Genomic DNA, 288,358 nt, shown 5'->3' on the forward strand with positions numbered 1-288,358 from the left:
CCAGAGATCTATTGAAGATCTGTGTGAAGACTGGAGCGAGCTAGTCCACGCACACTTTGAGGCAGGAGGAGGACATATGGGCCTGCCTCTTTGTTAATCTTTTGTTGTTTGAAGATGCCGCTCAAATCCTGTTCGTGGCTGGTTAACGCAGAAGTCAGAGGTGTGAATGTGGTCAGTGGTGCGGCTGGGTGGGCGTGGGGTGTGAAATTTGTCCTTTTCAAATCTGCAGTAGAAGGTATTCAAGTCGCTGGCTAGTGTGCTATTGTTCTCAGCTTGGGGTGATCGTCGCTTGTAATTGGTCAGCGATGGGAATGCATGCCAGACTGATTTAGAGTCGTTAGCGTTAAACTGTTTTTCCAACTTTGCTGCATAGTTTCTCTTTGCAATGTTAATTTCTTTAGTCAGCTGGTTTCTAGCTCGATTATACCGGGCCCTGTTCCCGCTCTGATATGCGCCTTCCTTAGCTTAGCGAAGTTGCTTAAGTTTGGCAGTGAACCACGGCTTGTTGTTATTGAAAGTGCGAAATGACTTTGTTGGTACACAAACCTCTTCACAGAAACTAATATAGGATGTGACAGTGTCCGTATGTTCATCCAGGCTGCCAGCTGAATTTTCAAAGACACTCCAGTCTGTGCAGTCTAAACAGCTTTGAAGTTCTATCTTTGCTTCATTGGTCCACTTTTTCACTGTTTTCACTGTAGGCTTCGTGCATTTAAGTTTTTGCCTGTACGTCGGTATTAAGTGAATTAAGCAGTGATCAGACGAGCCCGGGGCTGCACGAGGTTTGGCACGGTATGCGTTATTTAGCGTAATATAGCAGTGGTCTAAAATGTTATTTTCCCTGGTGGGACAGTCGATGTGCTGCTTGTATTTAGGGAGTTCGTGGTTGAGTTTAGCTTTGTTAAAGTCCCCGAGAATAATGAGGGGTGAGTCCGGGTGTTTTTTTTCTTCAATTTCATTTACTTGTTCGGCGACCATTAGCAGTGCGGCGTTCATGTTAGCTTAAGGCGGAATGTAGACACCAACGAGAATGAATGATGCAACTCACAAGGCGAGTAGAATGGCTTACAGTTCAAAAACAGCGACTCCAAATGCGGGCTGCAGTGTGTGCTGAGCTCCGTGACGTCCGTACACCATTTTTTGTTGATCTAGAAGCATATCCCGCTGCCTTTTGTTTTTCACAATGATTCCATGTTGCGGTCTGCCCAGTGAAGATGGAAGCCGGGAAGTATGACGGCGCCATCGGGTACATGCTCACAAAGCCAAGTCTCCGTAAAGCACATGGCGGCGGAACGTCCGAAGTCTTTACTGGTTTTTAACAGAAGATGAAGCTCGTCCATTTTGTTGGGTAGAGAGCGTAGATTCGTGAAGTGGATCGACGGAAACACCAATCTGTATCCTCTCTTGCGGAGCTTCACCTGGATGCCGGCTCGCTTCCCTCTGTGGCGCCGCCTCCGCCTCCATGCGCCAAAGACTGCGGTTGCCGCTCCGGTGAGTATCTCTGGGAAAAAACTGAGCGGATTTGCGAAAGTTGGTGAAAGAAAGTCCGGAGTAGTTTCCTTGATAGTTAGCAAGTCTCCCCTTGTGTAAGTGAGTCGTGTAATGTCTCCAAAGACGAACGAAAAACACAAAAACAATACTAGAGAGCGCGTAACCGAGGTATCCACACGGGTAGGCGCCATCTTGACTCTTGCCTGTTTCCTCTCTCTCTTTTAAAATATAGCAAAAGCGGCCAGGAAATTAAAGCTCTAGCCACTGTGCTCCTAGCCTCTCATGTTCTGTGGAGCCTCAAAATGTTGTTTCCCGATACGAACATCAGCGGTAGCCGTTTTTCCATTGCAGCAAGTTGGTTTACATGTGCGAGGATCAATCGCCTGATGTGTGGCGGGGAGTCACCAACTGTATTTTTTTTTTTTTCACGATTGTCCAGTTCAGTCGCTCAGTGTGTAGCAGGCCTTGGAATATTATAAATTGACTTCTTGGTGATAAAGTACTGCTATCACGAATGAAAATGCAAATGATGCATTTTGTGATTTTGTGTTTGTTTTCTCTTCAAACTCTGGACTACTCGAGTGCAAGGTGTTCCGCTTCATCGCAGCCCCTGAGCTCCACCCCTTATCGTCGTGGTAAGAAAAGTCATACTCGCCGTTGGCAGAGGTGCACTTACATTAGACATGAACGCCCCCGTCTAAACAGGCTAAAGCCAGAAAAAAGAGGGTGACAAGTGTGTAATTCTTGATCCGTGCGGAATTTTGATGAACTCATGTCCTAGACATGTTGTTAAGAAACCTGTGAACTGTTTTAAATTGTGAAATAAATGCAACTGCAACTGTACAATATACGATGGTTCATGGAAACATGTCCAGACTCCAAACCATACCCTGAGATGATAACAAATCCATGACTCTTGCTGGCTTTATAGATGAACTAATGCACAAGCTCATACATTCCTGTGTTTAATGATTAACCACTATTCATCACTATGTCGTTATGACTCTGTGATATGCTCACATGATGGATACTCAGCTATATTCGTATATCCATCCATCCATTCTCTGAGCCGCTTATCCTCACAAGTGTCACGGGCGTGCTGGAGCCTATCCCAGCAGTCATCGGGCAGGAGGCGGGGTGCACCCTGAACTGGTTGCCAACCAATCGCAGGGCACATTTAAACAAACAACCATTCGCACTCACAGTCACACCTACGGCAATTTAGTGTCTTCAACTACTGTATTCGTATATTCATATTAATTTATTTATTCATATATATATATATATTTTTTTAGCCAAGTTATTATAGATATGTGAGAAAATTAGCTGGATTGTTTTGCATCAACGTGTATTTCAGGGCAACTTGCTAGGCCGTTTAGATTCATTGGTTTCATATTTACATTTATATAAACGAATGTAGTCAGTCCGCTACTGCATATAAATACCATCAGGGCCATTCTCATAAAAATATTAATCTTCCGTTAGTCACAGACTGAAATGGAATGAAATATTTCCACGAGGACTGCAACTAATTCAGTAATTGTGAATAAACATTCCTTAATTGACATCTTATATTATTGTAACGCTTACTTACTTACTTTATCAGCTATGCTGTAATTTGCTATGTAAATAAAGTCCATTCATCCATTTACAATATCGCTTGTCATATTCAGGGTCGTGGGGTGTTGAAAGCCTATCCCAAATTACTTATGGGCGAAATGCGGACTACACGCTGAACGGGTGGCTGGTCAGTCGCAGGACACATATAGACAGACAACCATTTATACTCACATTCACACCGTCACTGAGTGGGAACTGAACCCACCCTGCCTGTACCGAAGTCTGGCGAATGTACCACTACACCATCAGTGCAAATAAAGTCAAAGTGAAAATAGAGCCTGTAAATCGGAATTTCACAAGTAACCAAAGCAATTCAACAACCTGGCTTGTTATGGCATGACTTGTTTTGTTGTGCAGTCTGTATTAGTGATCAGGTTGATTGCGTAACTCGACTGACTCCCCCTTCGTCATTGCGTTGTTCGTGCGAGACCATATAACTGAGTTGCACTGAGACCGCATTATTCCTCATATAACAGACGACAATGAGAAACAGTAGTGGCACAAAAACCCAAACTATTTCAGTATTTACTAAGGTTATTTTGACATTTTAGGGCAACCTTGAATTGAATGTAATTGTATCTAAAAGATCTGTTTAAGTAACATAATGAGTAGAAATAGTACGCTTAATTTTTCCGCCAAATATATTACTGGCATTCCAGTGTGGAATTGAGGAATGTTGAGGTCTAGTTACATAACACATTAAACTGGTTGATCTGTAAATATTGTAACTAGGGTTACACAAATAAAATAATAGCTGGGAGAAATTTGTCCTTTCTGCCTGATTCACCCGATAAAGCAATTTTTTTAGGGGGTATAGTCAACTAATTTACATGTTTTATACACCCCAAATTATTAATTTTTGGAAACAAATGCTGTCTGATCATTTGAAGGGATACTGTGGGGTAATGTTTAGTTCATACAAGGACCACCTGTATCTCTGAATGTTAGCACCCATGCTTAAATGCTATGGGTCTACAAAAGCAGGGTTGCTATGGCAATAACTAATCTCCTTGTTACAAACTGTATACTGTAAGGTAACATGGCTATTCGCAGGGGCTTTGGGACAGAGACTTGCTGCAAATGGGTAAAAAACACGAGGCATTGATGGCTGGGATTGGCTCCAGCACCCCCCGCAACCCTTGTGAGGATAAACGGTATGGAAGATGAATGATAGCGCACACCACAAACTGTGGTCCCCAAACACTTTAATATCATTTCAAACTCATTTTAGAATATTACCTTGAAAAATAAATGACTACAGATTATTTGAAATAATAAAAATATTCTGCGATCGGCTGGCGACCAGTTCAGGTCAGCTGGGATAGGCTCCAGCACTCCCGCGACCCGAGTAAAGATAAGCAGTATGGCAAATGAATGAATGAATAAAAAAAAATATTTTTCTTAGCAACTCAGCAGCGCAAAAACATACAGATGCAGCAAAGACTTCCTTAACTTCCTTAATTAAACAACCCAGGCTCAATTTACCTCCTGCCCAACATACATACACAGATTGAAGTAGTCTCTCAGTCCAGATGTATCACTTCAAAATACTTCCTTGACCACAATTACTACTTTCCTATTTAGCTCGGGCTTTGGCGCCATCTTGTGGCAACGTAGGTTCCACAGAAAAACAAACAAGAATAGTTGTGGGTTTATCGTACGATCTCGCTACAGCATATGGAACTTCTTTAATGTGCTAGAAAATACACTTTTTCAGATGACTTGTCCTTATCTGTTTGCAGGCAAGTGTGCCAATCAGATTATACCGCACTGTTGTCAGTGCTCTGCTCTTTTTGCCTCAGTTAGCCGGAACATTGAACGTTGCCTGGACCTGACGCCGGCTAACAACATAAAGTTAGTTCCCCCCTGCTTTAGTGCCAGAACAAATTAATTCTCCCTGCAAATCAATGGTCTCATGCCCGATACACATCGGCACATAGAGCCGGTTTGCAAGCACGCTGCTGCATCAGCCGCCTCATTTTTTTGCCACTGTAGCATCCTTGAAACGACCTTGTTTATCAATCAGATAAGCATACAGAGGCCAATACAAGAGCCACAAACTTTTGCGTGTTTCCTTGGTTTTTATTCTTTCCGTATGGATACAAACAAAAAGGTGCCCTTGCTGCCCTACACACTGTCCAGATCAATAGCAAGTAGGTGTCACACAGAGCGGATAAGCTGTCTCTCTCGCTTCCCATCCTGACTGAACACTGTCCCTTTATGTTGCTAAGGCACATGTCTAGTCTGGGGAGATTGGAAGACGGTGGCTGGAAGGAAATAGAAAAAGTCAGGCCACAGGGTGACGGAGGAGAGACGATGGCACGAAAAGGAGGGAAGAGATGAATGCCAAGATGTTGCACAACAACGTCTACTCTTTCCAGCAGGCAGAATTATTATTCAGGGCAAAAACACATCGGCAAAGATCCGATAGGCTGGGCTGAAAGGATAGAGCACGGCACCAACACTGCTCCTAGGGGCACAAACTCAAATATGACTTATGAAAAAAGGAAACAGTATTGTGCATGTCTTTACACAGTACGTCACAAAAATGAGGACACACCTAACATTTTTGTACATCTTTTATTATACCTTTTCATGGGACAACACTTTAGCAATTATAAGATGTTACAATATGAAGTAGTCAGTGAATAGCTTGTGTAACAGTAAAAATGTACTGTCCCCTCAAAATGACTCTAGCCATTAATAAAAAACCGCTGGCAACAAAAGTGAGGTCACCCCTAGGTGAAAGTATCCCAATTAGCCATTTTTGCTCCCCAATGTCATGTGATACGTTAGTGTTACAAGGTGTCTCAAGTGTAAATGGGGAGCAGGTGTCAAATGAATTGATTAATTAATAAAAGTGTTAGTGTTGTTCCATGAAAAGATATAAAATATTGTTACAATGTGTGGGGTGTAGTCCTATTTTTGTGAGATACTACATGTATCTAGTTCCAGTAGGGCTCAAAATGATGCACACAGATATTTAAAGGTTTTAGGATAAAGCTGCTGTTCCTCAAGTCTCAAAAATGTTGATTCCATGTTGTTTTAGGGCTACAGATGATTTTCAATTGCTTTATACAACTGACTATATATATATCGCTATGCAATATCCTTACACAGTGGTTTATTTAGATGTTCCCCAGTGTGTCTAATAAGGATGTTCTTTATTATGTACATTAATACTCCATTAGTAAAGGAACAATGGAAGGGGTCCAATTGCTGCCTTCGCCCACTTGCATTCCCATGCTGACAAGATCAGTTTCATTCCAGTTCCAATTTCCCTTGAATTTTTGTGCACTTTTCTCACAGAAACAGCCAACCCTTTCTTTAAATAAGCATATTTGAGGTCAAAATTCATACCAGGCCAAATTTAGAGTTAAAGAAGTGGCTTGTTCACAAAGACACAGCTTGTTGTTTTCGCAAACAATCAAAAAGTTTGTCTATTTGTGCCTCCTGATGATATTCAATAGCTTCATATAGCTGACCATGCCCTGTGTACATTATAGCCCATATTACGGAAGTAGTGGCAGAGGTCCAATTGCATGTTTCAGCCACAATTCCATTCACATTTCCAATGTCCCATGAATGCATTTGTGCACTTTTCTCACAGGCACGGCCAAACTTTTATTTAAAAAAAGCTGAGGCTGAAAATATTCATACCCTAGCCACATTTTGAGTTAAAGACAGACTGTTTGTTTGTTCGCCAGTCAGCCGTAAATCGACGCTAGCTGTTAGCCGCAAATCGACGCTAGCTTTTAGCCGCCTGCCAGGACTGCTGTGGGAATCACAATGACAGCGTTGTGGAAATGTAAAGCACAAATACGAAGAAGAGCACAGGATTTATTTTCGACCATGTTGTACAAAGACGAGGATTTTTTTTTTTTTTTTTTTTAGAGAAAAATGGGGAGCCTCTGTTTGCTTTGCCTTGTGGCGCTTAAAACAAAGAACGTCATTTCGGCTCACTTCCTCCTAATATTGATAAAGATCATCCCAAACTTTGCAAACACGAAGAGAACATTTTACAAAAGGCAACTTTTGTAAAATGCAACTTAGGAAAAACTTTTTCCCATTGTAAATCACATCATGTCTCACATTTAAAATGACACAATCAAAAAAAACTTACACAGACACTGAAAATGACAGTTTTGGAAAGTCTTCACCCTGGCCGGAGTTTTCCAAAAGCTTCACTTTTGCGTAATAAGGGGAAAAAATGCATGTGGACAAAAGGCAAAAACAAATGGGTTTTCTCAATATCGGTGTGAGTTTGGACAAGCTTAATTAAAGCATGGCTGAGTCAATATTATCATAAGGTGCCTTTGAGACTTTCCCATTTCACCCCAAATAAAAATTCTGCTGAATTTCATATTCATTGTATTAAGTAGATGTTATGCTGTTAGAACAACACTGTAGGTCAAGCTCCCACAATTGAAAACAATAAATGAATTAATGAACTGCAAGCAGACAATGTACATGCAAACAGCAAAATATGCAAGCTTACTGATGGGGTGGACATTTTTGGCTAATGTTAGCATTTAATGAGCACATGGTGGACCTTCACTTAGCAACATGATTCCGTAAGCAAGCCGTCTACTGTTTAACAGATAGAGTTAGAATTTCTGAAAGCTTTTTATATCAATTGATATTTCACTATGACAGAGCTGAATGTTAAACTCGACAACATCCAACCACACATACTATGAAACTTACAAAACACAAGTGTAAATATGTAATCTGCAGCTATCCACTGTTTCATCCTCTATTGAAGAAAAACAAAATGCTGGTCATAATATCACTGCAAACATCCGTGTTTCTTAAAGGGGCAATTGCCCCAAAATGACATGGGTGACAACAATTTTAGGGACATATGCAAAATCTTAAATAGAATTATGAAAATAGAATATATTAGGGGTGTCCCTATCTGATCTTTGAGATCGGAAATCGCCAAAAAAAAACAAGGATCGGACCGGACTAAATCTAAACTCTCCGATTTTACCGCGCTTATACGAGCAGTCCGTTCCATGCGCCACTCACGTGATGACAACAATAGGTTGCTAAGGTGCTAGCTAACATGGGAGCAAGGAGTAAGAGTGAATGTTGCTTGCTTAAAGAGGTTTGACACTCCAGTTAAGTTCACTGTAAAACTAAACTTGCATAACAAAAGAATTACACCTATTGAATGCACAGACTTCGTGTCTTTCCTGCTTTTTGTTTCTGAAAAGTCACTTAACACACAATGAATGAAAAACACCATTGACGAGCTAACAAAAATTAGCATCAAACAAGCAGAACTTATAACTCAATATAATGACTCTTGGTACACAAACACATACAACAGGGTAACATAATACTCTCAGGCATACAGTATATTCTTCAAACTCTGTGAAAAACGAGTTACATTAAAAATATTTGATGGCGACTTCTCCTTTCTTTGTTACTGCAAGTGTGTATCTTGTTGCATGCACTATACTGCCCCTCAGAGGTCAAGATGTGCACAGCAGGAACAGCGAATAAAACTGTACCCCAGATGCATTGGCGCACATATGGAGAAACCAAATGCTGTTCCCACCAGATACTGACAGTAAACAAATAACTGAATTGAACTTGAATTATTATTTTGCACTTTAAAGGTATCATTTGTATTTATTATTTATTGAGGTTACTTTTCATGGTTTTCGAATTTATGTTTTATTGAATCTATTCAAATGTAGAATATGCCTATGTTTAAGTTAAGCAGTGGTTGTGTTGTATTTATTTTAGTCATATATTAACAAAATGGCTTGTTTTATCAAACAACTTGTTTATGACAATGTACATTAATTTGTATTTAGGAGCATTTAACCACTATTACACGCGCTGTAGTTAGCAGAGCGGTGTGCAGGATATGCCAAAATCACATAAAGCCGATAAAACTTTGGCTATATAAAAGGAAGGAAACCGTGATTACAGATTAACAGAGATATAAACAGTGATATTAACCCAGCCCTATGGTCACTGACCAAAAAAACTAAACCAAAAAGATGGTTTACAACTGGGCACGCCAATAAGCTACAACTTCACGTATATGTGGACAACCAGCATTGTGTAATTACAATGACAATAATTTTATTGAGACTGTCAAAGAAGTATTCATTTAAAATTTTGCTCATTATTGTGGTTGTAGTCTGTGTGTATATCACAAAGAAGAACTACATTGCCCAACGAGACACTGTGGTTAAATGATGCAATAGTGTATGTTGACGTAATGAGTGTGGTGACAACACGTGTTTCCACATGGCTCACTTATGAGTGGCAGCGTGTGATCTCTTTTCCATCTGCTATATAGCATGATGTAGCATGGCGTACTTCGTGGTCTTAGAAATTCCGATCAAAAGAAACCTAATATGTACAGATAGTAGATAAGGCTGTGGTTCATAAAACCAACTTGCCACAGAAGTCTGATACATTAACAATCTTCTGCTCCCTCTCTATTGGCTTTGGAAACGTGACGCATTCAAAAATAAAAACATAACGCCAATAGATCTCAGAAGGCATCTAAAAGAATTAGCCTCACAAGAGTTCTGCTTTTTCTTTGTCTTACAGTATTTACCAAGGGTGATGGCAAAGATAAAAGTGTGATGACCCTTGAATTGGGCATTCTACATATTTTTAAAGCTGAATGATTATTAAGAATGAAAGAAATGTCACCACAAATGTTACCTCTAGAGTTAGTTAAGGTGTTAAAATGTAAAAATGTTGGAAAATTCCATTATTTTCAGTGGCCCCAAATAATATTCTACCAGCATCCCGGAATGCATTATGATGTTCTTCTGTAATTTTTCAGGGAGGGAAAAAATAATACCAAGGCCCACAAAGCGACAAACATTTAAAATCAACATCAAGTCTAAAAACCTTACAAAGTTATGATGTCCTTGTACGATCCAATTGCACAGTCTGCCCTCAAATGCACTTTTCTGAAAGAAAAGAGCTACACACTCAGACACTGCACCCAGCTGTCATGATTCTTTTTTCCTTGTCAATCAGCACTCATCAAGTGCTTTTAAAATACAGACAGGGAGAATAGCCAAGACCCTTTATCGCATACACTGCTTTTCTTACAATTGTGACTCGTCAGAGAAGTAGCCTTTGCTTTGCAGCTCCACCTCTGCATGATGTGGAGAGTAAAAAGGCTGTCATGTGGTCTCAGGAGCACTTCAAACAGCCCAAAGCAGTGTGAGCTGCAGCACAAGTGACAGATCCGCACAGGGGGTCAATGACTTGAATGTGTGCGTGTATGAACGGACTTGCTACATGCATTTTGTTGCAAAGGTGCACGTGTACTTGCGCGGTGATACATTTGTGTTTACGTGCACGTGTGTGTGTACGTGTAGGGTTAGAGAAGGCCTATTAAAAAGTTGCCTGAGGAGAAGGCTTTCAGCAGGGAATCTATGGGGGGCAAGAGAGGATGGCAGGGCCATTGTGTGTTACAGTCCCATCCTGAGAGCTGGAATTAAAGTCTTTCTCCTCTACTCAGCTGGAAGATTCTGTACCACCACCGACCCTGTGTTCAATTAGAACGGCCCGAGAGATGGAGGAGAGGGACCGACACGGGCTGCTAGGATGAATGATGACAAGGAGACAAGTCAGAAAGTAATATCATCATTGACGCCAAAAGAACAAAACAAAAGTGAATAAGCAATTTGCAATGCTGGAAAGAAATGAACTTGGGAATTTGACTAGAGCTCCTTGATTGACTACAGGAACATCAATTCTTCAATTCTCTAGAGCGCCTATTCTCTATAGGGTTGCGGGTGAGTTGGACTCTATCCCAGCTAACTTTGGGTGAGGTTGTTGTTGTTCTTTTGCATGGTGCACTAGTGATTAGCACATCTGCCTCGTAGTTCTTAGGTTCAGAGTTCTGATCTCATCTTCTGCCTTCATATGCGGAGCTTCTCCGTCCTTGTGTGTTCTCCGGGTACTCCAGCCTCCTCCCACAGTCCCCAAAACATGCATGTTAGGTTACCTAATTGTAGACCGTCAGGAGATATGAATGGTTGTTTGTCTATCTGTGCCCTGTGACTGGCTGGCAACCAGTCCAGGGTGTATTCCCCGCCTATCGCCCGAAGTCAGCTGGGATAAAGACAAGCGCTATAGAAAACAGACGGATGAAAGGAAGATTCCTAAGCCAACCCTATTGGATTACAACAGTGGTGTCTCAATACTTGTGCTCATGTCGTGTATGATAAACAATGACCCACACTGATGAGAAATAACAGAAAAGCTTTCACAGTGCATATTCACCCTTCTGGTCAATTACCTTCCACTCTTTCAACACTTTCCACTCACATCGACAACACGAGGAGGAGGGGGAAGGGGCACGTCGTGCCTTTGTAAAGGTGATAGTCCAATCAAATTAGGTAAACAAACATTGGCGGACGATAATGAACACGAGCACTGCTAATTTGGGTAGCTATTTCCAACCGAGCACCATTGCAAACGAAAGCAACATCAATATTTACAAAAGGGAATGTGTGTGACAAAGCACATTTATCAGTAATTGGATCACAAAATGGATAGATGGAGGATTTTGTAGGCAGACTGTCGTCTCCTCTTCACAGGTTCTGTCCGTTTGGGCCTCATTATGTTGGAAGGGCATATTAGGAATAGGAGGTAAACAAGTTGTCAGGGCCAATTCGGGAACGTGCTGCCTTACAGTTAATGCTATTAAGGACTGCCCTGTAACATTGTTTGAGAGAGGTGCGTGTTTTTGTGTGCCTCACAAATAACAAGCAATTTTACTGATGGATTTTTACCCATACCTTGGAAAAACGGCCTGTCATTGTACATCACAGGATTACAATGGGCAACATTGAGCCCACTAGCATGGGCTCAATGTTGACCATGACTATATTTGGGCTTTCTCACTGCCGTCTGCAGTGTTCTACCTGATTAGTCGGATCATTTACTTCTGACAAGCCCATTTCAACCCTCATACAACAAATATAACTCGAAGGGCGAGGAAATATAAACCAGAGGCGGATGACGTGTTGGCCAAATCACAAGGAAAACATCCCATCAGAGCCCGCAGTTAGCAGTCTCACACATCACATCACATGACCATTCATGCATACTGGCTCATTTATCGTCAGCCACTGACACATGCATGCACGTTATAGATTAATCCCAATGGGAAAAGGTTTGCATACCACACTATTCAAAATGAGCCCACAGACAACTTTTCCTTCGGGCTTGTCCTTTTAGGGGTCGCCACAGCGCGTCATCCTTTTCCATGGAAGCCTATCTCCTGCATCCTCCTCTCCAACACCAACGGCCCTCCTGTCTTCCCTCACGACATCCATCAACCTTCTCTTTGGTCTTCCTCTCGCTCTCTTGCCTGGCAGCTCCATCCTCATCATCCTTCTACCAATATACTCACTATTTCTCCTCTGGACGTGTCCAAACCATCCAAGTCTGCTCTCTCTAACTGTCTCCAAAACATCGAACCTCAGCTCTCCCTCTGATGAGCTCATTTCTAATTTCATCCAACCTGGTCACACCTAGAGTGAACCTCAACATCTTCATTTCCGCCACCTCCAGCTCTGCTTCCTGTTGTCTCTTCAGTGCCACTGTCTCTAATCCGTCCATCATGGCTGGCCTCACCACTGTTTTCTAAACTTTGCCCTTCATCCTAGCAGAGACTCTTCTGTCACATCACACACCTGACACCTTCCTCCACCCATTCCAACCTGGTTGGACCAGTTGGATCACTTCCTGACCACACTCACCATTGCTCTGGACGGTTGACCCCAAGTATTTCAAGTCCTCCACCCTTGCTATCTCTTCCCCCTGTAGCCTCACTCTTCCCCCACCACCCCTCTCATTCATGCACATATATTTTGTCTTACTTCAGCTAATCTTCATTCCTCTGCTTTCCAGTGCATGCCTCCATCTTTCTAACTGTTCCTCCAGTTGCTCCCTGCTTTTACTGCAGATCACAATCTCATCTGCAAACATCATGGTCCACGGGGATTCCAGTCAAACCTCATCTGTCAGCCTATCCATCACCACTGCAAACAGGAAGGGGCTCAGGGTTGATCCCTGATGCAGTCCCACGTCCACCTTAAATTCGTCTGTCACACCGACAGCACACCTCACCGCTGTTCTGCCGCCCTCGTACATGTCCTGTATTATTCTAACATACTTCTCTGCCACTCCAGACATCCGCATGCAGTATCACAGTTCCTCTCTGGGTACTCGGTCATCGGCTTTCTCTAGATCTACAAAGACACAATATAGCTCCTTCTGACCTTCTCTGTACTATTCCATCAACATCCTCAAGGCAAATAATGCATCTGTGGTACTCTTTCTAGGCATGAAACCATACTGTTGCTCGCAAATACTCACTTCTGTCCTGAGTCTAGCCTCCACTACTCTTTCCCATAACTTCATTGTGTGGCTCATCCACTTTATTCCTCTATAGTTCCTACAGCTCTGCACATCACCCTTGTTCTTAAAAATGGGCACCAGCACACTTTTCCTCCATTCCTCAGGCATCTTCTCACGCGCTAGAATTCTATTGAACAAGCTGGTCAAAAACTCCGCAGCCACCTCTCCTAGATGCTTCCATACCTCCACAGGAATGTCATCAGGACCAACTGCCTTTCCATTTTTAATCCTCTTTAATGCCTTTCTAACTTCTCCTTTACTAATAATCATTGCCACTTCCTGGTCCACCCCACTTGCCTCTTCTACTCTCCCTTCTCTCTCATTTTCCTCATTCATCAACTCCTCGAAGTATTCCTTCCATCTATCGAGCACACTACTGGCACCAGTCAACATATTTCCATCTCTATCCTTAATCGCCCTAACCTGGTGCACATCCTTCCCATCTCTATGATGAGCTCACAGACAGTGAACAACTGAATGTGGACAAATAAAGAATCATTAAGATGATAAATGAATGCAAATGTGGGGAAATAGTGTGATTGGAAGCTTTGTTCCCTATTCAGTTCTAAATAATGTTATCCCTGGCCTGCTGAGATCTGAACAAAGCAATCAAACGGTACGCAGATCCAGGACTACTTTTTCAATGTGTGTGCGTGTGCGTGGCTCGAGAGAAAAATCACGTGTGCGTATTTATGCATGTAGTAGAAAAGAAGCGAGTCCCTCTCCTCCCACTGCGCTGTGACATCTTTCCAATCTCGTATTCCACGCTGCTCATCTGTGATCAAGCTGCTGTCACAAGCGGCCTTTTGGCGCTGATTAAATTGAACTTGCCGTGCAGAAACTGCGAGGCGCAATTGTGTTCAGGGGCAGTAAATTACTTTTATTCACGCAGGAGGGTCAAGAGAGGGGGGGAAATGTGTTTGTGTGGGTGGTTCATCATCTGTGTTGTGTGTGGTCAAACTGAGATGCTATCACTTTCTTCTCAGCACCTGGTGGGGATTACTTCTCTTCTAATAGCTCATGGAAACATCAGTTTAGAAGAGATGAACTCATTAGTGGTTAACTGATTTGTTTGTAAACACCTCATGACAAATAAGCTGTGTTTTTGTATGAGAAAATGTCAAACATTGCATCTTATAGTCCCTGCAAAGTGAAAATAAATGTCTTTTCAATTTGGCACGTCACAGAGAAGAGCGTTGGTTTAAAAAAAAAAAAAAAAAAAAAAAAAAAAAAAACACACCAAGTATATAAACAGAAAAATGTGAAAAATCAAACTTCTCTCTGCTCTCAAACAAGATTTTTTATTTATTTTTTAACACACACAAGAGTGTGAACCTGCACCACAGCATATCCATCCATCCATCCATTTTCCTTACCGCGTATCCTCACTAGGTTCGCGGGCTGCTGGAGCAGCTATTTACGGGCCGGAGGCGCGGTACACCCTGAACCGGTCGTCAGCCAATCGCAAGGCACATAGAAACAAACAACCATTCGCGCACACATTCACACTTACGGGCAATTTAGAGTCTTCAATCAACTACCACGCATGTTTTTGGGATGTGGGAGGAAACCGGAGAGCCCGGAGAAAACCCACCCAGGCACGGGAGACCATGCAAACTCCACACAGGTGGTGCCGGGATTTGAACCCCGGTCCCCAGAACTGTGAGGCAGATATGTTAACCAGTCGTGCACCGTGCCGGATTCCACAGCATATTCTAAGCATAAATCAAAATATGAATCATTTCCTAGAGTGTCTATCTTATAAACTCGCTTCGTTTTACACAAACAAGAACACAAAACATTTGGATGCCTTTTAAAAGATAATGCTGAAGAATAATGTTACTCTTGTACTGAGACTTGAGCATTAGGTTAAATCTATTAGTCAACATGTATTAATGTGGTCTTGTTCTGTGAACCTCACATATGAGCTTGGAAGAAAAACCTGCCCAATCATGTCTGGACAGTGTCAGGGCACAAACCGACCTTTTGTTGTGTGGCTGGATAGTGAAGGAGGGCATTTGTGTGACCCTTCACCACTGGATGTTTATTTTCTTCCGGCATGACGCAGGTCGCAAATCACCCACTCATGACATGACACAGACTAAGTGGGGAGTGACGCGGATACATTCTTCTTCATGCCCATTTGTCTGACATAACATTTGTGTTGTATGTATGATGGTATCTTTACGTAGCTAAAGTAAATAAGGGGTCAAGAGGTTCGCTGCACAAGACAGATTTTCTTTTTTTTATTATTTTTTTTTATTTTTTAGAGCTGTGCCAGTTATGGGCAACTGGAAAACAGTAAAATACTTGTATCGTTTTTGCCATCAAAAGTGACTTCACTTTAGCAGTGAAATGGTTTTGCTCACGGTTGTGAGTTTGATTTTTTTGATGAAGTTAAACAAACAAATAAATAAATGATAGGTGCGGGGTCCGGGATTTGTTGACAGTGTTTAATTAGCTTTTATATTATGTGTTGATGCTCCATGTTTTGTTTTTGTGTTTCACATATGTAAAAAGACATTTTCTATACGGTCTCTCACCTATTGCGCGTGGGTCTTGAACGTATCTCCCATGATCAACATGAGTTCACTGAACTTCTATTTCACTGATCTCGAAAATAAAACATTTCCATAAACATGACCTTAAATGTGAAATACACCAATTAAGCTTGAGTAAAAGGTGTGTGGGAAAGGTCAGTGCTATTCCCTGAGTGGCATCCTATTCTCACCTCGACCACAAATCCCAAAACAGTCTCAAGAGCTCAGGAGACTCATACAAAGAACCACGTCTGCGGTTTAGGTCAGGTGGCTAAAAACAAAACTCTGTCAAGTGATTCCGTCTTTCTGTCTGTCTTGTGTCACAATCATTGTCTATCCCTGAGGCTAAGATCCTCTTTATTTTCTTAGTGTCACGTGGTGTTGTCATTGACCCCACCAGAAGCCGGAGTCCTATCTATTTCATAGCTCCACATCCTCCTCCCTCCCTCGCATAGGCCTCTGCTCAGCCACACACCGACTCTCCTCCATGCCCAGACAAAGGACGCTCCACTGGGATGTAACTCGGGCCTGCAAATATAGAAAAAGAAGACAAAGCCTGCTATTCTACACGAATAACAACACCTTTTTATCCTTTCCCACAAGAGAGGATACACAGTTAGCATTTACTTGCAATTTGTGACAGCTCAGGGACACAGAACACTCATCTATCTTTTTCATATGCAAACCACCTTTCTCCTTACTATTCCATATTTCACCTTCTTACTTTTGGTAAACAGTTTACATACATCCATCCATCCATCCATTTTCTGAGCCGCTTCTCCTCACTCGGGTCACGGGCGCGCTGGAGCCTATCCCAGCTGTCATCGGGCAGGAGGCGGGGTACACCCTGAACTGGTTGCCAGCCAATCGCAGGGCACATAGAAACAAACAACCATTCGCACTCACAGTCACGCCTATGGGCAATTTAGAGTCTCCAATGAATGCATGTTTTTGGGATGTGGGAGGAAACCGGAGTGCCCGGAGAAAACCCACGCAGGCACGGGGAGAACATGCAAACTCCACACAGGCGGGGCCGGGGATTGAACCCGGGTCCTCAGAACTGTGAGGCTGACGCTCTAACCAGTCGGCCACTGTGCCGCCCAGTTTACATACATTCACCTTAAATGTGAACATCCATCCATCCATTTTCTGAGCCGCTTCTCCTCACTAGGGTCACGGGCGCGCTGGAGCCTATCCCAGCTGTCATCGGGCAGGAGGCGGGGTACACCCTGAACTGGTTGCCAGCCAATCGCAGGGCACATAGAAACAAACAACCATTCGCACTCTCAGTCATGCCTATGGGCAATTTAGAGTCTCCAATGAATGCATGTTTTTGGGATGTGGGAGGAAACCGGAGTGCCCGGAGAAAACCCACGCAGGCACGGGGAGAACATGCAAACTCCACACAGGCGGGGACGGGGATTGAACTCGGGTCTTCAGAACTGTGAGGCTGACGCTCTAACCAGTCGGCCACCGTGCCGTAAATGTGAACATGTTTGGTGATTTTTTTTGTGGGGGGACTAATTGAATTTTGTGTCTTACAATAAATATTTTCTAGGTTTTTGTAAACTTGTATGTTACACAATGTGGGGGGGGGGGGGGGACACATCAGCAACATTAAAAATACCATGGAACACATTGATCATCATCACAGTCATCATCAAGTGGTAAAAAATATGGCACAGCAGTAAGTGACAATATCAAGAACTGGACATCCCACCAAAATGGATGAAAAGACTGACTGCCAGAGGCCAACAACAACATTGAAGGAGCTGCAGGAATTTCTGGCAAGTACTGGCACTTTAGTACATGTGACAACAATCTCGCATCTCCTTCATATGTTTATATTCTGTATGAATGAGCTATAGGGAAGGCCGGACTCCTTTGAAAAAATATTTGCCAACTTCCACTAAAAACCAAAATAGAAAAATGACTGAGAAAAACCAACCCGCAAGCAAACTGCCATAAATACTTCAAAAACTCCATTAGAGCACGGATAAGGTTGAATGCATGTCTTCAACTAAACAAACAAAACGATATTTTTCTACTTTTTGTTTTCGTTGAATATGAGCTTGTAACAAGATAATGTTGACATCAGTGACCATGACTTAATTTCTGCATATTTCTATTTCTATATATTCTGCAGTTACTATTGGAATGCTGCTATCTATGTAAACGTAGCCATACAAAGCTAATATTGACATGACATTCAAGTCAACAGTTAGTGTACTGTACGTACATTTCTGACTACAACAGTATATTTGAGGACATAATTGCTTCATGAAACGAATGGAAACAATAGGAAACACAATCTTCATGTCCTTTTGGTCAACTCTCACTGTAGATCCTAGCAGTGACCCTCGTTGGTCCAGAATAATTAGGACAAACCTCCATGTGACATTAATTGGGAAGCAAATGGCAGCCACAGCTTGTGGACAAAGGCGGCCATGACAGATGGTTACTGCGACTGAGTGACTTTTGGGGACCTTGTTCAGCACAATGACACAGAGACAACAACCCGAAGCTTCTGTTGTGTCACACTCATATTAGATGCAAGCCAGCGAACGCACATGCGTGGAAAACAAGTCACGGAGAGATCCGATGTGACACAGAGGCCCCGAGCCTATTTACTGCTAACATCCCTGGGCCCGCTTTCCACTTACTGATATGTATATTCATTTAGTGTCATCTACCCTCTTACCTGTTTTCTCACACTTAGGAGGAAACGGTAAAAACCTCAGGGTGTTGTTTTTTTTTTTTGTTTTTTTTGCCTTTTTGCTTACCCTTTGTCCTGCAAGCTCTTTGCAATTAAGCAAATGGGTCATTTATTAATGACGGCCGGAGGCAACGGGACGCACCGGGAGTTAATAAGGCTGAAAAGATAGCCTCCTTGGAAAACAGTGCTACACGTACACTGCAACCGGAAATAATTCAATGCTTTTTTTTTTTTTTTATATGTTATAGGTCTATGCAAATAGGGAATAAATGAATTCACTCGTATTACAAATCATCTTTCCCTGTAGTAATGACTAGAAATACCATTAATCCTTTCCAGCCCACCAAAACCCCCCCAAAAATTCAAAAACTACCACTTTAAAGTATTGTACTTCATTAAAAAAAAAAACATCAAAAACAGTTAAATAGAATGTAAATAATAACACAGTTTAAATGCCCATTGATATAGATATTGGCCCCCAGAGGGCAGTATAAAACTCACATCATAACACACGAAGACGACGATCTGTTCCAAGCTTTGTAAGCTACATCAATATAGTGTTAATTGTTGCTCACAGATAATAACAATAATAAGTAATAATAATAATTGGGAAAAAGAAGACGAAGAAAGAAATAGAAGAGGAAAGGCCTTTGCCTTTGGCATCAATACAATCTGGATCATTGATTGAATGTGTCAAAAGCGTGCTGAGAGGCACTTTTTTTTCTTGGAGGACACTTTGGTTGCGGCTGTGCCTTGGGCCATCAACATTCAGAGCGAGGCGAATATGATTGCACCAAACTCAATCTTGAAGACAGAAGAGTGCTGACATATCATTTGGATGAAACAAAACCAATCAGCTCTGTTAAAGGGGAAACCCACACAGGAGTCCAATAACCTGGATTTATATTGGGCAAATTGGTTTGAGGAGTACGAGGCTCCTCTGAGACAGGCACTTACTCAATACTGAGACAACAGTTAAGCTCATTGAGAATTTCCTGCTATACAAACACATCATATTTTAGAAATCAATATAGCTGGGATAGGCTCCAGCACGCCCGCGACCCTACTGAGGAGAAGCGGAACGGAAGATGAATGAATGAATGAATGAATATTCATATTCAAAATGAACTCATACTATATATCATTTTGGTATTTTCACATAGCAGAGATACTGAAAATAATACCACTTAAGACTGTTGTTATTTTTTAACAACTAACTATCATTATTAACATGAACATTTTTACTGTTGGTGTTGCTACTGCGGTTCAGAAAATGGATGGATGTTATGGACATTTTGAACAATGTGACTTATGATGCACGTTTATAGTGCGTTGACTCTATTTGTCCACTAGATAGCAGCATGAATCATTGCAGCAAATTGGATTTTCTCTCCTGTAAACTTAATTATGCAAAAATGAGAACGAACCAGAATTGAAGGCTATTTTTTGACTGTGTCAGAGTATGTCCTTCTTCTGAACCTGAAAACAAAGAAACTAAAAACAAAACACTGTGCAATATTTGCTGTTGACTTGGCATAGCTAATTGGGTGATGATCAGAAAATTGCTGTTTACTGTTAAAGTAGCCAGTGAAAGCATGTTTTCATAAACTGTATGCTGCATTTCACAAAAACAAATAAACGACAAACACAACCTGTCTCAGTTTAGAATTTTAAAACTCACACTGTAAAGAAGCTGTGTGCTTATGCTGACCCATGCTGTACTACAATAGAATGGAAGGGGCCCACCACTTAAAGGATGTTCATTGGCAACAAAATGGTCAAAACAAGAATGCACAGTGCACATCTGTACCACGGCAAACGTCAATCAATTAAACTGACACCTCTACGACTTTGTAAAGAAAGACCTTTGACACCGATAACCTCTGATTTCAACGTTTGTTTTAGCAAAATCCTTGAATTCCGCTTATGTCTCCCTACGAGACAACGTATTGCACATACCAGAGGCCGCCACTGAATGCAGCTCTAAGTCTTCTGAACCACAATAACAACAATTCCAAACAATTGTAAACACGTGAAATATTAAAAAGCATCAAGCCTGAAGTAAAGAGTAATTGTGCCACAGTACACTCTATATACACTCTGATTCGTCAGTGAAACCAGAAAGATGCACAGTGAAGGAATATGTTGTGCTGTTTGATTGAATCATCTGAAGGGGGGGAAAAGGAAACAACGGTTGATGTTGCACGTAATCACTAAATGGATTCATTTGTTTCTTGCTGCACTTTTGTAATTCAATTTTCCTCCTTCATTAGGATAATGACTCAGGCAGTCTGGTACAGGAGAGCCTCCAACAAGACCAACTGCAGTAATTTCATTCTAAAGACCATCACTCAGCTGAGGCTGCACACAGCAGCAGACAGAAGAGTGCGTTTGAGTGAAAATATGATGTAGTCTAGGGTTGGTCAGGGTGAGGAAAATAGCAGTTCAAGTAATAGCTGAGCTTCCAGTCCAGGAAAATTATGTCAGAGGATGTAATGTTCTATGAGGTGATGGAAACAGCTTCTACTCTAAAAGGGACTCCATGTGTACCGGTACTCAACACATAATGACAGCAATGTACTGCTCCACTGACAGAATCATTCGTGCTGTTGCGTCATTTGTGTGTGCGTGTGTGTGCGTGTGCGCGCGCTAAAAAAAACCAAGATGCAACAATAGAGAAAAATGGCTCGTCTACAAAGGCTGTTTCAGATGGTTCTTTTCTTTGCAACTTTTTCTAATAATTGAGGCACATTTGACTGTTTGTTCTACTTGTGAGTGAATCTATTGTCCAGCAGATGGCGGTAAAGGACCAAACAAAAACAAAAACACAAACTTCAGGATAAACACCAAGCAGGAACTATGTCTCCTTGCTTAAATAATGTCTGGAATGTCCGTTTCACCCCAATAGATGCTAATTTTATTATTTGCAGGGTATTGTCTGAAGTCAAGTCAAATGACTCTTGGTTTACTCCACTTTTTGGTCCCTATCTCGGATTGAAGGTCAAATGCAGTTTCAAGTGTACAGCCACAGACTGTATCGTACACAGTTAAATGAAAACCCTCTGAGTCAATTTTCACAGTAACAACTGCAATAAATCAGGAGTGCCACCACTGAGCAGAGTGCGCCTCTAAACTCAGGCTTGCCAGCCGTTCCCGGCCAGCCTAGTTAGATCACTATTGATTCTCTGTCTCACTGTGATGCCGCAATAACATTTGACCTGTGAATGCTGAGATCACAGCATTGGCCTGAAATAAAGAGCGTACTCGACCCTGAAGCAGCAGAGGACTTTATGCAACTGTTTTCTCCTCTCAGTATAGGACATAATACATAGCCTTACTTTGGGGACAAATTGTTCTTGTCACAGTAGTTTTAAATAACGAAGCATACATTTTACTTTTACGAGAGTGTTTTTGTTCACTAGAACTACTACTTTTACTCTATTACATTGAGATTCAGTACACTCCACTGACTACTTTTTATTTGTATCTATAGTATCTGTTATTGCTCGCGCGATCTGTTTTGGTTTATCAGAGAGACTTCCATCTCGGGCGCTGTCACATGACCCTGCTTCACCAATACAATGCAACCATGAGAAATGTTTGACTCTGCGGCGCCACAAAGAAGCGACGTTTTCAAAGTGACTCATGCTTGACGTAGCATGGCAGAAACAATGGCATGCGTCATCAATGTCTCTCACTAAGTACTGATTTGTGGCTGCTGGTGACTTGAAAAATGGCAGTCCAGCCATTCAGTGGCCATTTAACCGTTCACACAGACCACTGATTTCTCAAGAAGCGGAAGAAAGCGATTGGGAGGTGACTGTTGATTCTACAATGCACATTGATGGTGCAGTAACATAAAAGTGCAAAGAAATGCATGATTTCACTATCACCACACTATTTTTGTTATTTTCCTTTGTAAAAAGTGTATTTTATTGTTGTTACTTTTTCATTTACAGTTTCAGAATGCAGTTTTACTGTCGTGTTAAGTGCGCAATGCATCAATCCATCCATCCATCCATTGTCTTCCGCTTATCCGAGGTCGGGTCGCGGGGGGCAGCAGCCTCAGCAGGGAAGCCCAGACTTCCCTCTCCCCAGCCACTTCCAAGGGGATCCCGAGGCGTTCCCAGGCAAGCCGAAAGACGTAGCCTCTCCAGCGTATCCCGGGTCGTTCCCGGGGTCTCCTTCCGGTGGGACGTGCCCGGAACACCTCACCAGGTTGGCGTCCAGGGGGCATCCTAAACAGATGCCCGAGCCACGTCATCTGGCTCTTCTCAATGCGGAGGAGCAGCGGCTCTACTCTGAGCCCCTCCCGGATGACCGAGCTTCTCACCCTCTCTCTAAAGGAGAGCCCGGACACCCTGCGGAGGAAACTCATTTCGGCCGCTTGTATCCGGGATCTTGTTCTTTTGGTCACGACCCACAGCTCGTGCCCATCGGTGAGGGTAGGAACGTGGATCGACCGGTAAATCGAGAGCTTCACCTTTCGGCTTAGCTCCTTCACCACAAAAGTCCGCATCACTGCAGACGCTGCTCCGATCTGCCTGTCAATCTCCCGTTGCATTCTTTCCTCACTCGTGAACAAGACCCCAAGATATTTGAACTCCTCCACTTGGGGCAGGATCTCATCCCCGACCTGGACAGGGCATGCCACCCTTTTCCGACTAAGGACCATGGTTTCAGATTTGGAGGTGCTGATTCTCATCCCAGCCGCTTCACACTCGGCTGCACAGCGCTCCAGTGAGAGTTGGAGATCACGGCCTGATAAAGCAAACAGAACCACATCATCTGCAAAAAGCAGAGATGCAATACTGAGGCCACCAAACCAGACCCCCTCTACACCTCGGCTACGCCTAGAAATTCTGTCCATAAACGTTATGAACAGAATCGGTGACAAAGGGCAGCCTTGGCGGAGTCCAACCCTCACTGGAAACGAGTCCGACTGAGGGCCGGCCAATGCGTACCAAACTCTGACACCGGTCGTACAGGGACCGAACAGCCCGTATCAGGTGGTTCGGTACCCCATACTTTCGAAGCACCCCTCACAGGACTCCACGAGGGACACGGTCGAACGCCTTCTCCAAGTCCACAAAAGACATGTAGACTGGTTGGACGAACTCCCATGCACCCTCGAGGACCCCGCCGAGGGTGAAGAGCTGGTCCACTGTTCCACGGCCAGGACCAAAACCACACTGCTCCTCCTGAATCTGAGATTCGACTTCCCGACGGACCCTCCTCTCCTCCCTTACCAGGGAGGCTGAGGAGTGTGATCCCCCTGTAGTTGGAACACACCCTTCTTAAAAAGGGGGACCACCACCCCAGTCTGCCAATCCAGAGGCACTGTCCCCGATGTCCACGCGATGTTGCAGAGGCGTTTCAACCGGGAGAGCCCCACAACATCCAGAGCCTTGAGGAACTCCGGGCGAATCTCATCCAGACCCGGGGCCTTGCCACCGAAGAGCTTTTTAACCATCTCGGTGACCTCAACCCCAGAGATAGGAGAGCCCGCCCCAGTTACCCCAGATTGTGCTTCCTCATTGGAAGACGTGTCGGTGGAATTGAGGAAGTATTCTTCGAAGTATTCTCCCCACCAATTCACAACGTCCAGAGTCTAGGTCAGGAGCGCCCCATCCCCACTATACACAGTGTTGATGGTGCACTGCTTCCCACTCCTGAGACGCCTGATGCTGGACCAGAATTCCCTCGAAGCCGCCCGGAGGTCGTTCTCCATGGCCTCACCGAACTCCTCCCACGCCCGGGTATTTGCCTCAGCGATCACCAATGCCCCATTCCGCTTGGCCAGCCGGTACCCATCAGCTGCCCCACAGTCCAAAAAGGCCTGATAGGACTCCTTCTTCAGCTGGACGGCATCCCTTACCGCTAGTGCCGCCCTGACAGACACAGACTACCTTACGGCCACAGCTCCGGTCGGCCGCCTCGGCAACAGAGGTGCGGAACATGGTCCATTCGGACTCAATATCCCCCGCCTCCCCCAGGACGTGAGTGAAGTTCTGCCAGAGGTGGGAGTTGAAGCTCCTTCTGACAGGGGATTCTGCCAGACGTTCCCAGCAGACCCTCACAATACGTTTGGGCCTGCCACGGCGGACCGGCGTGGTGATCAGTTGACAGCTCCGTCCCTCTCTTCACCCGAGTGTCCAAGACATGCGGCCGCAAGTCCGATGACACGACCACAAAGTCGATCATCGAACGGTGACCAAGGGTGTCCTGGTGCCAAGTGAATGTGTTGACACCCTTATGCTTGAACATGGTGTTCGTTATGGACAGTCCGTGGTGAGCACAGAAGTCCAATAACAACACCACTCGGGTTCTGATTGGGGGTGGGGCGTTCCTCCCAATCACCTCCCTCCAGGTCTCACTGTCATTGCCCACGTGAGCATTGAAGTCCCCCAGCAGAATGATGGAGTCCCCAGCGGGAGCGCTCACCACCACCCCCTCCAAGGACTCGAAAAAGGGTGGGTACTCTGAACTGCTGTTTGGTGCATAGGCACAAATAACAGTCAGCCACTTGGCAGCTGCTGAAAGTAACTAAAAAACTAAAAAAACATACTTTTTTCTAACTTTGTTACTTTTGAAATCAAGTCAACAGTAAAGTAATCAAGTTATTTTTAAGCTCAAATAATCAGTAAAGTAAGTTACTTTTCAAGGTAACTTTGGCAACACTGATTTCAAAAAAGAACAGCTAAGTCATGCGCTGCCATTTGTGTCTGTCAAAAAATGACCACATTTTAGCCTCTAAGAACTCCACTTCGCGTCTACTGTATGTAATCGCTGCCTGGTGAGCCTACAAGTACAAACAAAGATTTAAGACCATTTCCTCTGGTTTAATTTGCCTTAATTTATGTTATTTCCAAAAGATTACATTTATTGTTGTTTGTCATAGCACACTTTTAGTTACACAAAATAAAGTACAGTATTGTTTTGTTATGGAATACACGTTATCCATATTCCCAGATAAAATGTATGATGTACTCTTCCAATGTCAAAAATAATTACAGTTTCATTACCATTTTCCTGCAAGGCACGGCACAATCACACTGAAATATACTGTATACTAATGTACTCTTGTTGTTTTTGTGACTTCCGGCTTGTCCTGCCTGGGGACGCCACACCAGTGCAATCTACTGTACTAATGTACTAAATTTACAGCCATCCATCCATTTTCCGTAGCGCTTATCCTCACTTGGGTTGCGGGCGTGCTGGAGCCTATCCCGAGCCGACTCTGGGCAAGAGGCGGGGTACGCGCTGAACTGGTCACCAGCCAATTACAGGGCACATATAAACAAACAAACAATCGCACTCACATTCACACCTGTGGGCACTTAAGAGTCTTCAATTAACCTACCACGCATGTTTTTGGAATGTGGGAGAAAACCCACACAGGCACGGTTTTTTTTTTTTATTATTGTCATTCCAAGTTTTCAGCGATGTAGAAGTGCACTGCATTTCACTGACAGCTATTTATACTCTAATAACTTGTAACGTGTATCTTAATGTGCTGTCGTAAACATAATAATAGGAGACTTGTTGATTTTGGGGGGTTATTTTATCGTTTCATGTGGTGAAAGCATTCATAATGTTGTGGGGCTGCTTAAACAAACACACAGACAAAATTCTCATCAGCATCTATATTAATCAACCTCATTTTGAGGGATTTATTACATTCTGAAACGCATCAATGTGATTTCATACAACAAATGATTAGCATTGTTACAGAACGACGACTCCTAAAATCTGCAACACAGTGAAAATGATTCCGAATAGAAAAATATATATTGCGTCCTGTTACAACAACACAGGTCCAACAGCAAACTGATACGAACTTTAGGTCCCCTGTACGGGGGACTGACTTTATCTCAGACATTGCGTGTGTCTCTAACCTGTCCTAAAGTGTAGCCAGATGAGAATTTGTATGTAAATAACATGGATTCTTGGATTCAATTAGTTTGTATATACACACAAACATACAGAAATAGGCACAAGCCTCTCCTTCATGATAGCACAATCTCAACATGTGGATGTAATTTTAAAAGAAGTACACATAAAGATAAATTTCCCCAATAAACAAATACACAATCACTATGATTACAGACGTTATCTCCACTTTGACATTTATTGCTTATCCATACTGCAGAGGGACTTTCCAGTTCTAAGTACAAGCTGAAGGAAATAAATGATGTGTTAACATGAACATGTACTGTATCTATAGAATGTGTTCATGAGGAGAAACCCCCCAGAAAGCCCTGGGGTGATGTTCTCCACTCACCATGGTACAATGTGTCATGGTGCACTTAAAGGCAAGGGTGTGTTTACCGGCTTGCGTTGACAAATCCAGCTTGACAACCTGGTTTGTGGTTTGCCACGTGAAGTGAATTACTCAATAAGATAAGGAATGACCACCCATGTTTACTTACAAGAAACATGCACTGTTCCTGATTGAAAAGGTGAAATTTGGAAGTCAGAATTTGACGAGCATAGATAACCTAATATTCTGTTGCACTTCCTCCCCAAAGAGTGGTGACTCGCTGTGATGTCAGCAAAGCAGAATCGAAATTGCACGAGCCCCAACATGACTCGACTTACTCACCATACTAAAAAATAACTTTAGAAACACACCCTTAATTGGCAACCAAGCTAATTACATAAGGTGCAGTACCATTATTAACTGTACAATCTATTCAAACACATTGTCCTTTGAGGTTACAGTGAACTGCTGCATTTTCATCAATTTGCCTATTTGTAATGTTTTTAGAGAAACAATGGAGAATCCATTGTTTGCTGAAAAGGTGCTCAGGCCACAGCAATAACAGTATTGCTTTGGCGCCATCTGGTGGCATCCTGATGTTGAAGGCAGTATGTTGAAATCAGTTGAGGAGTTTCATTTAAACATAAGCAGTGCTTTGCCATCATCAATTAAAAACCTTTTTCTTAGAAGGGGCGAAACTTACTTGCGCATTTGCAAGATGGTTCACTGTATTCCAATGAAGAGGTACATTGATTATGTCCAAGAAAAATAAGCATATTGATTTGAACCTGCTAATTTGACTGAATTTGATTGAATGTTGTGGTATCTATCGCCGTCACTGTCCTCTGGCAGCCTCCCCCTCAAAGGCCCTGTTGTCATAGTGATGCTGCTGTCTCTCGGGGTCAGAGTTCAGAGGGTCAGTGAGCGGGACTTCATACATGGCTTCCCCACCTGCCACTGTTATGAAGGTGACCTCTTGCGGCGAAGCTCGGGACATGCTCTCCTTCTCCTCTGCCTCGACTCCCAGAGCCTTGAGGATGTCACACTTGCACATGGGGCAGGTCCTTTTCTCCAGCAGCCACGGCTCGATGCAGGCTTTATGGAAAATGTGGTCGCACGTGAGCACCGTCACCACCTCGCCCGCCTTGTACGACTCTATGCACACGGCGCACATGTAGGAGTCGCTCGTCGTCTCGGCGTCGTCTCGCTTCAGCGTGCGCACTTGCAGGCGCCCGATGGCCTTCTTGGCCTCGGATTTCAGCCTCCTCTCAGCTCGCCGGTGCATGCGCATGTTGTACAGGCGGTTCGCCGAGATAAACAAGAAGTAGGCCACCGAGGCGGCCGTCACGATGAAGAAGGCGATGGACATGAAATAAAGCCAGTAGGTGTCCATCCAGGGGCCGTGAGGGCTGCCTGCGTCGATGATCATCCGCACTTCTGTTCCGTTCTTCACCAAGCTGGCGATCTCCACGCCTTGAATGTTGCCGATCATGATGGACACGATCTCCGGAGCCTCGGAGTGCGCCATGTAAGTGGTGCTGTTGCCGCTGCCGTCCACATTGTATACCACCACGGCAGACGCGCCTCGACGTTTGGCGCCGTTGATCTTTTCACTGAAAGTACAGTTTCCCCTTTTAACAAGAGCAATCCAGGATAATGCGGTGGCATTGTACACAGTCTCCTGGCCGCAGCCTTTGGGGTCTCCGTTGGGAAGAATGACGACCCCTGCGGCTTGGGCAAGCGGCGAATTGCGGCCAAACACGCCGCACTCACAGTCTTTGTCCACAGTCTTGTTAGGGCTGATAAAATAGTTGATTTCCACCACAGCAGTCCAAAACACCATAGCGGCAGAACTCTGAACGAGCCAAGACAAACACAGCAAAAGCAACAGGCTGCGTTGTGTCTTCTTACCCATGGTAACGCTCTTCTTCCAATTCAAAACAACAGGAAGCACTCCGCTAGTCTCGTTAGCTTCTTCAACACGCCTTTTTTCAGTCCCAGTTCCTGCTTGTCGGAGGCACCGCGATCCGTATACAGCTCTGGTTTCCCCCTACCTGCTGCCAACAGTAATCTGATACAAGCCTTTTGGTAACATAACACGAGCTACGTGTCCAGCCGTTCACCTCTCCTTATCTTCCTGAACCTTGAACGCTGCGCACTCTTCGCACTGGGTAGGGTACTGCTATTCAACAAGTTGATATACACAGAAAGCACACACCTATGCTCTTCCTACTGCCAAGGTACCAATTACAGGAAGGCAGGCAGCGATAAGAGTGTGATAAGCACCATTTTAAGGACACGGGTCCGACGCGCAGAGCTGTTGTGTGAGCGTCAGAAAAAAGCTGCTGACTTTTGCTTGTGTAACCATGAGCAAAGCAACTCAGCTGGTTATTCTAGTTTGGCTTGTTTCCTTCCCTGTTTTAGTGGTGGAGGTGAGGCTTGTCAAAAGAGGCAGAACCCATCTACTATATATGAGTATATTGTCCCAGCCCATAACACACAACCATTTCAACAAATTTAAAAAGTCACAAGTAAGCATTATTCTATGTTTGAAGAGCAACACACATTGAACTAAAAGCTGGGCAATACCTAAAACTGATGGGATGGAACAGAGTATTGCCAAACATTTCCATTGTATCCCTTACACAGAAGTGAAATCCCAACACACACACACACACACACAAACACACACCCTGTCACGCTAAGTAGTTCTCCAGGCCACATTCACTTAACTGGAGGAGCCCAACCACAGTAGAACATTGTTAAATATTGTATCTAAAGGGCACAAATAAGTAAATATAAGTGAATATATTTATTGTTGACCTAGCTGGAGCTCACACTTCGTGATAACAAGAAAAATTGGGAAGCTAAGGACCAGTGAATTCCGGAAATATTAACCTTTGAACACCTTGGAAGGGAGACACATCATTCATATAAGTCAATTAATGTTTAGGGTTTATTAAGGCAATATTGGTGTAAAACTATGCATACATGTTCATATTTAGGGCTTTGGAAACAGGATACGGTTCAAGTCCCACACTGATGTTGCTCTAATATGTGTGTCTGTGGTCTGTTTTTTTCTGTGGTGTGCAACGAAAACTCAAACAGCATACTGGAAGCTAAAAGCTAACGCTTCAGGGGTTATCATAAGTATACAGTACAGCATAGTATAAATAAAAACTGAGAGCGCTTTTGTTAACAATACTGCCACCTTCTGGCTATAACATCTGGAACAGGACCTCAACAAAGCACAACCAGACAGTGAAAACTAAACTTGTATTTATTATTATGATTATCATGATTATTATTATTAATAATAATCCATCCACCCCTTTTCCGGAGCGCTTATCCGCACTAGCGTCGCGGACGAGCTGAAGCCTATCCTAGCTGACTCTGGGCGAGAGCTGGGGTACTCCCTGAACTGGTCGCCAGCCAATCAGAGTTATTATTAATAATAATAATAATAAATTACATAGAACAAACACAAGATGCCATTACAGTTTGACACCAACACCGTCTTAATAACTTTTCATACCGTTGATGGTGTCGATGTGACAAAACATTCAATTTATTTGTTTGTCGAATATTACATGCTTATGCTCATAATATGACTGTAATGAATTTATTGTTTTTACATCTTTTACTGGTAAATTAAGTACAGTGGTGACTTGAGATACCTATTTCCTACATTCCATGACCACTTTTGTAATTCACAATTGCAATGAATGAAAATGCCATTAATCTGTTTTATGCCCACCTAAAAAAAAAAAAAAAATTTTAATAAGAAAAATAACACTATTTATAATATTGTACTTCATACAAACATACTGTAATTAAATAATTAAATACAATGTAAATCTTTATGTGGCTTTATGTGTTCAATGGACATTGTGCTGCTCTTTTTGGTGTGCGCGCCTTGGACAACTGAGGCAGTTTAATACAAACTGAGATACAGTACATTGGATGGTCTTCAGTAAGCTGCAGTTGTATTTGTCGTTTTCAGATAAAGAATGTATGCCTGTGTGTATTGTTTTAATGTCTGTCTGTATGTGTAGGTCCACTGTTTGTATTCATATAGCCATTGCATAAAGGATTATGACACCACGACACTGATGCTATTCTTTCTTTTTTGTTTGTTAGCATTAACCTAAACAGACATAACCAAGGCAAAGCTACACAATAGTGTATGTCTGTTGTCGTACTAGAGCGGCTCCAATTACCGGAGACAAATTCATGTGTTTTTTGGACATACAAGATGATTCTGATTCTGATTCTGATCGATCGTGAAGAGAGAAAAAGAAAAAAAAAAAAAAAAGTGGCCAAACGATGGCTCGTATATTGAAAAACTTGTAAGTCCGGTCACTCATATCTCAAGGCAGCACTGTATCTTATTTATTGTCAGAATCATTTTTTAGACGCATCATATATTTTTAATTCAGTGTGGCCTTATTACTCTTTTGTATAAATCATTATCGTGAACTGAGGAAGCAATTTCAACCACAGCAACCAGTCAGAATTTCCCCTGCACTCTCCTACAATGTCCCTGTGCTAAATCCACACAAGAATTCTGGAATGTGCGAGAATATGCAAAACCCACATAGGAAGGCCGGAGCCATGATTTCAAACAAGAACCTCAGAACTGCAAGGCAGAAATGCTAACGACTTGTACACCTGGCTACCCATAATCATAAAATAATACAAAACAAATCTACAGTATGAAAATTGTCTCGCATTGAAAGATTCAATCATATCAGAATCAGAATCCTCTTTATTTGCCAAGTATGTCGAAAAAACACACAAGGAATTTGTCTCCGGTAGTTGGAGCCGCTCTAGTATGACAACAGACAGTCAATTGACAGAGAACACTTTCGAGACATAAAGACATTGAGAAAAACAGTCACTGAGCAAAAAAGGGTTGCTAGTTATCTGGTAATGCCGGTACAATTTTTTTTTTTTTTTTTTTTTTTTTTTTTTTACAATTGTGCAACAAGATGCAGAGTCATCTAGCACTTAGAGCAGTTTGAATGACTAATATAGCAATAATCCGGTGCAATGACCATTGTGCAAAGGGCGCCGAGACTTCAAGGAGTGTATGCAGTTTAAAGTGACAAGTAGTCCGATAATGTGGTAGTCAGTGTGCAAGTGGGGCAGATGCTACTCTGGCATGAGTGGCCAGTATTGGTCAACAACACATGCAAATAGTGCAGCATGGCGAGACTACTACAGTGAGTGCACGAGTAATGTAGAATTGGCCTGACAGAAATGTGACAACAAACTCAAGACAAAAAAATTAGCAGTATGTTGCAATGTAATTGTAGGTTAGCTGTTTAAGAAGTTGATTGCAAGAGGGAGGAAGCTGTTGGAATGTCTGCTAGTTCTAGTTTGCGTTGGTCGGTAGCCCCTACCTGAGGGAAGGAGCCGGAAGAGCCGGTGACCGGGATGCGGCGGGTCCGAGAGGATTTTGCACGCTCTTGTCTTAGTTCTGGCAGCGTGCAATTCCTCAAGGGTGGGTAGGGGGCTAAGGACAATCTTTTCAGCAGTTTTGATTATCCGTTCCAGTCGGAGTTTGTCCTTTTTTTGTAGCAGCACCAAACCAGACCGTGATGGAAGAACACAGGACTGATTCGATGACCGCTGTGTAGAATTGCCTCAGCGGCTCCCGTGGCAGGCCGTGCTTCCTCAGAAGTCGCAGGAAGCACATCCTTTTGCTGGGCCTTGTTGAGGACGGAGTTGATGTTGATCGCCCACTTCAGGTCCTGAGAGACTGTAATTCCCAGGAACTTGAAGGTGTCGACGGTTGACACAAGGCAGCTGGAGTGTTGAAATGAGGTTGAAATCACATTAGGCCCACACAAGGGCGTGATTTGCTGGTGTCTCTCAAACCCTAACCAACTCATTACATTACATAACAACAAGAGCCTCGTGCGCCTTGCAGTATGTTGATCAACTGGATGTATACAATTGAGCATAGAATGAATAGTACAGTGCCGACATCAAACACCAATAATGTACATTCCACAGTTGGAGGGCAATTTAGGCACCAACATTTTTGACCATTTATTTTATAAAACATTATCTTTTCAGGAAAAACAGGTAATAAATCATCACACCATTTGACTCGTCCAGCCAAACGACCAACAGTACACTTGATGAGATATTTTATTTGATATTTATTTCATTTTATTATATTTTTTTGTGTTTGGCTAACCCTGTTACAGGTATTTAGACACCGGAAAAACAAACCTTTCAGACATATTGCTGAATAATTCATTTACCCTTAAATAAAGTTCAATTTGATCTCATATGGATTTTATTAGTCCTTTAATTACAGTAACAGGGTTGCAAATCAGTGCTAATGTTGGTACATGCTAGCTGTTAGCTGCTATGCTAACTTGTCAAGAACAAACGCAACTATATAATTAAAAATAAAAGAAGACGAAAAACTTTGATATTAATTTATTTTTCTGATAATATGAGTCACAGGATTGTGTTGGTTTGAGTGACACACTTTATTACGGCGAAAAACTAAAAGAAATATGGAGCGAGAAAAAAAGAGAGGACTTAGTTTGGATGTTCTCATGGGCAGATCAATTAGCTTAATCAAGTTCTTTCTTTTGCGTCATGTGCAGTAGCTCGCCTGCTTTTTCGCTTTCCATGTCTCGATAACGAAAGAGTCGCGTGTGAGTTGAGACAACGTCAGAGCATCATTACCACGTTTAAAACTTAACTGTCTCTTGTTTTTGATATGTAAATTGCTCATCAAGACGGAGGGACAAAAGAGAAAAACAACATTAAGTGGTGCCCAAGAACTATTTGGTATTTAAAATAATATTTAGGAATCACGTTTAGTACAAGTACAGTTACATTATAATTTAGACAAGGGCGTGCTTCCTATATTTTGTGCATGGAGTTTTTTTATTTATTTGTTTTAATGTGAGGGAGGGTGGGCAGCAAATGTCCTCCAATTTTGTAATAACCCACAAAATATTAAATCGGTATCATCATCCTGATACAGTCAGTTCTGGGTTCCGCACAAAAAAAAAAAAAAAAAAAAAAAAAGCTTGATACAAAACACGTGAAATGTCACCAAAACAACTTACCTTCCCACTTGTTTTAGTTTGGAAGGACTTGTAAGCGTCGTGATAGCGGTGACGTCTTCACGCTACTGTGGAGCCTACTGACCCACCATGGGATTGGATTCCGGGGCCAACATGTCCGAACATGTCTGAGGCGGTGACACCCCCAACACGGCCATCTTGTCTTTTTGCTCCGGAGCCACCTGAGGGTGCCGAAGTCACATTCGTGAGTCAATATCAAGGCCGAGGTAAGATTTTCCATTCAACTTCATATTATTTGAAGTAGATGCTATTTTTGGCTAATGTTAGCATGCGCACATGTTGGACCTTCACTTAGCAACATGATTTTAGTCGACAAAGCGACTGTGTACTGTTTAACAAATAATAGTAAAAATGATGCATTACACCTATGCTTTACGCGTGCGGTGGTAAGTGTGACCCGTGGTCTTCTGCGTTGTGTCGGTTTGAAGAATGGTGTGACACCGGGACCTTTTCGGAGACGATCTCCTTTTATTCTGACAGAATAAACAACAGTAGAACCTCCTTATAAATGTGACTGTCCACTCGAGCTCCTCTCCCACAGGAAGATTGCACAAAATGGCAGAGGTCGGCCGGCAGAAAACATTTATAGTGGGGAGCACAGAAGAAGAAATGACAGGAGGAGGAGCACCGAGCTACATACACACAGTTTACACTGGATCGGGAGGCATTTTCTTGTCAGGGAGTAACAGATTTTGTGTAATTATATATAAACTTCATTAAACACACAGATTGACCCGGTTACACAAGCTATTTGTGTAGCCACAGCTGCCCTGGGGCGGTCTGACTGAAGTGTGGCTGCCATTCTGCGCCTACGGCCCCTCCGACCAACACCAAACATCTAACCACATTCATTCAGGGGTAATGTGAGCAAAGTGTCTTGCCCAAAGTGTAGGTCACTCTATGTTCCTGCCTCTTCTGGAAAAAACTGTTCACTACAGCCATTTGCATCCTTTCTGCAATGTCTACCACCATCTGTCCCTCCAAGTTCCTTTCCTGGATGCCGTACTTACCCATCACTTCTTCATTACCCCTATTTCCTTCACCAACATGTCCATTAAAATCTGCACCAATCACGACTCTCTCTCTGTCCGGGATGCTCAGAACTACTTCGTCTAGCTCCTTCCAGAATTGCTCTTTCACCTCTAGGTCACATCCTACCTGTGGGGCATCGCCACTAATCACATTATGCATAACACCCTCAATTTCAAGTTTCAACCTCATCACTCGATCTGATACTCTTTTCACCTCCAAGACATTCTTAGCCAACTCTTCTTTCAAAATAACCCCGACTCCATTTCTCTTCCCATCTACACCATGGTAAAATAATTTAAACCCTGCCCCTAAACTTCTAGCCTTACTGCCTTTCCACCTGGTCTCCTGGACACACAATATATCAACCTTTCTCGTAACCATCATGTCAACCAACTCCCGAGATTTTCCTGTCATAGTCCCAATATTCAAAGTCCCCACATTCAGTTGTAGGCTCTGTGCTTTGCTGTTCTCTTTCTGCCAAAGAACCCGCTTTCCACCTCTTCTTCCCCGACTTCGACCCACAGTAGCTGAAGTTCCACCGGCGCCCCGCAGGTTGACAGCGCCGGTGCCGGACGTTGTTAACCCGGGCCACGACCGATCCGGTATGGAATTATTTGGACGAACGCTCATATTTGTTTGCCAAAGTTTTAAGCAGGATGCCCTTCCTGACGCAACCCTCTGCATTTATCCGGGTTTGGAACCGGCCTACAGTTTGCACTTGCTTGTGTCCCCCATAGGGCTGCATTTTAAAATATATTTAGAATAATATAAATGATTATTAAACAGAATAAAATTATTCTGCTACAATTTTTATGATGACCGACTGACTCACATGAGGACACCAAAGGCACTTTGTAGTGATTTTACCCTAATGTTCATCATCTAAATAACTGGATGAGCCAAATTCTTCTTCAATTAAACCACAACAAAACTGAGATAATAGTTTTTTGGCATTAAAGAAAAGAGGACTGCTGTTAGTAAATACCTGGAGTCACTCTCTTTAAAAACCAAAATCCAAGTCCGAAACCTTGGTGTTCTGATAGATTCCGACCTGACTTTCAACAGTCATATCAAATCAGTTACTAAAACTGCCTTCTACCATCTGAAGAACATATCCAGAGTAAAGGCTTGCATGTGTCAAGCAGACCAGGAGAAGCTCAGCCATCCTTTTATCTCAAGTAGACTTGACTATTGTAATGGTCTTCTGACTGGACTCCCCAAAAAGAGCATTAAACAGCTGCAGCTCATTCAGAATACTGCAGCTCGGGTTCTGACCAGAACAAAGAGGTCAGACCATCTTACTCCAATTCTAAAGTCTTTACATTGGCTTCCAGTCAGCTTTAGAATAGATTGAAAAAATTCTGGTACTGGTCTATAAATCACTAAATGGTTTAGAAATGCTAATGGAATATATACCCAGTAGGGCTCTGAGATCGACAGACTCAGGTCAAATAGTGGAGCACAGAGTCGAAAGCAAACATGCCGAACCAGCATTTAGCTATTATGCTGGACACAAATGGAATAAGTTGCCAACAGAAATGACATCATCCGCAAGTGTGAATGTTTTTAAGTCCGGGTTTTTTTCTCATGGTTTCTAGAGCATTTCCACTTTGAAATGATATTTCTTGCACTGTATGCTCTTTTAATTGTACTTTAATTTTTTTTCTCTTTGTTTCAAATGTGAAGCTGTTTTTTTTCTTTGTTTTTAAATGCTTTTAATCATGTAAAGCACATTGAGTTACCTTGTGGATGAAATGCGCTATATCAATAAATTTGCTTTGCTTTGCTTAAATAAGTCAGTCAGTTTGATTAAACTCAAGTCTATCAAAGCAGACAATTGTTGATCGGCGCATTACCGCATAGTTGTGTTTTGAATTGTTGTTTTACTTACTAGAAAATGTGATTCACTTGTGAAATTGTTTTGGTTGTAATTATATTTTGTATACTTGACTCTGATTCTCCCTCACCCCCCCTGGCTGGAATCCGCTCAACTGGAATGACTCACAACTCGTGATCCCCCCATTCTTTGTAACACACCAGACCTTAAAAGATGCTTTCCCCCCTCCAATACTCTCTTTCCTAATTCTCACTCCCTTCACAGTTTTCACAGTATTGTAGTGCTTATGCAGCACACTTCATATGCCTGTATGACTTCTTGGAATTATCTTCTTTTTTAAACTCAAATGGCCACGAATAAAGTTGCAGCTCTTCAGAGCAAGAAGAGAAAATATTTTATACCTTACTTTTTGGGGTTTGTCCTGTTCCTGTATTGCACCATTCATCTTGTATCATTCACAGCAAATACAGCTGACTGGAGCCACACGATCAGGGTGCGCCGTACACTTGGTAAGTCAATCACCTTTACATGTTGGAATAATTATACAGCGGTGGCAAAAGAACGGACTACTTTAGTTGAAGTATAGATTCTTGTGGAAAAGGACTCGTAAAAGTAGAAATATTAATTCCACGTCTTTATTTAAGTAAAACATGTTCTCAAACCTTTTATATCAAGTACAACCTGAAAAAATATTTGGCTCTCCAAGTACCACCATCATCACCAATATTAAAATACACTAATGTGGTAAAAAAAAGAAACATCTCTGCGCCCATACCGGTAATAATTTCCTCTTCTATTAACTAGCATAGTGCTCATTCCGTTTTCAAATGTAGGGAGTAAAAGTACAAATTCACCAGAAAAAGAAATACTCAAATGAAGTACAGATACCTGAAAAATCGACTTAAGTACCACTGTAATTATATTAGTGACATTTGCCTCCATAGTAATGTCTGCAGGGATTAAGCAGATGTAATGTCTAAGCTATTAAACACCACGTTATACAGGTTTCGCCTTATTTTACGGCGCAAGTGTGAGTAATCGATTGTGGCTGCAGCAACTGTGTCAGTGTTTGCTTCGCTTAATTGCCACGTCTCATTGGCGTGGAGTTGCAATTTAAGAGTTCAAACAAGGATTTAGTTTAGAATTTGTCGGACAGTTATGGAGAGAGGTTATATGAGTTTGTTAAGAAAAATCAATAGTTGGATTTACTGGCTCCAAACACAACCGCTCAGTTCAATCTGATCCACGTCAGTCGCCTTTCAAACCAACCCGAGCAGAATAGTCGCAGTGATTCTCGACGTGTGATCCGGGCTCCCGCTGAAGCACAGCGAGAACATGCAAAGTGCACACAGGGAGGCCCAAGCTGGGATTCTAACCCAGAACCTCGGGACGGTGAGCCAGACGTCCCGTCCACGAGCTTACCGTGCTGCTTGGGGTCAGAAGACAACATCAGAAAATAAAAACCAAATGCATTATAATGACGACCATCGACAGTGGTGGTATTTTAAAGGGCGCTGAAACGAAATGTAAAGGGTCTAAATACATCTTACTGTTTCAGAGAACGAGACCGAATGCATCGTACCTCAATCGTCTGAATTTCCTGATGGCTTCTTCACCGTGCAGGAGAGGAAGGACGGAGGCCTCGTCCTCTACTTCATGCTCATTTTCTATATGCTGTTGGCCGTTGCTATAGTCTGTGATGACTACTTCCTCCCATCCTTAGAAGTCATCAGTGAGCGTAAGTTGGATTCAATAAATGTTAGATTTAAATGTTAAATACTCGACATAGACTGTCGAGCTCGAGAGTGTGGACATTTTTTCCCCCCATTTGTCCGGAATGTGAGGTCAACGATGTTGGACCTCAGACCGAGCCTGCTGGCTCAACATCCTTGTTCTAATCCCAGAGGTGATGGGGTTGAGGTCAGGGTTCTGTGCACAACCGTGCTCGAACCGAAAAGGCCTTCGCTAAACTGTTCCCATAAAGTTGGTCAGTGGTGTAACTCAATCGATCAAGTAATCAATTGAGCACTGTAGTTTCTCTTGTATGTGAATGTTGTATTTTGTGGCTTTGCATCATTAATGAACTGTGTTTTATTTAAATATATTGCATATTTAATTGCAGTATAATTTAAGGTGGATAATTATGATGGTCATAAATGGAATTATACTTCCGAAACAAATGTGATTAACTTGCCTCGGAAATTCTTGCGTGAATTAAACATATACAGTCCGACTAATGTGAGTCAAAACATATTCCTTTTCCCCTTATTGTAATGATTCTTATTATTTTAAGGGTACAAAATAGCATCAGTCCTGAAATGACGGGTGCTGTGTGAAATGTTTACAGCAAAAGGGTCATGGGCAGAAATGCAGCGTTAATGTAATTATTCAGCAAACATGTCATGGTGGCTTTGTCGCAAGATCATGGCAGTTACTAAACGGCGAGTTAGGTTGCTCTGCATTTGCTATGCTGCTTACAAAATATTTACACAATATCTGGTAGTTGTTATGAGGTGCTGTAATGTATTAACCAGCCTTAGAAGTTCAAGCCCTCAAATTACTACTTTGTTCAGAATCTTGACTCATTCGGTTCCATTTCTCAGCATCAGCTCAATTTCTAATTAGTACTGTAATTCCTCATATAGTGGGGATAGAGGAGAGTGTTAATTTACTTAACTCCAGAGAATATAAAATGTTTATTTCCGGTAAAGCCTTGTATACAGGCCTGTACAAAAGCACTTTAACAATAGCGGTTGCCAAATATGCCGTCGATCCACTGACGGATGAAGGCTCGTTAACAGTGTGTTTAGCCGTGGGTTTTCCTGCAAGTCCCTAACCAAATCTGGCACTCTTGAACGAAAATAAACTGTTGTTGAAAAACCTTTCGTTGATGTCAGAATGAGTGCGTTCTCAATAACGTTCATCAGGCAGAAATAAACCAAAAAATAAACCCAAAATACGAACCTCCAGTATCCACTGGGGATAGCGACCAAGCCCTGAAAAATCTCTTGCACTACTGTAATTGTCCATAGATGCCACAAGATGGTGGCAAAGGACTACTTTTGTATGAATGAAGCTCCTCAACTCACTTTAACAGTGCCTTGGCACCAGGATTGGCACCAAAGGAGGATAGGTTCCCCACACCCCCACAAAAGAAATCCTGGAATAGGCAAATTCGAAATGCCAAACTGTGTACAAGCAGGTGTTTCACAGTAAATACATGGAACTACCCATACAATGAACAGTTAGGTCATGCAAGGATGTACTTTGTTCTATTATGGTATGGTTTTATAGTGTACATGATTGCTTGTGTCTCAGGTTTGGGATTGTCTCAAGATGTCGCTGGTGCTACATTTATGGCCGCTGGGAGTTCTGCACCTGAGCTGGTGACAGCATTCCTGGGTAAACATACGCTTGTGTTATAATAACTACATTCCCCCAAACAAACTTACATTTTTTTTTTTTTTTATCATTGTGGTGTCTCAGGTGTTTTTGTGACAAAGGGGGACATTGGGGTCAGCACAATAGTGGGCTCAGCTGTCTACAACCTCTTGGGCATCTGTGCTGCATGTGGACTCTTGGCCTCTATGGTACACGACGACATTTCCCAGTACATCCACATGTTGACCCACTTAGCTACTACTGTAAAAGCGTGATATCTACGCAAGTTGTAAGGGATGTTTTTGTGTCCTCTTGCAGGCAGGACGTCTCACCTGCTGGCCATTGTTCAGGGACTGCTTGGCATACGGCATCAGTGTTGCCGCTGTTATTGCTATCATTTCTGATAACACGGTGTACTGGTGAGTGAGCGTGAGGCGCTTGTAAAACATACCAGCTGTTTTACACAAGTAGTAGGGAAAATACATCACAGACGCGGTTGACTTTTATGACAGTGATAGCACAGTCAAAAAAAATGTCTCTTTTATCTTATCATATCAGATGTGTTGCTCTGATCAAGATATAAGTTAGGTTTAGAAATGATAAGATTTCAAACCAAAGCCATAAACAAGAGCACTAAGAGGGTCTTGACACCTGCTAAGGTTTAAACTAGAGGTGCAACAATTAATTGATACTCATTAATTAATACTCATCGATTATCAAATTAATCAACTCTCTTGCTAATTAATTCATAGTTTACAAGCATTGTTTAAATGACTATTGCCAAATCCTCGGAGTCAGCCTCTCAACAGTAAATATCAGAACAGATTTCAGATTTCTGTAGTCCTTCATGTAAGCAGACTCATTATCTTGGTGTTTAATCAAAATAAGACATTTGCAAGCATTCGCTTTTACTTGGGAAAAGAACAATCGACGTTTTTCCTTTTTTCTGACAAGTAACAGACCAAACCAGTCACTAAATAATAATCAATTTGTTTGTATATTTGCTGCACTGTCAATTTTGAAAAAAAACATTTCTTGTTTTGAATAAAGGGATGAAATGTCTTTTTTTAATCCAATTCACCGACTCATTGAAAAATAATTGACATATTAGTCCATTTTTGAAATATACGTTTGTTCCCTGTGAGATCGATAAGTGATAGGACTAGGATTAGGGCAATGTAATCCTTTATTAACCCCCCAAAATTCCAGCTTGATCGAAAGAGATTTGATAGTGATAACTACATCTGAACATATCTCTTTTAAATTGCCTTCAACTTGATCAACTATGAAACTTGGTCATTCTAGCTTCAGATCCTGCATAAATAAGAAAATAAGATTTGACAGAGCTAGGTTTTGCTTTAAGTTCGAGATGAAAAACCAGTTTTTTTTGGTTCTAATTTTTTTTAATCGTTTTATTCAAATGTTTTTGGAAAGCTGGATGACTTTTAATGATGTCTTGAACAATTTGCTGATTTTCACAAAAAGAAGGAAGCAAGGAACTTTGAAAGAATAACTTTCAATCACAAAAAAGAAGTCAGCGAGGGGACTTACATCCACATAGAACTCTGTTATGACAATGTATCAACCTTACGTCTTACTATGCAGGTACGACGCCGCCTGTCTTCTGCTGGTCTACGGCGTCTACATCGTAGTCCTGTGCTTTGACCTTCGCATCAGTGAGTTTGTCCTGAGTAAGATCAGCCCTTGCTGCACCTGTCTGGGAAGAGGCTCAGATGAGAAGAGCGAGACACGACCTCTGATGGGCCTCTGGCACGACGACACGAGCCTGCGAGTCCACAGCCGCTCCTGGGCGGACAGCGGAATCTTCCAGGATGATTCGGGATACTCCCATCTTTCTCTCAGCTTGCATGGCCTCAATGAAATTGCCGATGGTAAGATGTTGTTATACAATCACAACTCCTACTAGCGATGTGAAGACGCTTTGTGAGAGAGGTGACTGAAATTAAGAGCTAACTGTGAACATGAGAGAGAATACAATTCTGTGGACATGGTTTGTCTTTCATTCATATGTTTATTTCGACCAGTTCCATGTACTGTAATTGTATATTGTTCTGTGAAGATCAGCCAGGAAGAAAATGGAGTTCTTGGGCATAATAATTGCTAAACCTAGAGACCCTGTTAAGTACATTCAGAAATGTGTTTCCAAAGACATTATATAGTACATAGTTGCCAAAAAATGTGCAAAGACTGAGGACTACAGTATGTACAGTAGTACTCAGTTGTGGCGATGCAGCTTTAAACTGTTTAGCACTATTTCAGTTTTGCGGGGTTTTTGGGTGCGGTTAAAACAAGGCCCAGTGACGCTACTTTGGAGTCCGTCACGAACGGCCCCTGTCCCACTCTATAAGAACCTTAGCGCCTTTGTTCGCATCAGCGATTGTCAGGGGCAATTTCAACGTGCAGTTAGCTAGCTAGCTATGCCATCACCCCAAAAATCCTTTTTGGATACTCCACTGGCATGGGCGCTTTAGCACAGCTTGTTTAGGGGGTTGAAATACTTTCTGACCCTTATTGTGTCCAATCTACCGACAGAGCATGAAGGTGTATTTGCTGTGCCGGAGAGCGACTTCAAAAGGATCCTGTGGGTTTTGTCTCTACCGATCATCGTCCTGCTCTTCCTGACCGTACCTGATTGCCGAAGGCGGTTCTGGAAGCAGTGGTTCGTCATCACCTTCATCATGTCTGCAGTCTGGATCTCAGCTTTCACATACATCCTGGTGTGGATGGTCACTGTTGTCGGTAAGAGGTTTTAGGTCGAGTTTCAACTTCTTAAACAGCTAACCTACAATTCCATTGCAACATGCTGGCAATTTTTTTGTCTTGAGTTCGTCGTCACATTTCTGCGAGGCCAATTATACATGACTCGGGCACTCACTGTAGTTGTCTCGCCACGCTGCACTATTTGCATATCTGTGGGGGACCAATACTGGCCACTCATGCCAAAGTAGCATCTGCTCCATTTGCACACTGACTGAGGAGTATCTGCTACATTTGCACAACCGACATTGTCCCAGATGATCGCACAACTTGTCACTTTAAACCGCATCCACTCCTTGAAGTCTCGGCGCCCTTTGCACAATGATCATTGCACCGGACTATTGCATTATTAGTCATTCGAACTGCTCTAAGTGCTCGAGGACTCTGCATCTTTTTGCACAATTGTCCAAAAACAATGTACCTGCATTACCAGATAACTAGCAACCCTTTACTGCTCAGTGACTGTTTTTTTTTTTTTTTTTTTTGTCAATGTCTTTATGTCTGTTGTCGTACTAGAGCGGCTCCAACTACCGGAGACACATTCCTTGTGTTTTTTTTGGACATACTTGGCAAATAAAGATGATTCTGATTCTGAAAATGCACACTTTGTGGATCACAATGTTTGGAACTTGTGAGAAAAATGTCAGAGGAGAATCACATGTTGGTCTGTGGCTTAATTCCTGAGATGCCAAGGTCCTGAAAAGATAGGAGTGTGAGGGTGTGTTGCAACTCCAATGGAGCATGTGCTGACCCAGACACTGTAGGATTACAGCCCACTCCACCTCAGGGAGCAGTCATGTGAACACTGGGTGCACACGTAGCGTTCCCCCATGGGCATGGCTCCCAGAACGGCTTTGGCTTCATACTTCATCATGTGACGCTGCTTGTTGAAGTATAATGAGATTATTATCCCATAGTCGTCAGATTGGCTCTCATGGATGGAGTCTTGTGAAAGAGTAGACATGAGACCGAGCAGGTATAAATCACATTATACAGTGTGCAATTGTTTGATCAGCTGTGTGCAGTGGCATCGTAATGCCTCATTTATTATTTATACAATGCGATGCACTGCATTGTACTTATAAAATATATTAGATGTTACGGTAATTATAACCTCGTAACCTTTTTGGAGTAGCGTATGGAAGACTAACATCAGAGAATGTTTTGAGGTAACAGACGTTATTGTTGCACTATTATTGCCTTTTTTTCCTTTGGCAGACAAAGTCTAATAATGTACATTGGACACATAAAGGTCAAATGGCGGCACGGTGGACGACTGGTTAGAGCGTCAGCCTCACAGTTCTGAGGACCTGGGTTCGATCCCCGGCCCCGCCTGTGTGGAGTTTGCATGTTCTCCCCGTGCCTGCGTGGCTTTTCTCCGGGCACTCCGGTTTCCTCCCACATCCCAAAAACATGCATTCATTGGAGACTCTAAATTGCCCGGAGGTGTTACTGTGAGTGAAATGGTTGTTTGTTTGTATGCAGCACGCCTGCGACCCGCGTGAGGAGAAGCGGCTCAGAAAATGGATGGATGGATGGATGGATGGAAGGCCAAATCATTTGCATGATGCTGGTTGAGTCAAAATCAAACTTTTATTAAGTGAAAAGCCCAATTGTAACATTCTTAACTGTCAAACAAGTGTAAACAGACGTTTACCTATTCTACAATCAGAATGATCTTTATTTGCCAAGTATGTCCAAAAAACACAAGGAATTTGTCTCCGGTAGTTGGAGCCGCTCGAGTACGACAACAGACAGTCAATTGACAGAGAACACTTTATAAGGGCCATATTCTCTCATTGCTATTTTACGTGCCTGGCTTGCGCGTCTTCAAGTTATGCCGATTCTGCCATAATGACTTCTGACACACCCCTCGCACGTACCCGGCCAGTTTGCGCATATTCATTCTTTGAAGTCTACTGGGGGGTAGAATTCCCGGAATGTGGATTTTTCCTGAGACTTGACACGCTTCAAATATAAAATTAACCCTCGTGAAGAAAACGGGACAGGCTAAGGAAGATGTGTTTTTGTGTTTCTCTAATCTCTATACTACATATTATGTAATTGAATCATAATACTGTGCTTCCGGGTGAATGTGTTTGGAAGGCCATCAATAAGAACGTGAGTGAGCCAGCTGTTGCCCAGCAACCATACTAGCGCCACACGCGGGGGCGTGTCATTTAAATAACGATGACAGATATGAACAGAATTATTCCATATCTAACACACCATCAAGATGACTGCAGTTGTTGTTAACGGCGCTTTCAGACAAACCCCCGAGCCGCCATACCGCATGTTTGAAACAAAAATGCACTCCCAGCACATGCATGAAAATTCATTAATATGATTAATAATGAATATACAATGATAAGAGACTTCGTATAGCTGAAAATTGTGTGTGGGGGGGAACTGTATAAAAAGACATCACCCTTATCCTTTGTGAATGTTCATTTCGAAGCATTGTATTGACATGACATTTTAAGATTTGAGATAACCATTTCTTCTTTTTTTCTTCTTTCTTGTTCAAACAGGTGAGACACTTGCCGTTCCTGATACAGTGATGGGACTCACTCTGCTTGCAGCTGGAACAAGTATACCTGACACTGTAGCCAGTGTTATGGTGGCCAGAGAAGGTAAAACAAATTGCCGTACAGTACGCCATGTGTCAGAAAAGATTTGAAAGCGTTTAAAACCAAAACTACAAGTAGTCCCACTCAGTGTGGGCCAGAAGTGTACAAAAAGATCCTCTGGCGTTTTTGCGTTGTGGCACAAACATCGCCGTGCTAGAGTGACCCTCCCTACTTAGCCGACCTGGCTGTCTGATTATTATTTTTTTTTTAACTTCCCCAAGGGAAGGTGTGTTAAACTCCAAAGAGATTATTTTGAAAGGTATAAGGGTAAAAGTTGTTTGGTTTTGAAATTCAGTGGTGCCTTGAGATACGAGTGCCTTGACTTATGATATTTTCAAGATACGAGCATCCCTTGGCCAATTTTGTATCTTGAGGTACGAGCACAAATTTAAGAGCTGGTTTGCCAACTGTCAATACATAGGTCCCACATAAGAACAAGGTACATTAGGTAGCCAGATTTTGAGCTCGCATTTTCACTGTTTGGAGCAGGTTATGTGGAGAGCAAAGGTTATGACTGTTTTCCTTTGTTTAAAAATAAATAAATAAAAAAAGGTTAAAACAACACCTGTAGTAATGTGTATTTTAAAGAAAAATAAACACATATAGTAATGACAAGTTAACAAAATGTAAATTAAATAGATTTTTTCACCTTTTGTTTCAGTTCAATGGCAATTATGCTGCTCCTTCTGGCGTGGTCACCTGGGCCACGTGGGGGCAGTATAGACACACGGATACAGTATATATGTAGGAGTACAACACAGGGCGTTTCCCATAATGTCATTATTTCAACTGGAAAAGTGGCAACAATTTTAATCCTTTTTTTGGAAGAATATTTACAAATTATATCTGCCAAACTGGCGGCACGGTGGCCAACTGGTTAGCACATCTGCCTCACAGTTCTGAGGACCGGGGTTCAAATCCCAGCCCCGCCTGTGTGGAGTTTGCATGCTCTCCCCGTGCCTGCGTGGGTCTTCTCCGGGCACTCCGGTTTCCTCCCACATCCGAAAAACATGCACGGTCGGTTGATTGAAGATTCTAAATTGCCCTGAGGTGTGAATGTGTGCGCGAATGGTTCTTTATGTTCCCTGCGATTGGTTCCAGTTCGGCGTGTACCCCGCGTCTCGCCCGTAGATGGCTGGGATAGGCTCCAGCACGCCCGCGACCCTTGTGAGGATAAAGCGGTACAGAAGATGGATGGATCTGCCAAACTGCTGCATGTTGTGAATGGAGTTGAGCTCTCGACCATCAGACAGCGCTTTTATCTGAAGTTGGCGGTTACGCCGGCTCGTATCTCGGAAACAAGTCAAATGTATCAAGGCACCACTACATTATTTGTGACACCAGTCCTGCAACTTTTCACACCTCGTATTTCACTCATTTCAATAATGTAATGATAAGGAGTACAAAAGCTGTTTCATTTTATATGATTACTTCCCAGTGTTTGACCCATCTTCCAACAGGGAAAGCTGACATGGCCATGTCCAACATTGTGGGTTCAAACGTATTCGACATGCTTTGTCTGGGTTTGCCGTGGTTCATCCAGACTGCATTTGTGGACACCAACAACCCCGTGGAGGTCAACAGCAAGGGCCTTGTGTTCATTTCCGCAACACTCTTGCTTTCCATCATTTTCCTCTTCGTGGCCGTCCATGTGAATGGTTGGAAACTGGACTGGAAGTTGGGCGTTGCTTCCCTCATTTGCTACATCATCTTTGCTACTCTGTCTATCCTATATGAGATGGGGATTATTGGAGATAATCCTTTAAGACTGTGTAGCGACTGAGATACGACCGTACGCTGGATCAAAGCTATTTTACCAAGACTGTTGAGAAAACGTTCCAACTTGTGCGTCCTTGCCGTTAAACCTGCTGTGCCGTGGATGGTCCACATCACTTCATCTCAGGAAGAGTACCAAAGATCATGTTTGTTGGTGTAAATGTGCTAGGTTACCACAATGTGAAACCTTCTCCAGTGCAGTCTGCTTTGAGACTGAACTGACTTGAAATTCTCTGATCTGTGATGCAATGTGGCTCATTAACAAACAACCAAATACTGATCTGGGAATAAAAAAAATACACAGAAAGTCAGCCTTAATGTTCCATGAAGAATGTCACCACACCAAAGAGGCCACTAGTGTTAGGCAATAATATGCAATAGAGCAACACTTGGGGTTCGTGTTACACGCACTTAAGACTTTGAACTAAACAGACTTTTAAAACCAGTAGGTTTAAAAATTTAAATGTTTATTTGTTCAAACAAACTGCCAGACAATTAAAAAAGGGATTACAAAACAAAAGATAAAAGGAGCTATTGTTGTATATATATTAACAGAAACAAATGAAAACTGTGGCTGTGACGTTCGATGAAGTAATGCAATTGTGTTTTTAAAACAAAACAAGAGCTCACTGGCAAAGAAGGCTTGAAATGTAGACGTGAGTGAGTGGGTCCTTGCAAAAAGTCTAGGCATTACGATCAATGCGGACATCCACCTCTCGGCCATTGATCTTCGTTCCATTCATCATCCGGCAGGCTTTCTCTGCACTCTCCGGAGAGTCGAATCTGACTGTTCCGCAGCCCTTTGACTTGCCGTTCTCCATCTTGATGTCTGCAAACATCACCTGGCCTGCGGCCAACAGGAAGAAGCGACATTTCACACGCTATCCACTTTTGTGTTTGCTCGACCATTCATGTGCCACTACAACGGAATCTCTTTTATGCGGTATGACTTGCATTGTTGCATTGTCATAGGACATTAATGATTTATTATAAGAGAAAAGTGGGGGGTGGGGTAACGTACCACAGTGACTGAACTTCTCTTTCAGCTTTTGCCATGTAAGTTCATAGGAGAGCTGCAAAGTAGAACACAACACAGAGTACTAGTAGTTCATATAATGTACCACAAACTTCAGTTAATATGCACTTTAAATACCCTGTGAAGTGGTTTCGGTTTTCTTTCAGTTAGTACAGATGTAACCTTGGTTTTCGTACAATTGATTTTTTTTTCCCACCAATATTTTGTCCCGGTTTTCATGCATACACTTCAACCACAATCAGGTGGATCCTTTGAACTTACATTTCGCACAAAGATCTGACAACCTCCTTTTGGCCCATAGCCTCTGTCTGACATGCCCATGTGACCCGGGCCGCCACCTCCAAAGCCACGGTTCATGTCCATTCCTGACATTCCCATGCGGTCAAAGCCTGAGCCCATGCGATCCATCGCCATACTGCCCATTCCACCGCCTGTGGTAAAATGACGGAAGAACTTCAAAAGAGAGAAAACACCTCAGGCTAGTAAATTGGGGATCCAACACAGTTCCACGCCTGCTTGGATAAATCAGGATGGTCAATTACTGACAATAGGTACAAATAAGTCCACAAATCAGTACTTAAGACTTTCACTCAATTGTGGCAATGTTGTGTTATGGAGGTATGTGTCGCTTTGATTCAGTAAACCAATTTGTACAGGAAGCTTGTAGTTTTAGGACAACCAATAACCTCAGGTCAGAACCACGAAAACAATATAACACAAATAGGTTCACCTGCACAACCTAATCCAGTCCTACATTCTCGCACAGAAGTAAAGTTGCCTAATAGAAGAAGCTTTCAGTATAACTCAGCATAGTTCTACACCACTACGACAACAATAACGCTAGATTTTGCAGGTGTACCTAATGTTGTGGCCGTTAAAGGTTTAGTTGATTAAGGGGCTTATTCGAGGAGGCTACATCTGGCCGATTCTGGTGATTATTACTCTCCTGATGCTAAAGAGGGTAAAATCTCCAAAACCTGAGATCCAGGATGACATATGATAATCTGTGAAAGTGTACCTAATCCAGTCCCCATGCTCCCCATGCCACCAACGCCCATGCCTCCGCCAAAACTTCCACCTGCTGGAGAGAATGCAATTTGGGGCATGACTGCACGTTAGACTGCAGCAAGTCACAGCCGTACACCGAGAGCCAGTCCACAAACTGAAGAGCTCTCCTTGCAAAATCCCAAAACAAGAATAGGACTCACCGATTCCTCCGTACGAATCTCCAAATCCACGATTCATTGGCATGTCGCAGTTGCCAAAATCACGATCCGTTCCTCCCATTCTTGAACGGTACATATCTTAAAAGACAAAAGCAGCAACATTAACGGAAGCTATCACTAATCCAGAAAAGTTTCTTCTACTACGCTGATCCTTGTTTTAGCACAGCGGCAGTGCAAACACTCACCGCCCATCCTGCCCATCGGCATCGTGTCTCTTCCTCCGAAATTAACCATGTTGGCCATGTTATCCATGCCTCCAAACCCCCCACCAACACCCATTCCTGCCAGAAACATCATCAGATGACAATTTAGAAGTCAGTCCAACCACACCAATCACTGACACATGATGGCAAAAAAAAAAAAAAATCATAAAAATGACCAGCTCCATGTCTGTTCATTCCACCATAACCTGGAGCATCCATACCTAAAGACAACAGGAAAGTCAGTCACATTGTGCTCAACAGTATAAACAACATACATACAAAAACCAACTACTGCAAGACAAAAACTGTGATAGCTATTTGAGGCGCCACCTATCCTGCTTTTATTTTTTTTATTGAAACTACAAACATTGCACGATTGTCAAGGAAGACGCGTATTGCCCTGGCAACTGTAGCTACATTAAAATACAAAGAGAGGAAAAAGGAGAGAGTTCAATGACTATGTGCATTTAAGCAACAGAGACCGTCCACGCTTTACTTTTTCAGCCATAGCTACATATGATATTCTAAATTTAGTGAAATATTATTGTAAAAAACTCAACATATATTCTGTATGTACTCTATTGGTATTTCTGTGTGGCGGCGGTCTAGATCTTGCTTCATAACCGGAAACTGTTTTTTAGATGCGCGTGGCGTTTTTGACTCGGCATTGCACACCATTCAACTGTTTTTCAATTTTCAAATCACAGCAAAATTAGTGGTCGACAGTCGGCCACTCATGAAAACTAGTTGCAGAACCCCGCAGAAAGCACGACAGTTCAGCGGCGTGACATCACGGGCTTTAGACGCAGTCAGATTCTACACTGTCCCATGGGGCTGAAGCATATGTTATCTTATCAACATGCTCATACTGAATGGTCAAATAATGATAGCTATTGTCGGAGGAGTTGTGTATAAAAGTAAAAATGTATATTCGCGGGAGCCTTTTCTTCGTACTTTGTCAAAAAAAAAACCGATGGTATTGATTGTTTTTTTTTAGGTGAGGCCAAAGCCGTGTCTAATCCAAAAATATTGCTTTGGCGCCATCTTGTGTTTTGCAAAAATAATCAAACAATACCTCCTGGGCCCATGCCTCCTCCGCTGCTCAGATTGTTTGCATTAATAGGCTGCCCTCCTGGTCCTAGTCCCATTCCAATACCAGACAGACCGCCTGTGGACATTAAAAAAAACAACAACAAAAAACAGCTTTACCGTACGCTTTTGCCATTCTCCGATTTAGATTTATGATGAAGACTTAACTGGAATATTGAATTTAAGGAGATCTGGGTTGTGTGATTTAAGTGCCACTTTTATTTTCACAGCAGTGTGCATTTATTCCCAATTTTAAACTATCTATCTATCAAATGCTCGCTTGGGTCCTTCGACGCAATCGAGAGTTCAACCGAGCACACTCACGTGGTAACTGAGGAGTTTTTTCCATTTGGTGATAATCATCTGGGGGAATGGATTTCTCATCCTGTCGAAACACATTTAATATATGTATATGCCTACATTTGCTCAAATCAAGTAACTTGATCCGAACGCCTTACCATTTTAACATGCATTTGTCTGTCAAAGAGCATCTGTCCATTGAACATGGCTGATTTCAGAGTCAAGGAGAGGGGTCAAGAAAAAGTCCATTAATGTGTTTTTCCCCCAGATTTGAAGGATACATATAGCCTGCAGGGCCTCCAGCGGCTGCTCAAAAGTCACGGTTCCCATCCCACGGCTCTTGCCGTCCTTGTCCTCCTTAACGTCAGCCCGTTTTACCACACCTGCCATGTTGAACACTTCCTTGAGCTTCTTCCAGCCCACCTTGAAATCAAGCTGTAACATCAGACAAAAAAGACATCATTTGAAGTCACAGTCCAATATCATCAACATCCTTTTAACACTATAAGGATGAATAGAGACGGTCTGTCTGCCCTCTCATTTCGGCTGCCCTCACATTGGCCACAAACACTGTGCTGCCCAGTCGACCCGTTTGCAATGCATGCTTGATTTCAGGTGGAATGTTGGGATTGTTGGCGATGGAAGGGGGGATATTCATTCCGCCAGGTCCCATGTCCTGACCCCGGCCTCCTTGCGGGACTCCCATGCGCTGCATCACACGGCGGGCATGTTCCCCATCAGGGTCCTTGAATGAGAAGCAAATCAAGATTCGCTACGAATGAAAGTACAACTTGCACTATGCATCCGCAAAGGACTTCACGCCGGTTTGATCGGTATCGGCCGCTAATTAGCATTTTATGATGATCGGCTTTCGTGTCATAATTCGCCGATCCGATCAACTCCGCGTCTTCCGTCGCGTATTAATCCGAAAGCTAGTTTATTTTTAGCCTTGTCGCGTGTCCTGTGGCGCAGCACTGTAACTATCTGATGCACAACCATTTTTTTTCAATCTTGTCGGTAAAAAAAAAAAACACGTCGTCGGTGTGGGACTATTTCGCGGCGTCTCAGACAAACAACACGTAAGTTATTTGCAGTCTGTGCACAACTGACGCGGGGAACGTCATCTAAATGCTTCAACACAACTAATTTGATCGTGCGCCTGAAGAACGTACACGAGGAGGAACATGCCGCGTTCAAGGGGGACAGTGAGAAAGTTAGAGTAAGCATGTCATTAGCAGTATTTGTTAAATCAATTTTATTACAGTAAGTTAGCACCCATTATTTCTGACATGTTGTAATGTTGATCTGACCTAAAGTTCTGTCAGTGGCAAGTCCTTGAATGACCCCTAGAGGTCATTGATGTTTTAACTTTTGTCTAAAATTCTAGAGAATCATTTTGAAGGTACAGTACTCATTATACAGTACACAAGTATATAGAATAAATGAACAAGCCATGTAAATAGACATTGCTCCATCGGTGATCGTTTTTTCAAACTTGGTGACCGGCCCCCGAAATCCTGATTGCGTAAAGCCTAATCTGAAATAATGTGGTTCTTCCAAAGTACCAAATGTAAAATAAAAAATACAAATAAATAAAAAAGTGTTTTTTCCAAAAAGTGTACTTACCTCCTTAATGTTGAGGGGCCTTCCACTTAGGTCATATTTATTCATAGTTTCTACAGCCTTGCTCACAAACTCTTCATCTTTGAAGTCCACAACACTGTTTGGTAGGGACACAAAGGCACCAACCACCATGTTGAACCAAGGAAACTCAAAACTCAACCGCATTAAAAATGTATTCATATGAAGATTTGTCTTACCCACAACCCTGACCAAGGGATATCACAGAGGTACAGGTCATATTCGTATAAAATAGAGGGAGTAGACAAAGAGTAGTTAAAGAAGGCCAAGGCATTTGACATGAAATTTCATTGATCTACTGGCTTCATTAATTTGTTGTAACTTTGTTTTGGGACCAAATATTCGATATTTGTATTGCTGATACATTCTAAATATCAATTATTGTATTTACTGCACACAAATAATCTGCATCAAATAGTATTTAGTATTGGACTTTTTAATAGAGGCACACCTATCCATCTTTTGTGTGCATACATGGCATGAAAATTAAAAACATATGAATACGGGATACTTCATGATCTTGCGAGAAAGAGTGTTTAATTCCCTTGATGAGACATTTGGAGATGTAAGGGTTAATCAGTAGACAAATCAAACAATCCACATGTCCCTTTGGAAAATAGCCAAAACTAGCTTTTACACCAAATGAAATGACAACAACAAAAGCAAAAAAAATGCCCTCTTGGAGGAGGAGTTCATAAAGCTACTTTCCAAAATTCAACAGGACATCTCCCATTCAAGTAAATGTCAATCATTAGCCAACTCTCAGAGTACCTCCAGTTCTAGTAAGACCCAAAGGATCAGAACCTTCAAGAGCACTTGATTAAGGAGAGCCTGCTGAGGACATTTAAAATCCTCGTGCACCAAGTTGGCTACATCACTTACCCTTGACTTTCCTTCCGCATCCTTAAAGAGCTCCACGTATGTAACCTCACCGACTACATGAGACATACACAGGAAAAAAATACCAAAAAAGAACAAAAAGGAATGTAAATCACCAAGTCATCAAGATGCCGTCGGCCTTGGCACTGCCGCTAAAGCTGGAGATGTCCCGTTAATGATAAAACAGACCAACATCCCACCAGATAACACCACGCCTTTGCGGGCAGTGACCGAGACACCCAAAAAGGCCGAGGCCAGAGACACGCACGGCTACATTCAAAAGACTTCAACGTAGTTCAGGTGGTCAACAGATTCCATTCGTAGCAAAGGTATTTTAAAGCCATCTTTCGGCCCTCTAACGGTACTTCTTAAGAAGTAACAGGTTCGTACACGTAGTCAAGGTTCACTCTGCAACAGATGCAACAATGTCATACAGTCATATTCTACTTCACATTTGAGATGAGCTAACAAAGCATGTGATACAATGTCATATCCACCTTTTCTCACAGACATGTCTCACCACTATACATGAACACGATCCAAAGAATATTTTAACTCCATCGAACAGAAGGCTACTTTCCTGCTATTTGAGCACTGCACATCCAGAAAAAGGTTGGAACTACTACTACTTCTACAAACTGGATGATCCAACTGATAACATCAAATGTACAACTACATTACAGTCATAAAATGCTGAGGAGCAAGAAGAGGTTAAAGGCACAAATCGCACCAAAGACAGACTTACCTTTATCGCGCATGAGATCTTTAATTGCCTGCCATTTCATGTCATAGGGGATGTTGCTGATGAACACCCGGTTCCTTTGAGCACCTTTCTTTTCGCCACCGTGTTTGTCTTTGTAAGGATGGTAGCGGCCTCCTCTTCTGCTTCCGGAGGACTTCTCTTTTCCTTCGTGTTTCTCTTTAGAGGTCTTTGACTCCTCAGAATCCCTAAAAAAAAAAAAAAAGGGACAGTAAAGGAGGGCAAATTTGCATATCTGCTTGGTATATTTTAGAATACATGTGTCCCTTGAGAGGTACGACAGTGAACCCCCACCACTAGAAGGGGTTTTGTGATTGGTTAAAGATGCCACAGAATGGTGGCAAAGCATCAACGCCACGTCTTCGAGTGTGTACACATATATGAACGACGATTCAGTACTTGAATTATTCAACACAAATAAAGCAGCTCCACGTGTGATTAATGTTGCCCACTCGCATCCATTGCAGCCCGGTCATCCCACCATCTGAGTGTGTGAGACCTTCATTTTTCAACAACTGGTTTTTCTCTGGAGATTTTCCTTGCTCGCTCGGACCACAAGATGTCATTCATCCCTGTCAACTGCGGGGTGGAGAATTTCTCTGAGATTCTTTTGCATTTAAGGGCAATAAATAAACTACACTTGACGTCACAAACAGATGGTGGTGTTTTGAGGGGGCCTGAAACGCATTACTGGCATCCCCCCATATCAATGGGTAACATTTATTTAACGAGTTATAATCAAGGTACAACTGTATAATACATTTTAAAACTACATGAAATGTCCCTTCGGGCCTCCTGGGCGTTTAGCAATATGGAATACTTCGTTCATTAATAGACTACTTAAGAAGTGATTCAGAGTTGGCAACAACAACAACAACAACAAAACTACGTTCGTTATCAGAGAGGCAAAAGTAAACCGAGATTGGCGTGGATTCGAGAACGTTTCACAGTACAATCCTCGCGATTACCATACAGGCCGATTTTTTTTTTTTTTTTTTTTCTCTTAACGGATTAATAAACGGTCAATTTTAGAACATGCGCTAACATTGCCCGGTGACCTGATTTACCTTGCCTAGGGTCGGAGCCGGTGTACCCGTTCATCCTTTTCAGACAAATTTAACTAAAGGAATCGCCTGCGAATTGATTCATAATCCATAATCCAAATCAAGTGTTTGCAAGCAAGCGTTCGACAGATCGAGTCCATCGCACCACATCAGACGTAACGGACCGTCTCGGCTAACAATGGTTAGCATCACAGGGACTCCATTTTAGCTTAGCTCGGAGCGCTTCATACATTCGGCGGAGAAGGCGAAAGAAGATATGCTTCTTCCACTCACGTCTTGACGCCATTCGGTGTCTCGGGACCAGGCTCGCTGGTGTCCGATACGACGGATGCAGCGGGCTCCTCGAGGCTTGGCTCTTCGTCAAGACACGGGATGATATCTTCCATGATCGGGTCGCTGTTCCTCGCACGACACAAGACGCCTTGACGCACTTTCAAATTAGTCGAGGCTAACCTGCTCTAGTCTCGCGTGATTTAGGAACTGTCGCGAAACTTGGGGGCTGTTGCCAGGCGGTGTGGACGAATTTTGACAGTACATGGCGGGGGGAAATATTGATAGAATCTTAAAACAAAACATTATTTCATGAATTTGCATAGAGTTAAAAAGCAAATGTGTTTACATGGCAAATGTGTAACAATCAACTCGTGTTTTGACACATTTCTTCTTATGATTATTATTCCCCCCCCCCCACATTTCTTTCTTTCTTTGACACATTTCACACACGGTCAAGTCAACTGGTCTCTTCTTGTTTGTTTCACCTTTAATGATTTGCATTTTATTTAGAACGCGTTGTCCTTAGTCACTTGCTGTGAATGGATTGCAACAGCGCCATTTTATGACCACGTCTCTCGATGACCTGTGACATAGCAGAGAAGTTAACCTTTAACATAACACTTGTATTTACCTGAAAGCAAAATCGGGTCAATAAACGCACCTTTTATTGACGACGTTGCAATAAAGATACACATCAAATGGAGTCTAATGAGGTCTGATTAACTTCTGAACAGCAAAAAAAAAAAAAAGTCTCCAGAAAAGTCTTTTACCAACTGTCATTTATCTGTCCATTGGATCTTTTTTTGTAATAACCTTATGATGATCACATAACCTCACTTTCAACAAGGGCAGAGCTCAACATACAGTACTTCTTATTGTACGTACTGTAATACAGCTATGTTACCTAAAGGTATTAATAATTGCTCCTGTCAATTACATTGGCACTACCGCTTCTGTCTTTCTAATCTCGGGGGCAGATTATGACACCGTCAAAGCCAGCGAGATACCAAGTTCATTAGCATTAAAGGTATACTGCGACCCGACCCTGAGATAAAAGTCTAATCATCTTTATCCTTTTGTCCTATGGACGCAGGGTAGCCTTTATGCAACAGATTTCGATTTCAGTCACACAAGGGGGGAAAAAAACAAAACGCAGAATACAGTGGCGTGAAAAAGTATCGGTTCCCTTCTCAAATTCTCATTCATTTGCAGTTTCCCCACTTTAATGTTGAAGTTCATCAAAGAAATGTCAATATCAGACAAAGATACCCCAAGTAAACATTCAATGCAGTTTTTTATCTGGCCCCGTGTGGGAAAAGTAACCCTCAGCATCAACAACTGAAATCAAGTTGGCAATAAGTCTGTGCAGATGTTTTGGCCCACTCAGAATTGTTTGAATTCAGCAACAAAAGAGGGTTTTCGGGCATGAACGGCCTTTTTAAGGTCATGCCACAGGATTTCAATCAAGTCGGGACTTTGACGAGGCCACGCAAAAACCTTCATTTTGTTTCCGTTTTTTTTTAAGCCACTCAGAAGTAAACTAAACTTGCTGATGTGTTCTGGATCGCCATCCTGCTGCAGAACCCGAGGCCGCTTCATCTTGAGGTCACGAACTGATGGCCAAACATCCTCCTTCAGGATGTTCTGGTCAAGAGCAGAATTTATGGTTCCATCAATTCAGTTCAATCACAGCAAGTCATCCAGGTCCTGAAAAAGCAAAGCAGCCCCAGACCGTCATACCACCACCACTATGTTTGACTGTTGGCATGAGGTTCTGTTTCTGAAATGCTGTGTTTCATTTAGAGCAGATGTAACGAGACGCACAGCTTTCAAAAAATGTCGTCTTTCGTCTCGTCAGTCCATAAAATGGATATAAATGTAGACTTCTCATTCCTCAGTAAGCCTCACTAATATTAGTCGCGCGCGCTACAGTGGTTAAAACGCATATCCCTGTGAATATTGATGTATTATGTATCTATATGTTGCTTCAGCATTTAGGTTCAAATCTTTGTTGCGTAATGCGTCATGATAGCGCCACGTAGATACTACATGCTACTCATTAGCCCCCACTTTGTCGTGGGTTTAAATACGCAGCGTGTAATTGTCGTTGTCTTACCTTTAGTTTGACAGTAAACCTCGACTGAGGGTGGCGAATGACTTCTTGAAATCTATATGTAATGAATATACTCTTCTAAGAAAGCAAATCATGCTCTGCTTTGTGCATTCTTCCCTTTCTTTTGTGTCCACTTCAAAAGGAAAAATGGAGCTCAGTTTACCACCTGTAGACTCTGTCTAGTTTATTACACACACACAATAACAATGACCATCTCCCACAAGGAATTCCTTATCCTCAGATCTGAGTCACTGCAGCACTAGGACCAAAAAAAAGCCTCATAGCTGATATAAACTTGTACTGCATAACAGATGGCCGCTTCCATACTGCATGTCGTTCGCTGCCTTTTCTTCACGACAGTGAAAGCACCCTACTTCACAGTAGTTTCATCCGTCTCAGCGTGTCCGAGAGCATCGTCATTATCATCAGTTCAAAACAAACCAAGCCTTGATGAGTGATGCTATCGCTGGTACCTTTGCAGGATTTACTCGCTCGGCACAGCGAGAGTCAGCATTTCTCCTGCCGATTAAGCCGTGCCTTTCCTCTCTCATTTCGGCGGAGGCTGCAAAGATGCCAAGGGAGGAGACAGGAGATGGCTTGTTTGCAGTATATGCCGCTGCGGCCGTCCTTGCGCCGCTGAGCGAGGAATGTTGTGAATGAGTGAGGCGGCGGGGCAGCTGAGTGAGACTAACAAGTGGTTGCCATGCAGCCGCAGCGTGTGCGTTGCTATAGGGAGGGATAGCGATAGAGAAAGAGAATGATAATGAGCAGCAGCATCCCTTGAGAAGAGACGCATCCCGGCATCCCCTCCTCAGCGCTCCTCTCTTGCCGTCTTCCTTTTTCGATGTTTTGGTTTGTTTGTTTTGGTGAGACACGAGCCTGCAACATGCGAAGAGCGGACGCTTTCAGGGATGTATTTGCGCAGCGTCTGGGAGGGTGGACCTCTGCAGAAGATGCGCTATCAACAGGTCTGTGAACGGCACCATCATGACGGTAAGACGCCTGCTTTTCCACCTCGAGACGTTCGCCTGCAAGTGCAGTCTCTCTCTCTCTCTCTCGCTTTCTCACTCGCTCGCCATGCATTCCTGAATGCTACTAATCACCCTACTTTCCTCTCCTGTGTCTCTCAGTGCATTCCACCATCTATCCCATCGTCTTGAGCCACCTGCTGCTGCTGCTGCTGCTGCTGCTGCTGCTGCTTTACAAAAAGATTGTGGCCAAAATAATGACGGAGGCAGACTTGCATTTGCAATTGTGTGCATTCTCTGTTTCATGCCGAATGGAATTAACACCGTCTGGCAGGCATAGGCTCCTATTCAACAGGTCGAAAGCCATTCTGTTTCCTGAAAGTAACATACAGCGCACAACCGCATGCCTTAATCCAACGTATTGAACATTTTCATTGTTATTGCTTCGCATGTGTTTAATATTTGACGATGAGCACTGCGACACACTTGGATTCTAACTCAGCCCGAAGCTATGTGGTCATGCTTTGGGCTACGACGCCCTCCTATTGCTGACTTCGCGTACGCCCGCCCGCCCCACCTTGAATGTTTGCTTTATCTTCATCTCTGCCACATTGTGCCAAAATGCAGAGATCCAAGTTTATTTCTTAGCATAAGAGAAAGAAGCTATTTATAGATTCCTTCACCCTTCATGAGTCACGGTTAGTTCTTGAGTAGATCGCAAATAATCTTAATTTACCGTTTCGCCTCGCTATATCTTGATTTCTTATTGCCTATTCTGTCTGCGCAAAGCTCCCAAACTGAAGCCATCGCATGATTTCTGTCTAGGTAACATGCAACCAGTGACCCAGTCCGAGGAGAGATGAGGCACCTAGATGTTGATTTACAATGTGCAGCGTCCACTACAACCACTCCCTGGCTGCCATGAGCGGAAACGACATGACGCCGCACTCTCTCACTCTGGAACAGAAGACGGCGTTCGCCTTCGTGGGGATGCTACTAGTGTTCCTAGGACTGCTGATTGTGAGGTGTTTCAGGATCCTGCTGGACCCCTACAGCAGCATGCCGTCCTCCAACTGGGCAGATGGCATCGAGGGGCTGGAGAAAGGGACGTTTGAGTATGCTCTGACTTAACACAGGGGAACAGACATCCGTAGATGTCCTCTCCTCACGAACCTTGATTACTTTGGACTTTCATAAACAGGTCACTGTTGCTTACCTGACTAGTTGCAAAGGTACATTTCAATCAAGTGAATTTTGTTAGTCGTCGAAGTTGGACAGCTTTCCGTGGGAATCTAATAAGCAGTGAATAGAAGTTAATTTCTGGGTTAACATTGTACTGCGTTCGCATGACACAAGAGTGCAAGTTAGAAATTGAGCGTTGCTTGTTTTAACCAACATGATGTTCTATTTTTTTTAATTTACAGTACATTCTCAACAAACCAACAATTTGGCAAACTTTACATTCTGTCTGTTCATTCCCATCGAAGGTTTCCAGGATTTTGGCCCCGTTGAAACATGTCTCTGATGGCCCAAACAGGGGACGGAAGCTCCAGTACGTACGTCGCTCATCGTGTTTGCTCTTCAGTCAGCATTGACTGCTTTCTACTGCGTCTGCGTGTTGTTGTGGGAGTGAGCGCGAGGCAAACGCTGCGTCATATTCTCCCTCGGCTCATCAAACGGCACGGAAATGGCCGAAGCTCCCTTTAACCCTCGCCCGAAGGCCGCATCATTCGGCAGACGGGTGGACGCGCGAGTATTATTGCGATGTAGACTCAGGGACAAGTTTCCTAAAGGGAACTCTGAATGGCAAAAGGGATTACACATCTGCACGGCAGAGTCCTCCTGCACAAGAAGGCGTGCGATTGGATACAGGGTAATGATGTGAAATTGGCGCGGGGTGCGCGGGCCGATCCAATCCAATCTCTCGGTGAATCAAAGACACGCTCCCGCTGCTGTTGCGTACAAATTTGTTCGAGAAGTCGTCTGAGGGACGACCAAGCCATGTGTATATTACGGTGTTACTGTTTCTTAATGATGCAAAACCATCATTCAGAGTTTGTACTGCTGCTGTTGCCGTTGAATGATGGCTCACCGTTTGTTGCCAAAGTCTGAGCGAAGGAAACACGTTTACTATCCATTTCATCAGGCCGGAATGACAAATGATGAAGAATGTCTGTCAAGAATCCTGTCCAAAGGACGCCTGATGGAGCCGATGGAGCAAAATAAGGATTAGGAACGAGAAAGGACTCTCTCTCTCTCTCTCGTTCTCTCTATCCTTTAGTGCTGCCAGACTCTCACTACCTGTCTGCATAGGAGAAGGTCACATTGGAAATGGACATTCATTAGCACTGTGGAGGAAGTCGTCGCCTTTTTCTCAATCACCCTCACTTCGCCCTCGAGACAGCAGAAGACTGGACGATTCGAGACGGAGCATCAGTCACGTTGCAAACTAGTCAAGGTTTTGAGCTTTTCCTTTGCAAATCTCTCCAGTTTCCCCGTAGTGCTTTGAATCTGCCTTACTGTGACCTTTGATGGGTTTATGTGCCTTCATCAAGAAACATTACAGCTCGTGTATGTTGTGTTGTGTGGGCGTGCGCGACATATCACGATTGACACATATGCGGACCGCTTGCCTGCGCGGCTGGCGGTACGGCTTTCTTGATGGCATTTGACTCGATGATGTTCAATAAATGGAATTTCTTCATTTAAAAGTGTGAATCTGAAGGCCTTTTGTGAGGCATTTCAACGTAAGCAGCGGTGCGGTACTCATTTTTGTTGCGGGCCAATCGTAGTCACGGTTTCCCTCAGACGGGACCTCACCTTAATACTAAAAGTACACAATTACAGTGTATATAGTGGTTATAAAAAGTCGACAAACCCCTGTTGACAGGCTAGGTTGGCGACCGAGATAATCACTAAAACAATTTTCATTATTGTGACCAGTACAATTAAATAAAAAAATAAATACATCTTAAAAGCAAACTACTACAATTATGCGTTTTGCACAAGTGTGCACACCCTCTTATAAGTGGGGGTGGGGCTGTGTTCAGAATGAACTTACCAAAAACATTTGAACTCATGCTAAATGGGAGTGAGCGCACACACACCTCCCACCATTTAAAGTGCTTTTGAGTCACTCCAAACACTTTTCGAATGTTCGAGTAGGCTTTTCCTGACATGTTTTGCTTTCTGGCAACAGATTGAAGGTTTGACTAGTATTTGGAACTCTTCATACAGTAATACCCCACCTTGACTTGGGCTCCAGTTCCAGCTGAAGAAAAAGAGGCCCCAAAGCAGGATGCTGCCACCACCATGCTACACTGTAGATGTGGTGTTTTGTTTTTAGGTGATGAACAGTGTTGTGTTTGCAGCAAACAGCCCAAAACTTCAACCTTGCTTTCATCTGACATAATACATTTCCCCACCTATTTACAACATTTAGTGTCTTGTTTTCTTTGTACGGTTTTTGGCACCCTACCCCATACTTATGAAGCACACGGGAGACTGCTGTCACATGCACAAAAGAGCCAGTACTTGCCAGAAATTCCTACATTCCCTTCAATGTTGTTGTCAGCCTCTTGCGAGCCTCCCTGACCAGTTTTCCTCTCATCTTTTCATCAATTTTGGAGGGGATCTCTAGTTCTTGCTAATATCACTATTGTGCCATATTTTCTCCACTAGATGATGTTCAACCAGAGTATCAGTTATTTTTATCTGAAAATAAATATATATTCAATTGAGTTGAACGGGATATGGTCACATTAATGATGGAAAATGCTTAGAAATGATTTATCCTTGGTCTCATTTGGTTGTATATATTTTTTTCATATCACAAAAACCTGGCATGTGAACAGAGGAGTTTCGACTTTTTATATCTACGGTATGTACTAGTAACAAGAACTTTTATTTTAAATCAGAAGTGAACTGAGACAAAGCCAAGGCAAAGTTTGTAGAAATGTATAAATGGTGAAAATAAACAAATACTGTCGCTGAAAATCAGCTTAACTTTCCCAAGCGTCCATGGCCACCGCTGAAGAAATGAAAATGACGAAATATGTGATGGAAATGATGACACAAACAGGAGGAGAAGAAGCGGCCTCTCTCTGTAAATCCAAGCCGACCGTAAAGAATGAAGATGACCGTGTCGTTGCCAAACAACACATCCCGAGACATCAATGGGAAATGAATGGCGGTTGGACGCATTTCAGCAATATGAGGCTGACGGATCAAAACATGATCGATGGCGTCTCATTAAAAAAACACCTTTCACTAAAAACCCTCTCCAACGCTGATGAGGGCGTCAAACAACCTCAAGTGCCAAATTGGGGCGACGAGGGATTGTGTCATGCTTTATGGCTTTTAAGAAAATTGCACTGTCGTAGGCCTAAAATGTGGACCTAACGTCTGTCTGTCTGTCTGTCTGTCTATCCATCCATCCATCCATCTATCTATCTATCTATCTATCTATCCATCCATCATTGGCACTATAATATTTGAGGCAATCTTTTTCTTCTCGGCCAGAAAGTGACAGCTGGACTGGTCATCATTTTTATTGCCTTTCACAATGTCCCTGTCTCACCTTGGCCACTTAAACTGTTTATTTATTTATTTAATTTTATTTTATTTTGACAGGCAGCGATATATATTGTCACATCTTGCTGTTGGGGACATCCTTGAGATACCCTTCAGAGTCGAACTTTTAGTTCATATTGATGCTAAAAATATGGACTCAGCATGGACTCATGTAGCATATAACATAGAGTAAGGTGCAGGCAGGCACATGTGAACCAGCCGGGACACCTCTCAAAGTGTGTCAGCAATGGCATTGTAGGTCAGACACAAGTTTAGTATACTGTGCATAGTGTATATTGAAGCTAACATTTACATGACTTTTTTTTTTGACACAGTTTGTAACACTTTTTTTTTTTTTTTTTTTTTTATTAAAAAGGAAAACCAAATACTGTTCTGCTTTGATACTGTATAGGATGGGCAGTGATTATGTGACATTATGTTTGCTCCCTTTATTTCAACAGCAAAACCTCATTGACACGTAACGGAATCCAATGTAATTTCACAATCTACAATAGGGGCAAATTTGTGAGGGGGGGGGTTTGTGCTGAGTCTATAATTTGCAGAATATCCTTTTATTTCCTCATCAATATATATATATATATATATATATATATATATATATATATATATATATACACACACGGTGAAAAACCACTTTATTTGTGGTTTGGCATTCGTCGCTGGTCTTCAGTAGAAATTTTAGAAAGAAAAAAAAAGTAATGCTTTGGGGCCATCCAGTGGCATCTTGGTACCAAGGAATCAATTATAAGTGAGTTGAGGAGCTTCATTTCGACAAATGTAGTCCTTTGCCGCCGCCTTGTGGTATCTATAAGCAATTACAATTACAAACCCTTTTAGGGGGCCATCATTACTAGTGGATTTTCGCATTTTCCTTTCCCCCGCGAACAACATGGTTCATGTGCAGTATATGTATTGCCACTATTCTGACACACTGGATTCTGGCATATACATATAATTACAGAGCCCAGCACAATGTATAAACAACAGTCATGAATCGAAGTGCTGAGGAGTTGTGACCCTGCCTGATGATCGAGCAAATGTTTTACAGCATTTTACCGTTACAATCTGCAACTTGAGACAAAATCATTTCAGTGACCAAAATTGTCACGGCTGTGAGTATTATCACGATATGCATGAAAGATTCAAAGCTGCCCCCTTCAACTATTGTCTGCAAGGTAATTCATTATCTTAGATCATTTCAAATCTACAGTGCTATAACAAAAACAAAAAAAAACATCTTATTTCTCTGTTTTTGTTGTTGTTTCAGCCTGGATGAGAGAAGCCAAAACCCAACCCATCTCAAAGACGCTAAATACAGTTGCAATGATCATTACTTGTGAAATTTGAAATTATAATACTCATGGTCTGAAATTTGATCAAGGTTTAGTGGAAAGGCAAAAAACAAAAAAAAAAAAAAAAAAAAAACATTTCATCCTTATTCTTGACCCATTTTTTGAGGTTAGACAGGTGATTCGAACTCAACTGTAATCACAGCAGACCTCAGTGTTCACTGAACACTTGTTACAAAGTGTAAGAACAAGTAGTAAGACAAATGATGAACCTTAGCTTTTACTGATTATAAATCATAAATTTTATCACTCGTGGTCTTCGGACTGCACGGGCCTTTTGTGTTGCGATAAGATCACAAGATGCAATGGCTTTTTGATTCTAATACCAAAACTTTTCAAATAGCCCTCAACTGCTATGTACAGTCGAATTCAAATCAGCTATCGTTGAAAACCAGCAACTCTAAAAACACCACTGTGGACATTCCTCATGTAAATTTTGTACTTTCGTAAAATATTCTAACTTGTCTAGACCGAAGGCTAGATGATCGTAGCGGCTTTTAGCTAAGCAAAAAGGAGAGTTGCTGAAGCTTTTTTGTGTTGTTTTAAAGATTGTTTATTTTCGGGGGTCGGGGGGGGGGGGGTCTTCTACAGTAGAATAAGTCATTTTTGCTGACACAAGGATTCCTTCTGTTTAGATTTGACTGCTGCACATTGTCAGAATGGACGAAACCGCTAACGGAATAGAGAGCGAGGTGAGCAATACGTTTCTTTCCCGACTCCGAACCAACATAGGCAAGCGACGTGTAGATAGACAATACAACGATACTCAGATATACGTGTTCTTTATCCTCTGCGAAGAACGACTAATATTACTGTGGCTTACTGAGCAAGTGGGCCGAGGTGCACGCTTCAGCAGGAGTAGCACAATGTACATCGAATTGAAGCAAAATGTGAGGGAAAAACGGAGGAATTCTTCACATTCTAGAAATAAAAATAATGTTAAAAATAAAATACACTATCATACAATGTTATTTTTCTCATTAAAAACATCTCGCATACTTGAGCGGCTGGAATGGATTCATTTGCATTCCCATTCATTTCACTGGGGAGAAATGATTTGAGATATTTGTTTGGAGTTACAAGTGTGGCAGTGGGCGTGGTAACTTTTACGTACCGTGTTCCTATTACGTCAGGAATTTGTTTTTTGATATATTCTCCGCAATGTACAATTGGTACTTGTCCACATTGCAGGGAGAAGAGCCACCTTTGAATAAAAACAAAACAAAACGCTGCAGTGTCCCCATCTCCTGAGCCCTTTCAGCAATATCATGACGATTTCCTGCCTGCGCTGTGGTAGCGCGAACAATTTGTTCAGTTATTTGAGGTGAGCTCCAGACTGCAAATGAAGTCAGACAAAAGAAGTCTAGTGGTGCCGCCGGTTTGAAGGATGTTTATGTCCAGACGGAAGGACCAGGCAAGCCCAACAAAGGAGGCGGCAGCGTGGAGCACTTTTTGTTCCCCAATCTGTGTTAATGGCTCCACCAGTCAAAGTTATGTGCTTCCTTCTGACTGAGCTTGAAACAAAGATAAGAATTGAAATCCAGGATTCCACTGTGGAATTTTTTTTTTCTCTTCGGCATGACTCATTCAGTACAATTCCTGAAGAAAACGGTTCCAACCACTGTGTTCTGACTGCGATAAGCGGTGTGCCAGGGATTGCTTCCGTTCCATCTGTACATAAAACATAGGCTGGACGACGACTACTCAGCATTGCAAAGCAGCCACAAGGTCATTAGTGTACCTTTCACTGGTGCATAAATCATAGAGTGTGTCAGTAATAAGGAAGTTTACCTGTTAAAAAGTATTTTAAAGGCAGTTCAGGAATCATGTGGCTGTAGAGAACTGCCTTGGGCACGTTCCTGTAATTCAAGGTCTCACATTAACTCATTTTATGGCCATTTCGTCACTTCAAGTCAATGCCGCCAATTTCCCTTCAAAGACAAATAGCATTCATTTTGCCAATTGTAGAAATAGAACAGACTCACTGTTAAAAGTGACATTTTAACTTATTGCAGACCGCTATGCTGCAGATCTTTATAAAAGCATTCATCATCATTAGTCTTCCGTGCTCTCTGCTGATTCGTCGTGCGCTTCCTCAATGGGAACTTCCATGTGGAAATGTTTCGGGGATTCATCCAAAACACATTCTGGTCAAAGGAAATACCCGTAGCGCCATAAAGTGCCACCGCGGAACAACACGTGCTGTTACCTGCACTTCAGACAATAATATTAGTAATCAATTCTCCAGAGCTCAGGCAACGAGCGCCGTTATCTCTTTCATTGGGCGTTTATGACTTAGTTAATCGTTAAGCAATGCCTTTGTGATGGAGCAAGGACATATTGGACACCTGGCGTTTGGTTTTCTGAGGGTTGATCCTGAGAGTTAGCCAATAGCCGAAATAGCTCGCTTATGACCCTGGGATGTGGAGTATAAAGGTGAGACGTCCGAGATGCATTGAGTCTGTACGCAAGGAGAAGCTCTGAGAAGAAGTTGGACTCCAGAGTAATATAGCGTGCGTCGATAAACCACTTGCTGCGGCGCTCGGCTCTTCAAAAACATTCTCGGATGCCCGAAGACGTCAAACCCACGCAGGTGTTTTACCCTTGACTTTTTAATCCCGAGAAGCTCCTTCAGCGTTCCTGATGGAGAAGGTCAAGTCTAACGGCGGCGAGCACGTGAACCCCGCTTACGATTCCATCCTGGACGGGCCGCCGGTCTACGAGAACGACGACGATCACCGGACGGTCCGGCCCTCGGTGGTCAGCGCCTTCGGTCACGACACTTTGGACCGCGTGCCCAACATCGACTTTTACCGTAACGCCGGCAGCGTGAGCGGGCATCGGGCCGTGCGGCCGTCGCTGCAGGAGCTACACAATGTCTTTCAAAAGGTGAGTGATCAACGTGATCGGTTCTGTTCCCTTGCAAATATCCGCAATCCACGTTTTCTCATTTACTGTGGAATTGATGCAGCAAACCTCCACGGGTAGCAAAACTACTAACACTCTGAAAAAAAGAGCCCCTTGTAAAAGTAGGAGTACCGATTCAACTCCTTTACTTATTTAAAGGTAAAAATATGCATACTGCGAAATGTGAAAAGGACAAAAGTAACTCAACTGCACACAAAATAGTTTTCCTCTTTTATCAATTTGCATAATGCTTGTACTAAAAAAAAAAAATAATAATAATAATAATAATAAAAATAAATAAATAAATAAATGTCTTCCTTTCCAGACTTGTTTTGCAAACCGTGTGAACTGACGAACAAAAAAAAGAAAAAAAACCCCAAAGCTAAATTAGCAAATGGTAACAACTGAAAAACAAAATACACCTTTCCTGCATATCGCTGGCGTTGGGCAGAATGCTCACATCTCCAAAACCATCGCAAAATGTCATTAACATTGCATCGTCGAAGAAAGCAAGCCATTTTCACACACTTTAGAAACCCACCCCCCAAAAAAGAGAAAAATAACAGCACCACGTTGGAAGTGACCAATTAACAACATGACATTTTTTGCACGCCGGAATCTGGTACAATAATAATAGAAAACACAACCTATTCTCCACAAATCATTCCTGCAGGCAACAATATCAAACAATTCTCTGAGATGAGGCCACGTCTCGGAATGTTTTGCCTTTGTCCTGAATTCTCCCTCGGTCACGTTTTTCCCCGTCACTGCTATCGCAGTTGTTGTTTTTTTCTGGCATGTACATAAACGACCCCAACATATCAACCAGTCAGCATCTCAACCGCGTCGAGGTCCTTTTTTACATCTCGGAGACAAACAATATCAAAACAGGTAACAAAGCTATTTTGATCAAGGGCTACCATATGCAGATATCTCGTTTTAAATGTATGAAATTAAAGTACAATGTTGGGGGAAAAAACACATTCAAGTAAAGTACAGAAATGTTGAGAAATCCACTCAAGCATTTGTACTTCCCATTACTGGAAACGTCCGTCCACTGAAGTTTACTGATGTATAAAGCTGCTTTCATTGTCCACAATTCACCTATTAGCTCAAAAGAAAAGAAAAACGAGGCTCTGTAAGTTGTTCCTTCGTCGAAGTATTTGACACACGCAAGACTTCTACTGCTTCTTTTGTTCGACCTTTATCCCGCTTTCGATTGCAATAGAGATGGGGATGTAGATCATTTAAGTTTTATAGGCTGGGCTAGATTATTAGCCTTTCTCGACTTGCTTTAAATCATTCTCTATGCTGTCAGATGTCTAAACTAGAGTGCAAACACGGACGGTAAATAGCACAAACAGTTCTCGGAATGATCGGTGGCCTGGTCACATAGTTTGGGGTACTTTGAAATAAAAATCTTCATTCACTACAATGAAGAGGACGACGGCAACATCAAACGCATCGGCGATGTCAGACTACGCAAGATGCTTGGGAGTCGTTTAAGGCGCTAGATTTATCTTCATAGACCACTTAGAAGGACTTTTGTGTTTTTCTCTTGAGTTCTCAAGGGCAGACAAAACAGCAGCGTAATAGACATTGACATTCCATTTCTCAATCTTCATCCCGATCGCAACGTGCACGTTCGACCTCTAAGTAAACCGCATAACGGTAAAAATGCCGCTTCTCTGGTTTCTCCGCCGGAAAATGCCTTTCCCGCAGAACGGAGCCATCTCGGTGCCAGACACCGTGGAGGACGACTGCGAGGGGAGCGACGGCACCCCCTCCGACGACGTGGAGTCTGCCGTTCCCCTCGACGGCGGCAAAGGCGCCGTGAAGTTTGGCTGGATTCGGGGGGTCCTGGTAAGTTCTGCCGGGCCGTGACAGGCTCCCATCGTTTTGGACAAGCAGCCGACGGAAAACCCGATGAGCGTTGAGTCGCTAGCCGACTAGTGTGCTGGATTTACATCTTCTGGAATGCTCTTTAACAGTAAGACAATTCAGCGCACTAGTAGAACGACTAGAGTGCACTATTTGTATGACTAGGGCGCACTAGTGGAACAACAAAAGGTGCACTCCTAGTATAACATAACTTGTGGTATTTCTTTCCATTACAGCCTCCACTATTGTATGACATTTCTGCGCACTAGTACAATGACAAGGGTGCAATAGTTAAACGAGTAGGGTGCAGTTTTACAATTGTGTCTTACTAGTGATGTTTTTCCCCTATTGTATTACAATCCTGCACACTAGTAAAACTACTATTGCTTCCTATTAGAATGAGTTGGGTGCACTGGGAGAGCTCCCGTCTTACTAGTGACATTTCTTCTACTACTGTATGACATTTCTGTGCACTAACAGATTGACGATGGTATACTAGTACAGCGATTCTCAACCAGCGTGCCGGGGCACATTAGTGTGCCGTAAAGCGCTCTTCAAGTGTGCATTGGTAAATTATAAAATTTGACATAATTGGTCCAGAAATGGCGGCACGGCGGACGACCGGTTAGCACGTCGTCGTTAGCACGACCGGGGTTCAATTTTTCAATTGTAAAATATGCGCCTTGGCTCCATAAAGGTTGGAAATCACTGCACTAGTAGAACGATTAGGGCACACTAGTTGAACAACTACGGCTCACTAGTCGAGCGACTGTCATACGAGTTCCATTTTTCCACTACTATTACTGAATGACATTTCTGCCCACTAGTGGAATGACTGGAGTTTAGACTTTAGAGTTGTTGTTGTTTTTTTTCCGAGTATTTCTGCTGTCTTCCAACCCTACTGCAGATGAAGGCGCTCGCTCACTCGCACTCGGGACATTTGTCACCCACAGGTGAGATGCATGCTGAACATTTGGGGCGTCATGCTGTTCATCCGCCTGTCCTGGGTGTTCGGACAGGCCGGCTGGGGTGAGTCACTTTTGTCTTGCCAGCCGCCGATTTGAACTCGGCGCTCTCGATTTGGTTGTTGGCTTTCATGCTATCGGTCCGATTTCGAGGTACACAAAAAACACACATTTATTGTGGCAGTCAGTGTTGTTTACAATTGGAATGTTTAGTTATTGGGCCCCTGAAGCTCCAAGAGAGATAAGTCACAGTTTCTAGCAGTCTCGAATGTCGCATGAATTCAACAAACATGGCAGACATCTTTTGAATGGGACAACACTGCACTGACGAATTGCACTTTGCTACAGTGTTAAGTCGGGTTTGCCGTCCGCTCCGAAAACCTCAACGCACAGCCATGAATGCCTAAATCGCTGGCAACCAAAGTGAGTACACCCCGAAGTGAAACTATCCAAATTGGGCCCAATTAGCCCTTTTTCCTCCCCTTCGTCCCGCGAAAAGATATAACAACAAACTTTTAAAAATGTGAATTGTCTGCTCACTTTTGTGGGGGCAGTGTGCATTTCCCTTGCTCAAGAACTTATTGATCAGCCCTGTTTTGAAAAGACCGAAGCGGGAGCCAAATGACCAGGCTCTAACCTGCAGCCTCAGCCTCTTTTGAGACTGTCTGCAAAGGTGACCGTGGGTAGGAAGGTTTGATTTAACAAACAAAGCGTTGAATGATTGACCAAGAATATATGATTGCTGAAGATGAGTCCGTTCGAAAAGTATTGATTTGTGCACATTCCAGGTTTGGGAATAGTGGTTATTGCTCTGAGCTGTGTGGTGACAACGATTACTGGCCTTTCCATGTCAGCCATTTGCACTAATGGTGTGGTCAGGGGAGGTAAGACAAAACACCCCTGAAGACACCAATGAATAAGTTGCACGAAGATGAATGGTCTTCTACGTGTGTGTCATTTTTAGGAGGGGCCTACTACCTGATATCTCGCAGCTTGGGACCGGAGTTTGGCGGGTCCATCGGCCTGATTTTTGCCTTTGCCAACGCCGTGGCTGTAGCCATGTATGTGGTCGGCTTTGCAGAGACCGTTGTGGATTTACTCAAGGTGCGCAATGTTCAAATGAGCTGATGCTCAGTGCGTCCATGTTTGATGAGCCATTGTGAACGGAACTATCGCGCTGTCGTGTTTCTTTGCTGTTTTGACGCTCAGGCCAAAGCGCCGTTTAACTCATTCACCGCCAGTCATTTTCAAAGCGCAGTCTCCCATTTTGCCAACATTCGACACGGAATATTTGGTTCTCTGACAATGCACAGTCAAAAGTAAAAGAAAGAGCAGACTTTTCATTCACCAGAAAAAAAAAAAAAAAAAAGTTCGGATTCTAGTCTTTTTCATTCTTTAGTTATCAGCAGTAGACTATTGTTCGGTTTCACCAAAACACGGTTTCTGACCAAAAAAGCGGCGAAAACTAGCTTTTACTGAAAAAAAAACCATGTCAAGCAGAACAGTGACTTTGACGCTAATATTCTTTTTCTTTTGTGACATCTCCATTTGGCAAAATAATGATTTATTTACACATACCCAACTAAGAACTGCGCCGTGAGTGATGCCGACTCACCGCATGGCTCAAGTCGAACATCAGTGGCTTTTTTTTACGTAGAAAAACCTTCACTCCATGAAATCGTCATCTTTTCTCACCATCTACAGGGATCTATTAGTCATACAGGGGTTTACAAAGCTGAATTTCACATACAAACTAAGCGAGACCCTCTTCCACGCCTACACATTGAAAAACGTACTTGACGAATATATGCGTCGCTGGCAGTAAACGGTTCGATTCCATCGGACGAATACAAACGTCCAGGGCAGTGAATATGGCTGCCGTAGCTCATACCGTACGTGACGTTGTTTTCTCGCTTCAGGATTACGATGTACTCATGGTGGATCCATTAAACGACATTAGAATCGTTGGAGTCATCACAGTGGTGCTGCTGTTGGGCATATCTGTCGCTGGAATGGAATGGGAGGCCAAGGTTAGCGTCACGTTGAGTGTTTTGTTTGAAAAGCCTCAAGCATATTGTGGGAATGCTTATGCTTTTTAATGCAATCAATTCAACCAAATCCCGCTGCCACTCGTAGGCCCAGATAGTTCTACTCATCATCCTGTTGGCGGCTATTGTCAATGTAATTGTGGGCACCTTCATTTCTCCTACCGCTGACAAGAAATCCAAAGGAGTGTTTAACTATGACGGTAAGAAAACGACTCACCAAACATAAGCATTTCAAATTGTAAGCACATACAATACAGCGGTGCCCGGAGATATGAGCTTCATTCATTCCATGACCGTCCGTGCTCGTAACTTCACTTGTATCGCAAATAATCTTGCCTCGTTAAAAGGAATGAAAATGCCATTCATCCGTTCCAGCCCTTCTCCCCCAAAAACTACATTTTGTGTTTATGGCTTTAAATAAGGAAAATAGCACTTTATAAAATGGTACTTTATAAAAACATAAAGTAATGACATGATTGAATAGAATGTAAAGAATCGAACAGTCTGCGCGTCATCATTTATTGCCGCAATTTATCCTTTTGGTGTGCCTGCCTTGACTGCCAAGAGGCAGTTTAATACAGTCACGCAGCAACAAGCAAATATTAGAAGAATACTTCTTCTAATATTAATGTAAGTGACTCAGTAAGATGCTAAAATATTAGTATTTGTTTTGAAGAGGATATAGAATATGAGTAAGTTGCTATAATATTAGTTTCGTGTTTTTTGGGGTTTTTTTTTTTTTTTTTGCAGAGAATATAGAATATGAGCCTGTGAGTATTGTTGTATCATATGTGAACGTGTTTCCACCATTTGCGTTCAAACGTCCGTTGCTTAAAGGGTCCTAAAAGCGTCGCTAGCGATTGTAATTGTTTGCGTGTCAATGGCGTTATCCATTGAATGTTAGCATTAAGCTAGCTGAGCCACTTGTATATTAAGGCACCACTGTATTTTTTTCTGACAGTACATTTGATGCCATTTTCTCTTTATTTGTCTTCGCAGCGTATATATTTTTAGAGAACTTTCCGCCGGACTTCAGGGAAGGGGAGTCATTCTTTTCAGTGTTTTCCATTTTTTTCCCCGCTGCAACCGGGATCTTGGCTGGAGCCAACATTTCCGGCGACTTGCGGGTAACTTTTTCCGCGCAAACAAAGTGTCATTTCCCAGCACGCTGTCATCTTCTTCACAGAACCATTTTACTGTAGTGTCGTTGGTGGCGATTACCAATGGAAAATTGGACAACAAAGGTTTTTTTTTTTCTATTTTCCAGGATGCTCAGGCGGCCATTCCTAAAGGCACCTTATTGGCTATTCTGATCACTGCCATCACCTACCTGGGCGTGGCCCTGTGTGTCTGTAAGTACAACATTATATAAAAAACGTGTATAGTTTCCTCCTCGAATCTATTTTCTGGAGGCAGTTCAAACTTCGGTTTGCTTACAATTGAATTCCCCCCGTGAGAAATAATGCAAAAATTCTTTCTATTCCTCGTCTTTGGTCAGCTGCCAGCGTTGTGCGTGACGCGACAGGAAACACAACTGACCTCATCGCTCCTGGAGCGCCGTGCGGAGGATTCACCGTCGCGGCCTGTGAGCTCGGCTACAATTTTTCTTCCTGCGCGGTAGAAAAATGCAAATTCGGCGCGATGAACAACTTCCAGGTAAAGACATGATATAAATGTGTTAGCCTCACCTGCACTATGAGGGTTCCAAGGAAGTGTTTTTTTCAAATTTTTTTTGGACTAATGTGCGCTACAGGTGATGACTCTGGTGTCAGCTTTTGGTCCTCTGGTCATAGCTGGAACTTTTTCAGCCACACTCTCGTCTGCCCTGGCTTCTCTTGTCAGTGCTCCCAAAGTCTTCCAGGTCAGTCATTGCCAAACATTTCAAAGATATATGATATGATACTAAAGTGGCGACTTGAGATACGAGTGACCCTAGCTTCGGAATTTTTCGCGTTCCGAGCCGTCGTCGGGCCGATTTCTTTGAATTGAGATACTGAACGAGCGTTGTTTGGCGGCAGTGAACGTCACAACAAGCGGCAATTCGGCAGATGGTGGACGAGTCTTCAAAACAGAGGCTTCAAGCTGTTTAATGTCACTCCCAGTTGAAGCTTATTGTAGACGTAAACATAAAATCCAAGATAACTCCACAATGTTTCTTTCAAACAACCAAATATCTTTGCCTTTTTGTCCACTCGCTGAATTCTAACACATAATGGACAACGTTATTGACGGGCTTACGAAGTGGCGGTGTCGTACGGTGACGGTGAGCTCAGCTCAGCTCAGTTCGCAACAAGCAGCAGTCGTGAGCGATTCTTCCGAAAAGAGCCTTCGTGGTGATTGATGCCACTCCCAGACAAGTTTGTCAAACTAAACATCAAACAAAGAGAATGACATGCCGTGTGTTTTAAACAACCGCTTAGTATCGTGACCTCGGTTTAGCTTAATGCTAACAAACAATGCAAAACGCCATAGAAAGGCCGACAAATTGCGCTTGTGTTGCGATGTCATGTCCCTTTAAACAATGGCTATTTGAATACAAAGGGTGCAGCAACACATGTAGGACAGACCGACTGTATCACACTACCTACCGGTGGCTGAGTCGCACACAGCAGGAGGAGGCTCAATGAATTAATTCATCACGATGCACTAACTGTTCAATTATTTAGATTCCATTGAATGATGCTATTATGTTTGTCATCCTTCCATTCATTCTCTGTACCACTTATCTTCACGAGGGTCGCAGTGACATGTTTCTATGAAAATAACGTGTTCTATTTTCCTCAGTAAAAAACAAAAGGTTCCAAAATGTTTTGTTTTTGGGGGGTGCACGGAACCAATTCAACTTCTATCTCGAGGCACCACTGTATACAACTTGAAAGACTTGACCAAATAGGTCCTTTCCGGATTCAGTTCAAGTACATGATTGGCCGTGACTTGTGCCTCAGGCGCTGTGCAAAGACAACATCTACAAGGCCCTGCACTTCTTTGCAAAAGGACACGGCAAGAACGACGAGCCCATCCGGGGCTACATCCTCACCTTCTTGATTTCCGTGGCCTTCATTCTCGTCGGTCTGTCACCAAGTTTATCTTGTGATGCGATTATTACTCGAGCGAAACACGTAGTCGTTTCGAAGTTTTTGATATTGCAGGGATTGTTTTACGAATGTTGTTCCAATAAGTATATGTCCTTGTCTGCGTAGGGAATCTCAATACCATCGCGCCCATCATTTCAAACTTCTTCTTGGCGTCCTACGCACTTATCAATTTCTCCTGCTTCCATGCATCCTACGCAAAGTCTCCAGGTGAGTACCTGAAGAGTTTTAAAACCATACACGTGCACGCGCCTGAAGGCGCTCGAAATCGACAAAAACAAGTATTAACAGGAATGTAAAAGACAATTTGTGTGGTTAGAATTCTTCATTTGGATTTCGAAATACCCGAAAAGCAGTGCCCGTCCGTATTTGTCATTCGGAAAGTCTCACGCCGCAAAAGGTGTATGCGGCTTAATAACATTCTGCCATCTATTGGTCTATTTGAAGTGTTTTATCTGTCTCTATACGGCGCTGGCGTGAATAGATGGGCAAAGATGCGTGATTCGTCGTCGTCAAGAAATGCGTGAACGCACAAAACGTAACTTCCCGTGGAACACCTGATTAAAGGGAAAGATGTATCTTGGCGAAGAGCACAATGCTTGGGATGGAGTGGGAATGTTACGTAGCGGTTGTAGTTTGCAGTTGTACAGAAAGCAATTGTAACAGGCGAATTGTTTGAAGCAGCTCCCGTTGCAGGCGATTGTATCTGACCTAACGGCTAAGCTTGCCCCGTCCTGCCCGACCAGGTTGGCGACCAGCCTACCGCTACTACAACATGTGGTTGTCCCTGCTGGGTGCTCTTCTGTGCTGTGCTGTCATGTTCGTCATCAACTGGTGGGCCGCGCTGATCACTTACGCCATTGAAATCCTCCTTTACATTTATGTCACTGTCAAGAAGCCGGGTGAGCTGTGTGTGCGTGTGTCATGGCCTTGTTTTGCCCTTTGACCTCCGGGACGCTGGCGCTCAACCGTTACGCTCTTCCCCAGACGTGAACTGGGGCTCGTCCACTCAAGCGGTGACGTTCGTCAGCGCGGTCAGCAATGCTCTGTCGCTAACCGGAGTAGAAGATCACGTCAAGAACTTCAGGTAGAGGGTTTGCAGGATTTCAATACTGCTTTACATGCATTTGACTGTACTTTCAAGCAGTGGCCGGCCGTGCGTTTGCTCCCTCGGCCTTCGGTGGGGATTCACCCGACTTAATCCAATCCTACGAGTTAACGTCCAGCATCGAGGTCCGCTTGCCTTCAGTTAACCTTTGTGGATCACCTTGACCTGGATGACTGAGAATCTACACAGACACAGTTTTGCCTCACTCGAAACACGTAGCTCAACTCGCGCACACTAGAATGCGGGCGTCAAGCTGGATATCGAATAAATGCTCAGACAGCTTTGCTAGTTTATGCACCTGTGAGTGCTCAGTGTTTCATTCACCGCAAGAATGTTGTTGTTCCATGACACGCGGGCAGTATGTGTACAGCGCAATGTTGAGCTGTGCATTCCCGAGCCGTTTCGCAACCACGGGGTCGTTTCCAATCTGTCCTGTTGCGCTGCGCTCGCATTGCCATGACACACATCCAAGGAATGGGAGAAAAACAAATCAAATGGGTTCACTTTAACTCCACGGCGTCAATCCAGCACTGAATAGCAACATGTTGTCATGATTCGAAATGGAAGACGTTTCTTTTTCTCGCTTTGACGCACGCTCGTTTTGTTCAGGCCTCAGATCTTGGCATTGACCGGGGCCGCTCGGACCAGGCCAGCTCTGCTGGATCTGGCTCACTCGTTTTCAAAGAACTACGGATTCTGCCTCACCTGTGAAGTGTTTACGGTAAAGTCAGATTGTCAGATCTTACTGCTGTAAAGCATCGCGATTTGTGTCGCTCGCCAAAGGAAATGGATGTCCACATTTGTCTCTACAGGGTCCAAGAGTGGCAGCCCTTCCGGAGATTAACACTGGCACGGAGAAGAACCAGCAATGGCTGAAGAAGAACAAACGTAAAGCATTTTACACCGCCGTGGCCTATGACAAATTCAGGGAAGGAGTTGAAACGCTGCTGCAGGTATGTATGATAATGTGACACGCACACACACTCACAGAAAAATCTATGTTGTTAATGTATAACTGGAGAAGGAAACAAACACACATCGCAGATGTTGTTTTTTACTGACCTTTGTTGAGTATCTATTGCTATGCGCTGAAGGATCTGGCGAGATGCGCAGAGAGTTAATGAGAAGCAGGAAAACAATCTTATGGCTTCCACTATCACACCTCAGATAAGACCTCGCCTCGTTTCGTCGTCGGGATTTGGGACTTCAAACAGCGAGGCAGCCCCAAGGCGGTCATTGATTAACACCGTCGCGGCTGAGGGCCCCCACGCGCGAGATGTGCACATTCATCTGCTCTCAACTCGCGGCAGTAAAACAGCGGCACAACTTTGCGTTGGGAAACTTTTGCTCTCGTGTACGACCACTAACAGGTCACTGGAATTCATCCGTTTTTAACCCGAAATAATTATACTCTTATGAGTATTGAGCAAACTTCATTCTATGTTTTGCCCATTCAAAATGTTCACATTTTTCAAGCGTGGATGTCCGCTCTCACTTCAAAGTGAGTGGAGATATTCACCCCGAAAAACTGACAATGAATAAAATATCAGCACGTAACTTTGAGCGACAGTTTGGAGGTTGAACAATTTGTCATTAACCCACAAACATTTCAGAAAATGTCATCGGGAAAGTCAAAGTCACAATACGTAAATGAGCTCTCCGGGTGGCGACTTTATAATTGCGTTGTCATGTTCGGTCCACAAATGGAAAGAAATTGAGTGAACAGGCAGTCAACGTGCAGGTACGCACTCTGCCACTGAGCCAACGCGGCTTTCTTTTTTTCCCACCGCGTGAGCGACTGTCCCGACGTTCGCAGGCGTCCGGTCTTGGCCGCATGAAGCCCAACACGCTGATGATCGGCTTCAAAAGAAACTGGAGGACGTCAGGTTCCGAAGCAGTCCAGAGTTATGTGGGAGTGCTGCAGTGAGTCAACACCGTGAATCCTCGCCAATAAACTAAGCGCCAATGTTACTTGCATGAAACTGGTCCCTTTTGTTTTTCTGACAGTGACGCCTTTGACTTTGAATATGGAACGGTGATTTTGAGGATGAACCAGGGACTCGACGTTTCACATATTGTTGAGGCAGAAGGTCTGCATGGACTTCCCATACATCAACATTTATATCATTTGTAAATGATCTATTTATCGATTTACTGGGTTTCGGGTTGGGGTTAACTAAGATACCCATCGATCGAGCTATCTGTCATTATTGTCAGCCTTCAAAACAGCTTTCCCATTCTATTCTTTGTGTAAATGTTTTCTGCAGAGGAGATGCTCAAATCGGCAAAAGAGCAACAGGCGCTGGAGAGCGATTTCATGTCCAATGGGGGCAAAGCCAAAGGATTGTTCAGAAAGTCCAGAAAATCCTCTCAGCAAGTGCTCACCACCCGAGGTAAGCTTTAACGCGCGCTCTAGTTGTAAAGGCGGCATCGAGATAAATCCTTTAAATCTACTGTCTTGAACGTCAAGGGCATTTGCCAAAGCGATGTCTCTCCGTCCTTTTTTGGAAACTTCTCCAGAGTCCCGTGAGGATATAAATCAAGTCAAAGATTTGTCTCGGGAAGTAACCCAATATTAAGGCTTCTTTTGTTCCAGCATCTCCAAGCACGCACGATGCTTGGACCAAGATGACAAGCAGTGGTGGGAAGTATACCAAGTACCAACACTGTGCTTAAGTCGATTTTTCAGGTATCTCTACTTTACATGAGTATGTATTTTTAGGGCAACTTTTTATTTTTACTCGCTACATTTGGAAATAGATATCTGTACTTTCACCTCCAAAATAGGCTTGTTCCTTTTTTTCAACCTGCGCGGCTGATGACACAAAAACGACGGGAATAAAAGTGTGGCAAAGTCAACCGCTGTTGATTGAGTGACATTCAAAACTGAAATAATCCGGAAAAAAACAAACCCATTTGAGGTACAAGTGTATTTTTTTCCCAGTTGTTATCGTTAGCGAATTTGGCATTTTTGTTACACAGTTTGAACGTTAGCAAAGCAACGTGAAAGGGAAGTTTCGATAGCATTGAAAGCCAACGTAATGCTACCAAGCTCAAACAAAATCATGAGTTAATAAGAGTGGGAAACTGTTTTGTGTGCAGAGAAGTTTCAGTAACAATTCATTTTTACTTTTGTACTTAAGTACATTGATCGACTGACGGCAGGAGTCGGCGAAATCCATTTCATTTCATTTCGCAGGAGTGATTCAACCTTTATGACTGTCACTAACGCTTTAGCGCAATAGTGGTCGAAGGCCAAACGTCTCTCGATTCTATCAATATTTCATGAAAGATGATACATACAGTCACATTTCTTGATCCTCCTATCATGCGGATGCACTGGCATCTGAGGTAAAAAGGGACTGCCCCGTGTCGGTCACAATTGGAACTAAACCTTGATTGAGACCAATATCGACCTGAATCATTTCTGCACATAACTTCAAAAGGACAAATGAAAGTCGGAGCTTTTTTGCGTTGACTTAAATCAGTACTTTGACTTGTGTCTTTTTACCTAAACAAAACAATCTATACTTCTCAGCCTGTGAGTACTTATGCCGGCTCTGACGACAAATGTCTCGTTTGTATCTAATTGGAATCCTGCGTCCGTGGAACACATTAGACCGACAGGATGTGTCTTCTTGCTGATGCACTCATTTCCTCCATCTTCCCTCTGCGCAGCCACTCGGCGATTTAGAACGCTCGCTCTCGTCCAATTCTCATGCTTGCGATGCTTTGTTTTGTTTTTGTCTGCCACTCAGTGTCGGTGTGCGGCCCCCCGCCGCCACAGGTTGCTAAGAAGAATGAGAAGCTGGTGCAGGCCAGTGCTCAGTTTAAGACCAAACAGCCCAAAGGAACACTCGACGTGTGGTGGCTCTTTGACGATGGAGGTGGGTGACGCTTGTACCGTGTGTTCCTAGAGTTGAATAAAGAACTATACAGAATGTTTGCAGCAAGCATTTTGTGTGTGCGCGTGTGTGTGTGTGTGTGTGTGTGTGTGTGTGTGGGGCAGGTCTCACTCTGCTGCTCCCCTACATCCTCACCACCCGGAAGAAGTGGAAAGACTGCAAAATGAGGATCTTCATTGCGGGGCTGCCCGGACGTAGCGAGCTGGATAAACAAGAGTGAGAGGAATCCGCTCATTGTTTCACCATCAATTGTAGCCTAACGAGCGTGGCGCCGATTAACTGTCGATGTGGTGTGCCAACGGGCCAAGGCATGACATTAGAAAAGTTTCTGGCCGGTGAATAAACATACATTTAACAGTTACCGTAATTTCTTGTGTATAATGCGCACCCCCAGAGTTGACCTCAAAATTCTGGAAAACTCTTCTACCTATGTATAATGCATTTTTAAAATGCATGATTTGCTTCTACCAATATGATCAAAACATGGTTATCTGTATTTTGTTAGTTTTTATCAAAGAATTATTCTGAAGCTAAGCACTTTATTTGAACGCGTAATACTTTTTTTTATTTATTTGCTCTTATTTTGCAATTCACAGTCCCACTTTTATTTATTCAATTAGAAAACACACAGTTGTGCTCATATGTTTGATTACCCAGGCAGAATTTGTAAGATGGGTACAATTCTTTAAAGAAAACATGGAGGACCAGGCGAAACACATTTAATTGTGTTTTAATGGGATTCAAATTAAACTGTCAAGCATTTCAGCAAGGCATTATAATTAAACAAAACATAACCGTAACGAAATTAATGATGATGAATGATGTTTAGTCATCAGTCGTATTTAAAAAAAATAAAACGGATGGCTCAGAGAATGGATGGATATTTCATACATTCTGCCAGGGTATGTAAACCTATGAGCACGACTGCACATATATGCTGTCATACTGGAATGAAAGTGTAGGCTACAACTTTTTTATAACCTCTAGGTACCGGTGGCCTATATTAGAATGAAAGTGTACACCTTTCTCATAACCTCTAGGTGGCGGTGGCATTTTGGAATGAAAGTGTACAGGTTTTTCATAACCTCTAGATTGCGGCATACATTGATAAAATGTGAAAGTTTTTTTTCCATTTCCCACTATACCTATGTATAATGCGCACTATTGACTTTTGACAATTTTTTTTGGGGGGGGGAATGTGCACTCTACATGAGAAATTACGGTAATCGCTGTGGCTTTTCTGTGTTGTAGGATGACATTGCTGCTGCAGAAGTTCCGAATTAAATGCACCGACATCGTAGTCATCGACGACATCCACGTCAAGCCCCGTAACGACAGGTACGCGTCGGAATCGCTCCAACGTCCGCCCTTGATGACTCACTCACTTATTTGTATGCCCTCAGCTTGAAGAGGTTTGAGGACATGATTGAACCTTTCCGCCTGCACGAGAGGACCAAAGAAAGTGCGCAGGTTGAAGCCACGCGCAAAACACAGCCCTGGAAGATTACGGATGACGAGCTGGATGAATTTGAGGAGAAGGTATTGATCACACGTTACAAGTGATCACATCATTTTGAACTAGCCTGGATTGAAGAATGTGCCGTGTGAACCGTGGTTTTAGATTTAAAACACTGACTAACTGGGTAGACGACAGCATTGTACTCGCTCTTACACTGTGATGTTTTTTTTTTTTTGTTTAACTAAACTTAAAACTGTACATACAATACAGACACTACATATTGTGTGACTCATAATGAAATGTCACAAATGAAATAACTAAGCAAAATTAATTTAGGAAATTAAAAACAAAATTGACTGAAATATTATTTACATTTTTAATCATGTACCACCCATAAAATTGACTTAGCCCTCAGTACCACCATCATGATCAACATTAAAATACAGTAGCTAGTAGGCCTCAGTGGTCATCAAAAATAAGACAAAGGTTTTATTCCTATACAGCATATTTAATATTACTCTAGGCCACGATTGTATTTTGCAAATTTGAACATTAGCATTGCGCTAAAATATAGGAAACTTTTATAAAAAAAAAAATAAATAAAATAAAAAAAACCCTCTACCCAAATAATGATTTAATTAAAGTGTTTTCTCCATCAAATTGAAATAAAAGTTGCACTTTAATAAATGTTTAAAGATGAAATGAAAATGTATTGAACTTAAAAGTTAAATACAACTGAACTGTTTTTGGGCGGGGATTATTTTGCATACCACCAGAGGGAGCCCACACTTTGACAATCACTGCACAGTACGGATGTATAGACAAACCTCAATTCCAATGAAGTTGAGACATTGTGTGAAATGGAAATGAAAAACAGAATACAATGCTGTGCATATAATTATGTGGATTACGAGACAGATTTGTGTAAATGATTTCAGACTTCGATCACTCTTCTCTAACCAACATAACAGAAAGAAGGAAAAGCTATGCAAACTGGGGCGCTGCCCTTTCTGGAAGATTGCCATTGAGACTTTATCCCAAACAGCAAGATTACTATCAGTCACTAATGAGCAAAACCGCTTCTGCTTTACAGACTAACCTGCAGATTCGACTGAATGAGTTGCTTCAGGAGAACTCCAAATCGGCCAACCTGATTGTGGTGTAAGTAGAACCGTCCGTCCGTGTTAGCGCCATAACCGCTAACCTCGACGTTCAAAAGTCTTGAGTGCGATTCTCTTGACGCCCGTGCAGGAGCATGCCCATCGCGCGAAAGGAAACCATCTCCGACTTCCTCTACGTGGCCTGGTTAGACGCCCTGACCAAGGACCTCCCACCCATCGTCCTCATCAGAGGCAACCACAAAAGTGTGCTCACCTTCTACTCGTGAGAGCCTCGCGCACTCAATCTGCGTGACGCCTGCTTGAAAGAAAAGCTCACACCGTGACAATAAGACATGTCGAAAAAAAACCCTTCCGGGCCCTTTGAGACCAACACTCATCTCATCGGACTCTTTCGGGGCTCCCAATGTCAATAACGCACACTTATGGATTGTTTTAAATGCATGAGATGCATCCATCATACATCGTTTACAACCACACTCAAATCCTCTGAACTAAATTGTACACACAGGTACGGCACACCCGGCCGGGACCTGTTAGCTGCGAACAAATGCGAATAGTAGGAGACTAAACTCGTCAATCAATATTTTTGAGGGGATATTAAACAACTTGTCATCAATGATTTAAGAGCATGACACTTATAGGCATTGACTTTTGGTAATAATACATAACCTTATTTTGTTCGAAAATAAAAAGGGTAAAATACTATCCTACGATCTCCATATTTTATTTCAGTTTAGATGCATTTGAAGTTTTGCTCAGATAACCATTGTTTCATAATCATTTTGAATGTCTGCCATGTGATGTCTTTCTATTTAAGTATACTCTGTGTATGTAAAAATCATTCAAAAATAAAATAAAATAAAAATACATTTTATGTTATTTTTTGGTATGACCGGTGGCTACTGTTTGCTACGGGATATAGTGAATTGAATATTAACAATATGAATATAGTGAAGAGTAATAGTGGGATAATTTAGAACACGGTATTATTTCATAATTTCAAGAGGTTCTCGTGTATTTATTACCATCGTAATGTGATCAAAGGAATCAAGGATCCCGATGTGAAAACAAATGCAGTGTTTTGACCATTAGGAAGGAATTTGTACTACACGTAAGAGGCAATAAAGAGTTTGGTTTCAAATCGTCACGTGGGCACTTTATGCCACGATACACTGAATAGTAGAACAATTGCGGATTATGAAACACATCCAAATGAATACGCTTACACGCGCCTCTCACCCAAAGATAGCTGCTGATGATGAGCGCGACGGAAAAACAGATGGATTGATTGAACGTTGCGTCCTGCCAGAACAGGAAGTACACGGCATTGGCTGACAGGGCGCAAACGCACATGGAAATCCCATAGACCCCATAGGGCCCCCCATTGCGTGGGTTTGCTTGCTGCTGACATACGGCGGCATGTCTGCCATATTTGATGTGGCATATCTGTCCGCAAACAAATGCGAATGGTGCTGAAGACAAGTGGGGGAGAGGGGAGGGAAACAAACAAACATTACACGTGAATTGTATTTTTCCCAGTCTTCATCATTATCTAATCTCGAATATATTGTTAGTTAGTTCACGACGTTAGAAAAGATACTGAAACACAATCAGTCTGCTTTAATGGTCTGCTCCAGAAATCAGACAATATTTATAGTAGAGAGAGGATTCGGACAAATTTAAAGTGAGATAATGCGCTAAGCGATTAATCGATTGTCAAAATAATTGCTACTTTGATTATCAATTAGTTGTGGATCAGGCAATTAATTGTGACATCTCGAAGGGTCTCGACTTTTCACTTTTACCCAGTAAAGGAGTCAAATCAGCATTACTTTTACCAGTATACGTGCTTTTACAGAGTGCCTTTACTTTGCTAGCCCAGCGATTGACTCATCTTCACGAATGAAATGAAAAGCCGCCTTCACCGACCACATCCAATATGGCGGCGAGGTCGACGTACGATCCAGCGCGCAGGGCAGCATCTAGGTATTATATCTTTGTTGCCGTCATTTGTTAACGCTAGCAGACGATATGACACTAACATTGATGCGGCTAACTAACCGCAGATCACTTTTCCCTTCGCGTCTTTTAAGGAGTCCGTTTCATTCACGGATGATCAATCATAACAAAGGCAAGCACCAGACCAAGCCAGACACCGTACGCATAGCTAGGGGACGTTCGTTTCATTATCATTTCGGTGACCGTGACCGTTGTGTTTAGCATATCTTTAATGTGAACTGAACGCGTAGACAACAGAAACGTTGCACGTGGTTCATCCTGCGATGGCGCGAATGCAACATTAAAAGCATTTTTCGTCTGGTCCCTCTGGTGTGGTGGTAACTAAAGATCTCGCGAGATGATGACGATGATGATGCTGTTGCGTCTTTATGACGTATTCTCAGCTATATTAGCTAAAAATGACATTCTGCTTGGTGTTTTCATATAACAATGCACATGCACTTACTTTAAACGAATTGAAATGTATAACTACGCCGGTTTTATCTATACAGTAACGTTTTAGTTGTGCTAATGTGCATAAAGAAAGATTCTGGAGGCGGGGCTAACTTCTAGCCCGCGAATTTTGCAAAACTCGCCGGGAAAAAAAAAAACCGACGTTCAGTTCATTCACAGCCTGCAGCCTTGTCGCCACGGACAAAACAACATTCCTGTTGGGTTTATTTTTTATCTTGACCACGTTGTAACATTTGCCAACATGCCCGCCCTAGAGGTTGCAGAGGTTTGTGACGTCTCTCCGTCCAAGAGGTTGAAAAGCAACCGCGGCGAAGACGGCGAAGAGGCTCGCTCCGTTCTTCACTTCGCTAAACTTTCCGAGAAGGCAACGACACCCAGCCGAGGCTCCGCCAAGGCTGCTGGATATGACCTCTACAGGTGCCTTCCACTTCTTCTGCTTTCCGGAATTCTCTCAAATAATTCCTGTTTATTATTATTTTATTTTTTTTGGAACATTCAGCTTTTGCAGGCCATTTCTGCCCGCCTTGCTTGCGTTTTCGCAGCCATTTTAGCAAAATGCAAAATGTAATGGAACTTCCCAAGCTTGGGCATTTTTTTTTTTTTTTTTTTTAAATCAGATTTCATGATCTTTAACTTTAGCTTTGCAAATAATATCAATGAAATGCTGTTTTAAATCGACGTATTCGTTCTTGCCCATCCTAAAAAGAAAGCCCCACTCGTGAATTACATCTTTCTATTATTTCTGTTTGTTGCAATACTTTCTCATAAGTTTGGAAATGAGCGCATTTAAAAAAAAAAAAAAAAAAAAAAAAAACAGCTCAGTGTTGTTAAAACTAATACGTCTAGGTCACAAACAAGCGGAACTGATAGTAAAATTGAGTTTTACATGCAATGTAACCACAAACCTTTTTCTTTTTCTTGTTTTGAACAGTGCATATGATTATTCTATTGGTCCTATGGACAAAGCTATTGTGAAAACTGACATCCAGATAGCAGTACCACATGGCTGTTATGGCAGAGTGGGTGAGTTGGTCTCCTCCCCCCCCCCCAAACACACGCTCACACACACACACGCGCAAAAAAAAACCCAACAACACCAAACTTTTTGTCCACAAATTGACAGCAACTTTACTGTACTTTCTCGTCAGCACCGAGATCTGGACTCACAGTAAAGCACTTTATTGACGTCGGAGGTGAGTGAAATGGCAGATTCCTCCTTTTTTTCCTCCTCCTTAATATGTTAAACGCCATTAAATTGGGCTATAATCTAGTCCATGAGGTGATTTTATTTATTTTTTCTCCCCCTTGTGTATTCTCAGCTGGAGTAATTGATGAGGACTACAGAGGGAATGTCTGCATTGTTCTGTTTAACTTCAGCAAGCAGACGTTTGAAGGTGACCGACGTCTGATAGGTTGTCGTCAATTCCGCTAACATTAGTCACAACGGGATGGAATGCTATTTCCTGTGTAAAAATGAATTCAGCGAAAACTTGTATTTTTTTTTTTAACTTCTGACGCAGTTTCATAGTTTCAGCTTTGTGTATTCAAACTTCTAGTGAAAAAAGGTGACCGGGTTGCTCAGCTGGTTTGTGAGAGAATCACCTACCCAGAATTAGTCGAGCAGGAGGTAAAGAGCCGAAGTACACTTCTGTGAACACGTTTCAAAGTTTTTCATGTACTTTGTGGTCACGATTCCAATGAAAATGTCTTTTTACAGACACTTGACGACACGGAGCGTGGGGCTGGAGGGTTCGGCTCAACCGGGTGCAACTAAAACTTTGAATTGTTGCCTTGGAAAGTTGGAGTTTAGAAGTTGTACTTGTTAATAAATATCCCATTTGTACGTTGTCTGATATGCCTAATTATTGATATTTAATTGTAGCAATATTGTATTTATCCACACGGGGGCAGAGTATGACAACGTTTTCATGAAGCTGCCTTGAATGGCCCCCCCCCCTTCCAATTAAAAAGGCACTCAAAATATTACATTATATAGCATTCACTTCCCCAGTGCTACAGCAGGTGTTGATTCTGCTCTTCCCAGCATGCCTAGAGGCATTTTGCAAATTGTGTTGGTAACTACATGTATGTTTTACTAGTTGCGCTATCACTTTGTACTGTGAATAAAGTTTGTTGGTAATAGGGATGACTTTTCTTTGACAACTGAATCACTACAATCAGTTTGTTATGTGGTTTATGATTTAGCCAGATTCACGTGCTTGCGCCTCTCAGAGGGCTGCAAATATCAATGATTTGACAGGTCATTGTTTTTTTGCAATAGAAACCCATTTCATGAAGTATTTTTTTTTTTTGCCCGCTGCCCCTGTGCAGCAGCACATATCGCACATGCCTGGGCATACGGTATGAAGGGGAAAAGTAGCAATTAGATGTACACCAAAAGAATGTTTTTTTTATTTATTGTGAATGTACAACTAAACCCCCACTGACGTGAACAAGAACACAAGACCGGTGTCAGGCTGGCCTGTGGTAATGCGGCACTGATTTGTACGTGTGAGAGAATGTGTGGCCGTGAAGGCCTCAGTGCATGATCAGGAAGGTCCAGGTTTGTCATCATTAATGTCAGATGTGTGTATGTCTGTGTACACATATGTGAATGTATACAGATAATAAAGAAAGTAGTTGGTCATTATAAGCACCGTTACAAACCCCTGTAATCCAGGGGCTTCCTCTAGTTTACAAAGGCAACATAGATTAAAAGTGGCGTCGATTATTACAGTATAAACACAATTTACATGAAATATAGAGAAGAGCGGTCAGCTTAGGGGAGCTAGCGCAGACGTGAAATCGAGAGTGGCCAATGGGATTGACTTGTACGGTAGCACAGTGCATTTCCAAAGCTATGTGGTTGTGTTGCTAGCACCAGTAAATATGAATGATCCATTGAAAAGGGCGGACAAACGTCGTTTAAATATGCAGTAGGAGTCGTTCGAGACAGACGCGATAACGTCTCAATAGTCCTTAGTGGCTTCCTTTCCTCTCCTACGTGATCTCGTCACAATTTTCATCTTTGTGACAGACAGAGATGTGTTGTATCCGTGAGGAAATTAATTCAGGTCAGACTAACGGGACATCCTTTTCTTCCACTTGGGCACAGTTGTTTGCGGAGGAAAGAAAAAGAAAAAAAGGGGGGGGGGGGGGCCATTAGAGTTTCCCGTTGTCCTTATGCCTTTCAAAGTGGCACCGATTCCACATATCATCATACAACATGCAAACACACTTTCAATCCTGTTTTTACACACTTCTCATGTTGTGTTCTTCATTTGACTGAGCATTCAGTCATCATTTTTCCACAGTAATTGTATCTATGACATGTAGAATCATCTTTGGCAATCAAACGCTGCGCCCTCCTCCTCGTCTCTTTGGTGGCAAGCAGAAGTGACCCAGAGTTGGAGATGTTTAGCCTCTTGTGGATCATCCACCTCCGCCCGCCACAGTCTTGCGCTGGTTAATGCAGGATGATCTGCACCCTCATCTTCAGGATGTCCCCCAGCTGCCCCGTGAGGTAGTCTTTATCGTGTCGATCCTCCAGCGCATTCAGCTCCTTGTTCCTGTACAGGGGGATGCTGCTGATCCGGAGGTCGTAAGCGCCCGGAGCGAGGGCCTTCTTCTTGCTCAGGTGCAGGTAGCTCACGCCCTCCCTCTGGTTGATCTTGAAGTAGCCCTCTTGGTTTCCGTCGTCGATGCTGTAGCGCACGTGATCGGTGAGGGCGGACAGAGCCGGCGTGAATTCAAGGATGCGGTCGCGGTTGCTCAGGTCGCTGATGTTCATGTGCAAGTGCAGCGTGTCCTCAATGTCCATACTAGCCAGGCTGATCATCTCATTGTCCGACATCTGCGAAGAAACAGTGGAACTTGTCTGTTTGGTTCAGACACAGATATTTGGAGCAAAACACCCAATTACAGTACAGTGGCGCTGGGAGCTACATCTTTTCATTTCTCAAATCATCTTTCCCCCTTGAAATAAATGGAAATGCCATTCATCCGTTCAATTTGCGTTTTTGTTCCTTAATAATCACTATAACATTGTACGTTATAAGAACAGAGTGCTAACTTCATTAGATACAATGTAAAGCATGAAACACTTTGTGAATCTAATTCAATGCTGCAATCCAATTAACTGTGCTGCTCCTTCTGTTGCGCCCGCCTTGGCCACCGGGAGGCAGTAGCTACTGTATAAAACTGTCCTGAAGACACAAACCAAGAAAAGACTACTACCTCTACGGATCAGTGAGCCGCTGGAATGTTCGAGATTTTTCGTAGAGGAGAAATCATTGATGCCTGTGAGTATAATTATATTGTCTGTCTACCTGTTGTTCAGCTGCTTGTGTTCAAATATCAGTTGTTGAAAGGGTTGACTACAGATGCTAACCAAATCAATGACATTTTCTATTCATGTTAGCATTAAGCTAGCAGGGGGCGTTCCTAAGGCAACATAGTTTGCTTATTTTAAATACACAATGTGCAATTCTCTTTGTTTTACGTTTAGTTTAAACCGCTTGAAACCTGTTTTTTGCTGAATTGTGAGTTGAATTGAGTTTGCGGTCAACGTACAGCGCTCGTATTTCAAGCTTGCATTACAGTACAGTATTTTTATTGCTTTGACAACAGACCAGATTCTTTGGCACCATCTGGTGGTGTCTAGGTACAGTATCTAGGAAACAATTTGAAGTGAGTTGAGGATCTTCATTGAGACATAAGTAGCCTTTTGCTACCATCTTGTGGCACCAATAGGCAATTATGAACCCTTTTCACGGGGGGCATCAACTATTCGCAGATTTTCACCGTTTGCGCCTGGGCTCGCACGGTTCACTGTGCTCCATTAATCAATTCGTCTATTGATTTCTACATGTCCGCAGACCTCCATTGTGGTCTCCAATAATTTGCTCAATATTGCAGTGGCGTTAACAGGATCTTAGGCGATTCATAGAAAGAGTGAAAGCATCTGCCTTCACTGTTCCCTCAGTAGAGACAAACAGTCACGTGTAGCTACACCTGACCGGCGAATTACCTGCATGTCATCCACAGGTTCATCCCGTGTTGAATTGGCGCTGCGTCGATTGCGCCCCTTCTTGGGGTAGCCGTTGACCTTGCACTCGTAGCAGGCCTCAGGAGACAGAGAATTTTCATCCTCCTCCCCTCCCTGAGCAGCACTTTGGTCAACGCCACCTAAAGCCAGCCCGGAGACGCAATGCCTGAAGCAAAGACAAAAGCCGTCAGGCTGCCGGACACATCGATTGAAAGAGAACCTTTCATTTTGTAGCGTACCCTTGTCCTGCCCTGTAGTATCCAGTGGGACAACCGCACAGATAGCCCCCGTCTGTGTTGGAGCATCCGAACTTGCAGGGGTTCTGGGTGGTGAAGCACTCGTTGATGTCCGAGCAGCCCCCGGAAGTCTGTTCGTAGTTAAAGCCGGTGGGGCAGAGGCAGCGGAAGCTCCCTAGAGTGTTGTGGCATGATGCTCCCCCGCAGATTTGACTGTTCTGACACTCGTTCTCATCTGGGTCACGGGAAGTTGAGGGGAAATAAACAAGCAGAAGGTCAGCGTGCTTAAGTGGCACAAACAATAGTGGGAAAAAGTCAAATGTCAGCCTCACGTGGAGATTATTGTACAGGCATTTTCATAATATTTGTAAACAACAAGCGGCAGAATACTTCCGGGTAGCTGAAAGGTGACCTGAACTGTAACGATGCCAAAAAATCGGTGTTTGCGGTCGATTGATCCAAAAAGAGGTTTCGATTTTTTTGGATCTATCTTTTCTTTTTCATCCTTTCATCGAAATTCATTCCAGCGGGACCTGTGGGTGAGGAGCGCGAATGCAGACCACCCCCACCAAAGACAAAATCTGCAAGACATAGCGAATAATGTACGATAAACGCTGTGAAGCCGCAAAAGGTGAACTGCGATATAGCCAGGGACGAACGGACGGAAGAAGATGGCAAGACTGCCTGCTGGCGTAGTAGCCACTCCTAAAGGGATAGACTGCAACTAATCCACCATCATCATCTGGTTTGTGGAAGACATTTTCTCACAGGTTATGTATACAGTGTTTGTTTCGTTTGTCTGAGTAATTTAGCAAACATAATGACTAGCCTGCAAGCTAAGGTCGGCGTTACAGTTTCAGCATCAAACCAGCATGTCTGTGCCATCAACCAGAGCACCAGAAAAGTCAATTGACCATCTAGTTGTTCAATGACCTATGTCTGCAAATTCAGATGTAGGGTTAGGTCTATTTTTGAGTCAATTCACTTGTTGAAATGTAAATTACGGATGGTGTTCTGTCTCCCTTCGATGCTTCCCAGTCAACACGGACATTTGACTTCTAAAGCCGTCAATGGCAGTGAATGTGTTAATCTGCGGCAGCAGAGAAGGCTAAAATCGTCATTCAAGCCGTTTTAGCTGTTTTCACCATCATTCTCTTGGTCAAATGACTTGTATGGGTTTGTTTACCACTCCTCTTTTGGAATCCAGAAGTATACGTGATGTCATGGTGAAAGAAGATGGTTGATAAGTGGAACACAAGAGAGCAAACCAGTCCTTTGCTCACCCACACACTGGTTCCACTGGTAGTGCTGCAGGTAACCCTGCGGACAGCTGCACCGGTAGCCGCCCACTAAGTTCTGACAGCCGTGCTGACACCTGTGGTTGCCGTCGCACTCGTCCGTGTCTTCGGGTTGCAAACACACAAGAAAACAAGTCAACTTTCTGAATTGAATCGTCTGATTCGGAGATGTGGCCTGCCAGCTGTTTTCAGACCTTCACAGCTCTGTCCATTGGGGTCTAATGAGAAGCCGCGCTGGCAGTCGCAATTGAAGCTCCCTGGAGTGTTCTGGCAAGCACCATTGGCGCCACAAAGATTTGGGTCTGTTGAACACTCGTTGTTGTCTAACACACAAAGGAGGAATGGTTCAGATTAACACAAAATAGCATAGAAGTGCTAAATTAAACAGAAAAGAATAGGGTTGAACACTGCAGACTGGCTACAGTATTAGGTAATGGAGCACGGATATCATAGTGTATCGAGCTGGGATTTTCGTGATTTCAACGACCCTTCAACATAAATGTTAGAAGTATATCAGAATTGGTACTGACATAAGCACACGACATCTGAACATTTTCACTCCATTGATGTGAACTGTACACGTCAACTGAAAAAACATTTTTAACCTTCTCGAGAGGGATTAGTGACACAACTGAAAGAATGCGGTTGCACAAGTGTGCACACCCTCTTATAACTGGGACGTGGTCGTGTTCAGAATGAACCGATCCCATTCGAACCCATGTAAAACGGGAGTCATCACACACCTGCTACCATTTAAAGTGCCCCCAGATTAACCCCAAATAAAGCTGTTAAAAAGTTGAACAAATAAAGATGTTCTTGTAGGCTTTTCCTGACATCTATTTTGCATTTTAGCAGAATCCTGAAGGTTTGTGAGTGTTATTTTGAACTGTTCATAATTCCCTCCACCTTGACTAATGTTCCAGGTTGAGGTAGCGTGGGTACATGGTAGCTAACATAGGAAGGTGTTGTTTTGATGATGAGCAGTGTTGTGTTTGCACCAAATATTGTTGGTTAATTTGTTGGAATTACGGCCATAAAGTTCAACCTAGCTTTCATCAGACCATAACCAAAAGCAATGCATATACAGTACGCTTAAATTCTGTGTAGAAATTGGAGTTCTCATGTTGTGGTTGAAGGTGAAAATGACCGTTTGTCAGGTATTTGTCTCTTTGAATACAGTTACAGAAAGCTCAAAGCTTGGGCCATAATCAGCATCCCATTGTGTGCGTGCTAAAATCATTGACTGTGTTTTGCTAGAAAACCTCGATTGTGAAGAAAACAGTTCAGTGTTTCTCCGGAGGGGCTGAGACATTGTGAAGAACTACTGGTGCTAAATTCTGAGGGTCTATTGATAGTATTTTATGCAGGCCATGGAAAGTGTTCATTTCAGTAAAATTGCTTGGCCAATCAACATTCCCTAACGTTCAGAAACAGGTGTTTTTTGGGACTCCCGCTTTCCAGTTCCTCCCCAAATTTTTGTTGACAAATTAACGACACACTACATATGTTTCCTAAGCCAGGGGCTATTCCGTTCTGCAATCAGGACCGAGAGCTCCTTGCCTCTGGATGGATATGAGGTCACGGGCGCTGCTTTATGGTCTGGAAAAAAGCTTGTGGTTGTCAGGACAATCCATTGCAGAGTTTCATAACAAAGACTCACTAAGCTGCGCGACTACACACGAGTACAGTCTAATAAGATGTGTGCGATAGCAAACATCCATCCGTCCATCCATTTTCTGAGCCGCTTATCCTCACAAGGGTCGCGGGAGCGCTGGAGCCAATCCCAGCTATCATCGGGCAGGAGGCGGGGTACGCCCTGAACCGGTTGCCAGCCGATCGCAGGGCACATAGAAACAAACAGCCATTCGCACTCACATTCCCATTCGCACCTACGGGCAATTTAGACCCTTCAATTAACCTACCAGGGATGTTTTTGGGGCGTGGGCGGGAACCCACGCAGGCACGGGGAGAACATGCAAACTCCACACAGGCGAGGCCGGGGATTGAACCCCGGTCCTCAGAACTGTGAGGCAGACGCTCTAGCCAGTCGGCCACCGTGTCGCCTGATATCAAACAGAGTTCACAAAAAACTATGACGAAGCAGGCTTGATCGTACAAGAAGTGACAACGGGGAAGCTCAAGCATGTGCATGCCGGACACGGGAAGTCGCAAGCGCATGATGACTCAACATGTTTATCCGGCTCATTCCTTTTCGGTATGCACAGACACAAGAGCACTTCCAAGGACAAAATATTTAGATATGTTTTGCTCGTGTTTATTTACCAATGCAGGCGGTGTGATGCTGGGAAAAGCCAGGAGGACACTTGCAGGTAAATCCGCCGATGGTGTTCACGCACAAGAATTGACAGTTGTGCTGTTTTGTCGAACACTCATCCAAGTCTGAAGAGGAAGTGGAGACATGACATCATCTTGTTGTTATCGTGAGATGATTGCACGCACTACTTTGTGAGGGCTGCTCTGTTTTTGGGGGGAGTCAAATTCCAGTCCATCTACAGTCACTGACCTACAAGTGAACTGCAAATGAGCCAGACAGTAGAAACACAGAGGCGGTGGCGATGCTCGCTTGAATAGTGCCCTGTCCCTTTCTGCCAACAACGACCTAACCTTAGCTCCTTCCCTAAACGTAAAGGTCTTCAAACAGCCATGTCATACTTGACAACCTGTCACTCCACAGTTTATTAGCAACATCTTGACGACACCTTATAAGGTCTCCACAAGAGGGCACAAATCCCCACACAATAAAAAAGGATTTCACGTATGAGCAAAAATATCACGGTTTCACGGTATCATGGTATTGCAATTACGCTCTACAATTATGGCTATGAAATGTATTATTTCTAAATGTTTGGGTTCCCCCATGGTTTCCAGGCAGGACACGCCCTGCTCCAATAATATTGGCTCCGGGACACACGCTGCTGCACTTTGATTGGCTGCTGTGTGGCGGTAGAACACACCCTCCTGCTTCCAGACAGGAAAAGAAGTATGTGACTCAAGTGTGGCAGCGTTAATATGTTTCCCACTAACCCTAACCCACCCTAATCCTAACCTTAACCCACCCTAAACCGTCTTTAGCAACAAGTCTCGCGCTAAACCCTCCTATAGCAGCTGTACTTCATTAGCATCTTTTGCATTGCCCATGTCTAATTGCACACAGCATCCATGCCGCCCTGTGCATATTGCACATACAAGAAACCGGCACCGCACAAGGGGCACTGGCGAGCCAGGGGAACTAAAGTTCTGGTAAATACAGACGAGAGAAGCCACCGAAGACCGACGAGCACATTTTTATTAGGCTCAAAAACAAGCCTGATTAACAGAAGCTTTGGATGCAGGATGTGATTAAGTGCGAGCTCAAGGCCGACCCAGAATAGAAGAGCGAGCATAATACTGGGAGGGGGCCAGGTCTACTCAGCAGTACTGCGGTTCCAACCGGAAAACTTTGTCAAGGACAGCTGCTATTGAATATTAAAGGTTCTTTGGCTTTGTGTGTGTGTGTCACCTCTGCAGCTCTTCCCATCTTCCTGCAGGATGTATCCACGGGGGCAGGAACAAAGATATCCACCCTCTGTGTTCTTACAGATGAAGTTACAAGGCTTGGGTGCCTGTATGCACTCGTCCACATCTGCAATGAACATGAGTGTGAGACATTGCTTGATCTTTTCGACAAATATTCCATGAGCGCAGATGATGAGATGAACAGAGTCGGGCTATATTTTGCACGTATGCGTGCGGGCAGTCTACCCGTGTGGTTTTGGCCTTTTACAAGGTAGCAGGAATGGGAACAGGAGGCAGTTATGGCAGGAAACGAGTCCATAAAGTTGAGAGATGGATGTGAACTGTACGCTCACCCACACACTGAGTGCCAGTGATGTCTGTGGTGTAGCCGGGTTTGCAGATGCAGTTGTACGAGCCTAGATTGTTGACACACTGGCCGTTGTCGCACAAGTTCCCCATCACACGACACTCGTCGATATCTGAAAGAAAGGAACGTTCGTGTCAATAAACCGAAATACGGAGTGGCTTAATTACCTGACATTAACTTACTGTAAGTAACTAAGAATACCTGTTTTCATGTCTCAGTGCGTACAGCGAACCTCTGCATATTCACGGTCCAGCGTTCGCAAATTCACATATTTGGGGGGGAACCTATCCTCCATTATTTGCTGAACAACTATCCACTGTTCTTGTGCTCAGGCCAAAGCGATAATACATCGCTTCGGCGTCATCTGCCGGCCTGCTTCGAGCCAAAGAACTATGTTGAAGGGAGTGGAGGAGTTTCATTTCGACAAACGGAGTGCTTCATCTTGCTGCCAAGAAACTATGTTAAAGTGAGTTTCATTTAGACAAAAGAGGTACTTCGGTACCATTTTGTGCCATCTGTCGACAATTCTAAAGGGGGCGTCGATGACTTTGTATGTGTGTGTGTATATACCGTCACTGTCGGGCGGAAACCTCCTATGTCCAAATTTGGTCAATTTCATATTTTTCCATAGGTTTATAGGCTACTATGAGAGAGTCTCCATCTATTTTGACAAATTATGGACCAATCTTAAGTGTTGAAAATGGCTCTCTCTCTTTGACGAAGTGGCTTGCGTGTGGCTGTTTTTGTCTCGTGAGGAATTCATCAATTACTTCCATCCATCCAATTTTTACAGTGCTTCTCCTCTTTCGGGCTGCAGGTAAGCTGGAGCCAATCTTCTCTTTGCCATTACAAAGAAGTGAACTAATTGTGCTTTGTTTTGAAGTCTTCCTTTCATTAGATTTACTTAAATGTTCAAAATACCTTTGCCAGTAGTTGTATATCCAGTTCCCAGAGGACACATTTTCTTGAAGTGGGTGGTCCCAGGGAGTGGACAAAGCTCACAGTTGTTGCTCCAGCCCCTGCCTCCATCACAGCAACACTCCGACTTGGTCACCATGTTTCTGTTACTGGATGTCAGCTGACACAGAGTGGTCAGAACCTCAGTGAAACAGAAGCCCTCACGGTTATCTAGATGCCGGGAGACATGGGGAAGGGAATGTGAGAGCGAGACAAACCATCACGCGAGTAAACAAAGCGATGGCTCAAGGGAAGCAGACAAAGCCACCCAGACAAGACCAGACGTGAGGAGATAACCTACACGCACTATCGCCAATGTCTGTCAGAAGTTCGATAGCAGCTGAGCCTCGCTTGGCCTGGAGTTTTTCTCACAGGCTTCAGTACATCACTTTGAATCTGAGGTATATATTTAGATTCGAAAGGAAACCTGTGAAACGAGTTGCTTTCCTCTATCTTGACAGTTACAAACACACGGTTATAAACCAGATAGGAGAGTGCCACGAAAAGGCTGATTACTAGACATATATTGACCACATATTTTTCAAATGTAACTACAATCAACTGCCTATCCATGTCGAATATGCAAAGAGTTAAGTGAGTACTACGCACACACTTACCGATACATTCCGTCTGTGTGGGGTTAGATATGAATCCCTCATCACATCTGCAGCGATAGCTTCCCACTGTGTTCTCACAACGGCCGTTCTTACAGATGCCCGGTTTGGCTGTACATTCGTTCAGATCTGAAGCAGACATACAGGAAAACAGTACGTGAGGAAACGCCTAAATTATAGTTTCACCATGAGAGCCCCCCCGGCGATGCTGCCCTGCGCAGCCGCACATATTGCACATGCTCGGAACTGCCACGGTGTGCAAGCGTGTAGAACTGCCATGCATCGTAATGAGACCGGTTTCGAAAATGATGCTGGTCCAATGGAAATAACTTGTCAAATACTTCGAAGGACTTACATTGCTACCGCTCTTACAGATAATAAAGAATTATTCAAGACCAGCCGTAAAGAGATGGCTAAAATTGGCCCTTTCTATTTTGATTGTAAACTCTCTGAAAGTCCAAATAAAGGCCAAAGAAACTTAAAGTTTTGTAAAGAAACCCATTCATAGTGAAATTGAAAGTCTATTTACCTTTGCAAAATCTGGGGGTTAATGCTCAAATAGAAAGCAATGAGCAACAGTATGGGTTTAGTTGCTGATATAGTCTCACCGATGCAGCCATCTCCACCCGGGTGGCGTGTGTATCCAGGTGAGCAGATGCACATAAATGTACCAATGAGGTTCTTGCAGGTCATTCCTCTGCTGGCACAATCATCTAGACCATCTGCACATTCATTCTGGTCTGCAAGACAAACACACGAAGCATTAATCACACCACTGAGGATGAGTCGCACGTTCACTGGTACAGCGAACCTCGACATATTCACGGTTCAGCGTTGGCAAATTTGCAGATCATTTTTTTTGGAAACCCGTCTTCTGCTATTCACTATGTATGTCACTGTTTGTCTTTCGATGCAGCTACTATTAGGCGTGTTGTCGACATTGCTGTTAGCTGTATTCCCTTACATATATGATTGTGTGTAAATGCCAAATGGTCAGTTTAATGACTTGATACTGCTTGTGCCAAGTGATTGTGCGCACACTTGTTTGCCCATGTGTGATGTCACGGCAGTTTTTTGCTAGCGTGGTATTCAGGCTAGTATGCTAGCGAATGCTATTGATGAGCCTCACGTGGTGGTGATTTGTTTGTGTTGAATAATTTAACGACTGAATAGTTGTCGATGTACACTGGGTTCATGACTGTGTACATGCAGGATGCGTGGTGTTGTTGTTTTATGATATATATCTATATATATCTAGTGGGATCTATACGCAATTGGGCCTCAAATATTACATGCACACAGACCTCTATTATGGCCTCCATCTACTCAGTATGATACTGGCAAGGAAACAGGAGTTGCATATCGACATTTAGGAAGAGAATCGGTGGTCTGTTTGGAGGTTGCGGATATATACAATGACGCTACTGACACTGAGAGGTTCCCTCTGTGTCTCGAACCTTCCCTCCAAATACAACGGTTGTTACGGCAACCATGGCATTTGAGACAGCGGAGGTGTAAACAGCGACTCGTCTGGCTACATTTTCTCAGGTTTTAAGAGGGCTCGAGAGATGGCATGTTATGTAACTTCACGAGGGGCTATTACTGCTATTGTATACACTGCTAAATGGTGACTAGGAGCTGCGTTTAGGACGGATTAGTCATTGAGTTGTGGTACCTTTACACATCCTCTTATCCTCACGCAGCACGTATCCTGTTGGACATTTACACTCGTAGGAGCCCACTACATTTACACAGCGGAATGCACACAGCAGAGGATTCTGGGCGCACTCGTTGATGTCTGGAAGAGAGCACGAAAAAAGTGAGAGGAGTCCAATGATAATAACAAGATCAATTATAAATACACGGAAAACAATGCAATGGGTGTTATTCATCTGAAGTGCATTTTTAAATTCAATTCAAAACGGTGGTTTTCAGTTTGAACTTGTTCCGTGTGCTTTGACTGAAAGCAAATTTCACTCCCATCAAATCAGATGAAAAAACAATACTTTTACTTGCACTACAATAGCATCCTCACTTTACACTAAAGTTCATTTTAAGGGGGTAAATGTTTTTTTGCGCTCATTTATAGTTACTGGTAGCGCTCCTTTAAAGACACGTCCTGGATTTTGTATCCTGGCAGAGCAAGAAAGGAAGGAAAGGAGAAATTAAAAAAAAAAAAAGAATTAAAATTGAAAAAGAAGGAATGGAAGCGAAAATAGTCCCTGGTCCTTATGATAAATTCTATTTTTTACTTTGTGTTTAATGTACATTTTTATTTCAAATCCAAATTCAAGGTTTGAAACAAATTGTTAATGTAATATGAAACAAACTAATAAATGAGAGTAACTTTTGAAAAATGGGTCCATTTTCTTCCGTGTAGAATAGATAAGACTCCATTTGGCACACCTTCACAGGTCATCATTGGACCAGGCTCAAAGCCCTCCTCACATGCACACTCAAAGCCTCCGATCACATTTGAGCACGTGCCGTTTCCGCAGGGGTTACCAACATCACACTCATCGGTGTCTGGAATGGACATAGACGTATTGAATGCATCATATATACACACATAAGAAAGAAAGAGAGCAACAACGGATGGATGATAAGAGACACTTGCCGACACAAGTAACTCCTCGGATGTCTAGTCTGTAGCCCAGCGGACATTCACAGCGGAAAGAACCGTCTGTGTTGATGCACTGGCCGTTAGCACAGGGGTTATTGATGCATTCATCAATATCTACGAGAAAAGGAAAGTCAATGGGATACCGCAAGAGGAGCCGAGGATAATGATTCACGCGGTAGATAATAAGCCTCATACCTTTTGGAGCGTCATCGAGCCCACGTGTGTATCCCTTATTTTTACAGAGAAGGGTATACGCCTCTGGAACATTGTATTGCAAACATCATTAATACTAAAACATGTCTTGTAGCAATTAGCATGCTCGTGATTTTTTTGCCTGTGTGATGGAAACCTACCCTCTGTCTGGGCAGGGCAGATTTCACAGGGATCTCCCCAGCCTTGACCCGGCATTCCAGTACAGCAGCATTCTTCCTTGGAAGTATTCTGAGGCTTTGGAACTTGGCAGCGCCCGTTTTCAAACTTTGTATAGCAGTAGTTGACGCGTACATCTAAATGGGCACACACGTACAAAGGAAAACAACAGAGAGAAAAGGTGACGAACAAATAACACCATTTGGAAGTGGATGAGAAAAGTCCAAAGTTTGACTTTAAGGATATTCTAAAAGCTAATAATTTATAAATGATCGATCTATCTCATTGATGCAAGTTCCCCCAAATCATCACGTTATCATTACAACAGCACTGTGTTGTGCTGTAAAAACATAATAAAATAGAATGTAAATGGGTTTTATAAAGCGTAATTACTGTACTTTGGGACAAGACGGAAGTCACAACAACATCTATCTCGAAGGGAGATTTTATTTCGGCCGCTTGTATCCTGGATCTCGTTCTTTGGGTCACGACCCACAGCTCGTGACCATAGGTGAGGGGAGGAACGTAGATCGACCGGTAAGTCGAGAGCTTCGCCTTTCGGCGAAGCTCCTTCTTTACCACAACGCACCGATACAAAGTCCGCATCACTGCAGACGCTGCACCGATCCGCCTGTTGATCTCCCGTTCCGTTCTTCCCTCACTCGTGAACAAGACCCCGAGATACTTGAACTCCTCCACTTGGGGCAGGATCTCATCCCCGACCTGGAGAGGGCACGCCACCCTTTTCCGACTGAGGACCACGGTCTCAGATTTGGAGGTGCCGATTCTCATCCCAGCCGCTTCACACTCGGCTGCAAACCGCTCCGGTGAGAGTTGGAGGTCACGGCTTGATGAAGCCAACAGAACCACATCATCTGCAAAAAGCAGAGATGCAATACTCAGGCCACCAAACCGGACCCCTCTACGCTTCGGCTGCGCCTAGAAATTCTGTCCATAAAAGTTATGAACAGAATCGGTGACAAAGGGCAGCCTTGGCGGAGTCCAACCCTCCGGGTGAATCTCATCCACCCCCGGGGCCTTGCCACCGAGGAGCTTTTTAACCACCTCGGTGACCTCAACCCAAGAGATAGGAGAGCCCGCCTCAGAGAACCCAGACTCTGCTTCCTCATGGGAAGGCGTGTCGGTGGAATTGAGGAGGTCTTCGAAGTATTCTCCCCACCGACTCGCAACGTCCCGAGTCGGGGTCAGCAGCGCCCCATCCCCACTATACACAGTGTTGGTGGTGCACTGCTTTGGTGCAACTCACCGTGGGCAACTCCAGAGTGGAAGAGAGTCCAACCCCTCTCGAGAGGACTGGTACCAGAGCCCAAGCTGTGTGTGGAGGCGAATCCGACTATATCTAGTTGGAACTTCTCGACCTCACACACCAGCTCGGACTCTTTTCCTGCCAGAGAGGTGACATTCCACGTCCTTAGAGCCAGCTTCTGTAGCCGGGGATGGATCGCCAAGGTCCCCGCCTTCGGCCGCCGCCCAGCTCGCACTGCACCCGACCCCTATGGCCCCTCCCACAGGTGGTGAGCCCATGGGAAGGGGGACGTACGTTACCCTTTCGGCCCGGCCACGAGGCGCTCGCCTTCGAACCCCACCTCTAGGCCTGGCTCCAGAGGGGGGCCCCGGTGACCCGCGTCCGGGCAAGGGAAAACGAAGTCCATTGTTTGTCGTCATCATAAGGGGTCTTTGAGCCGTGCTTTGTCTGGTCCCTCACCTAGGACCTGTTTGTCATGGGTGACCCTGCCAGGGCCATAAAGCCCCAGACAACTTAGCTCCTAGGATCACTGGGACACACAAACCCCTCCACCACGACAAGGTGACGGCTCAAGGAGGGGCTCTTACCGTATGTACTTAATAAATAATGGCCCTGTGAGCTCCCATATAGATTTGGGGTTAACAAGTTTTAAACTTAGTAAGAGCAGCAAAGGGAGCTTTTTTGTTGTTGTTGTTGTTGCTTAATGATAAAACATTTAACTTGGGGAGGTTGGCAAATGGAGAGGATTGTGAGGACTCTTCCTGGCTCTTGTAATGAGAAGCACATGGTCACGCTCTCCTGCTAGCTCTTCGCCAAATTGCACAAATAAGCGCCTTGACCACAACAGATCGTACACACATGAGCGCGCACCTGGCGAAGACATGAACACCTGGTGCTGTGTACACAGCGTCCTAGTGGGTCAAGTTACTTCGCTCCACAAAACCAATCCGCTGATATTTCCGCAAAACACTCGATGCCTTGTGCACAGATGTTGTGGTAAAATGCACTTAGACTCTCAGCAAAATTGTCAACAAGCACAACAGCAGTCTCACTGACAGTCGGTGTCATAAAAATAACATAAATGAAACAAATACCATCACGACTAAGTATAACTGATGAGATCCGATACAAAATCTATACAGGGTGTCCCAAAAGTCACTGTACGCTTCCTTCTTTCTATTTCGTTTCAGGTATAATTCGGACAGACGTGAGGCCTTCGGTATTTGGCAGCTCAGGCTTTTCAATTTTTGTAAATATTTCATTCCCTTACCCAGGGCTCGCCAATTGATGCGGGAGTAGCATTGCAATAAGTTTATCTGTCCCCAACTACAGTTCAGCGCCAGTTTGAGAAGCTTCATAGCGTCACACAAAACAAGATCTGTTCTTGTCAAACCGTGCAGCGGAAGGCCTGCAACTGATGTAAACACTGACCTTCTAGAGCAGGCGTTAGCCCAAAGCCAGGGAAGGTCTATCCGGAGGGCTGCACTCGAATTCAGCCCAAAAAAGCATGAACCAAGCTTTTGTGGAGCCCTCTCGATAGTCTTTCCCTGGCTTTGCGCGAACGCCTGCTCTAAGAGTAAGGTGTTGTTCCGCTGCATGGTTTGACAAGAACAGATCTTGTTTTGTGTGACGCTATGAAGCTTCTCAAACTGGCGCTGAACTGTAGTAACTGAAGTTAGTACAGAAGAACTTCTTGCCAGGCAGCAATTTTGTAACGCTGTTCCAACGACAATTGGCGAGCCATGGGTAAGGGAACGAACGACATGCTTGCAACAACTGCAAACCCTAAAGCTATGAAATGCCGATGGCCTCACGTCTGTCCAAATAATACCTGAAATGAAATGGAAAAAAAGAAGTGTATCGTTACTGATGGGACACCCGGCAGTTTACGCCATCCTTTGCATGTCAATCATCCTTTTCCAGAAAAACAACCCTCAAACAAGTGTGACGGGATTTATCCTTGATCTGATTTATTGCCCATGTTTGCACCCTCCACCCAGCTGCTCTAATTCTTTCTCCACCCTTCAGTCAAGCACGACTGACGCTAGGGAGAGGGGTGAAATGCAAACTTTAATCCGCCTCTTCAGAACCGGTGATGTCATCGCTCGTGTGTTTCAAAGGAACTCCCTAACGGTGGACTCAGCGCGCCCCCACCCAAGCGTTAAACACGCACATGGAGTACATAAACACATACGTACACAATTGAGGGGGTGGGAAGGCGGTGGGTTCAGAGTCACCCTAACACCCACAAAAGCAACAGGGACACTGAGTGCTTTCTCGGCACGGAAGGATAAAATGACAGAGGTACACCTCGCACCTCATCTATAACGCAGTTTCAAGATAGTCTTGTTCCTTGTTTCACGTACTTACCTAAACATCTGCGCCCAGAGGCAGACAGTTGGAAGCCCTCAGGGCATAAGCAGGTGAAGCTTCCCTCTGTGTTGGAGCAGGTTCCAAACATACAGATCTCGGGTGACTGGGAACACTCGTCAATGTCTGGCACCAAAAGAAAATCAAATCAGAATCTGTACAGAAGTTCACCCTGTTTCTTCATCTGTGTCAGGGTTAATAGGGATGGGGTTAAATCAGTGAAGTCAGTAAATCAAAGTTTATTCAAATATGCGATATGTGAAAAGAACATCACAGGGGAATAACCTCGCTGTCACGCGTTCAGCCGTCACGATGACCAGCTGCTGCTCTGACTGATGTTAAGAATTTAGTGCTGTTCCTCCCTGCTTCCAAGAACAGAGCCCTGAGCAGGAATGTGTTGAAGTCTGCCGAATATCTCTTCATCAGCATCACTACATAAACAATCCAAGCATTCTACTTTGGGCCCACTCCCACATGTGAGAAGGAGGAAATAAATGAGACATGGACGGGGAGCAGCGGAGGCAGCACTTTATTCTCATCTAGTAAGAGCCTGTTCTCACAAGAATCACGAAGGCTTAAAAGTGATGGATTTTGGGAGCTAATAGAAACATTTTCATGTTTTAGTCATTCAATCAGCAAAAATGCCCTGATATTAAACCTATTGAAATGATGGTAACATATAGTTGTTGTTGTTGTTTTTTTTTAAAGTATATCAGGAGACAACAAGTAGTTTTACAAAATTGAAGGTTGGCTGTTAACTCATTCACTGCCATAGACATTTCTATTTGTCACCTTGACAATATTTCCAAAATTCCCCAGTTTATCTTCCCATGGAAATTTAACCGAAACTGTCTGAAATTTAGCTGAAAGTTTCCACCCTTTTGGAATCCTAAGCCAGTGATTGCCAACCTTTATGGAGCCAAGGCACACATTTTACAATTGAACAAATCTCACAGCAATCCGACAAACAAAAATGTCACAACCAGTGGATACATTAATGACTGTATGTACTTCCTGCCGTCTAATAGAAGACCATTCATTTGTTCTGTCTGTCGCTATGCCTCACTGGCATAAATAGAGGAACAAAGATACATTATTTCTTGTAAATGAATCTTTTTTTTGAGCAATTAAGTCAAATTTGATCATTTCCCACGGCACACTGGTTGGGAATCACTGTCCTAAGCACCGTATTTATAAGGTGAGGCAGTAAGTTCTGTTTTTGCCTGTACTGTACTTGTATGTACTTTTTCATTTTACCTGCATGAATCCTTAAATTACTTTCTGATGTAGAATGGTTAATGGAAGAAACCATTTTGTTATGGACAGAGGTAGCTTGCCCCTGGTTGTGTGTGTGCGCGCGCGTGATTGCTTGTAAGTAGTGTCGGCTTGAGCGCCGATGTGATGCCGGCTGCCTTCGCGTTTAGGTTACCTTCGCATGTTTCCTCATGGAGATAATATCCAGGTGGGCAAATGCATCTGTACGAGCCATCCAGATTCAGACAAGTGCCAACGCCGCATGTGCCAGGATTTACTACACATTCGTTTATATCTGAGACGAAAGGGAGGAATGAGGGGCGTCGTGTAAATTTGTCAAACATACAGTAGCCACGAAGGTATCTACCGTTTCTTACCTACACACAGTCTGCCGTCTGGCGAAAGCTCATAGCCATCATTGCACACGCAGAGGAAGTTGCCCACAGTGTTCACACATTGTCCGTTACGACAGATGCCCCTCTGACTTGAGCACTCATCAATGTCTGAACACAACACAAACACAGGCATATGTTACCTTTGAATACATAACATGGCTCTCGTTTCCCTTTTCCATACAAATACGCATTTGTACAGTACCTATGCAGTCACTGTTGTGTGAATTTTGGAATCCGGGGTAGCAGAGACAGTTGTATGAGCCCACAGTGTTCTTACAGGTCCCGTTGCCGCAGGGTTGTCGCTCGCATTCGTCCGTGTCTAAAAATACCATTTTAGGTTCAAACACGATAGCACTCAGTAGGAGAACAACAGTAAGAGGGTTAAAAACAAATAGCTTACCAACACACATTGACTGGTCCCGAGTTGTTTTAAATCCGTTAGGGCAGATGCAACGGTAGCTCCCCAGCGTGTCAATGCACTGACCAGGATTGCAAACACCGGCATTCTCGGCACATTCGTTACGATCTAAGGAAAAGACAAACAAACTAGTGTATATAATAGAATGGACACAATATTGGTGAATTTATTCAGTGAACTCCGGTATATTGCGTATTTTTAAATGATAGTTTTTGCGTTTGTACAGCATACAGGCAAGTCCAAATTCCTAGCTGCGCGCCTTGAGTCTAGTACCATGTTGTGCTCCAACATGCCGGGCAGGACCCCGATGCAGCGTAATTAACAGCTAGAAAAGGAGACAGAGAAGGTCCCCAACCACTGCAAGTTCCAGTATTAGTCATTCCGACAGAGCAGAGAGAATATTTGCCTGTGAGTAATGTTCTATGACCTGTATGTTTTGCTGCACCGTTGGCGTTAACGTAGCAGTTGTTTTGAAGGGTTATAATTTCCGTTGGCTTGTCTATGGCGTGTCGCATAGTATGTGTCACATTATACTTTGGCATTGAGCTCGCCGACTTACATTAGACAAAATTCTATGGTTTGGTGGAACACTTTGGTGTTTAATTATACAATGTTTAATTTGTTTCAAATGTTATATTGTTTTGTGTCAGTTTTACAGTAAACCTGGCAAATAGACATCTTGAATGTCTAAATGTTTGAGCGAGCGCGTGACTACAGGCGTTCAGGAATACATTAAATCGTGTTTTAATATGTTTGTATGAATTTAAAGCAGGTGGGGGTAAAAGTACCAAAAAACACATGGTCTCTATCTCGTTTTTTTCCCCCACCTATTGCGGATGGTTCTGTAACATATCATGGATTCATTCTATAATTTTTTTTAAATTGTGCATGGCATTAATGTAATAATTACTACCACCTTGCAATAATCAATGGCATAAAACAGTTGTACAAACAAGTTAGTAGCAAAGCTTTCTGTTGTTAACACTTCTACATTCCTACTGTGTATCTTTATAACACTGTATTCCCTGACACATTACGAGCCATCTGAAGTACGGTAAAAGAAGGGAAGCGTTATCAAAACAATATTAAAAATGAAGGATATACTGTACCTAGGCATTGTCCTGCCATGGTGAGTCGATACCCAGGTTTGCACTCGCAGCGGTAGCTTCCAGGCATGTTTAAGCAGGCTGCATTATGCTGGCACACGGGCCCATTCTGACACTCATCGATATCTGCGAAAAAGAGGATTTGGTTATGAACTTGACTTGGTGCGTACAGTACATCAGAATTCGGAAAGTCGGTCAATGTTGTACCTTCACAAATGAGTAGCTTGTCATTGTAGATGAAGCCGATGGGGCACTCACACTGGAAGCTACCGATCATGTTGATGCATACTCCATTCTCACACACGCCTGGGATTTCCCTGCACTCGTCAATATCTAGTGCAAGCAGCGGGATTAACATACAGTATTTATCATACACTGCTCACAAAAGGTTTGCAGCGAGGGCTTTCGAGTCAAAGTTCGACCCAGCTCAATTGTAATCGTTCAGCTATTATTACCAATAACACGTCCGGTGGTGATGTCGATATAATATCCTGGTCTCTCACTGCCACACAGGATGGCAAACTGATCTGAGTGGAGAAGAGTTGACTTTATTTTCACCCATTCTTTTTGTGTGGTCATGATTGTGAGTGGAGTGAGTCTATGGCAACTCACTGCTGCTGGGCACAGGACACTCCTCGCAGGGTTTGTTCCACGCACGGCCAATGTTGTACGCGCAGCAGCACTTCTTTTTGGTCATGTTGAAGGTTAGCTCTCCGTCACATGTTCTGTTGTCCGAATAAAAGTTCCTGTAGCAGTAGCTCTTCCTCATATCTGTAAGTGATGGCAAAATCGTGAAAAACCGATTGTGGAAAGACGATTTAAGACACAAGTCTTTGATACTGAGTACAGATGTTAAAGGTGACTGTCCATGTTGAATTTAAAAGGACGACCATTTCATTTCACGCGTGCGGCATGCACACATACCCATGCAATTGTTGCCTCCATTGACTTGCATGTAGTCCACGGGGCAGATGCAGGTGTAGTTTCCGATGGTGTTGTAGCACTGGCCTGGCCCACAGATTCCTGGACGCTCACACTCGTTGATATCTGTGCCCAAAAAGATCATTTGATTCATATTATTTACGCACTACTTGAGAAGATAAGCATTTTACGGCACGATGTTTGATACTCTACACCTTTTAAGTTCACAATTTCACACAGTTTTATACAATGAATGCATTTGCTTCCTCATTTTTCACTCATTTTCTGGTGTAAGGTAAGATTCATTTCAAAGCTATGCCACATCTGTCTTCCATTTTTAAGACGGTTAGCCTGGCTTAGCAAAAAGACCGAGTGTCTGCGCGCAGGCAGTATTTCAGGGAATAAAAGTTGAGGAAAATGATTTTGTATTTGTGAAAAACATTTGTGGTTCCAGAGAGAGCTGAGTGAAATCGGATCATTTGCAAGTCAGCATGGGCAGGAAAAGAAGATTAAAAGTTGAAGAAACAAACCTGACTGCCGCACCTTTGTAACTTTGTCCTCGTGGCTGCCAGTGGTTATACTAACTTGAGGCTACAATAGACTAGCCCGCTGAGCACACCAAAATCTCTTCTGTTTAACACAGTCCAAACCTTACAAAGCATGTCATGACAATAACAACACTCATGACCCTTTTAAAAACTCATCACTAGGGAACCCAATCCGACTCAAAGCCCAAATTTCCATTCTTATTGTTGTGGCCAGGAATTCTTCTAATAATAAGTTATAATGAACCTGTCAATGTGAATATTATTGGGTTCCTACCTCATTCCCTCCAGGTGAGTTTTAGCTTGCATGCATGCAAGAGAGAAATCTGTATTTTTGTTTTGTAGCTGTCAGGCAGAAACCTTGTATGTCCAAATATGTGTGTTTTTTTTTTGTTTTTTTCTTCCCACAAATCGAAATGATTGGTCTGTCCATATTTCGTCTGTTACTGAGAGTAAATCTAACTTTCTTGAACCCTCCGCCTCTTCCCTCCCTCTGCGTGAGCCGTGCAGCACTTTGTCACCTCTGGATTGAAAGTCCGGATGTTTTTTGTAGACAATAACAAGTGCAAATAGTTAGCACAGATACATTTGACTAGGCCTATGATGTTAAAGATGGTTAAGTGTAACGGAGTTAGGGATAGGTCAGCCACGAACGTAGGTTTGCGTGCAGATTCATTTCTGCCTCACACAGCTTAGTCAGGCTATTGTTTTACGTCACTCATGGCTCTAAGACCTTTGAAAAAGAATTTGGAATGTAACCACAGTCGTTTGATTTTGTCTGCGTGTCATGTGAACGGCTGGTGCTGGCGGGCATGTCCTAGCATTTTAATCAATGACAGTTTTTTAGCGTATTAAACAAGCGGTTCACATGATTTTGGAGTTGTGTTGTGTTGATGTTGGTGCACAACTGTATATGGCAGCAATATAAGGTATAGCACAAACTTAAACAATGCATTGCTTGGTAACACAAGCAAGATGGCGTGTTGTTGTTTTCTAATTTGCTGAAAAGTAGTGATTCTGGAGATGCGTGGAGTCCATTGACGATTTCCGTGTTTGGTGCATCGTCATCTTACCTTCACAGACTCTCGTATCTTGGTTGAGCGTGAAACCTCTTGGACATTCACACTGAAAGCTCCCAAAGGTGTTGATGCACTCTCCTCCCTGACACAAGCCAGGCAGTTCCTGACACTCATTGATGTCTGTCAGAGAAGAAAAATGACAATGAGGGTGGGATTTCTGTGCTGGAGTCACTGCCACTCAAAAGCTGTCATCTGACCTTCCAAAATGACTGTGATGGGGTTCGGTCTGAAGCCTTCGCCACCGGGACACAGGACCTTATACTCGCCTGCGGGGCACAGTGACAAATGATAAACACGTCAACAAACAGACATGGGGCACTTCTGGCAGAGTTTTAGTTTAGTTTTATAATAAAAGATACTTATGCCCGGAAAGAAAACATTCCCGATAAGGTTACAGACCGTCTGCTTACAATTTTCACACAAGTTGCATTTTTATCAGTGACACCAATTATGGTTAACACACACCCACATCTTCAGGAGTCAGTCAGAATCCTGAATGTGGGCAGAGTACTGAATGAGAACATTTATCCAGGCCTGCCTGATATTTCTGCTGACAGTAATAATAACAGGAAAATGACTTCAAGTGATTCAAGGGTTCTAATGAGCAAATTTGTTCACTTCCTGTGACGGGTCAGCCAAAACAGCGAACTGTCCCTGACCGGTCCGATGCCTAACGCGTACAATTTTTCTTGTTCATGGGGGGGTTGACATCCTCACTGCAATCCCACAAGCTGCTGCAAACCTCAAACGGAATCACAATATCCGCAGTTGGCAATATGAAGTGACAAGTATAATGAAAGGACTTGTTGACCCACTTGTGTTGAGAGGCGGGCATAATTCGCACGGATTTCCCCACGCGTGGCCCTGAGAACAGCAACATGATGCCTTAGAAACCCCAACTCCAACCTCATTGGAGCAGTCCAAGCTCTCCGATGAGTCTCCTCGAGTGCGCACCTCCAGGTAGCAGCTTCCAGAGCGAGTGTCTGTTTGGGCAAAAAAACAGTCACATCAGTATATTGTCCGAAAATAGTCATGAACATGTCAAGGGCTTTTGCATCTCACCTACGCATCCCACCCGTGTGGGGTTAAGCTCAAAGTCATTGGGGCAGTTACAATGGTAGCTTCCGGGGATGTTAACACAAATCCCATTAATGCAAATGGTTGGATCTGCACATTCATTGATATCTAAGGAAGACAATGTAAAACAAATTCAAAAGTGTCATTTCTACATAAATACATGAGAAAATAGGCAATGATCATCGTCATACCTGTGCAGTTACCCCCACTCCTGTCCAGCTCATAACCAATGATGCACTCGCATCTGAAAAGGCCTGGAATGTTCTTGCACCGTCCATTAACACAGATGTCAGCGAAGGTACATTCGTCTATGTCTGTGAAAGAGACAGGAACGGACAAGGAGAGTAGCAATGAAAATGATGACGAGGTAGTACAAGAGAGAGGTAGAGGAGGCCCAGGTCTGGGGGATTTGTGGATTTTGGGATCTCGGGTGGAAAATTGTCAGCCTGCAATAGGAAGTGGAGGCCTCTCTCGTGTCTCCTCCAGATTGACACTTCAGGGGCAAAGGAAAACAAATTTGAAAAATTGATATGAACATAAACAAGGCATGTCAGAAAACGTCCACGACTGGTGTAACAAAAGATATAATTCAAATCCAAACGTTTTCCCCTTCCAACTAATCCCCCTGTGGTCTCATGCATTTTCTCAGTTCATCTTCAAAACAGTTCCCTTAGATGAGTCCATGAGCATGGGAAAGAGGGGGGTGGGGAGAATTTAAACAAAAAAAAAAAAAATCACTGTGACCCAGGTTGGGTGAGTAGAGAGTTTGCTCCAGCCTGGTGATGTTCTTCTTGGCAAGGAACTGTCAGATGCTCGGTGCAATGTGAGCAGGCACGTTGCGGTGTCGACGTGCCGGTTGATGGTGTGTCCCGCGTTGAAAAGGAAAACACGCAGTTTGGGGTTGAAATATATCGCTTGCGACACCAGTCCTGGAACTTTTCTGACACACCTCATACTTAACTCGAGACGTGTGACAAAGATTTCATACAATGACCTCGTAGGAAAGGAAGGACAAGAAAGGTTATCTCAGGATGTCTGACACAATCGCACAATGACATCAGTCTCCTCATTCAATTACCGGTCGATCCTGAAACTTGTTGCTGAATGTATGAATCACGGTCATCTGCTCCCTGTTGTTATTGTGTTCATCGCACGACAATTGTTAAGGTCAACTTGTCTACGTGCAATCGTCTACTACCTCAATAGTTTGAATATTAGCTGTTTATGTTCTAATCATGGTCATGAACTGTGAAGAGTAAACACAAGGTGACCAGATGCCCTCCCTTCCCCACATATTTTGGGACTTACTGTCCTACCGACAACATTTCAATCACTGTTTACACAATCGTATGTAATTTGTTGCTTTGGCATTGTCTGCAATAATCAAACAAAATTGTCACATACTAGCCACATATTTAAGAATGCTTTGTTGCTAGTTGATCAATCATTTCTTGACTCACAGATGTTATGATGGAATGACAAGATACCCTTTTCATCTTTTTTTTTTTTTAAGTAGGTTACTTTTTTCATATGGCTGCAAGTGAATCGATTCAAATGAATCTATTAATTTGTGCATGACTAATCATGCCCCATTCCAATACCTCATGAGTCCCATTTGAATACAGCATCTGTTTTGCTGGATTTCTTTTCCGAGCGGAGAAAACTATGACGAGACTATTTTAAACCAGGATCATCTGGCTCTTGTCTTACCCTCACAAGCCTTCCCATCAGCGGTGGGGATGAAGCCCATGTCACATTCACAGCGGTAGCCGCCGGGCATGTTGAGACAGTGGCCACTCTCACACAGGTTACCGTTGTCTGCACACTCGTCACTGTCTGCAGTTGGAGGTCACACAAAACAGACAGCCTGAGAACACACAATAATGTATCACGTTGGTAATGTGAGTCGGGCTTCTGGCTCGCATGTGGGACCTGAGCAGTAGAAGCCGTCCCCAGAAAATCCATCCTTGCATGCGCATCGATATGAGCCCATGGTGTTGAGACATTCGGCGTTGTTGCTGCACATGTGGGTCCCATTGGAGCACTCATCCAAGTCTTAACATGAAAAACATCCAAACATCGTACGACATTCAGATTCGTGCACAGTGAGGCAGTCTTTTTCTTTTTTGAAGGAAAAGAAACATTTGAATGAATGACATTCTTTTACTAAAAGATATGATGGAATTGTATCTATGGGTATGTCTGCATTTGCAGAACCCGCATTTTTTTATCCCGCAAGTGTGTCATGTGTGGGTTACCTGCGCATTTGATGCCATCACCAATCCACCCGGGAGCACAGTTGCATTTGAAGCTGCCTGCTGTATTGGTACATGTTGCGTGTCTGTCGCAGTTGTGCGCTCCAATTTCACACTCGTTGATATCTGTCGAAGAGAGGAGAAATACATGGATATTAACGTCATGGTTTAATGATTTGAAATGATGTTTCGTTCCAGTGGGTGTTTTCACGCTATAGATCTCCGTGGATTTCATTTGCAAGAGGGAAATTGCAGAACTAAAACCTTTTGGCTGACCTCCTTTATCCAAGAAGTGATGACAAAACGCCTTTCTGCAATTGAAGCCTAGATAGTGAACAATAAGCCTGAATTCAATCTGAGCCCATCTGTACATTTCTTCAACTACAAATATTCCTTCACGGGAGATTTAAAAAAAAAAATAAGAGCCCAACTTGAAAACATTTATTAAAAGACTCGCCAGCCAGCATGTGGACAAGGAGAGTGAATTTTAGGCTGGCTGGCAGGCTACATGAATTTGTAGCCTCATTTGATATACCGGGCGTATTTATTTATTTATTTTTTAATCATACAAATTTGGCAGGGTTGTTAACAACACTCCTCTCTGTGGTGCGTGAAATGTAGAAGCCCTATTTATTTTCACTTTACATGGAGGGACTTTCAATGTTACTTAAAACATTCCCTGTTACAGGTAAGAAAATAAAAAATACAAATAATTTAAAAAAAAAAACAAATATATATATATATATATCTTATGACAGCGAAACTCTGATCCTGCGACAAATTTCTATTCCTATTATTTACTATGCGAAAACGTCCCAATTTGAAGTCAAAGAGCATACTGTGTTCAACGTTAGAGGTTCCACTGTCCAGCTTTAATGACAGCTTATCTGAAACAACAAAAAACACCTAGACAAAAAAAAAAAAAAAAAACCCTAGACACTCGGGCCCAGATGAGATCCCAAACAGTGGGATTTAGAACAGGCCGCTTGAAATAAATGCGCTAATATAAATATAAATAGATGTCATTGGTGATATGGCATGACTTCGTTTTTTGACTGAAGTCTGCGAAGTGTGTGTGGGAGTGTACATTGACGGTATCTTTGTTTTCCAACTCAAAGATGTTAGTACTTATGAGACAAACTCGTTTTGAGGGTAGTAATTCAAAACAGTGTCAATTAGAGCTCAGCTCTGCTGGTTTAAAGTCTCCCCTAAAACAGAGTATGTCTTATTTACACTGCATTTGATGATGGGGTTAATATGAGGGCTGGGAGCAAATAAATCTCCCTGGATTACAGAAGGAATTAAATATAATTTCCATCAAAGCTTTGATGTTAGACAGCACATTAAACAGGAACCCATTCTCATGTGGAAATATAAAACACAAACAAGGCAAGAAGTGTGTGCCACGGCCACAGCTGGTGTCAGGGATGAGGTTCCATTTAACTGGGCAAATGTTTGACAGATGATGGGCAACAAAGGGGAAACGGAGAGAAATCTGCCAGCTGGTTTGTGCCAGCTTCACATCCTGTCTGAAAGTAAAAATGTTTGCTATTATGGCACTGCAGTAACACCTGTGGTGGAAAAGTCAGCTAGCTTGACACATCATCTTGATATTCTCTACAACAGCGAAAATACCACCCAGTTTGTAAACCAGCAATAGGACATCTCCACCCATCTAAACTTTCCAATCAACTCCTAAGCACCCATAAATACAACAAATGAACCAAGTCACGGACACAACACTGTGGCTTTCAGTGTTGTGGGATACAGCTGACACATTATCACGGCGGCAACGTCATCAACAGCTTGACCAGATGTCAATAATCCTCATTCGTGCACGGCAATTGGCGACTCATGACTAAGCGAAGCTACCATCTATGGCAGGACCAGACATTTTGACCAAGACCGCGGTGACTTCCACACATCATGACAAGATCATTTATTGGTGTACTTATCTTGAGAGTCGAGTGGCTGACATCTACATGCATAACTCACCAAAATATATGTATGTTAACATCACGAAAAAAAAATCAATAAATAAATACAAATCAGGGCATTGGTAAGTCAAGGTACCAATGTAAAGTATAACTCGTCGACTCCTGTCTGATTGTGTGTGTGTGTGTCACACCTGTAATGGATGTACCGTTAAGGCCCAAGTCATGAAGATGATTTGCCATTGCCATTGTTGTTTTGAAAATGATTCATCTCTTATCACTAATCGGACTATTTGAAGGGAATGTCATTTTCTGCAACATTCAAAAGAGTCCTGGTAACTTCTATTCTGCTATTCTTTTATTCCACAGTATTTTACTCAACTACACATTTAGAACATTGGCCTTGTATGCGTGTATTGAGAAAAGGTATGAATACTTTTGGGCGTGGAACTTTTTCTCAAAATCTAATTTAAAAAAAAGAAAACAGCTAATAGGACCATCAGTCTTACATCCAATTTGGCATGTGCAGTCAGAATTCACCAAACTGTGCAAATATTTGTTTGACTTCCATCTATCCATTTTCTGAACCGCTTCTCCTCACTCGGGTCGAGGGTGCGCTGGCGCCTATCCCAGCCGTGTTCGGGCGAGAGGCGGGGTACACCCTGAATTGGTTGCCAGCCAATCGCATGGCACATATAGACAAACGAGCATTCACACTCACATTCGTACCTATGAACAATTTAGAATCGTCAATTAACCTACCATGCAGGTTTTTGGAATTTTTGGAGGAACCCGGAGTACCTGGAGAAACCCCACGCAGGCACGGGGACAACTTGCAAACTCCACAAAGGGAGGCCGGATTTGAACCCGGAACCTCAGAACTGTGAGGTGGAAGTCATCCATGATATATAATATTACAAAAATAAATGTACCCCAAATAATGAAACGGATTTCAGAAAATGTACGTCTTTTCTCTTTTAATTCCTGTGCATTTGCTTCTGTAATCCTTATCAGGTTTTCTTCGCAAACAAGAAACTAGTGTCACGGTCCTGCGATAGTCCAAAGCTCAAGTTCCCAAACTGTGAATCAGAAGTGGCTGTATTGGATATCCTAAAGGGATTCTTGAAAGCCAGTCTGCGTGTAGCTCCTTTTAATCACACATCAGACAGTTTGTTTATTTGCGTCCGAAGGTAGACGTGGTGCTGCCGAGTGTGCGTCTGACTCGTTTTTAGCAAGGTGAGAGGCCGGATCAGATCAACTGGTCCTCTCCAGCAGTCTTTTAAGCGTCATCGTAAATCAGACTTCACTCAGACGAGACGAGCAGCGGGTTTAAACTCTACCGGGCCGGATGGGCTTTGTATTTGTGTTCTGGAGTGATTACATGTTGCAGAGTTCTTCCAACTATCACGTAATGTTTAACTCACCCTAATGAAAGAGCAGCAAAGATATAAACAACGGTGCGATGTCATATATGCACTTGAACGAGAGAATCGCTGCTCCTGTTGATGATGTCATTAAGTGCATTCGTGTGTACGCGTGCACGCGCACGTGTGTCTTAGATCGTCCATGTGTTCTCAGATGATGGTGAGTAATGCGAAAACTACTTCTGGTTAGCCAGACATTCTTCACCGTTACACCTGCTGTTCACCCAAACCAAAAACACAACTTTTGTTTTTCCCCCTCCCCCACTTCCTCATTTTTTGACAGGACGAGGTGGCAAAAGTACTCAGAGTGTGTACTTAAGTAGAAGTACAGATGTCATTTTGTAAGAAAAGAAAAAAAGAAGTACTGCGTTAACTAACTAAAAATACAGACTCAGAAATGTATGTAAGTGCAAACGTACTATTATTATTAAGTATTATGAATGCTTATTGTCAATTACAGAATAAACAATGCCCATTTTGATAACTTGCCGCAACCATTTTAATTGTTTTCTAAAGTAAGGCCTTTATGCGATCAACACAACATGTTCGCATAGCTTTGCTAACCTTGTTAACTGGCTTATAAAATAAATGCTAAATTAGCTCATGAAAACTACTGAAAAATACAACTTACATGTCTGTGTTTTTTTGTCATCTTAGATAGAGAATCTTTACATTAACTTTGTGCACTTTGTAAATTGTTGCGTGATGAAATTATGAAGTACATTTACTTCCATTAGTTCACAGGCAGATTTGCTAATATGGTGGACGCGCTGGCATATTGCAGACTATGTGAGAAAAGACTGGTAAAAGTAGTTCAGTTCCTGTACTTACGTAAAAGTAAAAAAGTACAGACTCTGCAATATAATTTAGTACAAAATGAAAAAGTAAAAAAAGATATATTTTTACTGACAATTACTGTATCTACAATACCCGTTTGGATAATTGGACACGACTTGGCAGAATGAAAATGAAACTAAATAGTTTCATTCTTCTAACAACTTACATAGAGCTCATACTAAAACGGGAAACGAACTTACGTGTCACATTTTGCGGAGTTTCATAACCAGGAACTAGTTAGGGTTGGCTCGCCACCGAAACAAAACAATGTGTTCCTGACAACATGACAACATGAAACAGTAATCTTGGACCCATCACATACTGAGCGACGAGGCAGAAACAGACTTAAGTGTGACGCAGTGTGCTGGGTTCCGCAACTACCTTTTGTGAGCAGCTGACTGTTGGCCACTGGTTTGACTGAAATCGCTGGTGACTGGCGTCACAACATCACAGATGTAACGAACAGTGATCAGGTCAATCACCTTCTCACTGACTCAAATATTGACTTCCTCTGCCTCTCTGACACATGGCTCCATGAATCTTCGCCCTCAGCAATACTATCTGTACCTGGTTATAAAATGTTTAGAAACGACAGACAGGGTTCTAAGGGAGGAGGTGTTATGATTTATGCCAAGGACACTTTTAATTGTAATGAAATACATGTTACAGATGAGAATGGATTCGAATTTCTCGGACTAACTGTTTCTTTGTCAGCAAATGTCTTTTATTCTTGGAGTTATTTATAGGGCTCCCTCATCAAATGCCGCTTTTTATGAAAAGCTGGAGATTTTACTGAAACAACTCAATCTTGCGAAAGAGGTGATACTAATGGGTGACCTAAATGTTAATTGGGAAGTTAACAAAGTTAGGAAAAAAATTGAAAAGGGTCATGGATGATATGGATATGACTCAGGTAATTAATGGCCCTACGAGAATTACAAACTCCACCCGAACTCAGATTGATCTAGCTTTTACTAAAAGGCCAGAAAGGATCGTGAAGCCATACACTATGCTCACAGGATTGTCTGATCCCAATCTTATAATGGTCACAAGAAAATTTTATAAAAAGCGCTTCAAACCCTTGGCCGCCACTGAATCCAATAGGATACCAAAGCATGAACAACAAAATTTCCAAGATTCTATCCAAGAAGTAAACTGGGATGTATTACTCGCTGGTAAAAATTTAGATGAGGATTGTTCTAAATTTGCCAACAAAATACAAGAAATGATTATACAATTTACACAGATAATTAAACTAAAAGCTAGAAAGAATGGCCTTCCTTGGTGAAACACATTTATTCTGAAACGGATGAAAGAACGCGATCATTCCTTGAAGTTGTCGGTCAAATCAGGATACAATAGACAGCACTTTATTTCACTGAGAAATAGGGTAGTGAAAGAAATAAGAAAATCTAAAGCTGATTTTTTTCATGACTGCTTTGAATAGTGCGTAGGGAAATTCAAAAATAACCTGGAATTATATTCAAAAACTATTGGGTGATACACCAAATAACAAAACAAAACTAATGCAAATTCAATGAAATGGAAAACATCCCGACGGAACCTCAAGTGACGGCTGATGCTTTTAAAAACGACTTCATTGAATCTGTGTCAGAAATCTCTTCTACGTTTGCAGTAAAACAAAGGAAGGAATACCCTGCATTGTCTGCAACGCAGTTCTTTACTATTACAAATATTACTGAGACCAAAGTTATCGATTTCATTCATTCACTCAAACCATCTAAGGCAAAGGATGTTTTTGGAATGGACACGAGCATGCTCAAAGATCTCGGTTCAACTCTTGCTACTCCTATTGCCTCAATCATTCATCTTTCAATTTCATCTGGTCACTTTCCAAAGGCCTGGAAATCTGCTATCGTCACCCCTGTCTTTAAATCCGGCGACTCAACTTGTCTGAATAACTACCGACCTATAAGCATTCTTCCGGCCATTTCCAAAGTTGCAGAAAAATGGGTGTCAGAGCAGATTGCCCATTATTTAATCAGCAGCTCCCCCTCTCTCTCCACGCCGTGCAGTTTGGCTTCAGATCCAAGCATTCCACTGAAATGGCTACATGCCTCTTCATTGAGAAAATAAAATCTTCTCTCGACAAGGGTGGAGTTGTAGGGGCGGTGTTCTTGGACCTCAGGAAAGCTTTCAATACAGTAAATCACTCTGTTCTTCTTACCAAGCTCTCAAAATGTAACTTCTCTCGCAAAGCTGTGAGCTGGATTGAATCATATCTGCATGACCGAACACAGTGAACAACTGCAGATCAGAGTCTCTTAGGCTAACCTCTGGAGTCCCTCAGGGATCAATATTAGGCCCCCTTTTATTTAGTCTTTATATCAACGATTTGCCCACTGTTTGCTCTGAAGCCGAGTGCGTAATGTATGCAGACGACACGGTTTTCTTTGTTCATGGTCGCTCCAAAGATACTATTGCTGCTAAACTCACTAATACAATGTCCTGTGTCACAACGTGGTTGCAGGAGTGCTGTCTACAGCTAAACGTTTCTAAAACTGTAGGCATGTATTTCACTAAAACAAATCACCTGACCCCGACATACTTGTTAATGGAGAAAAATGGAGAAAAAATGCAAATTGTCAGCCAATACAAATATCTTGGGTTAATAATAGATTCGCAGCTTTCCTTTAAAGCCCATATTGACAAATTGTGTAAAAATATCAAATTAAACCTTGCCAATCTTCGTGCAATTCGAAATGAAATGTCAACTGAAGCCGCAAAAATGTACTTGCATTCAATGATTCTTAGTCACTTTAACTATTGCATAACCAGTTGGTCCCAGGCTGGTCAGAATGCAAAAAAACCATTGGAAGTTTTGTACAAACAAGTAATTAAAGTGATGGATAAAAAACCAAGGCACTATCATCACTGTGCAATTTTTTTTAAAAAAGGCAGTCTTTTAAACTGGGACAGTCTTCACATATTTGCAGATTTCAATTTGATTTGTAAAGTGCTGCATGATTTGGCTCCAGCTCCTGTGGCTGAGTTCATCAGCCAAAGAAACGGCTCTGAGCGTGTCACTCGAGGCTCTGTCAGAGGTGACCGTCTCATTCCTCTGCGCAGGAGCACTTTCAGTAAGTCAGCCTGGTCAGTGAGGAGCGCCGGTGAGTGGAAGGAGGTTAAACTGCTTAGAACATACAAGGCCTTCACAAAAAAACGGAAAATGTGGCTAGTTAACACCTATAGCTGCCAACAATAAAAGACAAGTATGTTATGATGTTTTTTGTTGTTGTTATGATCAAATGATTTGTGGTTTTAGTCTCTCTTAGTAGTATAGTAAGTCTTTGATGATGTATCCTGTATTATATTGTCTTGTAGATGTATTTGACTGCTTTTTGACATCATGGCCAGGGGACTACAGATGAAAACTAGCCTTCTGGCTAATTTGGGCTTTTTTTCCCCATGTCTTTTATGAAATTGCATTGTCCCCTTTCAAATAAACTGATTAATAAACAGCCAATCAAAAATGCACATGAGCTTTCACACAAAAAAAGCAAAACACATTTGCACGTTCTAAGCATAAATGAGATCCAGCTGGCGCCAAGACATACCATCCATCCATCCATCCATTTGCTGAGCCGCTTATCCTCACGAGGGTCGCGGGCGTGCTGGAGTGCCAATCCCAGCTATCATTGGGCAGGAGGCGGGGTACACCCTGAACTGGTTGCCAGCCAATCGCAGGGCACATAGAAACAAACAACCATTGGCACTCACATTCACACCTACGGGCAATTTAGAGTTGTCAATGAACCTACCATGCATGTTTTTGGGATGTGGGAGGAAACCGGAGTGCCCGGAGAAAACCCACGCAGGCACGGGAAGAACATGCAAACTCCACACAGGCGGGGCCGGGGATTGAACCCCGGTCCTCAGAACTGTGAGGCAGACGCTCTAACCAGTCGGCTACTGTGCCGCCCCAAGACATATCAAAACAGTATATACAGTATAATGTGTTTTACAATAATATATTTAGAATTGCATATGTTCCTGTGCCTCGAAAGCAGAGCACGAAGACTAGTCTGTCGCTGAAATTCTCGGGTGCAGTTGGTCAATGGGGCGAACAATTATTTCCGACAGCCTCTCAAAACATCCTCGCTCTCCTTCATTATCAGCCATTTTCTCTCTGTGGCAATCCCATTCTTCCCTGACAATCATGCCATGCATTTGTGGTATTGCTCACCTGTGCAGCCTGTGGTTCCTTTGCGTACAGAGTATCCTAGATCACAGTGACAGATGAAGGATCCCTTGGTGTTCTCACAGTTCCCACTCAGGCAGATGTTGGGGTTTAGCTCACACTCATCCACATCTTAAGAGGAAACAAAGACAAACAGTGAAATTAACAAAAAGCATGTGTTTTATTTTAATAAGCGGCAACAATGGGTACTTGTGCCGACCCATTCATAAGCGCTCAAGTCATTGTTTTGGGCTTTTTGTTTTCTTTCTCAGGAAACAGGCATCTAAATGTCACACAATCTTCTCTACCACAATGTTCACTTTAATATCATCAACGAGAATATTACTCACTGCTTGCTCACCCACTCTGAGTCATAAAATCCTATTCTCATGACACATCTTTTGGATAACCTTTAAAAAAGATCACAAGTTTCCCCCTCTAAAACAATTAAGTGTTAAGCTGCTTTGTTTTGTTTTGGGCATAAAATGATGTCCGTTACCCAGGCAGGTCTTCATGTCCTCGGATGACATGAAGCCATCGAAGCAGAGACACTGGTAAGTTCCTGGCGTGTTGGTACACTGGCCTCCGTCACAAATGTCTGCGCTCTCCTCACACTCATCGATATCTGAAAAGAAAAATGTCAATCACGCAGCATTCGTCAATATTTACACAAACAGCACCGTTGTGAAAAATGTCTTGTGATTTTCAGGAGTGGACAATTGAATAATCACGCACAATCAGTTGCGAATCAGTAAGCCTCCTTCAACAGAGGGGATGTGCTACTATATGTAGCAAATGTAATGAAATATCATGCTGACAAAAGGATAGAGCATTTATCAGCTCTTTGAGACAAAATGTCTCTTCCAATTACGAATGTGCTTGGCTCGGTCTCTGTCGACACACACAAAATCGGTCACTCTAGCAAAAACATTAGTTTCATCCATAAACTGCTGGTGACATGTTGTTTGTACAACGTTTAATGCTACAACCACCTTTTGTACAATGTATAGCAATTTGATTTCATATATACCTTTCATATATACCATTCATGAAGAGGGAAGTATGACAAAGTGACAACGAATTACCTGTGCAGCTTCTCAGATCAGGCATCAGCGCGTATCCGCTATGGCAGCTACACTCATAACTGCCCTCCGAATTGGTGCAAAAGGTTTCACACCCTCCATTCTCAATGGTGCATTCGTCGATGTCTGAGTGGACCACAGATGAGACAAAAAAGAAATCAATTAAAAAACGACATAGTGCTAGCGTGTATTATCAATATACACGGCTGCAAGTCACATAATCGAGCACGCACCCACACAGTCCAGCCTGCTCACAGTAGATTTGTAGCCTGTGTCACAGACACACTGGTAGCGTCCAATCATATTGACACATTGGCCGTGCCTGCACAGTCTGTCGCTCAACTCGCATTCATTGATGTCTGTGGGAAAAACAAATATCATTTTACGAACTCAACTCGGGCAAGGAAAAGACGTGGATTTTATCCAGTGATCAACACGCACCATATTGAAACATAGTTAAAAGACATCTTGTCCATCTTTAGTTTTTTTTTGTTCTTTTTGTCATTGCGAAATCAATGGTTCCCATGCATATACTAACATCTAAAGACGTGACTCAGAAACGTGGACCATAAACTGAGCCCCAGAGAGCTCACAAAACCTAGAGGCAGAAGAATGGAAAGGAGCCAACACTTGTCAGTCCAAGTGTCCAATTAATGACGAGCTTTCACCACTCATCATCTAGCCACACCTTTTTTACCGCCAGGGAGCCAAAATGGGAATTACCGTTGCCAAAGGAATGGATAAAAGCTCAAATGAAAAGGTTTGGAGTGGTCCACCCAACTCTTCATTCTGACAACCTCATCACTCACCGAGACAGGCCGAGCCATCGGGAGCAACTTCATGTCCCACGGGGCACACGCACTGGAAGCTGCCTTCGTTGTTGACGCAGTCGCCTCCCCGGCACAGCAGAGGATTGCGTTCGCACTCATCGATGTCTGATGGGGAAGAAGAAACACTTGGCAATACTGTACATGTGAAAAAACTTGTCTGACTTGATGTGACCTTAGTGACTAGGAATGACTTATTCAAATAAAGTCATTCATTAAAGGAGGCATAAATCATTATCTGGCTTCCTTTTTAACTCAACCTTTTTTTTTTGGTTTTTTTCCTATTGTGTTGCCAATCGTGGGCTTACATCCTAAGCCAACAAAAGCACTAACGCTCACCATTTTGTGAGCGCTCAAGAATTTTAAGCAGGTTGGCCAAATGTAATTCAGAACAGAAATAGAGCCGTAAGTATTTTCTCAGATGGTAAGACTGGAAGCTGTACGTTAATTCATTTTTATGGCAGGGTCCATGTGCATTATTATGCGTTGAGTTCAAGTATGTCATAAAGGGCGATTATCTTTATGGTGCCATGAAAAAAACCATTGACTGATGGGCTGCGCAGGCTGTGTGCCGCACGGAGGTTTACATTAAGATTACATCGGCCCCCCAAAAAAAAGATTACATCAGCTATATAAACAGTAAGTCCCAGGTCTGACATGTTAGTAGAGCATGAACATAGCACGAGGCAAACACAGGAAAAAAAGATTTCCAGGTGCCCCAAACGTCTCATTAAAAGCGGATTAATCAAGTTTTCTTCAATTTAAAGCATTTCAAGCAAAGTCGCACGCTTTAAAACACAAAATTCTAAATCTATCATGATCGTTTCGAGGAGTCTCCTCTAACTTCTCATGCAATGGACTATTTCATCTTTTTGCTGGAGTTATCCCAGTGTCGCGGTGGTGAAGAGGAGCATGCAAGATGACCACAAACAGTCCTTATCAAAACTACCAAAGGCTTCAACTTTTCCATGCTGACATCAAACGTGCATAACCGACAACAGCAAGAGCCAGATGCTCTTTCCAGTTCCAGCAGCACTGCTGTCAGTGTTGGGCGGATTCAGTCGAGATGTAGAAGAGAGTGACACGAGTGATACTTTTCATCACGAAGATGTGAGTATTAAAGCAGTTCAAATGTTAACTATTAAATGTTAAATGGCATTCTTATCAATTAGAGTAAAAGCATTGAGATGATTCAGTTGTTAGATAACAATCCTCATAAAAGACTTCATCTAGTTCAGGAAAAAAGAGCATTTTCTCAAATTCACACTTTTCGTAAAAATCCTACAAAAAGATAATGCGATGTGCATCACTTAATGCAAGTGCGTGAGGAGGATTTCGCCCTCACCCATGCAGTTTTTCATCATCATGAAGCCGCTCTCATATCCTTCGAAACACTCGCATTCAAAGTCTCCTGGAGTGTTGACACAGCGCCCCTGTCCACACAAGTCGGGTGAGATGCGGCACTCATCAATGTCTAAAGGAAAGGACACGAGGCCGAACAAACAGCAACCACAAACAGTTACTGATTTGCCAGAATTCATCAGAAATACACACATCAGATTTATAAAATGCAATGTTATGAGAAAATGGAAGAATGCTATTTTTTATGACTGTAATGAAATGACAACACAACACACGTCAATCAACACAGCATGAGACTGTGGATTAAATGTTTTATTGTTGTATTGCTTTTAATTGTTTTATGTTGACTTTTAATCATGTGCAGCACTTTGTTTCTGCTCCAGCTGTTTTTTTTTTTTTTTAAAGCTCTCCATGAATAAAGTTGTGTTGAATTGAGACCAGCATATACAAGAAGTCTGGATATTAACCAAAAAAAAAAAAGCAAATGTCAGAAAAGATCCTCAACACATTGATTATAAGTGAAAATGATTTTATTTATATTTTTGGATGCTCATAATCCCTCAAGGAGAACTTCTAACTCAAAATGATGTTTTTACATTTCAGGGCAATAATGCAGCTAACCAGAAGGCCTGGTCCAACGGCAACAAAACTATACCAGCCAGACTCCTTTAAATCCAAGGAGCTCTAAGGCTTTAAAATTATTTTCCTCTGATTATTGTTGGCACACTTAAATTTAACGTGCGTCTGTCTGCGAAATATCATATTGACCGTACTTCTTAGTCCAGAAACGGATTCCCCTGGTATTGTAATGTAACACAGCAACAAGAAAAATATTTGGCTAAATTAAGGTAAGTTGAAGGGTCAGGTAAGGTACGGAATAAGTTGAAGTGAGCCTGGTTGCTGCATGTTTTCTTGAACCAAATGCTCACTATGTCTTGTTCATTGATGATGTTGATGATAGTTGTTCAAGTTTAACAATGAGGTAATTAGATCGTCATTACTCACCTGTGCAGTTTCTCTCATCGGAATCCAACGCATAGCCATTATCACAACGACAGCGGAAGCTTCCGATGGTGTTTCTGCACTTCCCATTTGAGCAAAGTGTGTTTATCATCCTGCATTCGTTTATATCTGAGAAGGGTCGAGGGACAGAGACGGACGGGTAAGAGACATTAGCTTGATAGCATCGTTGTCTCAGTTATTGTTTTAACATTTAACTGAGAATCTACACAGACATTAAGAAAAAAACAGTATTTTTTGGATGATAATCTGACAGTAATGGAACAGTAACTTTGCCAATTATGCTATGAGGGTAACAATATCTCAGTTTCTACTGTTGCGAAGAGCATTACCTTTGAGGAAGGGTCTTCCGTTGAGGAAGTCACCACGGTGGGAGAAGCCCGGACCACGAGGACAGAGCTGAGTATATTCCGGAGTACCTTTCTCCGGACATTCGTCGCACTCCGGGCCCCAGGCCACTCCCACTGAGCAACAACAAGCATCCACGCGATGTTTCCCTGAGATAGGAGCTCCACAGCGTTCATCCTCATGCGTTAGGTAGCATTGCTCTGTGCGCAAGTCTGGAATGAACAGGAAATTTGCAGGCACTTTATGACTCGACATGTAGGGTTTCAAAGAAACTTCAGGTATGGAAATGTGATACCGACCGATGCATGTTCTACCGCTGATATCAACAGTCATTCCGGGAGGGCACTGACAGAAAAAGGAGCCATGTGTGTTGACACACTTGCCGTTGATACACACTCCAGGAAAAACTTGACACTCGTCCACGTCTGAGGGAAACAATCGCGACATGAGGTCTAATTCTTGGTGGAATTATATTCAGATCTGGACCCAGTGTCGGTTACCTTCACACACATTTCCTCGGACTCTAGCGAGACCCTTACTACAGATAGGATCTGAGAATGAATGACACAAGGCAATTTGAGATGTTTTACTGAACTGAGCAAACTTTTATTCGCGGGCTTACCTTTTTCGCATTTGGCACAAGGGCTGTTCCAGGCCTCTCCGAGTGTGGCACAGCAGTGAGACTTGAGCGTAGCCCCGTTGATGTTGACTTCACAGCGGTCATTAATCATTTTCAGCCAGCAAGTGCTCTTAGTTGTCTCTAATTCAGCCGACAAATAAATATAAAATATCAATTTATATATAACAAGGTAGAAAGAAAGTGCATGTCAGTGATTTGAGTTCTGTAACTGCAACTCACTTACTTCAATTACAACTACCGGAGACAAATTCCTTGTGTGTTTTGGACATACTTGGCAAATAAAGATGATTCTGATTCTGATTCTGATTCTGATCTTTTTCCACCATTAATATAACCAACAACCTGTGCAAGTCAATTGACCAATCATATTCAAACTCATGCTAAATGGGAGTCAGCACACAGCTGCCACCTGTTAAAGTGCCTCTGATGAACCCTCAATACATTTCAGAAGTTCTGGTAGGCTTTTCCTGCCTTGTTTTTTTTTGCTTCCTAGCAGGAGGCTGAAGACTTTGTGCTAACGCTGAAAAAGTATACTTACCAATGCACTCAAGCCCAGAGCTGTCCAGCGAACTGCCCGTTGAACACAAGCAGACAAATGAGCCCTTGCTGTTCAGGCAGTCTGCGTTCACACAGGGACTAGACACGCATTCGTTCACATCTGCAAGTAACAACATGCCCAGAATGATCGATCGCGTATTTGCCCGTGGTAGGAAACATGCTGGTATTATTCAAACAGAATGCATCTCAGACCTTCGCAGATGTCTTTTTCTGGATTTAACGTGAATCCTTTAGGACACTGACAGGTGAAACTTCCAGGGGTGTTCCTGCAGAGGCCGTTATCGCACAACTGACTGTTTATCATACATTCGTCAATATCTGAGGAAAAACACACAAATGAGGATATTGCTCATGTGGGGGTTTTGATAGCCAACGTCTTCCGAGTGAAAAGCCAATGCACCTACCAATACAGTTTTTGCCAGTCAGGTCTACCTCAAAGCCTTCATTGCAGGTGCATTTGTAAGTTCTCAGCATGTTCTCACAAACGCCATTCTGGCATAAATCCGGGTCAAGGGCGCACTCGTTAATATCTGAGATGACAAAAAACAGCCACGAGTCGTTGTTGATTGATAGTAATAGTCAACATTATGGACCAACAATTATGAAACAACATTTTAGTTATCAAGACCAGCATACATATTCTTGATTCATGGGTAGAAATGTATCTAACTGTAATCTTTTGTTATATTTTTCACTGTCACTGTTAAGAGAACTTGAAAGATAGGAAAACCTTTTCACAATTTTCTTGGCCAAGACTACCCCCATCGGGAGGTATTAAAATAATAATAATAATAATAATAATCATACTATAATAACGGATTTATACAGCTGAGTCACAATAATAAAGAATAAACACAGTATTGCATACATACCTCTTGCATCTCCAGTTGTGCCGATGCCATTTGGACACAAAGCCAAGAACTCAGCTGCAACATAGCACACAGTTTTGGTGAGTAAAACCATTTTCTCAAATTCAAGACATTTAATACCATCTTATCCTCCATTTATAAGCTTTGTCATTTCGCCTGGATGGTGTATTAAGATGTCTCCTTAATGTGGTGCAGCGCTGGCTTCTGTACAGAGATTTGAATTGGTGAGACCAATTGAACGGAGAATTGATGAGAATTAGATGTGTGTGCATGTGTCATTTGTGAAACCAGTGTGTCCAAGCACGCCAAGTGTTTGAGCTACTGAGAGTCGAATAATTGTGTTTTGAATTAAGAGGGTGGGAGGTGACTCCATATGTGACTTGAATGTTCTTACCAGAGTTTTGCGGTGGACAGGGTTGGCACGGTTCCCCGTAGGAGTACTCGATGCTGGCACAGCAGCACTCGGATTTGGTCACAGCTCCAAATAAAGGCCGAACACATTGGCCACGCTTGTAACCGCCATAGCAAGAGCTGCGCATGTGTGTGTCTGTGTCGTATGGACATACCAAAAAGAATTAGTGTGTGAGGCAGAAGAATCTAAGAGAAGGCTCACAACAGAGCTGAGGAGGCAAGAGGGAGTAAACAACAGCAGCGGCAAAACATGCGGTTGTTCCCTCGCAATCATGTCCAGGGGTTTGAGGCATTCTCCTGCGCTGAAATCATCCTGGTGAGCGCTCACCCTGACCAAACAACAACACTTTACTTCCAAGACAACACGAGAGATGTCATTTGCGAGAAGACTGTAATTTAGGCCCGCGAAGCTATTAATCATATTCACGGCATGAGCGTCAACGGAGAATTGTGATTCACCGTGACATATTTCACTTTGCTTCTTCATGGTAAATTAGGTTATTGCTGAATTGATCAATAGCTATCGACACTGAAGATGTTTTTCATAACGCTCCAGATGTCGGGCGTTTTTTTTTCTTCTCCGCCTGCTACAATGGTTAATATCGCTATAAAGTGACTTTGGTGTCCTTACTAGAATTCAAATGTAGCACAGAAATGAAACTCTGTGGTCTTATAATAAGTGGCCAAACATTTTCACACATATAGTAGCAGTAAAATGACAAGTCTCTTACAATGCGTTTCTTCGTTTGATACCATTTTTGTTTTCATTGGATGCACGCTACGTGATTTTGGCATGTCACACGTGCTGCTCTGCTCATTAGCGTACAGTCTGTGTAATAAGTGGCTCAATGATACGAAATCATTTTTGCACATGGTTTTACTGTCCTCAACAAGTCATTCGATAGAACAGGTCATTTAGATGTCGTGCATTTTCTATTTTCATTTTCCTGCTTGAATGTACATGTCTGCTTTCAGTTAATTTGTAAAAAGGTCTTGGAGCTCGACCAATATGCATTTCTAACAGCATAACATCCACTGAATACCATTGAAGTATAAAGTTCAGGCACCGCATGATGATACTCACTCACATGCAAGAGCAAAAACATTCATATTGAAAATTGAAAATACAGGTGATAAATCATCTCTACGAGTTGCAAGTCAAGAAGCACATTGTGCTAAAACTAAAAGAGACACAGGGGGATTTTCATTGGATTAACACCAAAGAGCCTCATCAGACTTGACCCGATGCTCACTCTATTTCATTAATTATACATTGTATTGATATCTTGTTCTCAATTAGAAGGAACTGCTACCATAATAAAACATGACTGTTGTTTGGCTCATGACTGTTCTTGATGAGGATGTTAAAAGATTAGCATGCCATTCTGTCCACAAGAAGCACAAGTACGATCCCTGAACATACTTTAGCAAAGTTCCTTACCGACACAGACCCGTCCATCCAGGCCAACTGCCATCCCTGACATGCATTCACAGCGGAAAGATCCCTCCGTGTTGACGCAGTGGCCGTTCATACACATACCTGGAGTCTCACACTCGTCAATGTCTGGAAGCACATAAACGCGAGTGGTTGGCCTTTGTTTCTGTTTTCCATTGGAGCAACTTGAAAATAATTGTGTTAATCAACTTTCTGTCAACACATGCAATTCTTTTGGGCAAATGAACAGATTTGTGATTCTCAGCAAGTTAAAAAACAAAACAAAACAAAACAAAACAAATAAACTCAGTTCAATCCATATCCAGCTGCTGCTTGGTGTATTGACTTTGAGTATAACTTGACTGATTGAAGGTTGTAGTGAAAGCTGCGGCCCTGATTCATTTCCAGAAACTCCCATCGCGGTCTTGAGCATATCACATTGATGATCGTGATAAATGATAATGCTGCAAGCGTGCAGATGGTTTTCGCTTTTCTGAGGGAGACAGTGACTCCAGGGACCCTTCTGACTCACGTTTCGTTAATGATCGCGTACGTCAGCACACTTCACACACACCCAATGACTTAACTAGGTCAGCATCTCCACACAAAAGGCCAAGGGAATAACATCACTTCAACTTATCGTTAAGGCTATTTGTTAACAATTCTAATCCTTGTGTTTGCTTTCTGTTTTGTAGTTAAGTGGGTACTGGGTGCAAAATTTGATGAGAGCGAGCCCATTAAATATATATTCCTCTCGAGCATAACTATTCGGTTTGGTTCAGTATGGTACCCAATGTATGTTTACGCAAAGTAGCTGCTACATCCATTGGTCATTTCCTGTAAAATGGCAAAAAAAAAAGTCTGTTTTGATGGCAAACTACATACTGTGTAGGATATTTTGTATTTTAATCGAGACAACAAACGGTTTCTGTTGGCCGTAACCACGCCGAAACACATCAAACTGCTGGTCTGCTCAACCACACTTCCGTGGCGGAAAGCAGAAGGTTGTTCCGAGCTCATACGATCACAAATCTAACAGCAGCCATGCTAGAATTGTGACTGACAGTCAGTGGGATAGGTTAGAAGCTGGTTTGGCTTGCGATATTTCACCAAACTAGGACTAAACCCGGCATTGAAACCAGTGGAATTCGTAGCAACAGATCAGCAGAATATTGCTAAACCTATCTACAACTGCCAGTTTGTGTTGTGACTGCGTAGAGCCACTGTTTTCGGATCTAGCGCTAACTGCTCAGTCGCTCAGAACCAGCGGGCTACGAAGCAGCGGCGATTCGTCGGCACCATCGATGTAACTCGTGCATTTTGCTCTACAGTCAAATGTTCATGTTTTACATCGGACTGCACCATTACAGTAACGCTTCAGCATCATCAGAATGGTTGACATGTACGCACATGTACTGTACATTGTGTATCTGCGTGCTGAGCTGTTCATTGTACTGTAGTTTTAAGGGTGGAGCAATGTGGTATTGTGGTATTTCTAGGCATTAATAATCACTTTTAGGGGAGGGACAATTATATATATATTATAATACAATATTCACGGTCGGGGTCAGGTCCTATCCCCCGCGAATAGCAGGGTTCTCTTTCACTGTATTGTCTAATATAATCCAATCGACATTCATGGAATCACATTTCATTTATGAGGCTAACAGCAGACTCACAAAAGTGGATGTGTGCATGTCTGTCTATTATCCGGTGATTAGAAAAGCTGCTTCGCTTCCATTTTACAACAAGTTCCTTTCCATGTACAAGTAGATGAGCATGTCTATGAAGGGCTGGCTGCGAGGGAACGTGAGAGCAGGCAGGCCCCAATGATCCACATGTCCAGCTGGGATGCTGCCAGGATGCTTAGGGATTTTTTTTTTTGTTGCCCTTAGGACACCCATAACAGAAATTCTAACATAGCAGGCATGGGGCCAAGTACTCCAAATGACATACGGGCCAAAATGAGGAAAGGATTAGTATGTATCGGTGAGCGTAGAAGAATGTGACAAACTCACCTACACACATGCGCCCACTGGTATCGAGTAGGTAGCCGGGTTTACAGATACATTTGAAGCTGCCGTCCTCATTGATGCACAGTCCATTGAGACACATGTTTCGGATGAGACACTCGTCTTGGTCTGAGGACGGTCACAAACAAGTGGATAAATGCTATTGGTCCAACAGTGGCTCACCAAGTCATGACACTGATTTGGTTCACAAACGTCATAAAACCCGGCATGAAAAAAAAAAAAAAAGATAAAGGAAGATATGACAAACACAAAAACGCTTAATTTGGATTCAGATGGACAGTCATTAATTCGACAATATATCATTTGAACTCTTCAACTGCAATAAAATCTTCGTGCTTGCATGGGTGCTCATGCATCCGTTTTCCAGAAAGCTTGTCCTCGGGAGCCTATCCCAGCTGACTTCGGTCAGGAGCGGCGTAAAACCTTGGACTGGTCACCAGCCAATCGCAGGTGATGTAGTGTTTGTAGTGTAAATAAAAGATGAGCATTATTGTCTTTTCCAACGCATAATGTTTGATACAACACATGTATATCATGCGAGTGTGCTCATGTACATGTTGTAGTGAATTTGTCTACAATAAAGCAAAGCAAATGTACTTATATATCGCATTTCATGCACAAGGTAACTCAATGTGCTTTAAATGATTAAAAGCATTTAAAAACAAAGAAAAAACATTTAAAACAGAGAAACAAAGTAAGATTCTATTAAAACAGCATACAGCGCAAGAAATATCATTTAAAAGTGGAAATGCTCTAAAAAGCAGGGGGGGAAAACAAGAGTTTTTAACCTGGACATTCACACTTGGGGCTGACGTTCTGTTGGCAACGTATTCCATTTGTGTGCCGTATAATAGCTAAATGCTGCTTCACCATGTTTGCTTTGGACTTTGACCTGAGTCTGTCGATCTCAGGGCCCTACTGGGTTTATATTCCATAAGCATTTCTTTCATGTATTCAGGACCTAAGCAGTTTAGTGATTTAGAGACCAGTAGCAGAACTTTAAAATATATTCAAAATCTGACTGGAAGCCAGTGTAAAGACTTTAGAATTGGAGTAATATGCTCTGATCTCTTTGTTCTGGTCAGAACCCGAGTTGCAGCACTCTGAATGAGGTGGAGCTGTTTTTTGTGCTCTTTTTGGGGAGTGCAGTCAGAAGACCATTACAATAGTCAAGTCTACTGGAGATAAAAGCATGGATGAGCTTCTCCTGGTCTGCTTGACACATGCAGGCCTTCACTCTGGATATGTTCTTCAGATGGTAGAAGGCAGTTTTAGTCATTGATTTGATATGACTGTTGAAAGTCAGGTGTATCAGAACACGAAGGTTTCGGACTTGGTCTTTGGTCTTTAAAGAGAGTGACTCCAGGTATTTACTAACAGCAATCCTCTTTGCTTTATTGCCAAAAACAATTTAATCATGTACTTAAAACCAATGGAAACAAATAGGTGACTGCAACTTAGGAAATATGGTAACATTAGTTCTTTGGAAAAAGGTTGGACATGACATTAAATATAATATTTAGTAGTTAATAAGCCAAAACACACAACACCCTGGCATGAACAGTTGCTCATTATATTACTAAGTGGTCTTTAAATACCCTGTCTCTAAAAGTCAATGTGTCCTTTGGCATTGACTGAAAGAGAAGCATGGTCCATTAGACAGGAGTTCCATGCAAAAAAAAAAAAATTCAAAACATTTGTATTCCCTAAATGCAGATGTGTTGACTGACCTTGACAGTTTTTGCCATCAGTGGAGATCTCAAAGCCGGCATTGCAGACACAGTGGAAGCTGCCCTCTGTGTTCACACAGCGACCGTTGTTGCAGATACGACCATTGGCGACACACTCATCCAGGTCTGAAAAACAAGGCTGTCGTCAAATACAGTAAGTACATTCTAAGGTGATTTTGTGTGTGTGCGTGCAGGCGTGTGTGTGTGTAAGGGGCAGCCAGGGACATAATTCAGGTTTTACTCTCACGCATAACTGAAATCCTCTCTTAGTCACCAACTCCTTTCACACGTCATATTAGAATACACTCATACTATTCTGAAGTACACATTTAAGGAGTGTGAGAGCGTTTCTGTAGTGTGTATGAATAAGTAATGTGTGTGTGTGTGTGTGTGAGTGGGAAAAAAAAAATCTATAGTGCGTACGAGTGTGATTCAGTAGTGACAAGTGAATGTGAGATGTTTCATTAGTGTGTGCTCAAGTGTTCAGTCGTATGTGTTTGACTGAAAAAAATGTAGTATGTGTGAGAGCGTTACGTAAAATGCGTGTCAGCATTTAAGTGGCGTATGTGAGCGAACGACATTTCAGTAGTGCATGTGACACCATTGCAGCAGTGTCAATGTGAGAGTTTCAGTTATGTGTGAGAAAAGAAATGAGTAGTGTGTGTGAGATCACTTGAGTAGCCCGTGAGAGCGTTTCAGTTGTGTGTGTGTGAGAGCGTTTCAGTTGTGTGAGTGAGAAAGCTTATCCTGAATGAATGTCCACGTGTGAGTCAGTCACCTCGGCACTCAGTCTTGGTTGCGGTGGATTGGAATCCCACGGGACATCGACACATGTAGGACCCGGGAGTGTTCACACACTCTCCGTGCGCACAAGGACTTCTTTCACATTCATCCTCATCTGGAGCGTACAAATCAATGTCATGAAACCATTTCGCCATCGTCTCTCTTCTCTGCAACCTGCAGTGACTTACCGATGCACACATTTCTCCCATCCAATGTGAAGCCCATGTTGCACTCACAGCGGTAATTAACGCCCGGCAAGGGGATACATCGGCCATTCGGGCAGAGGTTGCGATAGGCCTGGCAAATGTTGGTGATATTCTGCGTTTGGATGATGACTGGACCTGACACAAATAGGCATGAATGTATCATATTGTTGTCAATTGCTTAATCCTTCATAATGTTCCTTTTGGTAGTGTACAGTTGATTATGAAGGTCATAGTGTTCATTCAACTTTTTTTAAATCAGTAGTGTGATATGTTGTTTTTTTAAGTCAAAATTCACATGACGAATTTCCAATAAATTGCTGTAATGTGATGATGAAAAGAAAGGGCAAGTATATGCAATGAGGCTTCAAAATTGTGAAAATCATGCTATTGTCTCCACTCGCAAACATTGTGGTCCCCGTTGAAAAATGACTACTACTTTGTCGAGCGACTTTCTTATGCTTCCACATCCTTAAATGTAGCTAGCTAACTGAACGCTGTAGTGGTAGAAAACAGACTTAGTGATAATTAGTACTTAGCTCGCAAATAAGTCATATAACCAATGATGCGAACAAAGGCACTTGTGTTCTTACATAGAGTGGGACAGGGAACTCATGCTGGACTTTTTTTGTTTTATTTCAAATAAAGTCAAAATAGAGTGATACCATTCAATGTTTTAACTTTTTCTGAACTTTTTTTGTGCGAGCAATGGTTTTAATTTATCATTCCAATGCGCAGCAGGCAATACAAAAAATGTACACCAGCCGCAGATGGAGTTTGGACACCTCTGATGAAGTGGCATTGTTGAATGGCCTAAATCATGTCTAATTCAGATAAGAATGTCTGGAAAAACTGTTTAGAAAAAAAACAAAAAACATGCAGGTTGGAAAAAAATTATGTTTTCCAACACAATGTTTTGGAATGAATGTTTTGCAATTTTTTCAAATGTTATTTGAATGGGTACGGACTTGGCTTATTTCAAAGTGTAAACATGCAAAGGCGAAATTGGCAGCGCACCTGGAGGAGGCTGTAACGGTAGTTGTCCTGGAAACTCGCCTTGGATTGGGCCTTGACCGGGAGTTCGACCCGGTGTTATAGGTGGGTATTGACCCGGAGTCCATTCTGGAATTGGTCCTGGGCCCCGGCCAGGAGTACGGCCTGGGACATATGTGTAGATGCCTGGAAACTCTGGGCCCCCTGGTCCACGTCCAGGTATGGGTCCCCCACCGATGGTATCGGTTAACTGGACGCACAGTTTCTGGTACTCTTCTAAAGTAAGATGTAAGTCAATGGCTTCGCTGAGCATCAAGACATGAGGGCACATGAAAGCGAGACATGTTTGTGCTTCATCCTACCTGCTCCGCGAATGGGGCACATTTTGGGGGTGGAGCCATCGGACCAGCATCGCCCGCTATCACAGCAACATTGCATTTTTGTCAAGGGCTGTGAATTTTGGTTGGCACAGCGCCCGTTCAGCAGGCTGGCGAAACAGAAACCGCTACGAGCGTCTGTGGGAAACCACATGACAGAAATTCAGTGGGAGCGATGGGACGTGCCGTTTGTCGTCAGCATGGTGAGGAACAGGCAAAATCAAAAAATGTTTCACATTTTCCGTCCTTTGCGAGATGGAGTCCACTGTCAACAGTTCCTGGCACTGGAGAGCCGAATGACTAACACTGAGGTTCTAGTTAACATAAATATATCACTTTTGCTTTCACACCCAGACCCGACAGTCTTCATGTGGTGAGGTTTGACTCGGGAACATGTGCTTGATCCAAACGTAGGAATCAAACCAAAATGTGTGGCGTAACTAGAGAGAAAGCCTCAGACATTCCCTCCACAAAACATCCTCTCGTGGGGGAGTAGCATGAATGTCTGTTTTCATACTATATATTTGTGTGTGTGTGTGTGTGTGCGTGCGTGCGTGCGTGTGTGTGTGTGTGTGTGCGTGCGTGTGTACGTGTGTGTGTGCGTGTGTGTGTATGCATTTTGTATTTTTTGGACCACTCTAACCCAAATTCCTGAATGGTGTGTTTTGGGTCAAAGTGAGGTAAGCGTGAGATCGTTAGTTTTCTCTTGTGATTATTGATTTTATATGTAAAATTTTGTGCAACCCTACGATGATTAAAAACAAAGGAAAACGTTTTCCCTTGCCCGGACGCGAGTCACCGAGGCCCCCCTCTGGAGCCAGGCCTGGAGGTGGGGCTCAAAGGCGAGCACTTGGTGGCCGGGCCTGCACCCATGGGGCCCGGCCGGGCACAGCCCAAAAGGGTAACGTGAGTCCCCCTTCCCATGGGCCCACCACCTGTGGGAAGTGCCATAGGGGTCGGGTGCATTGTGAGCTGGGCGGTGGCCGAAGGCGGGGACCTTGGCGATCCGATCCCCGGCTACAGAAGCTGTCTCTAGGGACGTGGAATGTCACCTCTCTGGCTGGGAAGGAGCCCGAGCTGGTGTGTGAGGTCGAGAAGTTCCGACTAGATATAGTCGGACTCGCCTCCACACACGGCTCGGGCTCTGTTACCAGTCCTCTCGAGAGAGGTTGGACTCTCTTCCACTCTGGAGTTTTCCACGGTGAGAGGCGCCGAGCAGGTGTGGGTATACTTATTGCCCCCCGGCTCGGCGCCTGTACGTTGCGGTTCACCCCGGTGGATGAGAGAGTAGCCACCCTCCGCCTTCGGGTGGGGGGACGGGTCCTGACTGTTGTTTGTGCCTATGCACCAAACAGCAGTTCAGAGTACCCACCCTTTTTGGAGTCCTGGGAGGGGGTGCTGGAGAGCGCTCCCGCTGGGGACTCCATCGTTCTGCTGGGGCACTTCAATGCTCACGTGGGCAATGACAGTGAGACCTGCAAGGGCGTGATTGGAAGGAACGGCACCCCCGATCAGAACCCGAGCGGTGTTCTGTTATTGGACTTCTGTGCTCACCACGGATTGTCCATAACAAACATCATGTTCAAGCATGAGGGTGACCACACGTGCACTTGGCACCAGGACACCCTAGGTCGCAATTCGATGATCGATTTTGTGTTCGTGTCATCTGACTTGCGGCCGTATGTCTTGGACACTCGGGTGAAGAGAGGGGCGGCGCTGTCAACTGATTACCAAGAAAACCCAAGCAATCACAAGCAGAACACGCAAACTCCACACAAGAGCCCGGATTTAAACCCCCAACATCTGAACTGTGAGACAGATGAACTAACCACTGAATTACTTGGAAACTACATTGTGTGGTATGTGCACACCTCTTTAAAGGATAATATACTTCCTGCTACCCTAATGTAAAAAAAATATAATATTTCATCTTACCTCTAAGAAAATACTGTGTGCATTGTAGGCTAAGGAGAGATATAGAAGTATCTGGATCACACAAGAATTTTAAGTCGGTCACCTCTTGCAGCTACAACATCAGTTACAAAAGGTTCCACTCATCTGGGAAAGCTTTCTACAAGATGGTGCACAGTCAAGCTGGAACAGTAAAAGGCATTTCCCCAAACCTTCCCAACAGAGTTAGAAGCACAGAATTATGGGACTGTTTTGGTAAGATGAAAAATCAAGATTGATTTAATGTTGTATAATTAATTAATTAATGGGTGTGCCCCAATACTTACAAGGCAGCCCATTGTTGAGGAACTAGAAAAAAAATGTTGACCTAAATTCTAACAGCTGGAATCTTGAACCAACATTCTTTCTCCAGCAAAAATAGACAACAAGAGAGATTTCGTGGAAACAAAATGATTCCCCTCAAGCTGTTTTTCTCATGTCATTTCTGGTTTAACCAAAAAAATACAACTGGACTATGACCACATGCTAGGTTAATGGCACCTAGGCCTGACAAATGGACTCACCTATACACCTGGAGCCATCCACCGAGACGTAGTATCCCTGAGGACATTTGCAGAAGTAGCTGCCTGCAGTGTTTGAGCATTCGCCAACGCCACAGATACCAGGAATGTTGGAACACTCATCAAGATCTAAGCAGAGAAGAGTGATTTTCCTTTCTTCAAAATCCTTTTCTGTTTGTTTGTTACAACTAAAAACTGGAATGTAATCATAACCATAGATGAAAGGGATTCAAATGGAAACTTGAATCTGTGACAGAATGACCGACCCAAGCATGTATTTGGCAAGAGGACATTGAATACTGGGGCTTGTGTTGCTGCTCCTCTTTTTGCACATTACTGCACACACTATATTGTAACACATTATTGTTTCACACATATATTACACTGTCCAGACGTTTTCCGGGAATTATTTTCGGCCATAAGATTGCCCATACGGTATTTTACTGTATGAACGCCACAAACTGCTCAATGCGTTTGCCTAGATTCCAGCCTGGAGTTGAAGTTGGTCTGGAATTTGCCATATTTGTGTCTTAATGAGCCCCAATTTTTTCACTGTCGCACTACCGGTCTTAGTGGAGGAGCCATAGAGTTACGAAGAGTTTTGCTCTGGTGGTTATCCATTACAAAAACAATTTAGCATTCCCGCCATGAGTGAAGTTTCCTCCAAACTACATGTGGATGTAATATTCAGATGGTTCAGCTTCACTGATGGGAAACAAATCTTTCAAGCACATTCAGAGTTACAAAAACTAAGTTTGGATCAAAGAACTGCAAGAATGGATGCGTCTTTGGTTTAACTGAACATATTTTAAGGCTTGCATGAGACAAAAACTCATATGTGTGGTCTCTCACAACGCAATCAGTTCACCACTCCAGGCATGAACTTAACCACAACTTCACAAATACCACACTTTCATGTTGTTAATTAAACTTTAAATTAAAGTCATTTTTGCTGTACCAAAGGTTGATTCTTACCTTCACATTTCTGTGAGATCTCATTGAATTTGTGACCGGCAGGACATTTACATTCAAAGGATCCCACTGTGTTGATACAGTTTCCTCCCTGGCAGCTGCCAGGGATTGCCTGGCACTCATCCACATCTGTACAAACACAATACATTTATCATTAATGGTCACTCTCGCATATACTGTACACACACAGTTCACACAATATAGGTACACAGATTCATTTCCAGTCTAAAAAAAGGAGAAAAAGATGCTAAATGCTAAAGAAGGATTATTCAGTCTGGTTCAGACTCTTGAGCGTGACAAAGGAAATGAAGGAAAACTAGAGAGGAACGTTTCCCACTGGGAGAACATAGACTGAAGCCAAGTCAGTGGAGGAAGCGGTAGAAACGGAGACACTGGGCCTCTTCCAATTCAGTTTTTTGCCTATGAACTTTCCTTTCCTTTCCTTTCCTTTCCTTTCCTATCCCAGCGAGATGACCCGGAAGTACTTGGAGGAAATGTTGCTTCGGAAAGGTGCCTTGATGCAACCTTTAACCCACCTTTAGCAAAGGTTACTCCTGACCAGCCTTTATGAAAGGAGATACAGAATTTGTTACCAACAATCGTTTGTGGAAGCAATATCTAAAACCAGGCCAGTGAACAAGTTTACCGACTCTATGTGAAGATTGTCGAGGGTTTTACGGTGGAGGCTTTTGTCAGCAATACTACGTCACGTGATGACGCTGGCTAGGAATAGTGGAGTCGAATGAATTTTAAACGTCTTAAAAAAAAAAACCTCTTTTCCCATGTTCAAAATGAAACTAACTTTGCACCTCACCTTGACCCAGTGACGTTTTCCACAAAGGTTAAGGAAAGACGGTATCAAGGTTAAGAGATCTGACTTTCCAAAGACGCCCAATACGTAATATTTAAACAACAGTTCAATTCTGTCTTGTGAATTTGGTTGTAGTTTGTACTGATGTACTTCATCATTCTAAGAGCTGTTTCCGATACTTTGGTGACCGTATTCAGCTTTATGAGACGGCTAACCCAGTACAAACACTTCAGGGTATGATGGAGTGCAATTTTATACCACTACAAATTATGACCACACAATCCATTCATGGATTTTATAAACTATACCGTTCAGGGTTAAGGACGTCGACCAGATGACTCCCAGCCTGAACAGCTCACCAATCACAAGGCAGACACATTGAGACAGACAAACGTTCGGACGATTTAGAGCCTTCAATTACCGTACTCTAAAATGCACATTTCTGGACTGTAAAGACCAAGTACCCACACGAGCACAGGTGGAAACATTAATTCTACAAAGAAAGGCCCGAGCCTGAATTCAAACTGGCAAAAAAAATCTTTGCAAAGGCACGGTGTGATCCAGCATTCATTTGATTGTGAAAGTGTTCGTTGAGGGAATAGAATTGTATGAAACACAATGGGACCATGTGGGCTTCTGAGATTCTTAGAAATAAAGGTTGATTGTTTCTTTTTGCACATTTTTTCATATTATTAATTTTTAGTGTGTAACTGTTCTGGTTTGGCAGACTTCATTGCAGGTTTGGGACCTGATGCTGTTTGAGCGCACTCCAAGTTGCCTTGGGTCCTGGCTCGGGCGCTCATCTCCTGCGGAGGTTGAGATGTTGTTGGGTCTGGAGAAGGCCGCCAGGCCAAGGGACGCCGTTCCAGAAATGATCTCTCCCACATAGCACCGCCATTGACCCGTGTTACTGACTCTGACAGTCCCAGCACAGCAGGGGACGGTGGGCATTCCATACACATGTGGGAGGCATTGCCAGCCTCCCCAATTTAACCCAATTAGAACTAATCCTCTGAAGAGGGGACGCGGGTAGAGACGAGGGGTGACAGACGGAGAGGATGAAGGCAGACGAGAAGGGTAATAAAATGCTGTAGAAGGGTCAGACAAGAGTGAAGTTGAACTTTTCTTGCAAAGCCGAAACAAGACAGAAAAAGAGATTTAGGTACAGACTTTACCTTGGCATGCTCCTGTGCGGTGGTTTGGTATGAAGCCTCTCCGGCATGGGTGAGGCTGGGCGGGGCACATTTCACAAGGGTGACCCCATGCCCGTCCCACTGTGGCACAACACAGAGTCTTTGTGCACACAATGCCAGTGAGCTGGCCTTGACACATCTGGTTGTTCACTGACGCAAAGCATGGACCTGTCCGATAGTCTGTGAAGGCAAAACAAGAGTGTAAATTGTGTACAATTGCGTACCAGAATGGCACTCAGTCAAGACCTCTGCCACATCTGAAGGTGGCATTACTGTAATGATCATTACAAAGAGGATATCATCTGCCATGTACAGTAAACCTTTTGCATTGGAGCACCATTCAGTCACTGCCGCACTTGCATGCAATGCAAGAAGACTGTAACGGGGAAATATTTGAATTCCTTGCCCTCTGCTCCTTGGTCTGCTTCTGCGCAACGGTAGAAAAGGGGTAGAACATTTCCAATAAAATGTTCAGAGTTTCGGGAGAATTTCAAATTGGAAACTTTCCATGGGAATTATGGGAACTAACTGGGAATTAAGGAAACTTAAGGTATCCTATTAAAGCAGTCATTTGTTTTGTCATAAGCAGGCAGCCATGGAAAAATCGATAACTCTTCTTGCTTCCATGCGAGGTGACAGTAACTTAATTGCTGCTTTTGTTTATTTTTTCACTCCACTCATGCGGTGGCGTATCTGAAGCTCGCTTGTAACTCAAAACAATATATCCACCAAACAACGGTTCGCAACTCGAAAAACTTGTAAGGGTCAATCGTAAGTCAAGGTACCACTGTACTTACATGAAATCTAATTGTTTTTGTTAGGATGATGCTAAAATACAAACCACGTTTTAGTTCCCTATTAAGAGCCAACCTTCAATTTCGTAACCTCCTGGGTTTTTTCCGCCTATTTATTCCCATAAATTCCCATCAATACTCATGGAAAGTTTGCGACTTTGAAAATTCCCGGAATTTTGCAATCTACTCTGCACCAATATCCAGTGGTTTCGTCATCGGCCTATGTGCCACCCCAATGCAAGGTTAGGTACTTACTAACTAAAACAAAATATAAAGCGGTTCTCCGATCCTTCCGTAAAATTATTAAAGAAGTGACAAATATTTTAATGGAATCAAAGTTTACGTGAAGAAAAATGTTATTATATGTGATGAAAGTGGTTCACTGCAGAGATAATCAAGTATGTGTAATGTGTTTAAAGCAGATATGAAGAGAGTCTGGAAAATGTTTTTAATAGTGGTGTGGTTGACTACAATTAGTAATACTAACACTCCCTCGGAAAATATTAGACCAGTGAGACAAATAATTTTATTTTAGCTGAAGACTGAAAAGAAATTGGGTTTGATTCATGAAGATTCATCAGACAAAAAAAACAATAAAAAGGAATACATTTTTTTATTATTTGATTTGTAAGTTGATTTATTATCATTCCACTTTTAGGAATAGCCAGTCTAGGGAAAAGGGACTCGGTCCACATCCCAAAGGCTGCAGACTGACTGACAACACGTGTTCATGGAGCCCAGGAGGTGATTTCCACCACGCTAGAACTAAAGCTAAATAGCTTTCATTAAATATGAGCAACATTAAATATGAACATTCATTATCATTGAAAAGCTCATTCCCTTAATTCCAAAGTATGCATTCATTTATCTGCACACATCGCTCTCGCCCCAAACTTGCAAACCTACTTTGGATTGAACAGTATCAAACAATGCTATCAAACGAAAGGTTTGGCAGATGGTGAAACACAGCTAGGTGCAGCAAGAAAGAAAGTGTACCGAGGGGGTGGGGTGGATCTTGTCCCTCTATAAAGAATCTAAAAAAAATAAATTAAAAAAAATCACTTCCACATTTCACAGCAGACAACAGACAGCGAGAGAAAAGACGCAGACAAGTTCCAACAGTGCAGTTGTTTAAAACAAACGGGACATTGTGCATTCCCTGTGTGGACCGGGGCCCGGCCCAAGCACGTCACGTGCGCCGCAGCGTCCACGGTGTCTCTGCCTCTGGCAGCGAGTCTGTGTGAACCAGAACTGGGTCATCTCTGCTTCTCCCTGCCTCGCTCCCACCCTCATGCTCAGCCTCTACTGCAGACCTCCGCTTGCCATTATTCGACTACTGCCTCCTCCCAACCACAAGAGGAAACTAATATGTACAAGTATTAATTGTTGTTTAAAAAAAACAAAAAAAAAAACTTTCTGAAATAAAGTTACAGTATTTGTGTGTAAAGCAGAGGTGGGTAGTTTTAGATTTCATATTTTTGTTTCATTAAGTTAGTTAAGTAACTTTTGGGATAAATTGTACTTGTAATTGTAATGCAGCATACTGTACTTTTTTACTTTAGTATTTCTGTTAAGGAGAAATGATACTTTGACTCCCTTACATTTAGCTACATATCACATACTTATTATGGCGGCACGGTGGCCGACTGGTTAGAGCGTCAGCCTCACAGTTCTGAGGAGTTCTGAGGACCCGGGTACAATCCCCGGCCCCGACTCTGTGGAGTTTGCATGTTCTCCCCGTGCCTGCGTGGCTTTTCTCCGGGCACTCCGCTTTCCTCCCGCATCCCAAAAACATGCATTCATTGGAGACTCTAAATTGCCCGTAGGTGTGAATGTGAGTACGGATGGTTGTTTGTTTCTATGTGCCGGCGACCAGTTCGGGGTGTACCCCGCCTCGGCTGGCGACCAGTTCGGGGTGTACCCCGCCTCCTGCACGATGACAGCTGGGATAGGCTCCGGCACGCCCGCGACCCTCGTGAGGAGAAGCGGCTCAGAAAATGGACGGATGGATGACGTATTTATTATTGCTCGTGCAATCTATGTTGGCTTGCTGTTTGTTCGGGAGACTTAGGTTACACGACTCTTTCACCAGTTAAAAGGAGCCAGGCAGTGATTTGAGCGCACACATTTTCTACGGCGACACACAGAAGCAAAGTTGACAAAGTGATGAATTTAGGTGAAACTTGTCAGAAATCTCCATTTACCTTACAGATAGGCTCCAGCTCACGCATGACCCAAATGAGGAAATAACGGCTATCTCATTTGTGTCTTCCAAAAAATGTCGGAATTTCAGCCTACAAGAACTCCATTGGAGAAACATACAAGCCGCGCTGGGCAATATACAGTAGCATTAAGCTCGATTCGTTAATGCTCGATATGGAAAGGGGTTCATCAATTTTATTTTCGATATTTTTCACAAACCGACAAGATTTACAGGAGTTGCTCCGAGAGACTTCCGCAGCAGCACTTGCTGCACGGAGACAACATGGAGGAGAAGAGGGGAGGAGGCCAGAAATACTTCCCAAAAAAGGTCACGTAATGTGGATCATTTGAAAACAATCACAGTTTGCGAAACGTGTAAGACAGATGTTAAAATGAAGAAAGGAAACACTACAATAAATATATATATATATATATATATGTGTGTGTATATATCCATCCATCCATCCATTTTCAACACCGCTTATCCTGGTTAGGATCGCAGGGCGCTGGAGCCTATCCCAGCTGACGTCGGGCGAAAGGCGGACTACACCCTGAAATGGTCGCCAGTCAGTCGCAGGGCACATATAGACACGGACGACCATTCGCACTCACATTCACACTGGGAACTGAACCCACGCTGCCCGCACCAAAGTCAGGCAAGTGTGCCACTACACCATCAGTGACCATGTGTATGTGTGTGTATATATATATATATATATATATGTATATATATATATATATATATATACACACACACACACACACACAAACACACACACACACACACACACACATATATATATATATATATATATATATATATATACATACACACACACACACAGGGTGACTGAAAAGTAACTCCCTATTTTAAAACACTTCTAATTTATATTTATAATTTATAATGTAATATTTTTCTCATTTTTTTTGTGTATGTTCCATGATTAAAGGAGCAAGTCTATTCTACCAAACCAAGGACTTTGGAAGAACTTGAAGGGCGAATACGAGAAGTTATGTCTTCCATCCCACAAGAGTTCCTTGTGAAATCACTTCATGCGGTTCCCAGGCGGCTTGAGCAACTGGCGTCTAATGCTGGCGCCCATATCCAATTTGAAATCAAACTCCATGCAATACACTTTCTTCTCAAGTTCATTTCTTGTAAGAATTATAGTTCAGAAGTAAATTACAAGTACTTAAAAATAGGGAGTTACTTTTAAATCACCCGGAATATATATATATATACATAATCTTATTATATAGTTGATACCGCTCATCATCATCTAAATGGTAACTGACTTGCAGAATTAAAGATAGATAGAATTAAAGATTATAACTGCTTTCTTCCATATATAATTTGACAGGCCGTGCAAAATGTTTAACAATAAACTGTGAATAGAATTGTAATATGTCCCCCCATCCAGCCATTTTCCATCGTGCTTATCCTCACTAGGGCGCGCGCTAATTGAAGGAGCTGTGGCTACTTTTAGCATGACTAGATATGATGAGAAGAACTGTCATCTTAGTGTAGGGTTTTTATATTATTACCAATGTTTTCTATCTTATTACAAGTGTTACTGGGACAACACAAAAGCACAAGAGTAAGTGTTGAGTTGCGATGAACAGGGAGAGGCTGAAAGTTGGAGGGGAAAAGCGGTGGTGTCATTTCATCTGTCCCCTCTCTCTATAAAGTGTGTGCAGCTGGGGCGGGGGATCCGCCCATGGCCTGTTCAGCTGGGAGTGCACGCACGCACGCACGCACGCACACACACACACACACACACACACACGCACACACACACACACACACGCATACAGTCAATCCCGGCCCGCTCATCTGTAGTTTAGCCAACAGTGATCTCAAAACAGACCAGAACTTACAAGAATGCTGCTCTGTTTGTTTCACTGCTCTACTTTTGGAAATGTATTTCTAACTATTTGGAAAATTGTTCACACACTCTCGCAACGCGACTGTTTGGTAAACATGTACATGTGATGTTGAAGCGGGGGATTTATTTCTAACTCAAGGCAAGCCATTTAATGTCTGCACAAGTCCAGATTCCAGATATTTTGAACACAATAGAAATATCGGCCTCCCCAAGGACATGTGCGATTAATGCACAACAACAACAACCTTGCCAGGCAGGAAGTGGGTCCAAAATGTTCCTTGGATAAATTCCAAATCGCACCAAAACGTAAGAGCAACTATTCTGTAGCCACTCTTCGTTAATGTCAATGACTATGTTTATATGCATGATTTGTTATACAGAAACACCTCGGCCAAAACGAACTTATGACCACCTTCACATTACATTAATTGAATAGTTGTTAATGTAGTCGCAGTGGTGGATAATGTACTGCATCATACTGACCTGTTTGTAACATTTTCAACTTTGTTTACAGTGTCTCCCAAAAGTGAGTCCAGTAAACCCCCCCCCCCATCACAGACGGGGGTTGTGTTCCAGACCAAAACCGCAACAAGCGAAATCTGCGATATAGTATTACCCTTTTTCAGTACACCATAGGCATGTATTTATAGCATTTATAGCACTTCAATCTTTTTGTCTTTAAACACACAGTTAAAAAAATACAACACATTTAAACACATCTAATATATATATATATATATATATATATATATATATATTTTTTTGTAATTTTTTTTTTTGGGGTTGCTGAAAAAAATAAATAAATAAACCATCTAATACAACAATGTGATTACGGTATATTTCACATTGAAATATACCGTAATCCCCCACAATGTCACAGTTCACGCTTCGCGGTCTCGCTGTATCGCAACATTTTTTTGTATTATTACAATTGTTACTCTATATTTTTGATACTGTCCTTACTGTAAAATTTGTATTCTATCGTTTCATAAGATTACACAGAAGAAATGACACTTTATTGAAATGTAAAGTCGTCAGTATAAATTGACTGTCCTCTCAAAATGAACCAATGTCTAAACCGCTGGCAACAAAAGTAAGCACACCCTTGAATGAAAATGTTCCAAATGGGCCGAAAGTGTCAACATTTATTTAACATTCTAGCAGAGCATAATTTCCCATGAAAACATATCATAAAATGTTTACTCAACTGTGATGGATATGTTTATTTTTGTGAGAAACTGTAGGAACAAGAGTGTAAAAATATTTACATTCAGATCTCGGTATGATAGTGTACCTATTTGTTATATTTGGAAAAACAGACTTGTTGCTAACAAGTTGTTGGTACCGTACAACTCTTGCATTGGGTCTCATTAGATGGTGGACCCAATGTTGTGGCCAGTCAATGCATGTGTGTAGGCCTAATGAGGTCTTGGGCTATCAGCTAGTTTCAATAACACACACAAAAACACATACCGGGTCATCTTTCCACTGACGTTTTCACTGGGATGGAACAGATAAAAGGATCGAAATACTTTGCATGACTCACGTACTGTTTCATTTAAGGTCAAACTGTCACCGCCAACCCAAATGATCGCAAATGCTTGGAAATGCTTGTTTTCACCAAATTAGTGCATGTGATCGTCAGCCTTATGCACGGCTCAGGCCAATCGCACATTCCAGCCTAAATCAAATTTAGGGGCAACAAAGAAAATGTTGACAAACCAGCCTGCATTTTTGGGAGAGTGACACGTGCCTGGTGCTGTAGCCGGTCAGTCAGCCGATGTGTTCACGTTGCAGGAGAAACTTTTCACATCCCAAGCTGACTACAGCTTCTGGTCAGGTTACGTGTGCGCGGTTGTGTGTTAGCTAATAGGATAAGATCGAGTTGTAATGGGACACAGCGCTGTTTCAAACATTCAAATCGTGTGGGGATAAATGTTCATGGTTGACTGTACACATGTACTTCATCCATTCAGTCGTCAAGGAAATGCCTGTGAAAGTGACTTAAATGTAGCCAAAACACAAACAGATCTATTGGCCAGTTTTTGTCGGTGAAGACAAAATACAACATGAACTCATTGGAAAAAATCACAGTGTGATTAATGTTTAGTCTCTAAAATTTGACAGAATGTCAGCACAAAACCTCCTGAGGCTAATTATATAATGTTAGCAGCTATTAAACCTACTTCCAACCAACTTAATTTTGTCAACCATCTGATGCATAAGTCACCATGGTAGCTCAAATTGAACAGTCTTGTTTTACTTTAATTAAACCGACCACAAAACATAAAATTGTTATAAATAAACCAGCACACCGGAAATGTGTTCCACGATAGCCACATTTCATATTGTAGTGACGGTGATAGCCATGCGACATCCTTGCGGTGGCCTTTTGTAAATAGTTGTAGTTATACAAGCTAAACGTTGCTCTTTTCTTTCCTTTGTTTGTGCCTGCATTGTGTGTGTCTTAGTGATATGCCGGGGCAGTTGGTATGTGGGCGTTTCTATTCCATGAAACCATGACTGTTGTATGATGAACAATGACCTCCAGTCATGTTCATTCATTGGCAAGAGTTCCCTAGTAACTTAGCTGCTGCGTAAGATGGCTACTTTTTTCTTCTTGCTAATTAATCAATAAAGGTTCTCTTTTTTCTGCAAGTCAGAAGAGCCTTCATTTCCTCGTGCGATTCATCAGTGCCACATTAGTGTCTGAAGTGGGATTGCGCTTACGCTTCAGGAAATCGAGAACTTCATCTCATGCTTGCGGATGGTGGCGAAAGACATCCGGACGGCATGCGCAAAGGTGCCGGCGAGCACCTTTGTGAGCATTGTGAAGAAGCCACGAGCATTTTCCGCTACCAGGCGCGTCGTGAGGAGAACCGCGACGCGAGCAGGTCTGGCCGGTGGGGCCCCCTAAACGGGCGACAAGCAATCCCCGTGAACCGGCGGGCTGTTTTAAAGGCGGACTGTGCCCGGGGCTGGAGACGCTTCCAACCAACGGGAGCAACACGCCGCCCAACGCCCAATCATAACGACACGCGGCATCTCAGAGACGACAGTCTCGACAGCTCCACGCGATGGAGGCACCGCACGGAGAAGGACCCCCCGCGCCGAATCAGAGCTGTGCCTGGGCCGTTTAGGTCAGGCACATGGACTGTACCTTGACTGCTACATTAATGGCAAACCATGCCAAACCCTGGGGGACTTCGGGTGCACCGTTTCGCTGAGCCGCCCCGAAACACTTGGGGGATCGACCGACTCCAAGCCGCAAAGATGGAAACCCCACAAGTGCTACATCACCACTGTCACCAGGGGACAATTCAAGATGTGGGGCGTGGGGTGTTTCTGTCTTCTAGCTCGATTGTAGTGGCTCTTCTTCTCTTGGCTGATTTGACAAAAGCCCACTTTGGATACCCACAGCCTTCCTCATGTGAGCCTGCTCCTCCTGTCATCCATCGTGGGTGGCGGGGATTTTCTCTGCTCTGTCCTCAAGGGTTGTGATAACTCCTAGCTTGTGTTCCAGTGGGTGATGAGAGTCAAAATAGAAGGTACGGGTCTGTGTGGGTAGGTTTTCTGTAGACCTCAATATTGAGGCTTCCGTCCTTTCCGTTCCCACCTCACAGTCCAAAAACGGCAAGATGTCCTGTCTGATGTCTTCGCAGGTGAAACGGATGTTCAGTAAACAAATCTACTTTGCTGGCTTTGATCTGAACCCATGCCGTTGATGTACCTGAACTAGTGGCTGGGCTTAGTTTCTTTAAAGGAGTCCAGTACCTCTTCCACTTCTCTTCTTCAGCCTTAGAAGTATATATCAAAGTAGTAGCCCTACGCATTAATCAGTACCCAAGAAGTAACGCTCAGTTAAAAGGTTGGTGAGTACAACATTACTCCCTCTTGTGTGGTATTCCCTAATTGCTGTTTATTTGGTTTTGCTTAATCATTAAACAATAGCAAATAAACAACAATAATCGGTCAATAAACAGTCATCAGGACAAAAATGATTTCGCAATAAACTAGCGCAAACTACTTTGTAAGTTTTTATACGATTATTGAATGAATTGATGGAATGATTGATAGAGTAATGGACTCCAAATATATTCGATAGGTTGCGCCACTAGCTATATCCCCAAAAGGTTTAGGTTGTGTTTTTTTTTTTTTTTTTTTTTTTTTTTTCTTCTCTCTCAAAACAATGCTGGTACAGACAGGGAACCAAACCACACTCATTGGGTTTGTGGAAAACATTTTCACACAGGTATGTGTAAAATGTTTGGTTGGGTTACAGCGTACTTTACATTAACAGAGCAACAGAAGCCTCAAGTTCAAGTGATCATAGCCTTCTTAGCAGGGAATTAGGCCTTCTACGATAGCCTGACAGACGCTAAGTCAAATAGCACTCCCAAAAAGAACCACTCAGTGTTAGGCTCGGCTCATTTACAAATGATGGTAGCTTTTGGGCTACATCTACCATGACAAAGGTGAAGGCATTTCACTTATCGCTTTCTCCTAAACTAATCAGCCGGTCCCTCAATGATCACCTTAACTAAGTCTGAATTTTCAGTGTCCATATTTGAACTCACGTGCCTGATGAAATGTACATGACAGCTGTCGTTAGGTCTTCTTTTCAAGGAGACAAGCTCAACTTTCTATCTTGTTTTGAGCTGACACTTCACAACATTGAAACTATGATGGAAGCAAAGACTTTGCATACCATTCCCCAAGAAGAGAATCATTTGTTCCAGCCATTTAAACTGTTTAGTCAATCACTCCTCCATAGTTAAATGACACGTAAGGGTTTGTTTACGAGAAGTGCCATCGAAGAAGCTTTGGCTTTAACCGCCCAGAAGAACGTGTGACGTCATGTTGAAATGTCCTCTTTGTCCCAAAGTCACGTCCTGTACTAAACAATTGACGTAACTTTATGAAAATAATGGGCAGTGAACCTAACCACATCAAAAACTGTTACAAAAAAAGTGAATTACTATTTCATGCACATTATACCTCTTTCGGGGCACAAATTAGTATTTTGTGTCCACAACGAGCATTTTGTGTGCAAGTTCTCGTTATAGTGGCCACAAAAAGTTGTCCCCCTTTGTCATATTCCCGAAAACATCTTTTTCTGTGCCATGTAATAAGCCAGCAGCATGCCGATAGGGACACGTCAGTTACGCACACATATGTTATACACAAAGTATACAATGAGTTCTGGAGTAAGTACTGTACGTGCCCCATTGCAACTTTAAGCAGGTTATATCAAATGTATATACGGTACAGTACTGCTCAACGTTTGGCCCGATAGCCTGAGAATAACTTTACGGCTGTTGTCATGCGGCCTGAAATGCACATGCTAGATTATCGCACAACAGAAAAATGTGCGTGTATAGACCTCGCCATTTGAGAAATAATAACAACATTGTCCCACATCACCAAGCTTCCACACAGGAAAGGAATAGAAAGCAGTGTGCCTTGTGTCAAAGTGTGTTTCAGCAGATAAGGCCTGGTGCTAACCCATCCGGCTAGCAGATAGCATTTGACTAGTTTCAGGCTTGAAGAAAACACTGAAGTAAACCGGAGGACAGATCGTCCACCGGACGTCTCCGAGAGGCCCCTGACGTCTGGACTCGTTAAAAGGGACGATACTAATTAGGAGCTCTGCTGACAATCCAAATATTAGCTTTACGAGGTCAACACTTTGACCTCTACTGGTCATCACCGCGGCAGACCTCCAGTGCGTCAGCTCTCACGCGGTTGACTTTAAGACGTTGCACAGGCTTGTGTACTTTGGAGCCTTCGCAACCACAGGAGGTTGGGAGGACTTGGGCTAACGAAGAGAAAACACTTGCAAAGAGGTTACATTCCCTCGAGCCTCATTGCAGGGCAGTTGTGGAAATTGACGGTCGCCACTGGGCACGACATGTCGACAATTCCGTTGCGCAACAAACCACATTTGATAGCACAAATAATCCAAAAGTTACAACAAAAACATTCAACACCAACTTCTCACTTAGGTTGTGAAGGCTGTAGGCAAGACAAGTAGCGTTCATTACCTCTCTCGCACTGTGCCCCAGTGAAGCCGTAGGTACACACACATCTGTTGGGAGCCACACACCTTCCTCCATTGAGGCAACCATTTTCACATACCGCTGTGCAGAAAAAGACAAGGGTTACGTTTTGTTGACAGAACGTACAGTATTATAGTATATAGTTTAGTTATCTACAGATTGCTCCAAAACAGATGGATATGATTGGAAATGACTGCCAGTTTCCTTTTCTTGAGCAAAAACACATAAATATAATGTGTTCGTGAACTATAGGCCATCTGGACGCGATAGGTCCCTTTAAGTGTACAAACGGGAGCGGACATTCGGCCAACATTGTAACGCGGCGAACGAGTGCACAGTTGTCGGGTCGCCGGGCTTCAATTTGCATTTTCGGATTACTTTGTGTCATGTACGTAATAGTGTGACGGCCTGACATGAAGTGGACATATTGTCAAGCGAAAGCTTGATTTGTCACTTTGTTGCTACTTCTGAAGATATTCTGGCAAAAACGCAAAATAATCGGCGATACTTACGTTGGCCACAGTGGTTTCCCACGTAGCCTTTCTGACAGAGGCATTGGTCCTCAGCGCACGAGCCCCCGTTCATGCATCGGATGTTGCAGTGCTGGACTGTGGGCAGAACGACACACGTAAAATTGAACACAGCTAAAGATCGCTCGACCATGCTGACAACAAGCAGCGGCATGACCTCACGGCTAATCCAATCTCCATTCAATCGATTACTATACGAGTTTCAGTGTACGTCTAGCTCGGATTTTTAAGCGATCGTTTGTCGGCGGGTTTTTACAGCGCACAGGCAGCAATGAGCTCAACTGGATGACGTGTGGAGTGACAGCGGAGATCTGTGCAAGCAGGACTCTTCTCCTGTTCCTTTTTCTCGAAGCGATGTTATTCAATATGTCTTTCGTTTCTTGACAGTGAGAGAGTTACAGCAAGTGCTGAAGAACAACACTTTCAAAGTGTGCTTTAATGTGTTTAAAGCATCTCTCAATATCGCATTTTTCCACCTATCGCAGGTGGAACATATCCCCTGCGACAAATAGGGGTTCTTGCATAAACTACGTCTTACGGCGAAATTTACCAACAACAAGCCATAAGATCCGATTAGGCGCTTTTCACCCACCTGATTTGGACCCACAGGATGTGGCGGTTTGGCCGGTGGGGCAGGTGCACATGTTGGGTCTGGAGCAGAAACCATCTCCGCAACTACTGTGACATATGGCTGCAAAGAGCAACGTGACACACCTCAATAACGTACGTTTCATTTCAGGAAGTCTTCATTGTGCGCGAGAGAGAATGTAAATGACGCCGTCCGCTGAAGGTTTTGCGTTTGACTCGCGGAGGGTGTAGCAATGATCTCAACCTCATCGACCCTCAACATCTCAAAGCGGCTCCGATACAAATGGGGCCCGAGCTTTCTTTAACCCTAATCATGGTCGTGTTATAGCAGGCGCCACATGTTGCTGAGCCGTTGGCTTTTTTTTTTTTTGACGTGCCATAAAAAGCGCACCAGTCGTGCAGTATTTTTAGTCGCCGCTGGCTATTTTCTTTTTCACTCCGTGCGTCTCTTTCCCACAGCCTGTTGTCGGCTTTGCCGCACGGCCTCAGCTCTGGTCAGGTAGAGTCCAGCCACTGACCCCTACTCCCCGAACCCCACTGCTAAACAATGTCATTAGAGCCGTGACAGGCATCCTGGCAACCGGCCGGCCCGCCAGACCGCAATCATACGAGGCTACGGCCTCTCAGACCTTCCTGTCGGCTGAGGGGGGGGGGGAGGGAAAAAGAACAGAAACTATAAAAAGAAACATCCGAAAGAATGCCGTGTAAATGAACCAGAATTAAAAATTTCCACTCCCTTGAGGTCGTGTTGTCTGCTCGCACTTTATTAAGAGGATTTGTCTCTCCTTTATAAACATCATTATCCACTCTCCTTTGCAATGTCGGCCCAATTAAGCCAATAAGTGGGAAGTTGGAACTGTAGGATTTGCTTATTTGTACAGCGATGAGCCCTGTGGGGCAGCGAGGCCTTCTCTGGTGGCCTAAACACGATCACAACTGACCTACGTTTACAACCTAAGTTCTAACAATTGTGCTAATTCATTTATTTACAGTTTATTGGCTTCATTTCGTAGCGTAGCTTGCAGTACATGTACGTGGATGGTGAGCAACTTTCAGTCCTCGGATGAGTTGGTAATAGCAAAACGTTACAGCCAAGTGGAACTAGCAAAACACATTGAATAACCAGTATCTCTAGCGTCTGTGATGGTTTATTTCATTTAATCAATCTATGTTTTTGCCACGCTATTAGGTAAATATTGATTCTGAATGACTAGCTGATGTAATTGGCACAGTTGCCTGCTGTTTTATTGGATTATTGTATAGTAGTGTGGTATTAAGAGCCGGATTATGTCAACGAAGGCCCCACTCAACATAAACCGAGGAGTCATAAATAAAGTGATGACAGTTTCATTGACCAATGTTAAAAATCTGGGGTCAAAAACCCCTGATATGGTGTGGAAATGTTTTTTTGTTTGTTTTTTTTTGGGGGGGGGGGGGGGTAATACTTACGAACAATGCACTGGTTTCCCCCGGTCAGAGTCTTCCAGCCTGGGCAGCAAAAGGCATTGTTCCGAGAGCCGCACACATTGGGTCTGCGGACGCACAACCCGACAAATTCAGGCACGTACGGGACAACGTGAAGGCCTTCATCGATATGGGTGTCTCAAAGAAAAGAGACATCATTCGAAATACTCTATGAATGTCCGAGTAACTACACGAATAGGATTAGAAAAGCTTCGTGTTCAAAAATATAACATTGTTCTCATCAAAAAAATGGAATTTAAAACCGATTTCACAAAGTGCATTTCAGCTGAATTTTAGCTGCAGAGAAGGTTGGTACCGAGTGCACTGCCATTTATTTTTACGGATGTTTAATTCTTCACATTCTACTTCATTGTTTTGATGACTCTGTGCTATTATTTGTTTCTTTTTTGTAAGGCTTTTGTCATGTTACGAGATGAAGAATGATTTTGAACTGCTCCAGGTGATGGAGCCTACTGGCACAGTTGCGTGTTGTCATATTGTGTTTTTGTACAGAATTCATGGCTTATATCAGCGGTTCTCAAACTTTTGACTCAAAGTACCGCCTAAAATAATACTTAGCTCTCCAAGTGCCGCCATCATGACTCATACTCAATTAAAGTAGTGTAGTAGTCCTAAATGTTTATGGAAAAACAAGGCAGAAGTGAGTAAAAACTACGCTGAATACAATTGTATGAAAAAGGTTAAAACAACGATAGTAAGACACTTTGGGAATCGGCGTTTTCTAAAATTGCGAGGCGATGGCGAATTAACTCAGGTAAATCCCAGGTATCAAATGCGTGGCCCTGCAATGCATCTCATTGTGCTGCTCTGCTTAAAGTAGATGGGGAACACTTGTTCTTTGTCGGCGAAGTCAAAACAAAAATAATAATGATGCGCCTATGCAAACATTTCCTGTTGATGTCACCGCCCGAGCCATCCTGCCCCGAACAGGTGTGCCCGAGGTCTGCATCGGAGAGACTTGAGTCCGCGCTGACCCGCAGGTCACTGGATGTAACGCCAACCAGATCCATGAGGTAATCATGTGGATGTCAGAAACATTCTTCTGGTGGTAAGTCAGCCCGACACAGCACGCAGCCTCTTCCGAAGCGCAGATGTTCACATAAACGAACCTAAAGCACGTCAAATAAAAATGTCTACTGTGTGACCTTCGTCAGCTGTTTGCTGTCATCACCGCACACAGATGTTCTCTTTTTTTGCTTGCTTTTATTCTCTAACACATATGCGCACGCAAAACCACACTTACACTCCAGCAGAGACCAACTGTGTACAGCTGCAGATGTGATTTATCCACATTTCTTTTTTCTTTTTTTTTTTTTGCCAGAAACAGGATTAGGTTGTTTCTCTCGCTCTCTCCGTCCGGCTCGCTCGCTCGCTCTCTGCCACAGCCACACACGACCAATGGCCTCCTTTGTTTGGATGTAATTTATTATTGCAGGCAGCAGGAATGTGATCCTCTTGCCAGTATTTAATTGCTAAGCTTTGCTCCAAACTTCCCCATCACGGACAATCTTACTCATCTCAGGCAGGCTCGCATTGTTGTTATTATTAAAACATGCGCACACATATGCCCTGACCTTCAGGCCTCATAAAGAATCGGGATGCGTGTGTGCGTACAGTGTTCCCCCGCCATTGCCGTGAATAGCGAAGGTCCGGTGACGCCCCCACGAAAAAGGGTTATAATTTCCTAAAGATGGGGCAAAATGGCGGCAAAGCACTTCTTTTTGTCGCAAATGAAGTGCCTCAATTCACTTCCACATAGCCCCTCGTCACACAGAGGTGGGTAGTAGGAAGCGACATTGACACTTTTACCCAAGTAACTTTTTGGAATAACTTACTTGTCAGAGTCGTTTTAACGCACAATACTTTACTTTTACGTGATTCTTTTTGGGAAGAAGAAATGCTACTTTTACTCCGTTACATTGCCTCTTTTTTTTTTTTTTTTTTTTATTTGATTCAGATTTCATGTACGATTGTTTTTGTTAGTGATATTGTTGGGCAATGTCTGAAGTTGCACATTCCTATTTGAATATTTTTGTCCAGAACATGCATCTGAAGTTACCCGATACTTGAGTATCTTTTTCAGTAATGACTTGGAGGACTAGTTTTCTCCTTTTACTTTTCGACTCTTTCTTGCCCGAGTAACATTTTTTGGCGACTCTAACCACATCTGCTCGGCACCGGGACGCCACGAGACGCTGCCAAAGTACTTTTACTGGAAATAGGAGTAAATAAGTGCGATTGAACGTGCGAGTTTTTCAGCAAAAAGGTGAATTTCCGAATGCCAAACTGCTCTCACAGCACGATATAATATTACATGAGACACCTGCGTGTCAAGTCAAAGCTCCTTTTAAAAGAAGAAAGCATGGGATTCTGCGGAGAAGAATGAAGAGAAAGTTGGGAAATACAAATCAAGACTGCCCATATGGCTCTAATGGTCGAGGGATTATCATAGTCACATTACCCTCTGAGCACGTCCGTCCCTCCCCTCCTTTTGGCTCGGGCGGTTCTGGAGTCGGTGGTTCTGACCTCTCCGGTATCCAGAACCTCCGCGGCGTCTCCGAGCAGGACGCAGAGGGACAGCTGGACCACCAGAGCCAGCCGCAGTAGCCGTCCTCCTCCGCACTTACTGTCCTGCATATCCAGTCCTCAAGTGTGCAATGTCCGCAAGTAGATGTCCAGCCCTCAAACTGTGCAACTTGTCTGCAGTCTGGAGTCAAAGCTGCAAAAACAATAAGAGAGCAGAGGAGAGCAGAGGAGAGCAGAGGAGAGGAGAGGAGAGGAGGGGGGGCGGGGAGGGGGGGGTGGGAGAAGAGGGACAGGATCGTTTAAGGGCAAAACGACTCCGCTGCAGTCGGTTAAAAACATCTGGTGTGTCTTGATTAGTCATATTTTAAAGTCGCTCTTGGTTAGAGAGTCACAATAACACGCAGTGTTCAAAAAAATGTGAAAAAGAAAAAAAGAAAGCGCACAATTAATGACCTTGTCTCCAGGGGAGGAGATTCGCCGCACACCCAGCAAAGGTTCCACGCTGGTACGATGATGATGATGCTGCTAAAAGTTTAGAGAGCTTTTTTTTGGAAGCTTCCGAAGAGCGCGTGCGAAAAGAGATGCGCACGGTGACGCGTGGAGGAGGCCCGCGCGCATCCAGATCATCTAGAGGAGCCGATGCATTCCGCGAGACGGGAAGAGAAGCTCAAGTCACTGGCTCGCTCGCGAACTCGGCTCTTTCCTCTCGCCTCAGCCCTCGCCCCCCGCCTCCCGAAAAAAATTCCCCTCCAGAGTCACGGCACCCCACCCGCACCCACCCAAATTCTGCTCTCGCGAGACCTCAAAATGTTGCTCGCTCTGGATGTTTGGTTTGGCCTTCACTATCTACTGCTCACCATGAGGTGGCAAAAGTACTTACAGTTGAATCAAATAATGTGAAATACAGCCTCTAAAAATGGATGTTTATTCTATTATTTCAATGTATCCTAATGATATATCATAATGCCAAAGCCTTGAATATCCAAACTAAGTTAAATAAAGTAACCAAAATAGCAGATCGAATGGTCATTATGATACAGATTCGCAAATTGTTATTTATCCCCATGGTATACTTATTTACACAATAACATAACATAAGTAAGGGCATAAATAAGTATAAAAGGTGTGGTGCAAACAATCTATTCAGAATCATCTTTATTTGCCAAGTATACCCCAAAACCATATTGATACCTATTCCACAGTTAGCAGCAGTTGCTGCATCAATTGCACAAGGGATGCGATAATGATAATATACATTGTACAGAATGTGTTTCCACTAGCGATCGGAAAAGTACTCATTCCATGTATTGTTCGTCATACATCATACAGTGAGATTGCAAAGAGTTCAATTTGCTCCTTGACTACACTCGTCATCTCAAATCACGCTTCCCATGGGAAGCCAATTGGAAAACATATTTAACACCGAGAGATGAAATCCACACTCGCCCAGAGTTTATTTGGCGAGTTAAATCAACACTTTTGAAAGGGTTAACATTGTTCACACTGTGAACGTGACGCTCCCATCGTGTCAAACATTGACATCATATTGGATGGGTTCACATTATGAACACTCTCAACGTGCTATTTAACAACTTTGACAGTGACAAATATTGACGCCGCAAGGGAAGAGCGCGTATAATATAATAGGAATATTTAATACTTTGTTTCCGTACCGCGTAACTGAAAATGATTTTGAATAAAATCCTTTTTGAAAGTAACATTTATTATTCTTGGAAGTAGGAATACCTACACAGGGAACATTGGTGAGGCAGCCAACATGGTCGGAAGGTCACGGAACACACACACCGATTACAATGTGGGCGGGAAGAAAAATCTATTCCATTAACCTACCACGCGTGTTTTGGGGATGTGGGAGGGAACCACTAGAACAAGTATGGTGTTAATATATTGAAATACCGCCGCGAGTGTCGTGATCAATACAGTATTATCTTTCTAAAGGCAGAATTGAGTCTCATTAGACTGAGGAGGTGTACCGATTGTTGTGTCCAGTAAGTATAAAGGCCACCGTTAGGGGGGGGGGGAATTCTCTGTTTTGATAGTCACGTCATAGTGAACACTATAATACAGTATATTGTGTTTTTCTTTTTGACAAAAATCTTCAAGAGCAAATTTGTTGAATCAGACGAAGAACTAGGTCATTGCAAAAAGTGAGCATAATCATGCCATTCACTCGGTGTTGAATAATATGCCGTTAATGTTTACAGTGTGCGGACAGTATGTTTTGAGGAATTTGGTCCAGGCAAGTGATAGTTTTCACACACACTGCTTCGTGTCTGCAGCCCCACCCAGCAAATAAAGAGCCCGCCTGCCTGTGCTCGAGCATTCTGTCATTTGAAAAGGGAGTCAGACCTGTTGACACACTTCTACTGATCATGGCCACCTCTCTCTCTCTCTTTTTGTGCGTGTGTGCGTTCAAACGTTACTTTCTGCACCTACACGACCATCCCAACTCGTGCGCTATCCGCCGAGTTCACTTGTGACAAGCTACTCGGATCACCGGTGAAGTACAGTGGCCGTAGACGTCGGTGGTGTTTTTACATGAAAATAATAAACGGTGGGGAAGCAACCGCTTAAGTATAGACCACATACCATGCAGACTACACTACTCTCTTACTGTCTGGTGTGTTTTTTTTAATTACAACTTTCGACGGAAGTGTTAAAAACAGTGCAGACATCACATCCTTAAGTATAAAAGATCAAAACTAAATATGTGTAGAAGTGTCAAAACAGTTGTTCGAATACGTTTGCCTACGCGCGTCGCACATTCGCTCGTTGCCAGGTGGAATTCATTCAGCGTTATTTAGCCTCATGCAAGTCTGAACTGCAAACTTGGGGTGGGGGGGGGGGGGGGGGGGGCAACGGTGTAACAAATTGTCCCAAAAAATAGCAATCGTTATGACACAATGGGATTAATATAAACATATTCTAATATACTATAATATATATTCTATAACATACTATATACTATACAACACTCAGATCCTAATACCAAGCTTCAAAATTGTAAAACTCTGCTAAATGGCCGAAGCCCCTCCCTGCGGAACTGTCAAGTGTCAATGCTGGAAAAATAACCTGGAAAAAAGGATGCTACTTAGTCTAGCATCTTTTTTTATGCCTACATATTAAAAACATGTTTCAGCAGCAAAAAACAGCCGCTTGAAGCATCCAGTGGTTGGAATATATGCCACCGGGTCATCGCAGGACAACGAGGCGCTCTAAAACTGCCACGCCAGGCCGAAGCCCCGCTTAAAGCACTGGCTGTCAACTTAGACTTTCTTCTTTTATCATTTCCCTCCTCCTCGCTATTCCGCCTTTCTCTGCGTGACTGTACACACTCAGAGCCAACAATGAGGCGCTCTAAAACTGTCACGCCAGCAGAGTATATAAAGGAAAGATGCATTTTTGGGGTGTAGGCATTGCGAGCTAACTCGCTGCACATGTGAATGAAAGCAGTTCAAGTTCTTGTATAGTGGGGCAGGGGGTGACTCATGCCGGACTCGAAAGTGCGTCACTACTGACACCGTTTTAGCTACGCCCCCCCCCAAAAAAACTGTTTAACGCTATAGCACCACAATTGGGTTCTACATAGTTCTCAGAATTAGCACATTTTTTCAGCAATTATCTTCCAACATGTATAACGTATTTACAATTGAATCTCTGAATTTACTTTACAGGGTCTTTAGTTAAATACAACTAAAGCCTCTGAAATGTACGTTAAGTACAAGACTCAAAATAAATGTTTACTGTTCATTATATACACGATTAAAAATTATTTTCTACTTTTATGTACTCAATTTTATTTCTATTCAATATGTTTTCATCACTTGGCCAAATTTAAAAAAAAAAAAGACTCCACAGAAAATATTTTCCCTCTTATTAATAGTGCTTGTACTGAGAAGAAGAAGGAAAAGGCAAAAAAAAAAAAAAATAATAATAATAATCATCACCGGACACGTTATTAAGAAAATGTGTTTCCATAGCTTTTATAACAGCTGACAAGAAAAACAAGCTAAATTAACTAATGATTACTGAAAAAAAAAATACACCTTACCTGTATGCGTTTTGTTAGATTAGACGGAGAATCTTTGAACACCGGAAACGTGGTTTTTATTCTGGCACATGACGCTAGCGCTATCTATTTACATCATTTTTCTATGTTGTGTTCCCACCTACAGCGGTTGAGAAAAGTAACAAGCCTATTTTGACAAATGAATGATTAGAAAGTACATATACCTAAAAAAAAAAAAATATATATATACTACCGTAAATGGATGACTAAGTACAGTAACAAAGCATTTGTACTTCTTTACATGCCATGAATATATTTAAAACAAACGGCAGTATATCATTTCCAAACTGTATAGTGAGTTAATGGCCGAAAAGTGAAAACTCAGTCAGCGGCAGGCCTCGGATTTCTCACAGCAGTTCACCCGCTCTTCTTCTGTGACACTCAGATGGAGGCACGCATCCGCCGCACCTCCGTTTGGATGTCTTCCCACCACGCCAAACCGAAGTCTCGACAATGCTGCGCTACTTTCTTTCCCTCGCTGCTCTGGAAAGTCCTGCCCTCTGCGAGGCCTTTCCATCAAGCCTCTAAGTGCCAAGAGTTTTTTTGTTTGCCTCACTGCAGCCAACTGTCAGCTCAGGCGGCTTCTGATAGCAAAGTAACTTCCAGACTTTTCGCATCAATGTCTCAAAGAGCCATGAAATATTCTTGATTTACAGTATGGCGTGTTTGAACACCTGCAACTTCCTGACACACATCCTCCCAAAAATACCCAGACCACTCCCACCAAATACGGAGGGCAGCTTTGTCAGTTCATAAATGTGAATAGCCTTCCTTAAATGTTACTCGTCTCGTCTCGTCTCTGTATGACAAGTCCAGTGTGGGTCAGTTGACCCTTACATACTGTTGGAGTCAAATTTGACTCGTTTCGACGTTTGACAGCAATACAAACGGCCCAAATGTCATTCTTTCACATTGAAATGGGATGACTTTTCAAACAGTGACGCCGAACTACACACACAAAAAGAAAATATTTAGTGCTATGACGTTTGTTTACACTAAGGCTGTTCTGTTGACCCGTTTCTACTAAAATTGATTTTGGATTTAACGGTTTGTGTTGAAGCGAGGAAAACGGTAGGAATGTTCAAAGTGTGAAACCGTACAGGGCATCAATGTTTGTATTTTCCATTGGGTCGTGCTAACGCTTCGATGCTTGACCCTTCTGAGAAGTGTTGCAAAACGTCGCCTCTTCACTCTTTCTGCGCAGCTAGATACATTTGAGTATGCCTGTTTTGTTAAATAAAAAAAATAATAATAAAAATAAAGGATTGCTGTAATGCTTTGGTGCAGAAGGAACTGGTCAGCCACGAAGGTAAGTGCGTGCGGAACCATTTCCACTTACTACGCTGCTAAGCCAGTGCATTGTTTTATTGATTGTATCACTCGTGTCTCTAAGACCTTTGACGAAGAGTTTGGGAAGATGATACTACAACTACAGTCGTTTGCTTTTGTGAAGTACTGAAGGCTTTTTGTCTGGTCGGGGCGGTTAAGCACAGACTTTGATATGAACGGCCGATCAGTGATTTTGGAAACATGCACCTGTTAGTCTTTGAAGGGTCATGGGGATTCTTGAAACCGTAAAACAGCAAAAGAATGCTTATACATACAAAACATAAGGACCAGAAGTCATACAAAGGTCAGAGGGTACCGTGACACGGGCGAGAGATCTGCACCTGCAAAAACACGTACCTGCGATGTTTTCTCTGAAACTTTGCATCCGTTTATTCACGTCAGACATGCTATTAATACATTTGGAAAACGATTAGATTTCAAGAGGATATTCTTGGCCCGTGTCAAGAACCTACAGCACTGTGTGTGCATGGAAAACGAACTGTATGTCAGGGTTACCAGGCGATCAAGTCAATGCCCGTTTTGCCATGAGCTATGTACCATTTGAAATAATGATCATTCGAAGGTATTTAGCTGCCTTTCTTTGTTTGTGGTGGTAAATATTCCACAGAACATTTGTGGTCCACTCCACATTCTGTTCATAGGAACTGCCAGAATGGGATTCAAACCTTTGCACCATAGAAAATGTAGCTAGGATCCGATGGGAACAACTATGTAATAAGATTCCACTTCAACGCTATAAATGATGTCATTTTGACAGATATACAGTATGAGCGTCTGTGCGTGTTCAATGGGATTTTCCATGGTCAATTGTATTTTGACTATGTTCAGTTCTATCAAAAAATATAAGATTTCTTGAAACTCTGTTGGGCCTAATTGGAACAATGCATTTTAAGTTGTTTTTTGTAACGCTGTTATTATTCAGAGGTTTGTTCAAAGACATTCCAATTAGGCTCAAACATTTGAAAATGACGCTGACTGTCATTTGCGTTGACGAGGAAAATCAGTGGGGGGGGGGAAATCAGTTGCACAAAAATGTATATGGATGCAATTCGGTCTGACAAACTGCGGCTTGTCGTGAAGTGAGTTGAGTTTGCGCTCGCAAGACAAAGCAATGAATCGACCGAATGACAGCTTGTATCTCAAGGCGCCGCCGTACTTGCCTCAGTCTGAAAAGGGCTCGCCTGTTCGCTGAGCTAAAGGGCAGCTGCAGTGTACCTTCAAATAATATCCTGTTTTCTTGGCTGAGCAACATGCAACGAGGCAGATGCGTATAATATAACTCTACGGGCATCCATCTTTTCAACGTGTCGACGGGTTTACGCAGTCTCACGCACTTCAAAGTGCCAGAGACCGCCGTTGTGCCGATAATTCATGGTCGTCATCCACCAGAAGATGTGGCGTGGACACGCAAATAAGATGCCGAAGCGGACCAGACGTGGCCTCTGCTCTTCCTCACGGCAGAGGAGGTGACATCTACAGGAAGAAAGCAGCTCCCCCACCCCAACTTCATTCTTCCAGCCCCCCCCTCACTCCTGTTAGTAACTCAGCGTGGGTGTCGTTTTTTTGTATGTATTTTTTTTATGCCCTAAAATGGCTGATTTTAGAATCCCGATACAGCAAGAATGTCACGGAGCTTCGCCGAATACTCGCATTTGAGTGCTAAAAGCGGACGTGTCCCCGCTGTACTGTTTGGGTGTAATAAGCAAACGAATTCCGAACATCCTCCTTCATCAACACGATGCTGTATGTGCATCGCAATCATTCTTGCATTAATCTCCGCTCTTGCCTGTGTGGTTCTTATTTCCCAAGGCTGATCTTAATAGCTGAGATGGAGATAGACTCTCACTGGGCTGTGGGCCGTAACCTAGCGAGACTTTCTCACACTGCGTGTTGTCTTTGGCTCCGGTGGCCGCGGTTCATTTCCTTTTGTCTTGTGCAGCACAACTTTTGCCAATATTCATGTGCAATGTTTTAAGAAAACGATCCGCAGCAGCCATCATCATTTTTTGGGCTGAGTTGCGTCTGTGGTTACTTCTACCATCTGACCGTGGCACCGCGGCAGCGCACAATCAAACACAACCGCAAATTAAGATGTGGAATCTCCCTTTTTGCAGCCATTTGTTTTCCTTCTTTTGAGTCAGCTTGTCTCCTCAGAAAGGTGCTTCCCAGAAGTTATCAGAGCATGCAGAGCTACAAGTGTTGACCTCCCACATACCCTTCTCGATGAAGATGCTCTTTTCCTTGGGGGAGAGGAGGGGAGCACCAGCGTGAGTCATCAGTCTTTGAACAGGCTTTTTCTCAGCTCCACTCTGCCTCCGGCGTCACTCCTGGTTGGGAAACTCATGGACGGCATTGCATCAGAACACCTCAGAGGTGGCAAAAATACTCACGCTCTGTACCGAAGTACAAGTACAGATACTTACTGTTATCCACAGTGTGATGAATGTATTCATTGGGGCAGTGAACACATTGTAAAGAGTTGAATAGTTTCTGGTCGTATTTTGAGACAACCCGATAGCGACGTCATGTAGACGCTACAGGTTCTGACCACGTGGGGGAAATGACCTATACATGACAGATGCATAAACCCCCTTAACTAATGCGTTTAATCCCTTCAGAAACTTTCAGTGAAGAAATGATTAGTGGTGTAATGAACTACACTATTTTAGGTCGGGGGCAGTCACTTCCTGTTTGTTGTCATGGTGGGAACAGATGATAAAAAAGATATGTGAAACAGCATTCACATTACGCAATAACAAGGCAAATACTTGACATGGTTTTTGTCCCCCCTCCCAAGCAACTGTACACTCATCGGACACAACATTAGGTACGCCTACATAACCTACCCAATACAAGAGCTTTGTCAGGACGCTAATAATGCTAAGCTTTGGGGGGTAATACTACGTAACAGAACGGCACTTGATCATACTAAGAGATGTATCAAATACTTCGGTTACCTTATCGATCGACATCTACACTACAAGCTGCGGCACAAACTATAATAAACATGTTAAGTGTTGATGATGATCAGATGGATCGATGGGAGACATTGAGATACTGTAGCTAGATGATAAACATAGATAGATAGTTCGGGAGAAAGAGACGGCTAGAGATAGATAGCTGAGAGAGGTCGGGCGAGACAGAGAAAAGCCGAAAGACAGGTAGCGATGGAGAGCGAGAGTGAGAGAGAGCTTGAGAGATGGACTGACAGATGGCTAGAGATTGATAGATGGAGATGGAGCGATAGACAGAGCTAGAGATAGAGATAGAGATAAAGATAGAGAGAAAGAGAGAGAGAGAGAGATACAGAGACAGGCTACGTTCACACTGAAGGTCAATTCTAATTTTTTTAAGTATCAGATTTTTTTCTCATGTCAATGTTAACAGTAAAATTGAGATTTTTCTTTCAAATCCAACCCAGGCCTCTTTCGTATGTGGACATCAGAATCAGAATCAGAATCAGAATCATCTTTATTTGCCAAGTATGTCCAAAACATAAATGGGATATATATATATATATATATATATATATATATATATATATATATATATATATATATATATATATATATATGATGCGACTGCAGTCCGACCTACGGTATACGTCATCAAAAAGCGCACACTGTCACAATTGTTGGCGAAAAGCAATGGCGGACCGAAGAGCAGAAAACCGTCAGTGGTTAAAAGAAGGGATACGTTAGAACTGATAAAATACATATATGGTGCCAGTACAAAATCCTTGAAATTGCCACAAACGCATCAGGACGAGATTTTTCACGGACGCATTCTGTTCACATAAGAAGTCGTATTTGTTTTGCTTTTTTAAAGTGAACGACAACATAAAGAGATCGGATTTAACACACACACACACACAAATCTCTGAATTGGACGTCATGCCCTGCAGTGTAGCTACAGAGATAGATGGATGGATGGATGGATGGATAGATAGATAGATAGATAGAGCGAGAGATATAGATAAAGACAAAGACGAAGAGCAATAAAAACAAAGATGGAGATATACACATATCGAGATACGGGTCGGTATAGCGATACAAACCGCGATCCAGTAAGAGATACTCCCATTTACGCGTTCAGTATGCACGTATGAAAGACGTCCGTCACCCGTCGGGCCCGGCGGACGGTCCGTCTGGCTTCCGTCCAGCCGCCCACGTATCTTCCCTCCACGTGTGATTCATGCAGAGTCCCCCACACACAAATCTGACCATCTTAGGCATGGAAAACATTCCCCGTCGAGTTTTGCCGCCACCATCTGTGAGAGACACTCAGACGCAGATGTAGAGATCCGTAAACACGCTGCATGGAAATAGACACACAGAGATCCTAATATACCGCACGCTACTTGTGGATTTGTCAGATCGTCATTGGTGTTATGACACTCGTTAGACATGAACATACTGTACACTAAGTTTATCGAAAGCCACAAGCCGGAAAAGAGGAAACACGGATGTGGACAGTGGGTTTTTTGGAACAAAAATCTCTCGGTCAAATAAATGAGCGTATACCGTATGTAACAAAATCCATCACATTTAAGCATATTTTACATCAAACGTCATGCGAGGAAGAGTGTGACTCGCAGCACCTGCTTCGCTTCGACATTTGACAGAAGCATAAACGAGGTCAAGTGAAGCTATGATAACAGCTCATTCAAACAAGAGCAAAAGCAAAAGGAGCTACAGGCTAGTCACAGTTGAAAGGTGCAGAAAAACACGCTACGCTATTAAGCAAATGACATATTGGAATATCTAAGTCATTTGTAAACCATTTGAAAGAAAAGAAGGAAAACAACAAGAGTTACAGTAGTTTCCCTCCACTCAAGTTTTTGCGACTTACTATTGCCTGGAGGACCGAGAACGTACAACGAAATCTCCATTTTTAGCAAGCGTATTGTTTTTTGTTTATGTTTTTGTCGTTTTATATTTTGACAGGAAGTCAAAAAAGACTTTGGAAAATATGCTATTAGCCCAACGGTATCGATTTTTTTATTCCACACCCAATGCAATGGGGCTTGTCTGGCTGGTTACGATAACATTGACTTGTTTGGATTTATTTCATTATGATGAACACAAGTAAGAACTACGGTGGCCATGAAAGGAAAAAAGAAAAGAAAGGACTTGCTCTGGACTTCCGATTCCTGGGCACACTGCACACACAATACTTGATTTGCGCGGGAGCTGGCAGCCCTCTGCAGTACGCCACTGCTGCTTCGAAATGTGTGAGTCATTATTTAGCAATCCACATAAAACGATAAATATATTTGATTTGATTTGATTTGATCTGCTCATGTGCCACTGATGCTGTTCAGATTCAAATGCGAGTTGGAGCTGATCCCAGCTGACCTCGGCCATCGTGTACAGGATTCTCAACTGCTTGACAGCCAATTGCAGGGCTTTATTTTATTTTATTTTATTATTTGTGCATCTATGATGTAGCACGCATCCCCCATAATACTCCCAAACACGCGGACATTACTTCCCTAATAATGCGTCCCAAACGCAAAATCAAGAACACAATGAGATTATAGTCGGAAATTATGTGCAAAATTTGGTAAGTACAGTTCAGTTGTATTTAACTTAAGTACGATTCATTTGCATTTAATTCGAAATACATTGAAATACAATTGTATTTAACTTTTATGTGCAACATATTTAACTGAATCATGATTTAAGTGGTTTTTTATTTTACTATATTTAAGTGCAGTGTTCATGTTCAAACATGATATTATACTGACATGATACTTTTTAGGAATGATACATCTGCCTCGTTTTTGTTGAGCACCACTGTATGTTAATGTTGTTATTGGGAAAGCTAAGGTTATTTTTTATTTTTATTTTTATTTTTTTTATGTGGTACTGGACGTAAAAGGTTACACTCTCTCTTTCCAACTCGAAGTCAAGGCGGAAGGAGGAACAGAAGACAGCGAAGAGAAATGAACTCAGGCAGGGAAGCAGCCAAGACAAAAGTTGGAAATCAAATGTCCTCAGTCCGTCTGCTGTCTCACGTGCTGCAATGTTCCACTCCCTTACTCCCCTTCATCGTGACGTGTCACGCGTACGCACGCACGCACGCACGCACACTTGAAGCAGAAGCTAATGACTTTAAACAGCAATGACCTATTTTCCATTGGGGCAGCGATAAAAAGACAGTGGAAAGATGGAGATTTGGATGAGGTAAAGGAACTCCAGCACAGTCTGTGTGCGTGCGTGCGTGCGCGTGCTTGCCTGTTGGTGTGAACACGCGTGGGTGTTTCCATTCCCAGGCCACTAATCCGTACACTGATCAGAAAATATCCATCTTGCTGGGGTGGAGCACAGAGAGTTAAAGATCGCTCTGGGGTCTGCGGGGCCGTAAGGGCCATCATTCAGGATTACCTCTTCCACACACCACTCAAACACTCTCACACACACTAGCGATTTTTTGTCTCGACTTCCATACACTACTGGAATGCTCTCATACGCACTAAATGAAACGCACACACACACACACACCTTTGAAATGCTCTCACACCTACTACTGAAACACTCTCATATCCACTGCTGAACACCCTCTCCACACCCAACTGTATTATTTTCACTCTCACACACTACTGAAATTCTCTTTACTCATACGAACGATGAAACACCTCATACACACTACTGAATTTTTTCCCCTCACATACATTACTGAAACACTCTCACACACAACTGAAACTGTCACAGGTACACAAGAAATGCTCTCACACGCTCGGTACTGATTTTGTTTCACTCATACATTCAGGACTACGAAAAGGCTCTCACACATACTGAAATCCACTCACATAATCGACCGAAATATGCGTTTCAGTAGTGTGCATGAAAGCCTTTCGGCACGGAATGAGAGCTAGAGAAAATCCTGAATCCTGACCCTGACGGCCCCTAATGCTCGAGAGTTCTCTCTGTCACACACACTCAAATAGACACACACCCACAGGATCTGCAGTGATTGCGGTCAACACCAACTTAGGGTGAACTTCTGCAACAGAGACTCTCAGAATGGCCTCAGTGGTTCCTGACTTGTGGAATCAGGAAAGCAGGGAGGCATACACACACACACACACACAAAAGCAGGGTCTTTTGTATTTTTGTGTTTGCACAGCCTCACGTGACTCCTCCTCCTCCTCCTGCCCGTGCAGGAACATGAGCAGGTTTTGTGCCATGAGAGTCAGTCAAATGTTGCCAGTGTTGTTTAGTTTCCTTCGAGATGTGAACTCTGCGCGACTCTGATAACATCCAGACGAGGAACAATTTCATGCTCTTGTACACTGGACCCTTTTATGACTTAAATTGTTCCATTAAGGCGCTGTGGAGTCTGGCAACGCTTTGTCATATTTGTATATAAAGCGAAGCCCTCGAGTCAATTCTCCAAAGGAATCGGTCCGCAATACACACATGCACAGTGTCATAAATTAAAGGCGGCTTTGGAGGGCGGGTGTGGTATATGTGTATTAATGTTGACATTAACAAGAGGAAATATATTCCATCACTGGTGTTTATACTTTAGACTGTCAATCATAGTGAGTATTTGTTCATCTATGTGATTCAAAACCCAGCATACACTGTATATCCTATATGATATGTATGATTATTTAGTTGACTACTCCAGTTTACCCACCTTTAACATCACATTCTACTTCAAATTAAATACTTAGCGCTGTTAGCAACAACCAAATACTGTAGCGTCGTAGCTGGATATCAAGGATATGGAATAAATGCTCCAATGGCTTTCCGCGACTTGCCATACTGATGACCTAACGTGAGTGAGTAGTGACCTCTCGGTAAGTGATTGACAATGTACCTGACACGCAAGCTCATTGTTCTTCATGGTGAGTGGTGGTTCGGGCGATGTCCCAATGACTCAGAGAGAATCCACAGGGACGTCACAAAGCTGGGAAAGCACTGGGAGAGGAAAGGAAGGGGGGGGGGGGGGGGGGCAAAAGTGAAATGCACATGTTCAGCTTTGATTGTGTTTGGATGTCTAAGCATTCGTTTGGCGACGACACAATCAGATAAGGCGCATATACTATTATTGTGTTTAACCTTTGTACAGCGTGAAGGTGCACAGCACAGGAGACATTGCAAAGTATTGTGGGAAGTTAAGAAGGCATGCAAACTGTTGTGATTGTATCACAAGCCCTCCCCTCAGTGGCTCTCTCCAGGGGGGCTTGAAAATAATCAACTGCATAGTTTTGGCTCACAGTAGTTTTCTTTATAATTAAAAAAAAAATTGCGACAAAGTGACAGACAGTATAGCAGCAATGTCAAACTCATGTGGTCACAACGCAGCACGAAATCACAGGGACGCTCACACAGCGTTTCTTAATGCTGGACTTACTATGAAAGACATTAGCGCCATCGTGTGGCTAAAATGAGACATTTTGGAAAAGTACCATTTATTGTTAATTTTCATGTTTCAAGAAAAACAAATAAGCCATCATATAATTCGATTTGTCCAGCTCAGCCAACGACAGTACACTTTTTTATTAGATCATTTATTTACCATATCATATATTTTGCCGTGTTTGGCGTAACTGTGCCACAGACCTGAAAAGCATACCTTGATAAAATATTGCTGAATAAATCCTTCACAATTAAACAAAAAAGGTTACTTTTATTTGAATGCTAATTTCATGTTAGAATCACTCTAACTACGGTAAAATGGTTATGAATCAATGCTAATGTTAGTGTTTTTGCTCAAGAGTACATGCTAGCAGTGTTAGCTGCTTTGCTAACTGGTCAACAACAAACTTCGATGTATTATATAATAAAAAAGAAAACGTTTGGCATTAATATGTCTTTTTCTGATAATACGAGTAACACGGTTGCGTTGCTTTGAGTGACAGACTCCATTACTATTGACAAAATATGAAAACTATAAGAGGACTTTCCATCGTTTGTTGAGACAACTTCAGAGCATTATCATTACGATTTAAAATATAGCTTTGATTATAAAAACATGTTTTAACAATTACCAGTAAGACATCAACAAAATCATACCCATAAAAATTGGGGGGGGGGGGAATGAATTAACTTATTTGATCTGTTTTATTGGAGATGTAATTTGGTCATTATGAGGCAGGGCGGGGGGCATTTTATTGGGGGGACTCAAAACTTATTTGGTATCTTAAATCATATTTAAGAATCACTTTGACTACAGCCAGAGTTACAATTCGTCTAAGGACAACTCATTTACACAACAAGTGCATGTTCTTGCACTTTGCAATCATGGATTGTTTGAAATTCAATCAACACAATAATTCCCTTTCTTCAAAAAGTCAAAAAGCAAGCAAATGAAAGTCATCCAAGAGCATTTTAATGAATATCACAAATAGAAAGGCCTTTACAAAATCTGGACTATAATGGAAGACTAGATTATGAATATTGAATACAGGCAATACTTTTCAAGGTTATTTAAAAAATAAAAAATAAAAATACAATCCTTTCACATTGACAGTGATCTCATCTAGATGATGTATGTTTATAAAGAGGTGCAAAATCCCTTACCCTTAAATATGTACTCAATTTAAATCTTTAAGCTCAAACTTGGAACATTGTGGACTAATCAAAAGAATATGTTTGGTATGTGGCTGTTCCTATACATTTGAATAATACAGGTATTAAAAAAAAAACTAAACAATCAATATGTATTGATATATTTTTTAAATGCATTCTTTAATTGTCATTATATATAATTCATTAATATAAAGGTGAACAGTATTTTGCTGAAACTGTGAAAAGGGAACTATTATAATTTATACACAAAAAAGCTATAAAACCATAAACAATCAACATTTTTAATGTAAAAATTAGATGGAATCTAATGGATGGAATCTATACAGTATAATATTTGAGCTTCACGCTTCGAATTGTATCCGTTCATTATGTATGTATATCGCTTTTTGCAAATACTCGCAACTGAAAATCTCCCGACAAAACAACTGTGGCCGTTGTGCTTCGAAAGTCAGGCAGGCACAAAGTGGATGTGAGAAATAGTGGACAGAAAAAGCCATCTTGTACCCAGTGGAGTTCCAAATTGCAATTACTGTGTCTACGTAAAATCCAAATTCATGCATGTGTGTGTGTGTGTGTGTGTGTGTGTGTGTGTGTATATATATCTATATATATATATATATATATATATATATATATATATATATATATATATATATATATTAGATATGAATATGAACAAAAGAGCAGCCACTTCTTGAGTTGTTCCTTGCAAACGGTTAAATATAACTATACTAAATATATACTTTGGAACCATGGGAAGCGAAGCTTAGCTTAGCTTAGCTTACTTGCTGGCCAAAAGTGGTACTATAGCGGAAGAAAACGTTACCAGTAAGACAGAGTCTTTCGACTATTGCCTTACTAGGGAGGAACGAAGGAGTACGAGTACAGCTGCATATCAAGGAGGAATAAATGCTCAAACGGAGGCCAACGTAGAGAATGCCTGCGTGTACACGTTAGTGTCTTTGCAGGATTGGCTGCTTGAGGCAAAGCCGGTTGCTCCCGGTCACGATGGGTATCCGGTGGTGCATGTGGAACCGAACCAGGTGGCCCACGCTAAGGAAGACCTGGTCACAGGTCCGAACCTGCTCACACACAAAAACGATGAGTTTAAATAAGCAAAGCTCCTGATCCGAGTCAGCGAGTCACTGCGTTTTGCGACGCCGACCTGGCCGTGCGGATCGACCAGCAGCAGGTGTCGCACGGCGGTTCCGTCCATCCCGCTGAGCACGTACTGACCACGGGCCGAGCTGCTTTCTCGTACCAGGAAGTCTCCGCTACACGAGAGAAGCGACTCGGCCCGCTCTCTTCCTAACCTGAGCACAGGATCGCAGACGCTCTTACAAGTACTTCATTAAAGAGGCTCGAAGCAGATATCCCTCTTTTGTTTCAAATACATTCAACGGGTTTGAAGATCAATGCTGAAAACATATGCAAAGACTTGGAACAATATAGTGCTGAATTGTTGCGATATGGCTACGGTCGATCAAGTATGCAGTCTTCTGTCAAATACTTTGTTCGATATGATGATGACCGACCTGCCGTGGAACCAACCCTCCTCCTGGATCGGGTTCCCGATGTTTGTTCCGCAAGGAGCGGAACATCGTTTACTCCTCGTCTCAGACTCCGCTGGCTCTAAAGAAAGTAGAAGGTAGGAGTACGTCCACAACAATCACTGGTGGAAAGTAACAAAGTACAAATACTTACTTTAACAAAGCTAAATTCAACCGCGAACTCCCTAAATACAAGCAGCACATCGACTGTCCTACCAGGGAAAATAGTACTTTAGACCACTGCTACACGACGGTAAAAAACGCATACCGTGCTATACCTCGTGCAGCCCTGGGCTCGTCCGATCACTGCTTAATTCACTTAATACCGACGTACAGGCGAGAACTTAAATGTGCGAAGCCAAGAGTGAAAACAGTCAAAAAGTGGACCAATGAAGCCAAGATGGAACTTCAAAGCTGTTTAGACTGCACAGACTGGCGTGTCTTTGAAAATTCAGCCGGCAGCCTGGATGAATATACGGACACGGTCACATCCTATATCGGTTTCTGTGAAGAGGTTTGTGTACCAACAAAATCATTTCGCACATTCAACAACAACAAGCCGTGGTTCACTGCTAAACTTAAGCAGCTTCGCCAAGCTAAGGAAGACGCATATCAGAGCGGGGACAGGGCCCTGTATAATCGAGCTAGAAACCAGCTTACTAAAGAAATTAACATTGCAAAGAGGATCTATGCAGCAAAGTTGGAAAAACAGTTTAGCACGAACGACTCTAAATCAGTCTGGCATGCATTCCAATCGCTGACTAATGACAAGCGACGATCCCCCAAGCTGAGAACAATAGCACACTAGCCGACGACTTGAATACCTTCTACTGCAGATTTGAAAAGGACAGTTTCACACCACACACCCGCCCGGCCGCACCCGCGACCACAACCGCACCTCTGACTTCTGCGTTAACCGTCCACGAACAGGATGTGAGACGCATCTTCAAACAACAGAAGATTAACAAAGCGGCAGGCCCGGACCGTGTGTCCCCATCCTGCCTCAAAGTCTGCGCGGACCAGCTCGCTCCAGTCTTCACTAAAATCTTCAACAGATCTTTGGAAATGTGCGAAGTTCCATCCTGTTTCAAACGCTCCACCATCATTCCAGTCCCCAAGAAACCTGCAATCTCTGGTCTGAACGACTACATGCCTGTCGCTTTGACATCTGCGGTCATGAAGTCCTTCGAACGTCTCGTGCTGGACCACCTCAAGAGTGTCACAGGTCCCCTGCTGGACCTCCTGCAGTTTGCCTACCAAGCGAACAGGTCTGCGGATGATGCAGTCAACATGGGACTGCACTTCATCCTAGAACACCTCGACAGTGCAGGGACCTACGCGAGGATCCTGTTCGTGGACTTCAGCTCAGCGTTCGACACCATCATCCCTGAACTCCTTTCAACCAAGCTTCTCCAGCTCAGCGTCTCACCTGCCATCTGGCAGTGGATTTACAGCTTTCTGACGGGCAGGACACAGCAGGTCAGGCCACCTCATCCACACGCGCCCCAAGGTTGTGTCCTCTCTCCGCTGCTCTTCTCTCTCTACACGAACGACTGCACCTCAGCGAACCCGACTGGCAAGCTCCTGAAGTTTGCAGATGACACCGCTGTCATCGGCCTCATCGAGGACGGCGACGAGTCTGCATATCGACAGGAAGCGGAGCGGCCGGAGCTGCGGTGCGGCCGACGCGACCTGGAGCTGAACACGCTCGAGACTGTAGAGATGATCGTGGACTTCAGGAGGCATCCTTCGCCACAGCTGCCCCTCACGTTGTCCAGCTGCCTTGTGTCAACCGTCGACACCTTCAAGTTCCTGGGAATTACAGTCTCTCAGGACCTGAAGTGGGCGACCGACATCAACTCCGTCCTCAAAAAGGCCCAGCAGAGGATGTACTTCCTGCGGCTTCTGAGAAAGCACGGCCTGCCACCGGAGCCGCTGAGACAGTTCTACACAGCGGTCATCGAATCGGTCCCGTGTTCTTCCATCGCAGTCTGGTTCGGTGCCGCTACAAAAAAGGACAAACTCCGACTGCGACGGACAATCAAAACTGATGAAAGGATTGTCGGTACCCCCCTACCCGCCATTGAGGACTCGCACGCTGCCAGAACTAAGACAAGGGCGTGCAAAATCCTCTCGGACCGTCCGCACCCCGGTCGCCGGCTCTTCCGGCTCCTTCCCTCAGGTAGGCGCTACCGATCAACGCAAAGTAGAACTAGTAGACATTCCGACAGCTTCTTCCCTCTTGCGATCAATTTCTTAAACACCTGACCTATAATTCCATTACAACATGCTGGCAATTTTTTGACTTGAGTTCGTTGTCACATTTGTGTGGGGCCAATTATGTAGGACTCGTGCACTCACTGTCGTTGTCTCGCCATGCTGCACTATTTGCATATACTGGCCACTCATGCCAGAGTAGCATCTGCTCCATTTGCACACGGATCGAGGAATATCTGTAACATTTGCACAACCGACATTGTCCCAGATGATCGCACGAGTCGTCACTTTAAACCGCATCCACTCCTTGAAGTCTCGGCGCCCTTTGCACAATGGTGATTGCACCGGACTATTGCAATATTAGTCGTTCGAACTGCTCTAAGTGCTAGAGAACTCTGCATCTTTTTGCACAATTGTTTTTTGTCAATGTCTTGATGTCCCCAAAGTGTTCTGTAAATTGACTGTCAGTTGTACTAGAGCGGCTCCAACGACCGGAGACAAATTCCTTGTGTGTTTTGGACACACTTGGCAAAAATAGATGATTCTGATTCTGATTACACTAATTGTACTTAAAATTTCGGGCATCTGTACTTGACTTTTACTCCCCTACATTTGAACACAGGTACTGTATACGTATTTTCTACTTCTCACTTTGTTACTTATTTCAAACTTCACGGATAACAACATGGCGTCAATCGAGAAAGGTAAAGTCAACCGCTGTTGTTCGAGATCTTGGAGATTTATAAAGCGGAAAAAACAAGAGGGACAGCAGAGACGCGGAGGAACGGAAACCAAGGAGCATCCGCGACGGTGGCGACAGATTTGGAGACGCAAGATATTCCCCATCCATATGCGAATTTAAAGCTACAATGAATGACACGTTATGTTGTCTTGACCCAGCCTCAAAACCACCGGCTTCTGATATCCCAAAATGCTCGGTCTAATCTGAAAAAGCACAACCAGATAATATTCGTTCACTAGTTATCATGAGCGGATGGAGCATTTTTTCATTTGTCACTTCCCAACATTATAACCACGTGAACATGTCTTAATAGCATAAAACCTTGAGCATTTTTGCGAGCTAATTTTTGCGAGCTAATTTTTGCTTTTAAAAAAACAAAACTTTTTTGTTGTTGTGCCACGTTTATCATTATGGATATTGTATATAATTGGCATTCAAATTGTATTTTTACATTTCACAGTCTGTACTTTTTTTTACTTTTACCAATGAGGATTCAATCATTACTTTCACGGGAGTGTTTTTACACTCGTCTGTACCAGGGGTATACCGCTATTTGGATCGTTCCAAATCGTGACGTAGCCCGAGTTCATTGCAGTATCTGCGCTCCATACAGAGTTGGCGGTAATGCACCTTAAGCTGCTTGCCAACCGCCTGCCAACTTATCCCCCAACGTTTATTTTTTCATAAATGTTTGATACAAGGCGGGAAGCGGCGCGATTGAAAGCGCCGAAACACTGACGCCCCATGACGTACTGCTTTAGCTGCATCCACCCTCGTTTACTACGGCCGACTAGGTTCCTCGTGCGCACCATGACTGCTGTGGAAAATTGGGAGGACGGTTTAAAAATCTCACTGGGCATTCACAGAAATCACGGCCTGTCACGTTTGTCCATTCTGTGAATTTTTTTTAATTTGAGACAAAATATGGATTGAATGGTATCTGCACTTAAAAGGCGTACCTGTTGTTCGAGCATCTGGATCCTGCTTGATGGAACAATTCTCGCAGAGTGAAACAGCTGGAGAGGAGGCAATCTGAAATAACAAAAACAGTCATTCAAACAAAGAAAAAAAAGATATGCAAGTTTCAAAAAATAATAATAAAAACAATGGTGCTTGCTTTATATTCATTTTAAACCGTTTGGACAAAAAGTTGTCACGTTACCTTGTTATGGTCTGACCGGCAATGACCCATGAAAGTGGCAACACAACGATAATAAGTTGCATGAGAGTTTATTTATTTATTTTTTTTGCATTTTCTGCTTCAGCGTGCAAAATTGTATTCATCATGAACAAAGAAAATACACGAGTCAACAAACATTATATCACCACAGAGCTACCAAAGATGAATAGCCGATGTTCAGGCTTCATTCATGTTTACGTACTGTACAGTATATATCATATCATATCATATCATATCATACTTGCATACAGTAAATGAAGAATATTTAACTTTTGTCCAAAGACACCAGCCCCAAATAAAACACAATTTAAGCAAATTCAGCTTGAGACAATCATGTCATCGACCCATATTCATGCTCGTTAGCGTAGCATACATAGGAAGTCCGCTAACGCGTTTTCCGCGTTTGCTCCCGTGACATTCGGCGTATAACCAACCGATTGGCATGCACTGTATGGTCAGGCCCAGAAGTAGTGGGACAAGCACAAAGTTTTGACATTTGCTAACCGCTAGGCCAGCATGGCGGTCGTGCAAGACCATAGCGGTTAGCCTCGCTAGCATTGGCTACATGATCGCTGCTAGTCTCAAATGATTCTTATTGCGCAGACAACAACTATGTGCTCATGGGAACTTTATTCTTTAACGATGGAGACTACAAACAAGTTAAAATATTTACCGCTGGCCCAGCATGCTGGTCGTGGAAGACCATAGCGGTTAGCCTCGCTAGCTTTGGCTTTCCTGATCGCTGCTAGTCTCAAAAGATTCTAAATGCACAGACAACAACTATGTGCTAATGAGAACCTTATTCTTCATCGATGGAGACTACAAACAAGTTAAAATATTTGACCAAAAATGATGTCGCAAGTCTATCCAAAAGTACAATAAAAGCAAAAGTGAGACAGAGAAATGCTTAATTTGAATAATAATTGAATAATTAATGCTTAATAACACGCTACAGAAGGTGTGACTGTTCGATTTGTTGACGAGAAACGTGCGCAGGATTCCCCAAAAATTTCAACAACTACAATTAGCGTAAAGGTGGCTTTTATTTTTATTCATTTGTTTCAATGCCTGTCCATCAAAAAATGTCTTTACGTGAAACCTGTCCGTGGCGCAAAAGAAGCTTGGGAACAGTCACGATGGCGTCATCAATTAATCGACTTCAACTCGACTTCGATCACATTATAGTCAACTCCAAACCAATGTTTAGTCGGTCAACACCTAATAAACAACCGGATTTTCACTATTGGCGACAGGGCTCTGTCCCAATCCCCCGCAAATATCGGGGATTCACTGAAATGCTTTTAAGTACCCTGTTACCTGTTCCTTCTCTGCCCTTGTGACCCACAGGTCAACGTCTTCTCCAAGGGGCGGCGTGTTCCCCGGACTCACATTGTAGTCGTGATGATGTTCACTGTTACCGTCAATATCATCCTCATCGGCATCTTTTGGCTCCATTAAAGTCTCCTCCGATAGCCATTTGTTGCAGATTCTCCCCGCAGAGCTGTACACAGACATTCTTAGAAATCCCACGGCCTTTCTCGGCAAGACCCGCCCCGCTTCGACATGATTGGCTCCTGCATCGGGGCAAGGGTAGGATACCCAGATGCAACGAGATGGCCACCCCAAATAGCGATCGTTTATACGGACGCCCTGAACAGCGAGCCTGTATCGGCGTTTGATGCAGTATGATCACATTTCTGAAACCATAAAAAGATAGATTAAGAGTTGAGGAAGAAGCAGGTTGCTAAAGAGAGAGGACGCTGGCGAGAATTCAAGGGAACGTGTGGATATTAGCAAGGAAGCTAACGGCTCCATTCATTTTTTGGAACGTAGGGTTAGCGAGGGATCTGCCTTGCATACATTCTGGTCACAAGCTATGCTTTTTCATGGACAGGCACATTATCCATTATGAGTATCGATGTTAAACAACGTTTGACGCTTGAATGGGACGTTCCCTTTCCGGGTGTTTCCTCTTTTGTAAAAGTGTTTGGGCTTTTGTTCATTTGTTTCCTGAATTGCAAAAGTGTTTCACGATTTGTTGTATTGTTTTGCACTTCCAGGCCACCGTACGCACAAGCTTTTAAGGCTGTAATAAATACACAAATAGAAAAAGCAAAGCAACCGATAACAGCGGCAAAGAGCATGTTTGTCGTGAGGCAGACCTGGGATCAGCGGAGATGAGTGACGGCACATGACAGAGAAGCTGTTTGAAGCGAGACTCAAAGGCCCAACCGATGCTGCGGATCACCTCGGCTGCTCGGCCTTGAAGACACTCCAGGATGTGACATGCTGCTCCATAGACACAAATCAAAAATAAGTGCACATACGTTACAGCGACATTGTGATCGCAGACCAAATCACTGATTCACTTGACCTCTTTGATTGACTTGATCTTTGGCTACATATGCAATGTAGTCTTCCATGTCCTGCAAACACATTCACACAACATTTTAGTGCGCAGCTTCTTGAAGTCTTGGCACCAAGTACCACCTCAGAAAATACTTGTACCACCATAACGCATACAGTAGCGCAGCAGGCCTATTCAGAAAAAAATGAGGCAGCTTTTATTCCTCAAAAGTACATCAAATAATAATTAACACTTTGCTTAAATGCATGAAAATAAAGAAAACTACATGTACTTAACCAATGATTCAATGAAAATGTATTGCACATTAACGTGAAATGAAAATGACAAAAAGGTTTTAAAAAAAGGATTCAATGCAAATGTATTGCACTTCGATGTGAAATACAACTCAACTGTGCTGTACTGGATTTAAAAGTTTAAACCACTATAAGACTGCAAGTTTGAACATTTAATTCAGTGATTGTTTCGTCGACCACCATAAAGAGCTTTCGTAGCGCAAGTGCGTAATTTTCAAGCATCTTCTAGCCTTCTTCAAAAATAACAATACAAAAAATACATGCCAAATATGTGAAAACAAAAACAATAGGCTTCTAGCACTGTACAATGTAAAAAATAGTAATGACAAATGATTTATCAAAATAATAAAAATACAGGGAAACCTGCATATTCACAGTTCACATTTTGAGAAAACCCTGTTCTACATCGAAGAAACTACTTATTGCACAAGTTTGTTTGTTTGTTTGTTTGTTTTGTTTTTGTTGTATGTTCACTTATTAGCCACGACATTCTGACCACTTACACTATTAAATCCAAAAAAAAAAAAAAAAAAATCTGCCTTTCCAAATATAATAACGCTCAATTTTGACTGATTTTGTTGATTATGTTGGTTTTCGATCACGGCGGTGGAGACTCGAGCTGCACTGCATCATACGGAGAAATACTTCACATAGTTTGTCACTGTGGAAAAAAAACAAAACCGCACGGACGCATGTGTTGATTCGTCGGCCGGACGTTTCGTTCGTCTGGCGACGGCAGCAGACGGGCGAGTCAAATTCCTCTTTAAATTGTTGCAAGATCAGAAGCCAAAAACCCGTGATTCGCGACGACTCCACTTCAAGCTTTAAACATCAACGCTCAGTCGTGGAAGGAAGTTGACTTGTCGAAAATTTGTAAAACCATTAGTTACAGCCTTTCTATTGGATCTCATTACATGCATGTGTGGTGCAAATTATTTTCCCAATGCTTTTTGACGTTACAGATGTAAGCGAACAAAACATTTCGGAAGGTTATTTGCGGTTTTCACCGCATAACCTCTGTGTGAAAATGTCCGAGTGCCCCCGTGTCTTCTGCATCTGCTAATCCGCTTGGAAAATAGCTACTTTGACTGTAAATTAATCAGCGGGCTATATTCTTGTGCTAATTTGCCTTCGCAGGTGTAGCCAGAAGCATTAAATTGACAAGAAAGCAAAATCAACAATTATAAATATGTTCATCAAGCGGAATTCGATGCACATGGCAAGCTGCTGTTGACATGAGCTGTTTTGATTCGCGCATCTAACAATTGACCTACAGTGTAGGAAACTCGGGCTGAACTTTCCAATTTGTGTCATTTGTAAATAACGTTGCCTCGGAGCCAAGGGATGCAAAAGATGTTGAAGATTTAGACCGGGGGGAACAAACAAAAAAAACATTACATATTCTTCACAAACGCCACAGGACATTGAATTAAAGCAGCATATACCGTATGTCACGTGAAAATACAAACGTACTGGGTCTCCCCCTGAGGCGAACGAAATTGCCTGGATGGAATGTTGGGTGATTCTCTGGGAGAAACAACAAGAAAGCGAAAAGGGAATGTTACTTCGTGTAAGTGCGACGACAGACGGCTGCGCGTCGGGTACCAGCGCTCACCTGCGAGGAGGCGGCCAGGAGGGCGAGCGTGTCTGCGGAGACGCTAAGGATGACCCGCCTGCCCGCAAACTGCAGGTTGCTCTGACCCAGAACACAAGACACATGCTTGTGTTCGAGCTGACGATGACACAGAAAAGCGGGTCATTTGCGCAAAAGCTCACTCCGGATTTGTTTGAAAGGAAATTTCTTATCCACAACTGAAACTCTCCCACACACTTGTGAATTTTGTTTTTTACCCGCATACGCGTAAACTCTCCCACAGGTACGACTGAAAAGCTCTCACGATCACTGCTGACACAATCTCACGCACTGGAATTGAAACACTCTCACACACTATTGACTTTGTTTACACTCCCAAAACACTCTCACGCACGCTGCTGAAACGCATATTTCAGCATATGATGAGAGCAAATTTCAGGAAATTACATGAGCATATTTCAGTTTGACGTTGAAAATGTGCGTGCGCGTGTGTGTGCCTTACACTTGTTGCTTTGTCTGTGTTCCTGGCCGCCGTCCTCTTGCACAATCTGTTGATTGCCTCTCTGCGCGACACACACACACACACACACACACACACACACACACACACACACACGCACACACCACTAACAAAAAAAAGTACGCCCATAGGCAAAACAAATAAACTATGTTTTCCTTTTCATCCAAATTTTAAATAAATCTCAAAAACAAATCCTAAATATAGTGAGTTATTTTGTTTTTAGAAATAAAAAAAAAACTAATATTAGTTATCTAATGTTTTCCTCGGAGCACAGCAAAATGTAATTTGTCGCCTTATAACGTGATTTGGATGAGAATGCCACAGCACTAAATTATCTTGACCATAAGAGTTTGACATTAAATGTTTGATGATTGGATGGCGTGTTCCCATGACTGGCGAGAATTGACATTTATTTTTTCGAAAAATGTCCACGCCAAGTCGGAAACTGTAATGTCAAACTCAGTTCTTTTCGGATTTTGATCATGTTAACATGCTCGTTGCGCTGGCCAAAGACTTCAACTGAGTTATCACATGGATCCATAAACCATTCACGACCCCGCTGAAACATCATTTCACAACAGACGAATATCAAGTCACTTCAAACATTCTCACCCATGCAGAACATTTGCCACATCATCGGACAAAACTGTGACAGATTCAACTTCCCACGAAGCTCCACCTTGCTCGCCTCGAAAATTCAATTGATGCTTACGCAGTCATGAGCCTGCAAAAGTAACTCAATAATATAATCATATTATAATATAGCACGGAGTATCTGCATGTTGCTGTAAAATATTAGCTTTCACTACCAATAGAACCGCTTCTTCTTCTGGTATGCAGCTTAATTTATCGAAATCAAAAATGTGAAATCGTTTTACAGCTAGATACTAGCTTCAAGACCACAAGAAAAAGGTACGCGCACTTTAAATTGGAAATATGTCCGCGTGGTTGCCACGGAGACACTTGATCAGTGTCAAATTGTGAGGATCGAAGGCACCCCCCACCCTGAAGATTGTTTCTTGCGGTCCAAACATTCTAAAACTTGTTTTCTTGCAGAATGCTATTTAAGGTTTTTATAAAGAACAGCACAATTCTATTTTGGTCAGTAACAAGTTCACATTTTGTACCAGACTAATTAATGGCATTTCCATTCATTTCAATGACAAAAGATGATTTGAAATGTGAGTGTATCGCGTTACGTGCGCAGTCACAAAACAAATTAAACTCAGAGTCAGTCAGGGCACCGCTGTATTCTGCCTCTTATCTTTCTCAATAAACAACTATTAACGTAACGGACCGTTAAGTTATTTGTGAGCAAATTGACCAATTCAGCAGGGGATCAAATAATTACTTCCCGCACTGTATGCTTCTGATTATACCATCTGTGGCTCTGACTTTTTCTTGGAAATGCTTGCAACATAATGGATTTAAGTCTCTCTCTCTCTCTCTCTCTCTCTCCCTACTTCCTCTTTCGTAATAAGCGTATGTGAAATCAGGAAATTCACGTAATTGGATTTTCTGGCAAATTCCAGTAATCTTACAAACAGAGGTTGCTATGGTCATGTCATCCGTGGCATCCTGTGGTAGGACGTAACTCTCAAACGGCGAGGAGAAAGCCCTGCACATTACCAGATGTCACACATTTCACGTACTCGTTCGTCCCCTCTGGGATGTACTTCATGAGCGCACGAACGGAGACAAAACGCATTTTCTTCAGATTATTCTGCGTGCTAACGGGGGGGAACCTACCGCGTGACTTGCTTCCTTGTGTCAAAGTCGAGGGTTCTCATGGAACGGGTCACCTCCACGCTACCCATATACTGAGAAAGAAAGAAAAATACACCATTTAGTCATTCAAGTGGTCTTCACGTAGATTCTCAATTTAACAAATGTACCATGCCGGATTCAAAAAAATAATACATTATGCACTGTTTGAAAAAGCAAACAAAAGTGGACTTCAATGATTTGATCTAATTGTGCTGTACATAAGTTCAACAAAAAGTAGCAAAATAAATGTTTGAAAAAACATTTAATGAGATCCAATGCGTGAGCTGTTTCAATGAATTCTGACTTTATAAAGATAATGATTATTTTCCGTGAAAGACAATTTAGAAAATGTAGTTTATTACTGTGGTTTTTCTTTTTTTTATCCACATTGTGGGTTAGCCAAAGGTGCTCTACGGAAAGCCATTTGAGCGTGTATTCGGTATTCTTAAGGTCCGTGTACTCATATGCTCGTTGTCTTCACTACCAATACAATTCGGCGCAGTAGTAGAACAACTTTCTCACTAATTTGTTCCGTGACCACACTGGTGACTCAAAACACCTGTCATCAAATCATCTTTTGCCATTGAAATGAATGGAAAAGTCATTCATCTGTCACAGCCTTCACCCCAGAAAAGCATCAAAAATGATTTTGTATATTTTAATGAGGAAAAATAGCACTCTTTTGCAGTTACAGTACATTGTCATTTATAAAAACAAATTATACAATTCAATCGAATTTGCTGCTTGTCTGACTCCTCTACAGTTCATCAGTACAGCACTAATAATATTAGTTGTTCTATGCGGAGGAAAAGAATATATGACTTTGTGCACTTTTATATTTTCTGTCTACACGTGTTGCTGACCATTTGTGCCGAATGCTTTCCTCAAAGCATCAAAGCACTGCAACACAGATGCCATTTAGCGTTAGCATAAAGCTAGTGGACTGAAAGGCTAAGCTATGTGGTTGCTTTAAATACAGTGTGTAATCCTCTTTATGTTTCGTTTGAAAGTCAACTTCAACTGGGAGTGACAATTATTAGCTTGAAGCAATCGTTTTTGAAGCGAGTTGAGTCACTGCCACCATACAGAGCGCGTATCTTACGTTTGTGCTCGTAAGTCAAGCGACCAAAATCACCCAAACAACAGCTCGCATCTTGAAAAACTCCGACATGACCTTTTCTGACCTTAAGCTTGTCATCAAAGATATTGAATAGATGCTCCAACAGCTTCCTGTACATGTAACTACACACAAGACACAAGCAGCAGAGATGTGGCGACGAGCACAGAGCCAGGATGAGTCACTCCTGCCTACACAGGAAGCTGTCTGAGAGGAGGGCGTGAATAAGTGTGTGAGTGTGATGGTGGCGATGGAGTATAGTGTAGTGTGTGTGTGTGTGTGTGTGTGTGTACTTCGCATAAACACTCAGGGACATAATTGGTTTAAAAAAAAAAAAAAAAAAAAGAAAACCAGTGTACCTTGATGTGATGGTGGACCGCTCTATGGACCGCTGAAGAGCACTGCTTGCATTTGTGTAGAGCACAAGAAGAACAGCTCGGCGTGCCTGGGAAGCTGCACGTGTGATGGAAGCTAATTGGTCTCTTGGGGGGTTTGGTGCCACCGCACTGCTCATCAACGCTTCCGGCCCCGGGGGCCGCACTCGACCCCCGCGGGGGACTCTGCGACGGCACGACGGGTGCCGAGTCCCTCGGGGTGGATGACGCGTCGTGCGCAAAACCAGAGTCGGAGTGGCCAGACCAGTCGTCCTGGGAGCTGCTTGAATCATTGTGCAGGCGGCTGTATTTAGTGCGCTTCAGCATGCCTGCGCTGCAGTGATTTCCAACCTTTATGGAGCCGAGGCACATATTTCACAAGTGAAAAATCACGGCACACCGACAAACAAAAATCTCACAAAATTTGGCTACATTAATAACTGTATGTACTTCCTGCCATCTAATAAAAGAGCATTTGTTTGTCACTTTGCCTCACTGGCATAAATAGAAGAAAGATGCATTATTTCTTGGAGTAATTCAGTAAAATTTGATATTACCCACGGCACACCTGAAGAGCGCTCACGGCACACTGGTCGGGAATCACTGCTGGGCTGTATAGGGAGCGATGCATTCAAATACATTCAGAACAAATAGAATGTCTGACTTTACCTGCTTCGAGTTCTGCTATGTGATGACGCCCTTATGAAATCACTGGCTGGGACACGAGTGAACTACAAAAAGAAAAGCCGTCACATTTTGGATGAATCAATTGATTTGATATCAACTTGAACACACGCGCACACACAAAAAGTGCAATGTAAAAATTGTTCTCACCGGCACGCAACATGTAATTTAAAGTCCCGTCTGCATCAATCCAAAACCATTTGAAATCACCTGCCCTTCCCTTGAAGACTTTCCTCCCCTTCCTGTTCTTCGTGCAGCCTTCATGAATGAACTCAGAGCTCTCGTTTGGGAATGAGAGGCGCTCTCTCTCTCTCTCTCTCTCTCTCGCTCTCTGTGTGCAAGATGCAATGTGTGAATGGGGCAGAGGAGAGTTTGATGGGCAGCCCCCTGGTCCTCCTCCTCCACCCCTCCCTCACCTAAAACTGCCAGCCAATCACAGGAGGGCTGAGTGACTCATGCTGTACACACACGCGCACCCATTCTATTATTCAGTTCAAGATGCTGAGTATCTTCATTGTATTAGACTGCTTTATTCCTGACTTTAATGGCACAAAGAATAGAATGGGGCAAAAAATAATTTCAAATGACGTACATGAAAGAGAAAAAAACACTCCAAGGAGTAACTGGCCCATTTGCATTTTTCCAACTGACTTGTGTTAAAGCTATAAAGTGAGGTTTTGCATACTGCATCTGTGTCAACGTATAACTGCAACAGTCTCCGAGTAGTACATTGCAGTCATGTTTTGGTACATTTACGAAATCACGTAACCCACAACTTTCGCCTAAGACATATACTCTACTGAAGAAAGGTTTTGGGATACTCGGCTTTTTAGGTGAGATTTTAGGATGAACCCACTGGTGACGCCATTGTTCTGCTGGGGGACTTCAATGCTCACGTGGGCAATGACAGTGAGACCTGGAAGGGCGTGATTGGGAGGAACGGCCCCCTGAGCAGAACCCGAGTGCTGTTCTGTTATTGGACTTCTGTACTCACCATGGATTGTCCATAACGAACACCGAGTTCAAGCAAAAGAGTGTCCAAACGTGTACTTTGCACCAACCAGGACATCCGAGGTCGCAGTTCAATGACATCGGACTGGCGGCCGCATGTCTCGGACACTCGGGTGAAGAGGGGGGCGCAGCTGTCAACTGATCACCACCTGGTGGTGAGTTGGCTCCGATACTGGGGGAAGATGCCAGTCCGACCTGGCAGGCCCAAATGTATTGTGAGGGTCTGCTGGGAACGCCTGGCAGAATCCCCTGTCAGAAGGAGTCTCAACTCCCAACTCCGTCAGAACTTTGCTCATGTTCCGGGAGAGACGGGGGACATCGAGTCCGAGTGGACCGTGTTCCGCGCCTCCATTGCTGAGGCGGCCGACCGGAGCTGTGGCCGTAAGGTGGTCGGTGCCTGTCGTGGCGGGAATCCACGAACCTGTTGGTGCACACCGACGGTGAGGGATGCCGTCAAGCTGAAGGAGGAGCCCTATCGGGCCTTTTTGGCCAGTGGAACTCCTGAGGCAGCTGATGGGTACCGGCTGGCCAAGCGGAATGGGACGCTGTGAGTCGGTGGGGAGAATACTTCGAAGACCTCCTCAATGCCTTACCATGAGGCAGCAGAGTCTGGGGTCTCTGAGGCAGGCTCTCCAATCTCTGGGGTTGAGGTCACTGAGGTGGTTAAAAAGCTCCTCTGTCGCAAGGCCCCGGGGGTTGATGAGATCGGCTCGGAGTTCCTAAAGGTTCTGGATGCTGTGGGGCTGTCCTGGTTGACAAACCTCTGCAACATCGCATGGACATCGGGGACAGTGCCTCTGGATTGGCAGACTGCGGTGGTGGTCCCCCTTTTTTAAAATGGGGGACCGGAGGCTGTGGTTGCAACTACACGGGGGGGGTCACACTCCTCAGCTTCCATGGTAAGGTCTATTCAGGGGTGCTGGAGAGGAGGATTCGCCGGGAAGTCGAATCTCAGATTCAAGAGGAGCAATGAACCAGCTCCAGACTCGCAGCAGGGTCCTCGAGGGTGAATGGGAGTTCCCCCAACCAGTCTCCATGTGTTTTGTGGACTTGGAGAAGGCGTTTGACCGTGTACCTCGGGGAGTCCTGTGGGGGGTGGCTTCGGGAGTACGGCGTACCGAACCCCCTGATACGGGAAGTTCGGACCCTGTACGACCGGTGTCAGAGTTTAGTCCGCATTGCCGGCAGTCTGACTCGTTTCCGGTGTGGGTTGGACTCCGCCAAGGCTGCCCCTTGTCACCGATTCTGTTCATAACTTTTTTGGACAGAATTTCAAGGCGCAGCCGATGCTTAGAGGGGTTCCGGTTTGGTGGCCTCAGTATTGCATCTCTGCTTTTTGTAGCTGATGTGGTTCTGTTGGCTTCATCAAGCAGTGATCTCCAACTCTCATTTTTATGTTTATTGAATTTACCTAACTTCGTGGGGACAAGTGGGTAAAGTAAAATACTAGTTGATTAGCAAAATGATAGAGCTCTGGAAAAATCGAGACCACTGGAAAATGATCAGTTCCTCAGATTTTTCCATCTACATGTATCGTTGAGAACATGAACATGTTTGTTTTGGTCTGTAAATTACTGACAACATGACTCCCAAGTTCCAAAGGCAAATATTGTCATCGGTTTGCAATAAATCAAGTGTTATTTTAGTCTCTCAATTTTTTTTCCTGAACTCTATTTCAGTATGTCCTGTCTTGTGCGCATTGTTATTGTTTTACACATTTGTCTTCTCTTGTGTCAGTTTGACCCAAGAAATTCAAACCTGCATAAAATAATTATAATAATAATAATAATAATAATAAAATAACACAAACATCAATTACTTGATGTTTGTGTGTTGACTTATTTTGGTTACCCCATTGCTCCAACTGAGTCATAAAACATAAGCAAAAAGAAAATCATGCAATCAATTCATTTAGTCATTAAAACATTGGATGGAGTCAAATTGACCAAAGATAATAGAACGTTTAGATTTTGAATGCAAAGGTGATTTACATCAAATATTATCTTAGCTGTGGGATGAACGCAATTGCGGCAATCTTTTTCCTGGGTTCTGCGTAAAAGGCAAAGGTGAAGAAAACTTCCGACCTGTCTCTGATGGGTAAGGGGGAGAAAAAAAAAAAAAAAAAAAAAAAATCAATAAATAAAACATCCATAGGAATTACTGAAACAACATTTTAATGATGTTAATCATCAGTCCATATAGTTTAGGGATTATGACAAACAGCCTTGTACAATGTTGCTAGTGATGGAGGCAAGAAAGACAGTCATAAATATTCATATAAAGACATAGAACACTGAAAAAGTACTTCATTGAACCGTTTTTTTGTTGTTAATTTGTTTTGTTTTTTTGCTCATTTTAAATCACACCTCTTTTTATTACTGTATGTACATAGTGCAAAAAAATACACCCTTGTCGAAAAAACACTGATGGTACACGGACAGAGTACCTTTTATTAAAACTACAAATAATTTCAGGATCCAAACGTGACACTTACTGGAATAAGTGGACGACTGACTTGGGTAGCTTTGACTTATGACATGTTAAAAGGGTTTTATGAAGTGGTTGTGTGTTTTTCTTTTCTCACTCAAATACATGCAGAATCAGCATCTCTAAATACACTTGTAGTTAAAAGGCATTTAACCATTAGTAGTGTGAATGACGTCGGCCGTGTCAACAGGTCTTTGCTACTTTTAATCGTTGTAGTTCGATGCCTGCTTCTTTCCATAGGTAGGAACTCAATACTTGGGTCTTGGGATTGCTTAATTTAAACAAGCCCATTTTAAGAACATAGTCTGTTTTGTTAAAGTTTAAACTCCCAATACTAAATTTACACCTAAACCACAGGCATAACTTCTTTTTCAACAAAACATCCTAGATTGGATTATAAATTAGAAAACGCAATGTATTAAAACCTTGCCCTGCCACGATAGGAAAAGACTTTAGTAGAAAGCCCTGGAGAACAAATGGCAACAGTTTATATGGAACACTGACAGCAACACAGAAAGATCAATATGACAAACCAATACTGTACACAGAGACGCTACTGTTTTTTGCTTCTTAGAAGTTAAACCTTAAATTATCTGAATGCAGAATGGGAGAAAGCACTTACTCAAACATTATAAAACAGTTCCTGCAGACTGATGGGAGTCATTTGAGCAAGCCCGTCCAACTGCAGAGACGATGTTCCGTAGTGAAAACTAGACAGCAGTCGAGCAATCCAAAAAACGTTCCTTCCCCCCTTCCTCCCGCGTGGAGCAACGAGGTTACGAGGAAGCGCTCGCAGAAACACAATATGTACAAAAAGGTAAAGCTCATCAACACAGCAAAGTAAATGTAAGCTATGTGCCTGTAAACAAACACTCAACACGCACACACACAGCTGTAAATGGTCTGCGCTCAAATAAGACAAGAGCTGAGGAGTCACGGGATCTCTGAAGCTTTTCTTAACACTTGCTCCCAGAAATCTCTCTCCAGACAGAACAAGAGACAGAGAGAGCATTTAACTTGGGATGCAGAAAATGGAGAAAAGTTTCTTCCGAATTCAAGTGTTGCAGGTTACATGAGCTGAACGTGGGTGTTTTTTTGTTGGTGGTGGTTTTTTTTTTTTTTTAAATGAACCTGCTCGAGACCCTCTCTGTGGAGTGCGCGTGGTCTGCACTGACAGATACCTGAGATTACCGGTCTGATTTACCAAAATCACAAATAGCGGGCGCTATATCGCGCGTTGGCTCACTCTAAGAGACTGCTGAGATCATTGGAGAGCACCACAAGCACCAAATGAAGTTTGAAGTGATGGAATTGGAAGAGGCAAACAAACTAATTACTGACTTACAGAAATCTATGTTTTGTATGCTTTGAATCTTCCCGCGTCCGTGAGAATCGGATGTTCCAATCCTGCATAACATTGCTTTAAAAAAATATATATATTTTTTTTTAAATACGGAAAAGTACATTTGTTAACCCATTCAGTGTCAAGGGTGTATTAATAAGTCTTTTAGAGTGTAAACGTCCGGTGCCAAGAACGTGTTTTCACGTCTTTTACAATTTTTTTTGACAGGGATGGTGAGGGAGAGTCTAATGCTGCTCTATCATTGTCAAGCATGCAGACAATGTTAATGAGTCAAAACCGCTAGTAGATGGCGGTGACACACCATTTTAGAATTGAGACCACTACCAGTTTGCTTAATCCAACCCACACATTACAATGTATGAGTTATGAGGAAGAATGGTGGCCATCACAGGCTGCAAGTCAGACTAGTATTAACTTACTACTTACTAGTAGTATGAATTTTATACCATTTCATAGTAAGTACACCTATGCTGTAAGGCGGGAACCTCGTATGTCTAAATATGGTCAATACTCAATACCATTGGTCTGTCCATGTTATTTTTACACATTATTATGAACGAAATTGTGTTGAAAAAAGCTCGAGAACAAATCTATAAACTGTCAAACACTCCGCCTCTTCCCTCATTCTTTGGGCGGCATGTGGCATTGTCACTTCAAGATTGAAAGTGTGAATGTTTTTTACTTAGGTGGGATACATTTGGGCGGTACGGTGGCCGACTGGTTAGAGCGTCAGCCTCACAGTTCTGAGGACCCGGGTTCAATCCCCGGCCCCGCCTGTGTAGAGTTTACATGTTCTCCCCGTGCCTGCGTGGGTTTTCTCCGGGCACTCCGGTTTCCTCCCACATCCCAAAAACATGCATTAATTGGAGACTCTAAATTGCCCGTAGGTGTGACTGTGAGTGCGAATGGTTGTTTGTTTGTATGTGCCCTGCGATCGGCTGGCGACCGGTTCAGGGCGTACCCCGCCTCCTGGCCGATGACAGCTGGGATAGGCTCCGGCACGCAAGCGACCCGCGTGAGGAGAAGCGGCTCCGAAAATGGATGGATGGATGGGATACATTTGAATAAGACTATTTTGTTAAAATGAATACCTGTAATTCTTTGGTGCAGAAGGAAATGGTCAGCAACGAAGGTAAATTTGTGTGCAGATTAATTTCTTCCTATTATACTGCTTAGTGAGCTCATACTTTTATTTATTGGCTGTAAGACCTTTGAAAAAGATGATGATGTAACCCACAGTGGTTTGCTTTTGTGAAATATTAAAAGGCTTTTTGTGTGGTCGGCGTGTGCACGGCTGGCGCTTTATTCTACAATTTAAATTTAATGACAGTGTAATAAATTGGCGTTTTTTTATTTTATTAGGTATAATACCAATTTGAACGATGCGGTGTTTGATAACTCAAGCAAGATGGTGATTTCATTTCTGTGAAGTACTGATTTCGGAGATGTGAGGATTCCGCCCGACAGCGACGATACCTTTGAAGAAGCCGTGCCTCGTTTTTTGATGAACACTAAGGTCTTCTACATGACTTAATGTTGCTCATGATGGCTGTACTTGGACAGCCGAGTATTTTATTTAGGGTGGTAAAAAGTTCAGAGATTGGTTACCAGTTAGTAGATCTGCTTCCATGTCTTGCTTGCGTGAGCAATGACGTTTGCGGCCGTTTTTGCACGCGTAAACCTTTCGTAAATCAGGCCCTAGGTGCGAGATTAGGTCTGGTATCAGGCCGTGGAGACGTAAGGAGAACAGCTGCTGGTTTTATGGGATGAGAACGAGAAGACGAAGAGGACGAGAAGCGACGTCAGGCCGTGACCTCACTGGCCTCCGCCTGCTCTTTGCGCTCCACTTTGGTATCCGTGATACCCTCTGAAACAAGGCCTGCCTCATCCTCGCTCTGTGCTCTCTCCTCCTCTTCCTCTTCTTCATCATCATTTTCTTCCTCATCGTCATCCTCTTCCTCCTCTGTACTGTCCTGGCTCTTTCCCAGCTGCAGGTTCTCCAGCGTCTTTGACACCCACGTTTCGATGCGACTGCTGTGGGTGGGCACCTCCACGGAAATGGGTTCGGGCGTGTAGTCCTCTTCCTCCTCGTCCTCCTCCTCGGCCTCTTCCAACATGCCGGGCACCAGAGTGGAGGTGGTCGAGGTGATGGAGGAGTTCAGCGGGCCCCTGCAGCTGCCGTCCAGCGAGCCCGTCTCCGTGCTCTGCTGGGAGGCCAGCTCCAAGCGGTCGTCGGCACGGACCTCATCCCGCTCGCCGTGACCCTGCGTCGGGAGCGCCGTCCTCTGCTGGACGCCACTTGTGGGGACCGACGGGGTCTCATTGTCTCTGTGGGGGGCCACAGAAGGTGAAGGTGCACTTTTTTCGGCCTCGACTGGCTCTGGAACATCTGAAGTTTCGACCATACTTCTCCAGTTGGTCTCTGCAGGAAATGGGAAAGGTTTTATGACCATTTTCGGGTGACAAACACGTATAGAAAATTATTACATTGATTGGCAAAATATGAGGTACACCTGCATTTTTGTGTGTAATGTATGTAAGGGGCTTAAATGTGCAGTGAGTTGCACATCACTGGTTATGTCACTATTATTGCATGTGGTACTTTTCAAATTAAAGTGATGATTTACTCTAATATCAAATAAATGTTCTCCATTGAAATTAAACAAAATCTAAAACAAAGAATGACTGGTTGTGTATTTAAAACAGCCACACAACTGCCTATCTTATTGCTAACACACAATGCAAAGACAGGCTAAGGTCTGGAACATCATCTAGTGTATTATTGATTGTGATATATATATCTAAATAGCAGAGTCGTCGTATCTGCTTGCAATCAATACCTCACTCAAATCCAAAAAAATATTACATTTATTACTGTTAAGTAATATATTTTTTGGGGGCTGCAACTGATTAATGACATTTCCACACATTTTAATGGGGAAAGATGATTTGAGATACTAGGGGTTTTGTTACGAGCATGGTCATGGAAGAAATTAAACTCAAAGCAACTCTATACCTTCCAAAGTGTGAACTATATAAACCAGTTTCCCAACCTTTATTGAGCCAAGGAACAATTTATATTTGAAAAAAATCTCACGGCACCCCCTCCCCCAAAACAAAATACATCACAAAAGGTATGTATCCTGAAAAAAATTATGATCTCTTCTTCATTTATTCACAAATGAACTGACTGTGAAATCTGGGCCTATTAAGTTGAACGCAAAGCTGATAGTCGCAGGAATTGAATAAAGACAGTGTTGCAGGTTACATGAGCTGAATGTGAGCCTTTGTTTTGGTTTTTTTGGGGGAATAATTTAATAAAGACACACTAAGAGTGTCTCTTTTTTTGTTTTTCCTGAAGGCAGATGGATGCATAGGTAAATGCGAATTACTGATAGAAATAGTTTTCTAGCACAACAAGCTACAAACGACAAGCAAAGAACTGCACATGAGGGATCTCACCATACTCCTTCTCATTGACCTCCGAGATGGGCTCGGAGATGACGGAGCAAAAGGAGGTAGCGGAAGCTGCAGAGTGGTTGCGTGAATGTCCCATGTAGTGCGGGACTTTCTTGACATGTTTTAAAGCTTCCTCTTGCTGCTCCTGCTCCAGAGACGACACCATTTCCTTGTAGGCCTTCCTAGCCTCTTCTGTTAGCGACACTAGATGGTCAAATAGACCCTGAAAGAGGCATATGAGAACATTTCCTTTGTTTTATGGAGAACTATCAGATGAAAAATGACCAGCGGTGGTAGAAACCAAGGTAGTCTAATTGAGTGTTGTCTTACCTCAGCTCCAGAATAGTTGAAGATGCCAACCACACTAACAGCCACTAGTTTGTTGACGCAGCGTCCGAGCGCTTTTCTGCCCAAAGCAAACACAAAAGGTATCTCCTGCTCTCGGGCCATAGCAATTACATTGTACAGAGCTTCGTCCAAACCACCTGCAACACAGCACAAAAGTCACAGAAATGGTCAAAAGTTTGAAAAATAAACAAGCATTAAACAGAGATATGACTTCTGGGGAGAGAGTTTTACTTGCTCTCTATGGAGTTTGTGGCTAGATAGAAGTGCTGTATCAAACATTCTGCCTTATAAAGACAATAATGCTTGGTCTTGACTGAGGATGTATATTTACTGTACATATCTAAATATATATTTAGGTTACAGCGATGTAGAATGGCACCGCAATATACTGAGTATTGTTTCTAATACAGTGAACCCCTGGCACGGCTCAGTCCCTATCCGCCGCGAATCGCGAAAATCCCCCGCACCCCTAAGTGTTTTGTAATTGTATATAGATGCCACAAGATTGTGGCAAAGCACTTAAAATGGAGAGGCACACAAAGCACCAACACCTTGCTTCCAGATTGTAGACAATCTTGAACTCACGTTACATAAATGACTGTCTTCAGTAGTTGATTCAACACAAACAAACCACCTTCACATGATGCTCATCAATAGTATTAGTTAGCATAGTTGCATGAATAACACACTAGAAAAACTGATAAACATATGCACACTAGCACGCAAAACGTATCAAGACATGAAACATACAATTTTGGCATTTACACACAATAATGGATGTCAGGGAATACAGGCAAAGTGCAACAGTAAAGTAGACTACACAGGCTATTAGTAAATGCAACAGGAAAGAAGCAGAAAGATACTTTAGATATTTTAGATAGTTTCATTTGAGGACCGTCAACAGAACAAGACATCGCAAAGGCAGAAGAAAAAGCATAAATGAATTCAACCTAACTACAACACCAAGATGCTACTAGTTGGTGACAACGTAATACATATAATTGCTGTGGCCTGGGCACAAAAACAGCAAATAGAGATTTTCATAGAATAACGGAGAATAGGTTCTCATAAAAATCTGCAATTGCAGGGGGCTCACTGTGCATATTTCTCACCTTTGGCTTGGATCTTTTCACAGTTGGGAGAGATGATAACACACTTTATAGTACACATCTTCAGGTGCTTAGTGACCTCTCGGAGACCCATGACGAGGCGGCGCTTGGACTTGGCCTTGTTGGGGTCCTTCTGGTAGACGCGCTCCTGGAAACGGACCAGCTCCTGTAGCAGCAGCGTCACGCTCTCGTCGATCTCCTTGCTTAGGACTTGGTTACAGTACCTGCGGAGGGCAATAACATGATACATCACAAATGAATGAGATGTAATAATGACAAGTTTACACACAAAAAAATGAAATCACCACGAATGTCAATAAGAAACTTTGCAAAACACGTCTGAAATTTGTAGCCTACAAACTGCTGTGTCAATGATTTCCTTTGACACTTTGGTTATTCATCAGTGGTTTTGAATAATGTACAAGATATCAAAATACATGACCAAAGGCTTATAGACATTAAAGCTGGATCGAGCAATTTACTGCAAAAAAAATATGTGTGTAAATTTACATTTAGCTTGTTCATTATGAGCTTGGCCAAGGAACGAATTCAACTCTTAAGTCAAGGTACCAAAGTATTGAAAGGCTTCAATCTGATTAACAGTTTTTACAACATTAGGTTTTGGCACACTTATGTTGCCATCTTTTGTTACATGATTAGATTTATAGATCTCGATAGGTCTTGAAAAATAATCAATACCACCGGAATGTATGCACACCAACCATAATGTAATAAGGAACACAATATGCAATAATTCAATAGTGTGGCCTGAGGAGCTGGTGTTCACGGCACAGGAAGGGAAGGCCATTTGGAGGCTATAGATGCAAATGTGTTCGAGACGGGTGGGCAAGGACAATAGGCCTACAGCAGAAGACACAAAGACACGTTTGTGGCTACTTGCATACATTTTTGCTAAGGATGCACAATGTGTCAGACATCTGTGCCATCCTCTACAATTCTGTATTGTGCAAAGGTCCACCCGTACAAAAAAACGCCCGATAACCTCCAAACATTTCTCCCAGTGAAGGCTATTTTTGGGTGGGACAAATATTCGCCAATGCCACATCCAAATTTCTGAGTGGGATCACGAGACAGAGTCACTTACTCTCTGAAACGCCGACTGTGGATTATTGTGATTGCGTTGGAAGCCATGGGACTCCCGATGCCGGAGCTCGAAGGAGAACCTTGTGATACAGGCGTGATGCTGTACGGAGAGTTCTGACTGGCTGGGGAGAGGGATGTGTCGCTGGGCACACTCAGCCCATTTTCTGAGGCAAAAAGAAGTGAGAACTATTAACTATCAAATGATTTTTTTTTTAAGTGTGTGGGGACAATAAACTACTCATATAATTAATTTAGTCCACCTTCTTGAGAGGTAGGCTCTTGGGAAAGCTCTTCAGTAAAATGTAAACAATCATCTCCATGTTCTTCTTGGCCTGACGACTCTTGATCCGTGCTTGTTTTACCTTTTTTGCCTTCTCGCTCCTTCAGAATAATCTTTAAAAAAAAGGTAGGCGAAAAACACAGTAAGAACAAAAACAATAAAATACCAATAAGACTGGTTCAATGGCATAAAAAAGCACAGTCATTTGATTTGAAGCTGACCGTATACATCATATAATACATAGACATAAGCATTGAGAAGCACCTCTTGGTCCAATGAATAATCAGAAGTCAGGCTAGAACACTTGGTCCTCCCGCCATGTTTACTGTTTATCTTAATTAAGACCTTGTGCAAGGTCCATAAAAGGCATGCATGGATGTTGTGGGCTCTTCCATGTTCAACTAGTCACAGATTGTAAACAAGGCCCTCTCTCATTGACCAACTCTCTTTTGGGGGGGGGGGGACTTTATTTCTCATTTCGAATTTGTGGTTTACACTGGTGTAACCAGGTGTCCCAATACTTTTGTATACGGAGGGCCTGATTTAACGAGATCCTAAATAGCACATCATTTATTAAGATGGTGATATTTTACTAGGATCCCAACAACAGGTGCTAAATTGCGTGATGAGTCACTCTAGACGGACTGCGCAAAACTAAACAGCGGATATGGGACGAAAGTTAATAGCTGAAATTGTCCCAGCGAACTACAACAGCACTGCTTTTTTTTGTTTCCTCCTTTCAGTGCGTGTTCAAGTCTATATATAGCACTTCAGAGAACCAGCAAGTTCTCCTGGGATGGCCGAGCCATTTGGATCCTTAAGGCCACCTTATTAGGGAATTGTGTGAGAGGACGACTGCAGCCCGGCTTGCTATCTCCATTTGAATGGTTTTGCACACATCCCGACAACTCGTATCCCGTATTTAAAAGAGGGTTTTGATAACCATAGAAGATTTGGGAGATCACCGCAAGCGCCTAATAAAGCTTTAGTAGAAGAGCAAACAAACATAAAACCATTAACCTTCTTAAGAGCTGTTGGTCGCTTGACTTTGGGGATCTCCCGCTCCTTCCCTCGTTTTAGTCGTGGCGCGGTGGAATCCAGAGTGTTAGGGCAGCCCAAGTGGGGTTGAGGATGACCCTTCAACATAGCCGCCAAATTGGTTGAAGCTGAACTGCGGAATGGAGTAGTTGTTCCAACTGAGGAGAAATAAAACAAAGTGGCATGTAGAATTAAAGTGCAGAATTGCAAGAGGCTCTGAAAAGTGAGATGTGATGTTTGGATGCTAGATATCAATTCGGGCTGGGATACCTGTAAAAGATAGCGGCTTGGTATTTGTGATTTGTTTGGCCTTCATTGCCTGCTGCTGCTTAGCCAAAGCTGCCAGCATGTCTCCTAAATCCAGCGGGACAGGAGTTTTTCTCTTCTTGCCAGCTGCCTTCGTGAGGGCCTCCTGTTCGGAGGGAACATTCGAGACAGAACAAGGTCACTCGACTGGAACAGTTGAATCCAGATGAGCGTGAAGTGTAGCGATCTTAACACAATACCTGCAATTTTTGCTGTTCCATGCTTATCTCCGAGTATTCCTGAGCAGTTGCCACGGCAGCGGCCAGGGCTTTCTTCCTCTGGCTCTTGGCCCTCTTGGGAACAGATGTGGTAATAGGGATCGGTGTCTGCACAATATTGATCGGGGAGTTTTCGGCCAGGTTGTCTATCTGCGATAAGCAAGAAAACAACATGAAATGTTTTGTTGCTGCTGGGAAGGCTCACCACATACAGCCATGTTTTCACCCAGCAGTAAAGTTTGGGTCCGTAATAGATATTAATAGATCGTGATCTATAATAAGACCAATATCTAGTTCGCAAACTTCGAGATATAAGCGGTGTACGGGGGCAGCAAACTCAACTGTTGTTACAAAAAGCAGCAGTTTGGCATATAGAGAACATAATTAGAATTTATCGTGCATAAATTGCCATATTGTGGGATTTTGAGTGTATCCTGTAATTTCTTGTGGTAAAATAGATGCTACGTAGCCTAAACAAAACAAACAATCAAACAAAAACAATTAAACATGTTACAAAAAATTTACACACATAGACAATGTACTTTCAAACATCTTTTAAACTGTTAATCGTAAAGTTATGCAGAGTAGTACTGTATATTGTGCAATTTCTTTCTTTGTAATGTGTGTTTAAATGACTATATATGAGGTTAAAAAAAATACTGAATGTATAAATAATCCCAAAAATATGTGGTCACGACTTTGCAGAATTGACCTACTGGTGGTGGTCTGGAGCCTAATCGCCGCGATAAATGAAGGATTTCTGTATTGCCAAAATTCCCCAACTAAAGTTTCTGGAAATTAACTAGAAATGTTCCACCCCTTTACAATAAAAAAAACAGATCAGAGTTTACTGCTGCAAGCTGTTATTAGCATTATACTGCTGTTGAATTTCGAAAGACATTCTGAAAACAGTCTACTAGTATGCACTTGACCTACCAGATTTCTATGCAGTTTGGGCTGCATTTGGGTCTGTGCTGGAGTCGCTTCTCCTTTGGCGCAGCGCTGGACACTACCTCCAGTGGGTAAATCTGGGAACTCATCTTCGTCCTTGTATGATGCAAAACACATTTTAGAGTAAGAAATAAAGGGAGGGGAAAAAGTGAAATGCTACATGTTTTCCCACTTCAAAGTAAAGGGGCTCCGGAGTGATCTCGTCACGTGTGACCAGTGCTGGCTGCGGCGGTCTTTGTTCTGACTGGTTTGCAAGACCACGTCCTGGACAGACACTGTGAAAATCCTTACCCCCAAAGAAAGAAAGAAATAACAAGGTTGCGAAAAAAGCTTTTTGTAAATTTACCTGAAATGATAAACTGATATGCTTGCAGCCTCTGTGTACTTGTTCACATGAGAAATAGTGGGAGGAGAGGCACATTTTATAAGTGCATGCACCCAGTTCAAGTTTAACAAGATTACCAATCCCTTTTCTTTCATTATTAAAACTAAGATGAATGCAAGCGACTTCAGCGGACTTCACTGCACCTGTGAGAAGTTACTCTGGTCAGGATTCTTCCTCTGGTCCGCTCTATGGAAATGGCCGTTCCTGTCCCCCCAGGACTTCTGGGTCGCCTGTGAAGCTACATTTACCCATGTACCTGCTAGTTGTGACAAAAAACAACAACAATGGTGGTAAAGGATAAGTTATAATAGAATACAGAGTGTATTGTGCAAAACAGTCCATAATTGGCATTCTGCTATTGTATTGGATCTCATTAGTGTGCCAAAGAAAAGTACGCACGAGAGCAGCATGGAAAACTTACTTTTCATAACACCGCTCTCAACTCCCTAAAAGACAAAAAAGTGAGATATTACAGTCAACATATAGGATTTGATTGCATTGATAAAATAACACACGCTTTAATAATTACTGTGATTTGAATTATAAATATGATAACATTGATTTATCTGAAGCCTTTTAACACTTACAACAAAAAAAGATGCCGCATACAACAATATGGCTAGCCAAGCCAAGGAAATATATTGCAGTGAAGACTGAAAACAAATCAACTACGAAGGCTGTTGCCCTACGCTGGATGATGCAGATGTCTCTGCTGCTCGATGTGTTACTCCTGCAGTCTGTTTATGTTTGGGGCTGCAGTATCCACTGTCGCTGTCTATATCTGCTTCGCTGGTGCCGTGATCGCTGTAGCTTTCAGGCGCATGTGACGTCGGCTGCCTCTTCGTTCGGTTCGTCCACAGCAGCGGACTGGCCGGCTCCCCAAAACTTCGCCCGGACACCTCGCCTGGGAAATCTAACGACGAGGTATTAGAAATATATACACTCACAGTGCACTTCATTCGTTATTCCTGCACCACTATGATACAAATGCACTAATAGGATATTTCGTCAAACGTACAGTCCAGAGTCAAAAGAGTACAGAAAACAAAACAGTCTACTGTATCCTCCATGAAATAAGACTTTACTGTTAAATAAAAAAAGAAAATGCTATTATTAACAGCTTATCTGTGTTTTATTGAGTCCTATTCTAGTTTAGCAATCAACATGCTAAACTGGGTCTATATCACGATAACGTGTCAGTGATGTCCTCATCAGAATCACGTCATCAGGAAAATGTAGCAGAATCATGAAACTCTTATAAAAGTGGCCAAACATTTGCATATATACCAGTACAGGAAGTCCTCGATTTACGAACGACTTCCGTTCCTACGCTGGCGATATAACCAGAATTTCCACGTAAGTCGGATTTCACAGTTAAAAGTCGAAACCTACGTTGAAATACTTCTGTTACGGGTATTGGCACACGCGATTGTGACAGCAAGCGAAACGACTGCGAAGGAGGAAGGAGTGCGCGCAGGTGCGAGTGTGTACAGTGGCAAGTGTAGTGACGGCGACCGGGGAAGAGTAGCGATTAGCGGAGGACCCGTTGACGTCGAATGCGCAGATGAGCTAATAAAGCCGTTCAAGCGGCAAATCGGCGCTTCGTGCCTTTATTGTCGCCGCCGCCCGGCTCGGCTGCGCAACGACAGAAGGGAGTTCGCCCCGAGGAGGACGACCTCGGTCGGCCCTGCGGAAGGCGTCTCCCGACCGCGGTCGGGTGACCGTAGCAGGAAAGGTTAACGCTTCGTATAAAGAAACTAAAATACATTAAAATAAAAACATAAGATGCTGTACTTACCATTACTGCTGAGAGTGTGAAAAAAGGACGGCGAAAAAGCAAAGATACTCCCGCCGCACAAACACAGACACGCGTTACGCGCTAGCTAAGCAGAAACACTATGATGCTGGGACAAAATGGCGGACGAGGCAAGGGCGTCGTAAAGTCGAAACGTCGTAGGTCAACTACGTCGTAACTCGAGGACTTCCCGTACAATGACAAATGTCTTACTTTTGTTTTTTTTTTCATTTTATAGATTTTTTTTTCATTGGATGGATGTGATTTTTGCATATACCACACACTGCACTGCTAACCACAGTGTGGGTAATATAAGTGGTTGAATGATAACAACAACAAAATAATAATAATATTTTGTGCAGCAATATATGTTTGATTTTTTTTTTTTTTTTTTTATAAAGCATCGGAACAACGCTGTTTTTCTCATTTTTATTTTGTTTTTATTCTTTATCTCACTGTTTGTGACTTGAATAGCTTTAAAGATTAAAGCCTATTCAAATCAGCACGAGAAGGCTACGCTGCCGGGGGGTGCACACCAACTCATTTGGGGGGTAATCGCACGCAAGCCCTCCCTCCTCCTCATGACAGTGACTCTTTGTAAATCTGACATATTGATAAATCATACATATACTTTATATACTTTCTTAAAACCAGAATCATTACAGGTGACATCATGACTTGCACAAATGTAAATAACCCAACTGGAATCTCGACATTCCCTTTCTGTTTAGAAGCACAACCATATTTGAGTCATCAACCTGTACAACCAGATCTTGCGGTTGCTGGAGGCGAGCTGAACTTCCTCACTAAAATGAACGTAACATGCATTCAGCCAAAGAAATTCTTTTGTGAAACACTTTTATTGCTCCATTCGCTCACAGGTAAAATAAAGTTTTAAAAGGTTGATGATATGATGTTCGCAGTTTTTTATTCATTTATATTATTTGTGCCTCTTTTTTTTCTTTTTTTTTTTTACATTCTTCAAGCACTGCAGGAGGATGCTTACCAGTCTGCTGAGCTGCATCCACCAGTAGCACTTTCTTAGTCCAACCATCATGGCCTAAGGTGCACACTTCCTTCTGGACAGCCACACTCCTGTTTGGGGGACGGCGACCCCTCAGTGGCAGGCAAACACCTAAGTGTTGCTGCTTTAAATTACAGTGAGGAGAAGACAATTTCTGTGATATCATCTTCAACATGTGAAAACAACAACACAGTGGCACTTTTTTGAATCAAAGCAAATGGAATATTAGCAGCGACTTAATGCAAAATCATGGGTGCGGACATGTGTGGGGCCGTAATACGTGACGAGTGACGCAATGACGTGAATGTGAATGGGCTCGTGATTGACGTGGATGGAGATGACGCTAGCTTCACTAAAATCCGTAGGACACTTGTCCGTTTCTGAAATAAAAGCTTTATTTCTGACGAGATGTTTGGTTTTGCAGGGTCAAGAAGGCCGACAGCAGACGATGCCATTATAGGCAGTCTGCTAGTAGGCAGGGCTCTATGTATCTAAATGGCGCCTATTGGCCTTTTGAACTCATCAATTGCTCATTTTGTGTCTGGTTCCTACGTGGTTAGTTCAGTGTGACCATCTTCTCCATGCTTCTTGCGAGTGGTTTCATTTTGTATGCGTGTTTGACTGTTCAATATATAAAGACACATTTTGCTCCACTTTACTCGAGGGAATCATTTTGGCTCGCAACAGAGATGAATAAATAAAAAAATAAATAAACTAAAAATGTGTGGGTCATAATTTAAAAAAAAAAAAAAATTACAAATTGGAACACTCATAAATCAAGGTACCGCTATGTAATATTTGACCCTTTTTACCTTTGGGGGATTAGGTCGGATAGTGCCTCTTCCTCGTTGATTCGGCATCCCGTACGCCGGCCCAAGAGGCAGAGGCCTTTCGCTAACGTCTGCCGAGACTGGATTGACAACCCCAGGCTGAACTGGCCCTGTGTAGGTGCCAGGAAATGGCTGGTAGAAGCCCATCACAGGAGGGCACTGGGCAGGCATAATCTGGTAGTAGGTATAGTCACTGGACACAGGTGGTTGAGGAGAAGACATGATTGGGTAGGCCAGGTAGGGACCACCGGGGCCAGGGTTAGGCTGCTGCCAGCGCAGCTCCCCTCCATTGTACATTGGATGATGATGCCTGTGATGAACGAGAGGAGATTCATTGATATTCCTAAAACGGAATGTTTGCAAACTTTGTTAAGAGCATATTTCCATAAAGGTTCTGTTAGTACCAGAAATACCAAAACCTATTGTGACAGTGTTATTATTTCTATTGGTCATCATAAATGTGGCAGGGCCCAAAACTTCATAACTTGGTCCAAACTGAGGGCTGGGGGGGTATAGCCTTAAAATAAAATCTCAGATATTTTTTTCACATAAATAAGATATTCCATTTTAATATATTTTATCCCCCCATCGCTTGGAGAAAAAGGACATTGACAATGACATCACAGTGAATCCTGCCATATGAAGTTTGGCATTCGTTTATTTGCATATTTCTTTTTTGGTGGGGAGGGGGGGGGGGACCTATCGTCCATTAGTCACTGAAGAAGTCGCTGAGTTGCTCTTTTTATCCTCAGGCCTAAGCAACAGAAAGTATTACTTTGGCACCATTTTGTGGAATGTTGCTGGTGTTGTTTAATTCATTGATCTTTTTTTTCATGTGTTTGAGATGTCCTGTTTTGCTGGTAGCCCTTGAATACACCTCTTGCGAAGGAACAATCAAAATTAAAGCCCTAAAGGCCTGTGTAGTCTACTTTACATTTTATTATTAAACTCATGAGTCGCTTTTTTTTTTTTTTTTTTTTAAATTGTTGCAAGAGGGGACAAGAAAGTTGCTAAATATACAGAATAGTGACAACATTAAATGGCTTTGGTAAATTAGTGTACGTCAGTGGGGACGCGGGAAATGCGGAAGCAGCAAAAATAAAGAAATAAATAAATCCAATTGAACTTCTTTTCCTTCGGGCTTGTCCCTTTAGGGGTCGCCACAGCGCGTCATCCTTTTCCACGGAAGCCTATCTCCTGCATCCTCCTCTCCAACACCAACGGGCCTCCTGTCTTCCCTCACGACATCCATCAACCTTCTCTTTGGTCTTCCTCTCGCTCTCTTGCCTGGCAGCTCCATCCTCATCATCCTTCTACCAATATACTCACTATTTCTCCTCTGGACGTGTCCAAACCATCCAAGTCTGCTCTCTCTAACTTTGTCTCCAAAACATTGAACCTTGGCCGTCCCTCTGATGAGCTCATTTCTAATTTTATCCAACCCGGTCACTCCGAGAGCAAACCTCAACATCTTCATTTCCGCCACCTCCAGCTTTGCTTCCTGTTGTCTCTTCAGTGCCACTGGCTCTATTCCGTCCATCATGGCCGGCCTCACCACTGTTTTATAAACTTTGCCCTTCCGCGCAGAGACTCTTCTGTCACATAACACACCTGACACCTTCTTCCACCCGTTCCAACCTGCTTGGACCCTTTCTTCACTTCCTGACCACACTCACCGTTGCTCTGGACGGTTGACCCCAAGTATTTCAAGTCCTCCACCCTCTCTCTCTCTTCTCCCTGTAGCCTCACTCTTCCCCCACCACCCCTCTCATTCATGCACATATATTTTGTCTTACTTCGGCTAATCTTCATTCCTCTGCTTTCCAGTGCATGCCTCCACCTTTCTAACTGTTCCTCCACCTCCTCCTTGCTTTCACTGCAGATCACAATGTCATCTGCAAACGTCATGGTCCACGGGGATTCCAGTCTAACCTCATCTGTCAGCCTTTCCATCACCACTGTAAACAGGAAGGGGCTCAGGGCTGATCCCTGATGCATGTCACACCTACAGCACACCTCACCGCTGTTCTGCTGCCCTCGTACATGTCCTGTATTATTCTAACATACTTCTCTGCCACTCCAGACTTCCGCATGCAGTAACACAGTTCCTCTCTGGGTACTCTGTCATCGGCTTTCTCTAGATCTACAAAGACACAATGTAGCTCCTTCTGACCTTCTCTGTACTTTTCCATCAACATCCATCCATCCATTTTCTACCGCTTATCCGGGTCGGGTCGCGGGGGCAGTAGCTTTAGCAGGGATGCCCAGACTTCCCTCTCCCCAGCCACTTCATCCAGCTCTTCCGGGGGGATCCCGAGGCGTTCCCAGGCCAGCCGAAGGACGTAGTCTCTCCGGCGTGTCTCGGGTCTCATCCCAGCCGCTTCACACTCAGCTGCGAACTGCTCCAGTGAGAGTTGGAGATCATGGCTTGATGAAGCCAACAGAACCACATCAACAGCAAAAAGCAGAGATGCAATACTGAGGCCACCAAACCGGACCCCCTCTACGCCTTGGCTGCGCCTAGAAATTCTGTCCATAAAAGCTATGAACAGAATCGGCGACAAAGGGCAGCCTTGGCGGCGTCCAACCCACACCGGGAACGAGTCCGACTTACTGCCGGATATGCGGACCAAACTCTGACTCCGGTCGTACAGGAATCAAACAGCCCGTATCAAGGGGTTCGGTACCCCATACTCCTGAAGCACCCTCCACAGGACTCCCCGAGGGACACGGTCGAACGCCTTCTCCAAGTCCACAAAACACATGTAGACTGGTCAGGCGAACTCCCATGCACCCTCGAGGACCCTGCCGAGGATGTAGAGCTGGTCCACTGTTCCACGGCCAGGACGAAAACCACACCGCTCCTCCTGAATCTGAGATTCGACTTCCCGACGGACCCTCCTCTCCAGCACCCCTGAATAGACCTTACCAGGGAGGCTGAGCAGTGTGATCCCCCTGTAGTTGGAACACACCCTCCGGTCCCCCTTCTTAAAAAGGGGGACCACCACCCCAGTCTGCCAATCCAGAGGCACTGTCCCCGATGTCCACGCGATGTTGCAGAGACGTGTCAACCAGGACAGCCCCACAACATCCAGAGCCTTTAGGAACTCCGGGCGAATCTCATCCACCCCCGGGGCCCTGCCACCGAGGAGCTTTTTAACGACCTCGGTGACCTCAAACCCAGAGATAGGAGAGCCCGCCTCAGAGAACCCACACTCTGCTTCCTCATGGGAAGGCTTGTCGGTGGAATTGAGGAGGTCCTCGAAGTATTCTCCCCACCGACTCACAACGTCCCGAGTCGAGGTCAGCAGCGCCCCATCCCCACTATACACAGTGTTGGTGGTGCACTGCTTTCCTCTCCTGAGACGTCGGATGGTGAACCAGAATTTCCTCGAAGCCGTCCGGAAGTCTTTCTCCATGGCCTCACCGAACTCCTCCCATACCAGAGTTTTTGCTTCAGCGACCACCAGAGCTGCATTCCGCTTGGCCAGCCGGTACCCATCAGCTGCCTCAGGAGTCCCACAGGCCAAAAAGGCCCAATAGGACTCCTTCTACAGCTTGACGGCATCCCTCACCGTTGGTGTCCACCAACGGGTTCGGGGATTGCCGCCACGACAGGCACCGACCACCTTACGGCCACAGCTCCGGTCGGCCGCCTCAGCAATGGAGGCGTGGAACACGGTCCACTCGGACTCGATGTCCCCAGCCTCCCCCGGAACATGAGCAAAGTTCTGTCGGAGGTGGGAGTTGAAACTCCTTCTGACAGGGGATTCTGCCAGACGTTCCCAGCAGACCCACACAATACGTTTGGGCCTGCCACGTCGGACCGGCATCTTCCCCCACCATCGGAGCAAACTCACCACCAGGTGCTGATCAGTTGACAGCTCCGCCCCTCTCTTCACCCGAGTGTCCGAGACATGCGGCCGCAAGTTCGATGACACGACCACAAAGTCGATCATCAAACTGCGACCTAGGGTGTCCTGGTGCCAAGTGCACGTGTGGACACTCTTATGCTTGAACATGGTGTTCGTTATGGACAGAAGTCCAATAACAGAACACCGCTCCACCACTCTTTCCCATAACTTCATTCATAACTTCATCGATCATCGAACTGCGACCTAGGGTGTCCTGGTGCCAAGTGCACGTGTGGACACCCTTATGCTTGAACATGGTGTTCGTTATGGACAGAAGTCCAATAACAGAACACCGCTCCACCACTCTTTCCCATAACTTCATTGTGTGCCTCATCAACTTTATTCCTCTATAGTTCCCACAGCTCTGCACATCACCCTTGTTCTTAAAAATGGGCACCAGCACACTTTTCCTCCATTCCTCAGGCATCTTCTCACGCGCTAGAATTCTATTGAACAAGCTGGTCAAAAACTCCACAGCCACCTCTCCTAGATGCTTCCATACTCTCCCTTCTCTCTCTTTTTCCTCAATCATCATCTCCTCGAAGTATTCTTTCCATCTAGCTAGCACACTGCTGGCACCAGTCAACATATTTCCCTCTCTATCCTTAATCACCCTAACCTGCTGCACATCCTTCCCATCTCTATCCCTCTGTCTGGCCAGCCTGTGTCGATCCTTTTCTCCTTCTTTAGTGTCCAACCTGGCATCCATGTCATCATATGCCTCTCGTTTGTCCTTTGCCACTTCTACCTTTGCCCTGTGTCGCATCTCAATGTATTCCTTTCGCCTCTCCTCGGTCGTCTCCGTGTCCCACTTCTTCTTGGCTAACCTTTTTCCTTGTATGATTACCTGTACTGTGTGGTTCCACCACCAGGTCTGCTTCTCTCCTTTCCTGCCAGAAGATACACCAAGTACTCTCCTGGCTGCCTCTCTGATCACCTTGGCTGCAGTGGTCCAGTCTTCTGGAAGCTCCTCCCGTCCACCGAGAGCCTGTCTCACCTTTTCCCGAAAAGCTGCACAACACTCGTCCTCTCAGCTTCCACCACATGGTTCTCTGCTCTGCCTTTGTCTTCTTAATCTTCCTCCCCACCACCAGAGTCATCTTACACACCACCATCCTATGCTGTCTCGCCACACTCTCCCCTACCACTACCTTACAGTCGGTAACCTCCTTCAGATGACATTGTCTGCACAAGATGTAATCCACCTGCGTGCTTCTACCTCCGCTCTTGTAGGTCACCCTATGTTCCTGCCTCTTCTGGAAAAAACTGTTCACTAAAGCCATTTGCATCCTTTTTGCAAAGTCTACCACCATCTGTCCCTCCAAGTTCCTTTCCTGGATGCCGTACTTACCCATCACTTCTTCATCACCCCTATTTCCTTCACCAACATGTCCATTACAACCTGCACCAATCACGACTCTCTCCCTGTCCGGGATGCTCAGAAATAATTTGTTTCGCTCCTTCCAGAATTTCTCTTTCACCTCTAGGTCACATCCTCCCTGTGGGTATAGCCAATAATCACATCAGAATCAGAATCAGAATCATCACGCCCTCAATTTCAAGTTTCAGCCTCATCACTCGATCTGATACTCTTTTCACCTCCAAGACATTCTTGGCCAACTCTTCTTTTAAAATAACCCCGACTCCATTTATCTTCCCATCTACACCATGGTAAAATAATTTCAACCCTGCCCCTAAACTTCTAGCCTTACTGCCTTTCCACCTGGTCTCCTGGACACACAATATATCAACCTTTCTCCTAATCATCATGTCAACCAAGTTTTCCTGTCATAGTCCCAACATTCAAAGTCCCCACATTCAGTTCTAGGCTCTGTGCTTTCCTCTTCTCTTTCTGCCGAAGAACCCGCTTTCCACCTCTTCTTCTCCTTTGACTTCGACCCACAATAGCTGAATTTACAATGGCGCCCTGCAGGTTGACGGCAAAATCCAATTGAACAATCGCAGGAAATGCAGAAGCAGCAAAAATAATAACAACAATACATTGTCCTATAAAATCCAATTGAAAAATCAATAAAATCATATACTGTACTCTACCATCCTGAGCTGATCCTAAACATGAAATGCACATTTAAAAAAATAAAAAAATAAAAAAAAAACGTCAACAAATGAAATATGCTGTTGCGAGGGGAAAAGTGGCATAGTTTCATCTGTGGCACCACAATGAAGAACATGATGGTTTTTTAAGATGGTGTGTCCATGACACAGTAATGTTGACATTTTCACAACCAACCCGCTATAGCAGTCATTTCCTTGCATTCAAATAGTAGGGAAGGAAACAGAAGGAGCGGATATGTGCAGGACATAGAAGATCACTGGTGTGGACAAAGAAAGCAGCCGCTCGAAACACTGGTTGTGGTGCCATGTCCACTCGGAAACTCCGGGGCGGTATCCATTCCTAATTAAGCACTCTTAAACTTTGTAACCGCTCAAACTCAATACATTGTTGAAATCAAGTACTTGTGTCAATCTTGTTTTGAGTTTTGCTTGCCCTCAAAGTTCTGTGACTCAATTATGGAACGAAATAAATGTGTAAACTCCTCGCCAATACTGCATCGATGGTTGTGTTGAGTCTGTTCAGCACATATTTTCAAAACAGAAAAGAAATTCCAAACTGGTCATTGCCACTCTACTAAATTACATACATTTACACGTACGCTATTCTAACGTACAACCTTAAAACATATTTTATATATGAATCACTCAGCTCAGGCATCATCTTTCCATAATGCATAGTGCAAACAGATGATTTCCTATTTACAAGGAAAAGAAGAAGACTGAGTATTTCCCCTGGCTTTCTTTTATTTTATTTTTTTGAAAGGACAAACCCAAATACAAATTTACATTTTTAAAAGATACCCAAGTCCACGCAGGGGTTGAACCGACAAGTCGGCTTTACAGTCCGCAATGACAATTTAAGCTTGAAAACGATCACTCGCCAAACACGTTCTGGCTTTAACAACGCGGTCGCCACGCTGAAACACTGTAAGCAACAGGTTCTCCAGACGTGCCACAGAGTGATCGGCTTAATGGATCGCCCCAAAATGCGGAGCGTTCCAGCAAGCCTTTCGTCAAACAATTTGACCACTTCCACAACCCTTCCTAAAACTCGTTTGGTTAGAAATGAGTTGACTTGACGCTCAGCTTCTTTGTTAATTTGATTGCTATTGCGGAAACAAAATTTGAGCTTGAAGTATGAAAGCAGAGATAAAATCAAGAGCTTTATGTGCAGCGGCATAATGTAATGAATCACTGTGAGTTCTTCTGAAAAATGGAAAGAGCTACTTCTTCCATTCTGTTCAAAAGCGGTTGTCTGCTCCCGACGCAATTAACACTAGTGAGAGAAACATTCACGCTCCAGAAATAATGCTAATTTGGTGCCGCATAAGCATTCGTGGTTTCATTTTCCAGCCCGTGACACTGACAGTACCTGTTGGGTTGGTTCTCCTGAACAAAAGGGTAGCAGGTGATGAGGTAGCTCGGTATAGGAGTAGTTTCCACCCCTCCGTTCCCCCCTCCTATGCCTCCGCCACCTCCTCCTCCACCCACCGGCTCTCCGGACAGACTCATGCTGACCAGGGATCCTTCGTGACCTTTCTTCTGTGGGATGAACGGCTCCACTTCAGCTGAAAGTTTCACATCCTGTATAAAGTAAAGCACTATTACTTTTGGAACGTGAGTAACAGATGCAAATAGATCATTGCATGAGGTATTTGAATGACAAATATATCTAACTGACAAGGCTGGGTTATTCACATCGATATAAAGTGGACCGCGGGAGATAAGGACTGGGGCAGACCGCGAAAAGCGAAAATCTGCGGCTAATTGACAACCATTATAATTGTATTGAAAAAACTGTAAATACCAAAAATTCTCGAATAAATGGGGATAAACCGGCAATAAGCGTTTTCGGATTTGCTCCCCCTCCCAAACCCAAAAAAGAAAAAAAATAATCATAATCAGTAAAATTTAAAAAACAAAAAATTGGGACTTTTTTTTTTTTTTTAAAGAAACTGTACAGTGCTTGGGACCGAGCTCTGCGACAAGTGGCGAAAATCTGCAAGTAATTGTAATTGTGTTTACAAATAGAAAATTGCGAATATGATGTGGAACACTGTTCTCTTACCAGACCCAATATCAACAACGTTGATACACAAGCAAAATATCTGAGTGACAGCATTCGTCAACGAAATCCAAACTCCATAACGGTGCCAGAAACTCTATCCGCTCCACCAGCGGGTCCCCAACATGCTACAATTGGTTATAAGCAGAGGTGACATTGGCAAACAAGTAGGTGTACTGGAACCACTGAAGTCCAGAACTTGGACAAATTGTATTTTTCTGTATTGTATTAGGGGAAACAAATGTTTGCTTTTTAGCAGAAGCCCGATGGAAGCCCGACGGATTTGTGCCAACACTGACTGCTAATTGGAACTATTTACAAGACCCTCCATCTTGAACCCAGTCAGGCAGTCAGGCCCCACTAACCCTAACCCTAACCCACTTCCATCCTAAGAAAACGGCTCCAAAAGCATGATGCTGCTACCACAATGCTTCACAGTAGGTATGGTGTGCTTTTGGTGATGAGCAGTGTTGTTTTTGCAAGATATCTTTTGGATTATGGCCCAAAAAGTACAAGTTTCATCAGATCATACCACATTTCCCAACATGCATTTGTTAAATGTAGCCAGGCTTGGATGTTTTTTTTCTCTTTCTTGCCACCCTACCCCACAGCCCAGACATGTGAAGAATACAGGAGATTGTTGTTACATGTACTAAACAGCCAGTACTTGCTACGAATTCCAGCAGCTCCTTCAATGTTGCCGTTGGCCTCGTCAGCCTCCGTGACGCGTTTTCTTATCATCTTTTCATAAATTTTGGATGGACGCCCAGTTCTTGGTAATGTCACTGCAGTGCCATATTTTCACCACTTGAGGATGACACTCTCCACTGTGTTCCATGTTACATTTAATGCCTTAGAAATTCTTTCGTACCCTTCTCCTGACTGATACAATTGAACAATGAGATCCCTCGGATGATGTGGAAGCTCTCTGCGGAGCACGGCTTGCGCAATAAAATGGGACTCCAAAAACATCTGAACTTTATTTTGGGTTAACCTGCATCACGATAAATGGTGGCAGGCGAGTGCCGACTCCCATTTAGCAGTTGGAATCTGATTGGTTAATTCTAAACCGAGCTTCACTCGCAGCTGCAAGAGTGTCCCCACCTGTGCAATCACATTATCTAAGTTTTTTATTTTTACTTCTGTTTTACTGTTTATTTTGTCTTTACTTTTACTTCTTAAAACATGAATGCCGTTCATCCCCGACGTATGAAGGCTCGTACATAGTGTGTCCACACGGATTTTGTCCCAGAAATCCCAAGGAAAACCTGGCATTCTTGAAGTAAATGAACTTTCGTTCGAAAACCGTTCTTTGACGCCAGTATGAGCGCGTTCTCAATTATGTTCATTGGGCAGAAATGAACTAAGTTTCAGTTCACCTTTGCACAAAATATGAACTCGTTCGCCAACTTTCGTTCATTGAACTCGTTCGCCAACTTTCGTTCATTCAATTCGTTCATTAACTTTCGTTCAGGTACAACACTGAACACATCTGGAATTTTTACGTCCTACACCAGCTCTCTTTGTTCCGTCAAGTCTCATGCCACCATTTAGTTGTTTTTTTTTTTTTGGGGGGGGGGGGGGGGGGGTGATTTTTTTGCAATTACATAGAAAAGGCATTCAGGAAACTATTGTTGGTGATGTTTCCAAGAATTTCCAACAGAGTTAATCAACTTAGCTGTGTCCATGCCAATCACACTAAAATAGACCAATTGGGTTGACTGATTTATATGTTAAAAATACTTTTAAAACCCAGTCCATTTATTCTTCTTTAAGCGGTGTCCAAGACGGCCAATTAAAAAGAGGGTGAGCCAGTTCAGTGAACAAAGAGACTTCCTAATTTCTCTCAAACAGTGCTCGGGATGCAAGTTACAGTCATGTAACACAGATAGCTATTGTGTCCCACCACCATTGGCGGGGGGTGTTGTCCCGCCCTACTTTTCCTCCACAAATCTACAGATGTCAGCTTGTACAAACAGAAATGGAACAGATGAAGCATGAATAGCCAATTCAGTGAAACTAAACAACTTTTGACTCTCAAGATGCAGGATATGGCTGCAAGAAGTAATTGTTTTGTAGCGGGAATGAAGTCTGTACTGGTACTAGCTCAGCGCCGGGCAACCTGCAACATTTGCAACAACGGATTAAGCCTGCTGTGCAATTCTCAGAACAAACCCAAAAAAAGATCAGCGTACAAATTCGTACAATAGAAAACAAAACACTGTTCCAAATAATAATAGCATAATTTACTTTTATACATTTAGTAGGAGAGCTTGAAAACAGAACTGGCCCATGACACACACAAAAAAGGCTCCCATAGCAGGCTGTGACAGGATTACGCGTGAGAGGATAACAGAGACAGCAACACAGGATAATCTAATCACACAGCAAAGAACAGCATGGAGGCCACACGTGCACGAGTAGTGAAACACAAATTTATAACTCACAGGTGATGAGAATTGTAATGTGGTGTTGAGTTTTGAAAGACCCAAGATGACCAAACCCTTGACTGGCTCTATACGCACGCGTGTGTGTGTCTGTGTGTGTGTGTGTGTGTGTGTGTGTGTGTGTGTGTGTGTGTGTGTGTATGCGCGCATGTGTGTGTAAGCGAGTGTGTGAAGGAGAATAGCAGCGATTGTCAAAGTTGCATTGAGGTCACAGGCAGATGTGCATCTTTGGAGATAGAAGAGCCAATGCATATATAGAAAGGGACTCACAGAGGCCTTTAGTTTGCAAGAATTAAGCATCCTTGTGTGTCTCGAAAAGCGTTATGCAAGTGTCATTTATTATTTTAATTATTATTATAAGGGAATGACACTTTTGAACGCTGCACACACACAATATAAAAGCATTTATTCAAAATCCTTGATATCCATCTTAAGGTCCATGTACTAGTACACTTTGTCCGCACTAGACAAAAATTCAGCGCGAGCAAAAGTGTCTTACTAATAGCGGTTTTGTCCCTACTCCTGCTTTCCACTACGCTATGTATGGCATTTCTGCACACTAGGAGAACATTTTTGGCATACTAGTAGGACTACTACATGCAACCGGTGAGGCAAAACTGGGCACGAGATGACATCTGTGTGCTAGTTAACTTAAAAACATTTTATAATGTGACTAGTAATACTAGTAGGGCATAGCGGTCCATAGTGTACAGTTTTGCCTCACTACGACATGTACTTGCCGTACTAGTAGGACTGGGTAGTCGTGCAAGATTCAATTTGATTTCGATGCTTTATGTTGCGACTGAATTAGATTTCGATTCTTTGTGTTGTGATTCTATTTGGTTCAATATCAATTGAAATGCTGTGGTGTCCATTCCACGGTGGGTGAGACAGGGCATAACAATTCCAAATGCCGCAACACAACGACATTGACCCACAACACAGCCCATTAAGGTACAACAACGAAAAAGAACGCAGGACTCCCTCCGACTGCACATTTCGCCCGGTTTACCGGGGAGTCCGGACTCGTATTGCCTTTATCTTTAATCAGGAAAATTCTATTAAAAGATTATCTTGAAGAAATGAAAGTTGGGATTAGAACAAAATGCCTCACAATATCTATCCATGTAATGATTTTCGAAAACAAAGATTCAACATCCTTTTATTGTACTTAAAAAACAACAACAATGGATATCCTCATGAAAAACCTATTTTGAGACGTTTACATTTCATCATACATGCAAAAATTGTACATCATTCAGCCTTACAAGCTCTGACAGTGACTACCACACCTCATGACGTCACATGGCAAAACACTGGCACGACGAATGTCTGTGCGCGCCTCACACGACAGTGGAATGTCATACATGCTGACGAACCGGACATTCTGCTTCCAAAACTTCAGCGCCTCAATTAAAAGCTCTCTCGCGCGTACCTGCTAATGGCTGCGTGAGAGTTTTAATTGGGAACTGATTGGTCGCTCAGCTGTTGCTTTGATTTCCAAACGTCGGTCAATGACAGCTGACATGTTTGGACTCATGTAGCTTAAATAGCCAAGTTAGCATCAGCATGGACGTCGCGCCAATCGCACTGAACTACATAATACATATCTTACACTGGCGACAAAACCACAGTAAACTTGTGACACGTATATATATATATATATATATATATATATATATATATATATACGTGGGTATATAAATGTACAAAAAATAATAATAATCAATTAATGAGAGCTGTGTGAGAAAAGCTGCGCTTAGCTCGACTGACGATGCTAAGCAAACAGAACTGCCATTTCCAAACAACGGGTCCTGTTAAATGCGTCGAAACAAGCACACATACATTACATGAATGCAACTGCAACACTCCAATGCCCAAATAAAACAATGAGGTATTTTTTACTTCAAGAAATTCAGTTCCGGGCCTCGGCGTGACAAAACCATAACGTTGCGCCAGCTTTTATTACGTGCTAATGCTTTAGCAATACAACCAATAAATCATGTTTTTTTTTATAGTGAAGTACCTTAATGTCACTTGCATCCATGTCAGTCACCGACGCGGCGACTGTCCGTCATTGACCCCACAGTGGACGTCAAGATGTGGGGCTTTTTATCTTCTTCATGGTGAATAACAACAACAATCCGCGAAGGTTTAAGCGAGATGTGCGCTCGGCTTTGGCCGAATGGAAACGGGCTTGAGGCGGAGACGAGTCCGCTAGCCGTGTGTTAGCTCCCAGCTCTGGCCGCTGGCTAAATGCGATGCAGCCCAAGCGAGTCGCACTCAGTTGACTGAGTCTCCAGTGGGAGACCGGAGTCACCTGAGCGGAAGTAGTGGAGGCCGAGAGGCGCTCCCATTGGCTCGAATATGCACCGCGTCATAAACGTCATCGAGGCAATGTCGCGATTTTTTAAAATGACGTCAGGCACCGTTTGATTATTGATATTCACTGACTTGATTCTTCATGAGCAACAAAACTAAACAAGTCTTTATTATAAATTTATGAATTATTCTTGCAAAATTCCATATTCACAAGTCCAAATTTAGTCATTCAAAACCTCTTTTAATATTTGAGAAGGAAACCAAACAATATAAGTACCACATTTAACTCCCAAAACAAAAAAAGCATCCATCCATTTTCAACCGCTTATCTGAGGTCGGGTCGCGGGGGCAGTAGCTATAGCAGGGACGCCCAGACTTCCTTCTCCCCAGCCACTTAATCCATCTCTTCCGGGGGGATCCCGAGGCGTTCCCGCGCCGAAGGACGTAGTCTCTCCGGCGTGTCCTGGGTCGTCCCCGGGGTCTCCTCCCGGTGGGACGTGCCCGGAACACCTCACCAGGGAGGCGTCCGAATCAGTTGCCCCAGCCACCTCATTTGGCTCCTCTCGATGTGGAGGAGCAGCGGCTCTACTCTGAGATCCTCTCGGATGACCGAGCTTCTCACCCTATTCTCTAAGCGAGAGCCCGGAGACCCTGCGGAGGAAACTCATTTCGGCCGCTCGTATCCGGGATCTTGTTCTTTCGGTCACGACCCGCAGCACGTGACCATAGGTGAGGGTAGGAATGTAGATCGACCGGTAAATCGAGAGCTTCGCCTTTCGGCTTAGCTCCTTCTTTACAACAACGGATCGATACAAAGTCCGCATCACTGCGGACGCCTCACCGATCCGCCTGTCGATCTCCCGTTCCATTCTTCCCTCACTCGTGAACAAGACCCCGAGATACTTGAACTCCTCCACTTGGGGCAGGATCTCATCCCCGACCTGGAGAGGGCACGCCACCCTTTTCCGACTGAAGACCACGGTCTCAGATTTGATTCTGATTCTCATCCCAGCCGCTTCACACTCAGCTGCGAACTGCTCCAGTGAGAGTTGGAGATCATGGCTTGATGAAGCCAACAGAACCACATCATCAGCAAAAAGCAGAGATGCAATACTGAGGCCACCAAACCGGACCCCCTCTCCGCCTCGGCTGCGCCTTGAAATTCTGTCCATAAAAGTTATGAACAGAATCGGCGACAAAGGGCAGTCTTGGCGGAGCCCAACCCTCACCGGAAACGAGTCCGACTTACTGCCGGATATGCGGACCAAACTCTGACTCCGGTCGTACAGTGATCGAACAGCCCGTATCAGGGGGTTCGGTACCCCATACTCCCGAAGCACCCCCCACAGGACCACCAGTCCATTTTTTGTCGTCATCATAAGGGGTCTTTGAGGAAAAAAAGCAGAACTGATTATTTGTGTTCTTCATTTAATGACTGATCCGCTATACTTCAACTTTACCAATGTGATAATAAGGAGAAGCACTTAGTAAAACAAAAATACCTTCAACTGTTCAACGCACACCAGCTTTCATTAAGCCTCTGATTAACCCCAAATCAAGTTCAGCTGTTCTCGTAGACTTCTCCAATGTAGATATACTTTATTCATCCACAAGGGAAATTCACAATATCCATAGGATAGACAAACAGGAAGTTAAAAGTTACTGATCAAACGGATACTAAAACATTTAGTATTAGTTTTATCATGTTTAGTTTTTAAACATCATTTTAGACTAAAATGACATTTAAAAACTAAACACATGGAGCTACTGGAAACGCTTTCATCCTCACCAGTAATTCGATGTTGAATGATGTTGAACAGCTTGATGACAAGTCGTTTAAGCATTTATTCAATATCCTACTAGCGCACTGAATTGTGAATGGAAAGCTAGCGCGCTGTCAGTAAATGCTCAAACAGCTTTATGGCAAGCCATTTCTCTGATATCCAATTGTCTTACTTGCGAGGACAGACAGCATACTCGTACATGAACGTTAAACTTTATGGCATTTATTTGATATCCAGTGGAGGATTCCTCTAATACTAGTACACTTTTTGACCTCAGTAGTAGGTGTACTTTGTCATACTGGTAGAACTACGTCACTAGTGAGGCAAAACTGTACACTACTTGACAACGGTGTGCAACTAGTACTACTAACGACATTACAGAATTCTACTAGTTAACATCTAGCGCTTCACTCGGAGCACAGATGTCAACCAGTGCAGTTTTGCCTCAGTCAAGACGTGTAGTTGTCCTTGTATGCCAAACGTTTACTACTTGTGAGGACTAAGAGCATACTAGTACATGGACGTTAAGGCGGACATCAAGGATGTCCAACAAATGCTCGAACAGCTTTACGGCAAGCCTTTGGAGTATTTACTGGCTATAAACCTAGTGCGCAGAATTATTATTATTATTTTTTTTACTAGCGAGGACAAAAAGCCTACTGTTACATGGACCTTAAGATGGATATCAAATAAATCAAACGGCTTTCCATTGGTAGGTGTCTCGTCATAATGAAAATACTCCATTTCAAGTTGAATCTATTAAGTGCTGACAGTAGTTTATTACCAACAGGCAACAGTATACATTAAAATACTTTACTGTCTGTGTATCTTCTCATACATACACATTTGGAGAACCACTATATCTGCACATGGAACGATCTGCCAATCTGATACATGAAAAACAACAGTGTCAGTGATTTCTTCTCGTCAGGACAAAACAACACATTCTCAAGGCTCTTTTTGAAAATCGGTGGCGTTTTTCCAAAATGTGTGGCGTCTCTCGTCTCCGAAGCACGGTAGACTACATGATGGATGTATTCAAACATGCCATTTTCCTTGTCTCTTTATTTTTCCGTGGCATCATGTGAGCTTGCTCACAATGGCCTGGTTGAGAGAGTTCAACTGATTTGTCCATTTGTCTAAAGCTGTGTAGCGAGCCCCTCCCCTTTTCTGGTAGTCAAGTTCTAGTAGCTGGTTGACTTGGTCGATTCGCCCGTGGATTGTGCTGAGAAGAACACAAAGAGTTCAAGATCAGCTAGAAGTAGCAGACACACATTCATCAAGTCATAAGAAGTGAGGACAGAGCAAAACAACTTTTGGTTTGACATACAGTGGACATCAAAAGTCTACACACCCCTCTTCAAATGCCAGGTTTCTGTGATGGAAAAAATGAGAACAAGATAAATCCTTTCAAAAATATTTCCACCATTAATGTGAACTCAAAAAATATATATATTTTCAAGAGGGTTAGTAAAAATAACTGACATAGTATGGTTGGATAAGTGTGCACACCCTTTACAACTAGGGAAGTAGCCGTGTGCTTAAGCTCGAATAAAGTTCAGCCGGTCTGGCATGCCGTTTCTGACATTTTTGTAGTCACATCTGACGCTTCGTCCTCACTATTACCTCCGCAGTGACCCTCCAAAGCGACAAAGGTATCACCAGGAAAAGGCTACAAAAGAATTTCTAAGGCATTAAATATACCAAGAAACAGTGAAGACACTCATCATCAAGTGGGAAAATTATGGCTCAACAGTGACACTACCAAGAACTGGACAGCCCTCCAAAATTGATGAAAATACGAAAAACTGGTCCAGCAGGCTGCCAAGAGATTGACAGCTAAATTGAAAGAGCTGAAGGAAATCCTGGCAAGTACTGGCTATTGAAGGGGGGGGGGGGGGGGGTTATCCTAGTCTCAGGTTTATTATATCACAAAAACCTGGCATTTTACAAGGGGTGTGTAAACGTTTTATATCCACTGTACATGAAAATTTGGTTTTGTTAAGTATAATTTAGATTGAGACAATTAAGGATTGAAAACAAGTCTAATTGTACAAATATACTACAACCCCAATTCCAATGAAGTTGGGACATTGTGTTAAACATAAATAAAAACAGAGTACAATGATTTGCAAATCATGTTCAACCTATATTTGATTGAATATACTACAAAGAAGATATTTAATGTTCAAACTGATCAACTTGATTTGTTATTAGCAAATAATCATGAACTTAGCATTTTATGCCTGCAACACGTTCCAAAAAAGCTGCGACAGGGTCATGTTTACCACTGTGTTACATCACCTTTTCTTTGAACAACATTCAATAAATGTTTGGTAACTGAGGACACCAATTGTTGAAGCTTTGTTGGTGGAATTCTTTCCCATTCTTGCTTGATGTACAGCTTCAGCTGTTCAACAGTCCGGGATCTCTGTTATCTTATTTTATTCATAATGCACCACACATATTCAATGGGAGACAGGTCTGGACTGCAGACGGGCCAGTCTAGTACCCGCACTCTTTTACGACGAAGCCACGCTGTTGTAACACGTGCAGAATGTGGTTTGGCATTGTCTTGCTGAAATAAGCACGGGCGTCCATGAAAAAGATGTCGCTTGGATGGCAGCGTATGTTTTTCCAAAACTTGTATGTACCTTTCAGCATGAATGGTGCCTTCACAGATGTGTAAGTTACCCATGCCATTGGCACTAACACAGCCCCATACCATCACAGATGCTGGCTTTTGAACTTTGCATCCATAAGAGTCCGGATGGGTTCTTTTCCTCTTTGGCCCGGAGGACACGACGTCCACAATTTCCAAAAACAATTTGAAATGTGGACTCATCGGACCACAGAACACTTTTCTACTTTGCATCAGTCCATCTTAGATAAGCTCGGCCCAGAAAAGCCAGTGGCGTTTCTGGCTGTTTTTGATAAATGGCTTTTGGTTTGCATAGTAGAGTTTCAAGTTGCACTTACGGATGTAACGCCGAACTGTATTTACTGACATTGGTTTTCTGAAGTGTTCCTGAGCCCACGTGGTGATATCCTTTACACATGATGTCGGTTTTCGATGCTTTGCCGCCCGAGGGATCGAAGGACACGGGCATTCAATGTTGGTTTTCGGCCTTGCCGCTTACATGCAGTGATTTCTCCAGATTCTCTGAACCTTTTGATGACATTAAGGACCGTAGATGATGAAATCCCTCAATTCCTTGCAATTGTACGTTGAGGGACATTGTCCTTAAACTGTTGGACTATTTTCTCACGCACTTGTTCAAAAAGAGGTGGACCTCGCCCCATCTTTGCTTGTGAATGACTGAGCAATTCAGGGAAGCTCCTTTTCTAGCCAATCATGGCACCCATCTGTTCCCAATGAGGCTGTTCACCTGTGGGATGTTCCAAACAGGTGTTTGATGAGCATTCCTCAACTTTCTCACTTTGTCTTTTTTGCCACTTGTCCCAGCTTTTTTGGAACATGTTGCAAGCCATAAAATTCTAAGTTCATGATTATTTGCAAAAAACAATCAAGTTTATCAGTTTGAACATTAAATATCTTGTCTTTGTATTGTATTCAATTAAATATAGGTTGAACATGATTTGCAAATCATTGTATTCTCTTTTTATTTATGTTCAACTTCATTGGAATTGGGGTTGTACCTTCATTAAATTGTTCAAATGATTTTTATTGTCAGCAACAAATTAATAATTGTCAAAGCAGTTTATAACAGTGTGGAGGACTAATTACTTGCATAAACGTTAAGTGTGAACTAGTGCTTTCACATCCACACATTCCTGGAACAAGGAAACGTTTGAACAGAGGATACCGCACTTCTGGTAACATGAAACTAAATTTTGCTGCCAATAAATTCCACCTAGTTCTTGTTAGGGCGAAAAGATGCAAACTATGAGGAAGGTATTTAAAATCAAGCAAACCTGTTTATTTGTTCATTTTATGTGGCCAGTGACAGTAAATCACCTGGGTCTAACTTATGTTTCTTGCTAAAGTCTATACCAAAATTGCAATTGTTCAATTATTATTCTTTTTTTTTTTTATATAACACTGAGATATTGCAACCATTTTTATGTTAACAAAATCCTTCTGAAAATAAATTGAACAAAAGCTGAACCAACATTTTCTTGACTTCTGATTTCAAAACTAGTCACCTGTCAATTTATTGTGTACAGGCTATGTAATAATATGTTGAGGCGGTTATATATTAACATGGTTTCACAGCCATAACGGCCGTTTGGGGGAAATAACCAAAACATTATCCGTTTAACACCACTGGAGCGCGTAAACAAAGGTGACACGTACTTATCCAAAATACACTGCACTAGCAGACTCTCCACATCACAAACATCGATATTCAGCTCCTGAAACACAAGGCAAAGAGGCAATTGTCACTCTGCAAGTCAACAAGTGGATGGAAGTTTGGCTTGAATTTACAGTTCTGACTGTGGTATTGTCATTTTGTTCTCATTCTTTTGACAGCTGGGTACTCCACCACAGCCCACATTCTCAAAGATGTGCGTTTGCCATTATGGCAGCAGAAATACAAAAAAAAAAATGCAAGGAATCTGCTATCTTCAGATTGGAGTCAGGGCCTCTTCCAGACATGGATACGCAAAAGTAAGTGAAAGTATGTCAAAGTAAGCTACTGTTTTGTAGCTTACTTTTTCAACTTTTGGTACGTCAGCAATAGGAATCCCCGGTAAACCAGACAAATTATACAAGATTATTTTCTCGAGAAAAATAAATTGTTGTGGTCTATTTATATAATTAATTTGATATTTGAAAATATGTACAGTTATCAGTTGATTATTTTTTACAGTACCATAAAGCAACAATGCTCAAGGATAAGTGGTCTTTTATATGTTTGAAAACAGGGTTAGAAAAAAAAAAAAAAAAAAAGACATTTTTTCAGTAATAAGAATGTCATTTTTTAGAATTGGGTTAAGTCGAGTCAAGGTTCTTTATGATTGTCTACATTAACAAATGTTAAGTATCACATTGTTTCCACACCGTATCGAATCATATTGCTGAACTGAATCGTATCGAACCGTTTCGCCCTTAAAGATATCGTTTTGTTTTTTTAATTGAATCGCTACCCATGTATCTAGATATCGGCCTTATGCCAAAGATTCGTAACACTACCTAATAATACGCCAACAAGAAGGCCAGAACCCGGATTTGAAACCCCAACCACAGAACTGTGAGGCAGCGTGCTAACCACTAAGACCAACGTGCTGCTTTTTCCATTATTTCATAGGAGACCCTTTGTAACCAAAATACATACATCCATGAAACATGAAACAAAATCAAGAAATTGGTGATCTAGGAGTCTTACCTTAGAAATGAAAGGGATGTGTATTCTTGTGTATGGTTTGATGAGTTTGATAAGTACTTGAGTTCTAATATTACGCAGTAGCTCTGGAAAGAAAAATGAAAAAAAATACTCTTGATGCATGTTTACGGCCACCACCACCAGTTACAGTCCCCACTCACCCTCTATGTGCTCTCTGATGAAGGGGTCATCCATTATGTTACTATGATTTGTTTTCAAGATTTTCTCAAATTCAGTGATGTCATTGTTCTGGTAGGCGCTGAAGGGACAAACAAATAATGTTATTAGCACCACACATTGTATCTAAATGACCACTAAAAACTCATCTTGACAGCTGTCAATCATGATACAGAATAGAAAAAAAAAACACTATTTTTGCAAACTAAGAAAAGAGCAACAAATACATTTAAGTCACAGTGAATCGTTACAATTTGCATGGGCTTGGAAATTCAAATCTCTCGGCAGAAAAACGTCTGGAAATGAGGAATGCTTGGACGATTTGAATTCCCATTTCACATGTTTACTGAGTCACCATAGAGGCAATATTACAACAAGTTGTTTTGGTAAAATATGCCCCCTTTAAAGAGGTGATTAACAAGGATTCACACCAATAACAAAACAACATTCTTACCTTACTAAATTCGTCATTGCTAGGATTTCTGGATCATTTTTGTATGGTTTGGCCTTTTGGGTGGGGAAAAAATGAACATTAGGTAACTTCAGTTATGAGCTAAGACGATAAACAAAGTAAATCAAATATCACACCTCTTGCGAGTCAAAAGGATTGATTCCCGACTTCATTAGCATGTTAGCTAGCACCAGGTACTTCAGACATGTCGTCCTTCTCGGGCTTCCAGACTCGTCATAGTTTTTAAAGGCTTCAAAGAAGTCTGTGTGAGCTTTCTCAAACTCCCCCTCTCTCAGATGCATTTTGCCTCCACACTCTGTTCAGAACCAAACCAGCACGTCAACTATCAGAAAGAAGCTTTATTAAGGTGCGATGTGGAAGTTGCTGACGAGTCAACCGCTTACCTCGGATAACGCCCATTATAAGCGGATGAGGAATGGCAGATTTAATGTGGAGCGATTGCTCGTACAGGGCTTTCAATTTCTTGTTGTTTTTTTGTGCTGTGTACATCTGAATTTCCAGAGCGTAGATCTCTAACAACTGCGTGCCTTTCTTCAGGTCATCCTCTCCATCGTCTGTCTGTGATGAACAAGAAAAGAAGACGAGAGGACACGAGCGCTACATCCACACGCTATTTTTCCCACTCACTCAAAATAAATATTCACAACAAGGAAAATCTTGTTCCTTTCAAGTGCAGCAAAAAGCAACATGCTGCCATACGGTCATTTTAGCACCTTTAAAACCTTTTTGAATTCCTTTACAATGACAATGTGTGGTACGGTGGGGCTCCCTCTAGTGATCCTCGAAAGAATTACGAAATTAAATGTTCAAAATGGACACGCTACAGAGGCTTCAACTTTGAATCAATCCAGTAAGTACATTTGTTGACAACAGTTCAGTTGTATCGAACTTTTAAGTATGATACATTTGATCTTTTAGAAGCGTTTATTTTCTAACATTTATTAAGGTACGACATTAAGAGAGGTTGTAATTAACTTTTATGTGCAAAACATTTTAATTGAATCATTATTTAATTTGTTTTTTTCACTAATGTTGTGTGGGATACCATTGAGGAAAGCTGTTACGTACTTATAAATTACCTGAGGCTGTTGCTGACATGGCTTGTATCTATCTATTTACATTTGCATGTTAAAAAAAATAATAATAGTTATAATCTGTTTGGGAAAATAGTTGGAAAGCTGATGCAATTTATAGACAGAGAAGTAATTTCTATTCAATTAATAAGGTGTGCAACCACAACATAATTAGCTCTCGTGTAGTGAGATTCTGTTTACCTGGCAAGATTGGTGTAATTGCCTGAGGATCTTCTGCAGCTTTCCATACTCTTCTCTCTCCAGGTATAACTTCCCCAGCTAGAGTGGGGGGAAAAGGCAATTCCATACAGTTGATTCAGCAAAAATAGAAACTCTGATAAGGTTAACTCAGAATTTCAACTACCTTAGTGTTGGTTTTAAACCAAAGTCTGTCATTTTTTGCATCTTTCAAAGCTTCCAGAGTAGTTTCGTAGAATTCTTGTAGTAAATCCATCTGGTAACATAGGAAATTCACTTTAAAAAAAAAAAAAAAAAAAAACATACAGAGAGACCTAACATACAGTATGGTGCCTTGAGATGCCAGTTTAATTTGTTTCGTGACAATGCTCGTTACGCAAACTACTGGACATTACTCTGTTCCTGCGTCCCCTTCAAAAAAAAAAAAAAAAAAAAAATTGTTTTGTAGTCAGGAAAATACACTATAAAATTGTACTTTCAAAACACATACAGTCATGACAAATACAAAGCAATTAAACAGTTTTTGCTCAATTCAAAGGACATTGAGCTGATTATTCTGGTGTGCGCACCTTGGCCAACTGGGAGCAGTAGAATAGACACACACAAGGGACAAAGTAAGTTGCAGTATTTTTTGTCGATTTTCACAAACGATAACGTGTAGCTAGAATATTGCTATATCCACTGTCGAGGTTTGACCAACTTGACTGGGAGTGGCATTAAACAGCTCGAAGCCTTTTCATTGAAGAATTGGTCATTATCTGCCAAACTGTTGCTTGTTGTAAAGTGAGTTCACTGCCACCATGCAACACTCGTATCTCAAGGGACCAGCGTACAGAGAGACGTCACAAATTTGACTGGCACGTGGATGTGCTTCCTAGTCATTAATTGTACCTGTTTAGAGGTGGAGATGTAGTCCAGAATGGAGTTAATGGACTTCTCTGAGTAGTTCCTGGTGACTGCACTTCTGATGTACGTCAGCAACTGTTTGTATCTGTTCATCATCTCTGGGAAATTCGTCTGCCGCAAGACATTTCAACGCAAAGCAAAGATTGAGATATGCCATGATACAGTACTATCAGCTACATGTTATGGATCAGTGTGGGGTTGTTTACCAGCTTAAAGTTGATTTTAATCATCTGCTTCAGTGCCTTGAACCCCCATTCGCCTTTCTCGCCTTCTAATTCCAATACCTGATCATCAAAACATGACAGTGAGTAACAAGACTAAAATTAAGTGAGGGCCAACATTTCATTGAGAAACACTCCACCTTCTGGAAACTGCAGAGTGCTGCTTTCGGATCATCCTCCTTCAATGCTTTGGAGTTGTAGTACTGGTTCTCCAAGTCAACATTTGGCTCTGAATTACTGTCCTCTGAGTATTCCTGAGTATTCATCATCATAATAAGTTGCTAACATAGCATAACACAAGTTCAGGGAAGCAAAGCACAACATCAACTCTTCCTGTGGTATTCTGCTATTACGAGCGTCTGCTAAAGTTAGCCAACGTATTTGCTAACTAGCCGGCTGTAGTAAGGAGTTTTAGTCATAGAATGCATGCAAGTTTCACTAAACTGTACTCCAAGGTTGTTATATATTTTTGTTAAGTCAGATCCATGAGTGCAACAACTCTGTGTGTGTGTGTGTGTGTGTGTGTGTGTGTGTGTGGCCAGCAAGTAGACTGTATTAGCCCAACAAGCTAACTACGAGGCTAACGCTAGCTAGCCCGCATTATCGCTGCTTTCCAGTTCTGCTGGAGATAAAAGGAAAGAGTTGTGTCATTTGAAATGGAAATACCAGGTCGTAGTCCTCTTCATCATCACACATGAAATCGTCCTCCATGTCAGACATTGCGAAGGTCCGTGTTGTCCTTGTTCCGAGACGAATAGTTGGTCGGCCTGTGCTGTGTTTTGCGGCGATGGGAGGTGGTGGTGTGTCAGGGTGGCAAAGCGGCGACACCGACCGCCTTCCGTCAATAGATGGCGCTGTTGGATCGCCTCTCCATCTTGGGTCGTCGACAGCCGAGTTGGGCCAAGACACTATTTTAGCGATGCTTTGTTTTCCAATCAAGCTTGAGGCACCACGAACTTGCTCAATCGCAATGAATTTTCATGTCCTTGTGTTACCCAACTGTTGCTGTTTTTTTTTCTCCTCATCAGAATCAGAATCAGAATCAGATGAATAATAATTAGTTAAAAACGAGGAAAGGATTTGGGCAACGTTTATAGAAAATACTGTAACTATCTGACTTGTGACATCAGCAAAAGATGAAAGTCCAAGGGACAAAATAATCTTCAACGTTGGCCATATGCGGTGGATACGGAAAGAGGGCGGGGTCGAGTCGAGTTAAGTCGAGTTCACCAATCAAACGGCTCCCCCTTCCTCCAGTGACCACCACTGTTACATTCAACATTATAAATGCTGGGATAGGCTCCAGCACCCCGCGACCCTGGTGAGGATAAGCGATAAAAGAAAATGGATGGCTGCATGGCTTGTGCTGGCTGGCTCCAAAACCCGGAAACGCACTTGCGGCAGTGCGTGAAAGCGTATTTTACGACGACATCCTCCACGTACAGAACTCAGCGCAATCATGGTTCCGAAATGCTGAGGAATTTCTTCCAAAATAAATTGGAGCCATTTAATTGGAGGCCGCCTTAAAATGATCCAACCTCATGTAATATTTGTTGTATTAATTTAGCAAAACATTTGAAATAGTTTTACCCCTCTCACAGGCTTTGAACACATTTAAACATATTTTAAAAAACACATTTGAAATGTAAAAAAAATGCATGCATGAAATGTATCGAAAACGCTGCATGTTTGTAATAACAATAGGGTTAGGGTTGGTGGTTCAACTGACATTCCACAGCCGACGTGTCCTTGGGCACTAAATTGCCTGCAGTGGGCCTGGCAGCTGCTGCTGATTGGTCTATATGTGTGGGCGAATGTGAGCGTCTGTAAAGTGCTCTGGGCACTGCGAAGGTGGAGGATAAAGCGCTGTCCTATAAGTGCACTCCATTTACCATTTTTGGATGAACATGAAATCCAAAATAAAAAAACTCAGTGTGGTTACTCACCAGTAAAGATACACTTCACAACTTTTAGCTGTAATGGCGAGCGGCAGGTAACTCGATCCTTCCTGAAGCATATCCAGGAGTTTGAGCTTCTTTCGAATGGTCAGGATCTTCCCCTGGCACTGAGACTCACTACCAGCGGCCTTCAAAGTCGAAGATGGCTTGGGGGCCATTTTAGGGCACAAAACAGAAAAGAGAAAACAGACAATGATGATGACGATGCCAGCTGTTCCATCTGGGGTGTGCATGATGTTACTAGCAGTCAATTGGACCTCAAAAGAATGAAACTCCTTCCACACACAGAAATCTGTGATCTAGCCAGCGAACGCTGTTTGTTTTCCCTCCACAATACAATATAGTGAACCCCTCCATCCAAGAGGGTATTGACATTATTATGTTATTTGCTGTAAAACCCACCTTTCTGCTGTTTTGAGCCCAGGCCAAAGCGATAAAAGTATTACTTTGGTGAAATCTTGTGGCATCGCGGTGCCAACGAACTACGTTGAATTGAGGAGCTTCATTTAGACAAAATGAGTGTTTAACTGCCTTCCGGTGGCATCTTGGTGCCAAGGAACAATGTCAAAGTGAGTTGAGGAGTTTCATTGAGACAAAGGTAGTGCTACGTCGCCTTTGTCACCATCTTGCGGCATCTACAGGCAATTCTGAGCCTTTTTTTTTGAAAGGGCGTGCGTGGGGCGGGGCGGGGGCATACATTATTCTTGAATTTTCGCTATTCGCGGCAGAGCTCCACGAATGGTAGGGGTTCACTGTATTTCCAGAATTCGGCACCTCAACTTCCCATTTCGATTTTGTCGGACACTTTCTCGAAATTGACTGGAGATCCTCTCACGAGGGTTGCACTCCTCTCGAGCACTAATGGGAGATTCTTGTGCTGAAAACCCACGCAAACACTTTATGTCATAGGTTTATTGGAAGAAAACAATAACTGATGAGTGAGCGTGAGTGAAAAATCCAAGTCTATCATGCTATGAAGCGAATTGAGCCATAATATTTACAATATTCAGTCATGAATCCCAAACACTGGTGCGAGAGGGAAGAGTGCATATCCACTGGTCCCTCGTCCGACTTACAGCCCGAAACGCTTTCAAAAATGTCCACAGTAATATTACTTGGATGGACGCGTGTGTATATTGACACTGCGTGGCTGTCTACAGCATTCAAATGGAAACCGTAATATGTCTGCACATGTTGCGGACGTTCTGCGGACGAGCTCCAGAATGTTCACGCCCTTTTGTTGCATGCGTGAGATGAGTCATTGGAGCAGCAGTGCGTGCTTAGTGTCTGTCAACGAAATCATTCATTCAAAGTGCATCAACATAAATACTTAATAACGAACAGCGTGTCCCCGTTGTCAAGCACAACAGCAAAAATGTTACAAAACGATGACGGGGCCTACTATACCCTGATATGTCAACATAACGTTTCACATACCTGAAAATGATTCTTCTCATATCAGTAAAGGCACTAACAAGCTCAAAGGGGAATGGATTTCCCACGAACGATGGAAGCGATATTGTTATAAAAAGACTGGTAAAAGTAGATGTGCTGATTCAACATCTGTATTTAAGTACAAGTAAAGGGTACAGACTATGAAATGTACATGAGTACAAACGTAAAGCATAACAATGATGATTCTTTTTTTATTTCTTCACTGTACTGTCAATGACCCCCGCATGCCCGCGGCTGGGCAACTGCGCCTTCATCTTTTTGTAGATCTTTTTTCTTTTTTTTTTGTGTTCCTTTTCTGGGGGAACCAAACTCAAAAACGCTTATTGGCGGTTTATGTTATTCAAACATTTTCCGAGTTAAAAAACAAAAACAACAAAAATACGGACACTTAGAACGGATTGTCACAAAGTGCCTAGCAGGAGCGAGGTCTACTGGAAGAGTCGCAGCATCATTCACAGCAAGAATAAGAGGCAGAGAAGGTCCCTATCTAATAGTGTTGTACCCAACAGTAATAGCAATAGAGAGAATATATGCCTGTGAGCATTGTTGTATGCTCTTTCTTGTATGTGTTGCTGCTTCGTAGTTTGTTAACGCAGCAGTTGTTTAAAATTAAGCTTTAAAATTACCGTCACATCTATGGTAGTTTTCCTTAGCCTGTCTATGGCGTTTATGTGTTAGCGTTAGTCTGATGGACTCTGGTTAGACGAAGTTATATGGTTTGGTTGAACATTTGGGTGTGAATATACAATGCTTCATGTGTCAGTTTGACAATAAACTTAAACTGGGAGTGACAAACAAACAGCTGGAAGCAAGCACGCTTCGCCTCTTATTTGGAGAACTGTGTGAGCGAGTCTTCTTCTTTTTGCTTCCTCAGTGATGTTATACGACATTCTCCCATGTCTTAACAGTGAGAGAGTGAGAAAGGTGCTCAGGAATACTTTAGAAAGTGTGTTTTCATAAGTTCAAATGTTTACATCATGTGTGAGGGGTAAAACCTAACTATTACGGTCTACCCATCTCCACCTATCGAGGGAGGGTCCGGAAGATATCCCCCGCAAAAAAACTGGATATAACTGTATTATGATTTCAGACAGTAAAGGGAAAATCTTGGCTGTGGCTTGTGTTGCTTTTCGTCCAAACGTTCAGGTGTACACAGTGTTGTGGTGTCTGCAAATATATACGCCCAATTGGTAAGAGCGACAAGCTAACGCTCATCTAAGGCTGGCCCCACACTTCTCAGATAGACTGCATTTGTGAAGTCGGGCACGTTCGTGGTTTCTGACAACGAGGATACCAGAACAATTAGACATAATGATATCACCCAGAAGAGGGAAGGGGAAGCACTTTGAGAATTTGTTGTTGCTTAAGAACTCAAAACACGTCGAGTCAAGGCAGCACAGAGTTATAGAAAGTCCCAGCTGATGAGATAATGGGGCGGCATGCTAGCAGTTGCCCTCTTCTTATTCGGTTACGTTTTAAACGTGATTGTCAGAAGTAGGATAAAAACATTGCCCCACCCGTGCCTTACTTCAATCCAACTTGTAAAAACACGCATGACGCCACGCTTCAAATATTCTACGTCTTTACCCCTCAGCTATTATCAGCGCCTCATCTGTTTCATTGCCATAGTGTCATCCTGCCCGCCACAAGAATAGGACTGATTCACGATCTAGACCACAGCAGGCCCTACATGCAATGTATTCGCACTTTGTCGTTGATTTGAGAATTCAAATGAATCATTTTGATTTGCAATTCAATATTCAATTCTTACAGAACTTTATAATCGAGCAAACAAACCTTTCCTTTACACAGACTCTTCTTTCTGTGACGTGCGCGCGCTCACGGCCAACAACGAGGCACTCTAAATCAGCCACGCCTGCTCGAAGACCCAGTCCAAACGCTGGCTTTAAAAAAAAAAAAGATTCCCCCCCTCCGCTGCATGACATGTGTGCACTCACAGCCAACAACAAGGTGCTCTAAAAAGGGGAAGCCAGTGGACTATCCGAAAGGAAGATGCATTTTCGGGTGTAAGCGCGGCGAGCTAGCTAATTGCACTTCGTAATTGCCCCACATAACCACTGATGGGAACAAAGGAGCTCAAGTTCTTATATAATGGGGTTGGGGCGACTGATGCCAGACTCCAAAGTGCATCACGCGGCGCCGTTTTAGCCGAGCGCACACAAAAAATCAGGGAGACTAACAATTTAAACAAAAACAAAAAACTTTGCAACGCTAAATCTCCATATCTTAGTATTTACAGTATACTTCTTAGTCTTTGCACATGTTTGCAGCAGGTATCTTCAAACATGTATCATGTATTTAGAAATACTGTAAATCTCTGAATTCGCTTTATAGGATCTTTAAAGGATCTTATCTTGAAAATAGGAACACATGAAAAGAAAGAGAGGGGAAAAAAATGAAAAAGCATATCAGAACAGCCAAACCAAGTTCAGGTATGAGCTTCAGTAGCAGTGTGGGTACAATCTGGATTGTATTTGGCTCAATATATTGTCGTTAGGTTTAGTAAAAAGTGATTTCGCCTTAAGAGACCCTTTATATGAGAATAAATAAGATCACAACTAGAAGAACTTACTGCTGTATTCATTACGTACAAATCAATGCGTGTTTGGCTACAGATTGCAATGAAATTCTATTTGATGTGGAGTACTATATCTTGAGCAGTGCAAAAATCTCCCCCAATCACAAACGGTATGCCGGTTACACGACCTAACAAATGAGGCGCACTGTTAAGTCATGATCTTGCATGTTTCATTTTGTAATAGAAATGAAACCAACACCTCCATAAATACGTTTGTATCCTTAGAGGGCAAAAGCTCAATTGGAGCACAAGCAGCGACGCAGGAACATTAATTAGCAAGTCGATGTCAAAGTCATTGCTGCATATTGTCTATAACAGGCAGAGTAGCCCTCTTCGCACAGCTCGTCTATTATCCCGGCGGCCGTATTAAAGATATCATATTCAACCATTAGGATCCGCTTTGTTTACGCCTTTACTCGTGATTCATCCGTTTTGAACTGAGACTCCTAACAAGGAGCCATGTGAGATTTTTCCAGCCAGTCACAAATAGTAACTTTCCATCGTGAAGAGTCGAGGGTCACACTGAGAGATCCCTTTGATATACTTCATGTTTACGAGTGGCACATTAAATGGCAACAAATTCCAATTCTGGCAAAGGATTTAGGCTTTAAATGGGAAAATATCTCGATCACAGTGTGGATAGGCCTTTTTGTGTCAAAGCGTTGTGTATATTTGAGAGAGTGGAGTGGCGTGCGTGCGTGCGTGCGTGCGTGCGTGTGTGCGTGCGTGCGTGTTTGTGCGACTGCCTTGGTGCGCGCACGCGACCGTGATCATCAATGCAAGATGTGTCTTGACATGGTTGCACCGCTAAGACAGCTGCCTCTCTATTTGCTCAAATACAGTCCAATGAACCCCAGAATATTTGCAGTTCTGCATTCCCAAATCCCAAATTTGAACAACAATATTTCTTTGTTGCCCTCTTGGTGTGTTGAAGTGATTAGAGGAGCTTCATTTTGACAGAAGTAGTCCATCTATAGGCAATTACAGTACAGTATAAACCCTTTCAGGTCGGGTGTCAATTACGCGATCATTTTTTCTATTGTTACCGCTCAGTCCCTCTCGCTTGTGTTCACTCTTGTGGCCTCCACTCTAATAGACGCCACAGCCCAATACATCGCTTTTGCGTTATCAACTTAGATAAACGGCGCACCTCGAACATACACCTTCTTTTCTCCCCTGAGGAAGTCAATCATATCTTACAAAAAGTGCATCAAAAATACGTCGTGGGCTGCGTACGAAATATATTTGGGCCCGCCGCACACCAAGCAACCAAACACAACTGAATTGGACCACTGTGAAGAAAAAAAAAACTCCCACTCGCGCACCAAGCAAATGAGCACCACGCGTCTACCAATGCACTGCGAGGGAAAAACTGTGACCCTGTATTGGGTTTTGAAGCTCCACATACTGTACTGTATTACACAACCACAAAAACAGGGCGCGATTGTCATGAAGTCAGCAGATTGCCACAAAGAGAGGAAACAGGCAATAATAACGGCGACAGTGAGGATATTTTGAGAGGCTGCTCGCAATGGTCCACGACCCCGTTCACTGACTGCATCTGTTTTGGCGACGGAAACGCTCCACGCTTTGCTTTATAACCAAATGTACTTATGAAATGTTCAATAAAGCTGAGTATTATTGCAAAACACAATATTTACAAACTTTATTTACTGTATTGTTCACCGTAGAACCTGAAAAAAATAGTTTTCTTCTTTTGAAAGCCTATTTCTGTTTTGAATAATTTTGAATAAAATTCGGAATCGCAGCAAAACTACTGATTGACGGCGGGCCACTCATGAAAACTAGTTGCCGAACCCCGCGCACCGCGAAACAGTTCAGTCCGTTTTGTGTGCGGCAGACCTTAGTAGTGACATAAGGTGAGTGAATATACCTGTTCAGATTGTTGTCTGTATAACTCTAGTGACCACATATTTACACAGAGGCAACAGGCTAATGTGTATTTTGTCTGCCTTCAAAGACAGCGACGGATGATTACATTGTGTTTCGTGCGGTTAGTTTTGGGGGTTGTCATGACCTGCGGAGAGGTCGCAAGAACTTTAAGAGAGTAATTTAATATACAAATCCAGAGGTTTACAATCTGCAAAGAGTTAAGAGGCGACGGAGAAGAGGACTTACAAATGGTTCTGGGCACTTTTCCCACAACGGCGGGAATTCCACTCAGCCTCATCAATCTGGAGTTGTTTACCTACAAAATGTGGGGGCATGGTGCAGTGTGCGTGTGGTCAAAAGAGAGCCTCACAGTTGGTGATTTTGCCGGGGCTAGCAGCGTCGGGGCGGAGAAGATACGGTCAGATACGGACCACCTTTATTTGGGTGGTCACGTGACAACTTGAAAATATCGGCACACGCAAACACAAAGACAAACTTAGACACACGAAAATTACAGCTTGGCATGCAAGCATTGAACAGATGGGTTGCCACATGACTGTTGTGTACAGTACGTGCGTGTGTGTTGCTTTCCCATTACATGTCCTCCTTGCAACTCACTAGACTCCAAAGCGTAAGTCTGGCTTTCATTTGGCTTTATGTCTCAACTGGCACTAGCTTGCGAGACACAGGTGGTCAGACGGGGAAAAGCAAAAAAGGCTGGATCGTGGTTTGCACTTGCTTTTCATGTCAAGGGAGGGGACACATCACTTGTGGAAAGAGATCCAAAGTTTGTTATTCATGGTATAAAGTCCCTTTGATAAGGATCATAATCTGCTTATTGCCAATGTTTCCGTACCTGTTTGTTCTCTAGCGGAGCGTAGAGTGATGAAAGTCTTTTATTGCTAGTGGCGAACAAATAAAAATCCCCTTAAAGAGCTTTCGAATGACATCAGTGTGATAGCGTGAGAGTTGGAGGTAGACCGCTGAGGATCTGTTGCGATTGATGTCGGGGGATGATTATTTTACGATGATCTCATTTAATGATCTCATCTTTTTTTCAATATATTGCTTGACTCTCCTGTCATTACAACGCTCAGAAATAATATATAATTAGCTAATTCAATCAAACAACAACTATTATAGAACAGTCGTGCGTTATACGTGACGTTTCAATTTACTTTGCTACACAGTCTTGCGAATATAGTATTAAGTAGTAACGTAACATTGTTACATTTCGTAGTAATTCTACTCCAACTGTCATCTTTCACTGTTGCAAGAAACTGTCCATTAGCCTTACTCCTTATGGTTGCATTACTATTGTCGGTTTTGCATGCTCAAAAACTACTAAACCGAAGATCATGCATGGATGTGGCACAGACCAAGAACTAAATCAGTACAATGTGGTTTGACGTGGACGGTAGTTTCTTTGATTTGTCATTGCGAAGACACGGACCCACAAAAGAGCATCGGCTCTCGACCACCGCCACGAAAGTCCAACCTCCATCATGAATGGGTTTAACCTACTCCCGGCAAGGCGAACCAAGATCTCGCCTGAACAGGGACAGCGTGGTCCGCAGCACGCAGCAGTAAGCCATGGACTCTACACTCCTGGATCACACCCACTGAACATCAAGAAGGAAATGGTCATCTGCCCATTGCACCCTTCAACGCGCTGCTGAAGGTATAAATGGAGCTCAAAACCACACTGTTCCTCCTGAATCTGAAATCTGACTAACGGCTGGAGTCTGGGATACTTTCCCAAGGATGCCCGAAGAGTTTGAGCCCCGTAAAGATAGAACACACACTCCGGTGGCCCTCTTTAAAAAACGGGCCCACCAGCCCTGTCTGCCTATCAGAGGTACTGCTCCTGATGTGGAAACCATGACACCACCGCATCCAGAGTGTGGTTCATTTGAATTGTATTACTATGTATATAGTTATCATGTATTGTCTCATTCTTTGGCCAATCTTAACAACACGATAAGCTAATAGCTTTACACAAAAGAGATCACCTGACTGATATGGCCTCAATGACTCCATCTGACATGTTTCCCATATCACGTCTAACACGGCGCCTGCCAAATTACGTCCATTGTATGGAGCCAAACCAACAATACAAGTGGAAGAATATATCAAGTCACACACAGGTTTATGCGGGTTTCTTTGACGAGGCAGCAGTCGGCGGCTCGCTCACTCTACGTATGTGTGCGTGACCACACTTCATGCAAGTTAAATGGGCGGGTGTGGAAGAGGCAAAGGGGGTACCGGACCTTCTTTACCTTGATCCTGTGTTGCACGCAAAAACCGGTGTTCCACACAAGCATGAGGGGAACTCCAGATGGAGAGAAGGCTTCTCTGAATGACATCATTACTTTGTAGAGGAGACATCCACGTGAGCTGGCTATAATTGAGCCGTCTGTCGGGGAAGGCCCGTTGAACTTCTGTTAGTCTCGAGTCTCCCCGTCTCGCGCGATAACGCATCGAGGATCCCGCCCCTGCTGCTGCACCAGCACCACCCCTTCGGCCACATTACGTGGTCTTTTTGTGAGGCGAGGTGCTGTCAGATGCTATACACCGAGTGCACTTTGACAAACACAACTAGAATGCTTTTCAGATTCTTCAAGGTGGCCTGAATCTGTGACAGAGCTGCAAATGGAACGCAAACATGAATGTGCCACGCCTCTGTTCCTGTTCCTACTTTATTGCAATATGACGTTCTGATGATGTTCTCCAAAGGCGTTCTCATGTCAGATTCCCATTCATCAACAGACCTTTTTATAAAGTTTGTAAGCAACTAGTGCCAGGGTACTTCCAGGGAGCAGCAAGCGAGTAGCCTGGTTTACATGGACCCTAATATTTTGAACCGAATGGGGTTAGAAGCCCAAACCGAATAAAAATGCGCCATAGAAGCGCCTCGCTCGCGACGAACAGGCTGAAACCGAATGGAATTTCATTCAGTTTCACAGGGCTGGAAAATTCCTTTCCCAAACCAATCCAAAGGCTTTTTGGTCATGTGAACAATGAATCGTGCGCACATGCTCTCGCCGTGACGTAAATGCGCAGTCACGTGGTCGTTTACCAACTTAGAAATATGGCGATTTCCAAACAGAGCACACGGAACCGGTCTGCAACGAGGGATAAGTGCCTCTCACATCTGAACCGGTACAGTACCGCAAGTACTAAATGAACATTCGCCTTTGAAGTTTCATCTTTATCATTTCGGGCTTTCTCATGTAACTTTGAGTTATCTGGTTTGTCATACGAAGCAATATTGTCGAAATTGTGCTTATTGGTCATCAGGTCAACATGGTACGATATGGTATGGAGTTTGCATAATACTCATAAAACCGTTCTTCATAGCAAACTGAAATTAGATGCAGGGCCTGGATCTTTTTTGTGTGAGAGGTTTCCTTTGCTGTCTGTCTCATCAATTTGTGCAGTTGACATCACCTCCTGTGAACCCACCAATCTGCCAGTAACTAACACACACACACACACACACACACACACATCTCTACAGGCCAACTCCATCCTCATCTGGTGTGTGAGGAGTGTATCCCAGTGTAACGGGGGCTGCGCAGGTGTTTGAGGGGTTAAGGCCGGTAAATCTGCACCAACAGGCGCTCGCAGAGCCTGACATTGCCTTATTTGGAAGCAGACATGTTTGTGGTTCACCACTACTGTTCAATGGTGATTTACAAGGGCGTTATCGACGCAAAATTCTCACGCAATGCAAGTTTATTCTGTTCCCATCCTTTCACTCGCAATGTCCTCCGTAGATAATAGACAAGTGACGGCGAGACTGACAAGGCAAAAATGTCGTCCTTCTTGGAGTGACGAAGTTGTAATGCATAACCACACGACTTAGGGCTCGTATGAAAAACCCATACACTTGATCGTTTATCGTATATTAATCATTATTATTGGAGAGTATCCCTCTCTTGTAGGAAGAAATAGATGCACGAATATGTCATGACCAAAATACTCACCATGACCAGAATGCCTGCCGTCAGGTTCGCCGACGAGAGTACCAGTTGCTCCTCTCACCCTTTCTGCCCTTGGAAAAAAAGGAAACATTCAACGATGGCCACAATCAAATTAAAACCCGCAACATTGTGGCTCATGGTAACGCATTAACCCCACAGGGGAGTTACTCCTTGGCGAACATTTATTTATATGGAGTGTTGAAAAAAAATCGTTCTCGGCAGCCAGCGCCAGCATACATAAAGAATAGCACCGGGGTTTGGTTTCAGTTCGCCTCGTCCACATTTCCATTGTCACAGTTTACATAATAGGGCTGAGCCATTTTGGAAAATAATCACATTTTTCAAAAATTCCTCAATATTGCAATTGTGATTTAACCTGCCGAGATTTTTCCAAGACCCTATTTTCATGTATTTTTGAAAAAAACATACGTAACAAATTCATCTTTATTGCAATACACAATATCAGGCGATTATAGGTTAGGCTTACACTAAGATGAAGGCAAATGAAACATGAATTAATATGGAAGACAGTTTGTTTATACTTCAATTATCGTTGCAAAGTAAACTTACTATAAACTACATTACAACGATACTGCAAACAAATTCATGGCTTGACCGCTTCAAAATGTCCAACCTTTCATGTTTCATGAAACATTATATGTAAACGTGGACTGGGCCTCGTAAACACTGAACTTATCGAGACGGTTTCTATATAATCTGACTAGTCTCCACTTAGGAACATCACAAATACTAAAGTGGAGGAAAAGTAACGTCATCTTCCAATTTCAAAACGGCGATAAGCGCAAGCTGGCGTCTCATCAATAATACGAGGAGTAACATCATTTTGTATGCGTCTTCAGTTTCATCCTTGAAATCGGACGAGGCAACGTCTGGCCACATACAGACCAATTTATTTATCTTTGATACGTGGCCGCTGACATCTTCAAATCATGTGAGCGCAGGATGCGTTTGGTTTGGTCACCGCTCGAGTTGCCCGCACACGGTTTTTCACCTCGCCAGGCGAAGAATATCAAATAAGTTACATATTCGCCTCGAGGCTTCTTGAGACAGAAAACCCACCGAATATTACGTGCAGCCAGCGCGGCAGTGTGTGTCAGCCTCCAAGCTCGGTGTTGACTTCTCTCCCTGCCTGCTCTGCTCCAACTGCTCCCAAGGACCAGTCAAATTGCAGCCTTTGAATGCAGAAAATCCCGTTTTATCATACTACGATATTATTGTAAATGCAATGAATCATTCTATTTGATCATCACTGCCTTTCATCGGTGGCAGAACTTGATTCAAATACAAACGCAAAAAAAGTCCAGTACCTCGTACTCAGCCCCCGCAGGACTCCATGAGGGACACGGTCGAACACCTTCTCCAAGTACCCAAAGCGCCATTGTATTTCAATTGTAAGCCGTTAATTATACATTTTTCATAAACAGTAGCAAATGGATGAAATTATGAAAACTGCAATAAGGATGGCTAAAGATCGTGTGCTACAAATTAACCTCACACGGTTTCGAAGATTTTTTGAATGACCTCCACTGTGGAGCTCTCGTGCTTTGCCCTGCGCGTGTCCGGCTGTCTGTCAGCACAGTTACACAAAATTAGAAGAAGAATTCTTCTTGAATTGGAGGTAGAATGAATAAGAAAAGAACTGCATTTCTTTTTGAACAATCCCATTTGTGGTGGTCTGTGCTCCTCGGGCTGTGTTGTAATATTCTACTCCAAGATGTAAACCATTGTTTCTGTGTGTGCCCCAAAGCATAATGGCAATCAGGCAAATGTCATATATGACTAATTCTCAGCAACAGATGTCACAGGTAAACAGCAACAGATGTCTCCCTTTGGTTCACCATTTGCTTTGTTCAGGCAGACAACAGCAGCGCGCCTTTACTTATACATTTCAAAAGAGTATTTGGTCGACATAGAAAAAAAAAGAAAGATCATGATATTAGCATCATTTTTTTCTTCTTCTGATAAAAGTCTTCAGTCTCGCACAATCACAAACTGATCATACTGATGATAGTCTGTTCCCCTGATATCCTTTTTCATGGATCTTAAAATGCACAAAATTGTTTTTTTTGTTTGTTTTTTTCTCGTAAAAGGTTATCCTTTTCTCGTCGGAATACGAATATGGACTTAACAATGACTTTCATTGTAGTTATTTGTTTCCACATCAGTGTAGACCAAAAGGCTTCTTTATACTCGCGCGGAAGGCGACCGCGCTGACGTCACTGCGGCTAGCCCGCGCGCCGTTTTGAAAATGTACTGCAGTTCACCTCCAACTCGGGTGTCGCTACGGCTGGTATTGGCTAGGACATCACAGGGCGGAGTTTCCTCAGCATTTTCTGGGCCGTTTCCGGGAGCCGTTTTGACTTTCCTTTCCGAAACAAGGAATAAAGCGACAACAATGGCGACCGTGGAACAGTGTCCGCTAGAACAAATGGACCAAGATGACCAGACGATACGTTTAATTATGCTGCAAAATCGATCAAGAAGGCGGCGGCGTAGATGGTATGTAGAACCAAGGGGGACGCTGAGTACGTCATCGCAGCATGTGACTAAAACGGACCAATCACGAGAGATGATCTCCGCGGCGTTCGAAGCGCAGCAGCAATTTTTGCCGTGCGCGCGTCAAGTGACGCAGAAGAGCCGCGCGGGGGCAACGCATCGGTCACGTGGTGCAATGCGGGCATTTAAAGAGGCCTTGACACTCTGCTATATAATCTACATGACAAACGTTATTTTGTTTGACCTGTGGTCCAGTCTCTGCAATGCATCCTGGACACCCAAGCACATGGATATGTTAAATAAAATACACAGCAACCTGTTTTCCATATGGACGCTGGATAATTTTTTGGTCTCTTCTCTAACTGGAGCAAGTCTGATGTGCCAGGCGCTGGAATACGCCGATAAACGGCCACTGGGAAGAGTTGGAAGTGAAAAGGCAAAAACATGGTTAAGATGATATGTAAGTATCATCTATGTATTACAGAAAAACCTGCCACAAAAATTCATATGGAGCGGTTGATAAGTTAGTAACTACTGGGAACTCATTGGGAGAATGTCAGTTTTCTTGCTCTCAACCAGGCTGATGGAAGGGCTATGAAAATAAAACAACACAATAATGGTTCTTATGAGTTTTTTGTTTTTTTTCTTCATAAAACATTGCACGGACATTCCTCTGAGGACGTAATGAATGGTGACGCAAATATTACGGAACGGGCTCCACTAACGCCAGTAGCCACGAGAAGATGAAGCAAGCGCCATAGCAAGTCTTTCGTCAGTCCTGGTCACGAGTTCTGTTTTTCTATTATTTCCTCAGGAAATCGAACAAGAGATTCCTCTGTGTTTTTGTTTGCTAAAAGGTCTCACAGGGTTCACTATCTTAAATAAACATCTATTGTCTTAATACATTCCAACGGTCACAGCTTAAGTCTTGTTTTCACCAAAGCAGTATAGATTGGTTCAGCTGTGTACAATATGATGTAGAGCTGAATCAACACGTGAGAGGTTTTCAGATAAGCGCTTCATTTTCTATTTGCAGATTAGAACCAATAGACGTAATGTGCAGTCATCGAACACCATGAAAACTAAGTACAAATGAAGACATTCTCAGTTCTAAGGTTAGGACAAACGACAGTGAAGCATGTGACTGTCATTTCTTATTACAAAGTACTCAGTCCTAAGCGGTTACCTCGGGCACTCATGGGGATTCAAGATCTTTCCTCTTTCTGTCGCTAAGATTCAAAGAATGATAGATGCGGCTGGAGCGAGACACACTAACTGCCCAGAGATTGGTCACCAGAGCATTGTCTCTTTGGTATTCTTGACGTAGTGCGAGGAGTGACAATCAACTGTACTGAATTGCTCATTGGCTTAACAGCTAATTTATGTTTCTGTTTCAAACGCTCCACCGTCATCCCAGTTCCCGAGAAACCTGAAAATCTTGGATCTGAATGACTACAGGCCTGTCGCCCTGACATCTGTGGTCATGCAGTCCTTTGAAAGCCTCGTGCTGGACCACCTCAAGAGTGTCACAGGTCCCATGCTGGACCCTCTGCAGTTTGCCTACCGAGCGAACAGGTCGGACGCAGTCAACACGGGACTGCGCTTCATCTTAGAACACCTCGATGGCGCTGTCAACACTGTGAATGACTTTTTATTATTGCTGTGAATACAATATCGACGTAGTCCAGTGAAAAGCATGTATCTCCAAATCAAGTGAGTTTTTTCTTTTGGACCGAGACATAAGGTATTGCTGTTTTTCACATAAATATATCAACATGTAAATTACGCCCCCCCCCCCCCACCCCTTGAATCTCTCTTCCAAACAATTTACCTCACGCAACATCTTCTTTCTTTTCATTTCAACTACAGCGGCAGAGAAGACTTACAGTACCACCCCACAAGAAGAAAATCATTCATTCAAGTCATTAACCCTATTTTCTCAATCCGCTATATGCGGAATGTCAGGTGACCAAACCCAGAAAACAGGTTAGCGGACTACCATTGTATGCTACACTAACGAGCATGACTACGGGTTGATGACATGATAGTTTGCAGTCAAACTTGCTAAAATTGTGTTTTCTTTATGGCTGGTGTCTTCGCAAAAAAAAGTGAAATACATGTATACGTTTTATTTATACAAATATGATATTACACATAAACACAAATGAAGCCTAAACATCTGCTCTTGTCATCTTTGGGAGCTCTGTGGTCTTTGACAAAAGACACTGTAGATGTTTGAAGTTCCTCCACGTACTTTGTCCCGATCCCCTTCGCCATTCACCCAAGTCGAGAGGAAGTGCTTTGACCTGTTTTGCCCAACGTGGAAGGAGGTTGCGCATATTACTCTATTGCTCTGTCTTGGTCAAATGACATGGCGTGGTTTGTTTACTCGTGGTGCCATTGGAGAAGAACCCGAAGAACACGTGACGTTATGGTAAAAAATGTCCTGTCAATCCTTCAGTTTTTGCCAATAATTAAGCTGCATTTGCTTAAGCTATGAGCGCTAATGGCGTCATTTGTTACAAAATGTTTTCTGAGTCTGGCTTAAAACCTTACACACACAGTCAGGCACCTCGGGCAACACTGTGTAAAACAGTTATGTCCCTCATTTTCACACGACCGACCAATGCTAGCCGGTTTCATACCGGCCTCATTAAGTGGCCCATTTAGCTAAGCGAAGCCACACGCACATCTCTTTGCAAGTCAATATAGTTAATATCACGGTTGGGGTTTTCAAAGGCCCGGAAGGCAAGGCAAAAATGTGGAGGTCCCAAGTTCAGGGAAGCAGGGAGGCGGGGAGGCAGGAGTCTCAAAAATATTTAATTCCGAAAAAAAGGGGCAAACAAGGAACATGGACAAAGCAAATTAAACAAAGTCCCACAATAGATAAACAAAGTAACAAAGAAACACATGACTAAACCAAAAATGGAGACAAAACAGGACTGGTGAGTAAGACGTGGAACAGACAGGGACAATGACACCTGACAGGGACATACCACAATGACAATAAAGCGACAAGAACTGAAAGAAACCAGGGAACTAAATACCAACAGATCGGCGAGACAACACCTGGTCAAGACACGAGCGGCTGGAGAGAGCTGATCGGTCGACACAAGGTAGAAGGTCGACGAGAACAGGTGGACACAACAACCAAATGAGCACACGACAAACATAGGAACACGGGAAAACGTGGAACAAAGCCAAACCAAACACAACCCAAACCAAAACACAGACCATGACAGTTCGATTTTATGTGTTTGAACGTCACAAGTCTTATTAACACTGCACCCCGCAGTTTGAACCTCCCCAGTGTTTCATAGTCGTTAAATACACCACATATATAAACTGCAGTATATTAACAACAGCCTACATGTTGGTCTGTTTTGAAAAGCATGTGCGAGTGGGGCCTGAATTAGGGGGCACGCGGTTTGTGTCGAACAAGTTGCAGGCCAGCTGACTGGAGAAGCATACAGCAAGATATAGCGGGAAGACATTCGAGAAAGACGAGTGAGAGGCTAAAGCAGCCGCTCAAAATGACGCGAAGGCTTTCGTCTGGAAACATTTTGTATCAAAGAGAAAAGCTCCAGTGGTAAACCGAAGGCTCGTGACAGCGATCTCCTCACAGCCATTTCAGATCTTTCCCTTAACGAAGCAGCCTTTCAATAACAAACGTAGTCATTTAACAATATTGCTTTTAAACGACAAGAGTCCACAAAACCAAGTGGGGACTCATCTTGGTCACCTCAGAAATTCAACACTCATGAAAATACTATTTGGAACTTTTCAATTGTAACTCCCAGAAATTGATTTATAACAGTATCTATACTTTTAACAATCATATATTCGCACATGTTCCTTCAAATATGTTTAACTTATATATTTTGTTCCTTTCTTCGATTATCGGCAGGACAAAAGAAAGAAAGAAAATTAGACGAGGACTGTGGATTTAAACTTTTTTAGTTCACGCAGTCTATAAAGGGTTGCAGGGGAAACAAACTAAAAAAATAAATAAAATAAGACAGTGTTATTCCCCTACATTGGGGCCCGCTTTTTATTGGAACTGCAAGAATTTGGTAAAATATGTGGAAAAATACTTGGAACAACTCTCATTAAGATGCAGCTACTTTAACCATAAACCGTGCCCATATTAATAAACATAATTACGCCACTCAGTGTCAATTAAAACAGGGTGTTATTACATTCTTAAAGATGGAATTGTTGATCCAGCTATTGTGTCTCTTAGATTGTGCAAGTGGAACTCATAATGTGTCATTGTGTAGCATGCCAATTATTATGTCAATTTTAAAGCTTCCAGTAAAATGAGACTGCCATACAAAAGATGATATGAAGCCACCCAGGTCATCTGAGCCCATAAAAAGCCCAAACACACAGCCTCAGACCACGGGTTACTATCATCAAGTGATTCACATTTGTTTGTGGTAAAACTGCCAGTTTGTTTACGAACTCCTGCCACATAGGAATTAAAATTGCCTCAACTATATAACCCCGATTCCAATGAAGTCGGGATGTTGTGTTAAACATAAACAAAAACAGAATACAGTGTCACATTCACATTTTGCGGCTTCAGTGCTTCGCGGGTTTTTCCAAAATATTCATCCAAAAAAAATAAAAATCATCAAAAAATACATCACCACCTCAAGAGCGTCACAGGCCCCCCGCCGGACCCCCTGCAGTTTGCCTACCGAGCGAACAGGTCTGCGGATGATGCAGTCAACATGGGACTGCACTTCATCCTAGAACACCTCGACAGTGCAGGGACCTACGCGAGGATCCTGTTCGTGGACTTCAGCTCGGCTTTTTTTGTTGTCGTCAATGTCTCAGAAGTGTTCTCCGTCAATTGACTGTCTGTCGTCGTACTAGAGCGGCTCCAACTACCGGAGACAAATCCCTTGTGTTTTTTGGACATACTTGGCAAATTAAGATGATTCTGATTCTGACTTGTTCGCAAAGAAGTGAACCTCGCCCCATCTTTGCTTGTGAATGACTGAGCAATTCAGGGAAGCTCCTTTTCGAGCCAATCCTGGCACCCACCTGTTCCCAATGAGCCTGTTCACCTGTGGGATGTTCCAAACAGGTGTTTGATGAGCATTCCTCAACTTTTTTGCCACCTGTCCCAGCTTTTTTGGAACTGGTTGCAGCCATCAAATTCCAAGTTAATGATTATTTGCCTATCCCAGCTATCATCGGGCAGGAGGCGGGGTACACCCTGAACTGGTTGGCAGCCAATCGCGGGGCACATACAAACAAACAACCATTCGCACTCACATTCACACCGCCGGGCAATTTAGAGTCTTCAGTCAACCTACCACGCATGTTTTTGGGATGTGGGAGGAAACCGGAGTGCCCGGAGAAAAGCCACGCAGGCACGGGAAGAACGTGCAAACTCCACACAGGCGGGGCCGGGATTTGAACCCCCGTCCCCTGAACTGTGAGGCAGATGATTTCTTTTGTTTTTTTCACTTGTCCTCATTAGGGTTGTGTGTGAGTTGGACACTAGCCCAGCTTTTTCATTTTGAGCAACCAAAAGCCGGGCAAAACCACTGGCTTCATTGCAGCAGTTTTGTGAGCTATTAAGATGGTCTAACAGCTTCATTTGAAACATGGTCGCAAAAAGAAATGCAACAATCTGAAGTCATTCTGTCAAAAGTGATCAAATGTACAACTGTACACATGTAGACAGGCAATAAACAATAATGACAGGCGCATATTCTTTATCCTCTGCGAAAAACTACTACTATTACTGCTGTTTACTGAATCGCATCCCGTAGCTGTGAAACTCTTATTCGTTTGAGTCGGCATGACTGTATTCTACCGTCTCGCAGTGGCCAAGTCACACACACCCAAATTAATCATGATGCACAAGCTGTTTAATATTTTTTTACATGCTATTACTACGTTTTTATAAAGTACACTATTATAGCGTGCTATTTTCCTTATTAAACGACACCTTGCAAAAAAAAAAAATCGATATTTTTTTGTGGGAAACTGAAACAGTTTAATGGCATTTCCATTCATTTCAATGGGGAGATAGAAGTGTTTTGCGTTACGAGTGTGGTCATGAACCAAATTAAACTCATATATCTCAAGGGACCCTGGTATACTGTAATTCTAGTTTCGTATGTACCAGTGCGAACTCCACTTTGAGCTACAGGCAGATGCCTTCCCCACCGAGCGGGCAAAAATCGCTTTTGTCATTTCCCACTTGACTGGTCGTGCGGAGGCGTGGGCTACTGCTGAATGGAGCCGCAATTCCGCCGCGTGTCATTCATGGGCTTTTTTCGTAAAGACTATGGAGCAAATTTTTCAGTTTTCCTACACCAGATCGTGAGGCAGCTCGCTCCCTTGTCACCTTACAACAAGACAAGCGCAGGGATTCAGATTACACGCCGTCAAGGATCATTTGGTCCCGCTAGACCTCTCATCGCTCTCGCCGTAAAAATCGACAAGAGGCTTTTGGATCGCGAGCTGGACGGAGTTCAGCGTAGGGCTGCGTCACCGCACACTTGGAGGACGAGCCTCTGTGACCAGCCAAACCAAGGCAGATCCCCTGTTTCCGGTCTCAATCCACTGGCTAGCGTCACCACGGATGAACCCATGCAACTGGGCAGGTTCCATCTCTCCCCTGAGGAACGTCAACGCCGGCTGAGGGAAGGGCGGTGGGGTCAATCCGTGAGCAACTGTCACGTCAAGGTTGCCGGTGCCGGTAACAAGGGCACAGGAGAGGTGAGTCTGAATTTCATTAAGGAAGACCCTACCCGGGTTCATCCTAAAGTGACATTATGCTCTCCTGATCAAGAAATTCATACCCCTGTATTAATTGACTCTGGTTCTGACGCAAACTTAATCAGCGCCCTCCTCGTTAGACTTATGCACCTTAGAACCTTTCAAATAAAACGCTACCGCAACATCTATGCTGCAGATGGCAGTTTTATGGGCAAGATCACTCACCCCACCCAAACACTCACATTGACATTTCCTGATTCTCACTCGGAACGCATTACTTTTCATGTTTTTGACGCCATGAATCATGACATTATTTTAGAGAACCCATGGTTGAAATTACATAACCCCCACATTGACTGGTCCCCTGGGCAGATCATGTCATGGGGCAGCAATTGCGCCCAGAACTGTTTCAAGCCTCCATGTGATGTTCAGGGCTATGTTTCAAATGACAATCCACAGACCCCATCTGGGGATCCGGACTTATCTCAAGTGCCCACCTCTTACCAGGACATTACCTTTATGTCAAGGCTGAGAAATGCGAGTTCCACAAGGCGTCCGTTCCTGGGGTTCGTGCTGGCTTCAGGTGAAATCTAAATGGACCCTTGCAAAGTTGATGCCGTGACTAATTGGCCCACTCCCACGTCACACAAAGACGTACAAAGGTTCTTGGGGTTCGCTCATTTCTACAGAAAGTTCATTCGAAATTTCAGTTCTATAGTCTCGCCTTTGCGTGATCTTACCTCGCCACACAGACCTTTCGTATGGAACCCGCTTTATCAGGAAGCTTTTCAGAAACTTAAATCGAGCTTTACCTCTGCTCCCATCCTCACTTTGCCAGATCTCAAACAGCAGTTTGTGGTAGACGTTGATGTGTCTGATGCCGGTATAGGAGCAGTGCTCTCCCAGAAATGTCTCAAGGATGGTAAATTACATCCTTGTGCTTATTTCTCCAAAAAACTGACCCGAGAGAAATTATGACATTGGTGACCGTGAACTGCTGGCAGTCAAGGTGGCTTTGGTAGAGTGGAGGCACTGGCTAGAGGGGGCACATATTCTGTTTTTAGTATGGAGAGATCACAAGAACCTGGAATATCTTAAATCTGCTAAGAGATTAAATGCGAGGCAGGCTAGACTAGATTCAATTTCACGTTATCCTAGCAACCTGGTTCTAAAAATGGTAAGCCAGATGCTTTATCGTGCATGTTCTGCGCAGAGAATTATTTGTCCGACCCTAAAACCATTTTGTCTAAGTCATGTTTCGTTACTGCTTTTGTTTGGGACATTGAGACTGCGGTAAAGGAGGCTCTGAAGAACACTCTTAGCCCTGAAAATTGTCCTGAAAACAGGCTTTATGTGGTTCCGACCTTAAGGGGAAGAGTCATCCACTGGGCTCACACTAACCGGACTGTATGTCACCCAGGCATTGCCAAGACTCAATCTGTGGTCGAACAGCGCTTTTGGTGGCCCAATGTTAGAAGGGATGTTACCAATTATGTCATTGCTTTCCAGGTATGTGCTGGTAACAAGTCCTCTCGTAAACGTCCTTCTGGGGAGTTGCGACCCCTGCCAATACCACAACGTCCTTGGTCAGACATCTCCGTAGACTTTGTGACGGGATTACCGGGCTCGAAAGCAAATACCACAATTTTCACAGTTGTGGACAGGTTCTCTAAAATGGCACACTTCATTGCACTCCCGAAACTCCCCTCAGCTAAAGACACTGCTGAGTTAATGATACACCAGGTATTCAAGTTGCATGGTTTCCCCAAGAATGTGGTATCCGATAGGGGTCCCCAATTCATTTTGCAATTTTGGAAGGAGTTTTGTAATCACATAGGTGCTACCGTCAGTCTGTCATCTGGGTTTCACCCTGAAACTAACGGCCAAACTGAGAGGCTGAACCAGGACCTGGAGACTGGGCTTCGATGTCTCACTTCACAGGAGCCACGATCCTGGTCTCAGAAACTGGTTTGGGTCGGATTCTGTCACAATTCCCTCCCCTCTGCATCCACTGGTCTATCGCCTTTTCACGTTGCACATGGTTACCAACCATCTTTATTTCCTGCCATAGCCCCAGAGGCCACAGTTCCAGCGGCATTGACCTTGGTGAGACGCTGCAGGAGGACCTGGGAGCGAGTCCGCCAGATGCTGCTGCGCCAGGGACGGTCCTACAAGACCGCTGCTGACCGTCGGAGGACACTGGCCCCGAACTACAAAGTGGGTCAGCGAGTTTGGCTCTCCGCCAAGCATATTCGACTCTGGGTGGAGTCCCGGAAGCTCGCTCCCAGGTTCGTTGGGCCCTTCCCATCCCAAAGATCATCAACCCTGTCACCGTGAAGTTTAGGCTCCCAAGGTCGATGCGGGTCCACCCTGCTTTTCACGTCAGCCTGCTCAAGCCAGCCCGGGAGTCTCCTCTGGTCACGCCTTCCAGGCTCCCTCCTCCCCCCCGGTTCGTTGATGGGGCCCTGTCTTCACTGTGAGGCGGCTGTTGTCGTGTCGTTGGAGGGGGAGGGTGTTTCAATATCTGGTGGAGTGGGAGGGCTACGGGCCTGAGGAACGTTCATGGGTGCCTTCTGCGTTTATTGTGGATGACTCGCTCATTCAGGACTTCCATGTTGCGCATCCTGGGGCTCCGGGGCCGTCTGGGGCCGGCCGTTAAGGGAGGGGGTGGGGGTACTGTCATGGGTGTGCGTTCCGGTTTTTGTCTTCCCCCTGTCTCATACACACCTGCCCCTGAGAGCATCTTCACCACCTGTGCCTCGTTCACCCTAATTACCCCTTGTATTTAACCTTGTATCTCATTCTTTCTCATCGCCAGTTCGTGGTACCTTGTCGTCGCGTTTCAGCATTCCTTGTTTCCACGTCAAAGACTCACAGTAAGACTAGACCCTAATCCGATTATCGACCTCGCCTTTTTGCCTCACTGTTGCCTTTTTTGGATTGCCTGCCTGTATACCGACCTCTGCCCGTATATTTAACCTCTCTTTTTTGAAACTGTCCATTTGTTTTGGAGTCGTGCATTTTTGGGTCCTATCCTCTGTTCCGTTCATGACAAGAACAGCATCTTGGCCTTCTGAAATATAAACAGAATTGACAAACAGCTACTATAAACACACCGCAAGCATAAACGTGACTTATTTGTATTCAATGGTGATTCAACAAAAGGTACCTGTCCAACACTGGTCACATACTTGCTTTGAATTACAAATATGTACTGGAGTTGGGAGATTTTATTGTTTCTTGTCCACAGTAGTGGCTCTGAAAGTCAATGTTCTTTTTTTTTTTTTTTTTTTTTTTTAAAGAACCGCACGCTTGTTTATAACCGTTGTGTTGTTACTATAAAGGCTGGGCTTCTTCTCGTACATTAACTGATATGGTGTGCTGTGCAGTTAAGACTGTGATCCCTAGCAGCTGTTCCTGCATTAAATGGGATCAGAGTATTCCCCAGACAGCCAAGCACAACACTGCTTCACATTCTTTAACAAGTCCAATTACAACCAGCCTAATGCACCGCAAACTGCCTACAGCCATTTGACATTTACCTTCAATACTTGTTAATATGTCTTACTGTAACTTCTCTTCGGGATATATTTTACTATGGTATGCTTTGTACTTCATTTTAAGTATATATTTTATGATGTTATTTTTACGTTTATTCATGCCTTTGTAGACATGAATAAACTTAACATGCCTTATTTTGCTCTTTTACAAATTCACTTCTATCTTTTTTCTGAGAAATAATACACCTTTCAAAATTCTTCATGTTTGTCTCAGCAACCGTACATTTCGCTGACAATATTTCACGCAGAATACCTAATCATTATCTCAAAAGAGATCACAGATCAGACAGACGCTTAAGGTGTCAGGCTGAGGTGCGAGCATGTGTTATTTCACTGCACTAACACCCAGGAAGAGGCGCTTCAAAGTGTGCTATGCTGTGTGTACATGCGCTGTGTAAATAGCTGGCTGTCACACTCCAACCGGCATTATTGCTTTGCTCTGTATTTGCTTCTCTCCACCAGCTGCCATTTTAATGCAGAATTCACTAAAAGATCTCCTAAATCACATTTAAATACACCCTTTTCCTCAAATCTCAGCCGGTGGTATACTCCATGCTGGAATTACAAACTATGCGCTTATTGGGCTGTTTGGAACTTGAGACTGCTTTAAACAACTCTTAAAAATGACTGTTATAGGACAATTTGTTTGCTTGTCGGAGTGTATTCGTCTCTTGGCAAATGCTTCAGTGTGCATGTGTGTTCACGTAAGTCAAAGTCTTCTCTCTCTTCTTTTGAAGCCCTTTGTAACTGTGTATTTTAAAAAGACAAACAAAATGTTACTTCACTACTGACTTGTACGTGTCAGGCATGCTAATTGGCTGGGATGAGCCGGTAAACAAGACTTGCTCATTTCCGATCTGATTTGCCGGGCATCTTGTTTACTTTAAAGCAAAAAAAATCCTTTGCCGCAAACGTGTGCCATTGTGTCGCTCCGTGGGCGTGTGTTTATAATTAAATTATTTTTAGCTAGTGCTAATGTTATGAAGCTCCAATCCCTAGAGATCCCCAATTATCATGGAATTTAGAAAGCAAAAGCTGAACCCAAACAATCTAAAACAGTGCTAAGAATAGACTGACCCCAGACGTAATTGACTCTACCAACATGAATGCAGTCATATTGCTGCAAGACGGAGTGACGAGCACATGCGCATACACACAGTCTTCTCTCTTCAAGAATGCTTTTAGAGTATTGTGACGTGACAGTGCGTGGAGGCAGATGTCTCTGTAGTAATAGTGGAAGCTATCATAAATTGTGCACAAGACTTTGAGGACGAACACTCTAAGGGATTCTTAACTGGGTGATGATTTACAAAGCAATATTTCCGTCCTTCATAGGAATCAATAAGTACAACCACAACAACATGCATCCTTCGGGCAATTAAGAGATTTATTACTTGGGATGAATCAAGACGACTGTTCAAAGAGCAGAGTTGTTGGCTAAACATTGTACGTTGTTGAGAAATTAAGAGAATGCGCATGTGGTGTACAGCCGCCTTGAAGCGCGATTCTGAGAACGCAATGGTCGGTCACACCCTGATTTTGGAGTTGGAACAGGAATAAAGTACCCTTGCGTGATAGCGTGTTGAACTGAAATAAAACCCTCACAGCTTCCACTGGCTTCAGCATCAGCATTTAAAGTAAAGGAACCCAAAAAAGAGAACTGCAAGATTTACACTACAGACATTTATAAAATTAAAAAAAAAAGAGCAATCTACTTATTAAGAAAACGAAACAAAGTCATACAAGAGAAAGAGTGTGAATTTCGCAGATTGGGTCAGAACTCATATTGAATGAAGAGGCTTTCCTACGCGGGTCCATGGGGTCTGCCTCAAGCCCACTAAACTTCCTTTCCTTCTGTAAACACTTAAGTGTATGGAGCCTTTGGTCCCTCCATCAGGCTGCCATTTGCCTGTGAGCATGCATATCCATGTGACAAGTGTGTTTATTTGTGTGGTGTATACAGATGCACACCAAGGCACGGGAGCTGTGTTAACTTTTAAAACAGGCTATATAAGAGTGACTCGCAAGAACATGTTGGGGACACACATCTTCATCGTCAAGTGTTGGACTAGACTCCTGAGTTCCACCTAAATCTTAATTTGGTCATTTTACTGGACAATTTTATCCTTTCAACATTCTAAGAACAGTTTGGGGAAGCCCTATTTTTCCAGCCTGACTGCACCCCAGTGCACAGAACAAGCCCTCGATTAAATGTCCTGAGAATTAAATGGCCTGGATTCGCAGGTTCACAAATGTTGTCCTCCGAAGAAGGGTTAACTTTAAATGGCATGACTGAAGCCTGTTCTTTGTGTTAGAGGGAGAAGGTTTGACTATTATGCCAGTGCTATGGCAACTGAGGGCTTTGGCCACTTCGCAAGGTCAGCTAAAAGTCTTCAATTTTGTTCGTCCAAATTAACGTGAGCTGGGGCCTATTTTAGCTGGCTTTGGGCACAAATAGGCAGGTAAACATCCACACCAATTTCGAGTCTTCAGTTAACATGCGTGTTTTTAGATAAAGCAGAAAAAAGTAGAACCTGGGGAACAACATTCAAGTACATGGACAACATAGAAACTCAGTATACAAAGGTCAGAGGTAAGAGTCGAACCCAGAATCTTCAGTTGTGAGGAAGACGTGCATGCCAGTGCAGACAAATGTTCCTTCATCAGATGGGTTCTTTACTTCCAGACCAGATGAATAACATGAAGCAAGTAGCAACATTAAATAGATCTTCAGGTTTGGTTGTTGTTACCCAGCTTGTGACATTAGTCATACAGACTTATCGTACAGCCCCAATTCCAATGAAGTTGGGACGTTGTGTTAAACATAAATCAAAACAGAATACAATGATTTTTTTTTTAAATTGAATACACTACAAAGACAAGCTATTTAATGTTCAAACTGATCAACTTGATTGTTTTTAGCTAATAATCATTAACTTGGAATTTTATGGCTGCAACACGTTCCAAACAAGCTGGGACGGGGTCATGTTTACCACTGTGTTACATCATCTTTTCGTTTAACATTCAATAAACATTTGGGAACTGAGGACACTAATTGTTGACGCTTTGGAGGTGGAATTCTTTCCAATTCTCGCTCGATGTACAGCTTCAGCCGTTCAACAGCCCGGGGTCTCCGTTGTTGTATTTTACGCTTCATAATGCGCCACACATTTTCAATGGGAGACAGGTCTGGACTGGAGGCAGGCCAGTCTAGTACCCGCACTCTTTTACTACGCAGCCACGCTGTTGTAACACGTGCAAAATGTGGTTTGGCATTGTCTTGCTGAAATAAGCAGGGGCGTCCATGAAAAAGACGCCGCTTGGATGGTAGCATATGTTTCTCCAAAACCTGTATGTACCTTTCAGCATTAATTGTGCCGTCACAAATGTGTAAGTTACCCATGCCATTGGCACTAACACAGTCCCATACCATCACAGATGCTGGCTTTTGAACTTTGCATCCATAACAGACCGGATGGTTCGTTTCCTCTTTGGCCCGGAGGACACGACGTATATAATTTCCAAAAACAATTTGAAATGTGGACTCGTCGGACCACAGAACACTTTTCCCCTTTGCGTCGGTCCATCTTAGATGAGCTCGGGCCCAGAGAAGCCGGCGGCGTTTCTGGTTGTTGTTGATAAATGGCTTTTGGTTTGCATAGTAGAGTTTCAAGTTGCACTTACGGATGTAGCGCCGAACTGTATTTACTGACATTGGTTTTCTGAAGTGTTCCTGAGCCCAGGTGGTGATATCCTTTACACATTAATGTCGGTTTTTGATGCAGTGCTGACTGAGGGATCGAATGTCACGGGCATTCAATGTTGGTTTTCGGCCTTGCCGCTTACATGCAGTGATTTCTCCAGATTCTCTGAACCTTTTGATGACATTAAGGACCGTAGATGATGAAATCCCTCAATTCCTTGCAATTGTACGTTGAGGAACATTGTCCTTAAACTGTTCGACTATTTTCTCACGCACTTGTTGACAAAGAGGTGAACCTCGCCCCATCTTTGCTTGTGAACGACTGAGCAATTCAGGGAAGCTCCTTTTCTACCCAATCACGGCATCCACATGTTCCCAATGAGCCTGTTCACCTGTGGGATGTTCCAAACAGGTGTTTGATGAGCATTCCTCAACTTTTGCAGTCTTTTTTCCACCCGTCCCAGCTTTTTTGGAACGTGTTGCAGCCATAAAATTCTAAGTTCATAATTATTTGCTACAAACAATCAAGTTTATCAGTTTGAACATGAAATATCTTGTCTTTGTAGTGTATTCAATTAAATATAGGTCGAACATGATTTGCAAATCATTGTATTCTGTCATGAACGGAACAGAGGATAGGACCCAAAAATGCACGACTCCAAAACAAATGGACAGTTTCGAAAAAGAGAGGTTTAATATACGGGCAGAGGTCGGTACACAGGCAGGCAATCCAAAAAAAGCAACAATATCCAAAAACATGAGGCACAAAGGCGAGGTCGATCATCGGAACAGGGTCTAATCTTACTGTGAGTCTGTGACGTGGAAACAAGGAATGCTGGAACGCGACGACAAGGTACAACGAACTGGCGACGAGAGAGAATGAGACACGAGGTTAAATGCAAGGGGTAATTAGGGTGAACGAGGCACAGGTGGTGAAGATGCTCTCAGGAGCAGGTGTGTGTGAGACGGGGGGAAGACAAAAACCGGAACACACACCCATGACAGTATTCTGTTTTTATTTATGTTTAACACAACGTCCAAACTTTATTGGAATTGGGGTTGTAGGTTCAGAGACTATTGCCCCACTGATGGTCGAGATGTTTATGGTCATCGGGAGAAAATAAGTTATCCAAATTCTCACCCAAAGAACTGCAGCAATTCCAGGACTTGATTGCTATGACTGTTCTCCAGTGCTGGGTGCCTCCAAAGAAAATTGGTTCTTTCTAAGAACTCTGCCGTTTTCATCTGAGAAACAGTCCAAATCTGGCTTTAATGTGAATGAGACCAGATCTTAACTTCCCCTTTTTGATGCTAATTGCTGATATGTTTACTAAAACATGTTCTTCTTTACCTTAAGGGCAGGATTGCTGGGTACAGCACTGTTGATGGAGTTGTTCTGCTTCCTTTCTAATCAGGAGGCTCAAGTTCATCCATAATCTCAAACATCTTTGAAGCGATTAGGCCTGCTCTGCTGCAATTTGAGCTTGGGTTCGTTGGTACTGTGGCCTGGTACAAATGACTTTTGATTGTCCTTTATCTCGTAGATCTATTTTTCTTCAATTTTTTTTAAATCTATGAAGGCAATGGTAGATTATTTAAAAGATCATGTTATCACTCTGACAATCTTATTTACATGATCTTTTAAAAAGGTTGATTGAAGACTCCAAATTGCCCACAGGTGTGAATGTGGGTGCGACTGCTTGTCTGTTTCTATGTGCCCTGCGATTGGCTGGCGACCAGTTCAGGGTGTACCCCGCCTCTCGCCCAAAAATAGCTGGGATAGGCTCCAGCACGCCCGTGACCTTAGTGAGGAGAAGCAGTAAAGAAAATGGATGGATGATCTTTTTAAAAAATCCATCCCTCTCTGGCGCTATCACATGCCTCTGATTACATTTTGTAATTATTATTTTACAACTGGGCAGAACGTGACAAGAATAGCCAATCAGAGGTTGTCTTGGCAGAAGGCGTGACTGAGGGGTGTTCAACCATTGATGTGCACACACCGGAGCCTCGCGGGCACACTCAGACGTTTTGTGGTCGCATGACAGTATTTACTCTGCCTTTAATGTTAGCTCAATCATGCGAAGAATGTTAAAGTCGAGGTCAAAATAAATATTTTCCAGATTCCCTGTCGATTAATAAATGGAGAGCAGTGTGTTTGGCGCCACCGTACACAAGTAAACCATAGTACAGATCATGACATTTTGGGAGTGAGACTAATTTGGTCATGTATGCGGAATGGTGCATTTGAGTGAGAAAAAAACATTTCCGCAAGTTGAAAGCACTCACATGAAACCTATAGTGGTCTCTAAACCAATCAGACATAGTGAAGGGTGGGGACCCTCCATCTAATTGGCCTTGTGCGTTGAAAAGTAGTACAAAAGTTGAATCAAACAGGTTGCTTTGATCTACTTTTGTTATTATTAATGTTGCTATTTGGCACTTTTTCTTAACAAAGGGGAAACTTGATTGGCAGTACATTGCCTGCTAAGACATTAATGACTGTATTTACCTCTGCGTCTAATGTTTAATATTTGTAGAACTTTTGTGAACAGAGCCTGAGTCGCTTTTATTTCCATTTTTCATCTGAGGTATTTTGTTCGTCGTTCTACATTGGCTGGCAACCAGTTCGGGGTGTACCCCGCCGCTCGCCCAGAGTCAGCTGGGATAGGCTCCAGCACGCCCGCGACCCACGCGAGGATAAGCGGTCTGGAAAATGGATGGACGGATGGATACATTTCAATGTCAATGTTCATTATTCTTAGAATTAGAATTGAAAGTGAGCTGTTCTTAAAAAGGATAGGCTTGCATTATTATGCTCTAATATCCTTATATACGTGGCATAAAAAAACGTCAACGATAATATCTTTTGTCGTGATAGTTTTTGTGAAAATATATCGTCCTAAAAAAATTGCTATGGTGACAGCCCTAAACACATATGTTAGATGCAATGGGTAAGACAAAAATATTGTACAATCAGTAAAAAAATAGAGTAACGAACTGTAATAGAAATCTGCAATATAGCGGGACCGTGGCGCAAGAATCGTGATATAGCGGAGGATTACTGTATTTGTATTGTGTGATGTTAAGTTGCGAGGAGTCATTGTTCCCGGGTTGGGACTCATTGTTTCCGTGACATGTGCATCCCAGGACTCACATAGTCTCAAGTGTAAAATGATCTATGCAGCGAGGTGCAAACCTTCCCAGGAACGTCTTCCGAATCTGACTGATAAAACATCTTGTCAAAAGATCGGAATTATTTTTTTTTTGCACATTTCTCATTGTGAATGAGTTTCAAGTCTATGAATTGAAACGTCCAAGTACGCAATTTGCCAAGTGTGACCTGTGCCCGAGGTGATTTAAGACGAACAGGCCGGGGTGACACCTAATAGATCAGATCTTTACGACCACTTGTTAAGAGATGAGGAGACCTGCTGCAGCCAGAGGTCCAACCAACTCTCTCAGGCCCGCAGCCCTGACCTCTCCAGGGCAGCACGTCATTCAGGGCCCATATAAACTTTTGAAGTTTACCGACTTCCAAGGCAATGTCAGGTATGTAAGGCAATAAATTGCGACGCTAAATGCAAACACGAAAAACGAAGGCATGCACGACCCCTGACACTCAGACGATTACTGAGCAGTTATGTCTTCTGTTTTCTCATCCTCGAATGGATACCTGCCAGCCATAACGACACACAATAAGAAAGGACGGCGGAGCTCATCTTTGAAGCACTTTTACGTCAGTTGGTAAATCATTTGCATGGATTTGGATCCTCTAATAAAAAAAAAAAAAAAAAAAAAAAAAAAAGCACGATTCGTGACATTCCCAAAAGTTTCATCATATGGCAAATATCGAAAACAATTACACGTACGGCATAAATACACGAGGTCCCTGTGGCATTTGTAACAAAGCGTTGGAAAAGGCGGCGGTTGTAGTGAGTCTGCAAACACACGTCCAGGAGAGGCTGCTATTGAGTTTATAGCTCCCTCTCACGTCTGGAGTGTGAGAGACAGCGAGAGACAAGCGGAGGGGGTTTCTCCACGGCATCGCGACCGGCGACAGCTGACTGGTTGGGATCTAATTGCTCTGAAGTGATGTCAGCGGGAGGCATTCATCTCGGCGGCAGTGGAGGATGCACACGCACGGTCTCCCTGCCAGAAGCAGGCAGGCATCCACTGGAGCTGACACAAGCGCTCAGCACTTTGCACTACTAAATTGCTGGACTTACCAACCAAATTCGTGCTGAAAGGGAATACAACTCTGGCAAGTCCTTCCATCACATGTAAGTCATTCATTTTTCTTTTTCTTTGTGGCTTTGAAATGACATATTTGAGACGATGCATGGTAGACTGCCAACTCCAGACCAGCAGTGACATAACGTCCCACACGCAAGCACATGCCTATCAAATTACACACAAAATTGCGCATTTACTACAAGCTGCGCCACTTCAGCACATTATATGTGACAATGTTTTTGTTGAATTCTTCGGCTTCCGTAACATTTCCTGATGTGTTGTGATGTCCTTCGACAGACTATGATCTCGGGATGGAGAATACAATCTGTTGTGTCACAGAAGACTGAAGATAGACGTAAGACGCTGCATCCCATCTCCTTTTTCAAAGTACTCTCCAGCTTCGGGAAGCGTTTCCTCCACAAGCAGCCTGACTCTATGTCCCGCGAGGACTCCCTGCCGCAAGAACACAGACCCTGAGGTCGCCACTGGAGTGGCAGAGTTCGGGGGGGGGGGGTGCACTCGGGCTGAGGGATAGCGCGCAGATCTCGTCTCCCGTTTCAGTATGTTGTTCATCGATCCCCACTGCATTGTATTATAATGCGCAAATGGATGCTGACATGGAACCTTCCAAATCTGTTCTCGGGACTCTACCTGCATGCCGTCTTCCTATTCAGCAGCGTGTGTGTGGTCTACAGTGACTGCACTCCGGCGCAACTCGCTGCCATCGTGAACTGTTCGAGACACGAGCGTCACACTAGGAATTACGACTACATGGAGGGAGGAGACGTGCGGATGCGACAGCTGTTCAGCCGCACCCAGTGGTTCCTGACGATTGATGATGAAGGCAACATCAATGGGACGCAAGACCCAACCAACTGTTACAGTAAGGATGACTGTCACTTAAATACTAAGGACCCCCTATCTGAGCACCTGCATATACAGTATGTAAACTAATGCGAATGTGAATTGAGAAACATATTTTCATCATAAGCCTTTAATCAATTTATGCTTAATAGCAGCAGAAAGACAAAATATTCTAACTTGGGCCGAGACCACAAGAGGACAGGTACCGGTATTTTTTCTGTCTATTGACATTTTGTGTGTCTACTTAATTTTGCGAACGATTCGTGAAAATGTAGTGTCCGAAACTCCTTACAAAAGGTTTAGATACTGAATCTTTACAATATATACAAGTGTAAATGTATATACAGTATATTCTCTCAGTATATCACAGTGGTGTCTGAATGTGTGACCAAGTTGGTTGCTGTGGCTTTCACAGGCTTCTGATTGGCTGTCTTCATTTGTCAATTTTGTTGGAAAAAAACAAAACAAAAAAGGCCATTGTGACATTGTGTGTGGACATGTGCAGTGCTTCAAAAAATTATTAGACCACCCGTCATTGAGCATTATGATGTGCTTTAATGCAGACTAAGGAGTTTTCGTGAGCTCTTGACATTTTAGCAATTTGAACCGCAGTAAGTCCTTTCAAACTGAACTATAGGCAAATTTAAGCCAACTCACTGGGCTTCTCTGAGAGGTCAGAAATGTGTCTGTTCAGGAATGCAAAACTTGACATCTTAATCCAGAAATAATAATGATCTTTACAATATATATATATTTTGGGGGGGGTAAAACAGCTAAATTTGAAAATTCATGTTTAAAAACAAAAATCATATTTTAGCATTAGAAGTATCATTTTGGTTAAAGATTTTCTACATACTTGCGTATTAACCTTTATAGAAACATCAACAAATATTAATTACCAATGCTGTTCATTTGTGGCATAAACTTTAATCTGGTTGGTGGTCTCATAAATTTGTTATCTTGTTTGACCACAAGTGGAAGATACGTGTTTTTCCAAAATGTACCTGTGTACGTGAAGACTTTATCTAAGAACAAAAGAAAAACACTTTTGGAGACGGTTGAGCTGTATCTTTTCCAAGGTCAAATGTATCAGTTCTCTGGTGGCATCCTACACTCGGCCAGTATCTGGGTATTGCTATGATATGCTGTAATCTCTGTTATAGACCTTAATACAACTGGTAAGAAGCACTGGCCAGCAGTCATATTTACATTTCTACAAGATCTGCAATTTCTCAATGCCACCAGTTTCCGTAATTTCTCGTGTATAATGCGCACCACCCCCCCCCCCCTCCCAAAATGGGCAAAAGTCAATATTGCGCATTATACATAGGTATAGGGGCAAAGGGGGGGGGGTTACATTTTATAAATGTATGCTGCCATCTAGTGGTTATGAAAAAGCTGTACACTTTCATTCCAAAATGCCACCGTCTCCTAGTGCTTATGAGAGAGGTTTACACTTCCATGCTAATATGCCACCACCACCTAGTGGTTATAAAAAAGGTGTAGCCTACACTTTCATTCCAATATGACAGGGGTAGTCTGACTGCATATATGTACAATTGTGCTCATAAGTTTACATACACTGGCAGTATCTGTGAAATGAATATATATATATATATATAATTTATTATTTTTTTTATTATGTATTTATTTAGTTTTTAAATATGACTGAACAACAACCATCATTAATTTAATAAAAGTAGGGCGGTGAATTTCAAAATAAGAGCAAGTAAATTAAAAAAAAAAAAGTATTACATGTTCAAACAAAGTGCTTAACTTCAGAATAATTCTTTGGGGGAAAAGCTAACAAAATACAGATAATACTTCATGTTTTGATCATATGGGTAGAAGCAAAATCATGCATCGTAAAAATGCATTATACATAGGTAGAAGGGTTTTCCAGAATTTTGAGGTCAACTTTGGGGGATGGGTATGATACACGGGTGCGCATTATACACGAGAAATTACGATAAACGTGTTAAGACGAACGTTAGAGAGTCAGCACTGCTTATCTCTGCCACATGGGGAGTAATAATTATTAATAAATAATAAGTTAGTGACGAGCCTTTGGACTGTCAAGATGCCAGCAGTTGATGAAAAACGGTTCTCTGCATTTGTGTCATGTGCAAGTATAGCTAGAGTGAGAGCGCAGTAAAACAAAGCAGGTGGTGGTGGCTGGAGCCTATCAAACCGTAACAAGTCTGTCAGGAAGTAAACTGAAGGTCTGGTTGACAAGTGTGTGTGACCTCCCACTCACACACTGGCACATTTGTTCTGCCTGATTTACTCTCCCTCGAACTTACTGCGACGGAATAAATAACAGGCACCAAAACTGAACTATAAATAACGATTTTGACAGGACACATTTTTCAGTAGTATTACCAAAATCATGTCAGTCAGCACGACTTGGGGTGGTTACAAAACAGAAACAGTAAAAAACAAGGTCCAAAATTGTCTGGTTACTGTCAAGTGAAGTCTTCTGAATATCATATTTTAGGGGCTCCTGGGTACTCACACTGAGGATGTTTTAAGAAGTTATCATTTCCTCCTATCTGACAGTGGCTGGAATGTTGGTATGACAGCAAAAGACCTAGACAAGAAAGGGGAAGATGTTTGTACAATGGTTGGCAAATGAAAACAGGCGCATTGATGCATGATTTTGTGGCTAACAGTTGCACGCAAACGGCAAACAGAGACACATAAGCCTCTGATTCGACCAGCAGGGTACACTTTTCGGTATCATTCTAAACTATAGTAAAGGCATTGTTTCATTCAAAACAATAAGAAAAAAATGAAAGCACAATGTAAAACTGAGAGTGGTACTGTTTTTGACTCCTTCATTCCAGACTGGCAGCATGCCTGTGGTGTGGTGCGTGTTTACAACTTTTTGACATTTCGACGCGCACCTATTGTTATCTGAGTGCCAAGTTAGCTTTCTGGCAGTGTTGTCGGCCTTTCTGGAAAAAGAGAGCCATGTTCCAGCGATCATCATTAACAAATATACAAGCCCAATTCCAATGACGTTGTGACGTTGCGTTAAACATAACTCAAAACAGAATACAATGATTTGCAAATCATGTTCAACCTATATTTAATTGAATACGCTACAAGGACAAGATATTTCATGTTCAAACTGATAAACTTGATTCTTTTTAGCCAATAATCATGAACTTGGAATTTTCCGGCTGTAGCTCGTTCCAAAAGAGCTGGGACAGGTGGCAAAAAAGTTGAGGAATGCTCATCAAACACCTGTCCGGAACATCCCACAGGTGAACAGGCTCATTGGGAACGGGGGGGGGGTGTGAGGATTGGGTAGAAAAGGAGCTTCCCTGAATTGCAAATCATTGTATTCTGTTTTTATTTATGTTTAACACAACGTCCCAACTTCATTGGAATTGGTGTTGTACATATCCAAAATATATACAGTTGAAACCAGATGTTTACGTACACTATTCAAAAAAAATAAAAGACACTTTTTCTCCTCACTGTCTAACATGAAATCAGATTAAACTTTCCCTGTTTTAGGTCAATTAGGTTTAAATGCCACAATAATGTGAGGATATCCATCCATTTTCTGTACCACTTATCCTCACTATATATATATATATATATATATGTTTAATATAGTACACACTCTGTCATGTCCGTTTCCAGGGCAATTTGGTTCTTACTCTGCAAACCTATCCCCAAAAACAAAGTGGTGGAACAAATAAGATAACAGCTGGTTTTACTTTGAACAAACCAGTAAACGGTAATTGTCAGCACATGAACAAAGTGAAGCTCCACGGGCAGTGCTTAATGTGAGGTTACAGCAAATATGATCGTGATTGCAATTTCAAACAAAAACAAAAACTGACAATCTGCTGCCAGGTTGATTAAGAAAAAAGTAAACCACAGCAGGACAAATGAAACATGACCGTGACTATTTTGTGTTTTATAGTTTGTGGGATAAATAGAAGAATGCAAAACCAACCTGGTATCAGGTACAATTAAATTATACATATTTTAAGGCCACAATGAAATACAGACCAATGTTGGCAATGAATATTGTGTTGTTTCAGAATTTAAAAAAAAAAAAACAATAGCAATGAATAAAGACCATGTACAATTTTAAATATTGAATTGAACATGTATCTACAGAGCAGCTAACTATTCCTTTAAATGAATGACGATTGCGTCTACAGTACATGCAGCAAAATGTTTACAGTGTACAAGTGTTCCAGCTTTGTACAGCAGATCAAACAACTCTAAAATGTCACCTATAATTGAAACAGCACTTTTATGTTATAAAAGCATGACTTTATGCTTTCTGACAGAACAAAACAACTAGCAGCAGCTATCGGCTTGTCCTCGTTAGGGTCACGGGTAGTGCGCACTAATAAATGAATAATAATTCCAAAGTAAAAATGTGTAAAAGGTCTACAAATAGAGATGGAGAACTTCGGGATTGCCGACGTCATGTTTTAATGCCAGCTCAGCGCGCACTAGAGGGGCCGTAATAATAACTCCGACAGCACCGAGCATAAACAACATTCCAAGATTGGGAGACTGTCATCTGTTTGTGATCTAGCAAGTGAGATCAACACTGCATGCTCAATGTCAGTCTGGCAAGCAACTCGAACAGCGGTCTTCCCCCTTTCCTCCAAATATCAGCTGCAAGAGTTTGTACGATTTATTTTCACATAACTCAAATGTTGAAAAAAAAATTGCTTGCTGTTAATCTGCATTATGTATTGCTGTCACGCAGTTTATGTTGTTATCTTCTTCTTTTCCTTCGGGCTTGTCCCTTTAGGGGTCGCCACAGCGCGACATCCTTTTCCACGGAAGCCTATCTCCTGCATCCTCCTCTCCAACACCAACGGGCCTCCTGTCTTCCCTCACGACATCCATCAACCTTCTCTTTGGTCTTCCTCTCGCTCTCTTGCCTGGCAGCTCCATCCTCATCGTCCTTCTACCAATATACTCACTATTTCTCCTCTGGACGTGTCCAAACCATCCAAGTCTGCTCTCCCTAACTTTGTCTCCAAAACATCGAACCTCAGCTCTCCCTCTGATGAGCTCATTTTAATTTTGTCCAACCTGGTCACTCCGAGCGCGAACCTTAACGTCACCTCCAGCTCGGCTTCCTGTTGTCTCTTCAGTGCCACTGTCTCTAATCCGTCCATCATGGCTGGCCTCACCACTGTGTATTATAAACGTTGCCCTTCATCCTCGCAGAGACTCTTCTGTCACATCACACACCTGCCACCTTCCTCCACCCGTTCCAACCTGCTTGGACCCGTTTCTTCACTTCCTGACCACACTCACCGTTGCTCTGGACGGTTGACCCCAAGTATTTCAAGTCCTCCACTCTCGCTATTTCTTCTCCCTGTAGCCTCACTCTTCCCCCACCACCCCTCTCATTCTTGCACATATATTCTGTCTTACTTCGGCTAATCTTCATTCCTCTGCTTTTCCAGTGCATGCCTCCATCTTTCTAACTGTTCCTCCAGTTGCTCCCTGCTTTTACTGCAGATCACAATCTCATCTGCAAACATCATGGTCCACGGGGATTCCAGTCTAACCTCATCTGTCAGCCTTTGCATCACCACTGCAAACAGGAAGGGGCTCAGGGCGGACCTCACCTCTTCCCAAAAAGCTGCAGAACACTCGTCCTGTCTCAGCTTCCACCACATGGTTCTTTTCTCTGGCTTTGTCTTCCTAATCTTCCTCCCCACCACCAGAGTCATCTTACACACCACCAGCCTACGGTGTCTAGCCACACTCTCCCCTACCTCGGTAGCCTTACTGCCTTTCCACCTGGTCTCCTGGACACACAATATATCAACCTTTCTCCTAATCATCATGTCAACCAACTCCCGAGATTTTCCTGTCATAGTCCCAACATTCAAAGTCCCCACATTCAGTTCTAGGCTCTGTGCTGTCCTCTTCTCTTTCTGCCAGAGAACCCGCTTTCCACCTCTTCTTCGTCAACTTCGACCCACAGTAGCTGAATTTCCACCGGCGCCCCGCAGGTTGACGCCGCCGGTGGCGGACGTCGTCAACCCGGGCCACGACCGATCCGGTATGGAATTCTTTGGATGAACGCTCATATTTGTTTGGCAAAGTTTTAAGCCGGATGACCTTCCTGACGCAACCCTCTGCATTTATCCGGGCTTGGGACCGGCCTACAGTTTGCACTGGCTTGTGGCCCCCATTGGGCTGCATTAGTTTATGTTATAATGTTTTACTAAAAATAAGAAACTTCCAAATGTACTTGCCTTGTGCATGTAAATTAGGGTCACCTGCAACATCTCATAACTTCCAGTACAATGGTGGCTGTGGCTCAATTGGCAAAGTGGGTTGTGCAGTGACCAAAGGGTCGGCAGTTGGAATCCCGTGTCCTTGGGCAAGACATTGAACTTTGAATTACTCCCAGTGGGTCTGGCAGCGCCTTGCTTAGCAGCTGCCCATCGGTGTAAAAACGTGCTCGTGAACGTGAGCTTCTGTAAAGCGCTTTGGGCACCGTGATGGTGGAGATAAAAAGTGCACTCCAATTGCAGTAGCTACATTCAAACTGCTTTGGTATTGGCAATTGATTTTCACTGCATCCAATTGCGAATGTTCCGAATATTTTGCCCCTTCCCGTCACTAAAAATCGTCCAAAGTCAGCTAGGATAGGTTCCAGCTCACCTCCGAACATAAAGACGATAAGCACCAAAGAAGTGATTCTCAAAGTGTGGTACGAGCAATACAAGTCGTACACAAGCTCCCTCTAGTGGTATGTGAAAGAATCACTAAATTCAATGACTAAACTGTGCAGAATGTTTCAGTGGCTTCATTTTTTTCTTTTTATTCAGTACACTACATTTGTTAAGTACAGCTCAGTTGTATTTAACTTTAAGCAGATTTACTTTTGTTTTAGAAATGTTTGCGTTCAAACATGTATTTTGGTCAAATTTGTGTTTCACTTTTATATGCACTACGTTTTAATCGAGTCAATGTTTTAAACTCCCTATATTTAAGTGCAGTGTTAAGGTTCAAACTCTGCAGAGTGTTGTCGTGGCTAACACAAATATGAAATATTATTTTTAGGAATAAAACCTAACACATAACAGTATTTTAATGTTGGTCGTTATTTTTATTTTTTAAGGTAGTACTTGGTGTGAAGAGTTTGAGAAGTACTGCGTTAAAGAAAATGGATGGATCGAGCACAATAGGAGAAGTGCAGCTCTTCACCATGCATTATAAACCAGCACAACAATAAACATTGTTACATGAATTCCCTCTGACAGTACCAATCAAAACTGATCATTACTATCTTTACAAGGGCAATTATTATTTTTTTTATATATACGGATTTGACTACTTCCATAACACTGTTAAGAAATATCGAATAACATCCACTGCAAATATCCCGAAGCTATCAAAGCTGTAGACTGCTGTTATTCCGCCACACCATCAAGTCTATTATGTCAAGCTTTAATGCTTAACAAACACTGACGGAACCTGTTGCTTCTGCTGTCAACAATGCCCCTGGGTATATTGCATACAAATACAATGACATGAATCACTTGTTGTTTCCATGAAACACAAACCACAGTGGTAATGCATGTACATACTCTCGTCGTTTTGGAAAGCGGGCTTTGACAATAGCGTGCAAAGCTCACGCAAGGAGGTCGTTTTCTCCATCCCTGGGGGAATGAGCCGTAATCTGTCTCCCATATGTGCTATGGCATATACATTGTGGCTTGTGCAGGGGCCAAGCAGGTCAACGAACAAGTCTGAATGAAGCCAGAGACGCCATGTTCTCATTAACCACAGGAACGTCCGTCTCGTTCTGTTAATGAAGACAAATGACGAGGGAGGAATGGATTCTGGAGTGCAGCATCTTACCTGTTCTGTTCTATGTCTCCATATTTTGTCTGATAGGCATCCTCGAGCTCAGGACAGTGTCTGAGGGGGGCATACTGGCTATCAAAGGCATTAAGAGTCAGCAATTACATCTCCATGAACAAGGCTGGACAGCTGCAAGGGAAGGTAAATGTCAATGTCAAACCATATATCTGTTTATCACAGCAGCACGTGGCTAAACTGAAGTTATCCCTTCTTGTGACCCTGTGCAGAGGACCTACAACGAAAACTGCAACTTCAAGGAGGTTTTCCTAGAAAACTACTTCAATGCTTACTCCTCGGCAAAGTGGACTAAAAATGGCAAAGAAATGTTCATAGCGCTGTCTCAGAAGGGTCGGCCCGTGCGAGGGAAGAAGACGAGGAGGGAGCACGTCGCGTCGCACTTCATCCCCATGAAATGCAGGGACGAGGAGAGGAGGGCGGACTGACACAGACGACTCACTATGTGTATGAATTAAGTTACCAACTATGTTAACGGACATATAAACTCATCAACAGCTACACGACACTCTTCTCAAGGCTGCCATCAGCATCTGACAGCTTCAGGTTTTGCATTTTGTGTAACCATGTCATTCCTTTGCCTACGGCCCGACAATCGGCATTGGAGCAGCGTTGCAAAATGGCCGCCTGACAAAACGTTCTCCTGTCCCCGACTGCAGTTCCGTGCCAGTTCGAGACGCTTCATGGCCGTAGCAGTGCTCCAACAATTGACTCCGCCCATGCCAAGCTTCTTGAAACAGGTTCTGTTATTGACAAACCAAGCAGCACGAGGCCTGCTGCTACCAACACTGATGAACGCATTGAACTGCTAGAGCAGGCGTTCACGCAAAGCCAGGTAAAGTCCATCAGGAAGGCAGCCCAGGGACACGGCATCGACAAAAGCGCAATTCAGCGGATGCTTTGGAACATGACAAAGTTTGACCGTTACCAGCTTCAGGTTGCTGAGCATCATCCTCTTCCGCTTGAAGCCTTTGAAAAACATGAAGTCGGTACAACTAAAGCTTTAACACTCTTCCAAGTATCCGTTGAACTGAGCTTTTGTTGACGCTGAGTTCCAGTGCAGCCATCTGGACAGAGTTTACCTGGCTGGCGAGCAGTTTGGTGTTTTCCATTAATAGTGGCTGCGTGGTTTGTAAAGAACACATCCTGTTTTGAGAAACATCCCATGGATAGCGTAAGCTGCGCTACGCGATGAAGCAGTAACGGCCATGAAGCTGCTCCAACTGGTGCTGAATTGCAGTCGGGGACAGAAAAACTTGCAACGCTGCTCCAATGTCAATTGGCGAGCCATGGGCAAGAGAACGACAAGCTTACGAAAACTGCTAATTCTAAACTGTCAAATCACGTCCCCCTAATATCATGGCCATGTGACCCAATACATTTGTCCAAATGGTGCACGTCAGGGAAAACATGTCAGGCCAACATGTTAGAACATCCTGTCTTCAGATGAAACTACAGATGAGAAAACAGCAAAGTAGTTTGACTTGCGCCGCAAACTTTTAAATCACGACTCAGTCAGTTATTGTTATTTTATTATTAAATATTATATTTCTTTATAAAGCTTCCCTGCGTGTGTTCTCTTATTTTCTGATATATTCAAAGCAACACAAGCACACACATGCTGACACAGTAGATAAGATGAAGCAAGCTGGCCATGCACAAGTGCTCATAAAACAACATGGTAGAGTCCGAATGACTCACTTTCGATTTATTTTCAGTCAAATGTGGAGCATGTAAAAGGTGATACCTGACCCTTTTGTATTATAAAGATGACTAAATTACGAAGTGACCCTGTTCCTCACTATCCAGGTGTGATTACCTACATGGCCTCGCCCAGGACTGGAGAACCGGTTTTCATACATGCGAGGTCAAATGTTTTCAAATCGGCGGCTCGGCTCGGCGAAGAGCTGCTATTTCCAAATAATTGCCGGAATCTGGCCGTATCATGTGGAACCCAAAAGGGTAAGCGGAGCTGCAGTTTTAGCACAGATTACGTTTCGTTAACAGGCCAACCGGCAAAGGTTTGGCAAAATTGTCAACGTGCGGGAGGGGATAATTGATGTTTGGCGATGTGTCTGCTGCATGCGCCACATGCGTGGATATGCACAGTAATCGCTAATTGGCATTTTGGCCACTTAGTGATGAGGTTCTGCCTCTACGCGTGAAAATGTTTGTCTTTATCTGGCCTCTCTTTTTATCTCTGGACTCGACATGTGGCTCGTCGCTTAGCCTTTGTTCCGCCCACACTCGTCATGGTTAAGACTCAGGACAGGACAGGCTCAGGACAATGTGTTTTTTTTTCTAAATTGGTGATATGAAGTTTCTGACAACAGAATAAGCAGCCATTTGTGTTTTCTTTTCAGCATACATTATGAGTTGGACACGGTTTCTCATTCAGGAACCAGAAAATGTGTGAATGGTAGTGCACAGACATTTTCAACTGAAACTAGTTTGAAGCTGATGAAGGATGATAACGATGGAATGAGGAACATCAATACAGGAAACAACATCTATTTTGTCATTTTAATTGTCATAAAATACAGGGCCAAAAAGACCATGTTCCGTGTCTTTGAGCACCACATGTACGTTTTAGGTATAAGTAAATACAGGCATAAATCCCTCAGTACTGTACGTACGTAAGGAATAAGATGTATGATTTGTAATTTGCAGTGATGTATAAAAGAAAAGGGAACACTTTGATATTGGTCCAACCCAGTTTTAGGATTAGATCATTTATTTTCGGACACGAGGAAAAACATATCTTCAATCTTCTGGAGATATTTAAGGACCTTTTCTCATATCAGCCAAAATAATCTAATGATGATAATGTTCTTGACTTTGAGATAATACATTTTCAGACACATAAGAAACATTTGGGTAAACGTTTGTGCCCATGGACAGATGAAATGATCCACACAAAAAAAAAGATTGATAAACCAAATAAGATATGATCCAAATATGTGACATTTTAATGTAATTTGAATTCCGCAGAGTTTTGATGACAACGAGCAGACACAATAACAAGACATATTGGCAGAGTTCCCACACTATCCATCCTCATTCATGCGTGAACATGTGTGCGCACACACGCACACACACACAGACACACACATAGTTTTACCGCTATGGGCTGGGTTCACATCTGGATCCCTGTCAGATTGAGAAAGTCAAATTGCGAGAGCAAACCCCTGAAATACATTTGACCCGAGCAACATGTGAGCAAGGTTCAGCCGCCCGCCAAGTCACGCAAAGTCGGTCTTAACGCATAATTTGTAACATACTTAAAATGTAAACACATTTCACATTCAAGGTTGTAAATTCCCGGCGGAACCGAGAAGCTAGCACCAGTGAGAGAGAACTGTCAGGAGAGCACGCGCAATGTGGCATCATTTACGCAAACATGACAACACTTACAGATTGACTGACTTCGCTGGCATTGCAGCCCACTTTTATAGAACAGAAACGAGCTTCTCGGTATTATCCACTCATTTGAAATAACAGCGTAAATGCAGATTAGATAGATAGTCTTGTATCCCAAATAATGTAGCCTAGCCTATCCCACTGTTTCTCAAAGTGTGTTACGGGCTCCCTCTAGTGGTATGTAAAATAATGACTGAATGAAATGTTCAAACTGTGCATATCATTAGAGTCGCTTGAAGGGGAACTAAAGCCCCCAAATTTATTTTTGCAAGAATACGTTGTATGTGGTATTTTGATGGATATTGCATTCGTGGAATAACAATTAAACAAGAGTAGTTCATCCATTTTCATCCATCTCAGGGGGTCGCCATGTTTGGAAATAAAAAAAAAAAATCTGCTAAAAAAAAAAAAAATCTGCTGTCGACCCAAATTTATGTCACAACCGTTCTTCCAATTGCGTTGCGAATTTCACATGACCAAAACAGGAAAAAAGGTATCGGACCCCCCGAGCATAGCTACGGATTGATGATACGATGGTTTCGACCCAAACTTGCTCAAAGTTTCTTCAAACCACAATGTGGGGGCACATACAACATAATCTTGCACAAAAAAAAATTTTTTTTTAAAAAGTAGAGTCCCCCTTTAAACTTTTTTTTGTTTGTTTGTTTTGTTTTTTAAACCACTACAGTACAATTGTTTAGTACAGTTCAGTTGTATTGAACTTACTATACATTTACATTTACAATCTTTGGGGACACTTTGTTTTATTTAACTTTTGTGTCAAATACATTACAACTGAATGACTCTTTAAGTGTTTTTTTTTTTTTTTTTTGTGAAAATATTACTTCAATAACTGCCTGTGGAGTTAATGAAGGTTTTATGAGCCTGGAACAAATTATTTCTAATGTTTCCTATGCATAGTCTCTTGATATGAAAAGTTAAGGCAAAGCATTTTGTGTTCATTAAAAATGTAAAAAGAAAAAAAGTCAGACAAAATTCCGTACAAAGCCTTATGCCTCAGTTAACCACACTGAAATTGAATCTGTTTTATTATTACTGCGTTTAGATTTTTATTTTTTTTAATATTACTTCCAAAACTGCCTCTTGCAATTAATAATGGTTTTATGAGTCTGGAACAAATTATTTCTATTTCTGTGATTTTCTGTGGGGAAAATGGTTTCAGAATACAAAGAAATCCGAGATCAACCAGCGTCCTGGAATTGATTGTGTTCACACAATAAAGGGTTCAACTGTATTTATTTCAATGCCTCTCACATTGCCTTGTGTTACGTGCAAAACGATTAGTGCCTGTGCACTTTAATTGGGCTTTGTGGTTACACAATGATGCTACGACAAAAACACATGACTGATTAAAACGGTCTGGAATGCGTTTGATATTTGTGTGGAGGCCTAAATGCAGAGAAACCTCACGTGGTCCTTATTACCGGCTGCATGTGCAGACAGTCAGTCTCACAACATGAGCAGCACCTTGGAAAAAAACTGTCGGTGGGTGGGAAGCTGGGGGAATAGATTTAGCGGCTGGTGGATTGCGAAATTACTGGTGAGCGAAGATCAACTGGGAGGAAGGCCAGAAGGTATCGTGCGATGCGGAGAGGTAATCCTGGGCCAATGAGAAAAAAGGGGCAGGTTGGACTCCCCAAAAACGTATTTGAGTTGAAGGAAATCTATGGATTCTATGTTTGCAAAACACCAAAGCATTGCGAAAGCAACGGCAACACACCACAAAATCACATTTTCACCGTCAGCGAAAGACTACGCCTTTATGTGTGAATGCGTTTTTAGGCACAACGATACGAGCAAGTCACGTGAGCACCTTACGATCGGTCAATTATGATCTGGAGGATTGCATCGCAGCCATATAGGATGGCTGGAGTTACAGTAATCCCCTGCGAGCATCGACAGCAGCATGTCCGAAGTCCGGCCCCTGGTGTTCATATTTCCACTGGCCCGAAGCCTCTGTCATCAAATCAATAATATGTGGCCCGGCAGTACAAAATAGATTTTTTTTTGGACCATTTTATATTTCCCCACGGGATGGCAGTAAACTTGTGGCCGAACTGTCGCGGGGCCGTTTTGCGCGTGATCTGTTTTTTGCCCGTTTCTAAAATGGCAACTGGAAGTAGGAAAAGGAAAGTTGATAGCGAGGGCCGCCGTTTCCAGGACAAATGGAAGTCTGAATATTTTTTCACTGAATTTAGAAACAACTGCGTCTGCCTAATTTGCCAAGAGACCGTGGCTGTGTTCAAGGAGTTCAATATAAAGAGGCACGACCAGACGAAACATGCTAATTACGACGAGCTAACTGCGAACGAACGCAGTTAAAAAAAATGGAAGCAACTGGAAGCTGGTTTAACGGCACAGCGACACTTTTTCTCAAGAGCCAATGAGTCGAATGAAAATGCAACAAAGGCGAGCTACGAGGTGGCAACGCTGATTGCCGAGCACCGCAAACCTTTTAACTGAGGGGGAATTTATTCAAGACTGTGTGATGAAAATGGTGGAGAACATTTGTCCTGAGAAAAAGCAACAGTTCGCCAATGTTTTCCTGGCTCGTAGCACCGTGTTACGAAGGAGCGAAGAAGTTTCTTCTGATATTAAGAGACAGTCGGACGCAAAAGGAGTGGAGTTTGAATTGTTTCGGTTAGCCTGTGACGAAAGCACGGATGCATCCGGCAGCGCTCAGTTACCGATTTTTTTTTTTTCAGTGAACTGAACGTGCGTGAAGAGCTACTTGACCTCCAGAGCCTTCAGGACCAAACAAGAGGGAAAGATTTATTTGCTTCTGTTTGTTCCGCCGTAGATGACATAAAATTAAAGTGGAATAAAATCACGGGGATTACTACGGATGGCGCACCTGCCACGGTTGGCGAGCACAGTGGATTATCAACCCTAGCGTGTCACAGAGGAAGCGAAGAAGGAGGTAAAGCTATAAAACTCCATTGTATTATTCACCAACAAGTTCTATGTGCCACACATCTGAAATATCATCACGTTTTGAAACCGGTGATGAAGGCTATTCATTATAGTCGCTCCAAAGCCCTGCGCCCCCGCCAGTTTCAACAATTGCTACTGGATACCCACGTAAGATGGCTCAGTCGGGGCTCTGCACTGCAGCGTTTCTACTCACTCAAAGAGGAAATTGGACAATTCTTGGCAAAAAAGGGACAACCGATGCCAGAACTAACCGATCCTGTTTGGCTGTCTGATTTTGGATTTTTAGTTGACATAACCCGGCATCTGAACGCGAGCCTTCAGGGGCAAAATCCATTGATAAGCCAACTGTATTCACATATTAAAGCCAAACCCGCCTGTCACAAACGCAGCCCAATACCACACATTTCCGATCTCTGCAAGAAATAATGACGTGTTTTCCCGCGCACAATATCAGTGCTCAAATGAGGAGGTATGCCGCAAACATCTCATCTCTGACTGAGGAGTTTCGACAACGTTTCAGGGATTTTGCAACGATTGAAAAGGAGAGGACGCTTTTTTCTTCTCCCGTTTCCGTGGATCTCAGTGACGTTCCAGCCCACCTGCAGTTGGAGCTCATTGAGCCGCAGCGTGACACGGAGTGTCGCAGCCGGTACCGACGACTCCCTCTTGTCAACTTTTACCAGCAGCTGGATAAAGACAGGTTCCAAGAGATTCGTACGTTTGCTAAGAAAATGGTGAGCTCGTTTGGCTCGACATACTTGTGCGAGAAGACATTCTCAGTCATGAACATGAATGAGAACCGCGTGAGGACAAGACGAAGTGACTCCCACCTGCGTGACATTATTTTGCATTTCATTAATTTTTATTTTAACCTTCATTTATCCAGGTCAGGTCTACCTAGCAGCAGACAGTATAGTAAAACAAAGTAAAATAAAAATAAATACAAAAAAGCATTCCCCTCGTCGGTAGCATGTAAAATTAATGCTGGCCCGTATGACAATTTTTTTACGTCAATGTGGCCCCTGAGCCGAAAGGTTTGGGCACCCCTGATCTACAGTAATCCGTGAGACTAAGCCTTGCCGCATATAGTAAAGAAAAAAATGATTGACAAGATTCCCCCTAAAAATTGTTGTAATTGCCTATATTCATTGTTTAATATACTACAAATTATGAGCCCACATTGACCTCACATTGCGCTGTGCAATAAAACTCAACATTTTTGACTGGCCTTTTATCGCGGGCAGCCTAAGGCACACCTGTGCAATAATCATGCTGTCTAGTCAGCATTTTTATATGTCACACCTGTGAGCTGGATGGATTATCTCGGCAAAGGAGAAGTGCTCTCATATGTGGACGGATTTGGGAACAACTTACGAGGGACATAGGCCTTTTGTGTACATATTGATCTTTAAATTCAGCTCATGAAAAATGGCAGCAAAAATAAACGTGTTGGAATTATATCTTTGTTCGGTGTAAACGGCTGATTGCTAGAATCTCATATTGGAGAAATTGGAAGGTCTTATTAAATACACATCTGTTTGTTATGAAGTGTTTCATTAAAAAAAAAAAAAAAGTGACGAAAAACAGCCAATTTTTAACGATATGACACAATCTGTTTTACATCACACCAACATCTGGCATTGGGGAAAACATTGAAATAATATTTTACAGTTATAAGCTTAACATTTTACAACCCCAATTCCAATGAAGTTGGGACGTTAAAAAAATAAAAATAAAAACAGAATACAATGATTAGCAAATCATGTTCAACTTATATTGAATTGAATACACGACAAAGACAAGATATTTAATGTTCAAACTGACAAACTTGATTGTCTTTAGCAAATAATCATTAACTTGGAATTTGATGGCTGCAACACGTTCCAAAAAAGCTGGCACAGGTGGCAAAAAACACTGAGAAAGTTGAGGAATGCTCATCAAACAGGTGAACAGGCTCATTGAGAACATTGATTGCTTCCCTGAATTGCTCAGTCATTCACAAGCAAAGATGGGGCGAGGTTCACCTCTTTGTGAACAAGTGCGTGAGAAAATAGTCCAACAGTTTAAGGACAATGTTCCTCAACGTACAATTGCAAGGAATTGAGGGATTTCATCAGCTACGGTCCATAATGTCATCAAAAGGTTCAGAGAATCTGGAGAAATCACTGCATGTCAGCGGCAAGGCCGAAAACCAACTTTGAATGGCCGTGACCTTCGATCCCTCAGGCGGCGCTGCATCAAAAAACGACATCAATGTGTGAAGGATATCACCACCTGGGCTCAGGAACACTTCAGAAAACCAATGACAGTAAATACAGTTCGGCGCTACATCCGTAAGTGCAACTTGAAACTCGACTATGCAAAGCAAAAGCCATTTATCAACAACGCCAAGAAACGCCGCCGGCTTCTCTGGGCCCGAGCTCATCTAAGATGGACTGATGCAAAGTGGAAAAGTGTTCTGTGGTCGTCGTGTCCTCCGGGCCAAAGAGGAAAAGAACCATCCGGACTGTTATGGACGCAAAGTTCAAAAGCCAGCATCTGTGATGGTATGGGGCTGTGTTAGTGCCAATGGCATGGGTAACTTACACATTTGTGAAGGCACCATTAATGCTGAAAGGTACATGCAGGTTTTGGAGAAACATATGCTGCCATCCAAGCAACACCTTTTTCATGAACTCCCCTGCTTATTTCAGCAAAACAATGCCAAACCATATTCTGCACGTGTTACGACAGCGTGGCTTCGTAGTAAAAGAGTGCGGGTACTAGACTGGCCCGTCTGCAGTCCAGACCTGTCTCCCATTGAAAATGTGTGGCGCGTTATGAAGCGTAAAATACGACAACAGAGACCCCGGACTGTTTAACAGCTGACGCTGAACATCGAGCAAGAATGGGAAAGAATTCCACCGACAAAGCTTCAACAATTAGTGTCCTTAGTTCCCAAACGTTTATTGGATGTTGTTAAAAGAAAAGGTGATGTAACACAGTGGTAAACATGACCCTGTCGCAGCTTTTTTTGGAACGTGTTGCAGCCATAAAATTCTAAGTTCATGATTATTTGCTAAAAACAATCACGTTGATCAGTTTGAACATTAAATATCTTGTCTTTGTATTTATTTCAATTAAATATAGGTTGAACATGATGTGCAAATCATTGTATTCTGTTTTTATTTATGTTAAACACAACATCCCAAATTCAATAGAATTGGGGTAGTAGGTTTGGAAGACGCAATATTTAATGTTGATTTTGTATTTGCTGTTGGTGATTAAGATATTCTGTCCTGTCCTGTCCCCATCCCTCGAGGGGATTAGTCTGGTATACTGTCTGTCAATGATTAGCAACGACATTGATTTCACTGCATTCGTATTTTTCTTATGTAGTTCCAAGGTTGCTCGCTGGAGAACTTTGTGGCCATAAATACCGAAAAATTATTATAAGGAATATCAAGTTAGCCAAACAGGATCTCTACCTTTTTCATATTAGAATGATTTTCAGAAAAAAAGAAAGACAAAAAAAATCCAACACACGAGTCCAGTTGTCTCGATTTGCTGACTCAGAATCTACAGACAGAGAAATTTTAAGACATTTTTTTTACAGGAACATTCTTTATATTAATGCAGCCCTATGGCGGCCACAAGCCAGTGCAAACTGTAGATCGGTCCCAAGCCCGGATAAATGCAGAGGGTTGCGTCAGGAAGGGCATCCGGTTTAAAACTTTGCAAAAACAAATATGAGCGTTCATCCAAAGAATTCCATACCGAATCGGTCGTGGCCCGGGTTAACAACGTCCGCCACCGGCGCCGTCAACCTGCAGGGCGCCGGTGGAAATTCAGCTACTGTGGGTTAAAGAAGAGGTGGAAAGCGGGTTCTTTGGCAGAAAGAGAAGAGGACAGCACAGAGCCTAGAACTGAATGTGGGGACTTTGAATGTTGGGACTATGACAGGAAAATCTAGGGAGTTGCTTGACGTGATGATGAGGAGAAAAGTTGATATATTGTGTGTCCAGGAGATGTAGATGGGATGCGAAATGGAGTCGGGGTTGTTTTAAAAGAAGAGTTGGCTAAGAATGTCTTGGAGGTGAAAAGAGTATCAGATCGAGTGATGAGGCTGAAACTTGAAATTGAGGGTGTTATGCATAATGTGATTAGTGGATATGCCCCACAGGTAGGATGTGACCGAGAGGTGAAAGAGAAATTCTGGAAGGAGCGAGACGAAGTAGTTCTGAGCATCCCGGACAGAGAGAGTCGTGATTGGTGCAGATTGTAATGGACATGTTGGGGAAGGAAATAGGGATGATGAAGAAGTGATGGGTAAGTACGGCATCCAGGAAAGGAACTTGGAGGGACAGATGGTGGGAGACTTTGCAAAAAGGACGCAAATGGCTGTAGTGAACAGTTTTTTTCCAGAAGAGGCAGGAACATAGGGTGACCTACAAGAGCGGAGGTAGAAGCACGCAGGTGGATTACATCTTGTGCAGACGATGTCATCTGAAGGAGGTTACCGACTGTAAGGTAGCGGTAGGGGAGAGTGTGGCAAGACAGCATAGGATGGTGGTGTGTAAGAGGACTCTGGTGGTGGGGAGGAAGATTAGGAAGACAAAAGCCGAGCAGAGAACCATGTGGTGGAAGCTGAGACAGGACGAGTGTTGTGCAGCTTTTCGGCAAGAGGTGAGACGAGCTCTCGGTGGACGGGAGGAGCTTCCAGAAGACTGGACCGCTGCAGCCAAGGTGATCAGAGAGGCGGGCAGGAGAGTACTTGGTGTATCTTCTGGCAGGAAAGGAGAGAAGGAGACTTGGGGGTGGAACCTCACAGTACAGGAAAAAGTTTAGCTAAGATGTGGGACACCGAGAGGACCGAGGAGAGGCCAAAGGAATACATTGAGATGCGACATAGGGCAAAGGTAGAGGTGGCAAAGGCCAAACAAGAGGGATATGATGACATGGATGCCAGGTTGGACACTAAAGAAGGAGAAAAGGATCTTTACAGGCTGGCCAGACAGAGGGATAGAGATGGGAAGGATGTGCAGCAGGTTAGGGTTATTCAGGATAGAGATTGAAATATGTTGACCGGTGCCAGCAGTGTGCTAGCTAGATGGAAAGAATACTTCGAGGAGTTGATGAATGAGGAAAATGAGAGAGAAGGGAGAGTAGAAGAGGCAAGTGGGGTGGACCAGGAAGTGGCAATGATTAGTAAGGGGGAAGTTAGAAAGGCATTAAAGAGGATGAAAAATGGAAAGGCAGTTGGTCCTGATGACATTCTGACTGCTCTAAGTGCTAGAGGACTCTGCATCTTTTTGCACAATTGTCAAAAAACAAAAAAATGTACCGGCATTACCAGATAACTAGCAACCCTTTACTGCTCAGTGACTGTTTTTTTGTCAATGTCTTTATGTCTCCAAAGTGTTCTCTGTCAATTGACCGTCTGTTGTCGTACTAGAGCGGCTCCAACGACCGGAGACAAATTCCTTGTGTGTTTTTGGACATACTTGGCAAATAAAGATGATTCTGATTCTGATTCCTGTGGAGGTATGGAAGCATCTAGGAGAGGTGGCTGTGGAGTTTTTGACCAGCTTGTTCAATAGAATTCTAGCGCGTGAGAAGATGCCTGAGGAATGGAGGAAAAGTGTGCTGGTGCCCATTTTTAAGAACAAGGGTGATGTGCAGAGCTGTAGGAACTATAGAGGAATAAAGTGGATGAGCCACACAATGAAGTTATGGGAAAGAGTAGTGGAGGTGGGACTGCATCAGGGATCAGCCCTGAGCCCCTTCCTGTTTGCAGTGGTGATGGATAGGCTGACAGATGAGGTGAGACTGGAATCCCCGTGGACCGTGATGTATGCAAATGACATTGTGATCTGCAGTGAAAGCAAGGAGGAGGTGGAGGAACAGTTAGAAAGGTGGAGGCATGCACTGGAAAGCAGAGGAATGAAGATTAGCCGAAGTAAGACAATATTTGTGCATGAATGAGAGGGGTGGTGGGGGAAGAGTGAGGCGACAGGGAGAAGGGATAGCAAGGGTGGAGGACTTGATATACTTGGGGTCAACCGTCCAGAGCAACGGTGAGTGTGGTCAGGAAGTGAAGAAATGGGTCCAAGCGGGTTGGAACGGGTGGAGGAAGGTGTCAGGTGTGTTATGTGACAGAAGAGTCTCTGCGAGGATAAAGGGCAACGTTTATAAAACAGTGGTGAGGCCGGCCATGATGGACGGATTAGAGACAGTGGCACTGAAGAGACAACAGGAAGCAGAGCTGGAGGTGGCGGAAATGAAGATGTTGAGGTTCACTCTAGGTGTGACCAGGTTGGATGAAATTAGAAATGAAAAGTTGAAAAGAGAGCAGACTTGGATGGTTTGGACACGTCCAGAGGAGAAATAGTGAGTATATTGGTAGAAGGACGATGAGGATGGAGCTGCCAGGCAAGAGAGCGAGAGGAAGACCAAAGAGAAGGTTGATGGATGTCGTGAGGGAAGACAGGAGGCCCGTTGGTGTTGGAGAGGAGGATGCAGGAGATAGGCTTACGCGGTGTGGCGACCCCTAATGGGACAAGACGAAAGGAAAGGAAGACAAATAATTGTTTATATTATTATTATTGTAAGCATACGCTTAAAACAACTTGGGAGATTGTTAGGCTAACAATTTAATAATTCTGATCGTGGCTGAAGTTGATTGAGAGGGAACATTTTTGAAAAAAGTCGTGCTATATGATGATTTAACATCGACGTAGTGAGAGTAAAGTGTGCACAGTAGCTCGGAAGAGCTCAGAAAGCTAACTCGCAATAATTCCCTTCTTGCAAAGTAGACTCATGAGCTCGCCGTTTTGACAGTTTACAAAGCAGTCATACATCGTAAAAGGCCATCATATGATCAATATCGATTTTACACGTGCACTCTGCAGCACACATTTGTGTCTGTAAATTACCTGTTCCAAAGCAACTTCGTGGGTGTTATTGAGCACCATTGGGTGGGGACTGTTTTGTTGAAAACGCGGTGCATTCTGGGACACGTAGTTAGTATAAAAATTGTACCGCGAACTCGCCATAAACTCGTAAAAATGGCGACTGTTTTAACCGTTAGAAAGAATGTAATATTAAGATCTTTACAGCTCAAGCATCTAATGCATTAAGCATGTTTTAATATTATTCATAATTTTGTAAAGGCTTTGATATAAACGCAGCGTATGTACTGCACGTGGTTTTACGCCTACAGGTGTCCACTGTACACGTCCGCGTCTCCGTAGGCTTCATAGACATCAAATATACATAGATTACGCCTTGAGTGGCTTGGCCCCTTGCTGGGATACGTACGCTCCTCCGCCATTTTTAATGTGTTACATCACCACGTAAACTAATGCAAGTCTTCTCGAACTAATAAAGCGACAACCTACAAGTGCAAATGTACTTGTACAATGTACCTTTCATATAATGTAAACAGATGGGCACCAAAAAACAAAGTATGTATTTGATAATTGTAAATGTTTACTCGCATATGTATTACGAGATATTCAATTGTATTAACCACAAAGTCAGCAAAAAGATAATTTTACAGTTTTAATTCCATGAGCTCTGGCTTTGTGTAAAACGGTTGCTACATTTCCAAGAAGCAAATGAATGAGGCATCTTCACCGACCGCACCACTTTCCACATTCAATATGGCGCCGACGTTTACGTACGATTCTGCATAAAGACTGTCTCTACTTTACAATGGCTACAACCCGTGGGTGAGAAAACAACTTCCTGTAGCTGAAGGAGCTATTAAAACATCCCGGTCCAGTAATTCACGACTTCCAAATTGATTGGTGCGCGTGTGACCAGTAAGTGGAACACACACGAACAGAAACGCTGGTTTCCATTCATTAGCCAACACAGCTAGCTAGCCCTGTTGGTGTGTACGTACAGTGTACACACTCCACGATATAGCATGAGCAGCGCGTATGTCGGTCAACGTACGATTATACGAAGTACTATTTGGCTTTGGTGTGCAAAACTAGTCGAATGTTACGTTACTAGTCATACCTGTTGTCAACTAGTACACAGTTTGGCCGCACTAGTAATATAGTCGCCCTACTAGATTGTAGTACAAGTGACGACAAAAGAGCGTACGATTGCCATTGCAGCATCTATGTACTGTACTAGTGTGCTCTTTGTCCTGACTAGCAAAGGAGATGCAACGACTACAGTGCATAACTGTCTCCACTAGTTCCTCCTACTACGGAATGACTATTCTTCACACTAGAATATTTTACTAGTGAGGCAAAGCAACTCGTGTACATTTTGGTGCTACTAGGGTCCAGTAGGCTACTAGTTCACGACACCAGGACAACTTTGCAGGAAACTAGACTTTTCTATTGAGGTAAAACTATTTTCCTACATTTTACTAGTGAGGCAAAACTACTAGTGTGTGACGCACGCCTGCTCGTTGGGCCAAGTAGTCTTACTAGTGCTTACTAGTAAAAACTGACCATTGTCAGTCATTTCAAAACTTTTGTCACCAAAAATGTGACCTATAAATTGTACAACTCAATAAAAAAAATATATATATATTTTCAAGAAGCAAAGTAAGAATAAACAACTGAAATAATGAAAACAATAACAAGTGTGCACAACCTCTTACAGCAAATTGCAACTCTGTGCTCACCTGGCAGCATTAAACGTCCCTCTGATTAACACCAAATAAAGTTCAGATGTTCTAGTAGGATTTTTTTTTTTTTTACTTCCCCTCCTGAAAAGATTCCCCCCCCTCATTTGAGTTGTACAGGTTTTAGGTCACAATAATGTGAGAACTTGAGTTTTGTAATGATTTATCTCAGTCTCTCGCTTTTATATCATAAAATTGTGGCATTTGAACAGGGGTGTGTAGACTTTTTATATCCACTGTATGCTGTACTCTACAGGATCAGCATTTGTAATGAATTGTTACAAGTATAAAATTAGAAATCTCCGAACTCAAGCCGAAACGTGTCCCCGTTGCGCAGCTACAGATATCCGCTCCACGTTCTCTCATCGGGACCGTCGACGTCAAGCGCGAGCAAGCATGAGCGGCTTGGACGAAGGCTGCAGCGATCCGGCGCACACGCACGACGAGCTGTCCGAGCCGCCTCTTCGAGGTTTGAAATTGGCATCGCACGCCGTGCTGGAGAAAGTGCAGCAGAGGGGCAGGTCAAAATGTGCGAAATGCGGAGGATCAAGGATGTTCTTCTGCTACACATGCTGCTTATTAGTGGACGTCAGTCTGCAAGAAATCCCCGTCGTCAAGGTCGGTATAAAGGTTTGCGATTGTTTGTTCTTTTTGGCCTTGGGGTTCAAGTCTTTGCGATGGTTATAATGTCAGTTTTATTTAATGTAAAGTTTGGCGTGGTTCACGTTTTTTTTCCCCGCGTGTAGCTTCCAGTGAAGATAGACATCATCAAGCACCCCAACGAGACCGATGGCAAGAGCACTGCGGTTCATGCCAAGATCCTCGCACCCAGCGACGTCACCATCTACACGTACCCCTGCATTCCCGACTACGATCAAGACGAGGTCTGCTCCGTCCTCCGCTTGTAGAACAACTGCGTCTTACTGTGAACAGATTTTCCACGACAGTTCCGCCTTCCACTACTGAACAGGTGTCAAACTCAAGGCCCGGGCGCCAGATCCAGCCTGCCGCATCACTTTTATTTGGCCCTCTAAAGCAATTAAAGCAGTTTTTCTTCACTTTTAACAGGTCATCTAAGTATTGTGTTTTTCACCAAATCCCTTCTTAACATAGATAACAACAGTCGTACAGTACTGTATCATTCATATTTGTGTTCCACAATGTTACATGACTTCTGATTTCAAATTCAATTTTTTGTTAACAATATATGTAACAATACATTGCTGGGGCACTATTGTATATGAAATAATATATTGAGATGACTATACATTTTTATGGTTTTCATTAGGGCTGTGAGGGAAAAAAATCGGCTCAGTCAACCGCAAAAATTGGTCGATGCAAAAATGTATGCCTCGAGGCAATAAAAAATCTGAATGAAAGTATGTTTGCGCCGCCCGGCACCATTTGACCACCGTCCATTTTACCGCACAGACATTTGTTGCAAACAAACGTACTGTTGGACCAGTGAAAAATATTGCCAAAAACGACAGAGGAGCATCTGTGAGTTATTTTTAACACACTATCAGATGTCATAAAGCTGTTTTTTTTTTTTTTTTTTACTTTTACTTTAAATGGTCATTGCTAGCGCACGAATTCTAATCGCAAAGGTTATTTTGTAGCCTCAAATTCTGTAGACTTTATATCATACACTCAGTACCAACATATGTAATTTAAGGATAGAAGTCCAGCCCTCATGACTGAAAATAAAATGCGTTATCCGTTAAAAAAAAAAAAAAAAGGGGGGGGCAATTACTCAGTACTTGACGACATATTTCTATAGGTTAATCGATTCTATGACGATTCAATAGTGACAGCCCTAGTTCCCATATATAGTTAGGTGGCCCACGCCAAAAGTGAATTTGACACAGCCTGTACTACTGTATGACATTTCTAGACACTTGTTGAACAACTATGGCGTACTAGTAAGACAACTACATGTTACTAGTGAGACAAAACTGTGTACTAGTTAACATCTGTACGCCACTCGTACTTCTAGTGAAGTGCGAGATGTCTATTAGTAGAATTTTTATAATACCATTTTAGTACTTATAGCACGTAGTTTTGCTTCACTGGTCACTTAGGAATGGAAAAATAACATTACTAGTAGGATAAAGATGTTCTACTAGTGTGCTGAACTGTTTTACTACGAAGAACTTTTTGCCAGTTTTCCACAGATTGTTTACACTGTGTCATTTCCTAAATTCTGCTGTCTGATTACCTCCCCCCGTCTCCTCCAGGTCGTGTTGGTGTTCCCTGGTCCAGGCGCTGTCACAGTGCAAGACATGGTGCAGCGTTTGCACGAGAGGACGGACAGCAGGTCAAGTGGCCCCCGCTTAAAGAGGCGGAAACTAGAGAACGTTCCAGCCCACGCGCACGCTACGGAAGATCCGGGGTCAGGGGCCCCGGATGAAACGAAGAGCTCCGAATCGAGGGCGCATCCCGTCCAGAAGGTGGTCTTCATCGACAGCACGTGGAACCAGACCAACAAAATCAGCACAGATGAGCGACTACAAGGTACTCAAATGATGATTTTTTTTTTTTTTTTTTTGTGGTAGTCGCAAGTTCGCCGAACAGTTTAACATCACTCCGTGCTGCAACTTTTCAGACCTGCTCCAGGTTGAGCTGAGGACGAGGAAAACGTGCTTCTGGCGCTCTCAGAAAGGCAAACCAGACACTTACCTCGCGACGATCGAAGCCATCTATTATTTCCTCAAGGACTTCCACGAACAGTGCCTTGCTCAAGAGTACAGCGGAGAGTATGATAATCTTCTCTTCTTCTACTCTTACCTGCACACAGTTGTCAACAAGTCAAAGGAGGCTGGAAAGAAGGAAGCCGAGAGGAGAGAAAAACAGCGACAGACTGAAGCAAGACTATAAATCCAAGTCAAGTTCCCATTTTGATTTGTTTGGAATGGAAACATTTGTTGGAATAAAATGTTAAGGATTTTCAATGGCAAAGTGAAACTAATTAATCCAGTGTAAAAAAAAAACAAAAATCCCACTTGATCCAGAGCTAGCATGTTAGCAACCAGTCACATTGTATGCAAAGCTCTACCATTGTTCCAAAAAGTCTGAACATTTCAAACTGCATCTTTTCTTCTTTAAAAGTGAATATACCAAAATCAGAGAGTCAGGATTATACGTTTCCATGAAAAAGGATTATTTCACTTTCAAAAGCAGCACAACAGGAGTCTCAAGTACTTTTAAATATATTTATTTACAAACCAGTACATAACAGTCCCATTCATGAAATCTCATCGAGTATTGTACATTTTAAGATCATCCATTTCATTAGATACAGAGTTCAATATCTTAAGAGCCAATGCTGGGGTTGGAAAGAAAAATATTTCTTTTGTACCATGGGGCCTAGTAGAAGGCCTCCCTGATCTTGGCTTGGAGGCTGTCGCATGTCTTCTTGGCGTCTCCCAGCAACATGGATGAGTTGGCCTTGTAGAAAATGGGGTTATCCACGGCGGCGTAGCCCACACCC

General features: G+C 43.0%; 12 protein-coding genes across 29 annotated transcripts in view; 5 read left to right on the forward strand and 7 right to left on the reverse strand.

Moving 5' to 3' along the window:
- Positions 1-26,420: 26,420 nt before the first annotated feature.
- Positions 26,421-29,396, reverse strand: LOC133416686 (E3 ubiquitin-protein ligase RNF128-like). Its single transcript, XM_061703698.1, has one exon. The coding sequence runs from the start codon at positions 28,965-28,967 to the stop codon at positions 27,888-27,890; it is 1,080 nt and encodes a 359-aa protein (XP_061559682.1). The 5' UTR covers positions 28,968-29,396; the 3' UTR covers positions 26,421-27,887.
- Positions 29,397-34,209: 4,813 nt separating this feature from the next.
- slc24a5 (solute carrier family 24 member 5) lies at positions 34,210-47,903 on the forward strand. Of its 2 annotated transcripts, XM_061703723.1 has the most exons (10): positions 34,210-34,376; positions 37,501-37,548; positions 38,598-38,777; positions 40,358-40,441; positions 40,526-40,629; positions 40,739-40,839; positions 42,026-42,312; positions 42,974-43,180; positions 45,730-45,831; positions 47,289-47,903. In XM_061703723.1, exons 1-10 carry the CDS (start codon positions 34,274-34,276, stop codon positions 47,609-47,611), a joined length of 1,539 nt encoding a protein of 512 aa, XP_061559707.1. In that variant the 5' UTR covers positions 34,210-34,273; the 3' UTR covers positions 47,612-47,903. The 2 variants fall into 2 exon arrangements, with proteins under 2 accessions (XP_061559707.1, XP_061559696.1); XM_061703712.1 differs by lacking the exon at positions 34,210-34,376 and having other exon boundaries at positions 36,960-37,548.
- Positions 47,904-48,050: 147 nt separating this feature from the next.
- Positions 48,051-56,256, reverse strand: myef2 (myelin expression factor 2). Of its 3 annotated transcripts, XM_061670874.1 has the most exons (17): positions 56,076-56,256; positions 54,724-54,926; positions 53,982-54,034; positions 53,279-53,286; positions 53,085-53,178; positions 52,015-52,203; positions 51,740-51,893; positions 51,617-51,666; positions 51,483-51,543; positions 51,145-51,237; positions 50,246-50,290; positions 50,052-50,147; positions 49,849-49,944; positions 49,659-49,718; positions 48,902-49,071; positions 48,626-48,677; positions 48,051-48,451 (listed from the first exon to the last, which is right to left on the reverse strand). In XM_061670874.1, the coding sequence occupies exons 1-17, from the start codon at positions 56,186-56,188 to the stop codon at positions 48,288-48,290; spliced, it is 1,701 nt and encodes a 566-aa protein (XP_061526858.1). In that variant the 5' UTR covers positions 56,189-56,256; the 3' UTR covers positions 48,051-48,287. The 3 variants fall into 3 exon arrangements, with proteins under 3 accessions (XP_061526858.1, XP_061526855.1, XP_061526856.1); XM_061670871.1 differs by lacking the exons at positions 53,982-54,034; positions 54,724-54,926; positions 56,076-56,256 and having other exon boundaries at positions 49,659-49,721; positions 53,279-53,861; XM_061670872.1 differs by lacking the exons at positions 50,246-50,290; positions 53,982-54,034; positions 54,724-54,926; positions 56,076-56,256 and having other exon boundaries at positions 49,659-49,721; positions 53,279-53,861.
- Positions 56,257-67,661: 11,405 nt separating this feature from the next.
- Positions 67,662-84,444, forward strand: slc12a1 (solute carrier family 12 member 1). The gene is made up of 26 exons (XM_061670875.1): positions 67,662-67,987; positions 69,728-69,868; positions 70,840-70,915; positions 71,640-71,735; positions 71,816-71,955; positions 72,771-72,881; positions 72,988-73,099; positions 73,899-74,026; positions 74,167-74,251; positions 74,398-74,555; positions 74,653-74,760; positions 75,845-75,968; positions 76,100-76,201; positions 76,738-76,893; positions 76,979-77,078; positions 77,709-77,820; positions 77,912-78,052; positions 78,916-79,022; positions 79,107-79,189; positions 79,367-79,492; positions 80,858-80,986; positions 81,109-81,220; positions 82,256-82,342; positions 82,408-82,543; positions 83,557-83,624; positions 83,715-84,444. Exons 1-26 carry the CDS (start codon positions 67,742-67,744, stop codon positions 83,848-83,850), a joined length of 3,120 nt encoding a protein of 1,039 aa, XP_061526859.1. The 5' UTR covers positions 67,662-67,741; the 3' UTR covers positions 83,851-84,444.
- Positions 84,445-85,602: 1,158 nt separating this feature from the next.
- dut (deoxyuridine triphosphatase) lies at positions 85,603-88,198 on the forward strand. Of its 2 annotated transcripts, XM_061670879.1 has the most exons (7): positions 85,603-85,715; positions 86,311-86,473; positions 86,988-87,079; positions 87,205-87,249; positions 87,376-87,450; positions 87,613-87,683; positions 87,774-88,198. In XM_061670879.1, exons 1-7 carry the CDS (start codon positions 85,616-85,618, stop codon positions 87,828-87,830), a joined length of 603 nt encoding a protein of 200 aa, XP_061526863.1. In that variant the 5' UTR covers positions 85,603-85,615; the 3' UTR covers positions 87,831-88,198. The 2 variants fall into 2 exon arrangements, with proteins under 2 accessions (XP_061526863.1, XP_061526864.1); XM_061670880.1 differs by lacking the exon at positions 85,603-85,715 and having other exon boundaries at positions 85,741-86,473.
- Positions 88,199-88,439: 241 nt separating this feature from the next.
- fbn1 (fibrillin 1) lies at positions 88,440-159,070 on the reverse strand. 2 transcript variants are annotated; one of them, XM_061670876.1, is made up of 66 exons: positions 158,808-159,070; positions 158,290-158,547; positions 155,793-155,875; positions 154,348-154,446; positions 153,738-153,833; positions 153,211-153,306; positions 142,267-142,464; positions 140,284-140,409; positions 139,312-139,437; positions 136,823-136,975; positions 136,485-136,736; positions 135,453-135,605; positions 135,260-135,379; positions 134,482-134,607; positions 132,737-132,859; positions 130,725-130,847; positions 129,267-129,419; positions 128,876-128,929; positions 128,408-128,533; positions 128,196-128,321; positions 127,984-128,103; positions 127,428-127,565; positions 127,306-127,356; positions 127,105-127,230; positions 126,790-127,017; positions 126,443-126,568; positions 125,421-125,549; positions 124,058-124,183; positions 123,482-123,607; positions 123,252-123,374; positions 122,666-122,791; positions 122,173-122,298; positions 113,774-113,896; positions 113,448-113,570; positions 113,226-113,351; positions 111,707-111,829; positions 111,501-111,623; positions 111,254-111,421; positions 110,636-110,704; positions 110,433-110,558; positions 108,818-108,940; positions 108,506-108,664; positions 108,349-108,420; positions 108,101-108,226; positions 107,897-108,019; positions 106,770-106,895; positions 106,572-106,688; positions 106,352-106,477; positions 106,150-106,269; positions 104,721-104,846; positions 101,068-101,220; positions 100,910-100,972; positions 100,709-100,828; positions 100,498-100,617; positions 99,767-99,889; positions 98,700-98,831; positions 98,095-98,220; positions 97,442-97,648; positions 96,507-96,632; positions 96,158-96,280; positions 94,921-95,037; positions 92,832-92,960; positions 92,623-92,742; positions 91,343-91,574; positions 91,086-91,269; positions 88,440-89,909 (listed from the first exon to the last, which is right to left on the reverse strand). In XM_061670876.1, the coding sequence occupies exons 2-66, from the start codon at positions 158,463-158,465 to the stop codon at positions 89,523-89,525; spliced, it is 8,715 nt and encodes a 2,904-aa protein (XP_061526860.1). In that variant the 5' UTR covers positions 158,466-158,547; positions 158,808-159,070; the 3' UTR covers positions 88,440-89,522. The 2 variants fall into 2 exon arrangements, with proteins under 2 accessions (XP_061526860.1, XP_061526861.1); XM_061670877.1 differs by having other exon boundaries at positions 158,798-159,070.
- A 14,058-nt stretch (positions 159,071-173,128) lies between these two features.
- LOC133399348 (SHC-transforming protein 1-like) lies at positions 173,129-188,139 on the reverse strand. Of its 6 annotated transcripts, none has more exons than XM_061670884.1 (15): positions 187,896-188,137; positions 187,731-187,792; positions 187,623-187,672; positions 187,047-187,412; positions 185,553-185,623; positions 183,786-183,909; positions 183,305-183,421; positions 183,163-183,216; positions 181,403-181,454; positions 181,191-181,317; positions 180,346-180,529; positions 178,808-178,880; positions 174,875-174,971; positions 174,505-174,652; positions 173,129-174,421 (listed from the first exon to the last, which is right to left on the reverse strand). In XM_061670884.1, the coding sequence occupies exons 4-15, from the start codon at positions 187,386-187,388 to the stop codon at positions 174,293-174,295; spliced, it is 1,518 nt and encodes a 505-aa protein (XP_061526868.1). In that variant the 5' UTR covers positions 187,389-187,412; positions 187,623-187,672; positions 187,731-187,792; positions 187,896-188,137; the 3' UTR covers positions 173,129-174,292. The 6 variants fall into 6 exon arrangements, with proteins under 6 accessions (XP_061526868.1, XP_061526867.1, XP_061526865.1 ...); XM_061670883.1 differs by having other exon boundaries at positions 187,619-187,672; XM_061670881.1 differs by having other exon boundaries at positions 187,619-187,792; positions 187,896-188,139.
- A 2,774-nt stretch (positions 188,140-190,913) lies between these two features.
- secisbp2l (SECIS binding protein 2-like) lies at positions 190,914-218,242 on the reverse strand. Of its 2 annotated transcripts, none has more exons than XM_061670889.1 (18): positions 217,982-218,242; positions 212,816-213,027; positions 205,436-205,763; positions 204,606-204,744; positions 202,494-202,717; positions 202,226-202,250; positions 201,948-202,063; positions 201,592-201,705; positions 201,405-201,515; positions 200,451-200,618; positions 200,215-200,356; positions 199,927-200,102; positions 198,887-199,019; positions 198,628-198,790; positions 197,526-197,746; positions 196,396-196,550; positions 196,069-196,288; positions 190,914-195,028 (listed from the first exon to the last, which is right to left on the reverse strand). In XM_061670889.1, the coding sequence occupies exons 1-18, from the start codon at positions 218,000-218,002 to the stop codon at positions 194,409-194,411; spliced, it is 3,288 nt and encodes a 1,095-aa protein (XP_061526873.1). In that variant the 5' UTR covers positions 218,003-218,242; the 3' UTR covers positions 190,914-194,408. The 2 variants fall into 2 exon arrangements, with proteins under 2 accessions (XP_061526873.1, XP_061526871.1); XM_061670887.1 differs by having other exon boundaries at positions 204,606-204,747.
- Positions 218,243-220,816: 2,574 nt separating this feature from the next.
- cops2 (COP9 signalosome subunit 2) lies at positions 220,817-229,329 on the reverse strand. 2 transcript variants are annotated; one of them, XM_061670890.1, is made up of 13 exons: positions 229,123-229,329; positions 228,597-228,710; positions 228,442-228,519; positions 228,221-228,346; positions 227,496-227,585; positions 227,333-227,410; positions 226,442-226,616; positions 226,175-226,353; positions 226,041-226,093; positions 225,571-225,668; positions 225,413-225,495; positions 224,380-224,438; positions 220,817-221,286 (listed from the first exon to the last, which is right to left on the reverse strand). In XM_061670890.1, exons 1-13 carry the CDS (start codon positions 229,174-229,176, stop codon positions 221,142-221,144), a joined length of 1,332 nt encoding a protein of 443 aa, XP_061526874.1. In that variant the 5' UTR covers positions 229,177-229,329; the 3' UTR covers positions 220,817-221,141. The 2 variants fall into 2 exon arrangements, with proteins under 2 accessions (XP_061526874.1, XP_061526875.1); XM_061670891.1 differs by lacking the exon at positions 220,817-221,286 and adding an exon at positions 221,385-221,436 and having other exon boundaries at positions 229,123-229,306.
- Positions 229,330-260,822: 31,493 nt separating this feature from the next.
- On the forward strand, positions 260,823-271,427 carry fgf7 (fibroblast growth factor 7). The gene is given in 5 exon segments (XM_061670892.1): positions 260,823-261,154; positions 261,405-261,990; positions 269,883-269,947; positions 269,949-269,990; positions 270,077-271,427. Coding segments are annotated over 4 exon segments (609 nt in total). The 5' UTR covers positions 260,823-261,154; positions 261,405-261,704; the 3' UTR covers positions 270,293-271,427.
- Positions 271,428-283,947: 12,520 nt separating this feature from the next.
- The window catches only part of dtwd1 (DTW domain containing 1), a 4,708-nt gene continuing 297 nt past the window's right edge, over positions 283,948-288,358 (forward strand). Inside the window, exons 1-5 of one of the 4 annotated variants that reach the window (XM_061670906.1) lie at positions 283,948-284,044; positions 285,206-285,498; positions 285,615-285,752; positions 287,106-287,382; positions 287,474-288,358. The exon at positions 287,474-288,358 is cut by the window's right edge and continues 297 nt beyond it. In XM_061670906.1, coding sequence (XP_061526890.1) covers positions 285,265-285,498; positions 285,615-285,752; positions 287,106-287,382; positions 287,474-287,745 — 921 coding nt within the window. In that variant the 5' untranslated portion in view covers positions 283,948-284,044; positions 285,206-285,264 and the 3' untranslated portion in view covers positions 287,746-288,358. Of the gene's footprint in view, positions 284,045-285,205; positions 285,499-285,614; positions 285,839-287,105; positions 287,383-287,473 lie in introns of those variants that run through there. The other 3 variants (XM_061670907.1, XM_061670909.1, XM_061670908.1) reach the window with 3 other exon arrangements.
- The window catches only part of LOC133399354 (NAD(P) transhydrogenase, mitochondrial-like), a 19,153-nt gene continuing 18,861 nt past the window's right edge, over positions 288,067-288,358 (reverse strand). For all 3 annotated transcript variants that reach the window (XM_061670901.1, XM_061670899.1, XM_061670900.1), the window contains one exon: positions 288,067-288,358. This exon is cut by the window's right edge and continues 23 nt beyond it. In XM_061670901.1, coding sequence (XP_061526885.1) covers positions 288,235-288,358 — 124 coding nt within the window. In that variant the 3' untranslated portion in view covers positions 288,067-288,234.

The sequence above is a fragment of the Phycodurus eques genome, chromosome 2, assembly GCF_024500275.1.
Source record: "Phycodurus eques isolate BA_2022a chromosome 2, UOR_Pequ_1.1, whole genome shotgun sequence".
Lineage (NCBI taxonomy): Eukaryota > Metazoa > Chordata > Actinopteri > Syngnathiformes > Syngnathidae > Phycodurus > Phycodurus eques.

Excerpts from the sequence above, each read along its gene's own strand:
- myef2 (XM_061670874.1), bottom strand. The coding sequence starts at position 56,188 with ATGGAAGATATCATCCCGTGTCTTGACGAAGAGCCAAGCCTCGAGGAG. Across the intron at positions 51,667-51,739 it reads GGAGGCCCTGCAGGCTATAT|CCATGTTCAATGGACAGATG; the intron begins GTATCCTTCAAA and ends CTCTGAAATCAG. Across the intron at positions 50,291-51,144 it reads AGGAGGCATGGGCCCAGGAG|GTATGGATGCTCCAGGTTAT; the intron begins GTATTGTTTGAT and ends TGTTGTCTTTAG.
- LOC133416686 (XM_061703698.1), bottom strand. The coding sequence starts at position 28,967 with ATGGGTAAGAAGACACAACGCAGCCTGTTGCTTTTGCTGTGTTTGTCT.
- cops2 (XM_061670890.1), bottom strand. The coding sequence starts at position 229,176 with ATGTCTGACATGGAGGACGATTTCATGTGTGATGATGAAGAGGACTAC. Across the intron at positions 228,347-228,441 it reads TTAAAATCAACTTTAAGCTG|ACGAATTTCCCAGAGATGAT; the intron begins GTAAACAACCCC and ends GTCTTGCGGCAG. Across the intron at positions 225,669-226,040 it reads GCAATGACGAATTTAGTAAG|CGCCTACCAGAACAATGACA; the intron begins GTAAGAATGTTG and ends TTGTCCCTTCAG.
- slc24a5 (XM_061703712.1), top strand. The coding sequence starts at position 37,386 with ATGGCCACGAATAAAGTTGCAGCTCTTCAGAGCAAGAAGAGAAAATAT. Across the intron at positions 37,549-38,597 it reads CAGGGTGCGCCGTACACTTG|AGAACGAGACCGAATGCATC; the intron begins GTAAGTCAATCA and ends TTACTGTTTCAG. Across the intron at positions 42,313-42,973 it reads CCTCAATGAAATTGCCGATG|AGCATGAAGGTGTATTTGCT; the intron begins GTAAGATGTTGT and ends ATCTACCGACAG.
- dut (XM_061670879.1), top strand. The coding sequence starts at position 85,616 with ATGACACTAACATTGATGCGGCTAACTAACCGCAGATCACTTTTCCCT. Across the intron at positions 87,080-87,204 it reads TGGCTGTTATGGCAGAGTGG|CACCGAGATCTGGACTCACA; the intron begins GTGAGTTGGTCT and ends CTTTCTCGTCAG. Across the intron at positions 87,250-87,375 it reads GCACTTTATTGACGTCGGAG|CTGGAGTAATTGATGAGGAC; the intron begins GTGAGTGAAATG and ends GTGTATTCTCAG.
- LOC133399348 (XM_061670881.1), bottom strand. The coding sequence starts at position 187,702 with ATGTATTTGAATGCATCGCTCCCTATACAGCCCAGCAGTGATTCCCGA. Across the intron at positions 178,881-180,345 it reads CAAGGGCAGAGAAGGAACAG|ATTGCCTCCTCTCCAGCTGT; the intron begins GTAACAGGGTAC and ends TTGTTATTTCAG. Across the intron at positions 174,972-178,807 it reads TCCAGATGCTCGAACAACAG|AGCCAGCGGAGTCTGAGACG; the intron begins GTACGCCTTTTA and ends TACTTTCTTTAG.
- fbn1 (XM_061670876.1), bottom strand. The coding sequence starts at position 158,465 with ATGCAGGACAGTAAGTGCGGAGGAGGACGGCTACTGCGGCTGGCTCTG. Across the intron at positions 108,421-108,505 it reads GTGTCCTGTGCCCAGCAGCA|ATCAGTTTGCCATCCTGTGT; the intron begins GTGAGTTGCCAT and ends TTCTCCACTCAG. Across the intron at positions 100,973-101,067 it reads CTGCCCTGCCCAGACAGAGG|AGGCGTATACCCTTCTCTGT; the intron begins GTAGGTTTCCAT and ends ACAATGTTCCAG.
- slc12a1 (XM_061670875.1), top strand. The coding sequence starts at position 67,742 with ATGGAGAAGGTCAAGTCTAACGGCGGCGAGCACGTGAACCCCGCTTAC. Across the intron at positions 74,252-74,397 it reads GGGCGTGGCCCTGTGTGTCT|CTGCCAGCGTTGTGCGTGAC; the intron begins GTAAGTACAACA and ends GTCTTTGGTCAG. Across the intron at positions 79,190-79,366 it reads ACATATTGTTGAGGCAGAAG|AGGAGATGCTCAAATCGGCA; the intron begins GTCTGCATGGAC and ends TGTTTTCTGCAG.
- secisbp2l (XM_061670887.1), bottom strand. The coding sequence starts at position 218,002 with ATGGATGCAAGTGACATTAAG. Across the intron at positions 201,516-201,591 it reads CGGAGCCCCTTTACTTTGAA|GACGAAGATGAGTTCCCAGA; the intron begins GTGGGAAAACAT and ends GCATCATACAAG. Across the intron at positions 196,289-196,395 it reads TCAACTATTCTGGAGCTGAG|GGTCTATTTGACCATCTAGT; the intron begins GTAAGACAACAC and ends TGCCTCTTTCAG.